This window comes from Ovis canadensis, chromosome 10 (assembly GCF_042477335.2).
Source record: "Ovis canadensis isolate MfBH-ARS-UI-01 breed Bighorn chromosome 10, ARS-UI_OviCan_v2, whole genome shotgun sequence".
Taxonomy (NCBI): Eukaryota; Metazoa; Chordata; class Mammalia; order Artiodactyla; family Bovidae; genus Ovis; species Ovis canadensis.
This window is the reverse complement of record NC_091254.1, coordinates 35684813-35972068: the sequence shown is the minus strand read 5'-3', so window position 1 is coordinate 35972068 and position 287256 is coordinate 35684813. Positions and strand designations below refer to the sequence as shown.

At 44.0% G+C, this 287256-nt stretch overlaps 7 protein-coding genes and 1 non-coding gene across 24 annotated transcripts; 4 read left to right on the top strand and 4 right to left on the bottom strand.

Moving 5' to 3' along the window:
- Positions 1-10826: 10826 nt before the first annotated feature.
- On the bottom strand, positions 10827-38920 carry THSD1 (thrombospondin type 1 domain containing 1). 3 transcript variants are annotated; one of them, XM_069601475.1, is made up of 5 exons: positions 38652-38920; positions 35478-35616; positions 31044-32006; positions 17826-17984; positions 10827-12452 (listed from the first exon to the last, which is right to left on the bottom strand). In XM_069601475.1, the coding sequence occupies exons 2-5, from the start codon at positions 35533-35535 to the stop codon at positions 11086-11088; spliced, it is 2547 nt and encodes an 848-aa protein (XP_069457576.1). In that variant the 5' UTR covers positions 35536-35616; positions 38652-38920; the 3' UTR covers positions 10827-11085. The 3 variants fall into 3 exon arrangements, with proteins under 3 accessions (XP_069457576.1, XP_069457577.1, XP_069457578.1); XM_069601476.1 differs by having other exon boundaries at positions 38403-38802; XM_069601477.1 differs by having other exon boundaries at positions 35478-35629; positions 38652-38780.
- LOC138447021 (U8 small nucleolar RNA) lies at positions 13996-14131 on the bottom strand. Its single transcript, XR_011259655.1, has one exon. It is a non-coding gene; the product is annotated as a U8 small nucleolar RNA (small nucleolar RNA).
- Positions 38921-43300: 4380 nt separating the features above from the next.
- VPS36 (vacuolar protein sorting 36 homolog) lies at positions 43301-74743 on the bottom strand. Its single transcript, XM_069601474.1, has 14 exons — positions 74492-74743; positions 65400-65468; positions 64284-64354; positions 60504-60618; positions 58995-59084; positions 58193-58279; positions 52338-52370; positions 52140-52217; positions 51390-51524; positions 49985-50050; positions 48382-48446; positions 47684-47768; positions 46463-46539; positions 43301-46369 (listed from the first exon to the last, which is right to left on the bottom strand). The coding sequence occupies exons 1-14, from the start codon at positions 74585-74587 to the stop codon at positions 46276-46278; spliced, it is 1161 nt and encodes a 386-aa protein (XP_069457575.1). The 5' UTR covers positions 74588-74743; the 3' UTR covers positions 43301-46275.
- A 5216-nt stretch (positions 74744-79959) lies between these two features.
- Positions 79960-101915, top strand: CKAP2 (cytoskeleton associated protein 2). The gene is made up of 9 exons (XM_069601473.1): positions 79960-80499; positions 81537-81618; positions 92720-92798; positions 92920-93779; positions 94454-94658; positions 96093-96263; positions 98262-98331; positions 99980-100232; positions 100662-101915. Exons 1-9 carry the CDS (start codon positions 80430-80432, stop codon positions 100915-100917), a joined length of 2046 nt encoding a protein of 681 aa, XP_069457574.1. The 5' UTR covers positions 79960-80429; the 3' UTR covers positions 100918-101915.
- Positions 101916-108414: 6499 nt separating this feature from the next.
- NEK3 (NIMA related kinase 3) lies at positions 108415-130515 on the top strand. 7 transcript variants are annotated; one of them, XM_069601466.1, is made up of 16 exons: positions 108415-108489; positions 111101-111271; positions 112180-112273; positions 112368-112465; positions 113958-114041; positions 114725-114792; positions 114891-114977; positions 118082-118136; positions 119283-119483; positions 119837-119909; positions 121665-121711; positions 125824-125926; positions 126855-126971; positions 127242-127376; positions 129364-129490; positions 129928-130515. In XM_069601466.1, exons 2-16 carry the CDS (start codon positions 111155-111157, stop codon positions 130007-130009), a joined length of 1488 nt encoding a protein of 495 aa, XP_069457567.1. In that variant the 5' UTR covers positions 108415-108489; positions 111101-111154; the 3' UTR covers positions 130010-130515. The 7 variants fall into 7 exon arrangements, with proteins under 7 accessions (XP_069457567.1, XP_069457569.1, XP_069457573.1 ...); XM_069601469.1 differs by having other exon boundaries at positions 108448-108489; positions 111101-111382; XM_069601468.1 differs by lacking the exon at positions 129364-129490 and having other exon boundaries at positions 108435-108489.
- Positions 130516-134638: 4123 nt separating this feature from the next.
- NEK5 (NIMA related kinase 5) lies at positions 134639-196793 on the top strand. 3 transcript variants are annotated; one of them, XM_069601449.1, is made up of 23 exons: positions 134639-134732; positions 139439-139577; positions 146721-146817; positions 152670-152767; positions 157909-157992; positions 158081-158151; positions 159237-159323; positions 161577-161631; positions 163120-163320; positions 163399-163480; positions 167745-167878; positions 169822-170006; positions 170543-170609; positions 171423-171539; positions 172982-173068; positions 176100-176192; positions 179572-179658; positions 180049-180117; positions 182718-182844; positions 187338-187472; positions 189192-189329; positions 195182-195281; positions 195940-196793. In XM_069601449.1, exons 2-23 carry the CDS (start codon positions 139461-139463, stop codon positions 196208-196210), a joined length of 2502 nt encoding a protein of 833 aa, XP_069457550.1. In that variant the 5' UTR covers positions 134639-134732; positions 139439-139460; the 3' UTR covers positions 196211-196793. The 3 variants fall into 3 exon arrangements, with proteins under 3 accessions (XP_069457550.1, XP_069457552.1, XP_069457553.1); XM_069601451.1 differs by lacking the exon at positions 176100-176192; XM_069601452.1 differs by lacking the exons at positions 187338-187472; positions 189192-189329.
- A 1821-nt stretch (positions 196794-198614) lies between these two features.
- Positions 198615-212407, bottom strand: ALG11 (ALG11 alpha-1,2-mannosyltransferase). Of its 2 annotated transcripts, XM_069601454.1 has the most exons (5): positions 211168-212407; positions 207335-207568; positions 203758-204689; positions 201025-201336; positions 198615-199428 (listed from the first exon to the last, which is right to left on the bottom strand). In XM_069601454.1, exons 1-4 carry the CDS (start codon positions 211209-211211, stop codon positions 201044-201046), a joined length of 1503 nt encoding a protein of 500 aa, XP_069457555.1. In that variant the 5' UTR covers positions 211212-212407; the 3' UTR covers positions 198615-199428; positions 201025-201043. The 2 variants fall into 2 exon arrangements, with proteins under 2 accessions (XP_069457555.1, XP_069457554.1); XM_069601453.1 differs by having other exon boundaries at positions 198615-201336.
- Positions 211428-286835, top strand: ATP7B (ATPase copper transporting beta). Of its 6 annotated transcripts, none has more exons than XM_069601440.1 (22): positions 211428-211866; positions 212208-212312; positions 252928-254098; positions 257624-257881; positions 259842-260005; positions 261921-262082; positions 264558-264634; positions 265345-265516; positions 266735-266968; positions 267666-267757; positions 271230-271357; positions 271459-271613; positions 271833-271967; positions 275178-275372; positions 277210-277392; positions 279169-279337; positions 280687-280830; positions 281565-281707; positions 283083-283286; positions 283366-283483; positions 284772-284874; positions 285621-286835. In XM_069601440.1, exons 2-22 carry the CDS (start codon positions 212259-212261, stop codon positions 285892-285894), a joined length of 4335 nt encoding a protein of 1444 aa, XP_069457541.1. In that variant the 5' UTR covers positions 211428-211866; positions 212208-212258; the 3' UTR covers positions 285895-286835. The 6 variants fall into 6 exon arrangements, with proteins under 6 accessions (XP_069457541.1, XP_069457542.1, XP_069457537.1 ...); XM_069601441.1 differs by having other exon boundaries at positions 211600-211879; XM_069601436.1 differs by lacking the exons at positions 211428-211866; positions 212208-212312 and adding an exon at positions 236484-236922.
- Positions 286836-287256: the final 421 nt, after the last annotated feature.

Here is a 287256-nt window from a genome sequence, read left to right as displayed (position 1 = left end):
GGGAGTATTAGGAACTATGGAAAACTGGACTGTTATCAGCCCCATCAGAAAAAAAAAAAAGATTCTAATTTAAACATTTTGTCCAAAACTCACCTGTAGGCTAAGGCCAAGTCGCAGGCAAGCAGACATTAGCTTTTCAAAAAATTTTTTATTTACTTATGGCTGTACTAGGTCATTGCTGCTGCACTCAGGCTGTCTCTAGTTGCGGCGAGCAGGGGCTACTCTAGTTGCGATTCACAGGCTTCTCCCTGTGGTGGCTCCTCTTGTTGCGGAGCACGGGGCTCTAGGGTACACGGGCTCAGCAGTTGTGGCACACAGACTCAGTTGTCTTGTGACACATGGGATGTTCTCGGACCAGGGACTGAACCTGTGTCCAGTGCAAATTCTTAGCCCCTGGACCACCAGGGAAGCCCTGCTTTTGTTCTTTAATGGGTATACCTTAACAGGATGAAGTGGGCATTAACTGACATTCAGTCTTGTAGTCATACACAGTGCTTTGCTAAACTTTGAGTACTAAATTCCCAGATGCTTACTCAGGTTTGGCCTTTCTCCTCCTCCATCATCTAGCCAGTATGCTAACACGTCTTGCAGCTGTCAGCAGGAAGACATTATTAAAGGATGTGTGGCCAGCTGGGAGCTCATTCAAGCCTTATCCGGAGGAGTAACTGGACTAATTCAACAGGAATTTGTAGAGCACCTACCCTGAGCAGAACCACACACCACACATGCATCTAGGCAGGTTTCCCTACTTTTCAGCCCCTATTTTACTCCAAGGATTTAGATTTAGCAAGATTAGCAAGTCATGTCATCGGTTTCTTATTCCTTTAAATCAACAGGCACCTTCCAGTTATCAGCAGCAAAATGTTTTGTTGTTGTTATTTATAAGTAGAATCACAGCAAATCTGCTTCTAATCTTGTCATTGCTTTTGTTTTTTAAATATTTATTTTATTTATCTGGCTGCACCAGGTCTTAAGTTGCAGCAGATGAACTTTAGCATACGAAATCTTAGTTGGGGCATGCAGGATCTAGCTCCCTGGCCAGGGATCGAACCCTGGCCCCCTGCATTGGCAGCGCAGAGTCTTAGCCACTGTACCACCAGAGAAATTCCTCATCTTGCCCTTTCTGAGCTTGCTTGAAAGTTGTTCTGAGCTCTGCTTAAGTCACCCCAGCCAGTAGAAACGATGCACCAGGCACTCTGCTCAAGCACTGCAAGGCTTTACGCCCTGCTGGAGTTTGTGATCTGACATGACCACCTATGACTCTGGTGAGCACAAAATGGATAAACGGACTTATAAATGCCCTACAAAAGCAGGCAAAATACAGAGAGTTTAGAATGGTAAGATGTATACACTGGTGTCACAATACACCTGTTGGGATGCAATGTAAAATAATGACTATAAAGTTCCAGTGAGCAAGGGCAAAGACCTTGAAATTAGAGTGATTTTTTTTACTGGATCTCAGTTTCAGTCTACTGGAGGTAAAAGCCAGATGCAATGAACTGAAGAGGGAGTGGGGCAGGGAGAGAAGAAAAGAGCTGATAAAAGGGGAGAAAATAGCATAGATAACTCCTCCAAGAAGCCCAGTGGGATCAGAGAAGGCATGCGATCCTTAGCACAGGTAGAAGGGACAGCAAAAATGTAAACTGAGAAGGGTTTGGAAGCAGACAGTTAGTAGTTGGAGACCAGGAAGCAGGGCTTCGAGGTTGCACAGCTCCTGAGGACTTGGTTCACGGTGTAGACAGTGGGCGTGTTGTGCCCCAGAGTTGTGAAACTGGGTGTTTCCATCTCACTCTCTCCATTAACTCCATTTTCGCTCTAAATTAAGAAGTAAGAAGAAAAAAAGAAGTAAGAACACCTATTTCCAACAGAGAGAGCACAGGGATAATCATGATGGTAGTTGCCTGGTTGGGACAAGGTAATAAAGAAATATGATCTCTTTCATGTTTTCCTGGTGGCTCATACGATATCAAATCTGCCTGCCAATGCAGGAGACCTGAGTTTTGATCCCTGGGTCAGGAAGAAGATCCCCTGGAGAAGGGAATGCCTACCCACTCCAGTATTCTTGCTTGGAGAATTCTACGGACAGAGGAACCAGTGGGCTATATTTATAGTCCATGGGGTCACAAAGGGTCAGACACAACTGAGTGACTAAAACTATACTTTCAAATATGTCAAGTCTATCAAAAGAGTTGATGTCATGGGAGGACATGGGAGTTAATCTTGGGACAAGTCAAATGGTGGCCAAGGGACACCAAGAGCTTGGAAGATGGCTGGACCACACGCCGGGGTCCTTCACTCACAACTTCTCACTCAATAGTATCAACAGTCTAGCAAGAAGAAATGGTTCTTCCTTTATGGATAAGAAACCTGAAGTCCATAGTGGTGAAGTCCACACGCAAGTTCATGCAGTTGGGGAACTTGGCAGAGCCAAGACCCCAGAGACAATGAACCTTCCCCCTTTGAGTGCTTCAAGTGCTGCTTGAGACACAGAGGAATAGTGTGTCCGATCCCTGCCCCCAGCTCTCACATGCTGTTGGGAACAATAGCATATGAATAACCATAAAGCAATGAGATGAATACCAAACTGGTTTATGAGCAAAGTACTGTGGGAACACAGGTTTAGAAATTCTCCCAGGCAGCTGTATACTTGGTAGGGAGGGAGAGTGAGAAAGGGATAAATGATTATAAAATATTGACTTTTTAAAACCCCATGAGTTTATGGAGAGGGAAGGTGGCCATCACCACTTTCATCGAGTGTTTCAGCATCGCTAATTATGGGACACCTGTGCCTCCTGCTGTGATGGGACACAGAACACCCCAACTCCCCAGGAGTCTTCAAATGAATCCAAGCAGGGCTTTAGACATGACTTCCTGGTTACAAGAAAGACAGAGAAAGAGGAACACATTACCGCCGTCAGCAGGCAATCAGACAAATCTACATTTGACAGGACAACTGGCAAAGTCAGCGTCATTTTTTTATGTATGTGGAGGAACAATCCAGGACACAAGAAAATATAATCAAATGCAAAGCAAGAACCTCAACTAGATTCTGAGTCAGAAAAAGACTTTTAGGGGACAACTGGGGAAATCTGACATGGACTGGATATTATTTGGAGGAATCATTTTCTTTGTTGTTCAGTTGCTCAGTGTCCGACTCTACAACCTCACAGACTGCAGCACACCAGGCTTCTCTGTCCTTCACCATCTCCCGGAATTTGCTCAAACTCATGTCCATTGAGTCAGTGATGCCATCCAACCATCTCATCCTCTGTCGTCCCCATCTCCTCCTGCCTTCAATCCTTCCCAGCATCAGGGTCTTGTTTTCTTATGTGTGATAATAATATGGGTTTTGTAGAAGAATGTCTTTATTGTTAGTAGATACATTTTAAAGGATCATGTGTCTCCGCAACATATTATTTTTCCTTTTCTTTTTCTTTCTTGGTCACACCTTAGAGTTTGTGGGCACTTAGTTCCCCAAGATTAGGGATGGAACCCCTGTACCCTGCAGTAGAAGCGTGGAATCCCAACCACTGGAATTCCAGGGAATTCCATGCAACGTAGTTTTAAATTGTTCAGTAACACACACACACACACACAGGATTGAACTATAGGAAATTATTTATATTCAACTATTTTCTATTACAATTTCATATGGTCCAACCTAAGAAATAGAAGAAATTTCCCAGTTGGAGCAAAAATATGTAAAACATGAAAGTATGAAACAGACACACACACAAGATCAATCCAGGGGGTCCAATAAGAGAGAAATAACAATTCCAGGAAGAACAGAGAAGACTGAGGGGAGAAAGACACCAAAGACACATCACAAAGAAAAATTTCAGAACTAAAGAGACATGCTTTCCATTAAAAAGGGCCTCCTGAGTTTTAATTAGGGGTATGGAAAAAGCCACATTTCATTTGGAAGATATTAAGGAGGTTTTACAAGAGAGGTCTTAAGAGTTTTTCTGGGACTGGGAAAAATCAACTTCTACAAGAAAGAAGGGGCTTCCCCGGTGGCTCAGTGGTAAATAATCTGCCTGCCAACGCAGAAGACTCATATTCAATCCCTGGGTCAGGAAGATCCCCTGGATTAGGAAATGACAACCCATGGACAGAGGAGCCTGGGAAGTTACAGTCCAAGGAGTTGCAAGAATTGGACAGAATTTAACGACTGAACAAGAAGAAGAAACAAGGTTAACAGTGGTATTTGATTTCTCATTAGCTACACTAGAAGCACAGGTCTAATAGCTTCAGAATTCAGGGGGAACACCGGTTTTCAATCTGGAAAACCCATACCTAGTCAAATTATTTGTGAGGGCAAAATGGAAGATTTTTTTAGTCGTGCAAATACTCAGAAAGCTTCCTTGCCACAAACCTTTTCTTGAGAAGTTATTTGAGCACCTACTCCATCAGCAGAACAACGTGACCAAGATCATCTGCTGTTTGAATAGATGAGCCACCAGTTCATAGTTGAGCCAAGAGAAGGGCTCCAGGAAAGAAAGGGGTTTCATAAGATATAGAATCAAAAGAACTTACACATGCACTACAAGCAGAGGATGTCTGGAAAGAAGAAAAGCAACTAGAATTTCTTTTAAAGACTCTAGACAAAAGTCCCAGTACAAATATCAATCAAGTTAGAAGAGGAAATCAACGGACTTCAAAAAGGAAAAAAAAATTATTCCAAGCAATAGATAGAATGGGAAGAAGGTACAGATGTCCTCTTTCAACAAGAAAACACTAGGAAAAGAAAAAAAAAATTAACCTTGATTTTGAGCACTTGAGAAGCATAGGGTTGTGATACGTTACAGAGCAGGAAACGTACTTCTCGTCTCTGCAATGAATTTATATCATCAACAAATTAGCCATCATGCTGTTTATTGGTTACTGTCAGACTAGACCTCTGACAGTAGAGGCTACTAGACTCTCACCTGAGGACAAATTTTCTAAGACTTAACTGTGCTCACACACTAGAATGCAAATATCCTCAGCCACAGAAATTTAAGAGTTAGAGCACAGCTTAATGAAAAGTTTGGAGGTGGAAGGATAGGTGGAGAGTCTAGAAGTCAGGAGCTCAAATACCCTCTTCTCATGAAATAGAAAGCCAAGAGATGTTGTCTATATTTAGGAGAAGAAAAAACAAAAGTTCAAGGAAATTAAAGTTGCAAAAGTAAACAACAGAGCTAAAAATAGTGATGTAACAATCATGTGTACAGGGGTGATATGAAGATGAATCTTTATCAACAAGAGTCAGTAAGCAATGTCATAAAATAGCAGCTCCATCATTTTAACACAGTTGGAGAGCTGCAGCATTGGTGCCCTTGCAAAGTGGAACTGAGGCTACAGAATTAAAAGGAACCATTGCTTCCTGTTGTAAATTTTCCTGTACTATTTGTCTTTTTAAAAACTCTGACCAGACCAAACCAAACATAATAATCATATCTTACAGGGTTATGGGGACAGTCAGGGATAATCTATTATGAAAGCCTGGAACTTTAATCAGGGCCATCTTGTAACTGTTAGGAGTGGGATTTTCTCCTAGTGTTATTATTGGATGTCCAACCTCCCTCATCCTACATTTGTTCCTTCCCTGGGGATCCCAGATGGCTCCACTGCCCAGCTGCCCTGTCAAGCCTACTGTTTCTGCAGCACTCCAGCTTTGAGAATGGTCTCTCACTGCCCACCTCTACTCCGATGCCACCTCCGCTGCTGGAGTGAGTGAGTTCCCATCCTGTGCTTACAGCTCCTGCCACTTGTCTCCCTCAACTGTTGCCAACGCACATCAAGCTGTGTCTTACTATTACACATTGACTGATATAAATTTATCTGTTCAAATGCATGCACTTGAAAACTTAACTTTAGCATACATTTTGTTTAGTTGCTAAGTCATGTCCGACTCTCTGCGATCCTATGTACTGTAGCCCTCCAGGCTCCTCCGTCCATGGGATCTTCCCAGCCAGAATACTGGAATGGATTGCCATTTCCTCCTCCACACCATCATATAAATACTCAATTAAAAGTATAGCTAACAATATACAACACTTCATAGCAGTTTTTGCTGTTTCTGAACTTTACCCCAAAGGACTGCTTTAAAAGAATCTCTCCTTTCAAATAAAGCAATATAAGCTCACTATCATTTGAAAAAAACATAATTGCTTCATTCCTCTTCATCAGCTTGGGATACAAGCAGACGTCCTGTTTTGTTAAAATTAGATGACTCGGAGTCCCTACACCACTTTTACAGAAGAGGTCATTCTTTCCTCTTTGAATCCTGTGTCCTGAAATGATTCCCAGCCCCCTTTAGATTCTTACACCTCCTCTTCCTGAGATGTCATGCTGGCCAGAAATTTAGAAGCCATGCTTTCCTCTTCACTCTTCAGATTTGCTCAACACTAGGTCCTTGGGTAAATTAAGTACTTCACCCAGGTCACACAGCTTTTGGTGGGTGGGCTTTAGGAGCCAAAATCTAGTGTTTAGGTTGGTTCCAAAACATGCTGTTCTTATGCTTCTGGGGAGGCGTCATGGGGGCGCCATGGAGAATCTGGGTAGAATCAAGCGTTCCCCAGTTCCCCTTCCCTCCCCAAGAACCTTCTTCCCTTGGCATCACTGCTGTCATATAGCTGTGTGTGTGTGTGTGTATGCTCAGTTGTGTCAACTCTTTGCCACCCATCAAGCTCCTCTTGTCCATGGAAATTATCTAAGCAAGAATACTGGAGTGAGTTACCATTTCCTCTTCCAGGGCATTTTCCTGACCTAGGGAATTGAACCTGTGTCTCCTGCATTGGCAGGCATATTGTTTACCACTGAGCCACCTGGGAAGTCCTATCATACAGCTACTAAGTGTCAAAAGCAAGACAGTGCATTTTTATGTGAAACTATTACCTTTTTTTAAATTTTGCTATTTCAAAGTTTTATTAATGAAATTCCCAAGTATCCAGAAAAGCTGGAAAAAAAATAGTACAATAATACAGACATCCACCAGGAGACTTCAACAACTGTAAACATTTGCTGCGCTTGTTTCATTCATCTACTGATCTAGCTGTTGAGCTCGAGTTCCTTTCCCAAGGGTTCCTTCTCATTTTCCGACTCTTCCTTTTCACAGCATCATGTTTTTGTTTAACAGATGTAACGTCATTTCACATCTCTTTAGTGATAAGTAATTCATTTTGTAGGGTTTTTATTTGATTCTTCTCATATTCCCTGAATTATACATTTCTTCTGGGGTCAGTTTTTCTCTTTTTAAAGACCTTTCTTTGCCATACTGTTCTCAAATGTTTCATGAATCCAGTAGTTGTCAGGCTCTTCTTATGAATGAGCGAGGAGAAAAGCCGACTAGGACACCAAGTACATGTGCAGGACGTGCTGAGCGGCAGGCTTCAGCTGAGGGTGAACAGTCTGAGATCTGAGTGCTGAGGCTTCTCAAATGCTGGAATGAGATGGCTTTGTGCCAGGTTACCAATGACAACTACTGCTGTTCAAGTTTCCTTGGAAACAGGCTTTGCTGTCTTTATAAAACTCCTCTCTGGTCATTGGTTGGTTGGTTGGTTTTGGTTTGGTCTGTGGTTGAACATCCAGTTGCTGGGAGCTCTTGGCACCAGTGCTGAAGAGTAGGAATGGAGGATGACCGTTTCATACAGAGATCTTCACTATTCTTCCATCTTCTCTTCACTCCAATGACTTTTCTGAGTCCCCAACCTCAGTGAGGGGCTAGCACAGAGGTAGGGCCCCCATCTTCTGGAAGACCCTCTAAACACATCCTGGGCTAGAGCTTCTTCCATTTCGTGTTCTTCCATGAACTTTGTTCTCTAGAAATCCATGGAAATCACTTCATCTCTTATTCTCTCAACTGCTTTTGGTATTATATGTTTTATATTCGAATCCTAGGAGGGTGAGGAAATAAATATATATGCTGAAGTCCTCATCTTGAACCAGGAATGAACATTTCCATTTTACAGAGGCTCATGTGATTAAGTGACTTACCTAAGATCACACAGCTAGAAAGGGAGGGGCCAGAATTAAACCTGTGTGCTTTTGACTATGCCAAATACTTCTTTTTGTACAAATTATGACTCAGCTGGTATGACCTGGAGAAACAAGCCCTTACATAATATGATATGTTTAAAATACACTGTCATCTGTGTATAAAAATGACTCATAAACTTCCCAGACTAAAAATTGTACAATTTTTACAAGTTATGTATCTAGAATAAAATTAAAAAAAAATCATAAAAGTAGTAAAACAGCAGTTTGATATTTTTTGGGTCAGGTTGGAGTGGAACAGACCTTGAGGAGAGAAAATTGGGAGGAAGCATAGGTCATCATTTGGGCAGTAGTGGCAAGGGCTTGGCACACTGAGTGTTCTTGGTTCTATGAAATAAATCCCCTTTAGAAGTCACATCTGGACAGCAATTGACCAAACGAGATGGTGTGGACTCCAGGCAGTGGGGTGAGAAGAAGACTTGCTAGGAAGACAGGGCACCCTGTCCATGTGGAAGCCACTCTCTCATATACACTCAATACTTCCTTACTTGCACAGACACTGCAAAATGCTCTACAGATGCCCTCATCTCTTTGCTAAAGCATTATCTGGAAAAGTTAAGGATTTCTTCATTTGGGGATGCTTCCAGAAATTAAAAAACCCACATCTCACAGGAACCCATCCCATTCAGAATGGTTTAAGATTTAAAGTGTCTTAAGAATTGTCCCAATTCAACCACAAATACAGTTTGAGGGCTTTTGAATAGCTGGTCATTTATTCAACAAATCTTTATGGAGCTCCTACTCTACGGCAGCCACTGGGGCTAGGACCCAGGGACATTGTGGTGAGGAATAGGAGATTATTTCTAAGGAAGTTAACCACTTCTCCATCAAAGACAGTGCTGAAACATCCACTTTTCTCTTTTTCAGACAGAGGCCAAATTAGCTTAATTCTGAAACGTAGAGACTGACCCACAGAAAACTGGGCTAGGTGGTAGGTGAATATATTACATGTTGTTATCAACTCACTGTGACATTAACACACTGTGACATTAATTTAGATGCATGATATACAGGGGAAAGACATAAGTTAACAGAAAATCTTTCCGTTCACAGTGTTTTTCTCTAATTTTCACCTTCCCCATAGCTGCTTTTACCTCAGTCAGATGAAAACAATTTTTTGGAAATCCATCGTGAAGTCCAGAAGAAGCAAGCACACCCTCTGTTAAAGGTTGGCACATAATCCTGTGAACTCGGAAAGAGAACAGAGCTTTCCAGTAGGACAAACAAAGAAAAGGGAGATTAAGAAGTCTGATTTCCTCCTCTTCCCATCAGCTGTCAGACACCACTGAATAATCGCTTTCTCTTGTTCCTGAAAAGTAGATAGCTATTATTAAAGCATTTCCAAAAGGAAATATATTTTGGTTTTCATTAATAATAGAACAAATGAAGTGGTACTGTGACAAAATAAACTTTTTAAGGTACAGTAATTGCATTTGTGATTTTTCCTTTTCCCCATCTAACTGCACTCTCTCCAATGGTCCCTGAAACCTAGCCAGCAGGCTGACAGCCTGATAAACTCTAAAAGGAAGAAGGAAAACAGAGTCTAAAAGGCAGGGTGGGTGCGGCAGCTAACAAAGGTCAAGATGAACAAAGAAGAAAGTGCAGTCACTCAAGTGTGTGCAGATAAGGCGTCAAGTTCAAGGTCTGAGAGGAAGTACAGCAGATTGCAGTGGCCACATGGCACCTGATGACAGGCCTTCAGGGATGGAGCCCAACCTCTAGTTTCTTCTCAAACAGGAGGGAAGAGGGCAAGCACAGCATTTAAAAGAATGACACACTCCGAGGACTGGACATAAACTGATTAGAACCAAATAGGTCCAAGACGGCAGATGAGTCCAGTTCCACTAGACTTTGAGCCTCAGTGTATGCTCATTGTAACACATCAGCATGCTAAATGCCACACTCACAGGCATCATGACAGTTCCAAGGCTGATCATAAAGATCAAAAAGTGGGTGGTGGCCCAATTTCTGGAAATCCCCACCTCTTTCCAAAATAGCTGGAAAACTCCTTCCACTTCTTAGCTTATGAAATTACCCACCCCTATAAAAACTATCTTTCCAGGTGGCACTAGTGGTAAAGAACCTGTCTGCCAGTGCAAGAGACACAAAAGACATGGGTTCGATCCCTGGGTTGGGAAGATCCTCTGGAGTAGGAAAAGGCAACCCACTCCAGCCTTTTTGCCTGCCAAGTTCTATGGACAGAGGAGCCTGGCAGCTACAGTCTATGGGGTGACAAAGAGTCAAACATGACTGAGTGACAACATGTGTGCTAAGTTGCTCAGTTGTGTCCAACTCTGCAACCCTATGGACAGCAGCCCGCCAGGCTCCTCTGTCCATGGGATTCTCCAGGAGTGGGTAGCCATTGCCTTCTCCAGGGGATCTTCCCAATCCAGGGATTGAACCCGGGTCTCCATAATTGCAGGCAGAATCTTTATAGTCTGAGCCACCAGGGAGGCTCAGACATCACCCAATTCTCACCTGAAAGCTATTCTGGAATATCTATGGTATCATTATTTCTAGGTAGCCTAGAAATAGTCATCAATGACAATCAGCCAAATATGAAACCTATTCAATACCGCCTGTGCAGGAGTCAAATTCTGAAATGTTTCTAACTTAATAAATTACAATTCACAGTTGTGTTAGCGAGCTTACTTTGTTCCAGCACTTCTTACAGTTGAAACGCTCAGATGTGTTTCCAGTTGGAAGCTGCCAACGAAGTGTTCGTAGCATTTCATACTCACATGCTGTATCTTGTCATTTTTCATGCTCACATGAGAGACCGAGCCCTATTTTGCTCTTGTTTAAATTTTATTATCATAGTTAGTAGTGATAAGCTGACAGAAACAGGCTAAGGAAGGGAAGAAGTTTGAGATAACTTCTTATAAACTGAAACACACGTGCACACTTGTGAGTTACCACCTGGCCCACATCCTGCCCTGCTGTACTGAAGAGTCCACACTAAAAAGAGTCCACAGAACATTGTAAGCAGCCGATTCCTGGATCTGGGCCCAGGACCCCGCTGTGTGAAGTCTCGGGGGTGAGGTTGGTCTAGATAACCAGCTTCTCCACACTCAGCGTACTTGTGGTTTCATCCTCTTCATTTGACCCAAAGTATCCCGGGAGATCCAGCATCCGCTGCTCTGCCTCGGTGAGGCCGAAGGATGTATTGTCGTAGAAGGCGAACTCCGGGTGGGCGGGGAAGCTCTGACACTTGTCTTTTCTGCCCTGAGAAGGGCTCAGAGGGCTGACCCTCTGGTAACCATCTTTGGGCGCCGGGGGGGAAGGCTGCTTCCTTGAGACACTCCTGTGACTGGGGGACGGCCCCCTCCGAGCCCGGGGAGGCTCCGGTCTCTCACCTGCCCCCACGAATCCGGCCTGGCGATCCCCCAGGTCCGGTTTCCTTGGGGGCGGTCCCAGGGAGTGGGGTTTGGGGAGAGGGCTTAAGGGACCACTGGCCCCCGCGGCCCCTGGGCCGTGGTCCCGCTTCTCCGGGAACAGCGCAGCGCCTCGACTCGGAGGCCGGCCTCGTTCTCCGGCCTGGTCCCAGGTCCGGGCCCTGGGGCCGTGGGCGGGGGTCGGCCGAGGGGTCAGGGTGGACAGGCTCCTCTCCCGGAACGGCCGGGCCTGCCTGGCCTCGTGGAAGCTCGCCGTCCTGCGAAAGTGGGACCCCCGGGAGTGGCTCCTCACCTGCGACTTGCGGAGGAGGGTCTGGCTGGGGCTGACCGCGCAGCTGGCCGCCGAGAGTGGATGGTCCAGCCGGGAGGGGGGCCTGTCTCCGGCGCCCACTGCAGGGGGCTGCTCCAGGAACGGGGATTTGATCCGGAACTTGCCGGCCGTGGCTTCCTCGGGGCTCTCGGGCCCTCCAGGGGATGCTGCTGCTGCGGCGGCAGCGGCGGCGGCATCGATGGCCGTGTCCGTCAGGGGGCTCTGGGACACGTGGTACACCTTGGTGGTCTCCGTCAGGCCTTTCTTCTTCATCTCCTTTAGCTGCTGCTGGGCCAGGCGGTAGCTGAACAAGGGCGGGATGATCTTCTGGGCGTTGGCCTGGAAGCTCTCGCTCCCCGAGGCTTCGTCATCGGGGGGCGCTGGCAGGCTCCGCCGGTAGGTCAGCGGGATGCCCGGGTCCCCGGGGCTCCCCGCCGGCCCGTCACCCACATCCGAGAAGCTGCCGCGCGGCTCGCTCAGCTCACAGATGTTCTCCTCGTCGGAGTTCTTCCGGCAGCCCGGCCCGTGCAGCGAGTTGTGGCGGGCGGGCGTGCTGCACTTGGGGGCGCGGCCCAGCTTCCGCCAGAGCGTGATGAGCACGGTGGCCACGATGATGAACAGGCAAAGGGATATGCCGGTGACCGTCACGACGTTGTTGGACTTCACGGGAGCCTGGGGCTGGAGAGGAGATGGGCTGGATGGTTGGAAAGCTACCAAAAAAAAAAAAAAAAAGGACAAATGCATCCTCTGGTATCTTTCTCTCTGCATGGGTCTAAGGTCTCTGGGTGACTGGCTCTAATTATCTGGCACTTAAAGAAAGAAGTGAAATAAGCAAGGACTAGGACTTCTGGTCATACGTATTTCTACAGACAACTTAAGTCAAACTGAAAACACAGACCGGTAGAAAGAAGTGCGGTGCCCAGATGGGCCACAGTCAGGGTGACTCCTGGCCACACTCAGCGTCTGCTGACACTTGAGCCCAAATTTCTACATAGAAGCCTCAGAAGGAGTCTTTCAAGGTAAAAAATCAAGGTTTTTCACTTAAGGTAAGGTAAATACGGGCTTCCCCGGTGGCTCAGTGGTAAAGAATCTGTGTGCAATGCAGGAGACTTAGGAGATGTGGGTTCAATCCCTGAGAGGGGAAGATCCCCTGGAGGAGGAAACGGCAAGCCACTCCAGTATTCTTGCCTGAAAAACTCCTTGGACAGAGGAGCCTGGCGGGCTATAGTCCAAAGGGTTGCAGAGAGTTGGACACCAGTGAGCACTGGGCTGCTGCTGCTGCTGCTAAGTCACTTCAGTTGTGTCCGACTCTGTGCGACCCCAGAGACGGCAGCCCAGCAGGCTCCCCCATCCCTGGGATTCTCCAGGCAAGAACACTGGAGTGGGTTGCCATTGCCTTCTCTGCAACTGAGCACTGCTACTGCTAAGTCACTTCAGTCGTGTCCGACTCTGTGTGACCCCACAGACAGCAGCCCACTAGGCTCCACTGTCCCTGGGATTCTCCAGGCAAGAACACTGGAGTGGGTTGCCATTTCCTTCTCCAATGCATTAAAGTGAAAAGGGAAAGTGAAGTCGCTCAGTCGTGTCCGACTCTTAGCGACCCAATGGACTGCAGCCTACCAGGCTCCTCCGTCCATGGGATTTTCCAGGCAAGAGTACTGAGTGGGGTGCCATTGCCTTCTCCGAAACATGGGAAGAGTTAAATGTACCTTTGAGATGAATGTTGGAAAATTTCCAGTAACACTTGAAATGCAAAGTAATTTAGACAGGTTGCAGCTACATGCGCACATCTCAAGAGAAACTGATAGGTGAAAATAGGTCTTTTGGCAATATACTACAACTCAATTTTTCTCTCCCATGTCCAGGAACTGTCTTTCCTAGGTACTGGAGCCTCTGTTTTCCCACTTCTGCTTTCTCAGCTCTCTTATCTCCTCACTGCCTTCCACGTGGTGCTGATTTTCCTCCTTCTTCCCTGGTCTCTCAATCTGGTGTGTCCCACAGTCATCAAAATGTTTCACCAAGACTCAGACACCACCTGGGACCTCAGCCTGTACTGCCACTAAAGTACTCAGGAACCTGAGCCCACCCAGTTCCACCCGGCAGGACCTCTCTTTCAACTCTTAGGCCACTGTCCATCATTTAAACCCTTCCAATCACCTGTCCCCTCTCTCTTATGTGGTGTGCTGTGATTCATGGGGTCACAAAGAGTCAGACACAAATGAGCAACTGAACTGAACTGAACTGAATTAATGTATGCATAAGGAGCAATCAGGGTCTTGCAAGTCATGATCACGTAGAGCCATTAACCACGAATCATGCAAGCTCCAATCACCACATTCTATTCTGCCCTCCAAAAGGGGGAACAGGTAAGGATTAGCCTACCAGATGATTTTTTAAATTTACTTTTAATTGGAGGGTAATTGCTTCACAGCCACAACGCTGTGCTGGTTTCGTCTGGTGTCTTTCTCCCCCAGTCGTACCCCCAGCTGTGTGAGTCATCTCCTGGACCCATCCCCAATGCTTCCCTCCCCTTTCCACTGCACCCTATGAGACACCTATAGGCAAAGACCTCACCATCCAGAAACTTTCCACAAAACACTGTTTGTCTACTTGCCTGACCTGAGGATGGGCCCTCCCGCAGGGCAGAGCCTCCTCCACCCACTCTTGGGTGGGAGCTTTATTAGAAGCAGAGCCAGCGGCAGGGCGTGTCCCTCAGCCTCCTCATCCCTGGCTGCCATCTCAACCAACTCTTTTACCTCCGTGTATAAGTTCTACTCTTCTGATGCCCGTGTCCATCTGCCTAGACACTCCCCTACCCCTCCCTCAACTCTTGTCATCTCCCCACTTCCAGGCACTCATCAGTCAGAGGTACCCGGGTCCAGTCTCCCTCACCATCCCCAGAGCTGGGACCCATCCATGCAGTTGCCAGCAACAGAATCCTAACTTTCACCTGGGATGCTCCCCTCTCCATGCTTGCCACATCCAGAGTTGCTAAATCCTCTCCTCCACATCCCACTGCCTTGGGTCACTGACAAACTCTTTTAATAGGCCTCCCTGTAGCCATTCCTGCCCCTTCTGATTTCTACTCCACACTGCAGCAGAAAAAGCCCTCTACAGCACAGGTCCAATCTTTCAGGGGCACTTAGGATCTGGCTTGTCCAGCCTCATTGTGTGTGTGTGTGTATTTTGCAACGCTGTGCAGCCTGCAACATCTTAGTTCCCTGACCAGGGATTGAACCCAGGCCCTTGGCAGTGAAAACACCGAGTCCTAATCACTGGACTGCCAGGGAATCCCCCTGTCCAGCCTCATTTTTATCCCTCTTTCCTGACACTGTCCTGCAGCCACATCAAACTGTTGTCTGTTCTCTGGGTTTCTTAAGATGCCCATCATTTGCTGAACTTTCATCCATTGCTCCCTTTCCTAAAACTCCCTTTCTCACCTCGTACACCAGGTGACACTTATTCAGCTTTCAAACTTCAGCTCCCGTATCACTTCTTCCAAGAACAGAGGTGTTCCCAGCCTGGGTTGTCACCAAGTATCCACAGCAAGCTGTGGATATCTTCTATTGTACTGGACGCTACACCTGCTTCTGTGTCTGCTAAGTTACTATATCATCCGCCTCTTCCAGAGAGACATGGCTTACCTATATATTTCCAACTCTAGTCAATAACTGGCACAGAGCTGGTACTCAATCAATGTTAACATTCAGTAATTGATTCATTATTTTAAAGGTAGTAACAAAATGTTCAACATCCCATCTGATGGAATGTGGGTACATGGCAACTGAATCCACCCACTGCTGCGGTGAACAAGAAGGGCCAAATTAATGTAGAACTTCACTCAGACCTTGGCATAAAAACATCCTTTCAAAACCAAACAGAACTCTAGACTTTGAAACAAGTGAAAATAGTCACATGATGAAAGATTTGCTTCCTGGCTGATCATGTCTTCGTCTGCAGCGGCTGCCCCATCAGTGGCAAACGTACATGACAGACCTCTTAGCTGTCACCTTGGACTCTGGTTGGAATCCTTCAAAACCACAGCTGGAAAAAAGCCCCAGAGGTGCTGACCTCACCCATCTCTGCCTCATCTCGTCTTTCCGTGAAGTGAAGGAGAGCTTCCTGATGCTAAGCAGCCTGCAAACAGGTCTTTACACTTCCAAGGAGTGGAAAACAGCCTAAACCGGAGACAGAAACACTTGGGAGAAATGATCATTTTTATCCACATGAGCATTTATCTGAGGACCACTGATGGTAGAAGCAGGGTGTTTGTAATACTTACCCTTTTTGCTAATTTATAATGCACAAATTTCTAGTTCCCACCCAGGATTAAAGAGATTAAGATGCCAGAACATGAAATAATACCACACAGCCGCAAAAACTGATTGCTAATTCCAGGATGCTTTTAGAAAGCTAGACTGACCTGTAATATTTAGAGGCAAAGTATTCAAGTTAGGGAGCTTACGGTGAGGCCAGATCTAGTCCCTTGCCTTCTAGCTCTATGGCCTTAGGCAGGCGGCTTATCCTCTCTCTGCTACAAAGTTCTTACCTGTATATGGAGACAATAATGGACCGACTTTATACATGCAAGGCACTTAAAAAAAAAAATGCCTGGCAGCATCAAGCTCTCAAGATCTGAGCCCAGCATAAGAATCCTTGTCTTGTAGAATTATTATGAGTTTTGAGTGAGACATGTAATAAATGGTTGATATTGCCGTTGCTGCTAAAGGTGCAGCAGAAGTCAGGGGCAGTTGATTTTTAATTCATTTGAGTATCATGGAACTCTAGATGGAATAGCTTAACACAGCATGCCCTCCCAGAATGAAAAGCAAGAAGTTACACACAAGGAAGGAGCTATGGAGAGTAAGGGGACTTATAAAGAAAAGGGCAGATGGAGCAGAAAGCCTTAGAAGACAGTATGAGACACAACTGGAAAAACAGATTTGGGGTGGGGCCCAGGGCTGCTGAAAGAGGGCGGGAAAGCTGGGGCCTGGGAGGAGAGCCTGCGTCTGAAGCTGTAATCGGAAAACCACAGAAGAGAGAATGGCCTTCGGAGGCTGGACTAAAGGGAACAAGGCCTACAGCACTTGCTGCAAAGAGGAGACAGCAGGATTCTGGAAGGTCACAGGTGAGGACACCGGTCAAGGTGCTGCCAGATGCTGGTGGTTTGCTCAACAAGGTGCTCTGAGATCAAACACAGAAAACATCTAACTCCTCCAGGCCCCAAAGGGGCAGGAACCGGGGATGGTTTTCAACCTGGAGTTAGAGAATGGAAGAAGTCAGGACTGGAGAGAGGGGCCTCACCTAAGGGTCAGGACCACAGCAAAGGCTGGTCAACTAAATGGGGAGCTGGCTGTGTCTCAGATGGGGGATGGTGTGTGCAAAGAGCAAAGATTCCCTTTTACTGTAACCTGTGGGAAATGAATGGGATTCAGCTCCATAAGCTGCGGCAAACCAGCTGAGTGACCTGAGCACCCCACCACAGACCATCCACATCAAGTCCTCACTGAGCACCTGCTGGTGCGGGCCTTCGAGATGCTCAGGAGGATGAAGGACGGGCCAGTCTCCAGGTGATGGTAACATGAAACGCCCCACCTTCTCCTGCTGGGCAGGGGAGTGAAGAATAAATATAGGGCCCTTCAGGGAATAAGGCAGGGCATCTTGCCTCATTTTGGACAATTGATCTATATGGTTCCCTGGGACTTCTTGGAGATGAGGAGGAGAAAAACAATTTTTTAATGTTTCCCCACAGTTTTGATGGAGAGAAGTTAAAGGAGGGAGAAACAGCAAGAAATCCTGGGAGAAATGATCATCCCTCCCACTTTTTGCATTTTTAAAAATGATTTTGTTATGTCTGAACCTTTCATTTAGACCGATGTCCTTGTCACGTTCCCATTTGACAGTGTTACGTCCCCGGAAGCCAGCCCCAGCTGTGGACACACTGAGGGGCAGAGTCCGTGCAGCCAGCAGCAGCGACAGTGCAGCTGAGTCCACTCCTGAACTCAGCCTGGTGGCGACTGCCAGGCAGGCCTGAGTGCAGCAGCCCCTCCGGGAGAGGCTCGGGCGGGAGGATGGATACCTACCAGCACAGTCCTCCAGGGAACACGGGGAGGTCTCCGAGGACATTCCGGGGCAGCCAGGTCGGGAGGGGGAGGAGGTCAGGCACACACGGCGACGCTCTCTGACACCATCCCCGCACGAGGCGCTACACTGGCTCCACGGCTGCCACAGCCCCCAAGTTTCTGCAAGGACACCGGCCAGGCTTTTAATGCCAACTCACTTGGAGAATCAGAATGTCAGCGCACTCAAAGAAAGTGGCAAAACTCAAATCTCAGGCCATGAAAAGTCAGTTACATGGAACATTCCCAAAGATGGGCAAAGCTGGAATATTGCTGCTACCCTTACGAAAAAGGAAAGTGAAAATGTGAGTAGCTCAGTTGTGTCTGACTCTGTGCGACCCCATGTGCCCTCCAGGCTCCTCTGTCCCTGGGATTCTCCAGGCAAGGACACTGGAGTGGGTGGCCATTCCCTTCTCCAGGGGATCTTCCCGACCCGGAGATCAAACCCAGGTTCTCCTGCATTGCAGGCGGATTCTTTACCATCTGAGCCACCAGGAAAGCCTGCAAAATTTATAAAATAGCAACCATTCTAGAACTCATCAGTCAGCAAAGGTCACAGGACAACCAAATGGCCTGAATTATAAGCAAAGACAGACTCCTCCAAGGAAAGTCAGGATGAAACATTATTTCCTGGGGCAGACGCCAGGCCTCACACTAGCTGGTGAAAAGAAGTCATCTAAAAATGTAACGAAGGGGCTTCCCAGGTGGCTCAGTGGTGAAGAATCCACCTGCCAATGCAGGGTACACGGGTTCGATCCCTGGTCTGGGAAGATCCCACACTAGGCCCGTGAGCCATAGCTACTGAGCCCGCATGCTGTAACCACTGAAGCCCGCAGGCCCGAGAGCCCGTGCTCCACAACGAGAGAAAGCACTACAGTGAGAAGCCCAACAGAGCTTACCGTCATCGGAGAAGGTCCACACGTAGCAACGAAGACCCCGCAGGGCCATAAATTAATTAATTAAGTTAAAAAAAATGTAACAAACTGTCAGAGGCCTGGCGCAGGCTAGTAGGAGAATACAGAACCCCCGGGAGCCACACTACCCACGGGGGATTTGTACCCACTGGCAGGCTCTTTGCCACCGAGCTCACCAGATGTTCACAAGGAGGTCTGAGGGCAGGTTCAAGACCGGAGAGAGCCTCCCTGAGGCGGAGGCCGAGGAGGGGAGGAGCAGCTTGTGGGAAAGACAGACCTCATCCAGATCCTCCTCTGCATCTGTCAACAAGAGCCCCAGCCACTAGGGACAGGGCGGGAAACCCCGTCATTCTAAGAGCACCAGCTGAGACCTAGTGCTCTCAAGGAATGGAAAAAGAAGAGAAAGCTTCACCCTTAGAGATGAGACCCAGGGCCGAGACTAACACAGAGTTTCTACCCCTGGGGAGGGGCGGCATCATCACAAAGATCCCACCTGGTGATAATGTTAAACATAAATAACCAAACCAAACCAAAAGACAAAGATTGTGCAGCTGGATAAAAAAGCATAACCCAGGGACTTCCTGGTGGCCTGGTGGTTAAGATTCCACACTTTCACTGCAGGGGGCACAAGTTCAATCCCTGGTCAGGGAACTAAGACACCTGCAAGCTGCCCAGCGTAGCCAAAAAAAAATGATACAACTACATGCTGTTTAAAAGAAACACTTTAAGTATAAATACAGAAACAGGTTAAAAGTAAAAGGATAGAACAAGTTATACTTCATAAACATTAATGAAAAGAAAACTCAGTGGCTATATTAATACCAGACAAAGTAGCCTGCAGAACAAGGAGTATTAGAAAGAAAGTGAAGTTGCTCAGTCAAGTCTGATTCTTTGCAACTCCATGGACTATATAGCCTACCAGGCTTTTCTGTCCATGGGATTTTCCACGCAAGAGTACCGGGGTGGGTTGCCATTTCCTTCTCCAGGGGCTCTTCCCAACCCAGGGATCAAACCCAGGTCTTCCGCATTGCAGGCAGACCACTTTTTACCCTCTGAGCCACCAGGGATGCCCACTGCAGAACAAGGAGTATTACCAGGGATAAAGAAAGACATTTACATAATGATAAAAGGGTCAATTCAGCAAGGAGACTTAACAACCCTAAATAGGGATGCACCTAACACCAGAGGGCTTGCAGAGAGTCAAGACATCTGAGTGATTGAGCACACGCACTAACATCAGAGCTTCAAAATACATACAGAACACATCGAACACAGTCATTATTGATTGGCAAATGCAACCTTCTTCCCCAAGCATACACGTAATCACTGCCAGACAGAATAATTGAATAACCCCCTATAAATAATTATCCTTCGTCCCTTCTCTATCAACACCCATTCAATCCCAAGATCTATCAGGTCACGCCCACACTAGGCACCAAAACATCCTGTGCATAAAAGTCTCTCTTCATTACAGACAAAAACTCATCATGCAGTCAAGGGTCTAGAAAGCACTACAAAACCATAAGGAGAACACGCAGGGCAGATACATTCTCAGGAGAGCCAAGTGGTGCAATCCTTGGAGTGAGTCACGGAATATGACTTCTTTACAGCAATTAAAAGTCTCGGATTTTCACAAGAGTGGGAGCATTACCAACCAGTAGCCTGGACCAATGTCAAGTAAGGTGTGGTAATTATGTTCCATCCAGAGTTCCAACTGAACACAATATTGGTTCTGTGTCTCCCAGATCACACCGCAGCTCCTCAAATGGCTGAACAACAAGCCAGCTTTGTCCTCGAGCTTCAGAGCTGTTCAGACACTAAGCTTCCAGAGCTTGTAAAGCTTTGGGAAGCTCCTAGTAAGTCTCTCTGAGCTAAAGTACTGTGATTTATTTCTGAAAAACCTCCTGGGAATTCCACTACTGTGACCTCTAAATGGCAAATTAAGTCAATGTATAGTTTATCCTTCTCTTGTGCTTGTATTTAAGACCACAAAAGGGAAACTACAAAAGCCAAGAATCCTTTTGTTATTCTTTCTTAACTCTTCTACTTTACATGCGCTGTTTTCATTTTTTAATCTCTTAAGTCCCGTCCGACTCTTTTGGGACCCTATGGACTTGTAGCCTGCCAGGCTCCTCTGTCCATGGGATTTCCAGGCAAGAACACTGGAGTAGGTTGCCATTCCCTTCTCCAGGGTATCTTCCCAAACCAGGAATCGAATCCAAATCTCTTGCATTGGCAGGCAGATTCTTTACCATTGAGCCACCAGGGAAGCCCACCCTTTATATTACATAGATATTATTTAAATACATAGTCATATGTCAAACCAAAAACAAAAATTCCATTAGTATGAGCCAGAAAAAAAAAAATCAAAGTTCTGGTAAAAGCATGAATCTTAATGTCAAAAATCTCATTATGAAATGTGCCTTTTTCCTTTGAAAGTAAAATCACGACTGGTAGGATCATTAGCCAATGGAAAAAAATAAACATTTAAACTAAGTTTTAGTTCTTAAACTTCTAAACCAAATTAATCGAACAGAAAACAAGAGAAATCACTCAAAGCAATAAACAAATTAAATCAGGCAAAATTTTTAATGCCTTAAATAACTCTATCTGTTCCCTAAAGATGTCTGTTAAGAACACTGAAGAAAATACTTAGCAAAATGGGGACTGACTGGATAGCTGTAATAAACATGGTAGAAATGAAGAGTAAGATGACCAATTTTCTAAATAGTCTTCCTTCATGAATGACAGGGTGTTTGTTTTGTCCTGTTTAGATGTCCATACATCATACTACATAGCAAACCTGTTTGGCCAGGATAAATGCTTTACAGGCCACTCTATAGGATATTAAATCTGAATGAGCAAAATGTGTTCAGAATATGAAAAGGGAGATTTGTTTCCACTCCAAGCATATTTGAAGAGTGGGAAATATTCACATTTGCAAGACATTTTGCTTACGAGTCTAACGTAACTAAACAAAACATGCTTATAAGAAAATTCAAGAGACTTTAGTGAGTAGCTAAGAGCAGCTGTGGGAGCAAAGACTCTTGGATCAGCAGTTCAGATTTTCTGTGGAGGACACAGGCTCAGTCACGTGGGACCACGCATGCTTATACCTGGGCCAGCGGGTTCCAAAGTGGGTAAGATGTCTTCAAGAGGGGTGGGCAGCACAAGATGAACCAATGAGGTGCGGAAGAAAATACTGGAACTTTTTTCAATCAAAAAGTTTCCTATTACTTAATATCTGGATTGATAGATGACTGTATAGTAGGCAGCACATAATATCGGTAATGTAACAAATGCTGGACTTCCCTGGTGGCAATCCACCTGCCAATTCAGGGGACATGGGTTCGATCCTTGGTCCAGGAAGATTCCACATGCCACAGGGCACCTAAGCCTGTGTGACACATTACGGAGGCTGCACCCTAGAGCATGTGCTCTGCAACGAGAAGCCACTGCAACTAGAGAGGGGCCCCTACTTGCCACAACTAGAGAAAGTCTGCACGTGGCAATGAAGACCCAGCACAGCCAAAAAAAGGCTCAAGCCAGCTAGTCACCAGCAGTTTTTAAGCCACCAACCTAACCTTTCTATGCCTCCCTTTCTTTACCTGTACGGTTGACAATAAGATAAACCTAACTCATACAGTTATTGCAAGGATTAAATGGGCTAATATTCATAAAGCACCCAAAACAGCTCTTGGTGCAAAGTAATCACTATATAAATGTGATTATGCCAAATGGTCACATAGAGTATGTCAGCTATTCTTAAAAAATCCCAAAGGAAGAGCAGGAGTTCCACCAAGTGGAAGGGTTTACTGGTTCCTTCATTGTCAGAGAACTGCAGAGTATTTAAGCATCTAAGGGCCTGCTTATATTAAATTGTATTTTCCAGTTTTAGGTAAACTAACTGGATGAGTAGTTTAAAAAGATCCTGGCAAAGAATTAAAGATGAAACAGTGATTAAGCACCTGCAAATAAGACAACAATAACAGGATGACAGTACTCCTGTTCTTAACAAAAGCTCTTGTCCAGTAACACTGGGAATGAAAAACAAGACCATCTATCTAATCAGAGAAGCAAGAAGATAGCCAACAGACTTAAATTATCAAGAAAACTATGTGCTGAACATTTACAATTTTTACTTGTCAAAAACACTATGTGACTATGAATTTATACCCTCTATCAGTAATTCTCAACTTAGCCCTAAATATATGTATTACATATATATTTGCCTTGAGAAACAGGATCCATTATCCCTTATCTGACACCATTGGGGCAGATGAGTCCAGAATTTAGAATTTCTCAATTTAGATTTTTGCATATTACTGCAGCACCTGTGCCCGATATTACTAACACTCCCCTCGCAGCATCTCGTAACCACACATATAACATTTCTGCAGAGAAACTCATAAACATTCACACTAAGTAGGATAAATGAAGATCGCAAATAATCATTTTTGACATTATCCTATTCCTATAATTTAGTATGTACATGTTTAAGGTCCTAAGACATATTTGGAAAAACAGAGAAACATATCAAACCCATTTTCCCTTTTCAAAAGGAACTAATGGGAAATGCACTGTGCGTCAGTGAATCACAGCTCATGATGGGCTCAGTGGGGGTGGGGGGGCCCCTGAATGATGCCATTTGGCAACAAGGACAGTCTTTACTGGTCAGAGCCGGGAATTTAAATGGAAAATGAAAAGAACTTGATTTAGTCATTAACTTTTATACCAGAAACAACAAAGGCACTGAGTTTCCATCACTAGCATAAATTTCATTGACCAGCCAAGCAGAGCCCTGCTGGGTGGCCACACACAGAGAATCTGGGGTTTCCAGGACCGTTTAGCCCCTCAAGGTTCTCCTTCCAGCCCTACTGCCCAATTGTGTCTAGTGGCTGCAGCCCCAGAGGGAACCCTGAGCACCCTCAGCCTGGACACAGCTCTACTCCCTGTTCTGCCCACCCCCCACCCCAGGGTCTTCCCTCTGCCGCTGGGGGGCACTCAGTCTTTAGACGCCAGTGGAGGAGTCAGCGGGAAGCCCCACAGTTGGGAGAACAAACCAACACGGAGACCTCCTGCTCCCAGGGTCCTTCAAGTGGCCTGAACGCCTTTGCCCGCCCATGGTTTGTTTCCTTTGTGTGTGTGCTCAGGTGCACAGTCATGTCCGACTCTTTGCAACCCCATGGACTGTAGCCCACCAGACTCCTCTGTCCGTGGGATTTCCCAAGCAAGAATACTGGAGTGGGTTGCCGTTTCCTTCTCCAGGGGGTTCTTCCCGACCCAGGGATTGAACCCGAGTCTCTTACGTTTCCTGCAATGGCAAGCAGGTTCTTTACCGTGGGAAAGGGCCACCTGGGAAGCCCTTGCTTCCATTAAATTCAGTCAACTAGAATTTTTTTATCCCCTCTTAGCAACTTCTTTTGAGACGGCAACCACATCTTGAATGATTAAATTAACATAATTGTTTTCCCATCGACACCTAGCTTAGACCTGTCACATCAGAGTACAACTTTCCCTTTACTAAATATGTACTGAGCACCTGTTAATGTGCCAGGTATATAAAGTGGGCCAAACAAAGATCATAAATAGCTTCATGGCAGCACAAGTCGGCTTTTGTCACCAAATGAGCTTCTGCAACCTGGAGTTCAGGGAGGTGTGGAAATGTGGGAGAAGGACACTGGACAAGCAGTGACAGACGGGTAAATGCCAGGAAGCAGGGTCTACGGACGCTGGGCCAGTTCATACCAGGGAGTTTACCGAGCCTGGGATCGAGGAAGAGTGCCCAGGAGGAGACTTGGGGGATGGGTTCATGTAACCAAGTGAAGGTAGGCAGAGGGGTACCCAGTCTCCAGCCCATGGATGGTGACTGTAGGAGGTGGGGGGCAGCTGGCCACGGAGGGAGCATGGATGCTCATCCTCACAGGTGAGGTGTCAAGTGAGGTGATTGGCAAGTTTCAAGGAAGAGAATAGCCCTCAGTTGACCTGAATTTTCAACAATCCCTCTCTGGCTGCCTGGAGAGAATGAAGGGGATGGGGGAAAAACACTAAGGGATCTATTAAAAGAGTCCAGGTGAGGAGCTTCCCAAATGGTGCTAGTGGTAAAGAACCCGCCTCCCAGTGCAGGAGATGAGATGTGGGTTTGATCCCTGGGTGGGGAAGATCCCCTGGAGGAGGGCATGGCAACCCACTCCAGCATTCTTGCCTGGAGAATCCCACGGACAGAGGAGCCTGGCGGGCTATAGCCCATGGGGTCGCAAAGAGTCAGACAGGATGGAAGCACCCGAGCACACACGCACTGGGAACTAAGATCCCACAAGCCGCACAGCACAGCCAAAAACAGAGGCCAGCTGGGAGATGGTGGAGGCTTAAAGCAAGGGGTGTTGGTGGAAATAAAGAGACATGGAGAGACTCAGGGATTTTTTTGAAGAGACAAAATCCATAGGACCTAGTGATTCATTCATAGGAGGTGAAGAAGAGGAAGGCTCCTGAGTTTGGGGTTCAAACAATGAAATGGGCAGAGCCTTGTACTGAGGAGCAGTGTTGGGGGGTAAGCTGCTGAGTCCAATTCCACGCTGCTTCTGAGGGGCCTGGAAGACATCTGTTCAGCTCTTAGATGCAGGCGAGAGACGCTAGCCTGGAGCCGTCAGCAACAGGACAGCGATCACCTAGCAACTGTGAGAAGAATGAAAAAACGCAGAGGTTCCGATAGAAGATGCAGAAGGCCAAACAGAAGACTCGGAAGTCTGAGGCTTAAGGGATGTGACGAGTGGCAGAACAGGCTGGCAGGGGAAGGAACAGCCAGGGAGGCAGGAGGCAAACAGTCGAGTGTGATGTCCTAGAATCAAGGTCAGCGAAGACACTGACAAGAAGCATCCCAGGTCTGGGGGCCTCGAAGTCATTCACTGGCTGCTTTATTGAGAGCATTTGCAGGGCAGGCGTGTGAGTCAGGAGCGGGGTGCAAAGTGAACGGGGGTGAGGAAGTAAAGCCCAAAGCACAGCTGACTTTTTCAAGACTCAGGGCTACACAAGGAAAACGAGAGGAAGACGGAGTGTTCTGGGGAGAATGAAGAGGCGAGGGGCAAGTTTGTTTTGTTCTCAGATGAGATGACTAAGGACATCTCAAAGTGGATGCAGATGAGCCAGTAAAGAAGGGACAGTTAGAGGCGGGGGAGAGGAGGGTAATCACGATTAACAGAAGGTTCCGGAGAGAGCAGAGGGGCTGGGGTCCCCAGGGGAGAGGAGGGCTGACCTCGCACTGGAGGAATGACGCTGCTTCTCTGGGGACAGCAAAGGAGAGGATAGGACGGCTGCCGGCAGGCTCATGGGGATCTCAGTAGGAGAGTGAGAGGCACGCCCCTGATGGCTTCCAGCTGCTCTGTGTGGCTGAGTGAGCTCTGAGTGTGAGGCAGGGGTGGGGGTGAGGACAGGGGAGGGCCAGCAGAGCAGCAGGGGCATGAGCGGCAGGGGCTGGTATGCTGAGTCCAGCAGGAGTGGAGGCACATGCACCCCCAGGGGCCCCGCTCCGCCTGGGTGCAGAGGGCAGCTGGCAGGGGCATCAGGACAACGAGGCAGGGGCGTTTGGGGTATTGGTAGGGGAGCTGTCAAAGGAACAGGCCGCGGAACGTAAGCTAGAGAGAGGTAACCACAAGCAGGGAAGCGCCAGTGGTAGGGACGGAGTCACAAGCATCTCTCAGGAGAAGTAAGCAAATCTGGAGCAAGAAACACGTGGAGCACCAAAGATCCTCAGAGGCCTGGGCCATCAGGGAGCACAGGGCCTAGTGGGAAAGTAGATAAGGGAATGTGTACGTGATCAGGAACATCTCTGCTGGATTAACCTCTTGCCAAGACGAGGCCTGCACCCAGGAAAAGAGAAAGAAATGCAAAGAGGAGCCTGGGGCCTGGGTGGAACCATAATAACCCTACTTCTTTGTGCAAAGAATTAAGAATCTGAAGAAGTTTCTAAAAATCTGCCTGTGAACTCTCACTAAAGAGGTGTCATTCTTATAACAAGGGACGCATGACAGCAAAGAGACAACCTTGAAGACACTCTCTAGAGGAGACACAACATTACTCACTACAATTTGGGATTTAGCTTTGAATTCTGACTTGCCATAGGCAGACGCTTTAACCTCTGAGCCACCAGGGAAGCCCCATGATGTAATCATATAATCTTTAAATACATACAAAAGGATGAAACTAGAACATTCTCTAAAACCATACACAAAAACAAACTCAAAATGGATTAAAGACCTAAATGTAAGACAGGCTACTATAAAACGCTTAGAGGAAAACACAGGCAGAACACTTTGATATAAATTTCAGTAATATCTTTTTGGATCCACGTTCTAGTGTAGTGAAAATATACACGAAAATAAACAAATGGGAACTAATTAAGCGTAAAAGCTTTTGCACAGCAAAGGAAACCATAAACAAAATGAAAAACAACCCACAGAATGGGAGAAAATATTTGCAAATGAAGCAACGGACTCCAAAATACACAAATCGCTCATGTAGCTCAATATCAAACAAACAACCCAATCAAAAAGTGGGCAGAAAATCGAAACAGACATTTCTCCAAGGAAGACATGCAGATGACCAATAAACATATGAAAAGATGCTCAATATCACTAATTATTAGAGAAGCGCAAACTTAAACTTCAATGAGGTATCACTTCACACCGGTCAGAATGGTTATCACCAAAAAATCTACAAATAATAAATGCTGGAGAGGGTGCAGGGAAATCCTCCTACACTGTTGGTGGGAACGTAAATTGGTACAACCACTAGGGAGAACTGTACGGAGATTCCTTAAAAAACTAAAATTGGAACCACCATGTGACCCAGCAGTCACACTCCAGGGCATGTATCTGGAGCAAACTGTAATTCAAAGATACATGCACCCCAAGGTTCATGCAGCGCCATTCACAATAGCCAAGACATGAATGCAACCTAAATGTCCATCAACAGAGAGATGAATAAAAAGACGTGCTACAAATCAAAGCAGCCAATCCTAAAGGAAATAAACCCTGAATACTCATTGGAAGGACTGATGCTGAAGATGAAGCTCCAATACTTTGGCCACTTGATGCAAAGAGCCAACTCACTAGAAAAGACCCTGATTCTGGGAATGATTGAAGGTAAAAGGAGAAGTGGGCAGCAGAGGTTGAGATGGTTGGATAGCATCACCAATTCAATGGACATGAACTTGGGCAATCTCTGGGAGACAGTGACAGAGAGCCCTGGTGTGCTGCAGTCCATGGGGTCACAAAGAGTTGGACATGACTTAGTGACTGAACAACAGCAACGCTATATATACAATGGAATACTACTCAGCCACAAAAAAGAATGAAATCATGCCATCTGCAGCAACATGGATGGACCTAGAGATTATCATCCTAAACGAAGTAAATCCAGAGAAAGACAAGTATCATATGATCTGACTTATATGTGGAATTGAAAAAAATGATACAAATAAACTTATTTGCAAAGCAGAAAACAGACCTACCAACTTTTAAAACAAACTTATGGTTACTAAAGCGGAAAGGTGGCGGGAGGATAAATTAGAAGGTTGGGATTAACATGTACACACTATATATAAAAAAGATGATCAACAAGAACCTACTGCATAGCACAGGGAACTCAGTATTCTTTAATAACCTGTATGGGAAAAGAATCTGAAAAACAAGGGAGATAAACATACATATATATATATATATATATATATATATATATCTGATTTATTTTGCTGTACACCTGAACCTAATATTGTAAATCAGCTATACTCCAATATACAATAAAAGGACAAACATACCTAAAAAATAAAATACAGTGTAATCATAGCTGAAGTTTATCAGTGTTTCCTACATGCTAGGCACCATACTAAGAAATGTACACACTGATTCCCCTTAATTCTCACAACTCTCCGAGGCAGATACTCTTATTATCCCCACTTTACTGATGGGGAAACTGAGACCTGCAGCAGTTAGCAGTGAGCTGGGTATGCCTAGCAATATTCTTCATTTTTCAGATAAGGATGTTAACATCATTTGGAACATTACGAGGAGTGAACCATAAAACTGATGGCACAGTTCACAGAACATTCAGGCATGACCTAAATCAAATCCCTTATGATTATACAGTGGAAGTGGGAAATAGATTTAAGGGCCTAGATCTGATACACAGAGTGCCTGATGAACTATGGACGGAGGTTTGTGACATTGTACAGGAGACAGGGAGCAAGACCATCCCCAAGAAAAAGAAATGCAAAAAAGCAAAATGGCTGTTTGAGGAGGCCTTACAAATAGCTGTGAAAAGAAGAAAAGCAAAAAGCAAAGGAGAAAAGGAAAGATATACCCATTTGAATGCAGACTTCCAAAGAATAGCAAGGAGAGATAAGAAAGCTTTCCTCAGCGATCAATGCAAAGAAACAGAGGAAAACGACAGAATGGGAAAGACTAGAGATCTCTTCAAGAAAATTAGAGCTACCAAGGGAACATTTCATGCAAAGATGGGCTCGATAAAGGGCAGAAATGGTATGGACCTAACAGAAGCAGAAGATATTAAGAAGAGGTGGCAAGAATACATGGAAGAACTGTACAAAAAAGAGCTTCACGATGCAGGTAATCATGAAGGTGTGATCACTCACAGTCACCTCTGCCGGACATCCTGGAGTGTGAAGTCAAGTGGGCCTTAGGAAGCATCACTATGAACAAAGCTAGTGGAGGCGATGGAATTCCAGTTGAGCTATTTCAAATCCTAAAAGAGGATGCCGTGAAACTGCTGCACTCACTATGCCAGCAAATTTGGAAAACTCAGCAGTGGCCACAGGACTGGAAAAGGTCACTTTTCATTCCAATCCCAAAGAAAGGCAATGCCAAAGAATGCTCCAGCTACCACACAATTGCACTCATCTCACTAGCTAGTAAAGTAATGCTCAAAATTCTCCAAGCCAGGCTTCAGCAATACGTGAACCATGAACTTTCAGATGTTCAAGCTGGTTTTAGAAAAGGCAGAGGAACCAGAGATCAAATTGACAACATCTGCTGGATCATGGAAAAAGCAAGAGAGTTCCAGAAAAACATCTATTTCTGCTTTATTGACTATGCCAAAGCCTTTCACTGTCTGGATCACAATAAACTGTGGAAAATTCTGAAAGAGATGGGAATACCAGACCACCTGACCTACCTCTTAAGAACCGATATGCAGGTCAGGAAGCAACAGTTAGAACTGGACATGGAACAACAGACTGGTTCCAAGTAGGAAAAGGAGTACGTCAGGGCTGTATATTGTCACCCTGCTTATTTAACTTCTATGCAGAGTACATCATGAGAAACGCTGGGCTGGAGGAAGCACAAGCTGGAATCAAGACTGCTGGGAGAAATATCAATAACCTCAGATATGCAGATGATACCACCCTTACGGCAGAAAGTGAAGAACTGAAGAGCCTCTTGATGAAAGTGAAAGAGTTTAAGAGCTGGCTTAAAGCTCCGCATTCAGAAAACGAAGATCATGGCATCTGGTCCCATCACTTCATGGGAAATAGATGGGGAAACAGTGGAAACAGTGTCAGACTATTTTTCTGGGCTCCAAAATCACTGCAGATGGTGACTGCAGCCATGAAAATTAGAAGACACTTACTCCTTGGAAGGAAAGTTATGACCAACCTAGACAGCATATTAAAAAGCAGAGACATTACTTTACTAACAAAGGTCCATCTAGTCAAGGCTATGGTTTTTCCAGTAGTTATATATGGACGTGAGAGTTGGACTATAAAAAAGCTGAGCGGAGAACTGATGCTTTTGAACTGTGGTGTCGGAGAAGACTCTTGAGAGTCCCTTGGACTGCAAGGAGATCCAACCAGTCCATTCTGAAGGAGATCAGTCCTGCGTGTTCATTGGAAGGACTGATGTTGAAGCTGAAACTCCAATACTTTGGCCACCTGATGCAAGAGCTGACTCATTTGAAAAGATCCTGATGCTGGGAAAGATTGAGGGCAGGAGGAGAAGGGGACGACGGAGGATGAGATGGTTAGATGGCATCACCGACACAACGGACATGGGTTTGGGTGGACTCTGGGAGTTGGTGATGGACAGGGAGGCCTGCCATGCTACGGTTCATGGGGTCGCAAAGAGTCGGACACGACTGAGTGACTGTACTGAAGTTCAGAGAGAATAAAGTTCATCTAAATTCAAAAGAATAATTTTGATTGCATGAAGATACCAATTTCATTTAAAAAAAAAAAAGGTTTTAAAATTGCAATACCAACCTATACTTCTCCGAATTAGCATGCACTCCTTCTCCTTTGCAGAAAACTGGCTTCGGCTTGAAACACCAAAGTCAAAGCAGTATTTATTCCTCCCCATGTCAAACAAAGTGCAGTTGAATACTGTTCTCCTCTCTCCCAAGGCCAGGCTGTTTTCAGCCAACCGATTGGTCCTCTCCCCGGGGAGTCTGGGGGCTTCCTTGAAGACGGTGATCACCCCTTGGACGAAGATGCACGGCGGGGGCAGCACCGTGACCTCCACCCCGGCCTCGCAGGTGAGCTCCGGCTCCATCACCAGTTTGTACCCAAATTTCTGGGCCAGGTCAATGGGGCCTGTGGACATAATGACCGAGTCTCGGCCCAGCAGCTTCAGCACCACGGTGACCGTGATGTAGGCTTCCGGCCCCACAGGGGGACAATCAAACTCAACCCACTGGCCTTGAGCGAGCGCCACCCTCTTGCTGGCCCTAATCTCCAGCGGCAGGGCCTGATTCGCCCTCGCCTCCGGGAGGCTGTTGGTGAAGGTGACCTCCAACAAGATGTCGGGCTTGTCCCCGGGGAACGGGCACAGTGGCTGACTGGTGAAAAGGCCCACCTGGAAGGTGCCTTCAGCTGCCTTGGACGTCCTGCTCAGGTCAACGTGGAAGACGGGCCATTCCACCTTGAGAAAGGCGCTCCTCTCCCTCGAGGGGACTGGGAGGCTGCTGTTTGTCGCTTCCCGGGTCATCGTGAACCAGTAGTCGCCTGCCTCCTTGAAGTAGAAGCACTCAAACTCGAGGGTCCCCTGGGACTGGTTGGTCAGGAGGTATTTGGTGGTAAGAGTCTGGTTGGAGCTGGCCTCCACCAGCAGGACAGAGACATTCCTCAGCGTCCCGTTGGCACCATGGAAATCCACAGTCACCGTGCTGTTGCTCAGTGCTACATGGCCCGGCTCCCCCAGCACGAGATACTCAGCCTCTCCAAGAACTGAAAGGAAACGGTCATAGTGAGTTTTAAAAAGGGACATCTGAGCGGCAGTACTGGTGACATCAAGGAAAACAGCATTTTAGACACAGCAGAAGTTTGAACTGAGCCAAGGATGACCTAAAATGGTGTTGAGTGCTAACCCTGGGAGCTGGGCCCTGAGCCTCTCCCATTCTAAAATGGCTCAGGTCCTTCATCTCCATCTTTCATGATTCTCGTTCAAAATAATGACTAGATACTCTGAATTCTCAACAGTCAACAGTGGAATCTATCCGTGAAGAAAACCTAATAAGGCAAGAGTAACAATTGACAACTCTCATGATAAAACTCCAACACTTCACTTTGCTCACTTTAGTCATATTGCAGGATTTAGGTATTTGCAGGAAATAGGTTTACAGCGAGGGCTTCCCCAGTGGTCAAGAATCCATCTGTAACGCTGGAGACACAGGAGGCGCAGGTTTGATCCCTGGGTCAGGAAGATCCCCTGGAGGAGGGCATGGCAACCCACTCCAGCACTCCTGCCTGGAGAATCCCATGGACAGAGGAGCCTGGTGGGCTACAGTCCATAGGGTTGCCAAGAGTCGGACATGACTGAAGCGACTTAGCACGTGCGTGCACACACACACACACACACATCCACAGGTTTACGGTGAAGTGAAAGAAAGCCTGATTTAAATGACAGAATATGAAGTGCTCTAGATTACTTAACATGGACGATTCTAAATATACAGTTGATGCTTGAACAACACGGGTTTGAACTGCAAGGGTCCACTTATGCCCAGATTTGTTCCAACAGTAAATAGTAACTTGATGATCCGTGGTTGGCTGAATCTGCAGATGCAAACAGCAGATATGGAGGGCCAACTGTAAGTTATATCAGGATTTTCAACTGTGCAGAGGATTAGACTCCTTAAACCCCACGTTGTCCAATGATCAGCCGTACCTGTAAGTTACTGCTTTCTGACATTGAAGATAGGTGTGTGAGTATTTTTACCAGTAAAGAAACTGCCTTTTGTTTGTATAAGGCAGAAATTTTTAGATGAATAAGAAATGTTGACATTCTATCCTACATGGATTAATCCAGGGGACAGAGTGAACATTCACGGAATAGCTAAGCATGTCCTTGGTGATTTTAATGACATTATAGTAACAGGCCTAGACAAGATAGATGACTACTGGCCCAAAAGTATCACTTAGTTAGGATAATCATTTTTTTTTGTAAAAAGAGACCCACTGGAGCAGCTGAATTAAAAAGCAGAAAGAACACAGACACACAAGAATCCTTGTTTCTATTTTGAACCCTATCCAAATACATACCAAAGAGACAGAATCTGGCAATACAACAATCAACTGGCCTGTGGCTAGGGTAAGAAACATTCTAGATTTGAGAAAGTGCAGTGCCCTTTGGTCTGAAAAACAACATGTAAGTAGGAATTTGTAAGTCTTCTTCTATATACATGATAATAAAATATATTAATATAATAACAATAATTATATATGTCATATATGTCCAAAGGACCTCAATGTGTTATCTGGGCTGGTGGTCCTTAAATACATTTAATCTACAGCAGAGTCTGACATAGTATTGTAAATCAACTATACTTCAATACAAAATAAATTAAATTCACTTGGCTATACAGCAGAAAACAATGAACACTGTAAATCAACAATACGCCAATAAAAATTTTTTTCAAAAAGAAAAAGTAGACGATTCAAGGATATTAAAAAATGGTTATTAGGATCAGCACATGAAATACTGGCCCATGAAGGTTTGTTTTGATCGCCTCAGCACTTCACTCATTTCTTATTTAAGATAAGGGGAAATAAGATGTATAAAACTTGGATAGATCTGGACACTTGAAAGATCATAATAGGTTTTTTTTTTTCATCAACAGACAAATTGAGGAATACTCCCTGTTGGATGAGGGTGACTCAGGGTTAAGGAAGGCGGTCGCTTTTGATGCAGCTTCTGTGCGGGTTCAGAGCTGACCTCCAGTGCTCACTGTAGCCCAAGGAAGGAGTAAGGACTGGGAACAAAGCTTATATTCATTTGCATCCGATGGGGCAGAATGGTTCTGTGATGCATTTTAGGACTGAGAAGCACACCACACTTAGTTAATTAATGAAAACCTATTGTCAAGGATACGGTTACCACACAGGCAGATCAGATTCTAATTTGCTGGGCAGCTAGTCAATGAAAGAGACACACATGTCCCTTTTTTTTTTTTTTTACACATGTCCCTTTGGAAATGGACAGGAAAGAGACAACTGATGAATCTCAACAGCAGCAGATAGAAGAGGTGTACTGAAGAGGGAACTTGGCTGCTTTACACTTGAACTCTAGTCTCTACAGGCAAGAATATATTCTCATTTAGAAAACTATGATTTGGTCATACCATCAAATTCACTACTATAGTTCAGTTTTCTCCATTCATTCATTTCCTTTCTCCCATTCCTTTAAAGGAACTGGTGCCTCAATATAAGCATGTGGATTTCAAAAGAAATCTAACTGGTAACGGTGTGTTTTGATCAATTTCAAATGGAGAAGGGGATAAAACCCCACATATATGAAAATACCTCCATTTTTTAGTAGCAGCCTTGGCACTCAACTTTTATGCTTTATTTTCTGCTCATCAACTTTTTTGTGTGCCGGTAAAATATTTTGTTCTCAACAATAACAAGCATCCTTGCAGACTATTTGAATAGAAATTTTTGATGTCTTTATCTTTATGAAACAAAGTACCCTTTTATAGTTTTTTGTATAAGGCTGTTAGATGCAGAGCAATGCTTTCCTCAGTGGCTCAGTGGTAAAGAATCTGCCTGCAATGCAGGAGACGCAGGTTTGATCTGTGGGTTGGGAAGATCCCCTGGAGAAGGAAATAGCAACCCACCCCAGAATTCTTGCCTGGAGAATCCCATGGACGGAGGAGTCTGGCAGGCTACAGTCCATGGGGTTGCAGAGTCAGATACAACTGAAGCAACTGAGCATACACAAGTATGCACACAAAAAGAAATGAATCCCAGGGACTTCCCTGGCGGTCAAGCGGTTAAGACTCAGTGTTTCCACTGCAGGGGGTGTGGGTTCAATCCCCGGTTGGGGAACTAAGATCCCACATGCTTTGAGACACAGTGAAAACAAACAAACAAAAACAAAACTAAAAGACAGCACACACACAAATGTGTAATACTGAAACACTAGGAGATCAGTCAAAGTGAGGGCAACATGTTTGTCTCCAACTTGTGAAAATGAGTTAAAAAAAAAAAAACCTTTAAAATATATTTTAAATGAAATTTGAATTAATAATGCAGAACCTTAAGAGAACCTAGGGTTGCAAGAATCATGGTTTAAAAGGCACTGAACTGGAGTCCCTGCCCTGCCTCCTTCATAGAGAGGCATCAACATTCATGCATTTAAAAACCTCCCATTTCTGTTTCTTCACTGAGACCCACAGCATAAGTGCACTCGACACTTACCATAGTCACAGAGCACCACCAGCAATAGATTTGAAAAGTCTTTCAACGTTTGTTTCATTCTGATCAGCAAAATCCCAGGTCTTTGGTCTCCTCATGTCCTTTCTCACATCCGAATTGTGGAGTCTTCGTTCAAAAACACCTGCAAGGAGAACCTCAAAGAAATATTGGCTCTGTTCAATGTGATTCATAAAATAGTAACCCTGAGATGACAAAACCATTCTAAGAAGTCAGACTTCCTCGTTAATACTGAAAAGAAAACGGGAAGGACATTACTGTTGCCCCCAGGGAAATGATCAGTAATTACACACGTTCCGTTCCTCTCATTATAGCTCACCTGCTAAGAACATTTAGGTCTGCCCACAGTAAGACTTTCTCTGCAAAACACCATGCCTTTTATCTTTATAGCAGACCCTTAAGTGGACAGTTGGTTGCTCTTTGCTTAATTTTATTGAAGCTCATAGCCAACCTTGATAATATATCTTCGCACATTTATATGCATGGCATAGCAGGCTAACCAACTGACTAACATTTTGCCAAATTTTTGCATCTGTTGTGTAGACCCACCCTGCTTCCACAAATGGACTTATATTAACATTGTCTGTCTTACACAACTGGTGTGTTATCTGGATTGCTCCATTTCTTTATGCCTAGGAGCTATATCAAAATTATTAAGCCTTTAAAAAAAAGGTACTCAGATTATCGCAATTAAATGTGAACTTCATGTGGCCCTGACTTCCCTTGGTTAGGGCATTCTAAAGACAAAACAGCTATCATCTTTGGCAGCCTTCCAATACTTGTTGCTGCTGGCTGGCATGCGTCAAGAGATGTATGCTTTCAGGCAGCAATCTTCCCAGACCACCTAGGAGGGCAGGGGAGACCTTGATGGCCCGTGGTTCAGAATGATTTGTGAGAAGTGGCACTTACTTTGATATAAACAGACTATTATACAACAGAATGAGATGCAGGGCATTTAAGAGCCAGGTTTTTTCATACTTGAGTCTAGGAAACTATTGGATGCTAAACATTACCAAATAGATATTTCCTTAATGTCTACATTCCCCCCTATTATGCACAGTTAATCTACTTTTAGTAAGTTTTTAAAAAGCATATTATATTCAAAATATATGTATGTCACATCCCTTCAGATAAGGCAGGAATTAAGGGAATTAAGAAGATTGATTGAAATAATCAGAAATTCAGTGGAAAGGAAACAGGTCTGTCTCTATTCGCTTTCTCTCTGTAAGAGCTGGTTGAGCAAAAGGAAATGCTGGACTTCCTCAAGGAGAAGCAGAGATATAAAGTGTAATTATGCAGACAATTAGGGCTCTCACCCTCTCCAAAAACAACCAAAAAAGAAAATTCAGTTTTGTTGAAATTAGGCATAGATTTGACCCAATCCTTTCCTTTTACATGAATTGGGAACCTGGCCAAAGACAGCAGATGAGCGTCACCGCATCTCTGGGGCAAGCGTGGGCACATAGGGGCAATTAAAATGCTTCCTTTAAGGCACTGATACTCAGTAACCAAAGTAAGAAGAAACAAGCAATTTTTGGCCCCCAAAAGTGGAACTGACTCCTCCCAAATTCCTTGTTTCCGCATGACAAACAGGCTTCCTTGGTGGCTCAGATGGTAAAGAATCCACTGGCAATGCAAGAGACCTGGGTTTGATTCCTGGGTTGGCAAGATCCCCTGGAGAAAGGAATGGCTACCCGCTACAGTCTTCTTGCCTGGGAAATCCTACGGACAGAGGAGCCTGGTGGGCTAGTCCACTGGGTCCCCAAAGAACTGGCTGGCAACTGAGCAACTAACACTTCACTTCACCATGCCATGACAAACATTTTCAAAGAAGTTCTTAACCACAACTGATTTTCTGATTATAACACATTTTCTTTCTTATGAAAAAGATCAGTAAAACGGAACAGTGATCATCTATATTTAGAGCTATGTGGAAATGGAATTATAAAATAATCCAGGCTATCTGAAACCAGGCTGTTTTATTTTATAAGACATAATATGGTTTGCATACTATGGATTTTTAAAAAATACTCTCAAGCTTTTGACAATAAATCCTGATTTTTTTCATTAATATGAAGATGTTAACAGAGCACTCTAGAATGTCATGGACTGCTGGGTTTAAAAAAGCACTACTTTTTTTTTTTTTTTTTTAAAGAAAACAGCGAGCTTCTTTAATTTGTTTTAAACCTTGCTTATTTTCTTTCAAAAGGTGTTCCCAATACCATGACTGGCTACTTAGAGTGTTTGGCTTGATAATCGTTTTTTGAGAAAATAAGAACTTGGGCATCCTTTATACACATTTAAAGAAAAAAACTTACACAGAGCATTCACATACAGAAATGTTTAGAGACATTCTAAACATAGCAGCTACAGGGTAGAGGCATATTCTCAGCGGCTAATGACATGAGGCAGAACTTAGATCCCAGTACTTTTGCTGAAATCTGCTAAGATAAACGCTTATCTGTCCCCTAGGGCGTCTTCAGAACTCAGAAAAAGAAACTGAATTACGCTGAGGTTCAGGAGACCAATGACTTAGGAAAAGAATAAAAGGAAAAGTGATCCTATCCCTTCTGACAAACGTGCACACGCTCGTGTGTACGTCTAATGATATTTATTAAGAGGAAATCCCTAAATTCCAAGCAGGGTGCATCTATGCATTTGGCCGAGTCGGCGGTGCCTGTCCCCGCGTCCACCCAGCTTTTCCCAGGCCCGCAGGTCAAGGTCACTGTTGGAAATCTAAGGCGGCCGGTATCCTCAGCCCAAATCCTCCTTAAACGGCATGTATCTCATACTGCTTGTATCCCAGAAAGGATTTCTTTCTGGAAAGACGCAAGCCAGTTCTGAAACGCAGAATATCCAAGAGGCTGATTTTCAAGTGTCCCAAACTGTCCGGACTCAACGCCCATCTACCTGCGGTCAGCCTGAGTCCCTCGGCCACGCCTGCGCCAGGTGCAGCTTGAAGTCGGGCCTCGGAGAGGCGGAGACGACACTTTTTAACGCGCCCCGGGGAGCCAGGGTCGCAGGCTGGGTGCGTGGAGGGGGCAGTACCGTCCACCTGCGCGTTCCGGCGGCGGGGAGTGGGGCGGCCGGGTCCCGGGAGGCTCCGGGAACCCCGCGGCGAGGGCGCACCCCAAGTCGCTTCCGGGAGGTCCCTCTTACCTCTGGGACGGGCGGGCGGGAAGGCGAGGCGGGCGGAGGGCGAGCGACTTCACGGGCGGCGAGGAAGCCGGCGGAGCATCCCGCGTCCCGGGACTGCGCCCGGGGCCGCCGCGCCGCTCCCGCAGCCCCGCCCGGGACCGCCCCCGACGGCGCGGGGAGGGCGGCACCCGGCGGGCGGGGACCTCCGGGAGCCCGCCAGAGCCGCCCCGCCCGCTCCCGGCCGCGCATCCTTTCCTGCCCGCGCCCGGCTGGCCCGCGGCTGGACAGGAAACCCGGCAGGAAACGCGCGGCCGGCCGGGCCCTGCGGGGAGGAGGCGCGGACCCCCACCCCGCGACCCGGAGCCGGGTTTAAGGGCGAGCCGCCGCGTCTCCCCGCATTTGCGATCCAGTCTCTTCTCCCCCGCCCACCTCCTCCGCCCGCTTGTCATTATCTCCTGGGGGACCACCAGGCAGTCATTGAAGTTGGCTGTAAGCTTGGTTTCCCAGACGTCATTGAAGAGCTTCAAAAGAGAAGAGCTCACGAAGGTGCCTCTTCGTTTTTCTCCGGAGCCAGAAGCGGTTATTTACATTAAAAATAACGTTTTAAAAACTCTAATCCGGAAGTGTTCAAGTTGTGTTTTTGAAACAATAGAAGAGGATAGAGTTCCACCTTAACAGCCGGGCTTGTTTTTGAATAGGGTGTAATGTGCAAGACAGTTTACCATTAGCATACCAATGTGTGGTAAGGAAATCGGAGCCCAGATTTGGTGGTCCCTGGGGAGCAGGTGATTGGAACGAGGCTCCAGGAATCTGTGCGGGGATGGGGGTGGTGTGTGTGGAGTGGCGATAGATACATTCTGTTGGTTGAGGTGTGAATTACACGGATTCATTACGTGTTTGTCAAAACATCCAACTTAAGATTCGTGCATTTCACTGTTTGTAAATTTTACCTCCATTTTTAACTCAGAAATGTGCCATTTGCAGGTCCTTGAATCTAATCACTTAATCTTTTAAAAGGTAGCCCAATTATTCGGTTATCAGAGGTTATCAGAGGTACCAAATTTGCAAAGCATTGTACTGATTCAATCCAGCCAGATTAAAAAAAGGCTGTAATATGTGGAATGAAAAAAATATTCAGTGTGAGAGTTGTGAGTTGTTTTTATTTGGAGAAAAATGAGGACTAAAGCCCAGGATTCACCTCTCAGATAGCTCTGAGGAAATGCTCCCAAGAGGTAGGGTGGGAGGTCTGTATATATACCTGGTTTGTGCTAGTCACCAGGCACGGATGTCTCTGTTAATAATTTTAGTGCTATTCTAGATATAAGAGGCAAGAAACTGAGCTCATAAAATCTTCTGAAAAATACCTAATTATCTGAAGGCCTGTCCTGCCATTATTTCCCAACGCACATGTGTGCGTGCATGCTCAGTCATGTCCCACACTTTGTGACCCCATGGACTGTAGCCCATCAGGCTCCTCTGTCCATGGGATTCTCCAGGCCAGAATACTGGAGTTGGTTGCCATACCCTCCTCCAGGAGATCTTCCCGACCCAGGGATCGAACCCCTATCTCCTGCATCTAGCTTCCTGAAGGCTGATTCTTTACTGCTATGCCACCCGGGTAGCCTTCCAGGGCAGTGTCATTCTTGATCTCCACCCTAAACTCCTTTCAAGGGTGTGTTAGGGTCAGTGATTGCAGGGACAGGTGACCAAATCCTTGCAGAGGCAGGTAGCAGGTGACAATTTAGTTGGCAAAGGTCACCATCCAATTTCAGGGTCAGAATTATCTAGTCCAACATCTATTCATCAAAGTGAGAACTCCTTTTAAATACATGCCACAAGCCCTGCCATTTTTGGTTTTGAAAGCAAGAGCTCATTTTAAAAGTGGGACTTAGATGCAGCAGAAATAAAGCCCAGCCTTGACTCCATCAGTCAGTTTAGTTCAGTTCAGTTGCTCAGTCGTGTCTGACTCTTTGTGACCCCATGAATCGTAGCACTCCAGGCCTCCCTGTCCATCACCAACTCCCAGAGTTCACTCAAACTCATGTCTATCGAGTCGGTGATGCCATCCAGCCATCTCATCCTCTGTCGTCCCCTTCTACTCCTGCCACCAATCCCTCCCAGCATCAGGGTCTTTCCAATGAGTCATTTCTTCGTATGAGGTGGCCAAAGGATTGGAGTTTCAGCTTTAGCATCAGTCCTTCCAATGAACACCCAGGACTGATCTCCTTCAGAATGGACTGGTTGGATCTCCTTGCAGTCCAAGGGACCCTCAAGAGTCTTCTCCAACACCACAGTTCAAAAGCATCAATTCTTCGGCGCCCAGCTTTCTTCACAGTCCAACTCTCACATCTGTACACGACCACTGGAAAAACCAAAACCTTGACTAGACGGACCTTTGTTGGCAAAATAATGTCTCTGCTTTTGAATATGCTATCTAGGTTGGTCATAACTCTCCTTTCAAGGAGTAAGCGTCTTTTAATTTCATGGCTGCAATCACCATCTGCAGTGATTTTGGAGCCCAAAAAATAAAGTCTGACACTGTTTCCACTGTTTCCCCATCTATTTCCCATTAAGTGATGGGACCAGATGCCATGACCTTAGTTTTCTGAATGTTAAGCTTTAGGCCAACTTTTTCACTCTCCACTTTCACTTTCATCAAGAGGCTCTGTAGTTTCTCTTCACTTTGCCTCCGTAACCTTGGGCAAATACTTAACCCCTCCTTTCCTCCACTGCAAAAGACATCTAATATACTGAAGTTTTGTGGTGATTGAGTGAAATGTATAGAAAGCAACTTGGTAAGTGTTGATCTCTCAGACACACACTCTTCCTAGAAACCCACTCTGCCTCAATCGAAGTGCAAGGGCCTGGGATCAACGTGAGATCATTGATCAAAGCAGAGACATTACTTTGCCAACAAAGGTCCGTCTAGTCAAGGCTATGGGTTTTCCTGTGGTCATGTATGGGTTTGAGAGTTGGACTGTGAAGAAAGCTGAGCACTGAAGAATTGATGCTTTTGAACTGTGGTGTTGGAGAAGACTCTTGGTCAGTTTTTAAATAAGAGCATTATTGAGATGTTTGGTCATTTTTGCTTTAATTTGAATTCTTGCCAAACTGTTTGCTAGACAGTTAAGACAGTTTAATCCTTTCTAAAAAGAAGCCAACAGGAATTTAAAGGAAAAAAGCTTTCAAAAGAACCGTGGTATGGTCTTAGCTGTATTAAACTAAAACAAGCTGGCTGACAAAGATATCTTGAGTAAGTGACTGGTCAAGGGATCTTTTGCAAATTGTGTAAAATGTGTTCACTATCTCAATAACACCCTTTATATAAATAGGGAGATTTTTTCCCCCTAGATAACACTGAGAGACAAGCTTTAACTGACTCATCATTATTAGAGCACAAGAAAGAAAGTGATTGACCCAATTGTCACACTGTGAAAATAAGACCTTACATGTGTGTTAATCTAACTTTTCTGGAATGCTTCCCACATCATGGCCCGTGTCATGGAATTTGAATAAGACAGCGTATCTCAGACAGGCTGAGACCGGACAAGTGTGGATAAGAAGCCTCTTGGAAAGAGGGTAAAGGACACAGACTAAGGCTTCAGACTCAACTCAAGACACACTATAATTCAAAAGCCACTCAACTGAATGAATACTTAACTAGGAATCTACCATGTATAATCATTGATGTAGGTCACTGGGAATTCCAAAGAGGTGTCATGTGATATTCCTTATAACTTAAAGAAATCGAATTTCTCTGTTTTCTTGTGGCATTGAGATAACAGAGAACAAGATAAAAGACAGTCAAGTGTTGGGCTGGCCTAAAAGTTCGCAAAAGCTTATGGAAAAACCCAAATGAACTTTTGGACCAACCCAATATATGGTTAATTGGGTTTCGGAATAATAGAGTTGTGCCCTGGAAACAGATTTTTCTAGAGCAGGTGGGAACGAGAAAAGTATAGTTTTGATTATTAGGGTGGGGCTGGGTAGATGGGAGGAGATAACAAAGGGATGTCTGAACAAGGACAATGTGGCCCAGGAAGAGGAAGGGCCTGACCCAATGCCTTCCCCCGACCATCTCTTGGTTCTCTTGAGCCCAATGGATCAGCTCCTCCTCTCCCACCAGACCTTCTCAGACTGTCCTCCATCAGAACAGAAGCCTCCCTCCTCTGTCCTCCAAGCATGGAACCCGTGCCCCTGCAATGGCACAGACTTCATTCCCATCTTCAGTTAAGGCTGCTCACATGTCTATGTCCCTCTTAAAAGCAGGGGCTGCATCTTATTCACTTCTATATCCCCCAGTGGCCCAGTTCCTCACACAAAGTCAACAGGCATTCAAAAATGTTTCTTTTTATTGAATTCAATGAGATGAAAGTAGGGTGAAGTAAAGCCCATTTATAAGCAGGCACACACACTGGAGGTCACTCGCTTGGTAGTCATTTTGTTGTATGCTTACTGTGTGCCAGGCCTCACTCTAGGCTCTGAGGGCACATCCGTGAACAAAGCAGATAAAAATCCCTGCCCCCGTGGAGCTGGCACTTAAGATCCATCATAAGGAGTAGGATCAGAAATACATTTACATAAATTCAACCATACCTATCAGCATAGTGAAGAAAAAGGAAAAAAAACAGACACATTTAAGTACTTTAATTATTGGTACTACAAAAGTCTACTGTTGATATGTAGTCTTTTATTATATATTTTACTTGCTATAGTCATAAAATCTTCATAGCCATGTATCACTTTACAGCCATTCTACTTGTAAGATTAATATATAGAGAACTTTATTGGCAATTTCAGAGATTTTCACGGATCATTTTGAGCATGCTTGATTCCATCCTTAAGCATAGTCCTTAAAACCTACCTATCTTATAAGGGGTGACCCTACTGTATCAGACGGAAACTCGGAGGTTGTTGGGCAAGGAAGAACCATTCTAAGTATCTGAACATGAGAATAATGACATGATAAATCCATGTCTGGTTGGCTGAGTCTGGTAACAGGGAACAAGAGATAGTACCTTCACATAAATACACATGGTCAATCAACAGTGGAATTCACATCAAGAATTAAAAAAAATAAAAAAGAACAGTTCATGAGTCATTTCCCATTTTTTAAAGATAACTAAAATAGTAAGACCTTGAGGTCAAAAATATTTATAATCAACTCGATTATAAAATATAAAAGAAAAAATCTTAACATACTGGCTTATTCTGACTAAACCTTTATCATTTTCATACATTTTTCAAAGAGTATTTAAAAAGAACACCAAGTTAAGAAAAATCATTTTTAAATTTTGCAATAATTTTACTCTATATACATTAATACCAATCATTTAACCCTGAAAACATTCTTCACTTGTACAATGTACAAAGGTTGGACAGTATGTGACTAGAAATATTCCATTATCATAAAGCTACAGATTCGTGCTCCAAAGAGCAAAGTTAGAAAGCAAAAATAATAATATAACAGTGATAAGCACCAAGAAGACAGAACTTTTTTTGCACTTAGGGCCTGACTGGTTGTATTTAAACATAACCTCTTCCAACAAAGGAATGAAAATGACACCTTATTTGGCAAAAACAAAACAAAAAGAACAAAAATATACATATAGAGGTCTGGAAACAGTGAAGAATGCCCACTTTAAAACAATAAAATCAATCATACCTGTTTTTTAAATAATGTGACATTTGCAAACCTAGATTCATGTCACTTTAGCTCACTTTATATAATTCAGACTGCTCCATTTTTGTTAATGTGTTGTCACACTAGGATAAATAAATATGCTGACTCATGAGTCTGCTGTAATGAATCGACACCATTACAGCTAGAAGACCTAGTAGCTCTAACAATCTTAGCTGCAACTCATTCCAACTGGTGAAACAGATTATTTATCTGTGTAATTTTTAAAAACCTTGGCCAGATGAGATATTGAGTGAATGAGATGAGTGTGTATGTGTGTGTGAGACAGAGTGCTTCCCAGAGAGGAGTGACACGCAAACAACCATACACCATGGCTCCAAAGACTTGGGCAGCCAGACACTGAACTTCCCCCCAAACAAAGGAGAGGGGATGTTAAGGGGTGTATTATCACCACATGGAATCAGCGACGGACTTGGAACTAAGGCAGGATGCCTCAGCCACGAAGTTCCCGTGACACTGGAGGATGTGAAGCAGCAACAGGGATCAGGCAGGGGTCAGGGATCGACTCTGGCTGCATGTGGAGGGTTTCCCTGGGTCTGCAGCTGAGGGTCCCCGGACCTTGCCCACAGGGCATCTGCAGCGGCCCGGCAGTGGTCCTCCACTTCTTAGTGAGGATGTCTCAGGGAGCCCAGAGTCTCAGGCTGAGCATTCCCGCCTCCTGCTCTCAAAGGTTCTCTCAGTACAGATACCACCCCTTTTAGAGGCTTGGTCAAAACCCATCAGTGACCTTCCACTGCCAACTCCGCCTTGAAAGGGGCTCTCCTTCTCTCCCTGTGGTGTCCCTGAGTTTGAGGTAATGCCAACGGACTGTACGCCGTGTTGCAGTAATGAAGTCAGGCGGTCCACTAGAAAACTCAAGCGATCTAGATTCAATATTTGCCAGTCATCTCAGTAATACTTTCTAGTGAGAGTTTCTCCACACAACTTATAATGTGTGGAGCAAAGGAAAAATATATTGCTAGAGGATGATAGAGTTTCTAAAAGTTCAGCAGTGAAACTCCTTAAGGGAAGGAAAAGGAGACATATTATCATTTCCACTTTCTATTTGTCCATCCTTGGCTTTGAGGTAAAAGAGCACCAAAGTTCATGTAAAGCTAGTTAAAAGGTTCTTCCAGGCCCCTCCACCCACATAACAATCTGAGGGAAATCCTGAACCGTCTACTTTACAAATTTGTAACCGTATCTCCGGGCATGTCCATACAGCTCTTTAATTCACTAGCAAAATCCACAGCAGTTTTTAAAACAGAATGACATAGTTGCATTCTTTAAATGCCAGCCATGAAATCATCACTTTAAAAAAAAGAAAAAGAAACTAGTCAGATTATATATATGGAAGTCAAGCAAAATTCTCTCTTTTTTTTTAAGCTGCTTTATTTGGTCTGCTGAAGACATGCCTATGGCTGCTTCTAAAAAGCCCTTAGGAAGAGCCTCACGTGACATACTGCAGTTGGATGTTGTCAGGTTCTTACACTACACTGTAGGTCTAAACTTCTTCATGAAAATCCCCCAAAGGTCCACACTAAATGCAAAGAAAAACTTCTTTCATAATTCAGTGAATTTCAGTCACACCAAAATAACATCTAACCTGTCCAAACACGCAACTTCTCTTTCTTCCCCCATGAACTAAATTCTTTTCTTTAAAAAATGATCAGATTTGAAGATCAAGTTAAAATCCACCAAATTTCCAGTTAAACTCTGAGGGTTTCTATACAATGGTAGCATGATTTTGAATTAATATTGGCATTCAACTTTCTGTATTTTTCCTATATATATCCTAGAGAAGCTTCCTGGATCATAATATTTAGGGAGAAATTAAAAGGATCTTGTATGATACTGCAAAGTTCCAGTAAATTCTGTTTATCAGGGTTTACCCTTAGCTCAATGGCATTCAACCTCTCCATGATGCAAGTATATGGATAACAAGTTATTTCAGATACAAAACTCTTAGCTCTGTGTCATAAATAAATTTGGGTAAAACCGCAAGCCTTCCACTGAATCATCTCGGCAAAGATGGCCCATCTTCTCGGCAAGAAGCAACCTAGGAGTCAAGGGGGAAAAAAACACCATCATCCATCCATCCATTCAGAAACACAAATGATAGCCATAAGTGAGCAGCAGAGACCTCGCTTACCTCTCTTTAGCCAGAAGGACAGACATTCCCACGAGCTTAGCAAACTCTTCTGATGTTAACGATCCCTTCTCTGAAACCTAACAGAAACACAGAGCAGGAAAAAAAATGTGATCATTTAGGCCACCTCAGTACTAACCTGAGGAGAATATCTATGTGTATCTACTGTGAAATAATTGACTGAATTTTCTACTAAAATCACTCCAGAACTATATCTTCTTCACTAATGCTTAAGTCTACAAAAGTGGAAGGACCCAAAACAAACACTGTAGGCTAAAACACTGTGTAATAGGGCAATGTGTATGTGTGTGTGCAGTCACATAAGTGGTGTCCAACTCTTCGGGAACCCATGGACTGTAACCTGACAGGCTCCTCTGTCCATGGAATTTTCTAGGCAAGGATGCTGGAGTGGGTTGCCATGCCCTCCTTGAGGGGATCCTCCTGACCCAGGGATTGAACTCGTGTCTCTTAAGTACCCTGCATCGGCAGGCAGGTTCTTTAGCACTAGCGCCACCTGGGAAGCCCAATAAAGGCAGCGAACGTCATAGTCTAAAAAGGAACATACAACAAATTCTAACCGAGTGCATAGCACACGCTCCAGTGAAGGACCCTTATACACAGGATTGGTTTTAAGTATGTGATCGGAATATGTATAATCTTGAAACTTTCATCAAGTTTAAAATAAGAGGTATAATAAATGTGAGTTATTCTAATTACACAGGCTCACCACAGAAGCTAAGAGGCAGTAATATTTCAAGGTCCTAACAAATGATCAGTTTGGCCAGCAAAATCCACCTAAACTACAGTTGCTTTCCATATTTTTTTGAAGCAATTATTTCACAAAACAATTTGCAATGTTTCCAATGCAGCTTACACGGGTATGGCTAAAAGAAAAAGTTCAATCATGGGTGACACTCTGACAAAGTTAAAAACTTACTCTCAAGGCTGAGTCTCAAACAAAAAGGCAGTAAGCACCTCCCTCATTCTAGCTCCCCTTACTTACAAGACGTTATGAGCGCTGGCAAGTTTCAAAGAGCTTTCAAAGTATAAATGTGATGAACAGGCACTCATTGGTAATGATCAACCGTTTTCAATTGGGTCTGTGAACATTACTTTTTAGCAAAGTTGAATTCAAAAGGAAATCCTGTTTCTTAAGTTGCTAAGCACTGGGGGCTTCGGGGGGGCAAGCTCTAACGAGGGAGGGAGGAAGCCGGGTCCCCGTACCGTCTCCAAGGCTGAGGCCACCATTTCCTCCTCCTTGTGGGACTGCAGCTCAATGACCATGACGCCGCTGTCAAACACGCGGAGTCTAAAAGTCGCAGAAGGGAGAACAAAGCCGTGAGCACCTGGGGTCTTGGACCCTCGGGGAGGCGAAAACATTTTTGTACTTTCATTTATGCCCAGGTCTGAGGGCAATATTAACACAAAACAGCATTTCAAATATAACGACCATGGGTAACTAAGGCATAACCAAAAAAGCTCATGAATAAACAGCTCATGAAATTCTGAACTATAATCCACATGCTAAGTAAAATATGCCTGGCTACTTTTTTTTTAAACCTGAGGATAAGGAAAATACAATTCACAGCTGAATGTTTGTACTTCCAGGTCTCCAGAGACTAAGACAAAAAAAACTGTGTAAGCACAGAAAGACTGGTCGCTGTGACCTCATGGGAGGGGCCCACATTGGCAAGAGCCTGAGCACCTGCCCCTGAGGCCCTGCACAGCCCGGAGAAGGATGGAAGCTGGGATGACAGGTGCCCATGGTGCCAGGTGATTTCTGCCCACATGTGAGAGAAACTTCCAGAAGAGTGATGCATATGCTGGCTCACCACGCAGGAGGACAGACCTACAGGGCTGTTCTGTCTACTCAGGGTGGAACTGTGACAACAGATGGCAAACTTCCCGCAAGGTTCGTTTACCTGAGAGGTAATTTCAGCGCTTCCAGCATCTTGCACGCATTTACTAAATCTTCTGGTGAAAGCAACTAGAGAGGGGGGGAAAAATCCAAGTTTACCATTTACACTGCAAATTTAATAGAGTGATGCTATGTAATTATGATGACCACTCAAACAGAAGAGCTAAGTGTAAAATGATCATGCATCAAGGATTTTAGGTGGTTTAGTCACGTACAAGGCAAAAAGGATTAACAAAGAAGCAAAGACGTCTATTCATTAGAGCAGTACTATCCAAAGAAATATAATACAAGTCATATATGTAGCTTAAAACCTTCTAGTAGCCACATTAAAAAATATACAGGTGAGACTAATTATAATGCATATATTTTATTCAACCCAACAGAGCCAAAAATTTGCCATGTAATTGATATAAAAATCATTAATAAGATAGTTAACACTTCTTTATTCTATACAAAGTCTTCTAAATCCAGGGTGTAATTTACACTTCCAGCACACTTCAATTTGGACTACCTGCATTTCAAGTTTACGATCGTCCCCTGTAGCTACCTAGTGGCTACCCTTCTGGATCACACGGCCTTGAAGAATCAGCTCAGTACGGTGGTGACCAGCAGCTGTGAGTCACACAGAATAGCTCCGGAGCCAGTCCAGCCTGCGTCCCAATCTCTGTCAAAAGACTGTCTCCAGGTAGAGCCATGGTCAGGCTTTTGAATCTTTCTGAGCCTCAGTGTCCTCATCCCCGAACTGTCCCCCAGATGGGGAGAGTAACAGTAGCTACCACACTGAGTGATGGGGAGGATAAACAGAGAACACGTGCAGAGTGCCTGGTGGACAGTAAGCACCCACTGGGGATGATTACTATGACTGCTCAAATTAAAACACAGAGCAGAGGGACCTCCCTGGTGGTCCAGTGATTAAGACTCCACACTTCCAATGCAGGGGAGTGTGGGTTCAATTCCTGGTTGGGGAGCTAAGATCCCCCATGCCGTGTGGCACAGTCAAAAAATTCAAAAAAAACACAAAAAAGCACAGAGCAGAGCCTTGACTTGGGGAACCTGGGTGAGCACTGGAGATGCACGTGTGAGCCGTCTGCGTGGAGGGCAGAGAGAGTGCACAGACAGAGCCTTGGAGGCTAAGGACAGGTAGGTCCTTAGGAAAGGACAGCCAGAGCTGAGGGGCTGATTCTAAGCCAAAGGAACGGGGCAGCTTTCCCGCTGTGTTATCCACAGGCAATCTGAGTCCAGCCAGGTTCATTCAAAACAGTTAACAATCACAGAGTAAGGTCACCAGGCATAGTCTTGCTCATCATGACACAAACATAGGCTATTAGAATGCTAAGGTATCACTCAATTTAAACCCTATCATAAAGGTAAAAAACCTGTGTTCCAGAGAGGTTAAGGAAGCTACTCAAAGTCACTGAGCAAAACCAGGGACAGAATCAACCCTCTAGATCCCAGGGCAGTGTTCCTCTCACTGCACCACACTGCTTCTCAAAATATCAATACTTTTGATATTCACAGCCCTTCCTCAGATTGTATTCATTGTAGGAGAATTTGTATTCTATCAAGAAAGTCTATATTTAGCCAAAAGCGTATCTAAAACTTCTTACTTCCATTCCTCGAGCTCGGTTTACCAAACAGTACACCTCCGTAAGTGACATTATTCCCCCTCGTTCCTGTTAAAATATGAAATAAAAAGAAACATTATAATTAGCGCTAGTTAGCACTTCCTAATGGAAATCATAATCAGAGCAAAATCAGAAATTATAAAATTTCTTAAGAAGCTTTTGAAAACTATATTTACACACCAGGAACCTGTTCAGATACCAGGAGGCACTTCAAATTCCCTATTTGGACTTTAATGCCATAATTACTGTTTTAACATTTACTTAAATAAAAAGAGGGGTTGGACACTATGTTTCAAAAAGTGTATTTAAATGTTTTAAGTTATTCCAGCTAATAACTAAATAAATGATAGACTTAAATAAGAATATCACCATTTTGCAACCCCTAATGAAGTAACAGATACAGATAATGACTGACAGTAGGTATTAATATCACACAAAAAAGATAATCAGATATAACATACCTCCTGATGGAAATGCACAAAACCCTCTATGAAATATTCTTATTAGGACAAAAAAAAGAACTTCTAGATATAACTACCAGTTTACAGGGAACGCATAAGACAGTGAAGCATGGTAACTTACAGTTAGCAAAATCCAACTCTGAAACACTCTATAAGATAAACTAGCTTCTTCAGTAAATAAATCGTATGATGGGAGAAAAGAGATGGAAGAGGGAAAAACCCATAGAATTTAAAAAAAAAACAAAACCTTGAGAGAAACCAAACATTTGCAATGTATCTTGGCTTGAACAAATCAACTGCAACAGAAAATGTGAATACTAACTAGGTATTCAATAATACTAAAAAATTATTTTTAAATTTTTAGGTGTGAAATGGAATTATAATCACATTTAAAGGCATGTTTATCACTATAGTTACATAGTTAAATGTTTACAGGTAAAGGGATATGATGGCTGGGATTCTCTTTAAAATAATTTTGAGTGGAGCTGGATAATGGGGGCATAGGATTCATTATGCTATCCTACTCTGTCATATGTTTGAAATATTTCTTAACACAGGTGCTTTCATAAAGTTTGATTCCCTGAATAATGTTAAACTAGAATATGAAACTTTATTATGAAGTTATTAATAGTACACATTATATGAAAAAATGTGTCTAAAATATATACAGATTATATATTTCCTTTTGAAAATAAAAGAGACTTTTTGTATCAAACAGATTTAGATATCTGAAATGGAAATTAAAAACAATTTAGAAAATTATTGACAAAGAATCACTGAACTAGTTTAATTTATTACTGCAAGGAAAAATAACATGTTGGTTGAATAGTAGACACATCATGAAAGGAGTTAAGCTCTTAAGACCTCTGATGACACAAAAATAATTTAACACAATTTAAAGAGACCATTAAGATTTTGTTTTTTACCTCCAAAGGTGCCTGCAGTATTCCAGCCAGCTGTTTGGCCAGCTGCATGTGGTACTGTGTGCCGGAGCCATAGGTTTCCCTGGTAACTGGGTTAGCTATCCCCATGCTCAGCAAATAGGATTTAAACCTGATGGTCTATAATGAGAGGAAAAGATACACGAAAAGACTATGCAGATTTAGTCTCTCTACCCAGCATCTGAAATCCATCAGACATTCAGTTCCACTCATCTACCCATCTCTTCTAGTGTGTTTCTCTGTTGTGAAATATATGAGTGGACTCCTAGTATTTCCTGGCATAAATTGGATTATTACTCTTTTCCTGCCTTAGTATCACCATCCCTATTTACCCCACAGGCTTGGTGGCAGATGAGACTCAGATAACAACCATCCTCTGTTTAATGTCAACCAAGTGATAAAACCAAAAACCTAGGAAAACGGCTGTGACCAGATTGTAGACAAATTTAATGAAACATATCAAACTTAAGGGTATATCGAGAACAATCACTTCTTCCACATTTCAGTATCTCTTATTTTCTACACTCCAGGAAAAAGTACTGAAATATCCTTTAATTCTGCTAGAGCTATCAAAGTTTTTATGGCTGACTTTTTCTTCCACATTGTCATATATTCTCAAGTCCTGAAAGAAATCAAACACTATTTTAAGAAACAGCATGCTGGTAAACCACCAAAATGCCCTTGTATTATCTCTGTAATCTAGTTCCCAAAGCCTTAAAGAGGCCACCTGTGTACCTCATCTTCTGTGATGTCACCTTGCTTGTCTTTGATCTTATTAGCAATGGACTTTGATAACTCCACCATTTCCTTAGCCTGTCAAGAGAACAGAAAAAGAGTAAAAAGAAGTAATGTCCCTAAATGTCTGCTAACAAAATATATTTTCAAAAGTGTATTATAATTGGTATGAATTTAATAGATGTAAATGACATATACCTTGACCATTAGCTTGCTGAGGTCTTCAAAGGCCTGAAATGAGAAATGAGATTTTGTTGGAATCTGTCTAAAGAACTGAGATGTTTTAAAGCAATGAAGCATTCTATTTTCTTTCCTATGATAGAAATTTATGAAAATTCCTGACAAATATCAACTTATTTATATGAATAGTTATATGTCATAAGTCTACCTTATCCTAAAGAATTCAGTTTAGCTTAGAAGCTGTCAAATTTCCAAAACCAACTACAGAAAACAAATTTTCAGAAAGAAAACAGTTACTGGTTAAACAAACAAAAGGTGACATAATAGTTTAGAAAATATTATTTCTTTGACACAAGTAAGAAAATTTGTCACCAGTTTTTCCCAGATAAGAGGTCAGAAATCACAGGTGTTTTCCTGGCCGAAAATGGCAACATGCAGCTGCAGGAATACTCCTTTGGGTCCAACAATTTCGGCTTTAATAGCAGGTGTGATTAACCAAAACCATAAACCTCAGCCTTGAATATTACACAGATTGTACTTGTAGCCTTGGCTAAACTGGATATCACAAAAGAACATTCAAATACCACCAAAGCATATCTAAATAAAACCCATCAACTGTTTGATTTACTACAATGAACATCCATCCCCTCCAAAGGCCTCTTCAAACTTAATCAGATACATTTATAATTCAAGTATTTGTGGCTCAATGATAAAGAAGTTGCCTGCCAATGCAGGAGATGTCGGTTCGATCCCTGGGTCAGGAAGATCCCCTGGAGGAAGGCATGGCAATCCACTCCAGTATTCTTGCCTGGAGAATCCCATGGACAGAGGAGCCTGGCGGGCTACAGTCCATAAGGTCACAAAAGAGTTGGACACAGCTGAGCACACACTCACATACTTCCAGCGCAGAACAGCATCTAACTGATGTGCACAGATGTGATTTTTTAAAACCAAGTAAGCAGCTTATCATTAATTGAAAACTCAATCCACCGAGAACAGTGGTCCCCGGGTTCAGCCTGGCTGGTGCCCGTCTTAATGACATGCAGGAACGTATCCCCCATCTGCAGAAAGATTTTGCTAAAAGAATAGAGTGCTGTGTACAGTTCTTATGGTCAACTCACTGGGCTGCTACTGAAAACAAAGGGGAACAAATGTGCACACACCTAACAGGAACTTCCTCAGATAAACAAAAGGCTTAAACACTGGATTCTTATCAGCAGCGGCCAGCAGATGCAGGAAACCTTTTGTGGGAAACTTTGGGCAACGGCCCTGAAACTAAGGCTATTCGAATGTTTAAATGGAGGGCAAACCGCATACCAGCCTCATTTTCAAATAAAATTAAAATGCAGACACTTTACACACTTAAGACTTTTACTTTGCGTATACAGTTACTAGATTTCTTTTACCTAAGTGAAAAGAAAAGACAACATTTCTAAATTTTTATATGGTAAGTCATTTAATTTACTGTATTATATTTTCATAGAAAAAGTCTGCTGAAAATAATGGTTAAGTCTACGTAGAATACACAAGTTAACTCTTAATGTGCACAGTCCATAAAAAATAAATACAAATATTTTAGTATTTTGGAAGAAGTGCCTATAAAAAATTCTAGGTAATTATAAAGCATAATTAAAAGCATCCTCACTTCTATTTCTATTATTATTCTAAAATTTGGTATTAGCGTTGAACATGTTAGTCGCTCAGCTGTGTCTGACTTTTTGTGACCCCATGGACTGTAGCCCACCAGCTCCTTTGTCCATGGAATCTGCCAGGCAAGAATACTAGAGTGGTTTGCCACTTTCTACTCCAGGGGATCTTCCCAATCCAGGGATCAAACCCACATCCCCTTGTGCCTCCTGCATTGGCAGGTGGGTTCTTTACCACTGCGCCACCTGGGAAGCGGACGAAGGACCATCTGGTGACGAGATCAATGACCTGCACAAGAGCCCAATGCTTGTGTAGACTCCTCTGACTATGCAACTCTGAAAACCACACTGAAGTGGAATAACAGTGCATAAGTCAAGAAAAACGCTATTCTGAACACCAGGTTAGTATGGCAGCCTTTAGAAACAGGAATACTGATAATGCAAAACTGGTTCATTGCCCCGTGCCACCTCCAAGTGTCACACAGAAGGATGACTACGGAAGCCACCGCGAGAGGACAGCAACAGCACCTTCTGGGTGGCAGAGAGCGCTCGGGACGCAGCAGACCACACTTAGAGTCTAAGAATCAGGAAACCCGAGTCCTCATGACCCTGGTTCCAAGTCGCGTCACCAGCCCTGAGATGATTCCCTCTCTGGATAGTAAGAAGCCTTCTGTCTCGTGAGAAAATGCTGGAATTTTATGGGACTAGAGGATTCTGGGAAGATGCGGGCTGTGGCAGCATCGTTTTTGAATCTCTCCAAATCCCACCATGAAAATGGGGCAACGAGATCTCAAAACCTCTAAGACCCACAGGCGACATATATGAAGAAGCTGAGTGACGAGACCTCCACAAGAGCCCCAAGACACAAGCTAGCGGAGACAAGCCACCGAGAGCCCCAAGAGCTGCCTGATCTTAACAGTGAGGCAGAGAGAAAAAAGGGAGGCGACAGAGCAACCGACAGACCCGAGGAGGGGAGACCCCGAGCCAGCCAGCGGGCGTCACTCGAGAGCAGGCGGGCACCCTGAGGTCAGGGACTGAGACGCGGAGAGCTCTGCCCACTGCAGCAGCGCGTGTGGGCAAGGGGTCCTCAGGCTGGGCTGAAGCAGCCTGTAAACTCTGGAAAGGGCCCCCCCGCACCCCCAGGCTTCCCGGCCAGGATAGGAGCCCACACTGGGAGAAACTATCGAGACAGGAATCAAACCCTGAGTGAGGCAGGGACTGGAGAAGGCAACGGCGCCCCACTCAGTACTCTTGCCTGGAAAATCCCATGGGCAGAGGAGCCTGGTAGGCTGCAGTCCATGGGGTCGCTAAGAGTCGGACACGACTGAGCAACTTCCCTTTCACTTTTCACTTTCATGCATTGGAGAAGGAAATGGCAACCCACTCCAGTGTTCTTGCCTGGAGAATCCCAGGGATGGGGGAGCCTGGTGGGCTGCCGTCTGTGGGGTCGCACAGAGTCGGACACGACTGAAGCAACTTAGCAGCAGCAGCAGAGGCAGGGATAACAGAGGAAGCGGGGAAACGGGCAGCTAAAAGCAGGGGTGGGTACGGGGCCAGGAAACCACGGATGGCAAGTCACCTCCCTTGTGCATCCTGCATGAACAGAGCGCAAGAGTGAGCTCTGTGGAGTAAGAGATGCCGCCCTGAGCCAGGCCTTCCTCTAAAAATTCAGGAAAACTAATTTCACACGAAAATTAGGAACAGCAAAGTATCAAGGTCAAATCCCACACAAGGTTATTACAAGAAAAAAAGAAAATCAGGAGCCGAGTAACATTACAGATAATGAAAGAAAGCCAGAAAGACACTTTCACAGATGGGATCAAAAATTAACCTTCGGTTTCCAAATGAGCTGATAGATGTTAAGAAAACGATAGAAGTTGTGAAAGAACAACAAATCAAGAATGAATTTTTTTAAATCATTTTTAAAATAAAGCCTATACTAGGGACTTCCCTGGTGGTCCAGTGGTTAAAGCTCTGTGCTTCCAATGCAAGGGGACCCCAAGTTCGATCCCTGGTCAGGGAACTAAGATCCCACATCTAGCAGGCCACGTGGTGTGGCCAAAAATAAATAAATAAAATGAAAAGTTAAAGAAAAAAAAAAGACTATACTACTAGATGAACACAAGAGGAATAAACACAGCAGATAATATCTTAAGAGGAACAGCAGGGGAAAAAGAGGACATTTTTCTAAAATAAAAAAGCTGAAAAGGGTTGGAAAGAAAGTCACAAAGAGTGAAGACTGGCAATAAAGCTGCAACATACAGCTAATAGGAGTCTCAGAGGAAAAAAATACCAAAGCGATTATTGAAAATTATAGAAAAACTTCTCTGAAATGAAAACATGTCTGAAACCAAATACAAAAGCATACTGTGTCCCTGAGAATAACAATCCAGAATGACTAACACTTAGACATTCTAGTAAAACAACAAAAGCTTTCTTAAAAAAAAAAAATCCGTTGAGCATCTAGAAAAAATAGCAAGTAACTTTAAAGAACGGAGAATATCAGGTTTTCACTACTCTGGCGGCAACACTTCATGTCAGATGAAAAAGAGAAAGTGACATATTGAAGGCACTCAGGAAAGCAAATGTGAGCCAAGGACTATAAATCCAGCAAAACTGCCCTTTGTGTACAAGGAACACAGAGGTGCCAGAATTCAGGGAATATTATTCCCATGAGCACTTTCTGAAACATCTACGAGAGGATGAGCATCAGGCAACAGAAATGAACAGAGGGAAGTGAACGTGAGGACGAGGGGTATCACACACAGTTATTTTCACGCATGAGGCTGAATGACAGGGGAAGTACAAGAGGGTGCATGGTGGCTGAATGCACAGACTGTATTAACAGATACAGCACACCTATGTTTTACATTTGGGAAGAAAGGGAAGAACACATACAAAGAAAAAAAATATATATATATATATACTTTTTAACTGCTTTAGTAATTCTTCGCTAGTGTAGTCCTGAATTTGAATAAGAAGCATCAGTGTGACCTCTTGAAGCACTTTTACTAAAAAAAAAAAAAAAAAAAATCCTAGCTTTTTCCAGTGGAAACGGCTACAAATAAAGATCAACTCAATTAGAGATGCAAATTTCTAGCAGGCAGATTATGGTTTTGAAATACTACTTCTCCTTAAAAGAAACGTTGACTAACACAAGTATCTGGTAACTATTTGCAGTTTGGACTTTATTTGATCGAGGTAAATCTTTGAAATTCTATGAACAGCACTCATCAACAGAATTTTACTTACAAACTGTGATAAAATTTTAAAAAATTACTTCATAAAATCATTTCATAAAAATGCAAGACCATTTTCATATAAACATGGGAAAACTGATGCTATGTTTTAAATGTATTAACTGACTGCCCAGATCTAATGCATTGCTCATTTTTTAAACTAGAGTTCCCTCCCCTTTACTTGCTGCTGCTGCTAAGTCGCTTCAGTCGTGTCTGACTCTGTGTGACCCCATAAGTGGCAGCCCACCAGGCTCCCCCGTCCCTGGGATTCTCAAGGCAAGAACACTGGAGTGGGTTTCCTTCTCCAATGCATGAAAGTGAAAAGTGAAAGTGAAGTTGCTTAGTCGTGTCCGACTCTTAGTTACCCCGTGGACTGCAGCCCACCAGGCTCCTCCGTCCATTGATTTTCCAGGCAAGAGTACTGGAGTGGGGTGCCATTGCCTTCTCCTCCCCTTTACTTGAATTTCCTCAAATATGATGAGGTTTCAGAAACACCCAAGTGCAAGCTGTGCTCCTAGAAGACGTAATGTGCTGGTCTGAACCACTCTTACTATCTCCATGCCTGGTCCTGAATGGTCCTCAGTGCAGAAGCGGGTGGTGTCCAATCAGACTCAAGGGCCGCAGAATAGCATTTGCCCTTTAACTAAGTTAACCAAACATTCAAAATAATTATACAGGGGACCTTGAATTCATTATGAGTACCGTCCAGTCAATGCCACCTAGAGTTTAAAATATATGCACAATAATTCATGACGTTTTCTAACATCACAAAATCAATCTGTATTTCTTTTTTATTCCTTTCTGGAAAACCTTTTTAAAACACATTTGGGCTTAATTATGCCAACCTGAAGTAGACGCATTCAATGGAAACTGTGGCTTCAGGAAAGCTATATTCCAATACACAGAATGGAGGCAGCCACAGCTGTATCCCAAAGAATAAGCAAGATGGCTGAGAAAGACAGCTGACAGGAACTTGTATAAGAATTACCTCAGAAATGTTTTTGTCAGTTTCTTTTCTTTTTTCTTCCAGTTTCCTTTCAATACCTACGATTCCTACAGCCCTTATTCTTCCTGGCTGAAAAACAAAAGTAGAAAATAAAACGTCCCAAATAGGAAGAACACACTCTTTTGTAACCCCACCACACTGTGTGTTCAATGGCGAAAGAGGACTCACAAAGAACCCAAGAAAAACAGCACACAATTACATCCATTTCCTTTTAAAACGTTTGTTGGTTTATGGCCACATATAATGACCTTCAAATCATTATAAATAAAAACTGAACACAACAATAGATGGCATATTTTTACTCTGTATTTCAGGTATAAATTAAATTTCCTATTCATTTTTGTTTTCTAGCAAGTCATCATGTATGTATCAGATATTTAATAGGGCCTCAAATGTGCAAAAAATTAAGAGTTAAAATTCTGGTACTTGACAGTTATTATACAAGCTACTTTTACACATTTGAGTGTCTGTCCAGAGTTGAGGGTGAATGAGACTGGCTTGGAAAATGTCACCCCGTGGTACTACTGTCTGTTCTCTCAGATGCCACACTAATTATGAAGAACAGAATGCCAGAAGATGGAATCTAACTTGGTAAGTAGTTGATCATGTGTTATTTCTGTGTCTACTGTCTATAGAGTACTAAGTCAGGTTCTGTGAAAACAAGGTTCTAATTAGAACATCACCATTTTGGTTCTGGCGAGCTCTAAAATCAGAGAATTCTTTTCCCTTTAATGATGATGCAAAGACAGAGCTGAAAACACTGGATTAGGAAACAGTTAAATACCTGGGGTCCTCGATTTGCTTGTAATGACTGGGAAACTGGCATATTCTCCCATCTTCGCTGTGTCATCTCCTCTGATAGACGCCTGTAAAACTGTTATGCACATACAAACACTTTATTTTTTAAATTTGTTTAATTCTTTTTAATTGAAGGACAACTGCCTTGCCACACTGTGCTGGATTCTGCCATACATCAACATGAATCAGCCGTAGGTGTACATATGTCCCCCCCCTCCTGAACCTCCCCCTCCCAACCATCCCACCCCTCTAGGTTGCCGCTGAGCTTCCTCGGCCGATCTAATTTTACATATGGGAGTGCATATGTTTCAACGCTACTCTCAATTTGTCCTGCCCCTCCTTCCCCCACTGTGTCCACAAGTCTGCATTTCCACCACTGCCCTGCAAATGGGTTCATCAGTGCCACCTTTCAAGATTCCATATATATGTGTTAATACACGATACTGAATCAGGCAGGCTGTGGCATCCTCATACACATCATTACTTAACATTTGTTTAGTTGAGAGGTCTGTTCGGTCATTTGTGACAAGCCTAGAATTCTCAGAGACATCAAAGGAAATCAAAGGAAGTTCTTTTCTTGGATCAACTTCAGAACACACAAAGGAAAAAAAAAAAAAGAAGGAACTGACCTTCTACAATAAAGTGAACTATTCTCAACAAAGAGATGAGTGACAATGAAATAAATAGACTGACTTTAAACAATCCTCCATGTGTGGATTGTTTTCGATCCATACTGAAACTGACCCAGTGCCAAGAAAAATACACAACCATTATCCATGAAGGAAGCAGAGAATAATTTGTCTAGTTAAAATGTGAGGTCAGATATTAGGGCCAAAACATGCCTATGCTTGTAAAAAAAAAAAAAAAAAAAAAAACAACTGTATCTTTCAACTACAGTGAGAATGACTTGAGTTAGTCACTTCAATTTGCTCAGAGCCTGTGGATTGAGAACACTGGGTCAGATGCTATAAAGAAAAAGAACATAAACACTTTATGATCCTGGTGGGGAGATAAACACAGGCTTATCAATGTCTAAAGAATATTTACATACCAACTTATTAGCCAGAAGATATAAACCATGATACCGTGGAATAAGAACTTACAACAGTGTGGAGTTAATACTGGTAGACTGCCTGGTGCAAGGCTGGTGAACTTTCAGGCAGAGAGGAAGTTACACATTTCACTGCATCATCCTCTGTCCCTTCATCCAAACAAACAGCACCGAATACTTCACTAGTCACCTAGTGCCACGACTTAGCTCATTTCCAGCCTCCGATCTTTCCTGTTCCCACATCCTCCTGCTTCCTGTTCCCACTGAAACCTAAACTTCATATTCTTCTCTGATCAGGTTTAAGAGATGATAAAAACTTTATTGGAAACTTATGGTGGAAACTGGTACCTTGAGCAATACTGCCTTCCACCCTATAAACAAACAACAACCAGAATTCATACAAATGCACTTTCCTAGTTCAGTTTTATTCATAAGGAGACTTACCTCAATCTGGCCATGTTCCTTGAAGGAGAGCTTGATGTAGGAGTTCTTACTGCTCTGGAACGGGCCAGGTTCTTTGTTAGAAGCAGCTGGGTGAAGATGAACCACTATTTTCGCACTGAAGAAAGAGCAGATGGAATGTATTTAATTGCCTTTAAAGAATCACTAATTTGGCAGCTTCTTGGGTGGTCCAGTGGCTAAGAATCCACCATGCAACTAAGGGGATACGGGTTTGATCCCCGGTCCGGGAAGATCCCACATGCCACAGAGCAACTAAGCCCATGCACCACAACTACTGAGCCTGCGCTCGAGAGCCCGGGAGCGCCAACTACTGAGCCTGCGCCCGAGAGCCCGGGGGCGCCAACTACTGAGCCTGCGCCCGAGAGCCCGGGGGCACCAACTACTGAGCCTGCGCTAGACAGCCTGCGAGCGCCAACTACGGAGCCCACGTGCCCTAGAGCCTGTGCTCTGCCACAAGAGAGGCCACCACAATGAGAAGCCCCCACTCACCCCAGCTAGAGAAAGCCCACCTGCAGCAACGGAGACCCAGTGCAGTAAAAAAAAACAAAAAAACAACTAATTCTATTTTTGTAACTTTTAACATATTTCAGATCACTTAAAAAATTCACGTAGAAACAAAGAACATCCTGAAAGGAATCCTTTCAAAGTCTGTATCAATTCAGTATTAATGAACCTCTCAAAAATCTCTCTACTTAAAATGTATACGCTGTGCACCAAAAAATTCAAGTTACCAGCTCTATAGATTAAATAAAAATGTGGTTTTAGGAAATCAGTTCAAAATAAACTTGCAGAAATGGGGCGGTTTATGATGCTGGTTGACAATCAGGTTTTCCACCCCGTCATCTCCAAAGGTGACTAGGGGGCCGATTATCTCTGCCAAGGCATACGACCTTACTCATTTGAAAACAAAATGTGAAAACTTATCTGCGTAAAACTGGCCAGCTGACATTTTATTAAAACTCCATCCAAAACTAACATTCCACAGTGTCATTTTTGGAAAATGCCACTCAGTCAATGACATGATTTAGAGAGACATCCTGCAGCAAAAACAATTCTCAAAACGCTGCTGCCCCAGGATCACAAACTGCTATGATCTTTATGACAACTGCTATCTTCTAGGCCATTAAAAACACCACTGTATTTGTTCAGTTCTATGTCTTTTTTTCCCCAACCAGCTCAATAAACAATCCCCTTCCAACATGAGCAAAACTGAAAAACTCAAAGTATCTTGCATACCCAGCTCAGACCTTTTTCTCTATGACCACATTATATTGGGTTGGCCACAACATTTGTTTGAGTTTTCCTATAACATCTTCTAGAAAAACCCAAATGAACTTTTGGGCCAACACAAGGGATATACCGATTACGCAGTATTACTTTGTTTAGATCCATAGAGCTGCCTAAATATCATCCTAAAATTGAACAACCACGTGTGGGGCCTCCTTGATGTCACAAATGCTTTGGTTAGTGAACTGGGGCTAGGCGTGGATGGACTCTCCATGGGTTCCTTCTTGGGGACTATCTTTAAGTGAAGCAAGCAAATAAAGCCGTGTAACCAGAATCCCAAGACTGTTTGAAATGAAACAAACTATGACAATCAGAATCAGTTAGGAGTGAGCACACGCACCATACAGCCTTTAAAACTAAAAAACCTGGAGCCCTAACTATCAGGACTTTTCAAAGGAAACTCAATGAAAAGCTGAAAGATGATACAAAATGAAGTGTAAACAAAGTCAGCATAAAAAGAGTCATGCTGGAAATTCCCTGCTAGTCCGGTGGTTAGGACCCTGTGCTCTCGCTGCTGAGGCACCCGGTTCTTTGACTGCAGGATCTGACTACGTGAAAGCTAAAGATAAGCCCAGGTAGGGGAAAAACTCCTTACCAGCAATATTTGTTTGCAAGTTGTCCTCAATTACATGCGCCCAAGTATATATAAGCCAAAATGTCTTATATACTTGAATAAACAGAAACATTTCAACCTGTGGCTTTAACCCAGGGTGACTACATCTCCTGGTTTGCTTGGGGACAGTCCTGTTTTTTATACTTCCCTGGTCTAACGATAAGTAGGGTCCCCTATTATTCTAATAAATGTCCCAGTTTGGACAATAACTCTTGTGACGCCCTATTCAACAATGATGCCTAAAAAGTTGATGCTGAGAAACTTATGGTCAACTAGAATTAGGAGTAAAGTCAGGCCCTTTGCTCAGATGGGTCACTTCTGATCTTAAGTGCTGAATGAAAGATGTTATTGTTGCTCAGCTATTAAGTCATGCCAGACTCTGTGCCTCCATGATCTGCACCATGCCAGGATCCTCTGTCTGCCTCCATCTCCCAGAGTTTGCTCAAACTCGTGTCCACTGGGTCGGTGATGCTACCTAACCATCTCATCTCGTCCCCTTCTCCTCCTGCCTTCCATCTTTTCCAGCATCAGGGTCTTTTCCGAGGAGTCAGCTCTTCGCATCAGGTGACCACGAGAGATACAGAGATGCGTAAAAGCCAATGTCAGGGGAGTTCCCTGGTGGTCCAGTGGCTGGGACTCTGCACTTTCACCGCCAGGGGCCTGGGTTCAATCCCTGGTCGAGGAACTAAGATCCTGCAAGCCATCTGTCAGGGCAAAAAAAACGATTCAACTGCCTGAAAATACATTCAGTGACAGCTGACCCACCCTTATTTATTATGACCCGAGGATACTACAACAACCTTAGTACTTGATTCATGCTTTAAGAATGACTTCCATTTATCAATGAGTTTAAAGTAGGATAACATCTTTTTGTAAACATAGATATTTTCCCCCAGTTTTGAGATATAACTGACATACAACACTAGAAGTTTAAGGTGTGGGGCATAATGATTTGAGTTACATCATGAAACAATTACCAGAGTAAATTCAGTGAACATCCAATACAAAATTAAATAGAAAAAAAAATTTTTTTTTCCCTTATGAGGAGAACTCTTAGGACTTACTCTCAACAACTCTCATATATAGTGTACAGCAGTGGTAATTATATTCGGCATGTCATACATCATATCCCTATTGCTTATTTATATTATTACTGGAAGTCTGTGCCTTTTGACCACTTTCATCCAATTATCCCTTCCCTCCCCGCCCCACCTCTGGCAACCACAAATCTGATCTCTTTTTCCATGAATTTAGTTGAAGTATAACTGACCTCCAACACTATGTTAGTTTCTGTTACACAACAGACAGGTTTGATGTTTCTATACATTTCAAAACCATCCCATGATAAGTCTAGTTATTACATGAAAGTGAAACTTGCTCAGCTGTGTCCAACTCTTTGCCACCCCATAGACTGTAGCCCTCCAGGCTCTGTCCACGGAATTCTCCAGGCAAGAATACTGGAGTGGTTACCATGCCCTTTTCCAGGGATCTTCCTGGTCCAAGGATCGAACCCAGGCCTCCCACATTGCAAGCAAACTCTTTACCGTTTGAGCTACTCAGGAGTCTGCCTATTACATGACACCGTACAAAGAGATGACCTAATTTTTTACTATATTCCCCACACCGTCCCTTTCATTCCCATGACTCAGTTATTTTGTAACTAGAAGTTTATGCCTCTTAACCATCCTCGCCTATTTCTCTATTCCCCCAGGACAATACCTTCTCAAGGTAAACACAACCAACAGATTCGCTCGCATATAGGCATCACGGCCATGACTGACTGGTCAATGACAACCAAGGTAATGAGGATGGCTTGACTGGAGACACTTTTGTGCATAAAGACTGTCATATACGGACCTTACCTTTTTCCAATTCCAGCTGCCTGTTCTTCAATGAACACGATTTGGGAAAGAGGAATGGCCATGCAGCATTCCTGGGAGGGAATCAATAGAAAACAGGACCCATAAGATTCCTCAGAAGTCCTTGTTTTATAAATTCATGGGGTGTGTGGCAAGTTGAAAAACTTATGATCAACTAGAAATAGGAATAAAGTTCTGTGATGACTTTTCCTTTCATTATGAATGACTGGCCATTGAACAGGTCTAATGATAGCCATATTAGCTTCCTTCCATGATAATCAAAAAAATTATACTAAGAATAATTTACAAATATATGGCTTGAGGACAGCTATCCCTCCAAAAAAAGATGTCTTTCTTGAATGCTTATTTCTTTAAAAATAAAGAATTACGCAAATTACCAGTTCTGAGGTATGCATTATCAACGAGGGCAATATTACCAAGGGGGAAAAAATTGGTTCTTGCAGGGCAAAAAGAGACAGAATTTGCACTGGTTAATGACCTTTCCAAGAGCCTCAGTACAATGGATAGTTTACCTGTAGAAGTAAAATTTCATGGGGTTGGGGGCCATGCTGTGTTGCTTCTTTCACACGACAGAAACTTACACACAGAGACACACACACACACTTTCAAGTTAAAACTCTTTGAAATAAAGATGTCAGGTCTATACCATAACTGAAATGCAGAAATGGGGCGGGAGGGGCTCTCTCCTCTTGCTGAGTGACCCAGAGGCAGTTCCCCTCAACATCTAGGTGGAAGCATGCCCTTGGCAGCAGGCGTCCTCCTCCTGTTTCTCAACAACAATCAGGGAAACTGGGTTGCTTTAAGGACTGCTGACTGATGGGGACACTCGAATGCGGGGGAGGATCTGATTTGGACTTAAAATCCAGGAGTCACCAAGACTCTCTGTACAGTAATTTTCAGAGAAAAACTCTCAGGGTTGAATGAGAGGCTAGAAATTAACTCCTCTATCTGCACTCCATCAAGAGAGACCACGGGACACATTCTCCTGACATCGGAAAGCAAAAATTTATCGCATCTACTTATAGCTTTGCCAGAAAGAAAAAATGAAAGAAATTAGTGACTTAAAACCTAAAACTGATGCAAATAATTCAAACTTACATGATTCTTCTGATCTCTCCAAATTAGACGGTGCGTACTAAGAAGGAGGGTCCCGGGATCAAATTTTATCTAGAAAAACAAGATCATCACAAACTATTAATAACATATCACACAACATGGTCCAGATTTTCTTCCCCATCAACTGCCCGATAGTAAGTCAATCACATAAACATTTTAGAATTAAGTTTGTCATAAGTCAAAGAGAAGCAATGCTACACACTTCATAAGCCTTGCTAAAATTAAGAAAAAAAAAATTGCAAACCACCTAGCTATGTAACAGTAGGGGAGTGGCTAAATCAGGAGTGATACATTCATGCTATGAAATCCAGGCAGAGATGAATAAGAATGATGAGGTGGAGCTATATAAACTATCATGAAACTAAGACAAAGGATGAGAGGGGAAGAAAGAAACCAAAGGATGCTGCATACAATGTAATTAGACAAATAGACAGATATAAACATCAATAAACTCCATATTTCTCAAACTGCATGTGAGCTATATCTATAGACAGATAGATAGATGTGTATATGTGCTATGAACACAGATAAATAGTAGAAAAAGGTCTAAATGGGATCGATACTCAATGATCTGTTAATATCATCTCAGAAAAAGTATGAAAGAGTGGAAGAAAGAGAAGCAAAGGGCCCTTTTCCAAAACCATCTATCTCACTATTGGTTGAATTTTTACCATGAGACTGAAGGTGTATAACACTCATATACATTTTTAAATGGTCTTTAAATAACAAGAAAATCCAGAAAAAACACAAACACATGCAAAATAAGTGTGGATGGAGAATCAATAAAGGGCACTAAGACACTTGGGTTGCTCAGCAGGGACCAAAAAAAAAAAAAAAAACAACAAAGGATTTATACCTAACACAACGTACCAAAATAAATTCTGGACAGAGTTAAAAAATTGAAAATGTATTTAAAAAATTATAAAATTATTTGAGTTAAAAATTATAAAAGCTAGAAAAATCATAAGAGAATTTTTGAAATCACTTCGGAGGGGAGGAAATCTTTCTAAGAAAAACAGTAAACCCATAAGCGTTAGAGGAAAAGATGGAACAGTTCACCTGCACACACACACACACACACACACATTTTTCACGGCAAAAATCATCAAGAGCAAAGACGGCAGACTGGAAGAAACAGCTGTCACTCACATCAGAGACAAACATGTACGTCTCCCTTAATATATAAAATACTCCTACAAATCAGTACGAAAATGTTCTATAATCCATTGGACAAATGGGCAAAGACTATTAACAGAAAGTTCACAGAAAAGGAACTACAAATGACTCTTAAACACGTTAACTGATGGTTAACCTCACTGATGATAAGAAAAAGGCAAATTGAGAGAACGCCAGGCTACCCTTTTCATCCATGAGATGGGCAGAAGTTCAAAAGTTCAGTGACACTGAGCTGCTGACAAGTTGGGGAAATAAGCATCTACACACATTGCTGGAGGGCAGTGTATCGTCATCTATCAAAAATATAAATACACCAACCCTTTGATCCAATCAATGTCCTTCTAGAAATGTATCCCACTGATGAATTTACACACGCACTCATTGCTGTTTTTTAAAAGCAAAAGATAGGAAACAATTTAAATGTCCATCACCAGGGAAATGTACATCCACACAAGGAATGACAAGTTAGTCATTAAAAAGAAGGAGGAGACTCTTTGTGTATTTATTGTATTTGATAAAATCTAGATGTCATTCAGAGAAGGCAATGGCACCCCACTCCAGTACTCTTGCCTGGAAAATCCCATGGACGGAGGAGCCTGGTAGGCTGCAGTCCATGGGGCCGGTAAGAGTCGGACACTACTGAGCGACTTCACTTTCACTCTTCACTTTCATGCATTGGAGAAGGAAATGGCAACCCACTCCAATGTTCTTGCCTGGAGAATCCCAGGGACAGGGGAGTCTGATGGGCTGCCATCTATGGGGTCACACAGAGTCAGACACGACTGGAGCGACTTAGCAGCAGCAGCAGCAGCAGCAAGATGCCATTAATTATAAGATACATCTGGCTTCCAGAGTTGTTAAAATGTATGTGGGGGGGAAGGGTGTTGAGGGGAATGTACATTTAGAATTAATGAAATATGGTAGATTCTCTACATAGATTAAGTGAAAAAAGCAAAGTGTCAGAACTTTGTATGCACAGTATAAGTTGATACTTTAACAGGGAAAAGACTGTACTTTACATGAACACCTGTGGATAACACAAATGCATAACTCTAGAATGAAGCACTGGTGACTTCTGAGGGGGCACAGGGGGACAAAGTCTCCCTCCTAGGATGGGAAGGGAGACTTTCAACTTTTTATTTTTTATCATGGAATCGTGTCATTCATGCAAAATACAAATGCTAAAATGTTTTTAAAAACTATAACACAATCACAAAAAAAGCCAGCTAGGTCTTTAGAACCAAACTTTTAATCTTCATAATTTGTTACTACGCACTGGAAGTATTTTGCAAAGTACTCGACTGAGTGACTAACGAACATGTAGGGTGGGTTCTTGATATACACTGTAAATTATATAAATAAACAAATTTTGGAGTTGGAACCCAAAAAGACTGAAAAGCCAAACCTCTTCATTTGTGTCGAAAGCAAGAAATACATTGGAAGCGTCTATTCACTCTAATTGCTAGAGAGTAGAACTGGCCATAGGTAGGACATGCTCATATCCTTTTGAGGAGCAGTTATTTCAAAAGATACAAGCTTGATCTTATTTGTAAAATAGAAACTCAAAGGAAAGGATTTTAGTAAGGGTCCAGATTATTACAAATAATAAGTCTTTTGAGTTTAAGGTAATGTGGTTAAAAATGTATACCAAGTAAATAACCAATTGCTGCTGCTGCTGCTAAGTCGCTTCAGTCATGTCCGACTCTGTGCGACCCCATGGACTGCAGCCCACCAGGCTCTTCTGCCCATTGGATTTTCCAGGCAAGAGTACTGGAGTGGGGTGCCATTGCCTTCTCTGAAATAACCAATTAGAACATTATTATATATCATTCTTAAGTAAAAATATACATAAATGCACTTATATACGCACTTGACAATATATTACAAGATACTCTTGATATGAATAAAGAAGGAAGCAACACACATAGCATGGTTACACACACACGTGCACAATCACACAGACAGAATGTGCCAAAAGTAACTGTTTATGGGTAAGGAATACTGATTATCTCAAGCTACTTCTTTCAGCTTACCCATCTTAAAATAACTTTATTCAATAAGAAAAGACAAAGGAATTTGTTACAGGTATATATGACTTCATGCAACTCTGAAATGTATATAAATTATTTTTTATTAAATCAAACATAAGCAGAAACACTTTTTTTGTCAGAAGTCCTTTTCTAATACATGGAATTCTCCAGGCAAGAATACTGGAGTGAATTGCCATTGCCTTCTCCAGGGGATCTTTCCAACCTAGGGATCAAACCTGGGTCTTCTGCATTGCAGGCAGATTTTTGACCATCTGAGCCACCAGGGGCTTCTCCTAATACATAACCAATACTTTTTAACATGAGCTTTAAAAAATTATTTTCTAAGAGTAACACTGACTGTATTGGTGCTGCTGCTGCTAAGTCGCTTCAGTCGTGCCCGACTCTGTGCGGCCCCATAGACGGCAGCCGAGCAGGCTCCCCCGTCCCAGGGATTCTCCAGGCAAGAACACTGGAGTGGGTTGCCATTTCCTTCTCCAATGCATGAAAGTGAAAAGTGAAAGTGAAGTTGCTCAGTCGTGTCCGACTCTTAGCGACCCCATAGACTGCAGCCCACCAGGCTCCTCCATCCATGGGGTTCTCCAGGCAAGAGTGCTGGAGTAGGGTGCCATTGCCTTCTCCGACTGACTGTATTACTAATATCTTAACATTGGCGACTTTAAATAATATGGTTAACAAGCATGCATGGGAAGAAACCTGCACTGCCTGGCTGAAGACACTCTGAGAGAGAGCACTCCACCAAGCACTCCAGCATCTCAGAGAAGTCACATCTGAAGTAACACATACTCATTCCTGGCACCTATTTTGGTCTGGCTTCGAATGTTTTGGTTAATGTGGCATACACAAAACCAAATGATTGAGTTAAGCTACTTTTAAACATCTCTTTTTTGCCAATGAGTGAGACTGCCCTTTCCCAGAAGCAAATATTTTGTCAGCTTGAGAGTACCTGATGCCACATTACACAGCATAACTGCATAATAGTCCTGATTAAGAAACTGCACCTTATCTGTCTGGAATCCAAGCATCAGGCTGCGAGTTGAAAGCTGAAGCCAGAGGACGTTTCATTGCTACGGGGGGAGCAATGTGCACACGCAATGCGTACAAGCGTTGCTGCCCTCAGTGAAGACATTGTGTAATAATCGTTGGCTGCAGGGATTGCAAGGGATTACGAGCTCAAGCCCACAGACAAGTTTAGGCTGGTTTGTGCTTACCACTCAGAGCTAGAATAATTTCAACTACTTAAAAGTTAGTAGTGAAAATAACTTAGGCATTCGCTGAATAAGCTCTTACTGTTTTAACATTTCTCTGTCATAAAAGTAATATGCTGTTGAAAACAATTTTTTAAGTCTGAAAACAAAAATGAAATCATTCATAATTAGACCAGCTAGGATGTGTGGATATAAACTTAAAATGAGGCCATGATATTTATAATTTTACAACTTGCTTTTTTCCCTTAGCAGCCTATTGTTAGTCATTCCTCAAGCTGGTTAGGGCATGCCATATTTAATTAACCAAGCCCCATGGTGGACATTCAGATTGCCTCCAATTTTTCCCTATATTGCAGAATAATAAATTATATATATATGCTATGTGCTGTGTAAGTTGCTTCAGTCGTGTCTGACCCTTTGTGACCCAGTGGACTGTAGACCGCCAGGCTCCTCTGTCCATGGGATTCTTCAGGCAAGAATACTGGAGTGGGTTGCCACGCCCTCTTCCAGGGGAACTTCCCAACACAGGGATCGAACTCTTGCATTAACCACTAGCGCCACCTGGAAAGCCTATGTATATCTATATATACACAGAGAGAGAGATATGCCTATATCTATCTATACATATAATATTGCTGATATGCACATGTGCATTTCATTATAGTTTTTATAGTTTTATGCATCCCTGACTATTTCCCAAGGGTAAATTCCTAAAATTTAGGAAGATCAAACCAGTCAATCCTGAAGGAAACCAGTTCTGAATATTCATTGGAAGGACTGATGCTGAAGCTGAAACTCCAATACTTTGGCCACCTGATGCGAAGAACTGACTCATTGGAAAAGACCTTGATGCTGGGAAAGACTGAAGGCAGGAGGAGAAGGGGATGACAGAGGATGAGATGGTTGGATGGCATCACCGACTCCATGGACATGAGTCTGAGCAAATTTCAGGAGTTGGTGATGGACAGAGAAGCCTGGCATGCTGTAGTCCATGGGGTCGCAAAGAGTCGGACACAACTGAGCGACTGAACTGACCTGAAATTCCTAAAAAGTGAAATAGCCAGCTTAAGAAAATACATTTTCTAAATCTTCTAGTATAAGCTGGCAACTTGCCACCTTACACACCACTAACCTTCTTACATTACTTTTTAAATTAGCTGAGGCTAACAGACGCCTCTGTGAATTGAAACAAATGACCTGTCTACAACGCTTACGAAAACAACACATTATCCGGTCATAAGGAGCCCATGAAAACTGTGCCTGTATAAACAAGCAAAAGGCACCTGGGCGGTGGGAAGAGCAATGGTCTGGCTCCACCATTACCAACTGTGTGACCTTGGACAGGTTGCAGTTTTCCCAACCACCCACTGAAGGTCTCGGCGTCCTCATTTTCAGAGGATACACTATTTCATAAACACACTGCATGTGGAAGATACACATTAGGACAGAAAGGGGCTGGCACTGGTGACTGCTGTGCTTTGAAGCGCTCCAGCACCGTGAATAAAGCACAGGCTCTGGGAATCTGATCAGCAGAGATTTAACCCCTGGCTCTGTGGTAACCCAGGTTCAATCCCTGGGTCGGGAAGATCCCCTGGAGAAGGAAATGGCAACCCACTCCAGTATTCTTGCCTGAGAAATCCCATGGACAGGGGAGCCTGGTCACTTATAGTTCATAGGGTCTCAAAGAGTTGGACTCAACTGAGCACACACGTTTCTGGTAATCTACTTCAGCGGATCTTAGGCAAATTGTTACCTCTGAGACTTCTCTTCTCATTCAGTAAAACAGTCACCTCATATGCCCACTGAGATGATTAAATTATGAAAAGCTTCTGGCACATAGTAGGTACTATGTCTATTCAAGGTGTGCTTGCTTTAATGTATTTCACACTCACAAAGAGCCAGAAGATACAAGGTTGAATAGAGAGCACCCACTGGTCTTAGCCCTGAGCCTGCTGGCTGGGGGAATGGGTTGAGTGGAAAGCTGAGAAGGCTGGGAGGTCTGCACTGCGGTGCTGAGACGAGGGGGCAAGTGAGAGATTCTGAAAGGGCTCCTGCTCACATATGGAAGCTGATGCGCAGCTTCCTGGAGTCCTCAGACCACGGGCCATCTGGACACCTTCCAGCAGAGGGAGGAAGCCAGGACACAAGACTGCCCCTGGGACTCAGTTTGGCCTTAGGTGATACTCGAGAAGGCTCAGCAGTGACTGAGTAGATCTGGCCTGGGGACCACAGTGCCTTAGAGCTCTGCTTCGATTCCAAGACCCATACAGCCCTCCCGCAGCAAACCCAGCTTGCAGAACAGTCACGAATTCTTGACTAATAACAAGGACCTACTGTATAGCACAGAGAACTATATATCTCATAATAACTTCATTGGAAAAGACCCTGATGCTGGGAAAGACTGAGGGCAGGAGAAGTGGGCGACAGAGGATGAGATGGGTGGATAGCATCATCGACTCAATGGCTATGAATTTGAGCAAATTCTGGGAGACGGTGAAGGACAGGGAGGCCTCGAATGCTGCAGTCCATGGGGTCACAGAGTCTCACATGACTGAGCAACTGAACAACAACAAATAGCCTGTAATATAACAATTGAATCACTTTGCTGCATACCTGAAACTGACACAGCATTGTAAATTAACTATACTTCAGCAACAAGAATTGGTTATTTTTTAAAAAAAGAATGGACTTAAAAGGCTCAACTAAATTTTTCCCATAACTTTTTTCTTAATCCTCTGATACCTGTATCTACTTGTCCCGAAAACAAGCAGAAATACAAATAAAGGAAAAACTAAAATTTGCTGATTCAGCAATGGTTTTTTTTTTCATATCCAACTAATAGTTTTGATTTTTTATTGTTTTAAAGATATTATAGTTATATTGTGTGTTAGCCAAGATGTCTCTAATTTGCATATTGGAATTACGGTAGAACAACACTGCGGTGATCTGCAAAAGCAAGACTGCTGTCAGAGGGTGACTTTGGAGCTGTGTTTGAAAACCAGTTGTGTGGGGAACTTCCAGTCCCCTGAGGAAGGGGACGTTGATTAAGCTTCCCAGTCACCACAGTTCCAAACGTGGAAACTTGGTTTACAAAAACAGACATTTAGCTAATCATGCCAAGCAAAAGATGCAAACCCAATTTGAGATCAAGTTCATAAAAGTATTGAAGCAGTAAAAAGAGCTGTTGTTTAGTTCCATAACCCGTGTCCGCCTCTTCGACCCCAGGGACTGTAGCCCACCAGGCTCCTCTGTCCATGGGATCCTCCAGGCAAGAATACTGGAGAGGGTAGCCATTCCCTTCTCTGGGAGAATCTTTCTGACCCAGGGATTGAACCCATGTTTCCTGCCTTAGCAGGCAGATTCTTAACCAGCTGAGCCATGGAGGAAGCCAGGAAACAGTTGCTGCTGCTGCTGCTGCTAAGTCGCTTCAGTCGACCGACTCTGTGCAACCCCATAGATGGCAGCCCACCAGGCTCCCCCGTCCCTGGGAGTCTCCAGGCAAGAACACTAGAGTGGGTTGCCATTTCCTCCAATGCATGAAAGTGGAAAGTGAAAGTGAAGTTGCTCAGTCGTGTTGGGCTCTTAGCGACCCCATGGACTGCAGCCCACCAGGCTCCTCCGTCCATGGGATTTTCCGAGCAAGAGTACTGGAGTGGGGTGCCAATGCCTTCTCCGAAAGAGAGTTTGTAAGTCCAAACAAAAGAAAAGATCTCGACCCAATAATGGAAACATGCAAAAATGCCCTCGAGGAGGCAGGGCACCAGGGTCCCCAGGCATGTCAGCGGTGCCTGGGTGGCTGTGTAAGCCCCGCCCTGGAAGGAAGGAGGCCTCAAGCTACTCTCAAGTACAGACAGGAAAAGCTCTGGGTCAGGCAACGAGTTCCAAAGTACAGGAGGAAGTTTCTCTCTAAGGAAACTGCAAGGAAGGACAAGGTAGCAAGTGAAAACTTCTGGAAACTAAAAATGCCGATAAACAATTTTTTCCCCCTAATTCCAGCTCATACATTTCATTCAGAACAGGATGATCGTTCGTAGTATGACGGTAGTCTCCAGTGAATGTTAACGTGTCCGTGAAACACAGGTAATATTTCTCCTTGCCATCTGCAAACACAGCTCTTTATGGTTTACGTTTGGATTACCAGGCACGGCCTGTTCCATCACTCGACAAAACAATCAAACCTCCTCTGCCGGACCACGAGCAATCCACACACACAGAGCCTCTGGCCGAGGCGTCCCAGGAGAGGCGGGCTTTTCTCTTCGGAAATCCTTTCGGTTCGCCCCGCTCCCGCTCCGGCCAGGACCGCCCTGTCCCCCCGGTTCCCCCAGGTCCCGGCGCCCGAAGCCACGCCCAGTTCGGGAGCGCTGCACCCGGCGGCCTCGGGACAAAGGCGGAACCGGCCTGCCCGGCGCGATCGGGGGCGAGGACTCGGGGTTCCCTGCCCGCGTCCGCCGTGCCGCCCGGAGCGGGGGTCTCTGCCCGGGCTGGGAGAGGGGCGCCGCCCGCGCGCTCCCTCCGGGAGCCGTTCCCGGGTCGGGCCGGAGCCCGGCGCCGGGCGGGCGTGGACAGCGGGGGCGGCGCCGATCGGCGAGGCCAGCCGGGGAGCTGGGGTCGCGGAGCGAGGCCCGGCCGGCCGCAGCCCTACCTTCTCCTCGCCGTCGTAGATGCGCACCCCCCGCTGCTGGATCACCAGCGTCTCGTTGATCTCCAGGAGGCCGCTGGTCCACACGAAGCGGTCCATGGCCGCCGCCTGGCCGGCCTCCGCCGCTCGCCCGCGCTGGCGCTCCGGGACGGCGAGCCGAGCCGCCGGGCAGCCTGCGGCGCCCCCTGGCGGCGGGCGGGGCGGAGGCCGGCAGGGAGGGAGCTGTCTGGCCTCGGAGCCCTGCGGAGCGCGCGCGGCCGCGGGGCGCCCGGGGACGTGGAGACGTGCTTGGTGCGCCCTCTGGCGGTCCATCGGCCACAGTCCCAATGGGGACGTCCACCCTATCCTTTGTTCAGTCGCTCCGTCGTGTCGGACTCTGCGACCCCATGGACTGCAGCACACCAGGCTTCCCTGTCCTTCACCATCTCCCGGAGCTTGCTCAAACTCGTGTCCATCGAGTCAGTGATGCCATCCAACCATCTCGTCCTCTGTCGTCCCCTTCTCCTGCCTTGAATCTCTCCCAGCATCAGGGTCTTTTCTAATGAGTCGGCTCTTTGGCTCTTCGCAGCCGGTGGTCAAAGTATTGGAGCTTCAGCTTCAGTCCTTCCAATGAATATTCACGATTGACTTCCTTTAGGATTGACTGGCTTGATCTCCTTGCAGTCCAAGAGACCCTCAAGAGTCTTTGTCCTCAGCCGCAAACCCAGAGATTACAAGAGACTTTTAGGGAGCCTAGAACGCAGCTTGGACTTTCTGATTGTACACTATTCCTGCATATTTGTGCCCTTTTCTTGTCACTTCCCAGCATGCTGCCGCGTTCATTAAAGCCTGTCATTGAATACTTTTTTCCCAGATGAATATTTATGACTGATTTGTTTTCACACAGCTTCAATCAATATGTAAGTACTATTTTGTAAAAAAAAAAAAAGTACTATTTTCTGCCCCACTTTTTTTCCAATTAAAATCCTTTTCATTTAAACATTTCCAGTATTAACACAGACTTCACAAATTTACTCTAGATAGTATTTCAGGACTATATAGATCTATTATAATTTACCTGTGGATGGGTCTCTGCAAACCAGTGCCTGACTGCCACTCCCACCTGCTGGGCCTTGGCTGCTGTCCCTTTCATTTCTTTCTCTACCTTGCGTTATAAATGAAGCACCTGTATTTGTCCTTCTACAACTGATATGTATTTTCCCCTTTAGGATTATTTGCTTAGAGTGTCTTCCCAAAGTAGGATGACTGCTTTTAAGAGTTTGAACCCATGTTTTGCAAACCTGCTACATATTGGGAACTTATTGAGGCAGAACGTAGTGCCACCAGCAAATTGTTCTTCATCCAAGCCAAGTTACCCTGGCTACATTAGATGTTATAATTTTTTTTTTTTGCCACTTGACAATTATTATTTTAATTTACTTTAATTGGAGGATAATTACTTTACAATATCATATTGGTTTTGGCCATATATCCACATGAATCGGCCAAGGGATAGATGTGACCCCCACATCCTGAACCCCCTCCACCCAACTCCCCTCTATTCTTTTTTCCTATTTTCACTTACCAATGAGACAATTTCTCAATACCTTTGAATCAAAAGAAGATCTTCATCCTGAAGGGTGGCTAACACTGTGGACAACTCCTGCTCAGGAGCTGGGGAATATTCATTTACACCGAAGCATACAGGTCAGGGGAGGAAGGGGTGTGGAGAAAGAGATGGAGAAGAAGCTGCTTGCAGGTGAGGTAGGGAGACAACCAGGAGGGTGTGGGGTTCTGGAAGCCAAGAGAAGAGGGGGTGCCGCGAGGAGGAAAGGCGGGCTGTGACAATTCTGCTGGTGGGGCAGGTGCTGGGGGACTGATCCCTGTTTTTCTCACGTGGACATTTTGGTGGCCTTGGCAGGAGTGGTCCAATGGGGTGGTGGAAGAAAAAAACCTCATGATCTGATTTTAAAAGAGAAAAAGAGGAGGGGACTTACAGACAGGGAGCATAGATGATCCTTTTGAGGAATTTTTCTGCCAAGGAAAGCAAAGAAATGGGTTGGTTTCTTCGCTCAAAAACAGAAGGGGAAGTGAGATTGCGTGAGAGTTAGGCTGGTTTTTGTTGTTGTTGTTATTGTTTTGGCCTGGCCTTGCACCATGTGGGATCTTAGGTCCCTGAAGGGGAATCGAACCTCTGCCCCTGCAGTGCCGCACAGAGTCCTAACCACTGGACTGCCAGGGAATTCCCAGAGTCCAGATCATTTCTCGATGCCCTTCCCAGTGATAAATTCTACGATCTGAGTTTCTGGAAGATACATTTTGGGTCATTACAACAAAATGCTTTATCCTACTCGGAAATTTCAACATGGGAAAGGACTGCTTCTACATCGATTTCTTTTCCAGGCTGTACGTGAGCATTGGCGACTGGAGACCCTAAGAGTGACAACTCGGACTGAACATCTGCGAGTCTCATAAAAGATGATTTTCAGAGCCCTATGCAAATGAATGTGAAAACTTGATTGCAGTGGGTGCTGGGAGACCATGAACGTTCAAATTAACCCTAGAAAAGGATTTTTAAAGCCTAAAATTGAGAAAGTTATCAAAGAGTTACCAAAAAAAAAAGAAAACACTTCAGGTCCAAACAGATTCACAGGTGAATTCTTTAAAACCTTGACAGAAAAAAATAATTCTTTTAGCAGTTAAAGTTTTCCAGAGCATAAAAAAGGAAAGTTTTCAAATTCTGTTTGTGAAGCTAGAAAAACACTAATCCCAAAACTCAACAAAAATACCACAGGAATCTATATTAAAAAACAGTCACATTAGTATGAATGCAAAAGTATATATTAAAATATTAATAGCAAAATTAAGAAAACAGAACAGTAAAAGAATGACAGCGCAATTCAAGTGCAGTTTATCTAAGGAGTAACAAATACAATTCAGTATTAGGAAAGCTATTATCAAAATTTAACCCATTGAATATGTGTATATATAGATGGCTGGGGCTTCCCACATGGCGTTAGTGGTAAAGAACCCGCCTCCCAATGCAGGAGACACAAGAGACTTGGGTTCGATCCCTGGGTCGGGAAGATCCGCTGGAGCAGGAAGTGGCAACCCACTCCAGTATCCTTGCCTGGAGAATCCCATGGACAGAGGAGCCTGGTGGGCTACAGCCCAGGGGCCCCAGAGAATCAGACACAACCGAGTGACTGAGCATATACTCAGGACGTATATATGGCCGAGTCCCTCCACCTGAAACTATCACAAAATTGTTAACTGTCTATGCTTCAAAATAAAAAGTTTTTTAAAAAGTGCTAACAAACAAAAAATTTAACCCACTGATAGATCACAGAAGAAAATTAAATGATCACCAAAGAAATTGTAAAAGACATTTGATGCAATTCAACATTGAGAGTCTTGCTCAAAAATGCAGTTGAGCACAATTTCCTTCCCTCTCTTTTGGGTTCTTGTATTTATTTAGGTATAATTTATATACAATAAAACTTACCAGTTTTTAAATATGCAATTTGATGAGTTTTAACTACCAGTACACATATATGTATATGTGTGTGTGTAGCCATTATGTAGAGAATATTACCATCACACCAGAAAGTTTCCTTGGATCCCTTTGTATTCAAATCCCCCCACACATACTTCCTGGCATCTAAGAATCACTGATCTGCTTTTTATCACTATTGTCTTGCCTTTTCTAGAATTTCATATAAATGAAATTATAAGGTTTGTAGTCCTTTGCATCTGACTTCTTAAACATAATGTCATGTTTTTGAGATGCATCCATTGTCAGATAGAAAATACATATTGGTCTCTGCCCCAGGAACCTGGCATAGAACTGAAACCCTAGTAAATTCCATAGTGATGATAGCAGTAGGAGTATATCTTGTTTTAATGAGATGACTCCAGGTGGGTTCCTGGATGGCTCCTGAATGAGGGCTGATCACCAGAAAGACAGATCCATGAATAGAAGTTTGAAAATTTCAGCCCTTCTACTTCGTTTCAAAACGTTTCCATTACTTCAAAGTAAAGCCCTTAACCTGTTGTCTGTCCTAACTTCCCTCTGACCCCAGTTCTTGGCAGCCCCCAATCTGGGTTATGTCTCTTTGCGACCCCTTGGACAGTAGCCCGCCAGGCTCCTCTACCCATGAAATTCTCCAGGCAAGAATACTGGATTGGGTAGCCATTTCCTTCTTGGGGGGATCTGCCCAACCCGAGGATCAAACCCTGGTTTCCTGAATCGCAGGCAGATTCTTTACCATCTGAGCCACCAGGGAAGCCCTATGTCTCTATGGATTTATCTGTTCTGGATATTTTATGTAAATGGAATCATACCAAGTATGTGACCTTTTGTGGCTAGCTTCTTTTGTTTAGCGTAATGCTTTGGAGGATCAAGTCACTTTTTAACTGTTCTATTTTGTTAAACTGTTTTCTGTCACTTAATGGGAATCCCTGGTGACCCAACCTGTCTGGTGAAACTTTAGTAAATAATCAACAATACTCACAGTAATATCTAAATAGCAGTGATGTCTTAGGGCTGGTGATGGTGCTGTTTGACTGTTGGTTCTCCCAAAGATGGCCTTAAGTGTAGGCAAAGTTACACTAAAAATGGGATATTTCAACGAGAAAAAACAAAACTACAGAATATCCCAAAATAACTTCCCAAACTAATTTAGCAAGATTCTAGCATAAAATGCCTGAAGGAAAAAAAAGCAGAGAAAGATGGGAAAAACTGACCACAGTTGACAGCCATCTGTGGAGCCCTCTAACATGGGCAGGGAAGACTGGAATTGCATCTTCCCGTCCCTTTCTCCACCTTTAAAATCTGGCTGAAACATTCCAGCCAAACCTAGGTTCAGTGATCAAGCAAGGCAGAGAAAAGGTATGATTACTGTACTCAAAACCAGAAAGGCACAGCCCAGAACTCTCCCTATTTCTCCATCCACTCATCATTCAGAAAACCATCTAGGTCTAAATTATTTCCTCTCATCCATTAGGTGTCTGCGAGTGTTTTATGAAGTTAATATTTTTGAATGAGGACTGAAAGATTATGGCAGCACAATTAAACGTACAAATACACAAAATGCCTATGAGAAACGCCGGTTTTGCCTTCCCAGGATAAAACAAGGGTCTATCCTCATTTTTTTTTCTTTTTTTTCTCTTCCTCTCCCCTTTTTCGCACCTGATGATTGTGTAGTACAGAGGAAAAAGTGAAAGAAAAGTGTTAGTCGTTCGGTGGTGTCCAGTTCTTTGCGATCCCATGGGCGGTGGTCGGCCAGGCTCCTCTGTCCATGGGATTCTTTAGGCAAGAGTACAGGAGTGAGTTGCCATTTCCTTCTCCAGGGAATCTTCTCAGGGATGGAACCTGCGTCTCTTGCATTGTAGGAAGAGTAGACCCTCAATTGCAGTTCCTCTTTGCAATCTGTGCCAACGTGGACATGTAACTACTGAGCCTGATAACCTCCCACTTCAGGGCGGTGATGGGGCAATGAATATTAGTGAAAGGGAAATACACACGCTCTGGGTACAGCAGTGGGCGCTTATAACCCTCAGTAAACACACCAGACAACGCTTTTCTCCTCTGCCTTCCTCAATGCAGTGTGAGCGTCTAAAGAAGAGATCTATCTGCTACTGAGCAGAGACGTAGCAGGCCGACTCCTCTCACATGGCCAAGTCCAAGCCCAAGCCCAAGCACGCTGTTTAGGTTTGAAAACCCACGGACTCAGTCCAGAGCGGTCCTAACCGAAGTCGGGAGACGCAAGCCCCGCCTCTGCAACTGTAGCTCAGGCCCCGCCCCTCTGCGCCCATTGGCTCGTTCAATTCACGCCGAGCACCAATGGGCGGCCGCGGTGTCTAAGGCAGAGCCCGCGGGCAGGGAGGCAGAGAACAGAACGGCATTGGTGTCCGCAGGAAGTCTACGCCAGAGACGCGTACCCCGCTGCCCCGAGCTGTGATGAGCACCCCAGCCATCCCCCAGGGCCTGCAGCTGAACCCGAGTCAGAGGGCCCAGTCCGCATTCAGAGGTGAGGCCCGCGGGGTGGCACGAGCCGGACCGTGGATCGTTTGCCTGAGGGGCCGGGGCGGCCGCGGGGGCGGGATGGCTCGGGCAAGGCCGTCAGGGCCGCGGGGCTGCAGACCGGCTTCCCTCGCCCCCAACCCCCCAACGGTTGTGTGAGAAGCCCGCACGGGGCGCTTGGCCTCTCGCGGCCGCGTTCTCGGCGTTTATGAACTGGACAATCGGAGTGGTGCCCGCTCTGTGGTGTTAGTGTATGGGCTGAGCGTCTTGCGTACGGTCGTGACCCGCTGGTGGGGGAGACGCGCCACAGGTGAGAGAATCCGTTTAGCCGGGGGGCAGGGTAGGTGCGAGTGTGCGGGGCTCCGGGCCCGCGGGGCGGGGCGGGGCGGGGCCGGGCCGCGTCCGCCCGGGGAGCTGCGCCTGCGCAGGGCCATCCCGCCTCCGGAGTCTGGAGTTCATTTCTGCAGCGAAGGTGTGCGCGTTTGATGCTTCAGATTGAAGGCATATTGCCTTCGAGTTAAGAGAGACCTAGAGTTGTCCACTCTCGCCTCCCGAGTCGGGAGTTCATTTCTGGAGCGAAGGGTGTGCGTATCTGATGCTTCGGATCGAATGCATTTTGCCTTCGAGTTCAGAGAAATCTCGAGTTGTCCGGGTCTTCAGAAATAATAGCTATTTCTTGGCCTATGGATGGGAAAACAAATTCTCACCCACTTCTGGTAAATTAGAACTTGGAGTCAAGTGTCTCATCTCTACCATTTAGCTCTTGAAACTTGGCTTTCAGGAACTGTATGTCGACAGTGATGCTCTCCAGACTAGTCACTTTCGGACCCTAGGGAATGTTATTCTTGTACAAAGTGGTAATGGGGACCAGTTATAGGAACAGTCATTTAAAAATATGATTATTTCCCAAAGGCAGTATTGAAATTGGAAATTTTCGGTTATAGACAATGTGTGATTTCAAGTAGAATATTTTTCGAAGTTAAATCAGTATTTTATTTGGTATTATCGAAGCTGATGTTGACCTGTAGCTCTTTTGTTATTTAGAGCAAAGAAGACAAAAACTCAAGGAGCATCTGTTAAAAAGAAAAACTTCCTTTGCCTGCAAACAGGAAAATCAGTTACTCAGGTGAGGTCAAATTTTTTTCAATTCACATCTGTCAAATTAGAGCTGTCTAGTAAAGATGTAATGTGAGCCACATGTGTAATTTAAAATTTTATAGTGGCCACATTTTTAAAGAGGAAATGAATTTTAATAACATTTTATTTAATCCAGTATTTTAATTTACATTTCTTTATAATAGGTACTGTATTTATTGATATAGTTTGTCTTGATGAAGGCTTCATACCCTTCTCCAGGGTGGAAACTTCTGCTTATATTTAGGACATAGAGCTGGCAGGACTTGGTGATGGATTAGCTGTGGTATATAAAAGAAAAAATAGAGTCAGAGATGATCCTGAATGTCCAGGTTAAAGAAGGCTAAAGAGATATGACCACTAAGTTCAACCTGACTCTTATACTGTGTTTGATAGTGGAAAAGGAAATACTATGAAGGACATTATTAGGTCAGTTTTCAACTGTGAACAGTAAGGTAGTAAATCAAGGTAAACTTAAGAATTTGATAACTGTTCTGTGAGTATATAAAATTCCTGTTTTTAGGAATTAAACATCAAAGCATTTAGTGGTAAAGAGCCATCATGTATATAACTTAACTTGAAAGGTTCTGGTAAAAAGTTGTATGTATTCTACATGTAGATATGTTCAGAAAGAGTGCAAATGATATTTCAAATGAGATAAAATATTAACAGTAGGCAAATCTGGGTAAAGAATATATGCAGGTTCTTTATTTATTATAATTTTGCAACTTTATATAAGTTTAGCATTGTTCCCAAATAAAAATTTAAAAAAATTTTTGTGCATTAATTAGTTTCAGTTCAGTTCAGTCACTCAGTTGTGTCCGACTTTTTGTGACCCCGTGAATCACAGCACGCCAGGCCTCCCTGTCCATCACCAACTCCCGGAGTTCACTCAAACTCATGTCCATCGAGTCGGTGATGCCATCCAGCCATCTCATCCTCGGTCATTCCCTTCTCCTCCTGCCCCCAATCCCTCCCAGCATCAGGGTCTTTTCCAATGAGTCAGCTCTTCACATGAGGTGGCCAAAGTATTGGAGTTTCAGCTTCAGCATCAGTCCTTCCAATGATGGACTGGTTGGATCTCCTTGCAGTCCAAGGGACTCTCAAGAGTCTTCTCCAACACCACAGTTCAAAAGCATCAATTCTTTGGCGCTCAGCTTTCTTCGCAGTCCAACTCTCACATCCATACATGACCACTGGAAAAACCGTAGCCTTGACTAGATGGACCTTTGTTGGCAAAGTAATGTCTCTGCTTTTTAATATGCTATTTAGGTTGGTCATAACTTTCTTTCCAAGGAGAAAGCATCGTTTAATTTAATGGCTGCAGTCACCATCTGCAGTGATTTTGGAGCCCAAAAAAATAGTCTGATGCTCTTTCCACTGTTTCCCCATCTATTTCCCATGAAGTGATGGGACCAGGTGCCATGATCTTCGTTTTCTGAATGTTGAGCTTTAAGCCTACTTTTTTCACTCTCCTCTTTCACTTTCATCAAGAGGCTTTTTAATTCCTCTTCAGTTTCTGCCACAAGGGTGGTGTCATCTGCATATCTGAGGTGATTGGTATTTCTCCTGGCAATCTTGATTCCAACTTGTGCTTCCTCCAGCCCAGCATTTTACTTTAGAATAAACATTTTCTTTCACAAATCCCAATTTTTTTGTTCAAGACAAAAAGATGATCCTAGACTTTTGATTTGAATAACTGGGTGGATGGTGATCCTGTATATTGAGATGGGAAGCATGAGGGAAGAGTGGGAGAATCCAGAGCTCTGTTTGACCATGATAAGTTTGAGGTAGCAAGGAGACATCTAAGTGGAGATGCCAAACAGTGATGTGTCTGAAGTTCGGGGGTGAGAATTGGACTAGAGATAAAAACTTGGGAGTTGTCATGGTGTAGATGGTATTTATTTAAGACCTTGAGGTGGAATTAAATTAATAGAGGGAAAGCAGAGGAAGAACATTAATTCAAATGTGACTGTGACTCTCAAGTACTTTGTTAAATAAGGAATCCAACTGGGTTATGGGGTTTAGAGTACTCTTATACATAATGGGAAGAAAAGAACATTCTAAATTCAACTGTAGAGCTCTCAAACCCTGTTGACCCTAAAATATACATTTTGTTCACATTTTTATATTTCTGAAGTTGAAATCTGACTTAGAATCAAAGGGATGTCCAACTGACCCTTTTTTTCCCCACTTTATTCACAGACTACGAAATCACTTGCTAAGAGAGTCTCACAGCCTGTACTAACTCTGTAAAAAGAAGTTTGGGTTTAATTCTTTTTTTTTTAAATTGAATGATAATTGCTTTACAGAATTTTGTTGTTTTCTGTTAAACCTCAACATGAATCAGCCAGAGGTACACATATATCCCCTACCTTTTGAAACCTTCCTCCTATCTCCCTCTGCATCCCACCCTTCTAGGTTGATACAGAACCCCTCTTTGAGTTTCCTGAGCCATACAGCAAATTCCCATTGGCTGTCTTTTACATATGCTAATGTAAGTTTCCATGTTATTCTTTCCATACATCTCACTCTGTCCCCTCCTCTCCCCATGTCCATAAGTCTATTCTTCATGTCTCCGTTAGTGAAGTCGGTTAGTTGTGTCCTACTCTTTGTGACCCCTTGGACTGTAGCCTACCAGGCTCCTCTGTCCATAGGATTCTCCATGCAAGAATACTGGAGTGGGTTGCCATTGCCTTCTCCAGGGGATCTTCCCAACCCAGGAATTGAACCCGGGTCTCCTGCATTGCAGGCAGACGTTTTAGCCTTTGAGCCACTAGGGAAGCCCCATCGCTGCCCTGTAAATAAATTCTTCAGTACCGTTTTTGTAGGTTCTATATATGTGCATTGGAATATATTTGTTTTTCTCTTTCTGACTCACTTCACTCTGTATAATAGGTTCTAGGTTCATCCACCTCATCAGAACTGACTCAAATGCGTTCCATTTTACGGCTGAGTAATGTTCCATTGTGTATATATACCACAACTTCTTTGTCCAGTCATCTGTCCATGGACGTCTAGGTTGCTCCCATGTTCTAGCTGTTGTAAATAGTGCTGCAGTGAACAATGGGATACATGTGTCTTTTTCAATTTTGGTTTCCTCAGGGTGTATGCCAGGAATGGGATTGCTGGGTCATATGGTGGTTTTATTCCTAGTTTTTTAAGGAATCTCCATACTGTCTTCCATAGTGGCGGTATCAGTTTACATTCACACCAACAGTGCAAGAGCATTCCCTTTTCTCCACACCCTCTCCAGCATTTATTGTTTGTAGACTTTTTGATGATGGCAGTTCTGACTGGTATGAGGTGGTATCTCATTGTGGTTTTGATTTGCATTTCTCTAATAATGAGCGATGTTGAGCATCTTTTCATGTGTTTGTTAGCCATCTGTAGGTCTTCTTTGGAGAAACGTCTATTTAGGTCTTTTTCCCACTTTTTGATTGGGTTGTTTGTTTTTCTGGTATTGAGTTGTATGAGCTGCTTGTATATTTTGGAAATTAATGCTTTGTCATTTGTTTTATTTGCTTTTATTTTCTCCCATTCTGAAGGTTGTGTTTTCACCTTGCTTATAGTTTCCTTTGCTGTGCAAAAGCTTTTAAGTTTAATCAGGTCCCACTTCTTTACTTTTGTTTTTATTTCCTTTACCCTAGGAGGTGGGTTATAGAGGATCTTGCTTTGATTTATGTCATCAAGTATTCGATGTTTTCCTCTAAAAATTTTATAGTTTCTGGTCTTACATTTAGGTCTTTAATCCATTTTGAGTTTATCTTTGTGTATGGTGTTAGGAGGTGTTCTAACTTCATTCTTTTACGTGTAGCTGTCTAGTTTTCCCAGCACCATTTATTGAAGAGGCTGTCTTTCCCCACTGTGTATTCTTGCCTTCTTTGTCAAAAATAAGGTACCCATAGGTGCATGGGTTTATTTCTGGGCTTTCTATCTTGTTCCATTGGTCTATGTTTCTGTTTTCATGCCAGTCCCATACTGTCCTGATGACCGTAGCTTTGTAGTATAATCTGAAGTCAGGAAGGTTGATTCCTCCAGCTCCATTCTTCTTTCTCAAGACTGCTTCAGCTCTTCAGGGTCTTTTGTGTTTCCATATGAATTGTGAAATTTTTTGCTCTAGTTCTGTGAAAAATGCCATTGGTAATTTGATAGGAATCACACTCAATCTGTAGACTGCATTTGGTAGTATAGTCATTTTCACAATATTGATTCTTCCTACCCAGGAACATAGAGTATCTCTCCGTCTGTTTATGTCATCTTTGATTTCTTTCATCAGTGTCTTATAATTTTCTATGTACAGTTCTTTTGTCTCCTTATGTAAGTTTACTTCTAGATATTCTTTTTTGTTGCAGTGGTGAATGGGATTGATTCCTTAATTTTTCTGATTTTTCATTGTTAGTATATAGAAATGCAAGTGACTTCTGTATATTGATTTTGTATCCTGTAACTTTGTAAATTCACTGATTAGCTCTAGTAATTTTCTGATACTATCTTTAGGGTTTTCTATGTACAGTATCGTGTCATCTGCAAACAGTGAGAGCTTTACTTCTTCTTTTCTGATCTGGATTCCTTTTATTTCTTTTTCTTCTCTGATTGCTGTAGCTAGGACTTCCAAACTATGTTGAATAATAGTGGTGAAAGTGGACACCCTTGTCTTGTTCCTGATCTTAGGGGAATTGCTTTCAGTTTTTCATCATTGAAAATAATGCTTGCTGTAGGCTTATCATGTATGGCCTTTACTATGTTGAGGTAGGTTCCCTCTGTGCCCATTTTTTGAAGAGTTTTAATGATAAATGGGTGCTGAATTTTTTCAAAGGCTTTTTCTGCATCTATTGAGATTATCATATGGTTTTTATCTTTTAATTTGTTAATATGGTGTATCACATCAATTGATTTGCATATATTGAAGAATCCTTGCATTCCTGGAATAAACCCAACTTGATCATGGTGTGTGAGCTTTTTGATGTGTTGCTGAATTCTGTCTGCTAATGTTTTGTTGAGGATTTGTGCATCTATGTTCATCAGTGATATTGGCCTGTAGTTTTCTTTTTTTGTGTTGTCTTTGGTTTTGGTATCAGGGTGATTGGTGGCCTCATAGAATTGAGTTTGGAAGTGTTCCCTCCTCTGTAATATTTTGAAAGAGTTTTTTGAAGGATAGGCATTAGCTCTTCTCAAAATGTTTGGTAGAATTCTCCTGTGAAGCCATCTGGTCCTGGCCTTTTGTTTTTTGGAAGATTTTTTATCACAGCTTCAATTTCAGTGCTTGTAATTGGGTTGTTCATAATTTCCATTTCTTCCAGGTTATCCATTTTATTTCCATATTGTTGTTCATAATAGTCTCTTATAATCCTTTGTATTTCTGCATTGTCTGTTGTAACCTCTCCTTTTTCATTTCTAATTTTGTTGATTTGATTCTTCTCTTTTTTTCTTGATGAGTCTGGCTAAAGGTTTGTCAATTTTGTTTATCTTCTCAAAGAACCAGCTTTTAGTTTTATTAATCTTTGCTATTGTTTCTTTCTTTCTTTTTTTTTTTTTTCATTTATTTCTGCTTGGATCTTTATGTTTCTTTCCTTCTACTAATTTTTTGGGTTCTTTGTTCTTATTTTTCCAGTTGTTTTAGGTGTAAAATTAGGTTGTCTATTCAATGTTTTTCTTGTTTCTTGAGGTAGGATTGTATTGCTATAAACTTCCCTCTTAGAACTACAGCAAAAGCTGCTCCCATAGGTTTTGACTTGTGTTTTCATTGTCATTTGTTTCTAGAAATTTTTTGATTTCCATTTTGATTTCTTCAGGAACCTGTTGGTTATTTAGAAACGTGTTGTTTAATCTCCATGTGTTTATGTTTCTTACAGTTTTTTTTCTTGTAATTGATATCTAGTCTCATAGCATTGTGATCAGAGAAGATGCTTGCTACGACTTCAGTTTTCTTAAATTTATTGAAGTTTGATCTGTGACCCAAAATGTGGTCTATCCTGGAGAATGTTCCATGTGCACTTGAGAAGAAGGTGTATTCTTCTACATTTGGATGGAATGTCCTGAAGATACTAATGAGATCCAGCTCATCTAGTGTATCATTTAAGACTTCTGTTTTCTTATTAATTTTGTTTTGATGATCTGTACATTGGTGTGAGTGGGGTGTTAAAGTCTCCTACTATTATTGTGTTACTGTCCATTTCTCTTTTTGTGTCTGTTAGTGTTTGTCTTATGTACTGAGGTGCTCCTATGTGGGGTGCATAGATATTTACAATTGTTATGTCTTCCTTTTGGATCCATCCCTTGATCATTATGCAGTGTCTTTCCTTATATTTTGTAATCTTTATTTTAAAGTCTGTTTTGTCTGATACGAGGATTGCTACTCCAGCTTTCTTTTGCTTCCCATTTGCATGGAATATATTTTCCCATCCTCTCACTTTCCGTCTATATGTGTCTTTAGGTCTGAAGTGGGTTTCTTATAGACAGCATTTGTATGGGTCTTGTTTTTGTATCCATTCAGCCAGTCTGTGTGTTTTGGTTGGAGCATTGAATCCATTTACATTTAAAGTAATTATTAATACATATGTCCCTGTTGACATTTTCTTAATGGTTTGGGGTTGATTTTATAAATCTTTTTCTTTTTCTTGTATTTCTTGACTATATAAGCCCTTTTAACATTTGGTGTAAAGCAGGTACTGAATTCTCTTAACTTTTGCTTGTCTGAGAAACTTTTTATTTCTCCATCAATTTTGAATGAGATCTTTGCTAGGTACAGTAATCTTGATTGTAGATTTTTCTTTTTCCCTTTCAGTACTTTAAATATATCCTGCCATTCCCTTCTGGCCTGCAGAGTTTCTGCTGAAAGATCAGCTGTTAAGCATAAGGGGTTTCCCTTGTATGTTACTTGTTGCTTCTCCCTTGCTGCTTTTAATATTCTTTCTTTGTGTTTCGTCTCTGTCAGTTTAATTATTATGTGTCTTGGCATATTCCTCCTTGGGTTTATCCTGTATGGGGCTCTTTATGCCTCTTGGACTTGATTGACTATTTCTTTTACCACGTTGGGGAAATTTTTATAATCTCTTCAAAATTTTTCTCATACTCTCTTTTTCTCTTCTTCTGGGACCCATATAATTTGAATGTTGGTGCGTTTGATATTGTTCCAGATGTCTCTGAGAATATCAGTTCTTTTCTGAAGTTATTTCCACCACTTTATCTTGCAGCTCACTGATTCATTATTCTGTTTCAGATATTCTGCTATTGATTCCTTCTAGAATATTTTTAAATTCATTAATTGTGTTATTTGTCTCTGTATGTTTATTCTTTAATTCTTCTAGGTCTTTGTTAATTGATTCTTGCATTTTCTCCATTTTGTTTTTAACTTATTGTGTTTGAAGTCTCCTTTTCCCAGGCTTTAAGGTTGAATTCTTTCTTCCTTTTGGTTTCTGCCCTTCTAAGGTTGGTCCAATGGTTTGTGTAAGCTTCTTATAGGGTGAGATTTGTGCTGAGTCTTTGTTTTTCCTCTGATGGGCAAGGCTGAGTGAGGTGGTAATCCTGCTGATGATTGGGTTTGTATTTTTGTTTTGTTTGTTGTTTAGATGAGGCCTCCTGCACAGTGTGCTACTGTTGGTTGGGAATTGTATTCAGGCGGTTTCCTTTGTGTGAGTTCTCACTGTTTGATACTCCCTGAGGTTACTCTGGTAGTCTAGGGTCAGTGCTCCCACTCCTAAGGCTCAAGGCTTGATCTCCGGTCAGGATCGAAGATTCTACAAGTGGTTTGTTATGGCATTAAGTGAGATAAAAACAAATATCCAAAAACGAGGGACCAAAGATGAACTCCAGACAAACGGCAATTACAAAATCAGTCAAATAATAATTAGAATAATGGAATATACATATATTGTAATATAATATATGGAATATACCCATGAGCAAAATCAAAATAGTCCAACAAAAGTAAAGTACAATAGATTGACCCAGAGAACAAAGGAAATAAAAAATTATATTTACCAGTTAAGAATAAAACTAACTAAAGCACAAACTGGAAAACAAAACTAGAGCAAGGTGTCAAGTGGGTAATAAAGCAGTGAAAACAAAACTAACAAATATTTTGAGAGGAAAGAAAAGAAAGAATAGATATGCAAAGTTAAATAGAGGTATATTAGGAAAGATTAATTGCAAGAGGAAAGAACAGTAGGAAAGGCAAACAAAGGAATAAATGTAGAAAAAAAATGTTAAAAATTTTTAAGTTAAAATTATAAAAAAAGAGAAAAGAAAGAAGAAAGAAAAAAAGCATAACTCAACAGAATTGCAAAAGCCCAATGCACAGGCAGAGGTTTGTAACAATAATAAAAATAAAAGTGTGACTGAATATACACATATATACCCATAAGCAAAATGAAAACAGTCCAACAAAAATAAAATACAGCAGATTGACCCAGCAGACAAAGGAAACCAAAAATTATCTCTACCAGAACAAAACTATCTAAAGAACAAACTGGAAAACAAAACTAAAGCGAGGTGCCAATTGGGGAATGAAGCAATGAAAACTAACAAATTTGTTGAGAGGAAAAGAGAGAAAGAATAGATATGCAAGGCTAAACAGAGGCAGGTAAAGATGATTTATATACATTCAAGATGAACTGCAAGGAAAAAAGAACAGTAGGAAAAGCCAGCAAAGGAATAAATGTAGGAAAAATAATAATAGGTTTAAAAAATCTTAAAAAGAGAAAAGAAAAAAAAACTCCCAGAACTGCAAAAGCCCAATGTAGAGGCAGAGGTTTATACAACAATAAAAAATGTGACTGAGAAGAAAAAGAATAAAAAAGCTCAAAAGCTCAATTAGATTTCATAGTGCCAATAAAATCGACAACTACAAAAGAGGGGAGAAAAAAGAAAAAAAATAGACTCTACAGAACAAGTCAAAACATAAGAATAATAAATGTTTTTCTTGAGGCACTGCTGTCAGAGTCCTTTCCCTCCCTGGGAGTGACAGTCCACCTCACCTGCCTAGGATGCCCTCCAACACTGTGCTGATCCCTGGACCTGCTGTGGGCTCAGATGCTAATCTGGTCTTACTCTGTGTTCCTGCCTCCAATGTCCACAGCTGTCAGAACTAGTACGTTTTCTTTTGTGGGAGCTCTCAATGACCTTTTATATATTCCATAGATAGAGTCTACATAGTTGATCCTGTGGATTTAATCTGCAGCTGTACAGCTGCTGGGAAGGTTTTGGGTCTTCTTCCTTAGCCACATTGCCCCTAGGTTTCCATTGTGGTTTTATTCCCACCTCTGCATGTGGGTCGTCCACTGGGGTCTACTCCTGAGGCTGCCCTGGAGGACTTGGGTTTGCCCCTGTGAGGGTCACGTGTGGAGGTGGTGCATGGGTCACAGGGGTCCTGGCAGCACCAGGTACTCGGGAGTTGGCGGCTAGGGCAGCAGGGAATATCGTGCTGTAGAAGGGTATGGCAACCCGCCCTGGCCAATACACTCCAGTATTCTTGCGTGGAGAACCCCTCCATGACAGAGAAGCCTGGCAGGCTACAGTCTACAGAGTTGCAGAGTTGGACACTACCAAAGCAACCCTGTGCGGAAAGACACAAGGCTTTTGTGCCTGTGGCAGCTGTGCCCCCGTGAGAGTTGAGCGTGAAGGTGGCGCAGCTGCTTGACTTGGGGGACCCTGGTGGCACCAGTATGCAGGGACACGGACTGCCTCTGTCACAGGAGTTATGGCCCTATCAGGGTCTTTTTTCAAGCCTCTTGTAGCTGGCGATCAGAAGGCTTCTTTGGCCAGTCTTTCTCTATAGCTCTGCTCCTTCAGGCACTTAGAGGGCTCCCTTGCCTGGGGTCCTTCTCTGTTGTTCGGTGCATCAGGCACATAGAGGGGCCCCCCCTGGCTGGGGCCCTACTCTATAGACTGGTGCATCAGGCACTTAAAGGGGCACCCTGGGTGGGATCCTGCTCTCTAGTTCAGTGCATCAGGCGTTTGATGGGCCAGCCTCTCTTGTTCAGCGGACAGTGCTGGCCTGTGGCGGGAGAGAGGCTATGGTGATGGCTGCACCTCCTTCACGGGACTCAGCAGTATCGCCCGGCTTCCATGGCTGCCTGGCTTTCCTCCGCAGGCATTTCCCACCACAGTCTCCTCCCTCACATCCCCTCAACCCATCTCTATGCAGTCAACAGCAGCCCTTGCCCTGGGATTGCTCCAGCTCCCAGCCTCTGCGCCTTCCAGGGGATCTACGGCCCTGTCTGGGGGATGTATGGCTGCAGCAAGGACTGTCTGAGTCTCATTCCGTTTAGGCTGCCACAGATCAGCTGTTTCACTCTCAGCCTTAAATGTTTCTCCTCTGACTCAGACAGTTGCCCCAGTGTGGGGATCAGACCCGTGTTGTAGTTCCCCCACCCACTTAGGGCAGGCCCTGTCCTAACTAACACTCCTGTTTTTCCTTCTAGTTCCTTCATTCTACTGAGTTTTGCGTGGGTCTGTATATTCTTTACGCTGGTCAGGGACTCCTCTCTGCTCTCAGCTGGTGTTCTGCATGCACTTCTGTGTCTGAAGGTGTATTCCTGATGTATCTGTGGAGAGAGAGAGACTCCACGTCCACCTACTCATCTGCCATCTTATTCCTAGGTTTAATTCTTGAAGAACCCTTTGCTTGGGATGTATAGTCTAAATGCAATGCCATCTAGAAACTAAAATACACATTAATTAATAAATTGTGTGTTTGAAAATTTTTGGATTTCTTTTGGGAGAGCTGTTTTAAAAGAATTTTTTTCAAGGTAAGTCTGGTACCAGGTACTTAAAACTAACCAAAGAAAGTGTTGCTTAACAAAGATTTTTGAAGACTTGTTTGAACAACTAGAGAATGGTTTAGAATGAGATTGTGGGGGGAGGGTTTAAGATCTTGTAAGAAAATATCTTTACTTTTTCCCTAGCCATGTTGTTTAAGCTTTAAATCACCCTACAATAAAGAAAAGTTTTGCTTAGAACAAGTCAATCTCAGCTCAGTTCTTGCCTCAATTTAGAACTACCAAGTCAGAGAATAGTTACATGATCCTATACCTCCCCCCAAAAAGGAAGCATTATCTAAAAGCATGTGGATTTTCTTTTTTTTTTTTAAGTGATGGAGATCAGAGAGTCAGGACATCTGAAGGCCAGATCCAAGAAGGGAAGAAAGTTCTGAAAATAAAGACAAAAATGGTAAGATACGGAGTAGCTCTCCATCCCTTTTCCCTCATCCCTAAAGAAGGTTTTTTCCCCTACACTCTTTCTAAAAGAAAGAAATTCTAAAATAGTGATTTGTCTTAAATAACTCTTTTAGGCTGATAAAGAGAATGTCGGTAGACCTATCGGGATCAAAAATAATTTAACAGTGGAAAAAAACTGTATTCCTTTAAAACCTTCTAATGAATTAACCAATTCAACCATAGCCACGGATCCACCTAATTCTGAGGATAATAATCAAACTCTGCCATTGTTACCAGTTAAAGATGACCCGCAAGGTCAACATAGAACATTAAGCCAAACATTTCACCTTAAAAACAACAGTAAAAAAAACACAGTGATTACAGAAAAACCAAAGCACGATGCTAACGTGCCCAAGAAACCTGTGCTTGGAGCATATCGTGGCCAAATTGTTCAGTCTAAGATTAATTCCTTTAGAAAACCACTGCAAGTCAAAGATGAGAGTTCTGCAACAACCAAGAAACTTCCAGCGACTGTCTCTAAAGCCACCAAGCCTCAGCCTGGAGACGTCAGCAGCGTAACAGTGAAAAGTGATAGAGCCTCACATATGACATCTGCCACTAAATTTGCAAGCACTACATCTCAGATCCGACACCTTGTGCGACCTCCTATTAGAAGTCAGCACAATAAAGCCCAGGACGCCATGAAACCGGGCAGCAGCAGGATGTCAGCCAATGTCACAGTTCGGAAAGGGCCTCGAGAGAAGGAGTTAAATACAGTTTTGTCTGGCATCAAGACCAGTTCTTCGCAGGACATGAAAGGAGATAAGACACTATCAAAAAGCATGGCAGCTGGAATGGCAGCCAGGCCTGCTTCATCTGCTAATACTAAACTGATAGAAAAGTCAAAGAGCGCTGAGCAGCGCAGACACACTACGGTGAAAGCAGCTGTTGACAGTAGATGGACTCAGCCCAGAGAAACTGCGGAGGAGAGAAAGTAAGTAGATGTGATTTTATTAGCGCAATTTTCAGTAGAGTACCATTTGTAAGTTCAGCTTATCATTTCCTTGATATTAGAGTATTCAGGTCTTTTGTACATGGATTCTCTTCATATGCAGATCAGTCTAAGCCTGTTTATATTGTGGAACAGTATATCCTAAGTTACTATGCTTGAGTATGTTTAATGGGGCTTCCCTGGTGGCTCAGTGGTAAAGAATCCACCTGCGATGCAGAAGACACAGGTTTGATCCCTGGGTTGGGAAGAAACCCTGCAGAAGGAAATGGCAACCCACTCCAGTATTCTTGCCAGGATAATCCCATGGACAGAGGAGCCTGGTGGGTTACAGTCCATGGGGTTGCAAAGAGTCGGATATGACTTAGTGACTAAAACCAAACCAAAACATGTTTAATTAGGTTGTTTTATGCAGTCAAAGTTAAAATGGTAATGAAATTGGGAAACGATTTATAACCTCTCCATTTAAAAATGCATTCTTGGGGTCTTTGCACGTATAGTTAACATTGGTATGTTCCCTGTTTATCTTCAAACCCGTGAACTATACCTGTGCACTAGTGTAGGATTGAAGACTGGAAGTGGTGTCCAGCTTTCGGTGTGTTCGACAGAATTCTGTCATCAGTGTCACAGTAATGTTTATATGCCGCTTCTGACTGTAGAGCTCGTTTGAGTGAGTGGAAAGCTGGCAAAGGAAGAATTCTGAAGCGTCCTCCGAGCTCAGCAGTTACCCGGCCTGAGCCCGAAACACAAAATGAACAACCTGTTGGATCCTTCTGGACTACCATGGCAGAAGAAGATGAGCAACGACTGTTTACCGAAAAAGTGAACAAGACATTTTCCGAATGCCTGAACCTGATTAATGAGGTAGAGTCTTTATCTTATATTTGTTTATAGCTTATAACTTAATAGCTTACAAATTAAGTTTATAGCTTACAAATCACCTTCATGAGTGTTATCTCATTAAGTTATATCATCAGTCTTTTTTGACCAATTAATGTGTCAGCAGTGTTATGGAGACTTAATTGTGAAATTGTGTGTCTTTAGCCTTTAATAGGCTACATTCTAATTGAGTTCCTATAAATGTATCAAAGGGATACTTAGATTTTTTTTTTCCATTGAGTTTATAAATATTGTATTTCTCTAAGATATTAATATAGAGTGGGCTGGGGGTGGGTATTTGCTCTGATACTTCTGTTTTTTACATTCAATCAACATATTTACAAATTATTTTTTCTACTCATTCTATACTTTACCAAAGATTAGCAACACAAATTATTATCACAGATTAAATTTAACTAAAATATTTGCAAACCAAATCCCATTAATCTAAACCAACATGGTCTTGAACTGTAGAATTTAATGATTTGGACCTGAATCCTATGAGTATGATAATTTCAGAGTGTGTGTGTGTGTGTGTGTGTGTGTGTGTGTGTGTTTTTCTCCTGACGCTCCTTAATCTTGCTTTGGTCACTCACTAGTGTCTAAACATAGCAAGACTAATGAATATACAGAGTGTGATTTCAAACCTTTCTCTAGTCTTTATGAATACCTTTAAACTTTTTGTAGTTCTGAAAGCCAGTGAAAATTATGGTCAGGGAAACTGATTCTATTCCTATCTACTCTACTGAGGTTTTTTATTGATACCATGGAATTTTCTGCCCAACTACTTACCTATATATAGCTGTTAATTACATAAGCCATTACAGATTCATTTTTAAAATCTTACTATCAAAACCTGACACAGATAATCAGGGAAAAAAACAAACTAGTGAGCTGTTTCCACAAGCATTTGATAGGTTAAAAAATTATAAATAAAGTAATAACAAATAGGGACTCCCTTGGGGGTCCAGTGGCTAGGACCCTGCGCTCCCGATGGCAGGGAACCTGCGTTCCATCTCTGGTCGGGAAACTGGATCCCACTTGCTGCAACGAGAAGATCCTGCAAGCCACAGCAGAGACCAGGCACAGGCGGAAGGAAGTGTATGTGGACGCACACCAACAAATCGATTCCGTAACGCACAGGAGGGCAAACATGAAGACTGAGCAGCGTGTTAGCCGTTTTTGTTACTAATTTTTTTCTCAACTAATGTTTCTTTTTTCTAACTCTTGACTGATCTACTTCTTGCTAACCATTCAGAATAAGTTTGGAGTAAGGAAAACAATGGTGACTATATTATGAATAATTTTCCACCAGCCTTTTTTTCTCTTTGCCGCTGATCCTGATTGTAGTAGGCTTACTTAATTGTTCATAGTTTGTAGACTAAACAGCCTCATTCACTTTATTTCTTGCTGTTTTAGGGGTGCCCAAAAGAAGAAGTATTAGTTACACTAAATGACCTGATTAGAAATATTCCGGATGCCAAAAAGCTGGTTAAATACTGGATATGCCTTGCACATATTGAATCACTCACAAGTCCTATTGAAAATATTATCGCAATCTATGAGAAGGCCATTCTGGCAGGAGCTCAGGTGAGATGATAACTTACAGGTCATTATTATTTCAGTGTAAATAACTCAGAATTATTTTGGAACACATCACCATATAACTTGATACAATTTTGCTTATTTATGTGGCAGTAATGAATGTTTAAAGACCACAAAATTACATATTATGGAGGCTGTTTCTTACCCTTCTAAAACTTGCTCATGTACTAGGGATAGTCAGACCTTAGAAAATGGATATAAGCTGAAATATGCATTCCCTAAAATGTGATGTGAGAAATAGTTTACCACAACATGTCATTTTGGACATCCTCTAGTGGAGAAATCTACTGAAAGACTGAATTTTCAGTTTTAAAAAGTATTTATTTAATAGAAAGCAAAGGGAATTAAATTAACTTTTAAAATGTTAGTAAGCTCTCTAACCAGAGAACTCTCACTTTACAAGTCTGTGGACTCCCATTTTTATGCCATATGTTTGGTCTAATCACATATAGAAAATGGCAATAAACTAATTTCCATATCTGTTACCTCTTCCCATTGTGCTACTACAAAAAAAGCCCTGGGGTATAGGATAAGTCATATCTGAACTTTCATTTGGTTGGTTTTTTGTTTTTATGGGCAGATATTCCTAAATGTATTTCCTTCTGGCCAAGTTTCTCAGAAGTGCATTCTTGGAAATTGTTTATAAAGAGAGTTTTTAAAAACTTTTCTTTTTCAGCCTTTCCTTAAGAAAGGTCTATATCCTTTAGTATCAGCAAAGCCAACAAATACTATTTGATCTTTCACCTGAATTAAAATATCATATATTCAGCAGGTATTCTCTCTAAATGTGTAAGACACTTTGCTGAAGGATAACTGTATTCCACCGAACTTTACCTGGAAGAGAATGTTAGGTCCCTACTACATTGAGCCAGAAGGGACGTTACTTAATGGTGCTTATGACAGTATAGCTAGGATGCAAAACTAGAGCCAGGCATTCATAGAGAAAGCAGTAAAGAGATGTGAGACCAGAGCAGAAGTTGGGGAACAGGGATCAAAACTGGGCAAGAAAACTGAACACCTGATGGGTGAGTCCTTCAGGACTAAGTTCAAGAATTAACAATGTGACCCTGAGGTTCCCTTTTGTATCATACTTTGAATATACTCCATTAGTAGGCACTGTGGTTCAAGGGAATATAGTAAGTACTTACACTATATGACATTTAATGCATAGTTGCTAAACTGCTGAATTTTTGAATAAATGAAATGTTAGACTAATCTACTTTGAACTCTTCAAAGATGCATTTAATAGCATGTGAAACAAAAATATAACCATGGGCTGGAATGTAGGAGAAAAGGAATAAAGTAATACAAATTTAGAGTAAAAAATATAATCAGCTCTTTGATAGATATTAATAGTCTTAATTTGCTACTTGTTCATTCATTTTGTTCCTGTCAAGCAAGCAGTAATAGTTACCATAGGCTTAAGAAAAATTAACAGGGAAATTTTTTAAACTGATGAAATTCTATCCCTTAACCCTGGTGGCTCAGGGGGTAAAGCATCTGCCTGCAATATGGGAGACCTGGGTTCAGTCCCTGGGTCCGGAAGATCCCCTGGAGAAGGAAATGGCAACCCACTCCAGTATTCTTGCCTAGAGAATCCCATGAACAGAGAAGCGTGGTGGGCTACAGTCCATGGGGTCACAAACAGTCGGACACGACTGAGCGACTTCACTTTCACTTTTCACTTTCATGCCTTGGAGAAGGAAATGGCAACCCACTCCAGTGTTCTTGCCTGGAGAATCCCAGGGACGGGGGAGCCCAGTGGGCTGCTGTCTATGGGGTTGCACAGAGTTGGACACGACTGAAGTGACTTAGCAGCAGCAGCAGCAAGAATTCTGAGAAAAATGGTCTAAGAACCATTGCTTTCTCTTAAAATATGTAACTTAATCACTGGTTTTAATATTTTCAACTTGGATAACCTAGTTAATGTCTGAGAATATAAAATTTATATGGGTCTGCTTTCTTCATTAAAATAAAATTAAGCCCATCGAAGAGATGCGACATACAATTGTTGACATTCTGACAAAGAAGAGTCAAGAAAAACTTAAATTTGGTAAGTTAGTTTCTTTTCTTTCCTTCAGGTAAATTGTGATTTAATTTTAAATTTCTTTGCTGAATTATTTTTATCTTTTTAAACTGTTTTTAATATTTAAGTTGGTTCTTTCCTCATACTTCTGTTGATTTACCTCTGAAATTCATTGACTCTACATAGTATAAGTAATTCTTAACTAGGAGATCTGGTTCAAAATTGTTATCATGTATCTGTGAAAGTTACCTTACCTCTCTAAGCCTTTTCCTGTCTTGATCAGGAAGGTCTCCTGGAGTAGGGCATGGCAACCCACTCCAATATTCTTGCCTGGAGAATCCCATGGACGGGAGCCTGGCAGGTTACGGTCCATGGGTTGCAAAGAGTCAGATATACTTTCACTTTTTTGACTAGGTGATCTCTATAAAGATTTTTTAGTCCAACAGAGAATATTTCTATTTATGATTGCTGTTAATAAGTACCAGTGGCACATACAGGAGATGTATATGATCTGATCTTACAGGCTGTATTTAATGAAGGAGCTTAAGAGGGAATGGGCTTCCCTGGTGGCTCAGATGGTAAAGAATCTGCCTGCCGTGCAGAGACCTGGGTTTGATCCCTGGGTCAGGAAGATCCCCTGGAGAAGGAATGGCAACCCACTCCAGTATTCTTGTCTGGAGAATCCCATGGACAGAGGAGTCTGACAGGCTACAGTCCGTGGGGTGCAAAGAATCAGACACGACTGAGCAACTAATACACACGTTAAGAGGGAGTGATCAGGGTAACAGAAGGAAAAACCAGGAAAGACTAGTGTATCACAAACCAAGGGCAGAGGAAGGTCTAAGAATAGCCTAACCCACTGAAATGGGTGAAGGGAGGTCAACAGGCACAAACTACCAGTTATAAAATAAACAAGTCCTGGGGATGCAAAATACAGTGTTCTATCTGAAGTAATAACACTGTATTGCATATTTGAAAGTTGTTAAGAGAGTAAACCTTAGAACTCCTCATCACAAGAAAAAGATTTGTAACTCTGTATGGGGACGGATGTTATCATTTCACAATGTATTGTGGTCGTCATTTCACGATATATACAAATATCAAATCATTATGTTGTATACTTGAAACAAATATTATATGCCAACTATACTGCAGTTTTTTAAAATTTATATATTCTAAGCACGCTGGCCCTTTAATTTTGTCTTAGTAGATCATTTTTAAGCTTCATACCAAGATTGTCTTCCTTCTGTCTTGTCCTCATTTTTCAAGACCCCATGTAAATGTCATTTGTGAAGCCTTCCTTTGCCATCTCCCTGTCCCTCAAGCAAATTCAGTTATTTCTTTGTATGGGTTCTCGTGACCCTTTGTTTTTTTAACCTCATGTATCGCATTTTCCACCTAATTATTTTAAAGCATGTCTCTTCCACAGAATGTGAACTTCTTAAAGGGTGTGGCTGATTTCCTTTTGGTATTCATTTCTGTAATCCCTGACACATAGGAAATATTAGATATTTGTTAAATAATTGTTAGCAGCATCTGCTTAGAAAAAGTAAATGGTTACAAGATGGCAGTGTGGTTCTTTGATTTTGCAAATTCGGCTAACTGTAAATAAACTTGTCTTCTGAATTTGTTCTTTATATTCAAACAAAAATTTCGTCTATAAATCTCTCTGTAGGAGAAAATATTAAGGAGACTTGCGCAGCCAAAGAAGAAATCCAAGAAGCCCACACTGATACAGGTGTTGATCTAGAACCAGAAAAACTGGAAATGGAAAATAAGCATCCTAGAAATGTGGTGTTTCAAGACTGTGAGAAAGAGGAAGATGACAAAGTAAAAGACCCAACCAGTGATGTTAAAACCCCAAGTACAAACACTAGGGCAGGTTGCTTAATTAAATATAATGTGTCTACTACGCCATACTTGCAAAGGTAAACTTTTAAAATGTAATGTGCTCTTGTTTTTATGCTTAGGGATCGTGTATGTGGTATTTTGAAATCTTTAAGCTCCCGATTAGAACTATTTGTTATTAACAAAGGTTTCAAACAAAATGTGAATGGAACATTTCACCTGTACTTGCTTTGCTTTTTCCTAAATATTACCATTTTAAAAAAGAAAAACTTTAATTTCTGGGTATTACTAATAACAGTGGGTTTTGGAATTGAGCAATTAGCCAATTCTATAGGTATTCAAGTATCTAGTGTGTCCAAGTTGTAACAAACAACAAATGGAAAAATGAAAAAGTTCCTGATTTCAGGGAGCTGGCAGGCCCTCTCTGTAGGACAAGTCACATGGATAAATATTTAGTATAAAAATATGAAGTGAAAATGGAAATAATTTTGTGGGTCATTCTTTTTTAGTGTAAAAAAGAAGATGCAGTTTGATGAAACAAATTCAGCATATAAAGAACTAAAGTTTCTAACACCAGTTAGACGCTCTCGACGTCTCCAGGAGAAGACTTCTAAACTGCCAGATATGTTAAAAGACCATTATCCTTGTGTGTCTTCATTGGAACAGTTAACAGAGTTGGGACGTGAAACTGATGCTTTCGTGTGCCGCCCCAACACAGCCCTGTGCAGAATGTTCTCTGAACATGACCCAACAGAAGAGGAGTGAAGTTCTAATAAGGAATGGAGTTATATTATATTCCAAGAGTGGTTGGCTGGTTGGTTGGTTGTGATTTTGTATGTCCTTTAGGTCAGGAGTTGCCAAGTACCTAAGTATTCACGGCAGAAAGTTAATCCTGCCTTGTTGATCTCAACAGACCGAGTTTTTCTCTGAGATAGTGATTTGTTAAGGCCGAGTTAGCTCACCCTGTCGCCCAGTTCTGTGGTCTCCTGTGTCCCCACCTGCTCACTGCCGCTCTCCATCAGCGCTGGTGGCTGCATCTGTGGTCTCTTGACTGCTTTCTTTTTATTATAGCCAAGGTCATAAGAAGGATAGTTAACCTACTCCATTTCTAAGGGAAAATGATTTGTGGTAAGGAAGAAAACGTGCCAAAGCTGATGGGTCTTTGGAACTTTAAATCTGAGTTCCTTTCTTAAGTTCCTTTTCTAACTTGACTATCTAAAATGCTAAAAAAATTTTAACCCCATCGCTTCGTTTGATAAGTTTATATAGACTATTAAAATGGAATTAGAGAAGGAATATATACTGTTTCATAAATGTCATTCTAGTTTAAGTAGTATTTCTAAAATAACTAATAACTTCAAACTGATTTCTTCCTTGTAATGTTAATATAAAAACTTCACTGTTAAATCACATCTCCTAAAACATGATAATCATACACAGTAGTAGGACTCCTCACACATAAATACCACCAAGTAAAGCTGTTTTGAAAGTCTCCAAACTAATACCTAAGTGGCGTGTATCCTTCATCAGCTCTACAGTTTCAATAAGGATTTGGTCATTGTAAAAGATTAGATAGTTTTAAAACTGCATAATATGAATATAGTTAAAAATCACTACTTATTTATGTTCATGAATTCCATTTATATAATAGTGCCAATCTTTGTTCTATTTACTGTCTCACGTTCTAGAGAGTAGGAGTTTTATTCCTTTTAAACTATGTATCTACTATATATACAATAAAGTAAAATATCTCTATAACGATATTGGAATGATATTTCTTTCAACAAATATAAAATGCAGTTTAAGCACACTGAGTAAGTTTGAACCCTTGCCTTTTGAAATACATTACAGTCAGACTGGACTTTAGGTTTTTCAACACTTATAAAAAAAAGTGTGTGTTTAATGGTGTTTCCTTTTGAAAATTAATCTATGTATCAAAACTTTTACCTTATTCTTTTTTCATACTTTATATAAATGGTGCAAAACATGCCATTTTGAAAGAAATTTTCGAAATGTAGCTGGCCTGTACTGTCACCTTTACACAATCCATACCATATGCATTACGCCATGTAACATAGCTTATAATATCTCAGTGAAAGAGAGCTAAACTGTTCTCTGTTTGAATAGGTTTTGTAGAGTGGGTTTTTTTCCTTCAACTGAGAGGAAATCTATCTAAATAGTCATAGTTCTAACACTTAAGAGATATAACTTCTTTTCATATGCTTAAGAAGTTGGGACTTCCCTGGTGGCTCAGAGGTTAAAGCATCTGCAACGCGGGAGACCTGGGTCGGGAAGATCCTCTGGAGAAGGAAATGGCAACCCACTCCAGTATTCTTGCCTGGAGAATCCCATGGACGGAGGAGCCTGGTGGGCTACAGTCCACGGGGTGGCATAGAGTCAGACACAACTGAGCGACTTCACTTTCACTTTCTTTCATTTTAAGAACAGTTAACACCTGTCTGATCTAGGTTTGATCCAAGCTAAATATCTCCCAAGAATATGATGGATGGTGTATGAACCTTGGAGCCCAATAGATCTATGTTCAAAATCTCTCCTCTGGAGTCTGAAGCTGGAATTCTATGCCCAAGTTATTATTCAAGTTTGAGGGCATTTTCAAACATTCGAAGATTCAGTTGACCGCTCATGATCTTACCTGAAAGTCTCCTTAAAGGTTTTCCTCCCATGAAATTTAAAAGCATCAGTAAGTACACCAAATCAAATAAACAGAAGTCTATCTAACCATAGACTATAAAACATTGTATAAAATGAAAATACTCCAATGATTTCAACAGGAGAGGTGTGGAAGAAGAAATGAAAGAATTGAAACTAATTATCTTGGCAACAAGCTTGTCATGTTCTGGTGCAGGATACAGAAATTCACGTTTACTCTCACCAGCTAGTAGCAACTTAAGTGTTATATAAAGAGTAAGACGACGCAATTCCATCCCTAAGTATCCGGAGAAATGAAAACATGCCCTCACAAAGGCTGTACACAAAGCTATTCATAATTGTTTTATATTAGCCCAAACTGGAAAAAAAACACAAAAGCCCATCAACTGGTACTTGAGATTGTATGCTATATCCATTTGATGGAAATTTAGCAAAAGAAAACAGGCATTAAGAAAAAGAAGCTACTGAGCACAGCAATATAGATGAATCTCAAAAACACTAAGTAAAAGAAGTGAGAAAAATTACATACTATATGATTTCATTTATGTGAAATTCTAGGAAAGACAGAATTTCCATATCTTGATAAAGCAGATCAGTGGTTACCTCGTGCTGAGAGGAGACTGCAAAAGGACAAGGTGAAAGTTGTGGGCAAAATGGAAGTGTTCTGTACCTTAACGGTAGTTACACGGTTATGCTTTTGTCAAAACTCACGGAAGTGTACACTTAAGATGGGAGTATTTTTTATTATATGTAAAATATACCTCAAAAGGGACTTCCCCAGGCGGCATAGTGGTAAAGAATCCACCTGTTTTCTGACTCATTGGAAAAGACCCTGATGCTGGGAAAGATTGAAGGCATGAGGAGAAAGGGACGACAGAGGATGAGATGGTTGGATGACATCACCAACTCAATGGACATGAGTTTGAGTAAACTCCAGGAGTTGGTGATGGACAGGGAGGCCTGGCGTGCTGCAGCCCGTGGGGTCGCAAAGAGTCGGATGACTGAGCGAATGAGCTGACTGAAAGAATCCACCTGCAGTGCTGGAGATGTGGGTTAGATCCTTAGGTCAGGAAGATCTGGAGAAGGAAACAGCAACCCACTCCAATATTCTTGCCTGGGAAATCCCATAGACAGAGGAGCCTGGTGGGCTACAGTCCATGGGGTTGCAAAGAGGACATGACTTAGCGACTAAAACAACAATACCTCTAAAGAATATACCCTTATATTTAAAAATACAAGGATCCCATCCGAAAAATAAAAATGTAACTCCAGCCACTACAGAGGAGCAGGTATTTGGGGTGATGGGGTTTTCATCTCCAGAGTTAAGCACACGGAGCCAGAAGGCTTAGCGCCAGCCACTCTAGCCCCCTGGCCCAAGTGCCAGCCATGGGTGAGCGAGCGCTCAGATGGCTGTAACTCCCAGCCTTCAAGCTACCCCAGCTGACACCAAGTGGAGCTGATCCTCAAGTCTGAACAATTCCCTTCCTTTTTGTCAGTGTTTCAGAAGTACAGAAGTTTCATGCTTGCTTGAAACTGCCCTTCTAACCTTCCTCATTTCTGAATACATTGCTTCCAGTGAAACTATGCTATCACCTAACTCACCTGATACACAGGGTGGAGCTTATAAAATTAAGACAATCTTTTTTTTTTTTTTTTTCAATAAGGCCTGGAGTTTGAAACTATTATCTCATGAGGAACTCAGGAAAATTAACTTTGAGATTCAAAGGTCATTAGGCATCATTATCAGTTTAATATTTTGAAAATGTTGCAACTACATGGCTTATCAGGACAGAAACTAGACTGTAGTTGGTTCCTACTTGCTCATTGTATACCCATTTGCTGCAAAGCTGAAGGTGGTGCCTGCAACTGCCTGCATGCATGCTCAGTCGCTTCAGTCGTGTCTGATTTTGCAACTCCATGGACTGTAGCTTGCCAGGCTCCTCTCTGTCCATGGGATTCTCCAGGCAAGAATACTGGAGTGGGTTGCCATTTCCTTCTCCAGGGGACCTTTCTGACTCAGGGATCGAACCCGGGTCTCTTGTGTCTCCTGCATTGGCAAGTGGGTTCTTTACCACTAGAGCCACCTGGGACGCCTACTATGCAATCGCCTACTATGTTATTATCACCTAAAGAACATTTCTTTTCCTAGACTAACAGTGGTGATCATTTTGAAATGTATGGAGGACTACCTCGGTGGACTAGTGGATAAGACTTATTTCTTGTTCAGTTGCTGAGTTGGGTCCTACTCTTTGCGACCCCACAGATATAGCCCACCAGCCTCCTCTGTCCATAGAACACGCCACACAAGAATCCTGGGGTGGGTTGCCATTGCCTTCTCCAGGGGAATCTTCCTGACCCAGAGATCGAACCCAGGTGTCCTGCATCGCAGGCAGACTCTTTACCACCTCAGCCACCAGGGAAGTCCTAGTGAAGTCGCTCAGTCCTGTCCGACTCTGCGACCCCATGGACTGTAACCTATCAGGCTCCTCCAACCATGGGATTTTCCAGGCAAGAATACTGGAGTGGGGTGCCTTTTCCTTCTCCAGAGGGAAGTCCTAGAGATACTGCTAAACAACCTAAAAAGCACAAGGGAACCACCCCTCCCCCACCACCATAACAAAGAATTATCCAGTCCAAACTGTCAACAAGCCTGAGAGAAACCCCGAACCAGCTCATCTCTCCCTGGTAATGCCCTCCGATGAATCTCCCCTCTCACTTCAATGAACTGTGCCTCCCACCTCAGCAATTCCTACACGGATTCCTACACGGATTTTGGGTCCCAAAGACTGGCACCACCTCTGAAATCCTAAGACTATGGTCCCTTTCTCTTCATGACTCCTCTCCTGCCAGCTGTCTCCCTTGCCCCCTCCATGGTGGTTCTTTGACTTCATTCAAACCTAGTTCATCATAGAGACCATTTAGGCCAATTTCTATTTTCATTTATTTTTTGTTTGTACCAAGTAGCTTGTGGGATTTTAGTTTACCGACCAGAGATTAAATCTGAGCCCTTGGCAGTGAGAGCACAGAGCCCTAACCATTGCACCACCAGGAATTCCCTCTAGTATTTTTTAAAAGATAAACAAAAAAACCCAGATACAATTAAATTTCATCATGTTTTATTCAAAATGTCAGTATTAATCAATATGAAGTGAAGTCACGCAGTCATGTTCGACTCTTTGTGATCCCATGGACACCAGGGTCTTCTATCCATGGGATTCTCCATGCAAGAATACTGGAGTGGGTAGCTATTCCCTTCTCTAGGGGATCTTCCCGACTTAGGGATCGAACCTAGGTCTCCTGCATTGCAGGCAGATTCTTTACCGTCTGAGCCACCAGGGAAGCTCATTAATCAATACACAAAATGATCAATGGAACATTTTACTCTTTTTTTTGAATTTTGGGCCCAGATGGCTCAGATGGTAAAGAATCTGCTTGCAATGCAGGAGACTCCAGTTTTGATTCCTGCGTTTAGAAGATCCCCTTGGAGAAGGAAATGGCAACCCACTTCAGTATTCTTGCCTGGACAGAAGAGCCTGGCAGGCTACAGGCCAGGCGGTTGCAAAGAGTCGGACACAACTGAGCAACCGACGCTTTCACTTTGATATTTTACTTTTTTCTAAACTGGCATAAATAAACGCAATAAAATTTTGAGCATTATCTTTCATCTACTAGTCTCGCCAAATTCATTTAGTAACTAACATTTGTAGGTTATTTTTCACACATATAATCGTATCATTTGTGAGCAATGACAATATTATTTCTTTCATTCTAATATTTATGCCTTTTCTTTCTCTTATGAGCAAGTTAAACCGCCCCGCCCCCGCCCCGCCCCCTCCGCCCCCGCCCCGGCCGGTAGACTGCTGATAGGAGTGGGCTGGCAAGAGCTCTTGCCTTGTTCTCAGCCACCAGAGAGGAATTCTGTGGCCAGCCATCACCACCTGATTTTGTTTTCTTAAGTGCTGGGGCACTCTGAAATCCTGTGTGTATTTTACTCTTACAGCACATTTCTGTTTGCACCAGCAGTATTTTCCATGTGCTCAGGAGCCACGCATGTCTAGAGCCTACAGACTGGATGGTGCCGTTCTCCACTTCACTTCCTTCACAGGGATATTTGGTCTAGACCCTGAGGTGTGTCACGTCAGTCACCCTAACATCAGCACCCTAAGCTCCCTAGTCCTAATATGCTTGTGTTCAGTAGCTTCAGTCGTGTCCAACTCTTTGCAACCCCATGGACTGTAGCCCACCAGGCTCCTCTGTCCATGGGATTCTCCAGGCAAGAATACTGAAATGCGTTGCCATGCCCTTCTTCAGGGGAATCTTCCTGACCCAGCGATTGAAAACTGCGTCTCCTGGGTCTCCTGCATTGCAAACAGTTTCCTTACTGCTGAGCCACTGGGGAAGCCCAGTCCTAGTATAGTTCTGTTAACTGCATAATCCCAGGTTCGGGATGATTCAAAATTCTCACTCCTGGAAACACCTACATAACTGTAAACTGGAATCACCTCTTAGCTGCTCTATCACCTTTGCTCACAATAGCTTCACTTTGCGTTTTGAAAACAATACTCAAAACTTCACCACTCAGAATTTTACTGTATAAAATAAATAAGTATAAGAACTAATAAATAAATAAAAATCCTGACTTAAAAAAATCTGCTTCAAGATTTCCATAGTCTATAGATGACGATTTTCTGTTTCACAGAGAAAACAGAGACTGTCGAGATTCCTTCTCCTTCTTTTTCTCTAATATTATGTACATCCATCCACATTTTTACTTTCTCTGCTGGTCTCCAAAGCAAACGTGTTTGTTCCTCATCTAGTCCAATGCTAATCCTCTTCCTGGGCTCTGGAAGCCACCTCTTCATCTCAAGCAGACCTTCCTGGTTCCCTTGCCTCTAGCATTTTCAGCCTCTCTTTCCTTTTCATCGGTTTATATTATCCATCAACATATAACTACGATTTCCCCATTAACAGAATACTTGTGTATAAGCTTGTGCTTTCCTCTACCCCATGGTTATCACCCTTTCTCCTTCTCTTTATGGGTAAGTTTGGTTTTTTTTTTTTTTGGTCGCTCCAGGTGTTAGTGGCACCAAGTGGGATCTATTCCTCTGACAAGGGATCAAATCCCGGCTCCCTGCTTTGGGAGCCCAGAGTCCTAACCACTGGACCACATGGCCAATCCCTATGGCCAAGTAGCTTGAAAATATCCTACGCTCCTGGATTCCTCTGACAGTCCCACTTCAACTATTGTAATCTTCTCCCTCATCGCATCCAGACTACTTTCTTCAAGATCACCTATGACGTTGTGTTGCTAAACACAATAGTCTCTCTTCAGACTTTGTAACTCGGCCAACTTTTGAGACTAGGTGAACTTGAGTGCTGCGCCCATGAAACTTACCTACATGTACTGTTGGCTTAAACTGGAGACAGAACTTAGGTTATGAGAAGGACTCTTCTGCTCAGTATTACTGGCACTGTTGTGGAGCGACGTGGAACACCTTTAGAAAACGCACCCTTCGTGGGCCCGGCTGCGCTGACAACAGCGCCGCCCGCCCGACCGATCTGGGACGCTTCCTTCGCCAGCAACCCGAGAGACTACCCGCTGGCCCGCCCCCCGGAAGCGCTCCCGGCTCGGGACCCGGGAGCCGACCCGGGTCGCAGGGGAAGCGGGTGAGCGGTCCGGCCGGACAAACCCCCTCCGCGGGCGCGAGAGCGGCGGGCGGCGCACACGCGGGGAGGGGGCAAGCGGGACCCGCGCTTCCGCGATTGCGGACCCAGGCCCGGGGGTGGCGGGGCCAGCGCGGGCCGGGCTGCGAGGCGGAGCGGCTTCTCGTGCAGTGAGGATCGGACCGCGCACACATCCTATGCTGCTGCTGCTGCTGCTGCTAAGTCGCTTTAGTCGTGTCCGACTCTGTGCGACCCCATTGGCGTCCTATATTTGCATTTGCAAATCACTGTATTAGCTTTTGATGGGTATAGTCTTGAGAAGGGACATTTTTTGTCACATCCAGAGCATACACTGTACAGTTTGTTGTTTTTTAATGAGTTTGTTGTTTACCCGCCAGGCTCCTCTGTCCATGGGATTCTCCAGGCAAGAACACTGGAGTGGGTTGCCATTTCCTCCTTCAGAGGATCTTCTCGACCCAGGGATCGAACCCCGCTCCCCTGCATTGCAGGCGGATTCTTTATTGGGGCTGCTGGGGAAGCCCTTAATGAATTTATGGGTGTATCACTGAGTAACAGGGGCAAATGTGGGCAGCAGGGGCCAAATGTAATTTTCAACTAAGAAAAGTCAGAGGTTGCTGTTGCTTATTATTTATTGTCCATTCATGGAATAAAGACCCCAAGTAAACAACAACAACAAAATACATGGGAAAACTAGATCTCTTTGTCAAATCATGTAATGCCAGGGGTCACTTAGAAGAGCGGCAAATAACTTTTTCCCTTCAGGTCATATGCTGAGAGACCTAACTGTCTTAGACAGGAATTGTTTTTGAAGACCGTGCACTTGATTTCGTTATATGGAGAAAATATTTCTATTTTCCTAGTGAGAGTTTCCTAGTAAGAACTGTAGGTTTTGGTTTGTGGTTTTGCTTTACCGGACCTCATAAATCTTTGTGATATGATTTTTACGAAAATAAAACACTCCAAGTAAGTTTTGTGACAACTGAATAAGCTCATTCCAGTGTGTTTTGGTAATGGGAAAAAAAAAAAAAAGCATCGCCTTTCTAAGGTTTAATACTAATAATGTGTGCTCAGTTGTGTCTGACTCTGTGACCCCAGGGACTGTAGCCCACCAGATTCCTCTGTCAGTGGGATTTTCCAGAATTCTGGAGTAGGTTGCCGTTTCCTTCTCCAGGGGCCCTTCCCGACCCAGGGATGGAGCCCGCGTCTCCTGTGTCCTATATTGACAGTGATTCTTTATCACTAGGTGCCGTCTGGGAAGCCCCCAAATACTAATAATAGCTGCCATTTATTCAGGGCCCCCTAGGTACCAGGGAATATTCATCTTCTCTAATGTATTAGGAGATCCAGAAGCTGCTTCACCCAGGAAATATAAAGGAAGACTGAGGCTCAAGGACTCTGTTTAACATGTCTTTGTCCCAGGCACCTCCAACTCAGCATATCCCCAGAGAAGCACGTCTCCTCCACATCTTTCCCCACCACACCCTACCAGACTCCCACGGTCAGAAAAATCAAACCAAAAAACAGGCGTGCAACCATCATGCCTTTCCTTTTTCTTAGAGAATGGTATCAATACTTGCCCAGTTTACACCAGAAACCGGAGTCTCCTTAGTCCCCTTCTCCCTACTTGTCTCCCAGAAATACGTTACCCAGAATCTTGCTAGTTCTTTTACATGTTTCTTTCCTGTTGTCTTCATCCCCATTTTGTGTGTGTGTGTGTGTGTGTGTGTCCGCGCTCAGTCGTGCCAGACTCTGCGACCCCATGGACTGTAGCCCACTAGCTTCCTCTGTCCATGGGATTTCCCAAGCAAGAATACTGGAGTGGGTTGCCATTCCCTTCTTTGGGGGATCTTCCTGACCCAGGGATCAAACCCAGGTCTCTTGCATTGGCAGGCAGATTCTATACCACTGAGCCACCAGGGAAGCCCCCTTCATCCCCACTGTTACCACCCTATTCCGTTCCGTCATCACATTCCTGCCTTTTCTATGGTAGGAGTCCTGCTCTGGCCCTCCTCCCCTCTCCCCTGTCTGGTCCATTGCTCTGCAGCCAGCATGAGTAATTTTTCTAAGATGCAAACCTGCTCTCTCAGTTTAAACCATTCAGAGAGCTCGTTCATCACTACAGGATAAAAATCCACCAACCTGAGTTTAGCTTACTAGGCCCAGTCTGCCTTATCTGCCTTACTGCCCTCTTTCAATTCCTTGAATTGAAACAATCTCTTTTGCTCTTAAATAGGCTATTCCCTCCTGCGTCCATCACTCTTCCTTTTTGACTAGATATCTTCCATTCAGGCTTCAGCCTGAGTATCATCTTCCTAATTCCCCAGGATACCTCTACCAGAGGCCAGCGTGGCTTTTCCTGTAAGACCCGCTATCCTGCATTTTTGAGGTCCGTGGTCTCACCTGGAATGTGAGTGATGGCTGGGGCCGTGAGAGATTTTTTCAAGATTATAAAACCTGGCATGGATACTCCATGTCCACCTGTTGAATGAATAAAGGGAATAAGCTGTTCTATCATGAGGATAGAGCTACTTTGAATTCATTCTGCCTTTTGAAAATAAATTGAATTCCCCCTTGTTTCTGATTTTGAATGCAGGTTGGGAGAGCCGACGGCGACTGCGGGAGTAGGCCCAGCTGTGTGCTGCCCAGCATGGACGGCTACAGGGTCCTGAGAGTCATCGGGGAGGGCTCCTTCGGCAGAGCCCTTTTGGTTCAGCAGGAGAGCAGTAATCGGATGTTTGCCATGAAGGAAATAAGGCTTCCCAAGGTCACTGCTAAAGCAGTTAGCTCATGTTGAAAGTGTACATGTTGTTTGTATCGGAAAGCAAGTTCTTGAAATTTAACATGGGATCGTTCTTTTGCGCGAAAGATTTAACAGGTTTATTCACTAGCTTTACAGGGTCTTGATCGGTCTTCTGTGCTTCTGCTTCTGCTCAGTCGCTTCAGTTGTGTCTGATTCTGTGACCCCAGGGACTGTAGCCCACCAGGCTTCTCTGTCCATGGGATTCTCCAGGCAAGAATACTGGAGTGGGTTACTATGGCCCCCTCCAGGGAATTCCCCACCAAGGAAGCTCCTATGGTTGATGGCATACTGCCCCTAAGCATAAGTCAGCTTATGCTTCAGTTCAGTTCAGTTCCATCACTCAGTTCAGTTCAGTCACTCAGTCGTGTCCGACTCTTTGCGACCCCATGAACTGCAGCACGCCAGGCCTCCTTGTCCATCACCATCTCCCGGAGTTCACTCAGACTCAGGTCCATTGAGTCAGTGATGCCATCCAGCCATCTCATCCTCTGTCGTCCCCTTCTCCTCCTGCCCCCAATCCCTCTGTGCTTAGGTTAATGTTAAAACTAGTTTACATTCTATACTCGTAAAGGTGTAAGAGGTCAGCTTAAGCAGGCAAAATACGTATAGCCATAGTTGAAAAATCCCCACGTGTTTCCCCATGGGATTTGATAAACTTAAGTTGGGTCAAAGTACAGTGCTCGCAAAGAGTCAGACACGACTGAGCGACTGAACTGAACTGAACTGAACAGCGCTATAAAATTATGCCTGAATGAAAGAGACACAGTTTCAACTGTGTCACATTAAAATATCATACAAACTACTATAATACTGTTTTACTGTCAGTTTTTAAATGACATACTACATTTACACTTCTTTAAACCTTCTTCTAGTCTTTGTCTGACACACGGATTTCTAGGAAGGAGGCTGTTCTGTTAGCCAAAATGAAACACCCCAATATTGTTGCCTTTAAAGAATCATTTGAAGGTAAATATGAATTTCCCCCAATACATGCATTTCTGAATTTCATTCAGAATTCACGACCACTGGGACTTTCCTAAGAGTCTTTAATTTGTTGCAGCTGAAGGACATCTGTACATTGTAATGGAATATTGTGATGGAGGGGACCTAATGCAGAAGATAAAACATCAGAAAGGGAAGTTGTTTCCTGAAGATATGGTAAGAGACTAACTTACATAAGTCTCCCTCAAGGTTTGTTTGTTTTAATTCTTTTTTTCTTTTTGGCCATACCAGGTAGCATGAAAGTGAAAGTTGCTCAGTCGTGTCCAGCTCTTTTCCCTTCTCCAGGGGAATCTTCCCAACCCAGGGATCGAACCCAGGTTTCCCACGTTGCAGGCAGATTCTTTACCAGCTTAGCCAGCAGGGAAGCCCACCAGGCAGCATACAGGATCTTAGTTCCCTGACCAGGGATCAAGCTCATGTGCCCTGCAGTGGGGGCAGAGTCTTAACCACTGAACCACCAGGGAAGTCCCCAGGTTTCCCTCAAGGTTTAGAAGCAACTTTTCTCATAAAATTTGAATAAGTTAAAAACATTGCTGTCTGTGGTTACCTAGCACATCAGTTAGTAATGACTGTGTATCCATGATGTTCGTTAGTGTATTGTCAGGATGTGACTGCCTGAGATGTTTTTAAGAGGTAAAGTAAGTATAGGCTTATGAAATATCAAAGAATAACCATTTCTGTGTTTAGAATTTCACAGTTGTCTTACCCATCATATTTTGTACTAGATATTTAAAATTTTTACTTTTTGTATTGAAATTTTAGAAGGCACATGGATTTCTTTTGTAATTCTCCATCATCTGAAGGATGAAACCTGCATTTCTGGTTTTCAGGAGTCCCTATTCTTCGTCTCTTTTCTTTCACAGTTTAGCATATTCTCTTTAAATGCTTAGTGCCTTTTTAGTGGAAAGTTGCATATTAAATATTATTGGAATGAATTGACCAAGGAAAATATTTAAATAAATAGCTTTACTGGGGCTAAGTTTGATATAGGGTATAACATGTTTTAAGAGTATATTAGTATAAATATTTTTCATTTAGAAGTTGTGTTGTTAAGAATATGGGTTCCATTGTAGGAGGCCAGCCTTGGCTTCCAAAGATTGTTGGAAATATAATGAAATATTTTAATGTTAATATCTGAATATTCTGAAAAAGGGAATGAAATCTGATGTAATGATTACACTATAAGAAGTTATAGCATATTCATTTTAAGTGGTGAACTACTCTTATATGTGTATTTAAGAAATTTTTTATTTGGTTAAACACAAGAAAAATATAGTGGGAGTTTTATTAAAATAAACTGTTGGAAATTCCCTGGCTGTCCGATGGTTAGGACTCCACCCTTTCACTGCTGAGGACCCTGGTTCAATCCCTGGTCAGAGAACTAAGACCCTGCAAGCTGCACGGCAGGGCCAAATAAATAAATTGTTATTTGGATCATTCATGAGATGACACATTGGGATTGAGTCACAGCTTTTCTCAATTTCTCCAGACAGCAATGAATCTTACTTAGTTGAACTATGTAATTTTAAATTCTGTATTTACATTATGTAAAACCCAGGTCAGCTAAGGCCTAAAGATGATTCTTAAGAATATGGGGTTACCATGCCCTAGTTATTGCATTCTTGCATGCTTTTTTTTTTTTTTTCAGATACTTCATTGGTTTACACAGATGTGTCTTGGAGTAAATCACATTCACAAGAAACGTGTGTTACACAGAGACATCAAGTCCAAGGTAAATAGAATACATTTGGGGCCTAAAAAATAACTGAAAACTATTTCTTTCAATCCTTTTTCTGTTTTATTCTATTTTCTTTTGGGTGCATTTTAAACTTTAGAAATATTTCTTTTTTTGCCTGCACCCCGAGGGATGTGGTATCTTAGTTCCCCAACCATGGATTCAGCCCATGAGCCCTGCATTGGAAGCACTGATTCTTAACCCCTGGACTGCCAAGGAAGTCCAGAAATATTTCTTAATATAATATTCATGCTAGCACAATAAGGTACGACCTGAAAATGGGTCAGTAAATCTCTTTAGTAGTGTATGTTAATATGTTCCAGCTCTCTTAGAGGCTACTTCCTAAGACCATGTATTCTCAGATGGAAAATGATTGAGACTGGAGCCTGCCATCTGGAGTTACCCTGAACAGGCTCCCTGCCTGGTTGATCAGGGTCTGCTGATAACGGTATGACGCTTGCCTTAGATTTCTAAGCAGTCATCCTAAATTCCCAAGCAGAGGAGTGTCGCTGTCCAGAGGATGTCTCATTGTTTTGTGTTCCATTCGGAGACTCGGCTGTCAGTGTTTCTACATATAATCTCCACCATCAGCAGGCTTTGAAAGACAGCTTCTCTTGGAGCTCTCTGCCTTATGTTTGAAATATGGCAGATGTGATCTGAGCTCTTCTTTTTCAATGCAGAATGTCTTCCTCACCCAAGACGGAAAAGTAAAACTGGGTGATTTTGGATCTGCCCGTCTTCTCTCGAGGTATGTGTGTGTCTTTGTCTTGTGTAGTAGTGACTGTTGCCAAAACATCATTATTCAGAAATGCTCTGTAATCGTTCTGTACCTTTTTATGGTTTTAGCCCCATGGCGTTTGCTTGTACATACGTGGGAACACCTTATTATGTGCCCCCAGAAATTTGGGAAAACATGCCTTATAACAATAAAAGGTAAGTGATGTATGTAGTTGCTGAAGAGGTGACTGTTTGGTGCTAGTATTGCAGCCTATAGATGAAGTCTGGTTGTTAAAAGAAAGCAGTGTAGAATTGAAGTTCCCAGGCCTCTAGGTGAAAGTCATAAATTTTCCAGCTGTTTTCATCAGAGCTGAGAGGAGCTACATGTAAATGCTGAAAAAAAAGTTAATCATTTCTGGGGATAGTATGAATTATATTACTGCTTCTCTTATTTTGCTGCTCTTGACTTTAAAAATCCTGAAGCTCAGGTCGTAGCCATACCAGTTAAATATGAATGTCTGGAAGTGGGAACCAGGTATCAGTCATTTTCCAGGATCACCAAGTAATTCCTACATGCAGCAAAATTTGGGAACCAAATGTCATTGAGGTGACATGTAAAGGGCTAGATAATAAGCACTTGACTGATAGGTTCGTTGATCATGGGAAGATAGTATGAAGTCCTTATAATTTAAAATGTGATTTTTTTTCTGAATGCAAGTAAAATGTGCTCATTGATGGACTGGATGTGCAGTGGGTGGGTTGGAAATGTAGAGATATACAAGAAAGGACATGGTGATCACCCAGTTTTACAGAAACTATTGATAACATTTTGGGTTTTTTCCCCATCCATCCTCTTTTTTCCCTAAACTTAGTTTATATACTCTATATAATTTAGTATCCTATTTTTTCACTTTGCATTATATCATATTCATTTTACCCTGTATTTATACTCTTCATGATTATTGTTAATGATTGCATAATATTTTAATATATGGCTCTTCCAAAATTTATTTCACATTCCTCTGTTGTTGGCTTTTTGATGTGGTTCTAGTTTTCAGTGTCCTAAATTCCTACAGACTCTGAATTACTATGCCTTTTAATACATAAAAGTGTCACATTCTTGGCATGAATTCCTAGAAGTAGAAACACCTAAAGGCTTTTGTTACCTCCTGCCAAGTTGCTTTCTAAAAAGGGTATGGCAGTCCATACTATGGGCTTTCCCAGGTGTCTCAGTGGTAAAGAATCCACCTGCCCATACAGAAAATGTGGGTGTGATCCCCGGGTTGTGCAAGATTCCCTGGAGAAGGAAATGGCAGCTTGCCTGGAGAATCCCATGGACAGAGGAGCCTGGCGGGCTGCAGTCCATGGGGTTGCAAAAGAGTCGGACACAACTTAGCAACTAAAAACGAGAGCAACGCTCCATACTAAACAGACTCCTATAAGGTGATGTTGACTGAACTGGAGACAGAACAGCTATGAAGGAACTTCCTGGGATAATTGGGGAAACCTGAGTTTGAACAAAATACTAGATAATAGTATTGAATTAAGGTTCGATTCAACAGGGATCGAGCTCAACATCCAGAAAACGAAGATCATGGCATCTGGTCCCATCACTTCATGGGAAATAGATGGGGAAACAGTAGAAACAGTGTCAGACTTTATTTTGGGGGGCTCCAAAATCACTGCAGATGGTGACTGCAGCCATGAAATTAAAAGACGCTTACTCTTGGAAGAAAAGTTATGACCAACCTAGATAGTATATTCAAAAGCAGAGACATTACTTTGCCGACTAAGGTCCGTCTAGTCAAGGCTATGGTTTTTCCTGTGGTCATGTATGGATGTGAGAGTTGGACTGTGAAGAAGGCTGAACGCCAAAGAATTGCTTTTGAACTGTGATGTTGGAGAAGACTCTTGAGAGTCCCTTGGACTGCAAGGAGATCCAACCAGTCCATTCTGAAGGAGATCAGCCCTGGGATTTCTTTGGAAGGAGTGATGCTAAAGCTGAAACTCCAGTACTTTGGCCACCTCATGCGAAGAGTTGACTCATTGGAAAAGACTCTGATGCTGGGAGGGATTGGGGACAGGAGGAGAAGGGGACGACAGAGGATGAGATGGCTGGATGGCATCACTGACTTGATGGACGTGAGTCTGAGTGAACTCCGGGAGATGGTGATGGACAGGGAGGCCTGGCGTGCTGCGATTCATGGGGTCGCAAAGAGTCAGACACGACTGAGCGACTGAGCTGAACTGAGCTGAAGGTTCGATTTCTTGGATGTGATGATGGTACTGTATTCATGCAGGAGAGTGTCCTTGCTCTTAGGCTGTGTATGCTGATATGCTTAGGGGTGAAGTGTTTGACATCTGAAACCTTTCTTTCAGAGGTTCAGATGTAGACAGAAGAGGGGCCAGCAGGGAGATGCTAATGACTGAGGATATTAAGAAGGAGCGTTTGGGCCTTTAAAACTTTTCTGTAGGTTTCAAGCTTTGAAAAATTAAAAGTTGGGGGAAATAATTGGTTTAAAAAAAAACCTTGTTAAAATGAAAAGGCTATCATCTAGAAAAAGTCTGGAGGATGACAACTAAGTGGTGAGAATGATGGAGGAAAGTGGAGGTGTTGAGTCTGAAGAAGGGTGGGCGTGTAGGGCAAAGTGTAGAACTCAGCTGAGCTCTGAAGAGCTTTTGTGGAAGAATAAGAATGCGCCCCCTAGAGGCAGCCAGGGGAAACACTGAGCTGTCAATCAGGAGTGAAGTGAAGTCGCTCAGTTATGTCCGACTCTTTGCGACCCTTGGGCTGTAGCCCACCAGGCTCCTCCGTCCATGGGATTCTCCAGGCAAGAATACTGGAGTGGGTTGCCATTTCCTTCTCCAGGGGATCTTCCCAACCCAGGGATCAAAGCGGGGTCACCCACATTGCAGGCAGACGCTTTAACCTCTGCACCACCAGGGAAGCAAAGGCCTGGTGAGCCCAGAGGGTCTGGAGGCTGTACAGGATGACTTCTAAAGCCTTTCTTTCAACTATGGTAATCTGAGTTCACGGATATTCCTCTTACCCCAAGTACTACTGAAGTGATACCTAAACCACTGGATTTGGAGGGGCAGGGTTTGGGCAGCAGGGAGTTTTTCTGTGAACATCACTGTGAGTAAGTGGTCTAAGTGTTCGATCAAACTTGCTGCATATTTTATTTCAGTAACTAAGAAGTCCTTATGATATCTGTTCTTATTAAAGGTAGGGTAATTTTTCATTTTGGAGTATTAGAAAATACATATATTTTGTGTGATAACTCATAACCCACTCATTACATTGCTTCTTTTGCTTCCAGTGACATCTGGTCCTTGGGATGCATTCTCTATGAACTTTGTACCCTTAAGCATCCAGTAAGTGTGGCATGCAGCATGGAAAAGGCAGCGTTTGGTTATGCTGGGCTAAGTCCTTTTTCATGTCTTCACTTGTATGTATTAGTAGGGTGATACACCCCCAAGGCAGAATGCCATCATGTTCTCACATAAGTGATGCTAAGGCTGAAACCTGATGTTAATTGCAGTATGTTTATTATACAGGGAAAACTTTTAAAATGTTATTCTGGTGTGTCATTTTATATCCCACTCTATTACTTGTCAAACCATAATAACTACCTTGATGACATGCAAGGTAAAAAGGATTTTGCAGCAGAAGTTTAAAATGGGAAAAGTCTAAAGTGCATTTTGTCAGGGAGCAGACCTGGGGATTTTTGAGGAGGAGGGAAGTGAAGAAACGTTGCAGTTACTGTTAGCCCTAGGGTCATTTGAATTTTTAAAAGCCCGTAAGTATGTATTATTGATGCTTTGATTTTTAAAATATATTAAAAATGTGTATCTGCAAAAGTACTGATTTGAGTAATAAAGCACCCACGCGGGGACTGATGGTAAGACTTCCTCAAGATGCGAGCATCTTTAACTATTTATGTTTACCTTTTTCCTGAACAACCATAAGATTTTAGAATAGTACAGGGGTAGGGGTGGGGGAGTTTGGGACTAGCAGATGCAAACTACTATATTTGCATTAAACAACAAGGTCCTGCTATATAGCATGGGGAACTATATTCAGTATCCTGTGATAAAACCATAATGGTGCTGGTGCTAAGTTGCTTCAGTCATGCCGGACTCTGTGCAGCCCCACTGACTGCAGCCCACCAGGCTCCTCTGTCCATGGGATTCTCCAGGCAAGAATACTGGAGTGGCTTGCCATAATGGAAAATAGTATAAAAAGGAATGTATACACATGTATAACTGAATTACTTTGCTATATAGCAGCAGTTAACACCATGTAAATCAACTATACTTCAATAAAATACAATTTTTGAAAGTACTAACAAAAGTATGATTAACAACAACAAAAAATCAGGATAGTACCCTAACAACACATCTAGAAAGAAAAAAAATTTTTTAATTAAAATAATTCATATGAATTCAGTTCAGCTGGTATTTTCTTATTTCCATTCTCTTTCCCAGTATCTGCTTTTACAGTTCAATTTTGCTTTTTAGTTTCAGGCAAATAGTTGGAAAAGTCTTATCCTTAAAATATGTCAGGGGTCCATGAACCCACTGCCATCCCATTATTCCTATGAGCTGCAGCATCTGATCAAGCAGATATTTAAAAAGAATCCCTCCCATCGTCCTTCAGCTACAACACTTCTCTCTAGAGGCTCTTTAGCTCGGCTTATCCAGAAGTGCCTACCCCCAGAGGTACAGTGTGTGTGGAACTGACTGTGAACAGTTTTCAAGTGTTTGTTTTCTTTTAAACAGAATTACATGTTACACATGCTCATAACAATTCAAATAATGCAGATGTGATTAAAAAAACTAAAAGCTTGAAGCTTCCTTTCCCTCTTCTTTTCACAATGCTATTCCTCAAATATAATCATGGATATAATTTGCATTATCCCTCCAGATCTTCCTGGACCTGGATTTTTAAAATGGCATTTTTCCTTTTCAACTTTATTACTGTGGGGAAGAACATTGATAATTGAATGACATTATGGTGGTGTCTAAAGAAAATCATCTTTCATGTCTTTAAATTCTCTGCTTTAAATTTTCAGATCATCACAGAATATGGTGAACAGGTGTTAGAAGAAACCAAAAAATCTATGCATAGTACACCAAGAAAAAAGGGTAAGAATTTTGAAAAGCTTATTTTAAGTGTTCATTTAAAAATATAGTCTAACAAAAAGGAAAAAATATAATTTCAAGTTATTAGAGATGATTTTCAGAGATACTCCTCACATCAAAATTTTCTAGTTGTTCCTTCAGACATAAATCCAAACTGAATCTTACACATTTAGTTTGCCAGGGATCAAAAAAGAAGCCTAGTTTGAAGATTGTAGTGATGTAAAAGTTGTTCTCTGCTTCATTATTAGACCTGTATTTAGTTTGTTTTGGGTCAGATAGAAGGCTTCTGTGGGCTCACCTAGGAATCTAACCATGAAAATATAACAGGAAATGTTATCCCTAAGATCTTATAAACAATTTTTTTTAATGAAGTCATTTTGAAAGTTGGAACTGCCCACATTACAACTGCATAAAATTTCCATACACGTATAGTCAATCCTGAGCAAATTTCACATGTAATTTATTGTCTCTTGGAAGTTGTCATCTCTATTTTCAAAGTTATTTTTGTTCCTTTTCCTTTGACATCAGTGACTCAGATCTTCCATCTGAAGAAATCTAACAATGACCAGAATAAGAGAGAAGAGTTAAGATGAGTGAAAGACCACCCACTGTAGGGAGATGTTGTAAAACCTCCTTTATTAGTGCCTCTTATCTTAGTGTTCTATACCATAAAAAAAAACATTTTTATTTATTTTTTAAGTTTTTTTTTTTAAGTGTAGTTGATTTACTGTGTCCTGTTGGTTTCAACAGAAACTTTTCTAAACTATACTGTTTTCTTAAAGTTAAATTTTAAATGTTCCTTTGGTAAGAACGTAAATCCTCCAGTCTTACAATTCAGCCTTTTCTCCTTTATGTAAGAGGTAGCCACTTACCTTTGCTTCAGCAGGTTGTTTTAGTGTTTATTTTATTTTACGTACCGTTTCATAACTTCGGTTCACATCCCAGGGGATGTGGGAAATTAGTTTTAAAATACTGGGCAACAGAAACACCAAAAACAGTCTAAGAAAAGTTTCAAGATAGTGTAGTTTCAAGATAGGAAAGTGTAGTCTTACAATTTCTAAAAACAAGAGTAAGCCAGTGGGGAGGGCCACCATGTCCAGAGCACGAGTCGGGTGGCATCTCCATCGAGAATGCAGACAGTGAGACGTCAGAACAATGAAGGCTGGCTGAGGGCAGGGACCGTGTCAAATGTGCTCCCTCTTGTAGCCTCAGTGCCATCATCACAGATGCTCAGTAGCAATTGCTTAAAATGCTGAATGAATGGGGAAAGACGGACCCCAGGCTCTGGCAGCAGAAAATCAGGCAAGAGCCATCCTCACCCAAGGGGTGGGTTGCCGGGGTTTTCCCTGACTGCTGCTGGCTCCTCGTCAGGGAATAAGCAGCTGGCTTTGGAAGGGTTAGCTATTCCACCTGCTATTATAGCTGTCAGGAAAATCACAGTCAGGTAGCTCTTGGGCTGAAGATGATAATAACCTTTCGAGTATGTAGAGTGTCTTACCTCCTAAAGCCTAAATGGGTTGGCATAAATGAATTAGAGATGTCTTAATGTTGAGATGTTCACAGTCAGAATAAAGCAACAGAAATAATCTCTAACAGCTGAGGTGTGTTATTAGGTGATTAAAGCTTGATATCACTATACAGGCTAATGCTTCGGTTCTTTGACTTTAAAAACTTCCTTTTGTCTCTCAAGCTTTATGCAGATCACATTAGAAGCCTTTTTTGTGTTTTCTTTTTACCTTCTATTTTCTCTTTGAGCAGATCCCAGCAGAACCAGAATAACTTTGGGAAATGAAGCAAGCACAGTGGTAAGTGCTTTAAAGGTAAATTTCCTGGGACTTTCCTGGCAGTCCAGGGCCTTCTAATGCAGGGGATGTGGGTTCAATCCCTGGCCTGGGAGCAAAGATCCCACATGCCTGTGGCCAAAAAGCTAAAACATAAAACAAAAGCAAAATTGTAACAAACTCAATAAAGACTAAAAATGGTCCACATAAAAAAAAAATCTATAAAAAAAGTTAAATTTCTGAAATCATCTCCTGGGGTACCTGGCATCATTGGGTGCTGTGAGATATTTGGAAGTCTGTTGCCTGGTCCCTAGGTTCAGGGGTTTTTTGTCTTTGGGCCTGTGAAGTAGTTGATGACTGTCTTCTGTGCTGCCAACCAAGCCACTTTAGACCAGCATTTATTTTATTTTGTTTTGTCATTTCTAATCATTGATGACAAGTGGTTTCAATCTAGATGTGAACAACTTAGCTCTGCTTACAGACATGAAAGTCTTGTTTTAGCCGTGGTTGGTTGGTTTCCTTGTGGTAAAATTTATATAACATACAACTTATCATTTCAGCCATTTTAAGCATAGAATTCAATGACATTAATTACATTCACAATACTTTTTCGTTATCCCAAACAGCAACCCAATGAACAGTAACCATCCATTCCTCCCTACCCCGACTCCCACCCCAGGCCCTGATAACCTCTTTTCTGCTTTCTGTCTCTATGAAAGAAACATTATTTGCTTATTCTAGATATTTCAGGTAAGTGGAATCACACAATATTTGTCCTTTTGTATCTGGCCTCTTTTGTTTAGCTTAATATTTTTAAGGTTCATGCGTGTTACAGCATATATCAGAATTTCCTTCCTTTTTATGACTATATAATATGTAGATGGCTAATGTAATCTGCGAAGGATTGAAGGCAGAAAGAGAAGAAGGCAACAGGATGAGATGGTTGGATGGCATCACCAATGCAATGGACATAAACTTGGGCAAACTCTGGGAGATGGTGAGGGACAGGGAAGCCTGGCCTGCTGCAGTCCATGTGGTCACGTGGAGTCATACATGACCTGGTGACTGAACAACAACAATATGGTCTTGACATTTTTCTGTTCAAAAACTTTTAGTGCCTCCCCATTCTCCCTGATAGCTCAATTAGTAAAGACTCTTCCTGCAATGCAGGAGACCCCGGTTCGATTCCTGAGTTGGGAAGATCCGCTGGAGAAGGGATAGGCTACCTACTTCAGTATTCTTGGGCTTCCTTTGTGACTCAGCTGGTAAAGAATCTGCCTGCAATGCAGGAAACCTGGGTTTAATCCCTGGGTTGGGAAGATCCCTGGATAAGGGAACAGCTACCCACTCCAGTATTCTGGCCTGGAGAATTCCATGGACTGTATAGTCCATGGGGTCGCAAAGAGTCCAGCATGACTGAGTGACTTTCACTTCACTCACTATTATCCCATGAACTGAGTGGACATTTTTTAGCCTAGTTTTCAAGGTCCTGTTCATCTTGTTTGGCCTTAGGCATCTGTGCCCTTTTACATGTTAGCTGCAGTTAAGTCATGAATAGTAACAGCCAATCCACTTCTAGTTGCCAGTAACTAGATGTCCTACTCCAGTAACTCATGTCCTATTGATAGTTTTTTCTTTCTTAATCATTTGATCCACCTTTTTTAACTCCCAAAGGAAAAGATGTAGTAACAACAAGCAATTCTGTTTATGGTATATAGTAGTAACTAAACTTGTAAATTTTTGAATGAACCTTAGGTTGTAAATAAATAACCCCATACCCCTTTATATTGCTACAAATGGACTCTATTCTGCCCCTATGTTTTTTTATTTGCATAGTATCTGTTTATTTCCAGCTTTACTGAGGCCTAATTTATATGCAATAAAAGTTACTCATTTTTAGCATGCAATTTGATGAATTTTTGTGATTGTATGTGGTCATGTAACCACCACCACAATCAAGATGTAGAAATCCGATCCCCCCAGATGAAAATGCATTTAATGCACCTAACTTACCAAACTTCCTAACTTAGCTTAATCTACCTTACATGTGCTCAGAACACTTCCATTAGCCTCTGCTGCTGCTGCTGCTGCTGCTGCTGCTAAGTCGCTTCAGTCGGTCTGACTCTGTGTGACCCATAGATGGCAGCCCAACAGGCTCCCCCCGTCCCTGGGATTCTCCAGGCAAGAACACTGGAGTGGGTTGCCATTTCCTTCTCCAATGCATGAAAGTGAAAAGTGAAAGTGAAGTTGCTCAGTCGTGTCCGACTCTTTGCGACCCCATGGACTGCAGCCTACCAGGCTCCTCCGTGCATGGGATTTTCCAGGCAAGAGTACTTCCATCCATTAGCCTCTAGTTGGGCAAAATCATCTAACACAAAGCCTATTTTATAATAAAGTGCTGACTAAGCCTCTTGATGAAAGTGAAAGTGGAGAGTGAAAAAGTTGGCTTAAAGCTAAACGTTCAGAAAACGAAGATCATGGCTTCTGGTCCCATCACTTCATGGGAAATAGATGGGGAAACAGTGGAAACAGTGTAAGACTTTATTTTTGGGGGGCTCCAAAATCACTGCAGATGGTGACTGCAGCCATGAAATTAAAATACGCTTACTCCTTGGAAGAAAAGTTATGACCAACCTAGACAGTATATTCAAAAGCAGAGACATTACTTTGCCAACAAAGGTCCGTCTAGTCAAGGCTATGGTTTTTCCAGTGGTCATGTATGGATGTGAGAGTTGGACTGTGAAGAAGGCTGAGCACCGAAGAATTGATGCTTTTGAACTGTGGTGTTGGAGAAGACTCTTGAGAGTCACTTGGACTGCAAGGAGATCCAACCAGTCCATTCTGAAGGAGATCAGCCCTGGGATTTCTTTGGAAGGAATGATGCTAAAGCTGAAACTCCAGTACTTTGGCCACCTCATGGGAAGAGTTGACTCATTGGAAAAGACTCTGATGCTGGGAGGGATTGGGGGCAGGAGGAGAAGGGGACGACAGAGGATGAGATGGCTGGATGGCATCACTGACTCGATGGATGTGAGTCTGAGTGAACTCCGGGAGTTGGTGATGGACAGGGAGGCCTGGCGTGCTGTGATTCATGGGGTCGCGAAGAGTCGGACACGACTGAGCAACTGAACTGAACTGAACTGATGTCGTGTCAACATGAGATAGTCATGTTGAATTTTGAATTCAGCATGAACTGAATTGAAGAATGAACTGAAAGTGAAAATCAGAGGCTGTCTGGGTGCAGAATGGCTGTAAGTGTATTGTCTGCTGTTTACTCTGTGATCACACGGCTGAGTGGGAGCTTCAGCTCTCTGCCAGCATCACAAGAGGGTATCATATGGCATATTGCTAACCTGGGAAAAGATCAACATTCATAATTTGACATACAGTTTCTGCTGAGTGTTTGTCATTTTGACACCATTATAAAGTGAAAAAAATAATAAATTAGACCATCATAAGTCAAGGACCATCTGTAAAGTAATTTTATGTGTACATACATGCTCAGTCGCTCAGTCATGTCCAACTCTTTGCAATCCTATGGACTGTAGCCTGCCAGGCTCCTCTGCCCATGGGATTCTCCAGGCAAGAATACTGGAGTGGGTTGGTTGCCATGCCCTCCTCCAGGGGATTTTCCTGACCCATGGATTAGGGGATCTTCCTGATCCAGGGATTGAACCCACATCTCCTGCATTGCAGGCAGATTCTTTACAGCTGAGCCAAATCCCCAAAGTAACTTTATAAAATATTTCATTTTGGTATTTCCATCCTGAGAAGCCCAGTATAGCAAATCATACTGAAAATTTTCATTGCTTGTTTTCTCTATAAAGACCTCTCAAATATTTGTCATTTTTATATATCTTCTTCATATTTGCAATGACTGATATTAATGGCTAGTAAGGTATATGACAATATACATATATGTATGCCTATGTATGTGCACATATATGGTTTTTAATATACACACAGATAATATATGATGTTATGGCTCTTAATGTACATATGTGTATGAGGTTCTATGGTTGTTAATGTTTTATTCGTTTATTTAAAGTTTAAGTAGCTGTTTACCTCTACTTGTTTACCTTTTTTTGGTAACAATTCAAGAATATCTTAATCTTTATTTTAAATTTCTTTTAAAGCAAAGGGAAGAACCAGGTGGAAAGTGTAGCCACACTGACTTAGAAAGCATTAATAAAAATTTGGTTGAAAGTGCGCTGAGGAGAGTAAACAGAGAGGAGAAAGGTAAGTTATTCAAGTTCTAATCACTGTATAGGTGGGACACTGGGGATATAGAAGGAATACCAGTTTCTGCCTTACTAGGTCAGAGATATCATAAGCAAGTAGACAGGCATATTTATATTTGCCTATTCAGTAATTTGGGCTTCCCTGGTGGCTCAGAGGTTAAAGCGTCTGCCTGGAACGCGGGAGACCCGGGTTTGATCCCTGAGTTGGGAAGATTCCCTGAAGAAGGAAATGGCAACCCACTCCAGTACTCTTGCCTGGAGAATCCCATGGAGGGAGGAGCCTGGTAGGCTACAATCCATGGGGTTGCAAAGAGTCGGATACGACTGAGTGACTTTACTTACTTACTGTCCAGTAATTTATTTAATGTTACAGAGATATTTTATTTACCTATTAAAAGATAAAATTATATTTACTAATAAGAGCCTTCAGAAAAAAGTATTAATAATGTTTGTCGTGCTCTTTGCCATAAAAAGCACAGCATACAGGGACTTACCTGGTGGTCCAGGGGTTAAGACTTCTAAGGCAGGTGGCACAGGTTCTATCCCTGGTCAGGGAATGAAGGTCCCACATGCTGTGGGGTACAGCCAAAAAATGTTTGAAAAAGTACAGCGTACAGTGTGTACCTGTAAGTTGTCTTGGGCCTTTATTCTCATATATTGTGTAATATGTGAGTATATACATAATATTTTTTAAAATTCACTTTAATGATTAGCTTTACCTTTCCATTTGGATTTTTTCATTCCCTTTACTACTTAAGAGTCGGACACGACTGAGCGACTGAACTGAACTTAGACTTGGAAGAGTGTTAGATCCGAATTTGAAAGAGAAAAGAAGCACTTCTCTAGTGTTGTTAGAGAAATTGTGTGTGTATATAGACGAATAAGTAGAAGAATGTGCTCAGCAATTCTTCTTTACACTTTAAAAGCCAGTTCACCAGGTCCTCTCAGACGGCAGTGGGAGAAAAATGTACCCAGTACAGCTCTTAGAGCTTTGGAAAACTCACCCATACTCACCTCCAGTTTAACGGCAGAAGATGACAGAGGTGAGTAGTCAGGTTGAATCCTATTATTTTATCATAGAACATTCTCTAATCATTGTTTATTGAGCTAGAGTTGTGTTTTTTTAATGTCCCTCTTTGAAGGTATTTGGTGTCACACAGGAGAGCACGTGTATTTCACTTATCCAGGCAAGTGAAATAGGTTTATGTAGAGAGTTTCACTTGAAATATGGGGCTTTAATATAATCTAGAAGATATTATATGCTGGAAATCTTTTTTCACTTGACACGAATTTTTTTGTCTTTTCCCAACTAGGTGGTTCTGTAATAAAGTACAGTGAAAACAATACCCGTAAGCAGTGGCTCAAGGAGACCCCTGAAACCCTGTTGAACATCCTTAAGAATGCTGACCTCAGCTTGGCCTTTCAAACATACACAATATATAGACCAGGTGATTCATGTCTGTTACATAATTGTGTAAACCCTTTGATTTACAGAAGTTACCATCTTAGCCACTTTTAAGTGTACAGTTCGGGAGCATGGAGTACATTCACACTGTCCAGCCCTCACCACGGTCCATCTCCAGAATTTTTCCAAAACGGACAGTCTGTACCCATTAGATAATCCTCTGTACCCATAAGATGACTCCCTGTTCCCCACTCCCAGAAACCCTTCAATCTTAAAGTCATAAAATATTTCGGAGCACTGTCTTTTTTAGTTTCCTTGACTCTTTTCTAGCCAGTCTGAGGGCGTAATTAAAATTTCCTATAGTGCTTCATTCCTTCTGTTTGCTCATTTGTTTGCCTGTTTTCTTGTTTTAATATTTCTATTTATTTTATTTGGTTGTGCCAAGTCTTACTTGTGGCATGTGGAATCTAGTTCTCCCATCAGGGATCGAACCCAGGCCCCCTGCTTTGGAAACATGGATTCTTAGCCACTGGACCATCAGGGGAGTCCGTTTGCTTATTTTAATAATCACGTAGCCACTTTGAGGGTGGTCCGTTTTTATCATGCAGATATACTCCACTTTCTGGCTCTGCAGTTCAGACTTCATCCTGGTAAACTGAGGAACTTCAAGATTTCTTTGGCTCTGTACTTGATTGTTATATTGAATTAGAACACAGAAAAAGGTGAACAATTAGGATTTAATTTTTTTTTATTGTTTCAACAGACATTTTCACTACAGTTATACAGCATGACGTTTTATGATACTATCCTTAGCAATCTAGGCCAAAGGACTACATTAAGGGTGTGTATGTGGGGGGTGCGTGTGTGTGTAATTTTCACAATGCAGTTACTAAAGCCATCTTGCTTGGTTTAAGATCTAAGATAAATTGTGCCAAGTACAGCATGTCACGGTGTGGCAAGTCTCAACTCGATATTATAACAGATTCCCTTTACTGTTTACTTGGTCAGTGTTTATTGAGTGCCTAACATATACTAGGTTAAGATTTAAGATTTAAAAAAAAAAAAAAAAAAAGAATATAGTTCCTTCCCTGAGAGAGTTTGGAATTTGGGGGACCAGCAAACAAGCAGAGCATTGCAGAGCTGTGTCACATGTTCTGATAGAGCTGTGTGAAGACAGTGATGGGCCCGAAGGGGAGGTGGGTGCCTGGGAGGCAGGCGGTAAGCAAGGCTAATGATTGCCCTTTTATTTTATTTTGTTGGCATGCGGGCTCTTAGTTCCCTGACTAGGGACTGGACCCTGGAAAGTCTTAAGCACTGAATGTTTAGGGAATTCCCAATGACTGACTTTCATTTTAGCAGTATAGGTCCCAGATTTTGTCTCTGGTCCATGAAGTTTTTGTCATTTCAGGAAAGTTACTATATAAAAAAGGCATTACAGCTCTATTGTGAAAGGATTTTTATAAAGACTGAACCCGTATTTTTATGTTAGGTTATTGTTTTATAAGTAGAACCCTGAAAGTAATTATAATACCATCTGGAAAAAATTTTTTATAGTGTGCATGTGCCCTTAACTGCCTAATTTTATTCCCCTCCATTGGGAAGACTTGAGGGAGAGGGAAGAGCTCAAAGGAAAAACAGTCAACTGTTATCCAGTTGTCCAAAGACAACTTTTAATGCTTTAATACGGGTTCATATCCTGGCTTCCGTGGTGACTTAGTGGTAAAGAACCCACCGGTCAATGTATGAGACTTGGGTTCGATCCCTGAGTTGGGAAAATTCCCTGGAGGAGGAAATGGCAACCCACTTCAGTATTCTTGCCTGGGAAATCCTATGGACTGAGGAGCCTGGCGGGCTGCAGTCCATGAGCTCACAGAGTCAGATCCAACTGAACACATATACACAGAAAACCTCAGAGCATGGCCTGCTCTCAATTAGCCAACAAACTTTTGGAGGAGTTTAATGCAGAAATATGCATGAAATAAATAAAGACAGCTTAACTTGGCATAATTTCTGTTAATATTCCTCTGAAGGCACAGAAGGATTCTTAAAAGGCCCCCTGTCTGAGGAAACAGAAGCATCGGACGATGTTGATGGAGGTTGGGATTCTGTCATTTTGGATCCAGAGAGACTTGAACCTGGACTGGATGAGGAGGATACGTACGTGAAGTACCCAGACAGTTGGCAGTGTGTGCGCGTGTTCATTTAGGTTGTACCATAATAATTCCTGGTTTAGTAGGAGTGGGTCATGTGACTTTACATCATAAATGAATGTTTACATCTTGATCATCTATCTGGCACAGGTAATGTGCTACAGTATTTTCCTAGAATTCTTGACTGAACTGTGTGTTTATAATCAGCTTGGACTTATTTTTTAGTAGACAAGATTTTATACTGAAACATTTAGAGAAACAATGATAGAAGGGAACCTTTGGAAGGCTAACCATTTTTTTTTTTTTCCTCTGTTCAGTTTCATTATGGAGTTCATTTTTCAAAAACGTCAGTATTGTTATGGTGGGATTCTGCTTTGATCCCATCAACAAATATTTACTGTGCTTCTTAAATGGAAGCTTAACATCCAAATTGTTTTTTCACAGGGACTTCGAGGAAGACGACAGTGCCGATTGGGTATCAGAACTGAAGCAGCGAACTGGCTGGCAAGGAGTATCTGATGGATAACGCCCAAGGAAATATTCATTAGTCACCCGGAGGGGATGTTTAACAGGAGGAATTGATATTTGAATAATACTTAACTCACGGGATACGTGTTTTCCTTTGGAAACAGAGTGAAGAGAGGCAAACTGAATATTTAAAATTATTCCTGGTTAGTAAGATAGGGTATAAAAAAACCTAGGTTTTTGAATTCAGAGGAGAACGCATAGCACAATGGGTCTGAGGTTTAGGCTTTGCAGTCAGAACAGATGTTGAATGCTACCACCTACTGCTTGCGTGGTTTTGAGAAATGACTTAACCTCTTTGAGCCTGAATTTCCTCAACTACAACATGAGGATAACAATGCCTAGCTCATATGGATGCTGACCTTAGACCATCACGACAGCCCATAGCATTATTTGCGTTGTTATGATTTCTGCTTTATTACCTTGTTATGATTTATTACTATGTAGCTCTTTTTATATCTCCTAAAACTATGAGGATCTAAATATATTTAATTATAACACCATAAAGTGTGTTTTTCTATAAGACCTATTTCTGGGTAGTCATTGATCATCTTCAGTGATCACCCGCTGTCATTAAATACAGCCCCTCACAGGATTACGAAAGAGCCCAGATCGGAGGATCAGCCGTGGGACGAGTAGGGTAAGGTACAGATCTGGCCAGTTGGTGGTCCCGTATACAAGAAAGGAATGGGGCCAAAGGTAAGGGGCCCATACAGGAAGTAGCAGGAAGCGAGTGTTGTAGAACTCATGCAGGGGGCAGGACCCCAACATGCATGGGTCACCATGACACGTGTGTTCTGGGGCCTGCCATTCCATGCTGTGATGCTTTAGTGAGGGGAGAAGACTGTACCAAAGAAACTGACTCTTTCCAGGGGCCCACATAGGCAGTCATGAGAATAGCATCAGCCTGGTATAGGGAACAGTGCTCGAGTCAACACAGGGGGAGAGAGTTGTGAGACTACAGTAGGATCATTAATAAAGATCTGCTGAAATGTGGGATACATATATCTTTTAAAGAGTTAAATGTATGTTTTTAATCTTAACGTACAAAAACTGGTATAGACCTCACCCTCCCACCCCCTCCATTATTTATACTCATTTAGTTGTCCTTGGTCTACTAGGGTCTCCAGTATCAGTTACTAATTTTCCATTTCCATGTTCTGGTCACTCTGAGTGAGTCACTAAGTTCAGCCTATATTCAAGTGGACGGGAATTAAGCCCCACCTCCTGAAGAGGGTGGATAATCCAATACTAAGTCATTTGCTTTGTGGCTTGATTTGTTCTAGCTTTGGCCATTAGGAATTATTTCAGGTTGACTCCTATGTCCCTTTGACATGCCCTCATCCTTTTGTGTTTTGAGCAACTCCTTACTTTCTGGCAGTACAAGAAGATGTTCATCTAGTACCTTCTCTGCCTCAGTGCCAGAATCAGCCATTTCTCTGAGGAGCGCTGGTTCCTTTCATGGGTTTAGAAACCAGGATCCGGGTTCTGGGTGTGATGTCACTGCTTATAGTCCCTCTAAGCAGACAGAGCTAGGAAATACATGTATATACTATCCCTGTATGTGACACTCCCTGGTGGTCCAGTGGTTAGGATTCCGCACTCTTATCGCCGAAGCCTGGGTTCATTTCCCTGTCTTAAGGCTTCCCTGGTGGCTCAGAAGGAAAAAAATCCACCTGCAATGCAGGAGACCTAGTGGGTGAAAAAGATCCACTGGAGAAGGGAATGGCAACCCACTCCAGTATTCTGGTCTGGAGAATCCCATGAACAGAGGAGCCTGGTGGGCTATAGTCCTTGAGATCGCAAAGAGCTGGACACAGCAACTAACACTTTCACGCATATCCAGAGGTGACTTCTGTATCTCTCCATCTGTTTTTTTTTTTTTTTTTAAGCTCAATATGGGTTTGTTCTTACTGATGTCTTGGATTCTGATTCAATACCCTTGGGGTCATTCTAACCTTTCCCTTCCCTCCCCCACTCCCCTTGCTTTTCTGTATCTTCTCTTTGACGGTGAGAAACTTGGCTTGTACCGTCCACCATCCACTTACTCAGTTGTTCAACTCCAGTATGCATATAAAGCAGTTTCCAAATTGTTAACCCTCACCCCTGTGAAGAACAATTTACCAACTAAAATACAAAGTTTATGTCTTGCTCCTATTGTCTTTAGCCTTACCCTTTCTAGTCAAAACACCATTTTCCAGAATGACTTAGGTTAGCTCTTTTTTTTTTTTAAATCACTATCTTGAAGTCTATCAGCCAGACTTGCCTGTAAGTTTCCAGGAGGTTCTGGTGGAAGCAGGGGTCAACAGAGGCCTGCTGCAGGCCCGGGGGCACTGAATACAATAGACCTGGGAGCTGCTGGCATAAGTCCTTTTGAAGGAGGTCACCATTACCCCGACCTGGGGGTAATGAGGCCAAACTACAGGGAGGGAAGACAGCCCCACCCATCAATAGAAAATTGGATTAAAGATTTACTGAGCAAGGCCCTGCCCATCAGACCAAGACCCAGATTGCCCTACAGCCAGTCCCTCCCATCAAGAAGCTTCCACAAGCCTCTTATCCACCAGAGGGCAGACAGAATGAAAATCACAATCACAGAAAACAAGCCAAACTAATTACATGGATCACAGCCCTGACCAACTCAATGAAACTATGAGCCATGCCATGTGGAACACTCAAGATGGACAGGTCATGGTGGAGAGTTCTGAAAAAACATGGTCCACTGGAGAAAGGAATGGCAAACCACTTCAGTATTCTTGGCTTGAGAACCCCATGAACAGTATGAAAAGGCAAAAAGATGTGACACTGAAAGACGAACTCCCCAGGTCATTCAGTGCCTAATATGATACTGGAGAACACTGGAGAAATAGCTCCAGAAAGAATGAAGAGGCTGAGCCAAAGCAAAAACAATGCCCAGTTGTGGATGTGGCTGGTGACGGAAGTAAAGTCCGATGCTATAAAGAACAATGTTGCATAGGAACCCGGAATGGTAGGCCCATGAATCAAGGTAAATTCAGTTCAGTTCAGTTCAGTCGCTTAGTCGTGTCCAACTCTTTGCCACCCTATGGACTGCAGCACACCAGGCTTCTCTGTCCATAGCCAACTCCTGGAGCTTGCTCAAACTCATGTCCATGAGTGATGCCATGATGCCATCCAACCATCTCATCCTCTGTCGTCCCCTTCTCCTCCCACCTTCAATTCTTCCCAGCATCAGGGTCATTTCCAATGAGTCAGTTCTTCCCATCAGGTGGCCAAAGTATTGGATTTTCAGCATCAGCATCAGTCCTTCCAATGAATATTCAGGATTGATTTCCTTTAGGATGGACTGGTTGGATCTTCTTGCTGTCCAAGGGACTTTCAAGAGTCTTCAACACTACAGTTGAAAAGCATTAACTCTTCAGTGCTCGGCTTTCTTTATAGTCCAACTCTCACATCCATAGATGACTACTGGAAAAACCATAGCCTTGACTAGATGGACCTTTGTTGGCAAAGTAATGTCTCTGCTTTTTAATATGCTGTCTAGGTTGGTCATAACTTTCCTTCCAAGGAATAAGTGTCTTTTAATTTCAAGGCTGCAGTCACCATCTGCAATGATTTTGGAGCCCCCCAAATAAAGTCTGACACTGTTTCCACTGTTTCCCCATCTATTTCCCATGAAGTGATGGGACCAGATGCCATGATCTTCGTTTTCTGAATGTTGAGCTTGAAGCCAACTTTTTCACTCTCCTCTTTCACTTTCATCAAGAGGCTTTTTAGTTCCTCTTCACTTTCTGCCATAAGGGTGGTGTCATCTGCATATCTGAGGTGATTGATATTTCTCCCAGCAATCTTGATTCCAGCTTGTGCTTCTTCCAGCCCAGCGTTTCTCATGATGTACTCTGCATAGAAGTTAAATAAGCAGGGTGACAATATACAGCCTTGACGTACTCCTTTTCCCATTCGGAACCAGTCTGTTGTTCCATGTCCAGTTCTAACTGTTGCTTCCTGACCTGCATATAGGTTTTTCAAGAGGCAGCTCAGATGGTCTGGTATATCTATCTCTTTTAGAATTTTCCACAGTTTATTGTGATCCACACAGTCAAAGGCTTTGGCATAGTCAATAAAGCAGAAGTAGATATTTTTCTGGAACTCTCTTGCTTTTTCGATGATCCAGTGGATGCTGGCAATTTGATCTCTGGTTCCTCTTCCTTTTCTAAAACCAGCTTGAACATCTGGAAGTTCATGGTTCACGTATTGCTGAAGCCTGGCTTAGAGAATTTTGAGCATTACTTTGCTAGCGTGGGAGATGAGTGCAATTGTGCGGTATTTGGAGCATTCTTTGGCTTTGCCTTTCTTTGGGATTTGAATGAAAACTGCCCTTTTCCAGTCCTGCGGCCACTGCTGAGTTTTCCAAATCCCGCTCAATTCTAAAACTGGGGAAAACTCAATTGTAAAACTACCTTACTGCTCGGTTGTTGCAAAGTATAGAAATAATATATGCAAAGCATCTGGTACACCTTCAGCAGGCGAGAGCCGAATGCTTGTGGAGTGTTAGCAGAGGCGTCCGGACCTAAAGCAACCGAGCAAACTCCCCGGCCCCGGGCCCTCTTCCGGGTGGACCTTGTAGAGGCTCGCGCCCGGCGCCCCGCCCGTCCCGCGCGCAGCTCCGCCCTGGCAGCCCGCCCCGAGGCGCCGTGGCCCGGGGAACCCTGCTCCACCCAGGACGCTTCTCTCGCTCGAAGCAGGTAAGCAACGGGCGGCGCCCTCAGTCTGGACCCGGAGCTGCCCCCCAGGCCTCCAGGAGCCGTTGGGAAAGGTGGAGCCCCCGCCTGGGAAGGCGCGCTCGGCTGGGGAGCTGCCTCGGGTCCAGCGCCGCGTCGGTCTCCATGGCAACGCGCGGCGCTCCAGGCTCCTGGCTCCTCGGAGGTCTGCAGCCCTCCAGCCCGCCGCCACCCGGAGTGTTCTTAACGGAGCGAGATTTTTCCCCCACCACGAAACTTACGGGCTTCCACGCGCTGGTGCCTCCTGGGCGGGCGCCTCTCGGTCGCTCAGTTCCCACGCTGGTGGCTCTAAGTTCCCATTCCGCGGCCGCCTCCCTCAACACCGGGCCCTCAGGTGTCCCCAGCCTCCCCTGGCTGCGAAGCAGGCTCCCACTCTATACCCGGAATCGTCCCCTCTTCCTATACTGACACAGATTACTCAGAAGCATAACCTGTCTGCTCAGGGCAGAATCTTTGCCTTCTGAGATACAAAGAAAGTAGTGGCTACCACAGTCTAATGGGAGAAAGGAATGGAACAGTTTACCCGAAGCCCCCAAGGCTGGTGGCTGGCAGAGGGGCGCCAGACCAGGCAGATTTCAGAGAGTTGGGAGGTGATCAGAGCCAAGTCCTGGGCCTCCAGGACCTGCCAAAGACAGTTCAGAAACAGCCCTATGGAGCTCCCCTTGTGGCTCAGTGGCCTGCAAATGCAGGAGAGGGATTGGTCCCTCTGTAACAGGAGAGAAAGGAGCAGGGCATAACTTTTGAAAGAATGACATAGCCCAAGGACACAACATAAAACCGATTAGAGTCAAATGGGACAAGCTGGCAGACAGGACTAGACCTTGATCCTCAATCAGCAAGTGAAATGACACACCCAGAGGTGCCGTGACAGTTCCCCAAAAAAGTAAGTAAAGTCACTCAGTCGTGTCCAACTCTTTGTGACTCCGTGGACTGCAGCCCACCAGGGTCCTCAGTCCATGGGATTCTCCAGGCAAGAATACTGGAGTGGGTTGCCATTTCCTTCTCCAGGGGATCTTCCTGACCCAGGGATCAAACCCAAGTCTCCAGCATTGGAGGCAGACGCTTTAACCTCTGAGCCACCAGGGAAGCCATAGGCACTGTCAAAAGACCAAGGAGTGGGTGGTGGCCCAAATCCTGGAAATCTCTGCCCCTTCCCAAAAGTAGTTGGAATAATCCTCCCACTCATTAGCATATCTTACCCAGCCTATAAAAACTAATCACACCACATTTTGTGGCTGCACTTGCCCTCTGCAGTGGAGTGTGCTTCTGTGGAGTGTGCTTCTCTGTGTCTGAATAAATCCACTTCTTACCTATCACTTTGTCTCTCACTGAATTCTTTCAGCGGATGAGGCATCAAGAACCTGAGCTTCATTAGGTCCTGAAACCAGGTACCGTGGGTTTTGGCTGAGTTTGAGTCCCAGCCACATGGGTGTGAGTCTTAATCGGAGGTAAACGGTTTCACCTCCCTGGCCCTGGAGGATCCCACATGCTGGGGAGCAGTCAAAACCCGTCAGTCAGAACTCCTGAGCCTGTGCTGTAGAGCCCTGGGATCTGCAAGTACTGACGCTCAGGTGCGCTGGAGCCTGTGCTCCGCAACGAGAGAGGCCACTGTAGTGAGAGGCTTGTGCACCGCCGCTGTAGAGTGGCCGCTGCCTTCTGCAACTAGAGGAAAACCCACGTGGCACCGAAGACCCAGCACAGCCACAATAAATAAATTAAATAGAAAATAGAAAATAAATTAAAAAGAAAAGAAACAACCCGAAGGGACTCACTGGCCCATCTTCTTGCCCACGGGCTATCGAGGGTGTGTCTGTGTTATAAGCACAGTGTTTCCCAGGAGACAGTAGAGGAGAAGGGATCACCCCACTTACCACCCAGGGGGAATTCATCTTCCCCTCTCAAGAAGCTAGGATCCTGGGCTGAGGATGACAAACCCAAACCAAAGGAGCTTAAGTGCCAAAAGGAATTTCAGGCCTTATATTAAAAACTGAAGGTAACTGACCCAGTAGGCATGGATGGGGCTTTTGGGGCCTCTTGCCATTCTGCATCTTATCAGATGAGTCTGAATGCCATAGTGCCTGTCTTTATTATCAAGTCCATATTTCAGTCTGCCAGTGCTTGGTACTACCACATTAGAAGCAGGAGTGAAGGAGCAGGGAGTCACCTGCCAAGAACAGCCACAGACTTTTAGATCTCTGCTCCCAGGAGCAGTCTGGCCAGTGGAGGAATGATTTTTCCAAAAAGGTGAACAGTTCTTCGTAAATATCTGAGCAAACCAAGGTCCAATCAAGCCTCAGTTGACACGTAGTTGCATTCCCTGAAAATTCAGTATTAATTAAAATTGCACTAGACGTATTTTGCATTTAGATGTAAAATAGTTTGGTAATAGCCACAGACAGTTATAAACCGATTTTTCCGTGCACACGAATGTGTTCGGAGACGTTCTAAGGTGGTGAGGCTGCCGGATAATCCTTTACTATGCAGGGCCGTCCCTTGCATCACAGAATCTTAGTATCTCAGACCTCGTGTGTGTGCTCAGTCGTGTCCAACTCTTTGCTACCCTGTGGGCTGTATCCCGCTATCCTCCTCTGTCCCTGGAATTTTCCAGGCAAGGTTACTGGAATGCGTTGCCATCTCCTACTCCAGGGGATCCTCCCGACCCAGAAACTGAACCCACATCCTCTGTGTCTCCTGCATTGGTAGGTGGATTCTTTATCACTGAGCCACCTGGGAAGTCCTATCTCAGACCTTGCTGTGCTTTGCTTAGCCACTCAGTCGTGTCTGACTCTTTGCGACTGGAGTGGGTTGCTTTTCCCTTCTTCAGGGGATCTTCCCAACCCAGGGATCAAACCCAGGTCTCCAGCACTGCGGGCGGATTCTTTACCGTCTAAGTCATCAGGGAGGCCAATGGCCTCAAAATGAGGTAGTATCTGCCTCTCCCATCTCTGCCAACAGGAAAAACTCTGGAAGTTTCCAAACTGTCCCATAGGGGGCAGTGCTTCCCCTTTGAGAAAGGCAACTGTAAAACCACACAAAGCAGAAGCTTTGTGCTTCCTAGAGGTGCCAAGATCAGGATATTATGTTTTTCTTTCTCAGAACAAACTTGAAAAACAGGAATGGTTATTTCCACTTTAGAAATTAGGAAAGTGAGGTTTTATGAAGTTAAGTGACTTGCCCAAGATCACCACACTAGGTTGTATCAAATGTGAACTGTAGCCCAAGTCTGACCCCCGGGCCTGCTCTGTCTCACTTTGATCGTTTTACTTGTTCAGTTCAGCTCAGTTCAGTTCAGTCGCTAAGTTGTGTCCAGCTCTTTGCGACCCCATGAATCACAGCACACCAGGCCTCCCTGTCCATCACCAACTCCCGGAGTTCACTCAGACTCGCGTCCATCGAGTCCGTGATGCCATCCAGCCATCTCATCCTCTGTTGTCCCCTTCTCCTCCTGCCCCCAATCCCTCCCAGCATCAGAGTCTTTTCCAATGAGTCAACTCTTCTCATGAGGTGGCCAAAGTACTGGTGCTTCAGCTTTAGTATCATTCCTTCCAAAGAAATCCCAGGGCTGATCTCCTTTAGGATGGACTGGTTGGATCTCCTTGCAGTCCAAGGGACCCTCAAGAGTCTTCTCCAACACCACAGTTCAAAAGCATCAATTCTTCGGTGCTCAGCCTTCCTCACAGTCCAACTCTCACGTCCATACATGACCACTGGAAAAACCATAGCCTTGACTAGACGGACCTTTGTTGGCAAAGTAATGTCTCTTTTCAATATGCTGTCTAGGTTGGTCATAACTTTTCTTCCAAGGAGTAAGTAAAATTCTCCAAGCCAGACTTCAGCAATACGTGAACCGTGAACTTCCAGATGTTCAAGCTGGTTTTAGAAAAGGAAGAGGAACCAGCGATCAAATTGCCAGCATCCACTGAATCATCGAAAAAGCAAGAGTTCCAGAAAAACATCTATTTCTGCTTTATTGACTATGCCAAAGCCTTTGACTGTATGGATCACAATAAACAGTGGAAAATTCTGAAAGAGATGGGCATACCAGACCACCTGACCTGCCTCTTGAGAAATCTGTATGCAGGTCAGGAAGCAACAGTTAGAACAGGCCATGGAACAATGGACTGGTTCCAAATCAGGAATGGAGTATGTCAAGGCTGTATATTGTCACCCTGCTTATTTAACTTCTATGCAGAGTACATCATGAGAAATGCTGGGCTGGAAGAAGCACAAGCTGGAATCAAGATTGCTGGGAGAAATCTCAATCACCTCAGATATGCAGATGACACCACCCTTATGGCAGAAAGTGAAGAGGAACTAAAAAGCCTCTTGATGAAAGTGAAAGAGGAGAGTGAAAATGTTGGCATCAAGCACAACATTCAGAAAACGAAGATCATGGCATCTGGTCCCATCACTTCACGGGAAATAGATAGGGAAACAGTGTCAGACCTTATTTTTTTGGGCTCCAAAATCCCTGCAGATGGTGACTGCAGCCATGAAATTAAAAGACGCTTACTCCTTGGAAGAAAGTTTTACCTGTAGCCACAAGGAAAGTTAGATGATTTCGTCTTGGCAAAATTAGAATGAAAGTTTTAGCAAAACAAGTTCTGTTACATTGTAGTGGTCAATTTTCTGAGTTCATGTGCAATAAAATTTCATTGCTCTCATTTCAGGTAACTCTATGGATTGGAGACCATGGATCAATATGACATGATTAAAGCCATTGGGGAAGGTGCCTTTGGGAAAGCGTACTTGGCCAAAAGGAAATCAGATAGCGAGCCCTGTGTTATAAAAGAGATCAATTTTGAAAAGGTAAAGTTAAGAAGTTACAATTCCTGTTCACTTTCAGTGCTATATTCAGCTGGCTTTTAATCCAATTTGTCAAGAAATGCATCTTTTTCTTTTTTTTTTAAACAAATATGAGTTGACTTTTGTTTGTTCCGTCTTCTAAATCCATTGCCCAAACAGCAACCAGTGATCTTGTTTTTATTTTAAATTTTTATTTTACTTTTTGGCTGCAACTGTCATCATGAGGGATCTTATTTTCCCCCACCGGGAATTGAACCCGTGCCTCCTGCAGTGTAAGCAGGGAGTCTTAACCACTGGACCAACAGGGAAGTTTGAAATGATTTTTTTTTTTTTTCAAAAGAAAAGAAAAAACAATGTTATCACCCTGTCTACTATGGTACTCCTTACATGATAACATCTTTTTAAAATATCCTATGGCATGTCTATGGGAGGCCCCTCCTCCCTAGCTCTGACTCCTCTATTTTGCACAAGGGTGGCGCATTTCCTCTGTCACTCCTAATACAGGTCACCTCCACAAGGAGGAGGCAATGGCACCCCACTCCAGTACTCTTGCCTGGAAAATCCCATGGATGGAGGAGCCTGTAGGCTGCAGTCCATGGGGTCTCGAAGAATCCGACACAACTGAGTGACTTCACTTTCACTTTTCACTTTCATGCATTGGAGAAGGAAATGGCAACCCACTCCAGTGTTCTTGCCTGGAGAATCCCAGGGACGGGGGAGCCTGTTGGGCTGATGTCTATGGGGTCGCACAGAGTCGGACACAACTGAAGCGACTTAGCAGTAGCAGCCACAAGGAGAACTTCCCCAAACATCCTATCTAAGACAACTCCCTGACTTTAATCACTCCTTATCACAACAGCCTGGTTTATTTTCTGAGTAGCGTTTACAATGATCTGGGATTACTCTGTTCATTTATTTCTTATCTGTCTCCTCTAGCATGCAGAACCATGCTGGCACATAATATTGCTCAAGAATGTTGCTCAAAAATATTTACGAAATGCATTGAAGGAATGGAAGGAAACCATATATTATTATTAATCTGGTATTTTTGGAGAATAATTAAATATATTTAGTTTAAGAGGAATTATTTTGGCTAAATTCCCTAGAAACTTTTGCTAATTAAGAAAATAGTATGTGTAGAATGGCCACCTGATGTGAACAGCGGACTCACTGAAAAAGAGGGCATCTGCCTTCATTCTTTCCCTGATGCTGGGAAAGATAGAGGGTAGAAGGAGAAGAGGGCATCAGAGGATGAGATGGATGGATGGCATCACTGATGCAGTGGACGTGAACTTGGGCAAACTTTGGGAGATGGTGAGGGACGGGGAGGCCTAGTGTGCTGCAGTCCATGGGGTCACAAAGAGTCGGACATGACTGGGCGACTGAACAACAACATGTTAGAATGATGCAATTTTTGTAAAAATACATGTGTTCTCTCTGTTTATAGGTATGTATATTCCCACAGATATATTCCCACAGGTATAAGAAACATACTGGATAGTCTCATCTAGATGGAATATGGGGTTATGATTTTTGCCTTATGCTTTTGTATCAGTTCACTCTGAAGATTAGCTTTGACAGCCCTCTCTGATTTGTTCGCAAATTTCATTTCAACCTCCTCTTCACATCCTCTTCTTTTTTCCTACATATAGATCCCTCCCACTCCAGCCTCTGTGCTTGCCCAAGGGGCTCTTTCGTCCAAGAAGGTTTTTGCCTGCCCAACAAGACTCGACTTGTTTAGGGCTGAGCCCTAGGAGAGTTTCCAGGACTTTCCCATTCTAAGTAATCTCTCTTTCTTTGTCAACTCCCTAGATTTTATTCTTAATGCTGTTATGATACTGAATGTTTTCTACTTTGCTGTGCTTTAGCTGTTTATTTTGTATCTTCTCCAAACTTTATGCTCTTTGCAGGCAGAATCCATGTCTTTTTCATCTTGGTATTCCAAACAGCAGCTAAGAATGCTTCGCACCTGCAGCGGTTCAGTAAACCCTTATTGGATTGATAATTCAGTGCATAGATACTTGAGGCCTTCCAGCTCTGTTGTTAAGCTGGTACATACTTTGTTGTTGCTGTTCAATTGCTCAGTTGTGTCTGACTCTTTGCGACCCAATGAACTGCAGCATGCCAGGCTTCCCTGTCCTTCACTATGTCCTGGAGTTTGCTCAAATCATGTTCAGTAAGTCGATGATGCCATCCAACCATTTCATCCTCTGTTGCCCCCTTCTCTTTTTGCCTTCAATGGATCTTTTCCAATGAGTTGGCTTTTCGAATCAGGTGGCCAAAGTATTGGAGCTTCAGGTTCAGCATCGGTCCTTCCAATGAATATTCAGGGTTTTTTCTTTTAGGATTGACTAATTTCATTTCCTTGCAGTCCAAGGGACTCTCAAGAGTCTTCTCCAGCACTGCAGTTCGAAAGCATAAATTCTTCGACCCTCAGCCTTCTTTATGGTCCAACTCTCACATCCGTACATGACTACTGGAAAACCCATAGCTTTGACTATACATTTTTTTGTCAGCAAAATTATATCTCTGCTTTTTAGTATGCTGTCTAGATTTGTCATAGTTTTTCTTCCAAGGAGCAGGCGTCTTAGAAATTATCAGTTCAGTTGCTCAGTCATGTCCGACTCTTTGTGACCTCATGGACTCTGATGCCATCCAACCATCTCATCCTCTGTTGTCCCCTTCTCCTCCCGCCTTCAATCTTTCCCAGCATCAGGGTCTTTTCCACTGAGTCAGCTCTTCACATCAGGTGGCCAAGTATTGGAGTTTCAGCGTCAGCATCAGTCCTTCCAATGAATATTCAGGACTGATTTCCTTTAAGATTGACTGTTTGGATCTCCTTGCAGTGCAAGGGACTCTCAAGAATCTTCTCCAACACCACAGTTGAAAAGCATCAATTCTTTGGTGTCAAAAGCACCAGTGTTAAAAATTATAAAACCATTTAAATTCTAAGTAAAGAAAAAGCCATGTGGGAGGTGAATCCTCTATAGAAATATATATTAATGCGTTTTTAACATCTCTGTTATTCTTTAGTATATATAAACAAACTGACTTTATATATTTCTAATAGAGCACTGAATTTTTTCACTCGTGAAGACCCTAGTCTCCATGCTGTAAATAAGTAGAAGTTATATGACCCTATTGTAGTTTTTCATTCTTATCTAGAGAAATTTACATATCTTCTCAGCTCTCCAGCGCCTCTCCATGAAACAAACTCTAGACTCCAGAACTTAAATTGCGAGTTTTTTTTAACAGGTACCAAAAAGCTATGTATTTTCTCTTATCATCCTACCATTATCAAGCATATTCTTTTATATCTTGCCTTCAAAAATGTATCCTTTTTATTGTGAACATTAAAATATTCATTGAAGAAATTTTGAAAAAAACTGTAGGGAAAAATAAGACTATTTAGAGGAGAATAAAAAATCACAACTCCTCTCTTTATCACTGTTAACATTATGGTGAACTTCTCTCCAGGCTACTTTAATGCATAAATGTACTTATAAGTTATTAGACTGTATTAGAATGATTGATGTCATGTTGGATATACTCTTTTATATCAGCCTTTACCCTTAGTATATTGTAAACATTTTCTCATTTCAGTGTTTTCATGTAATAAAATGTTCTCATAGAGTAACATCAAATGTTTACAGTAGTAGTGGACACCTAGCATAAGTCATGTTATCTCAAGTGTTTTACTTATATTAATCTATTTAATCCTCACAACAACCCTAAAAGATGGATCTCATTATCCTCATTGTTCAGGTGAAAGGGGTGGGGCTCAAGGAGGTTAAGTGATTTGCTTAGTGACCAACAGACCCTTCTAACTCTTCCCCTGCTCTTTCTGCTGTAACACTGTTCTTCCCTGGATTGTTGATGACTGCATAGTGTGACATTAGGTTCAAAATATTGTACCATAATTTATCTAACTCTATTTTCAGATAATTATATTACTTGGTTTTTTGCTATGATTAAATAGCATTTAATATATAGAATAAGTTACTTTTCTTAAGCAAACTGTGTATTTATGTTTATCTACATGTACATTAAATAAAAAGGTCTAACAATTTACAGCAATTACTTTTAAGGAATCAGTTGGAAGGAGAGGAGGAAGTTTTAACTTTTATCTTATTCACTTCTATCTGACTTAAAATATTTTTTCAAATCATAAGTATATATTGTTAATTGAAAACTAATAATAAAAAACCTAATAGTAAAGCACTGTAATGAAGGCTTTTGTATGAGAACATTTGGGGACATACGTTTCTGATTATATTCTTTGGATAAATTTCTAGAAGCATTAATAAGTTAAAAATAGGAGCATTTTAAAGTCTCTTTTAGACATTAAAAAGTTGTTTTCCTGGAAAGATTTTTTACCATCTTATATAAATATTTACCCCAGAAATATACGAGTGCCATTTTCTGCTTTCTGGTTAACTATGGGTATTAACATTCTTTTGTCTTCACCAATTTCACAGATGAAACATTATATTAAATTTTGTTTTAGTCTTTTTTCTTCTGACTACTGAGTGAGGTTGAATCTTTCTATTTCTGAGCCATTTTTAACTTCTTTTATTTTTTTGAGAGTTGTCTAGTCATGTATTTTCCCTTATTTCTATTGGAATACATAGTTGCTTTTTTTTTTCTTTCTTTTTTTTTGATTTGCCAGAACTCCTTAATTGTTATAAATACAAGAATCTGTCATACATATTGTCAGTATTTTTACCTAACTATAAAAATGCAGTTCTATGCCTATGCTTTCCTTTCAATTTTGTTTATAATATTCTTTTGAAAAAATAGTAGTTATAAATTAACGTAGTTAAGTAGCTAAGTCTGTTCACCCAGTAGGCATAATTCAGTTATTTTTATTTTGAAATTCATATGTACTAGTTATGCAGTTTAAACTGGGGAGAAAGGAACTGAAGCTCAGAAGACTTAAGTAATTTACTGAATGATACGTAACTAGGAGACAGTAAAGCTTGGATTGAGAATGTTAACTTTTTTTTTTTAATTGTTAAATCTAAATGAGGATGGGAAATCGGGGAACTCACACATTATGTGTGAGCCAAATGTTGAAGGTCGCTACAGAGGGAACAGTGGAGACGACCAGTGACCCGGAGGGTGGGACAGCCGGACCAGAAGTCAGCGTAGAAACGATGAGGTATCGAGAATGGGGAAGAAAAGGTAGAAATGAGATGTGGCCACTGTGACTGGCACCAAAACATTTGAAAAATATTGTCCATAGATGAGTAATAGAATAAGAAGATACATCAGGGAGTGAGGGCAGGAGAGAAATAGGTGAGGGAGATTAAGAGGTATAAACCTCCAGTTGCAAAATAAAGGAATTATATGTATGAAATGTACAGCATGGGGAACATAGTGAGTAATTATATAATATCTTCATATAGTGACAGACGGTAACTAATGAAGGTCACTTTGAAATGCATAGAAAGTTTAAATCACTATGTTATGTGGTGAAAACTGACATAGTGTTATAGGTCAATTAGATCAAAATTGTGGTATGGGGAGGGAGAGTTGGATGAAGGTGGTCAACAGGTACAAACTTCCAGTTATAAAATAAGTAAGAACTACAGATGTAATGTACAGCATGGTAAGTAGAATTAACACTGCTGTTTGTTATGTATGAAAGTTGTTAAGAGAGTAAATCCTGCACTATTGTCACAAGGTTAAAAAAAATCATTTTTCTATTTCTCTAATTTTGTATGTATATGTGATTGTCACGCGAATGTGTGTTCCTCGATTCTTTGTCTCGTCACAACAAAGATTTGGAGTGATGGACATTAAAGCCCCCTCGGCGTGTCGCAGCTCTCAGGTCTTGGATAGACCGTGTTATAGCTCTCGGGTCTCAAATGAACCGTGGTATAGCTCTTAAACAAATCAGTGTTACAGCTCAGTGTTACAGCTCTATTTTATTTAGAAGATAGCAGGAAAATCCATCTTCGAGGCGTGAGGGCACGTCGATCTAAAGACATGAGGAGAGCGCCCCAGAGCGCGGGAGAGAGAGAGAGAGCTGGCTTTGGCTCCTCTATTTATATGTTTCTCTCTCCCTGGGCCTGTCCTGTGTAAATTGGGCCAGCCAGGAGTGTTGCTTGTTTTACCTGAGTTCCTCACTCCGGTCCTCAGACCTTCTTCTGTTTCATTTTCGAGGGCTTTTCCCTTCCTTATCTGTAGCCACCACCATTTTGGACTCCTTTTCCCTGTTCTACCCACCTAACATGATGATGGATGTTTGCTAAACTTATTGTTCGAATTATTTTGTGGTGTGTGTAAGTCAAATCATTATGGTATATACCTTAAAAGTATACAGTACTATATGTCATTATATCTCAATAAAACTGGGAGGAAAGGTAATAATAAAAGCAAATTAATTAGTTTTTTAAAAAAGAAAAGAAAATATATCAAGTCAAAAATGAAGTCACAAGAGACAAATTTTATTTGAAAACAAAAAATGTAGTAATCTTAACATAGAACTTTACTGGTCTGATTTATGTGATGTGTGACATTTAATTTTTTCAGATTTCATTTGTTTCTTCTCAGCTGTGATTGCTGCTGGAACATTGCATTTTTTTTTAACCAATTCTTGGCAACCCACTCCAGTTCTCTTGCCTGGAAAATCCCATGGACAGAGGAGCATGGTGGACTACAGTCCACGGGATCGCAAAGAGTCGGACATGACTGAGCGACTTCACTTTCACTGTGCTGCCGAAAGATAAATATTTAAATAACTTTCCTTGAGATGACTAAATAATTGGCTCTTTGCGATCCCGTGGACTGTAGCCCACCAGGCTCCTCAGTCCATGGGATTCTCCAGGCAAGAATACTGGAGTGGGTTGCCATTTCCTTTTCCAAAATAATTGACACAGTACACCAATTCAACTGAGCTTGTAACACAGCAGAACTTTACCAGAAATATCTTCTTGTTTCTGATTGTCACTGGCAAACCGTAGACTAGATACAGAACACTCTTAATTCTAGAAAGGTCATTTCCTGCCACTGAGAGATCAGTTTCAGAAATGCCATTAAAAGTCAGTGAAATCTTGGAGAATTTTCGATGACAGTGAGCAGAAAGCCTATTCATGAAAGCAATTATCTTTATAGACTGCTTTGTCTCTTGATATAATTTAGATGCCCATCCAAGGAAAAGAAGCTTCCAAGAAAGAAGTCATTCTTCTGGCAAAGATGAAACATCCCAACATTGTAACGTTCTTCAATTCATTTCAAGGTTTGACTTCTTATATTCTTAAAGTATTTTAATTAAGTGTCGGCATGTAGATATCCATATAAGATAGGATCCTGAGAACTGTGTATAAATTAATTTCTGTGACTGGATTCATTGTCCCATTTACTTAAATTTATTTTTCATCATCTTGATTTATACTCTGCTGAGTTTTTGTAGACAGTTTTCCTAAATTTCCTTAAGTTTTCCCACCTGTCTTTAATTTTTACTCCCTCAAATAGTTAATAATGGTCGTCTTAGCTTTGCTGCAGTAAGAACTTCCGGTGGCCTACAAGAATACCATCTGTGTCTCACTCATGTTACATGTTGGCTGTGGTTGAGGGGGGTCTTTTTTATGTTTTAATCAAAAAATTAAGAATGTTTTTTGTCCACACCACGTAGCTTATGGGATCTTAGCTGTCCCTAACCAGGAATCTTCCTGACCAGGGCCCGCCTCAGTGAAAGCACCAAGTTCTAACCACTGGTCTCGCCAGGGAATTCCCTGATGGGGATTTTAAAGCTGAAGGAGCAGCTCAGATAGGAAGCAGGCTGTTCTGAACGAAAGGGCAGGACACAGAGCCCACCACGTCCTCACTCTCAGAGCCCTGCTAGCATGTGGCGTGCTTCTTACCGCTCCCATGTGCTCGCGTTCTGGGTGCAAAGCAGACACTCAGCCAACCCTGAGAACGGGCTGATGTGTCCGGGGCCAGTGAGTGGCGCAGTGCAGTCCTCTTTCAGAGAGGCAGCCCAGCCGCTGGCCAGAATAGAGGGGAAACTTGAAGGAAGCAAGCCTTCGCCTCTGTGCACCTGAGTACATTTCTTCTGCCTTCATCCGTTACTCGACTCCAGAGGTTAAAAAAAAAAAAGAAAAAAGCAATGGTCAGAGACCATTCATTCACTTAACAAAAATTTACTGAGTGCTTACTGTATGCATTTTTCTAGGTACCAGGAATACATCTGTGAACAAAGAAAGCAAACAAAAACCCCTGTCCTTTGTGACTCTTACACTGTAGTGGGAAGAGACAGACCGTAAACACAGGCAGCATGTCAGGTGTTTCCAGGCTGTGTTGGGGCTGTATATCCCCACAGTTCACCAGGCACCCAGCACGGGGTAGGGGTAAGGGGGTCGGGCAGTGTGGACTGGAATTCAGAGGTTGGAAGTAGTTCACAGAGCAGGGATGTTACCTAGATATCTTCAAGCACCATCAGGGGTGTATTAATAAAAATCAGTACTTTTTTTTTTTTGCTTCACTGTGGCATGTAGGGCCTTAGTTCCCTGACCAGGGATTGAACCCACACCCTTGCAGTGAAAACGCAGTGTCTTAATCACTGGACCTCCAGGGAAGCCCCAGTCAACAAAATTTAAAAGCTATTTTTTGAGCTTCTGCACTCTGCAGGGCACTGTGTTTCTTACAAATCAAACCACTGCATCCAAAATAGCTTTCTGAGCCAACTGTAGATTCAATTCATGTATATGTATGGCTGAGTCCCTCTGCTGTTCACCTGAAACTACCGAATCAGCTATATCCCAATAAAAATGCTTTTGGTGTTAAAAATAAATAAAGAAAATTTTAATTAAAAATAAATAAAGAAAATTTTAATAATTTGGGGGAGAAAAACAACAACAACAACAAAAAACCAAAATAGCTGTCTGTGTTTCTTACAAATGAAAACTGGGTACAGCCTCTAAAAGACCGCTCAGGACGCGTCTGAGGTCTCTGGGAGTCGACAGTACACATGAGCAGGGAGCCGAGTTGTATCGAGTAACTTTTAAGGGGCAGCCACTGAGTAAGGTGCCCTCTATTCCTGTTCTTTGGTTCCTACAGTGACACCAGACAACAGCCTTCCTTTCCCTCACTCTGTGGGTTATTTCTGTGGCTCTCTCCGTCTGGTAAGTCTCCGCTCGTTGTCAGGCCTTCTCTGAGAGCACAATCCAAGCTACAGTCCCCTGTGCAGGATCTTGCCAGCACTTCGGTACCGTGAATGTGTCCATTCATGTACAATGTTAGGAATTGGTCTAATGTTTGTCTCCTTTTGAGACAGGAAACAGAATGGATTCTTTTGCTCACCACTTGCTGCTCAGCATCTGGCACATAGTAGGTGCTCAGGCACATTATTGGAATGACTACTTGGGCTGCCTGGACCATTTAGGAGAGTGGAGTCTGTCCTTACACCATGCGAATTGGACATTTGAGGCTGGTTTACACTGGATACCCTTATCAAATGAGAGGTCATTTTTTACAGCATCAATAATCTTCCCTGACTTTGTTTATGTTTTAAACCTAAAATTTCTTATGACCCCTTCTTCCTTTTCATAACTAGAGCGCCCCTGTGTTTAGGAAAACCAGAGCTATTGTGATGCCTTTGTGTCTTGCCTGGCAGATTGTTGGAACTTGAAACACTGAGCTTGTCTGAAAGCCTCAGAGGTCTTGGTAACACCTGGCTGTAGAGAGTATGGGGAAGGCCTTTGTTTATCCTCCAACAGCTCATCTCTAAACAAAAGAGCTGCAGCTCTAGTACATTACATGTTTGTCAATGGAAAGTAGAAGTTTTTTATAAGTTTGAGGCAGCATGAGGAAAATAAGGAGAATGCAGGAAGATTTTAAGGCTAAATTAAAAAAAAATACTTATATATGTATTTATTTGGCTGTGCTAGGTCTTAGTTGTGGCATGTGAACTCTTAGTTGAAGTGTGTGGGTTCTAGTTCCCTGATCAGGAATTGAACCTGGGCCCCCTTCACTGGGAGCTCAGAGTCATAAGCCTCTGGACCACCAGAGAAGTCCCCTTCAGGCTCAGTTAATTCCACTTAAATTCCTTCAGTAAATATTTATCAAGTACCTCCAATAGGCTGAACACAGCCTGGGTCTTGGGGGTAAATCAATGAGCAAAATGGGTCCACATCCCCACACTGCTCTTTTCCGTTGCTGTATAACCAGCGAACAGGAATGTAGTGGCTTAAACAGGCGCTGCCCAATTTCTCTAGCTCTTCCAGAAGCCTGGGCCTGGTTTAGCTGGATTCTCTGCACAGGGTCTCACATAGTTGAAATCAAGATGGTAACTCTGTCTGCAACCTCCCTCACCCGAGGCCTAGAGTTCTCTTCCAGGCTTATGTAGGTTGTTGGGAGGTTTCATTTACTGCACTTGTAAGACTGAGATGTCGGCTTTCTTGCAGACTGTTAACTGGGGGTGGTCGTCTTCTGCTAGAGACCAGCCTCCCTCCCTGTCACGTGGCCCCTGCAACAGGCCCTCTCCAGCATGGTGGCTCTGACTTCTAGATCCAGATTCAAGTGGCGCTTGTGATTAGGTCAAGCCCAGGTGTATAATCTCCTTTTTCTATTAACTCAAAGCCAGCTGCTTAGTAACTTTCATTATATCAGCAAATCCCCTTTGCTATGCAATGTGATATAATGATAGAGTGATATCCCGTATTTACAGGTTCCGTTCTCACTCAAGGGGAGAGAGTTCACAGAGTGTGTGCATTAGGGTCACCTGAGAGTTCTACCTGCTCTTCAGCTGTGGTGTTCACATTCCAGGGGTAAAATGAGGGGTGCTGTGTGCTAAGTTGCTTCAGTCGTGACCGACTCTTTGCGACCCCATGGACTGTAGCCTGCCAGGCTCCTCTGTCTGTGGGATTCTCCAGGCAAGAATACTGGAGTGGGTTGCCATTTCCTCCTCCAGGGGATCTTCCCCACCCAGGGACTGAATCTGTGTCTCTTATGTCTCCTGCATTGGCAGGCAGATTCTTTAACACTAGCGCTAGACAGGCAATAAATGTAAATACAACTATAAGTACCTTATGTAGTTTGTTTTTTAAAATTCTTTTTTAAAGAATATATTTTACTGATATGGCCTCATGGGGTCTTAGTTGTAGCCTGCAGGATCTCTTCATTGCAGTATGTGAGCTTTTAGTTGCAGCATTTGGGCGCTAGTTTCCTGACCAGGAATTAAACTCTGGCCCCTTGCATTGGAAGCTCAGAGTCTTAACCACTGGACCATCCAGGATGTCCCTGATAACCCCTTTAAAGTTGATTTAAGCTACTTGAAAGAAAGAGGTAGCAAATGATAGAATTTGGCAAGAAAAGTCTGACATTTAGTGGATACTCAAATAACTACAGAGCAAAATGCTAGAAAGATTAACAGTTGGTGGCAAGCCTGATTTTGTGCTATTCCTTTATTAAGCTCCTTCCATGTGCCAGGTACAGGGAATGCAAAAGATCCAAGTATGGAGTCTCTCCTCAGGGCACAAACCAGTGGGAGAAACAAACAAGTTAATCGAAGTCCTTAACCTAATAAGAACCCATCTAATAGTTGTTTGGTAATGAAAAAAGCTGATGAAGCAGAAAACCATACAAACTTATTTTAATCTGTAAATGCACAATCATTTGCCAGACTTTTGATGTAAGATCAAAGCCTTGTCTTTGATTATGAATCCACTTACTGGAGTTCTGAGTATTCTTTCTTTTATAGGTGCCCGTCATCTGCAATTTATAATTTCCAGTTTCTGTTCTTTAGAGTGGAGTAAGAATACGCAGATACTCTCTCTGTGCATATTCCTTTGAAAGCTTCCCAATTATTTTCCATTTGTCCCACCCAGCATTTAGCTTAATGATTTTGTTTTCTAAGCTACTCACTTTTACTGGGTCCTTCATGGCATTCAGTGTCATTCTTGTAGAAACAATCACATCTTTTTCCATTCATCTCTCATCACTTTGTATAAAAATTATGATAACAAGTATCAGTTCAGTTCAGTTCAGTTGCTCAGCTGTGTCCGACTCTTTGCTCTTTGCAACACGCCAGGCCTCCCTGTCCATCACCAACTCCTGGAGTTTACTCAAACTCATGTTCATCAAGTCAGTGATGCCCTCCAACCATCTCGTCCTCTGTCGTCCCCTTCTCCTCCTGCCTTCAATCTTTCCCAGCATCAGGGTCTTTTCAAATAGATTTGGGAATGCATGCAGTGATCTTGGTAAGAATCAGTGAGAACAGAGGGAGCATAGTTGAGTCCAGGCACCACCAGGGTAACCTTGAGCAGCAACAGTCATCAAGGGTGCCCAGCAATCTAGTGTGTAGGTCAGGCAGAGGTCAGTTAAGAGAATTTGACTGGGACTTCCCTGATGGTCGAGGTTAAGAATCCACATTGCGATCCAGAGGATGCAGGTTCGATTCCTGGTTGGGGAACTAAGATCCCACATGCTGTGGAGCAACTAAGCCTGTGCACCGCAACTACTAGGGTTGAGCGCTTTGGAGCCCATGTGCCCCAACTAGAGCGTCCATGGGCCACAGTGAAATTCCAAGTGCTGCAGCTAAGACCTGACTCAGCCAAATACATAAATAAAACATTAAAAAAAGAGTGTCACCAGTACTCAACAGTATAAATAAAAGTTTCTACTTAAAGTGAAGGGTCTGATCATTCTTTTAGTGGTGTTGAAAAAGATTCACAGCTGTTGTGTTACAGCCCATTTCCAGTCTCACATTTATTAAAAATAATTGCTCACATTTATTGAACTCTCATTATGGGCAGGTATTGTTCTAAATATGTGACATGGATTAACTCATTTAAAAGATGAAGTGAACAAAGATAAGGCGATCCCAAGAGGAGTGTCTACATTATTATTTCCATCTAACAGATGAGAAAATGAAGCTCAGAAAAATTAAAATAACTTGCCCAGAGTCACAGAGCTAAGAAATTTAAGTGGTGAAGTGGGATTAGAGCCCAGTCCATCTTGATTCTACAGCCAGTTTTTTGCTATTACATTCTGCATTTTTCTGTTGCATTCTCCACCTTCTAGAACTTGAAAGGCAAGTAATTAGTAAATGTTTGAAACCTATCCAGCATCAAATGAGGCCTTTTTTTACAGAGAACAACAGACTGTTTATTGTGATGGAGTATTGTGATGGCGGGGATCTCATGAAAAGGATCAGAAGACAACGGGGAGTGTTATTTAGTGAAGATCAGGTATAAACTCTTCCAATTTCCCTGTTCATTTATATTAGGGATTAAATTTATAATTTCATAAATAATAGACTGTGTTTATATGAAGCATGATTGGTAAAAATAACGGCTTAGTTTTTTTTTTTACAATGTCAGTATTCATTTATTTTTTCTTTTTCTTTTTGTCTTTTAAATTATTAAAAGTATGATAAAACATTTATAGGAGACTTGGAAAATACAGGGCAAAGTTACATATGGTCCTTCTATATATTATTAATACAATTATTTTTTTATATAGATACATTAAGATTTTTATTGGGAGTTTCAATATCAAACTCTCAAAAATTTATAGAATGAATATACGTAAAAGTGGAAGGATATGGTAGACCTTAAAAGCATCATGAACCAATTCAACATAATTAAGATTTATACAATTTTCACACAATAGTAGGATACAAATTCTGTTCAAGTTCCCATAGACCATAAACTAGGAGACCATGGGAATAGATCCAGGGACATAAAACAAGGTGAAGAAATTTCATGGTCTAAAGGCATTGAAATCATACAGAGTCTGTTATCACTGTGGAATCCTGTTAGAAATCAATATCAAAAGATATTTGAAAATAACCCACATATTTTCAAGGGCAGTCTGACATTTACCAAGAGAGATCTTCAACTTAGCCATCAAAGGCCTCAGTAAAGTTAGAAGACTGAAAAACCAGAGGGTGACTGAAGAGAAAAAAGCTTTAAATGAGAAATTAACCTAGCCTAGTGACATTGTACAGGAGACAGGGATCAAGACCATCCTCATGGAAAAGAAATGCAAAAAAGCAAAATGGCTGTCTGAGGAGGCCTTACAAATAACTGTGAAAAGAAGAGAAGCGAAAAGCAAAGGAGAAAAGGAAAGATATAAGCATCTGAATGCAGAGTTCCAAAGAATAGCAAGGATAGATAAGAAAGCCTTCCTCAGTGATGAATGCAAAGAAATAGAGGAAAAGAACAGAATGGGAAAGACTAGAGATCTCTTCAAGAAAATTAGAGATACCAAGGGAACATTTCATGCAGAGATGGGCTCGATAAAGGACAGAAATGGTATGGACCTAACAGAAGCAGACGATATTAAGAAGAGGTGGCAAGAATACACAGAAGAACTGTACAAAAAAGATCTTCACGACCCATCTGAGTGATGGTGTACTCATCTAGAGCCAGACATCCTGGAATGTGAAGTCAAGTGGGCCTTAGAAAACATCACTACGAACAAAGCTAGTGGAGGTGATGGAATTTCAGCTGAGCTATTTCAAATCCTGAAAGATGATGCTGTGAAAGTGCTGCACTCTATATGCCAGCAAAGTTGGAAAACTCAGCAGTGGCCACAGGACTGGAAAAGGTCAGTTTTCATTCCAATCCCAAAGAAAGACAATGCCAAAGAATGCTCAAACTACCGCACAATTGCACTCATTTCACACGCTAGTAAAGTAATGCTCAAAATTCTCCAAGCCAGGCTTCAGCAATACGTGAACCGTGAACTTCCAGATGTTCAAGCTGGTTTTCGAAAAGGCAGAGGAGCCAGAGATCAAATCGCCAACATGCACTGGATCATGGAAAAAACAAGAGAGTTCCAGAAGAACATCTGTTTCTGCTTTATTGACTATGCCAAAGCCTTTGACTGTGTGGATCACAAGAAACTGCTAAATTCTGAGCGAGATAGGAATACCAGACCACCTGACCTGCCTCTTGAGAAATCTGTGTGCAGGTCAGGAAGCAACAGTTAGAACTGGACATGGAACAGACTGGTTCCAAATGGGAAAAGGAGTACGTCAAGGCTGTATATTGTCACCCTGCTTATTTAACTTCTATGCAGAGTACATCATGAGAAACGCTGGACTGGAAGAAACACAAGCTGGAATCAAGATTGCCGGGAGAAATCTCAATCACCTCAGATATGCAGATGACACCACCCTTATGGCAGAAAGTGAAGAGGAACTAAAAAGCCTCTTGATGAAAGTGAAAGAGGAGAGTGAAAAAGTTGGCTTAAAGCTCAACATTCAGAAAACAAAGATCATGGCATCTGATCCCATCACTTCATGGCAAATAGATGGGTACAGTGGAAACAGTGTCAGACTTTATTTTCTGGGCTCCAAAATCACTGCAGATGGTGACTGCAGCCATGAAATTAAAAGATGCTTACTCCTTGGAAGGGTTATGACCAACCTAGATAGCGTATTCAAAAGCAGAGACATTACTTTGCCAACAAAGGTCCGTCTAGTCAAGGCTATGGTTTTTCCTGTGGTCATGTATGGATGTGAGAGTTGGACTGTGAAGAAAGCTGAGCGCCAAAGAGTTGATGGTTTTGAACTGAGGTGTTGGAGAAGACTGTTGAGAGTCCCTTGGACTGCAAGGAGATCCAACCAGTCCATCCTAAAGGAGATCAGTCCTGGGTGTTCATTGGAAGGACTGATGCTGAAGCTGAAACTCCAATACTTTGGCCACCTCATGCGAAGAGTTGACTCATTGGAAAAGACTCTGATGCTGGGAGGGATTGAGGGCAGGAGAAGGGGACGACAAAGGATGAGATGGCTGGATGGCATCACCGACTCGATGATGAGTTTGAGTGAACTCCGGGAGTTGGTAATGGACAGGGAGGCCTGGTGTGCTGCGATACATGGGGTTGTGAAGAGTCAGACATGACTGAGCGACAGAACTGAACTGAACTGAGAACATGTTTGCATTTGAACTTAAATTGAATCTCTGTTTGGGAGTGAACTTTGCTTGAGAAAGGACAGTATCTTATTTTTGGACAATCTCATGTAGGATGCCCCTGAGATGGATCTTAATGGGTGAAAAAAAAAGTGAATGAGAATGTTCCTTAGCCACTTCAAATGTGATGTATTTATAGCTTCACTCATCTTCCTTTTACCAATGAGTACGCTGTTTTAAAATAGATTTCCCACTTTGCCGGGGAAGATAGAAGCTCTTTTTAGCAATGGCTATTTAGTTTCTTTGGTTATTAAGAGAGAGAAGAGAAATGGGAAGAGTAATGGCCTCAATTTTGATTTGCTCTGAGCACAAACACATGTTTCTTCTGTACACTGAGCATCCTCTGATACCTTCTTGGAACTTTTATTCATGAAGGAGACAGGTGTTTGTAGTGGGGAAGAACTGGACTCCCGGCCTGTGTGATTGAAGGGAAAGGCCTCAGCCACAGCAGGACATAAGAATGGCCTCCCAGCTTTCTTCAAACCCTTTGTTTCTCTGTTCTCTTTTAGGACACAACTGAGCATCTTCACTTTCACTTTTCACTTTCATGTATTGGAGAAGGAAATGGCAACCCACTCCAGTGTTCTTGCCTGGAGAATCCCAGGGACGGGGGAGCCTGTTGGGCTGCCGTCTATAGGGTCGCACAGAGTCGGACACGACTGAAGCAACTTAGCAGCAGCAGCTGCAGCAGGAATATTTATTCTTTAATCATTCATACATTCACGACATTGAACTTTAAATCAAAGAGGAAATTATCTGAGTTCTTAAATGCTGCTGCTGCTGCTGCTAAGTCGCTTCAGTCGTGTCCGACTCTGTGCAACCCCATAAACGGCAGCCCACCAGGCTCCCCCATCCCTGGGATTCTCCAGGCAAGAACACTGGAGTGGGTTGCCATTTCCTTCTCCAATGCATGAAAGTGAAAAGTGAAAGGGAAGTCGCTCAGTTGTGTCTGACTCTTAGCGACCCCATGGACTGCAGCCTACCAGGCTCCTCCGTCCATGGGATTCTCCAGGCAAGAGCACTGGAGTGGGTTGCTATTCCATTCTCTGCAATATCCCTAACCTCTGTAAATTTAATCAAGCATTCTCCCTATGCTCATTGACATTATATATTAAATTCTATAGTTGTAGAAACTCTCCTTTCTTCTTATCTGGGTATTATTTTGCCACATTTAATAAAAATACTTTACGTAAGTTTGAATTACATTTCCCATGGTTGAGAAAGAACTAAAATTACAACTGATGGATTTTCCTGGTGGTCCAGTGGTTAAGATTCTTCACTTCCAGTGCAGGGGACAAGTTCCCTGGTTGGTGAACTAAGGACTTCCCTTGTGGCTCAGACAGTAAAGAATCTGCCTGCAATGTGGGAGACCCGGATTCGATCCCTGGGTTTAGGAAGATCCCCTGGAGAAAGGAATGGCTACACACTCCAGTATTTTTGCCTGAAGAATCCCCCAGGACAAAGGATCCTGGCATGGGATCCAGTCCATGGGATCGCAAAGAGTCGGACACAACTAAAGCGACTTAACACACATGCCCTGGGCACTCAGATTCCACATGCTGCACAGCACAGCCCCCCCAAAAAAAATTACAAGTGAATCTTAGTATCTGGAATATAGTTTTTTCACTCAATTGTTTTCCTCTCTCTGTTTTGGTGGACAAAGAACCATTGAAAGTTTAGAATTGTTTAAATAAATCTCTGTAGGCATCTGAGTGCAAGCATGTATGCCTAGTTGTGTTTTCCTACTCCAGGGGACCTTCCAGACCCAGGGATTGAACCTGTGTCTCCTGAATGGGTAGGCACATTCTTTACCACTGCACCACCTGAGAAGCTGTCTACAGTGGCTCAGTGGTGAAGAATCTACCTTCCCGGTTCGATCCCTGGGTCAGGAAGATCCCTTGGAGAAGGGCATGGTGACTCACTCTAGTATTCTTTCTTTGAGAAGCCCATGGACAGAGATGCCTGCAGGGCTACAGTCCATGGGGTGGCAAAGAGTTAGACATGACTGAAGTGACTTAGCAGCAGCAGAACAGTTTAATAAAAAGACTCATGGTCCACTAAGGTAAAATAAAATGACAACTAAGAAATAAACCATATCTAAGAAATAAAATTCAGCCCCCTGCATTTTGGGAGTGCAGTCTTAGCCACTGGACCACCAGGAAAGTCCCCAGTTTCTCTTTTTCTGTATGCAGTATTCCTTTTCATACCAACATGTTTGGATTGCCTTTTCGCACTTCGTTTTTCCAGCTGTAAGGAGAACATAGGATGGGATGATGGTATATCTATTCACTTCATTCGCGTAACCACACACACAAATGTATTATTTCTCTCTTCGTGCATGTTATCACTGAAGGTAGTTCAGTGATCAGCAGACTGCTCACTGGTTTTGTTTCGTGTTCCCTCTACAGATTCTGAGTTGGTTTGTACAGATTTCTCTAGGACTGAAACATATTCACGACAGGAAGGTTTTACACAGGGACATAAAAACACAGGTAACAGCTCAGAGACAAAATCAAGAAGAATAGATCTTTTATTTTCTTGAAATATTTCCAACAACATAGACTTTTCTCCACTTTATAGAACATTTTTCTTAGCAAGAACGGAATGGTTGCAAAGCTTGGGGACTTTGGTATTGCAAGGGTCTTGAACAAGTAAGTACTTTTAAAAATCATTTTTCCTTCTGTTCATAACAGCCAAAATATGTATTTTTAGGTATCAAGAATTAAGAAGATATTAAGAGCTTGGTTTCTCAATAATTTTGGATAATTGTTTATATAAGTATGTTAAAGTATTCAGATGGTACATTGAGATTAAAATTTGCGAGACATATCTTGGCATAGTAGAAATGTTGGCAATGCTGTATAGTGTGATATAAGCTGGTCAAATGAGATGTGACTGAAATGTATGTAAAGTTAGTGAGCATTTTGTGAAACAGGAAAATTAACACCTGCTTAGGAGAGTATATTGATGCAACTGTTTCAAAAGACAGTTTGTTGATAATAAATGCCAAGAGATTTTAAATGTTCTGAGAATTTGTCCTAAGGGAATAATTTGAAATTTGGAATAGTTTAAATGCCTAAAAATGGGGAAATAGCTAAATTTTATAAAACTTGGCACAGTCATGTACCTGAATATTGTTTAGCCACTGAATTTATGATTTTGAAGACTTTTTGATAATGTAAGAACAAACTTTGTTGTATTAAATTTAAAATTTTAAAAACAAGAATTATGAATTTCAAATACAGTATAATCACAGCTATGTGGAAAGTATGCATGGAAAAAAGACAAGAAGGAAATACATCAGAATTTTAGCACTAGTTGTTTGAGGGTAGTAAGATTCTTGGTATTTTTTTTCTTCTTTATTCACTTTTCCATTTTCCAAATTTTAAATCATGAGAGTGCATTGCTTTCGTTATTGGAATGAGGGAAGTTTTTACATGTGAGAGTTTGAAAAATAACAATGGTACCTTTTTGTGCAGTCTTTAAGCCATAAGTTTTTTTTTTTTATTGTGTAGAGTTTGGGTAAATGAATTATAAGCTTAAAATCAATTAATTTTATTACTACACTATTAATATACTATATTTTAATAATAATGATGCTTTATTTTCATATATGAATACATCAAATTTTGTGTTACTTTTTATACATTTTTCTTACATGTATGTGTATGTCTTAAGCCTTTCCTTACTTCAGTAACACACTATGTTATTTTATTGTTTAATATAACTTTGCTAGTACCATGGAACTTGCTAGAACTTGCATTGGAACACCATACTACCTGTCCCCAGAGATCTGTCAGAATAAACCCTACAACAATAAAACGTGAGTTGCTGGCTTTTGGTTTGAAAGTCTTAGTAAAATCTTATGGATTCTTTCTTATGGTGCTTTGTAATTTCCTTTTCTTCACCTGTGAAATGAGAATCGCTGTGACTGCCTCTGACCACTTCAGTGTTTCCTAAAGCTTTCACATTTATGTAGAAAAGAGATATGTCTCTTCCTCTGAGGATAGAAGTGGTAGAGTAGCCTTGAGAATTGAGGTCACTGTGATGTGCATCTTTGTACTTGATTCTCAGGCTTTCTGAGCACTGTTGAGCCTGTTGCAGCAAAGTGTTGTGGATGGGTCAGGTGGAAGGTCGGTGACACAGCGCAGGTTTCGGAGCCAGAAATCCTGACCCTGACTTGGTCAGCGACTTGAGCGAGTCAGTCAGTCTCTGCGGGTCTCAGTTCCCCTGTCTTCAACAAAGCTGTTGGCTAGGTGATTGTTAAGGCATCTTCTAGCTTTAAAGATCAAGAAGCTTTGACGTTTGTGGTACTAGAGCCTTCTGTTTAGGAGTAATATTAATACAGTTTGTGAAAGTGTTTGTCGCTCAGTCACGTTCGACTCTTTGCGACCCATGGGCTGTAGACTGCCAGGCTCCTCTCTCCATGAAATTCTCCAGGCAAGAATGCTGGTGTGGGTTGCCATTCCCTCCTCCAGGGGATCTTCCTGACCCAGGGATTGAACCCACATCTCTTGCATTTGCTGGTGGGTTCTTTACCACTAGCTCCACAGGCAGCCTTAATATTAATATACACAGTGATAAAAGATAAAGCCAAGATAGTCTTTACTTCTATGGAGGAGAAGGAAAACATTTCACTTTTCAAAGCTATCTTCCAGTTGAACTCATTGGCATTGCAGGAAGACCAAGTTCCTTTGTGGAGTTCATTGTCTATTTGTTTAGAAAAGTACCCAAGTGATATTTGACTGACTTTGAAAGAGGTAAATGAAAAGCCAAGCCCTAAAGAAGAGTGGTGAACATTTCTCCGCATAGTAGAATGGGCATTTTTTGGAAGATATCCTCTGACCTAGAGAAGGAGGTTGGCCTCAAGCTGACCAGAAATGCAGCTGGTGTAGCCAGGGTGGAAGGACAGGCTTTCGAAAGCAGAGCGCACTCGGTGCTGCAAAGAGAGACCCCTGGCTCAGCAGCATTGTTTTGTTGCCTTGCACTAGTTTTTAAGCATCTAAGTCAACATTTAAATATGTTGATTTGATGCTTTGAACAATTGGAAGATCCTAGCAATAAATCGTTACCAAACTGGGTTAATTCACGTAATGCACAGCAAGCCAAATGCTGAAACACTGAGGTTTGCAGCAGAGGAAGAAAGGGTTTATACACAAGGCAGCCAGATGAGGAGACTGGAGAACAGGTCTCAGATCTGCCTCCCTGCCGGCGAGGGATTTGAGATATTTATGGGATGAAGAAGCAGCATGGTCTTAGGCAGGCTTCCCTGGTGGCTCGGTGGTGAAGAATCCGCCTGCAATGCAGGATGGTCTTAGGCATGGGGAAAGGGGATTGGAGGTGAGGTAACTGGTGTTCTATGCAGACATAGCTGAGTTTCATGCATCTTCATAAGATGCATGTTCAAAAATGGAAATGTTTAGCGTGATCTGAGGGGGGATTTGTTTTGGCCCTCTGAGGTCAAAGGTCATTTATTGGACACCTGCACAGGCCTAGTTTTAGTACATTTTAAGTTCACTGAGTACCAGATATTCTGTTTATTACTTAATCTAACTTTGGTTCTGTCTATGAGTTTGAGTGAACTCCGGGAGTTGATGATGGACAGGGAGGCCTGGCATGCTGCAATTCATGGGGTCGCAAAGAGACGGACATGACTGAGAGACTGAACTGAACTGAACTGATAGCCTTGAGTAGAACGTTCCTTTCTAAATCAACCAAATTTTACCTGTTGAATCAAGTAATCCACATTTGAGTTCTTCCTCCCTCCTCCAAATTGCTCAAAATTCCATATGCACATACATTTTCCTTGAGCTCATCACATGAAGTTAAAGTAAGTATTGAGCCATCAGATTGTAGCAAAGCTTGGGTACCTTTTCCCTGCTGGAAATCTGACAAGCTACAATTTTTTCTCTAGGCTTAGTAAGAGTAAGAATTGATAATGTACTGAAAGCATTTGTGAAAACTTGTCACCCTATATAAAATTGTAAAGATACACAAATATAATTGACTATAAGGATAAAAGTTTAAATTGAGAATTATCCATAATTCTTGGCTTATAAACTCTTATCTTTCCCAGGGATATTTGGTCTCTTGGCTGTGTCTTATATGAGCTCTGCACACTCAGACATCCTGTAAGTATATTAATCATCAGATTATCTTGAGTTATTGAAAAGTATATAAATGAAAATAACCTCTGAAAGAAAAAGGTTTTTTTAATATAAATTTATTTATTTTAATTGGAGGTTAATTACTTTATGATACTGTATTCGTTTGCCATACATCAACATGAATCTGCCACCGGTATACACGTGTTCCCCATCCTGAACCCCCTTCCCTCCTCCCTCCCCGTACCATCCCTCTGGGTCGTCCCAGTGACAGCAAAAGAGACACAGATGTATAGAACAGTCTTTTGTTTGGTTTTATTAGATTGTTAAAAATTATATGAACAAGATATTAACAAGAATGATAGCTCCATATATACCAACATGGGACAATATCCAAGCTATATTATTAAGTACAAAATCCAAGTTGAAGAATAGTGCATAGAGCATGAAAAAAGTGTTAGTCACTCAGTCGTGTCTGACACTTTGTGATCCCAGGCTCCTCTGTCATTTAAAAAAGCAAGAGATAAAATTTCATATCGTATGATCTCAACTTGGTAAAATAAGTAGTATTTTTTAAACGACTAGAAGAAAATATATCTCTGGGTGGTGGAATTGTATGTATTTTCCCTGTTAACAATTTCCTATACCTTCTAGTTTTGGGAAACGAGTAAACATTTTGATAATAAAGAAACTAAAAAGCCCCTTGTTTTAAGTAATATGATGTTTCATTGAATAACTGCCTACATATTGATGGAAACAATTCAGGGCAGACCATGGTACTCTTAAGGAAAGCTTTTAACATTGTTTTGTTTCTCAAAGTTATTTTACTTTTTAAAAATTAAAAATATTTTAAATGCCTTGTCTTATAGTTCAGTTGGTAAAAAAAATTCCCCTGTAGTACAAGAGACCCCAGTTTGATTCCTGGGTCAGAAAGATCTGCTGGAGAAGGGGTAGGCTACCCACTCCAGTATTCGTGGGCTTCTCTTCTGGCTCAGCTGGTAAAGAATCTGCCTGCAATGTGGGAGACCTGGGTTCAGTCCCTGGGTTGGGAAGATCCCCTAGAGAAGGGAAAGGCTACCCACTCCAACTATTCTTGCCTGGAGAGTTCCGTGGACAGAGGAGCCTGGCGGGCTACAGTCTATGTGGTTGCAGAGAGTCAGACACAGACTGAGCGACTTTCACTTCACTCCCTCCTCTTTTTTTAATTTCTTTATTTTCGGGGTTTATTTATTTACTTACTTGACTGTGTCAAGTCTTAAGTTGTGGCTTGAAGAATCTTTCATTGCACAGACTCTCTAGTTGTGGCAGGAGGGCTCAGCAGTTGCCCCATGCAGGCTTAGTCCCTCCATGGCACATGGAATCTTAGTTCCCCGGCCAGGGAGCAAACCCATGTCCCCTGCATTGCAGGACGGGTTCTTAACCATTGGACCACCAGGGAAGTCCCTCTTGGTATTCCTTTAAATATGCGCGTTGAATTTTTCTCTGACTTAGTATCACCATTCCTTGTCCTTTCAGTTTGAGGGTAACAACTTACAGCAGCTGGTTCTGAAGATTTGTCAAGCTCGTGTCCCTCCGATATCGCCAAGGTTTTCCCGTGACCTGCAGTTCTTAATATCCCAGCTGTTTGAAGTATCTCCCCGAGATCGGCCATCCATCAATTCCATTTTGAAAAGGCCCTTTTTAGAGAATCTTATTGCCAAATACTTGACTCCCAAGGTGAGTTTGGAGGTGATTCTGTTTGGATTTTGACAGAGCTTTTTGACTAGTGAGTCCTGATACACTGTTATATTTTAGGTCATTCATGAAGAATTCAGTCACCCACTTTTACATAAAACAAGACCATCTGCTTCTCGACCTGCTGGGAAGGTGGCCCCTGGTAAGAAGGACTTAAGTGTGCAATCAAAAGATATTTATTGTGTGTGTCTTGCGCAGTGATTTATAGTATATGGTTGACAACATTAGCAGGGAAATTCCTCCAGATTTATTGAATGTGGACAAAAATATGAGCACTATAAGCAGGACTTCCCAAGTGGTGCTTGTGGTAAAGAACCCATCTGTTGATGCAGGAGACATGAGATGAATTTATTATAGCAATAATATGATTTCTTATTAATCTCAATGCCTGAGATCTACAACACATCTTTATATTAAACCCAGACAATTCTAGTCTACCTTTATGAAGCCTCGTACTAGCTGCAACTGGAAAATCTGCCCAAATCGGCCTATGAAGTTTCAATCTCTGGGTCAGGGAGATCCCTTGGAGGAGGGCAGGGTTACCCACTCCAGTATTCTTGCCTGGAGAATCCCATGGACAGAGGAGCCTGGTGGGCTACAGATCATAGGGTCGAAGAGTCAGACACGACTGAAGCTACTTAGCATGCACGAGCATTATGAACAGGAGAAAAATTTTTGTTGAGTGGTGACCTGTGGGCGTGCCTGTACATCCAGCTCATTCATGACCTGGAGGATTCATTTCCTCTCTTCTCATCAGTCAGGAAAACTTGATGAAGCAGTGGATTTGCTGATAAAGAGAGGCTCGAAGGGGTAGGATCCAAGCTTCACTTTTGTGTAGGGAAGGGGTAGAGAGTCAGAGAAGGGTCACAGACAGACATGGAATCATGAGATGAAGCTTGTATTTTTGAACTAGAGAGAATGGACTCAAGATTAAGAGTTCTCTTGCAGAGGCTGGTTTGAGCTGAAGTTAGGATCTTGGACCTAACTGGTAACAGTAGGAGAATTGTTACTATGTGATTCCCAAAGAAAGCAGGCGATACCTTATGGTAATGAGAAATAGGGGAGCTGCTTTAGTGACAGTGTCAGGAATCAGCTGATGAAACACTGTATGTGTGTTTGTGTGTATGTGTAAGACAGACAGACATTAAAGAGAAAAATTACTAATTCAATTAACATTGTGAAATAAGAACAGCAGGATTTTTCAATTCCTTTCAATTCAGTTGCTCAGTCGTGTCTGACTGCAAGTCCTTGGGTTGCAGCACGCCAGGCCTCCCTGTCCATCACCAACTCCCGGCGTTTACTCAAATCCATGTCCATTGAGTTGATGATACCATTCAACCATCTCATGCTCTGTCGTCCCCTTCTCCTCCTGCCTTCAATCTTTTCCAGCCTCAGAGTCTTTTCAAATGAGTCAGTTCTTTGCATCAGGTGGCCAAAATATTGGATTTTCAGCTTCAGCGTCAAATGAATGAATGAATATTCAGTCCTTCCAATAAGTATTCAGGACTGATTTCCTTTAGGATGGACTGGTTGAATCTCCTTGCAGTCCAAGGGACTCTCAAGAATCTTCTCCAACACCACAATTCAAAAGCATCAATTCTTCAGCGCTCAGCTTTCTTTATAGTCCAACTCTCGCATCCATACATGACCACAGGAAAAACCCATAGCCTTGACTAGACGGACCTTTGTTGGCAAAGTAATGTCTCTGCTGTCTAGGTTGGTCATAACTTTTCTTCTAAGGAGCAAGCTTCTTTTAATTTCATGGCTGCAGTCACCATCTGCAGTGATTTTGGAGCCCCCCAAAATAAAGTCTGTCACTGTTTCCACTATTTCTCCATCTATTTGCCATGAAGTGATGGGACCAGATTGCCATGATCTTAGTTATCTTAATGTTGAGCTTTAAGCCAACTTTTTCACTCTCGTCTTTCACTTTCATCAAGAGACTCTTTAGTTCATCTTCACCTTCTGCCATAAGGGTAGTGTCATCTGCATATCTGAGGTTATTGAGATTTCTCCCGGCAATCTTGATTCCAGCTTGTGCTTCTTCCAGCCCAGCGTTTCTCATGATGTACTCTGCATAGAAGTTAAATAAGCAGGGTGACAATATACAGCCTTGACATGCTCCATTCCTGATTTGGAACCAGTCTGTTGTTCCATGTCCAGTTCTAACAGTTGCTTCTTGACCTGCATACAGATGTCTCAGGAGGCAGGTCAGGTGGTCTGGTATGCCCATCTCTTTCAGAATTTTCCACAGTTTATTGTGATCCACACAGTCAAAGGCTTTGGCATAGTCAATAAAGCAGAAGTAGATGTTTTTCTGGAACTTTCTTGCTCTTTTGATGATCCAGTGGATGTTGGCAATTTGATCTCTGGTTCCTCTGCCTTTTCTAAATCCAGCTTGAACATCTGGAAGTTCTCGGTTCACGTACTGTTGAAGCATTGCATTGGAGAATGTTGAGCATTGCATTGCTTTACTAGCGTGTGAGATGAGTGCAATTGTGTGGTAGTTTGAGCATTCTTTGGCATTGCCTTTCTTTGGGATTGGAATGAAAACTGACCTTTTCCAGTCCTGTGGCCACTGCTGAGTTGTCCAAATTTGCTGGCATATTGAGTGCAGCACTTTCATAGCATCATCTTTTAGGATTTGAAACAGCTCAACTGGAATTCCATCGCCTCCACTAGCTTTGTTCCTAGTGATGCTTCCTGAGGCCCACTTGACTTTACATTCCAGGATGTCTGGCTCTAGGTAAGTGATCACACCATTGTGATTATCTTGGTCGTGAAGATCTTTTTAATATAGTTCTGTGTATTCTTGCCACCTCATCTTAATATCTTCTGCTTCTGTTAGGTCCATGCCATTTCTGTCCTTTATTGTGCTCATCTTTGCATGAAATGTTCCCTTGGTATCTCTAATTTTCTTGAAGAGACCTCTAGTCTTCCCCATTCTATTGTTTTTCTCTATTTTGCATTGATCACGGAGGAAGGCTTTCTTATCTCTCCTTGCTATTCTTTGGAACTCTGCATTCAGATGGCTGTATCTTTCCTTTTCTCCTTTGCCTTTTGCTTCTCTTCTCTTTCTTTTCTTCTCATCTATTTGTAAGGCTTCCTCAGAAAACCATTTTTCCTTTTTACATTTCTTTTTCTTGGGGATGGTCTTGATCACTGCCTCCTGTACAATGTCACAAACCTCCATCCACAGATCTTCAGGCACTCTGTCTATCAGGTCTAATCGCTTGAATCTATTTGTCACTTCCACTGTAAAATTGTAAGGGATTTGATTTAGGTCATACCTGAATGGTGTAGTGGTTTTCCCTACTTTCTTCAATTTAAGTTATTCAATTAAATGGCAGGATTTTTAGCCATAACCAAATATCTCAGCTTCAAGGATGAGGAGGAACCAGTGAGACAGAAATATTACCCACTGTGATGGAGAAATTGTTATAAACTTAAGAAAGTTATAAAGGGAAAGTGAATGGATAATTCTGCTATGTTTAATTTGATTTGACATCATTATGTTTTGGTCTAGATTGAGAATGTTTAGAAAGTAGATAAGTAGAGCATGAGAGAAAGTGTATTGTCTACATTTCCAGTATAGGACAGACGGGGAAACAGGAACACGTGGGTAAAGCTGATAAATACCAACATGTTAGAAGACCCACTCACTCATCCATTTCAAACAACAGTGGGACCTGAATGCTGCGGCCTGATAACCCAAGCTCTGATGACTACATTTAATTACTTGTAATTAATTTAGTTAATAATTGAACTACTAAACATGCCATTATGTTATGCATATTGTTTCTGTAAATGTTAATATTCGCTCGTAAGTTCTTAAATAGTAGACGATTAAATAATTAAATATTACTAGAACTATATATGGAGAAGAAAATGGCAAACCACTCCAGTATTCTTGTCTGGAGAATCCCATGGACAGAGGGGCCTGGCGGGCTACAGTCCATGGGGTCGCAAGAGTCGGGCACGACTGAGCGACTAAAGAGAGAGAGGAACCATGTAAAGGAACCCTGGCAAGAATGATTTCCTCCATCCAAAGAAAATGCGTAGTCATTTTCCATCAGCCCTTCTCTTTGTGAGTATAAATGTTTCTGGTTAGACTTTCACTTTCACTTTTCACTTTCATGCATTGGAGAGGGAAATGGCAACCCACTCCAGTATTCTTGCCTGGAGAATCTCAGGGACGGGGGAGCCCGGTGGGTTGCCGTCTATGGGGTCGCACAGAGTCAGACAGGACTGGAGTGACTTAGCAGCAGCAGCACCAGAGTGAACTTATGTTTCAAGTGAACATAAGTGTTTCTGGTTAAAGTGTGTTATGAAATGCTCCGTGTGCTTATACTCTCACAAGTATAAAAAAATTTTTTTAATGAAGTTGTTTTCTTTTGGTTAAATAGATTCTAAAATACAGAAAGTGAGATTCCAGGGAAAGTGCCTACCAGGATCAAGGATAACAGTGCCAAATAAGAGGAAGGACGTATTATATAGAAATGAATGGAGACCACCAGCTGGAGCCCAGACGCCCGTATCTGTAAGTCATGCTAAAGCATTCCTGTTGTTTTAGCAGATGGTCTGTTCTACAGAACTTCTTGCGCATGTTCGTGAGGTACAAGGTTCACTAGTTTTGTACTTATAATAAAATTCTGTAATTAGCATTAAAGTGGTAGTTCATAGGACAGCTTCTAGTTGTTATATATATTTTTAACAATGCTGTATTTTCTTATAGGTATTGTATGTATTAGTTTTTTTAGTAATTCAATTCCTTTTAATGTCGTTAAATAAATGAAGTTTTTCTATATAGGACAAGTGAGTAGAATAGCAGCAGAAAACTTTCTGCATTCATACTCCTAATTCTGATGTTGTATGTAATTGAGGAATTTTTATTATAAAATCATTGATTTTTTTTTTTCCTGAGTTGCTTTATGCCAGTTATTTGAATCCATTTCATCAGAATGTTGAATCTTTTAGTTTTTTCTAGTGAAATGCTTCTGGCATATAAAATACCTGTTGTATTTTAACTGAAGAATGATATTCTTAAAGAAGGCTCATGGTATAATTACAGGACCATTTGAAGTACATTTCCTAAGTGTTTACTTGCTATCTAGACATTTGATGGCACCCCACTCCAGTACTCTTGCCTGGAAAATCCCATGGACAGAGCAGCCTGTTAGGCTGCAGTCCATTGGGTCTCGAAGAGTCGGACATGACTGAGTGACTTCACTTTCACTTTTCACTTTCATGCACAGGAGAAGGAAATGGCAACCCACTTCAGTGTTCTTGCCTGGAGAATCCCAGGGACAGGGGAGGGTGGTGGGCTGCTGTCTATGGGGTCGCACAGAGTTGGACACGACTGAAGCGACTTAGGAGCAGCAGCAGCAGAAGTTTTAGCAAATATGTTGGTGTACAGATAGATTTTTGAAACTATTAAATTATTGCCCTTTATTTGATGGAATGTGGCTTAACTTATTAAATAATTTTGAAAGTATGTTGTAATTTAGAATACTCTGTAGCAAACCTGCAGGAGGCAAAAAAAAAAAAAAAACCACAAGAGAAAACATCTAAAAGATTTGTAAGTGGATGATATTAGGAGAACATATTGCTGGTTCTTCAATCCTCTGAAAACTTCTGCTAATGCAGTGCAATGGGATGTCTCCGCAGGAACTATCTTGAATGTTGTTATTACCGTTTGGGATTTTAGAGAAAATCCTAAAGAAGCTGTTTTTTCCTTCCAATACTTTTCTGTATTTCTAGCCATTTTTCAACTAACTAGTAGTACCTTCTTTTGGGTTGTACATAGGTAAGCATTATAAAACTAAGAAAACAACTTGACACTTTAAATGTTGAATTTGTATTTAGACTGATAAGCCAGACTTTACACATTTACTTTAATATTTGATTAGGATTATGTGAGTGTGCCATTTTTGTAAGTTAAAGATGGTCAAATATCTATAATTTCATATTTAATCTAACATTTATATTGTGTGTGTGCTCAGTCGTGTCCAAATCTTTGCAACCCCACGGACTGTAGCTCGCCAGGCTCCTCCATCCATGGGATTCTCCAGGCAAGAATACTGGAGTGAGTTGCCATTTCCCCCTCCAGGGGCTCTTCCTGTGTATATGAACAACAACAAATAAGTTTATGAAAAATAGGAAATAATAACACAGCTTAGTTTCATATCTTGGGTTGGATAGATACTCGCTAGGTATTTTTGATACGCTAGTCATGAAGTACAGGTGACTCATATTTTCACCTGAGCAAAATTATTAACTATGGTGCTGCAGGCCTTTGGCCTCTAAAACATTTTTCAGTTCTAGGATTTGGGGATTGTAAGATTACTGAAAAACGAGTCTAGAGTGAGAACAACAAGATAACTTCTATGCCTTGTCTTAGCTATGGTTGCTACCAAGCAGTCAGTTATTATAGATTTTAATCCTGTATTAAAAAGTACAACTCTCTTCCTTTTAATCCCTCAGGTAAAAGCAGTAGAAAGGCCCAAACTTGCTGCAGTGTGTGGACATTATCATCATTTTTATGCTCAACTTGACTTGTTGAGGGAGAGAGCGCACGGACCAAATTACCACCATGTTCCTCAAAAAGATAGCAGAGATGAGGAGAGTTATGATCAGGAAGAAAGCCACAGTCCACCTCCAAGTCAATGGTAATGTCATAGTCTAACTTAAACTTTCATCCTCTGAATATATCTTGCTATATCAGCATTTATTTTGAAGTCTGTCCAAATTCTCCTAAAACATCCAGGAGGAATCTCCAGACTGTTCATTTAAAATACTTAATTCACCGTTCCCTTGACACTTTTTCATCTCAAGTTTAATGTAACTAGTCTTATTCATGTTGCCATTTGACTGTGGGCACAGATTCATACTCTTGAATTTTTCATATTGTTTTCTTCTTTCTGGTAATGCCGGAGACCTGGGTTCGATCCCTGGGCTGGGAAAATCCCCTGGAGAAGGGAACAGCCACCTACTCCAGTATTCTGGCCTGGAGAATCCCATGGTTGTATAGTCCATGGGGTCGGAAAGTGTTGAACATGACTGTGCAACTTTGACGTTTCACTTTGAACTCAGAATGTCACAGGCGATTTGTGAATCTCATCATGAAGCCGAAAATCCGCTTGTCAAATTGCTGCCTATAACAAGTTAAAACTTCTACTCAAGCTGAACGTTTCTATTTCCTAAGGCTTGCTGAATACCTTCAGAGGAAATGTGAAGCTCAACAATATAAGTTGAAAGTGGAAAAGCAATTGGTAAGTCAAAACCAAATATAAGAGGCCATCAGAAATTTCTAACGCTTTCTCTGTTCTCAAATATTCATGGTTCCTTAAGTCGAAGTTCATTCCACGTAGAAGATTAAGGCTAGTTTTTAACAGCTAAAGAAGAATATTGGGAATAGGCTTCAATTAGGGTCTGAGAAGCCTAGTCCCTTCCCTGGCTCCATCACTTGCTGTGTGACGTTAGGCAGAACATGCAGCCTCTCTGAGCTTTCTCTATAAAAGCTGTAGATAAGCTTCAAGGTCCCCTTCAGTGCTGCTTTTCTTTGATTCTAGTTTATTAGAATTCTACACATTTTTAAAAAGGGATTCTCGTATTGGATTTGAAATGAAAGTTAAACTTTACCCTTAAGTATAGTGTCAAAATGCTGGGGCTGAGTGAAACTGGATATACATCCTGTTTGCATTGCTCTTACTTTGAGCTGCTCAAAAGCTTTAGTTCTCTTCCCCTATCTAACCCCAAGCTCCAGGGGTTGAACTTTTATAGATATTTGATTCCACAATTACAGTTTGCCAGTTCAGAAAACAAATCTAGGTGTCTTCCATGGTAACATAAAATATTGATTGCTTAGAATAAACAGTACCAATGGTTTTATTCATTTACTTTTTTAAAAGTTTCATGCTTAATCTAAGAAAATTCTGCTCACTGTAGAAAAAAACTCAATATAATTATTATCAAATAGTGAGATTGATAATATAATTATTGCTTAAAGGATGAAGTGCAGGTCAAGCCATAAGATGGTTCCAGAATGCAAATACACTTGATAAATTACTTTATTCCAATAACAGGGCCTTCGTCCGTCTTCTGCTGAGCCAAATGACAACCAGAGACAAAAGCTAAGAAGCGATGGAGAAGGACCTAGATTCTGGGGGCTGCAGTTCAGGAGAAATGAAATGAAGGAGCCGGTTAGGAACTGTCTGCTTCCAAGGGCTGCCGCTATATTTCTCTCGTTGTCTTTGTATTGTAATACTGTGTTGCTTTAGGGAGGGCGCAGCAACCCACTCTGGTATTAATATTCTTGCTTGGAAAAGCCCATGGACAGAGGAGCCTGGGGGGCTACAGTCCATAGGGTCGCACGACTGAAGCAACTTAGCATGCACACACGCCGGGTATTATTGTTTTTAGCATCTATGGTGCACCTAAGAGAGCTCACTACACAAACACTTGCTGGATGTGTGATGCACCAGGCTGAGGGCTCAGGGGAGACACAGACATGTATTTCACCTTCTCAGAGAATGCAGTGTAGCTGAGTTCATAGGACTTTTTACCTTGGATTGATCAAGTAACTGTCCATCCTGAACATTTTTGAAATTTGTATTAGTTCCCTCAGGCTGCTGTACAACACGCTGGGCAGTTTGAAGCAAGAGAAATTTACTGTCTCAAATTTTCTGGAGGCTTGAAGTCCAAAGTCAAGATGTCAGCAGGGCCATGCTCCCTCTGAACTCTGGAGAGGAGTACCTCTTTGCCTTTTTCTGGCTTCTGGTAGTTGGTCTGTGATGCTCAGATATCCTCACTTGCAGTGACCCAACTCAGTCTCTGCCACTGGACGTGTGACCAGTGACCATCCTCCTCGTGTGACCATCTTTGTCTTCTTTTTTTTTTTTTTAAGGAGTCTGCTTATTTTTTTAAAAAAAATTTATTATTTTTTATTTTTTGGCCACACCATGTGGCATGGGGCCCTTAGTTCCCTGGCCAGGGATCAAACCCAAGTCCTCAGCATTAGAAGTGCGCAGTGTTAACCACTAGACTGCCAGAGAAGTCCCTGGCCATATTCTTAACAGGACAGCTGCTGTATGCATTAGGGACCCACTCTGCCCCAGTTGTGAACACGTCTTAGCTTAACTATTCACCTCTGCAATGACACTGTCTCCAAATATGATCTCATTCTGAGGTCCTGGGGCTTAGGACTCCAGCGTATCTGTTTGGGGGCACAAAACTCAGCCTATCACAGGATTATATGTAGAGAAATTGTATGTCAGTAACATATTTGGGGTTATATACACAAAAGAGATTGTTCCAAGAGACCTTATCCTCACTGGTGGAAGTACCCCAGGTAAAGTATAAGGCAGATTATCATTTTGGGGAGCACTGACTTTTCCCTTACTACATATCACACGTTTCTAAAATCATAGGCTGTCTTGGGGATTTCCCTGGCTGTCCAGTGATTAGCACTCCATGCTTCCAATGCAGGGGCTGTGGGTTCAATCCCTGGTCAGGGAACTAAGATCCCACGTGCCGTGAGGCATAGCCAAAAATAAAATAAAAATAAAATCATAGGCTGTCTAGAGAGTATTCTGTCAAGCTGTTCGCAAACATTTAACATTTCCAAATTGGGATTGCTTTCCAGGAATATTGGAAGCAGTTAGAGGAAATACGCCAACAGTATCACCATGACATGAAGGAAATTAGAAAGAAGATGGGGTGTGAAGTGGAGGTAGGTAAATTCATTCTTCTAAAGGAAATGTTGAGGGACTGCCCTGGCAGTCCAGTGGTTAAGACTTCTCTTTCTAATGCAGGGGGTGTGGGTTCGATCCCTGGTTGGGGAACTTAGATCCCACATGCCTCGTGGCCAAAAAATCAAAGCATAAAATAGAAACAATATTGTAATGAATTCAATAAAGACTTTAAAAATGACCCACATTAAAAACAAAATGTTTAAAAAACGGGAACAAAATGTTGCTCTATTGATTCAGAGCTAACTAAACTGAGCAGATATTAACAGTAATGATCTTCTAAAAATATAATTTTAGATATTTAACTATATTTGACCGTGCTGGATCTTTGTTGCTGTGCGGGTTTTTCCTAGCTGTGGTGAGCAGGGGCTCCTCTCCATTACCTGCTCGGCTGCTCTGCAGAGCTCAGGCTCTAGGGCGTGTGGGCCTCAGTCACTGTGTGTGTGGACTTAGTAATTGCAGTTCCCAGACTCTAGAGTACAGGCTGATTAACTGTGGCCCGTGGGAGTAATGATCTTCTCATCAAAAAGACAAACTGTATCATGCAAACTTTTTTTTTTTAATAGGAAAACTGTCAGATGTAATGGAAGCCCCACTTTAATATGGTTTACTTGAGGCTTCACAAGGTGATGGGGCTGAGAGTCTCAGTGAAGAGTGCCTGTTATTAAATATGGTTGATCGTGTTCCCTGTGAGTCAGTCAATAAGTATTGACCAAGCAGGTATTTTATTCCAGAACCGGATTAGACACAGTGCTGGGAGCCAGCACACGAGATCCCACCCATGACAAGGTCATGAGGAGAAGACCTGACAAGCAGGCAGATCAGGACTCCAGGGATTTCGAAAAGCTGCCCCAGGCGCTCGTCTTAAAGATGATATCTATCTTTCTGATGCTTGCTGTACTAGACTGCTCCCTAATTTCTGTGACACAGGCAGAAGGCCTTCCCCGATCTCTTTCCAAACAAAATCAACTTTAATCAATATGTCCCCCGGATGGTGGCATCCTATAAGATTATCCAGGATGAGAAGAGTATTTCAATCTAAACCCTTTTTTGCTAGCATTTTAGTTTGATTGACAAATGTGTTTATGCCCTTAGTACTAATGACCATGACTGTTCACAACACCTTAATCATAAACAGCATAAAGAACCTGAACACACAAAAGGCCCTAATAGGCACAGAGCCCTTCGGGGGGTGAGGAAGCCCTATTAGAGAACATAAAAAATATTATTCTATAGAGTTGTTACTGGATCAATGCTTGCTTGCTGTGCTCTTAATGTGCTGAGGTTGTACAATAAAAACTATGGTTAATATAGTTAGGAATTTAGAAAATAAGAGTTTAGCCCTAGTGTGAAAACAATAAGACAATTGTTAATTTTAGCCAAGAGTATAAATTTGGATGGTGACTTCTGCAAAAGAATTGACCTTTCTGTTACATGCTGCACCTTTACCCCATGAGACTGCAACTTTTCTGTTTTTTGTTAAGCTCAAGGCAAATGGAACAATAAAGAATAAGTAACAGGAAACTGGTTTTACATTCACCTGGCCTGCAGGAAAGAATGTCAATAGGCCTTAGGGCCAGAAGATAATGTACGTAAAATAAGACCCTTGTAAACACAGAAGCTGGAGAAGGCAATGGCATCCCACTCCAGTACTCTTGCCTGGAAAATCCAATGGACGGAGGAGCCTGGTCGGCTGCAGTCCATGGCATCGCTAGAGTCGGACATGACTGAGGGATTTCACTCTCACTTTTCACTTTCATGCATTGGAGAAGGAAATGGCAACCCACTCCAGTGTTCTTGCCTGGAGAATCCCAGGGACGGGGAAGCCTGGTGGGCTGCTGTCTATGGGGTTGCACAGAGTCGGACACGACTGAAGCAACTTAGCAGCAGCAGCAGCAAACCAAGAAGTATGCAGAAAACATCCTGGGTGTCGTAAAGGGCAAACTGATGTAATGTTAAACTAACTTTTGCTTGGTCATCCTTAACGTGCAAACTCAACTGTCTTGGCGAGAGAGAGACAGAGAGACCAAGCTCGGGTATGAAGCAGGGTCTGCCACTTTATTCTCTTTATACCCTGAGTTTGCACGTTAAGGATGAGTGACTGAGTGACTAACACACACAACACACAAATACGCAACTGATTCTAAAACCTGTACCCTTTCTAGCATAGACACTTCTACCCATAAATAGTTGTAAAGATAAGACACCCACGTGTGAAGCAGTGATGGGATAACTGAATCTGGTTAAGCCCTGCGAGTGCATGGGAGTAGTAAACATGAGTGGGATGAGCTGGTGGAGGAATTTTCTGGAAGAAGAGAGATGGGGCCCAAACTGGGCCTGAGAAGCAGAGTGGAGTTTGGAGAGTCAGAGCTAAGGAGGAGGGCATCTGAAGGAACCACACAAAGCTTCAGGCCTGGGTGCCGTGGGAGGGGCAGGCTGGACATGCTTATCACCAGAGCAGTGCATGTGTGCTAAGTCGCTCAGTCGTGTCTGACTCTTTGTGATCCTATGGATTGTAGTCCTCTAGGCTCTTGTCCATGGGATTCTCCCGGCAAGAATACTGGAGTGGGTTGCCATGCCCTCCTCCAGGGGATCTTCCCGACCCAGGGATCGAAGCCCCATCTCTTACCTCTTCTACCTGCAGTGGCAGGCGGGTTCTTTACCACTAGTGCCACCGGGGAAGCCCAGAGCAGTGGTTTGGTTAATGGTGGAGAGCCTTGTGTTATCCTCAGCCCTGTTTTTTAAGGCAGGTCTGGGATGAGAAGCCTGCATGCAGGAAAGATGGACAGCAGACTTTTCTAGAGAGGCCAGGAAAGGAGCCCCTGGGGGAAACGGAAGGCGGCCACACAGGACAGAGGCCATAAGGGAGTTCTCTCCAGCCACGCCTCTGGAGCCTCCTTGGGCCATTGTACTGACGAGACCCCATTCAGGTCTAGCAGCTGAGGGTCAGCAAGTGGCCTTCATAACTGATGCAGAACCAGCCTTGTTGATTGTGTATAATTTATGTTGAAGGAGGACTCAAAAATGAGCTGGAAAACCTACTTGGTGAAGAAGAGTGACCTGCCCATCCCCCATGAAGCATCTGAGGAAGAAGCCCCTGTGCAGGTGATGGTTATTGTTAGACAATGCTGTGTTTTCCAGTGAGTCTGCTCCAGCCTGGTGTTCCCATCCTTCCTTGTGCAGTAAACCCACATGGGAAAGTTTAAAAAACTCAATCAGGACCCTCTCTGGTGGTCCAGTTGTTAAGACTCCAGTGCAGGAGCGTGGGTTCCATCCCTGGTTGGGGAACTAAGATCTGGCACGTTGCATGGGGTGCTGCTCCACAAAAAACAAACAAACAAACAAACAAAAAACAGAGCAATAAAAAAAAAAATTAAAACACCTGGATTCCATCCCAAATGGTCTGGGGTGGGACCCAGGCATCTTGTTGTCAAGAGCTAGCTGGTGAGTTCGTGCAGCCAAGTTTGAGAACTGCTTCCGGGGTGGAAGAAATTTCTGTTGTCCGATGGTGTTTGAATCTGAGTCTCAAAGACACCTCTCAATAAATCTCACAGTTAGTTTATCTTCAAACTTACCTTTTTGGCATTAATAGGGCAATGGCACCCCACTCCAGTACTCTTGCCTGGAAAATCCCATGGATGGAGGAGCCTGGAAGGCTGCAGTCCATGGGGTCGCTGAGGGTCGGACACCACTGAGCGACTTCCCTTTCACTTTTCACTTTCATGCATTGGAGTAGGTAATGGCACCCCACTCCAGTGTTCTTGCCTGGAGAATCCCAGGGACGGGGGAGCCTGGTGGGCTGCCGTCTATGGGGTCGCACAGAGTCGGACATGACTGATGTGACTTAGCATAGCATAGGGAACTGTGCAGAGCTGAATGATCAAATGGCTCACAAAGGACTTCTTTTTTCCTCTGGGAGGTCTTTCCCCTTCATCTTCAATGAGGTGCCCCAAGGGCTTGATTGAGGGCAGGTGAGAGGAAGCCATGTTGAGTGAAGTGAAGCCTGAACAGCCTCCTTGAGTGTTTCTTTTTGTGAAAACCTGGGGACCTTCACAAGAGGCAGTGCCCAGAGCTCTAAAGTGGACTGAGGTTGAATTTTCTACCCAGTGTGATGAATGGGGCTTCAAGGTCTAATAATGTTTGACACGAATTTCCCCTGGGTCGGGAAGATCCCTTTGGAGGTGGATGTAGCAACCCACTGCAGTATTCTTGCCTGGAGAATCCCATGGACAGAGGAGCCTGGGCTACACTCCATAGGGTCGCAAAGAGTCGGATACAACTGAAGTGACTTAGCATGCACACACAAAGGGAAATAAGCTAAATATGACACTTCTCATGCAATTGAGACAATCAGACTACACAGTCAAATCAGACAACCAATCTCACAAACATAAGTAAGAGAGCAGAAGTCAGAGTCTTGTTTCAGAGTGTATAATATTGCAAGGCAGGAAAACACCCTTCTCAGGGTTGCGGGGCAATCAGCCAATAACAATTCAAACTGATAGATGTGAAGTACATAAAAGGGTGTGGTCCACAGACGAGGCAGTAATCAACATCTATGTGTAGGTATGTGTTAGTCATTTAGTTGTGTCCAACTCTTTGCAACCCTATGGACTGTAGCCCACCAGCCTCCTCTGTCCATGGGGATCCCCCAGGCAGGAATACTGGAGTGGGTTGCTATTCCTTTCTCCAGGGGAATATATATATATATATATATATATATATATATATATATATATATATATAAACACATAGAGACTCATAAATTTCTGGCTTGCAAGGAATAGTACAGCTTACCAAGATGTGGAAGAGAAGGGAGCAAGCTTGTATGTCAGGGGTGGGCCCTCAAGAGCTGCGCTTTGGCTGTGTTGAGTCAGGAAGATCTGAGAAACCACATCCCTGCTTCAGGTCTCTGCCCCACTGTTCCCTCCACCTGGAACATGCTTTCCACAGACCATCCTTAGCCAGGGTCCAACACCATTCCAGGGCTTCAATCAAATGCCAGGTAGGCTTTTCCTACATTACTGTCCTCCTCTACTCACTTTCTGAGCTATTACTCTAACCTTCTTTTCTTTATAGCACTTAACACCTTCTGAAATGACATCATTGCATTGCTGACTCATTTACCAGTAAAATGTAAGCTGTGTGTCAGTAGGGATGTTCACGTTCTGCACCATCCCATTGTGCAGGGAGTGTCTGGTCCACGGTGGGCGCTCTATATGAGATTGTGGGGTGAATGTTAAAGTGAGGATGGTACCAAGTAGGCAGCTGAATTGAAAGACACTTCTTAAAGACACGTTTAAGAGTCATTGCATAAAGATCACATTTAAATCCCTGGAAATTACTGAGACCTCCGGGTATTGTGGAGAAGGAAATGGCAACCCACTCCGGTATTCTTGCCTGGAGAATCCCATGGACAGAGGAGCCTGGGGGGCTACAGTTCATGGGGTTGCAAGAGTCAGACACGACTGAGTGGCTAAGCCACCACCATCCGTGTACTGAGGAAGAGAACAGCAGAGGGCCCAGCACTGAACCCCAAGAAAGCTCAGGGTCTAAAGTCCACCTCTTGACCGTTCTTTGGAAATTCTTGTCAGTACTTTTACAGTCTTCTCTTCTCCTTTAAATTGCCCATCAGGTTTTAGACCCTCCCCTCCTTCCTTTGTGGAGAAGGCAATGGCGCCCACTCCAGCGTTCTTGGCTGGAGCGTCCCAGGGCCGGCGGAGCCTGGTGGGCTGCCGTCTGTGGGGTCGCGCAGAGCCGGACACGACTGAGGCGACTTGGCAGCGGCAGCAGCTCCTTCCTTTGCAGTATCACGAGCTGTGCACTTTTTTGTTTTCCTGATTAAGATCATAAGCTTCTTAAGGAAAGGATCTGATAGTCAAAATTATAATCTCTGTAAATTTTTTGTTTATTTACTTTTAGTTGCATTGAGTCTTCATTGCTGCTTGCGTGCTCTCTCTAGCTGCGGCAAGCGGGAGCTACTCTTCGCTGAGGTGGGCGGGCTTCTCATCGCGGTGGCTTCTCTTGCCGCAGAGCACAGGCTCTGGGCCTCGGGTCTCAGTAGCTGTGGCACTCTGGCTTAGTTGCTGCAAAGCCTGTGGGATCTTTCCAGACCAGGGATTGAACCCATGTCCCCTGCATTGACAGGCGGATTCTTATCCCCTGTATCACCAGGAAGTCCCCAAATTACACTCTTGAATTAGATTAGGTTGTATGGGACTGAAGTGATAAATATTGTCACACCGTAGAGTTGCAATACTGGTGTTAAATGCATTAATATTTCAAGTTAATGGACCTTGTGGCCAAGCTTTTAGTGGTCTATCATTAACTTTCCTTTGCAAAATGCATGCTTTTATTCTCAAAACAACCATCAGATTCATTCAAGAAATCAAATAATGTAAATAGACCCTGCTGTGAATTCAGCAATTGTGAAAATATAATTGTTTGATCAATAGTAAATGCTAGATTTTATTTTTTCTCTAAGTTTCAGGATATCGAAAGAGACTTAAAACAAATTAAACCTCAGAACATAAAGGAAAGTAACAGTTTGGAACAAAAACATAAAGCACAGGTAATAAACATTTTGTCTTAAAATTTTTTTTTTAATTTTAAAATATTTAATTCTTTCATGCGTTCCCAAACATGAACCCCCCTCCCACCTCCCTCCCCATAACATCTCTCTGGGTCATCCCCATGCACCAGCCCCAAGCATGCTGTATCCTGCGTCAGACATAGACTGGCGGTTCGATTCTTACATGTGTCTTAAATTTTTGTATTAAAATTCTGGCAGGGTCTCTGCAGCTTGTAATCTAGTCACCTACAGGATTTCACCCACTACTATTTTATGGAATTGCCTTATTTTGTGATGTTAGACTAATGGTTTTAAGTATCTGTAATTGTCAAATTGGGAGTTGTAATTTTAAGGTTGTCATTACTAAGATTTTTTCTTGCTTTCTTCTAGAGAGGGGTAAAATTTGAAATTAATTTAGATGAATGTATTTCTGATGAAAACACCCTCCAAGAGGAAGAGGTATGCCATTAAGTTAAATTTCTATTAGTAGAGATGAGAGAATAAGTGTCTTAGTGGCACATTTCATGAAATTTTCCCATAGAGGGTAGGGAAAATTTTCTAAACTTCCTAGAAGGATCTCTAGTGTTCAGATAAGTCTTCCAAAATACTTAACCTTCTGTTCTTTTTAAAATTGAGATTATTCATATAAACGGATTAGTCCATTTTACTTTGCTATTATAAAGAAGATATTTTCCTCCCAACAGTAACTTTTAAATTATAGCCAGATTAAAGTAGAAGATATAATATTAATATATAGTCAACAACTAATAAACTCACCTAAAATAAATGAGCATGTATATTTAAGTTGAATAACCAACAAGAACCTACTGTATAGTGCAGGAAACCCTGCTCAATATTCTGTAAGAACCTAGTTAGAAATTGAAAAAGAATAGATAACATTTATATGTATAATTCTTTTTTAATTTCTAACTAGGTTCTTACAGAAACTTTGCTATGCGTTTGAAATTAATAGAACATTGTTAATCATCTGTACTCTAATATGAAATAAAAAATTTTAAAAACAAAAATAAATAAGTGAGCTGTTATCTTGAAACCATGCACAATTATTTTGGATATTGATTAGTTATTGATAACTTTGTACTGGTCTTTGGGTAAATCTCAGTTATGTACTAGGGATCTCATTGAAACAGCAATAATTGCACAAATACAGTAGACTCAAACCTCATTTTATGACTTGATTTCAGCATCTTTTTTTAATCCCATTTTTTACTAAAGCTGCTAACCAATATGAAAATTAACTGATTTGTGTTTCCATTTCACCTCTCCAAATTGGCCTTTTAAATTATCAAAAGTTAAGTATGAGTGTGTATATCTCTATGTATATTCATTACATACTCAATTTCTTTCATTTTTTTATTAGCTTAAAAATTCTTAAATGTTATTATTTCTTTCAGATTTGTGTGTTTGTGTGTGTGGTGAAGGTCCATTGTTTTAAAAAAATAGACTTCATGTTTTAGAGCAGTTTTAGTTTCATGGTAAAATTGAGCAGAAGGTACAGAGATTTCCCATATAGCTCCTGCCACACACACACACACACACACACACACACAGCCTTCCCTCCCATCAGCACCTCCCACCAGAGTGGAACATCCATGGCAAATTAGCTGCCACATGATCAGCGCTCATCTCTGTTGACAAGGAGAAGAAATGGACAGATACATTCCTATTTCTACCTTGTTCCAACATAGTCCCAACTTAAAACCCTGTTGATTCATGTAATAAACATATGTCGAATACTCATTGCATATTGATGAACCTACACTGGTCCATACTAATCACCCAAAGTCCATAGGTTATGCTAGGATTCACTCATTCTGTGGGTTTTGACAAGTGTAGAATGACATCATTATAGAACCATTAAAAAAGAATAGATAACTTTATATGTATAACTGAAAGAAATTGAAAAAGAATAGATACATCTATATGTATAACTGAGTCACTTTGCTACACATTTGAAACTAACAGAACACTGTTAATCAACTATACTCCAATATGAAATAAAAAGTTTTAAAAATAAAATAAAAATGAATAATAGTTTTTAAATTTTAGAATAAAATTATAGAATCATACAGAGCATTTAGAATCATACAGAGTATTTTCACTGCCTTAAAAATCCTCTGTGCTCTACTAAGTTTTGAGATTTTACCAGCATTTTGCTACATAAAGACTTCAGTGGAGTGTTGGTAGTGAGTACTCACCTCTAACTGCTAGGCTGTAAGTGTCCCGGAGCTGTGAGTACCAGAGGGATTAGCTCTGGGGACCCAGAGTCTGAGTTGGAAGCTGAGGACCCATCCCTCCAGTGCGTCTGTGAAATGAGGTGCTGAAATTGGCTTCCCTGATGGCTCCGATGGTAAAGAACCTGCTTGAAATGCAGGAGACCAGGGTTCGATCCCTGGGTCGGGAAGATCTCCTGGAGGAGTTGCGGCAACCCACTCCAGTATTCTTGCCTGGAGAATCCCATGGTCAGAGGAGCCTGGCAGGCTATTGTCCATGGGACTGCAAAGAGTCGGACATGACTGAGTGACTAACATTTTCAAAGTTGGGCTTCTAGAAAAAAGAATGGAGTCCCAAACGTTTTATGTACCAATTTGTTCATCCTTTGTTCTTCTTTGCTGTGATGTGCTTGATACAGAGTGATCGTTTTAATATTAATAATGGAATGTTAGGAGCAGTTTCAGGGACCTGACTGGCAATGGTAAAGCTTAAGGCAGGGCGTGGATGAACTCATCTTTAGAGTCCCGTAGCGTGGAACAGTAGGGGGATAAGATAGAAGGCAGGACGTCTGCATCAAATTAGTTGCCACATGATCAGTGCTCATCACTGTTGACAAGGAGAAGAAATGGACAGACACATTCCTGTTTCTACCTTGTTCCAAAAGAGTTCCAGCTTTAAAAGCCTATTGATTCATGTACTAAACATATACTGAATACTCATTGCATATCTTGGTAAATGCTACTACTGGGAATACAGAATAATTTTTAAACTCTCCCCCCCAAAATGTGGCTTATTTCTCATGAAACACTGTGGAATTGCTTTAGGCAGTGGATATACTGAATGAAACTTTGACCTCTGAGGATGGCATGAAGTTCATGGAATATAAATGTATGAAGGGGCAGGAAGATTATACAGACAAAGCATTTGAAGAACTCTGTTGCCCAGAAGCAGGTATGTATCCCTTGAAGGCTGCAGATGAGAAGGTAGTGTTTTATTGACAACCCATCTCGTATGCTCTCCTCACTCATCTCCTGTGACCTGACTGTCCCCTGCCCCCCACCGCTCCCTGAGCTGGGCAGAATCTGGCCTGACTCCACCCGCCGCAGAGATCACAGCCCCAGAGACCCGCCTCCTCTCTGCTCCGCCCTGCTCCCGGGGCATTTTCAGCTACTCCCTCAGCTTCCACTCCTCCACCAGCAGCTCCACGCTCATCTGGCTTTCTCAGGATCTCCTAGATGCCTCCATGGACGAGTCCCATTGTCATCTCAAACTCAGTGTGTGTACTGTCGATCTTCTGAGCCCTTTCTTCCCAGGGAGTCTTTATTTGGGGCGATGCCCTCACCAGGCTGACGGTCCTGCTGTTATGCCTGGGGTGGGTTCGACTCTGAGATGTCCCTGAGTCTCCCTCCTCCTTCTCCATTCTCTCTGCCCTGTCCTGTCTCAGCCATGTATGTAGTAGGAAGTGCGTGGGCTTTGGAGAAAAGAGTTCCAATCCCAGCTGGTATTGCTGCTTTTTGATGGTGCAGCCTTTCACATGTTACTTCAAATCTCTGAATCTCAGGCACTTCCCTGGTAGGCTAGTGGTTAAGACTCCACACTCCCAGTGCAGGGCCCACAGGGTTCTATCCCTGGTAGGGGAACTAAGAGCTCACATGCTGTGTGGCCAAAATATATATATATATATATATATATATATATATATATATATCTGAACCTGTTTCCCCTTAGGAATGAGGATACCGATGCTTGCCACACAGACTTATTGCAAAGACTAACGTGAAAATGGACATATTAGGTGCTTAATTTAATAGCTGCTATTTCCCTAATTTTCCCTTTCCCTTCCCCTCACTCATAGGAGAGCTGCTTTACTCTCCTATGCACCCACCTTTTCTCTAGTCTTTCCCTTTCATTCTGTAAATATTGCTATAGTCATCTTGTCATATTGTTATCCTACTCAAATTTTTAAAATTAATTTTTGCTGGAGTATTGTTGCATTACAATGGTGTGTTAGTTTCTACTGTGCAGCAAGGCGAATCAGCTCTATGTACACGTATACCCCCTCTTTTTTGGCTTTCCTTCCTATTTCGGTCACCACAGAGCACTGAGTAGAGTTCCCTGTGCTGAATCGAATAAATATTTTTTTTTTCCAGGTGGAAATGAGGCATTATCAAAATGAAATATGAGTAGAGTTCCCTGCTCAAATTTTGTTTTGAGGGAACTCTACTCATATTTCATTTTGATAATGCCCATGAGATACAGTTCATTGCACAAAGTAACACATGTTATGCTGCATCGCGTGATCCCGCTCAATCACCCCCCTCTCTTCTTGCACTGATGATGGGATCCACACAGCCTGTTGGAACCACATCTTCTCCTGCAGCTATGTGAGCGTTTACACAGCCTGACTCAGCTCAGTTTCCTCTTCCTAGAATAATACGCGTTGCCTCACTTCCACCTGGAAAAATCTGTATTCAGTTCAGCAGAGAATCCCCAGCTTCTGCCCGACTGCTAGGTGGAAGGGACCTCAGAGATGAGTGACGCCTGACTCTGCCTTCACAATCATAGAACTGTCATGAAGCAGTGAAAGGCGGCACAAAACCTGCTTTTTGAGCCCCAGTTCTAATCATTAGTTTGATACTGAAAATGGACTCAATTTAAACTGGGTTCCTGTAATTATTATTCAGGCTGAACAATTCCCCATGTGTTTCTTGACCTCTGTCTTTCTCTTGTGAATTATGTGCTCATATCCTTTATCTATTTTTCTACTGAATGTCATTTTTATAAATTTATAAGACTCATTTAAGTAGAACCTTTGCCTGAAATACCTATTGCAAATATTTTCCCCAGTTGGTCTTTAGATCTCATTGACAGTATCAATAGCAGATATGTGTGTGAGTGTATATGTGTGTGTACTTATAACTTGGGAATAAACTCCATAAGAATCATGCAGAGCAAATGAAGGAAACCATAAAACCTTACTGAGGGAGTTAAAGACTGTTTGAATAAATGTAGAGAAAAGAGTCGGACACAACTGGGCAACTGAACAACAACAACAGTGCTGTTATATATTAGAAATATTCATTCCAAATAAATATGTGGATTTTGGGCAATTTCAATCAAAAGCACAATAGGAGTTTTTTTCTGGTGTAAAGAGATCTTGGCAGATTGCGGAATCTTAGAGAGCCTTTTTTAAAAATATGTATTTATTTATGGCTGTGTCGGATCTTATGTAGTGCTTGAGCTGAGTACTTGCAGCTTGAGGGCTTAGTTGCCCCATGGCATGTGGGATCTTAATTCCTCAAACAGGGCTCGTACCCCTGTCCCTTGCATTGGAAGGCAGATTCTTAACCACTGAACCACCAGGGAAGTCCCTTGGAGATTCTTAACTAGCCAAAAAAATCTAGAAAAGAAGAGCAGTGAGTGGGACTTGTCTTCCAAATATCAAACTATATTATATAAATTTCAGTGATTAAAACAATATGATACAAAATTTTTTAAAAATTAGTGAAAAAAGACAAAGTTTAGAAACAAACTCTAGTATGTATTATAATTTAGCATATGCTAAAAGTCACATCATGTTAATGGGAATTAAATAAATGAATTAAATAAATGCTCTAGAACTAATTGGTTAACAATTTGGAGGGAAATTATGAAATCAGACTCTAGATAATGATACAGCAAAACAAATTCCAAGCTAAAATCAAAGGGTTTATATGTTAAAAGTGAAACTGTATGTTATAAAATAAAGTGAAAGAAAATGTGAGTATTTTTCAAATAGGGAAGAATTCGCTATTCAAAATACATAGGAAAAAAAAATCACAGAATAAATTAGTAATAGATTCAGCTTTAACAATGAAAGGCTTTGGTAAAGCAAATATTACTAGCTCTTAGAACTGTCATTTTCAATATTTTACTTAGGGAAAATAGTCATAAATGTAAAAAATGAGTTCATTATAGTGTTGTTTATTGTAGTAAAAAATTCTAGCAATCTAAAAATCCAACAAAAGAGAATTAAGTTAAAATGTATTCATAAAACAGGATATCCAGTTTGCTTTAAAAGTGGTATAGAGCAATATTTAATAATTCAGATAGGATATATTGCTAATTGGAAAGAACAAATTATAAAAGGGTATGTAGTATTTGGCCCATTTTTTTTTGTTTCAAAACGAAGCAAAAACAAAAGGTAGGAAGGAAAATTTGCAACTGTAATCATCTTCTGGACAGTGGGATTGTGGAAATTTTGGTTTTCTTCTTTATTTATCTGATCTCCAAATTTCCTATAATGAAACATAGAAACAAATTTTCTAAAAACCATGTTACTTTTAAAATTAAGATAGGGGACTTGGCTGCTGGTCCAGTGGTTAAGAATATGGGCTTCTACTGCAGGGAGCCCAGGGTCAACCCCTCCTTGGGGAACTAAGGTCCCGAATGCCGCAGTGTGGCCAAAAGATAAAGTAAGGAAATGGAATAGGTGCATTTCCGTGGAAACTACTAAAGTTCACATAATGCCCATTCATTCAGTGCTGTTAATATTTCTTTAGCATTAAATATATTGTCTAGTCAATCAAATGTTAATAATAAAAATGAAACAATTTTAAACCTGTTTATAACTTCAGAACTTAAAAGTTCAGTGGCCTGAAGTAACAAATACTGTAAACTTGATGGCTTATTAACAACATTTATTCAATATTTCACACACTTCTGGAGGCTGGAAAGTCCAGGATCATGATGCTGGTAGATTCAGGGTCTGGTGAGGGCCTAATTCCATCTTTTTGCTGTGTCCTCACAAACCAGTCCATCCTAAAGGAAATCAGTCCTGAATATTCATTGGAAGGACTGATGCAGAAGCTGAAGCTCCTGTCCTTTGACCACTTGATGCGAAGAGCCGATTCATTAGAAAAGACCCTGATGCTGGGAAAGATTGAAGGCAGGAAGAGAAGGGGACGACAGGACGAGATGGGTGGATGGCATCATCGACTCAGTGGGCATGAATTTGAGCAAACTCCAGGAGAGAGTGAAGGACAGGGAAGCCTGGTTTGCTGCAGTCCATGGGGTCTCTGACAGGACTCAGCGACTGAACTACAACCCTTAGTGGAAAAGATGAGGGAGCTCTCTGGGGTCTCTTTCATAAGAGCATTACTCATATTCATGAGGCTTCACCCTCGTGACCTAATCACCTCCCCACAGTCCCTCCTCCTAATACCATCACCTTGGGCATGAAGTTTGGACATCTGAATTGGTGGCCGGGGGGGTGGGGGTGGGGTGCGGGTAAAGGAGGGATGGCATGCAAACATTCAGTCCATAATAGTCTGTATTAGAAGGATGGTGGTGACTTCTGTTTTTGAATGTGCCAGCTGATGGATTCCAGGTTTCCTAAGGACCATTTGGTGCTATTAGTCACACTTTGCTGCTTTGAGATGAACGAGTTATTTCCTTATACCCAGAGTTGTGCGTTCCGGATGCCACTGCCGCAGGGCACAGGAGACAGTGGGCCCCAGGAGCTCCTCAGACTCTGCTGCAAATGATGGCCTCAGCCGGTGTCACCTCCACCTGCTCCACCTGCTCCGCCATGCCTGAGGGTGAGGCTGACATCAGTGGCTTAAATCATCAGCAAGAGGAGAGAGAGGCTCCAGACACAGCTGTGTTCACCCCAAATGCCAGTGCTCACTCTGACCGGATAGTTCTCACTTTTCAGTATGGTCCCTATAAGAATGAAAGAAAAGTCACTCAGCAGTGTCCGACTCTTTGCAACCCCATGGACTGTAGCCTACCAGGGTCCTCTGTCCGTGGGATTCTCCAGGCAAGAGTACTGGAGTGGGTTGTCATTTCCTTCTCCAGGGGATCTTCCCAACGCAGGGATTGAATCCAGGTCTCCCACTTTGCAGGCAGACGCTTTACCATCTGAGGCACCAGGGAAGCCCTACAGTCCGTATAGGTTTGTATCAAATACTTGTCAAAAGATACTGTTTTAGATTAGGCTTGTGGCCCAGATGGTAAAGAATCTGTCTGCAGTGCAGGAGACCCAGGTCTGATCCCAGGGCTGGGAAGATCCCCTGGAGAAGGAAATAGCAACCCACTCCAGTATTCTTGCCTGTTGAATCCCATAGACAGAGGAGCCTGGTGGGCTACAGTCCATAGGACTGCAAAGAGCCAGACACGACTGAGCAACCAGCGCTTCCGCTTCCTACCTCTGCAGAGACTTGCCTACTAATTATTCTAGACAATTGACCACTGTAGCTGTGAGAATGTAAGGGAGGAAAGATCCAGGCTCCCACCTCCCTCTCAAGGAGGGACAGGTGGCTTCATTTGCTTTCCTGTGCTTGCCCAATAACTCTCTTGCAATGTCTTGGAGGGCCATTTTTTTTCATCAGTAACATCAGAATCGAAATGTTAGCTATCCCACAAGATTTAGAGAGTTAGTGCAAAGATACACATTAAATTGCTTTGTAAGCCAATGTACTATTTCAGTGTTGGGACAGTTTAGAATGTGATGGTATTTTCAACGTAAATTCTTTTGTTTACATCTGAGCTTCTGTCATAGTCTTTCCTCATCAGAGAGTCCCTGCAATACCTGGGTGTGATCTTATAGGTGGTGGAGATTTTTATTGCTCATTTCCTATGTTCTTGATAACGTGGGGCCGTGTGTGCTAAGTTACTTCAGTGGTGTCTGACTCTTTGCGATCCTGTGGACTGTAGCCTGCCGGGCTCCTCTATCTATGGGATTCTCTAGGCAAGATTACTGGAGTGGGTTGCCTTTCCCTCCTCCGGGGGATCTTCCTGACCCAGGAATCAAGCTTGCTTACATCTCCTACATTGCAGGCTGGTTCTTTATCTCTAGCACCACCTGGGAAGCTCATGTGGGGCTGAGGGAGAGCTAAAATTTATGTCCATCTTATAAGTTGAAGTCTGTATTACTGAAGTTAGTAATTAAAAGTATTTGAATGGACCCATATTTATACTCTTACAAAATATATCATTAAGTTTACAGAAAAGGGCTTGCAAACATAATACAATTTAATCCATCCTAAGCCAGTGAAACAATAAGGAGGGAAACTGAATTTAAAATAAACGATAGAATAGAAATGTCAACGTACCAAAATAGCCAGTTTGCAAAGCCAAAAATGACTCTCCTGCCTAGTGGCTCTGTGACAGTCATACTGTCACTGAACTTGTCTTAGCTTCTTTACTCATAAAATGAGGGGTGGGATTAGGTTATCTCCAAGTTTCTTGCATTCTGTGATTTTAAAAACTCCATTGAAGAAGCATCTTTATTGTCACTAATCCAGCCTCCTTTTCAGACGGCCGAGTGATTGAGATTGAAGGCGGTCCAGAAAACAGGAGACGGTGGCAGCGAGAAGCCCCGGGAACTTTACTGAGTGTTTTGGCAGGAGCACAGCTAACCAGTAGCTCGCTTTCTGCCAACGATGGAGAATGTGGTATGTAGTTTAAGCACATCCCCAACCCCCTGCAGAATTTTGTCAGACATGGAAATGCAGGATGGGGATAAGAATAGCCTGGAGAGAGAATTGAGAGGGTGTCAAAGCCTTTTCAGAAGCTGATTTACTTTGTCCAAGCCTGTTCCAGATGCATTAATGAAAGACTTGAGCTTCTGAAAAAAGTGGAGTCATTTTCTGTAACGGGATCGGTTGATGAGTGATGAAAATTAGGTAGGAAGGGCAGGTGGCTTTGTAGATGATGAGCTAGGGCTTAGCTCTACTTGACAGAGTCCATTTAATCTGACAGCTATTCAGCAGACTCAAATTACCATGCAGTGGGCAATAAAATACGTCTTAATGTAGTTTTTTTTTTTTTGGCTTTGGGGATTTTTTTTTTTTTTTTGCCTCTAACTTTTAGCAAGATTATGCTTGTATTGGCTTCAAAAGTTGTTGTTTTCTAAAGGTTGAGGGAATTTGCATCACAGTGAGGATCTGGTGTGAACTGCCACGAGAAAAGCCATCTAGGACAGGCAGGTATCAAACAAAGAACACCTGCCCAGGCAGGGCTTTGGGGCTTCAGAGATGCGAGGCTGAGGGGGCAGGGGGGCCTGGGTACCAACCTGAGAGTAATGGAGGCTGATGAGTGCTTAAAAGGTGAAAGAGCAACAGGAAAGTATGTTGAGAATAATGCAAGAGGCATAGCTGACTGTTTCTGAAGTGAGTCTGCCAGGGTGTGAAGTGCAAGAAAAGGGGAATCTCTGTGAAAGCTGTCTTTCACAGAGACGGCATTTTATTGTCGAAGGAACATTTCAGGTGGGAAGGATTTGCAGATCTACCCACCTGAGAGACTGCGGAAGTATAACTAAAACCTAGGAGCAGTAGAAGGAGCCAGGTTCCCTGAGTAGCTGGAGTTCTTCGATATTATGACTTATCTCAGCTGCCACACTTAAAACTCAACGCTTGGGTGGAGGGGGTGGGGAGAGAGAGAGAAAAATGGTTCTCTGTCTTCAAGGCTTTCTTTCTAGTAACTTCAAATCACAGGCTGCAGTCTGATTGCTGGTCATCTTCCTCCCCTTCTATCCTGGGATAAAGGCATTGTCTGTAAGATGGGGCTGGAGGCTGGGGGGTTGGGAGGAAGCTTTGGGCCGCCCTGCATTAGACTGGAGGCCAAGGGCCGGGGTCCCAGACCAGGGAGGATGGAGGTGCCCATCTTTCAGGACACTGTGATAGTGAAGCGACATGCTGGTAGCGATGATTTGTCTTCTTGCATTTGCTCCTGCGATTCTTTGAAAGAATCATAGAAAACTCTTCATATGATCTTGCATGCCACATGAATTTATTTATGAACTTACTGTATTTTTGCATGGACAGCTTTGCATTAGGCATATATGAGTAACTGATCCAACAAGTGGGACGCAAGATAGGAACTTGCCTCTCAGGGTGGCGTCCAAAGCAAAGCGTGGATATTTTCTTTTGTAACCTGTTAAGGGTGTAGGCGCCCCCTCTCACTCCAACTGTGCTTTTTCTTTTAATATATATATATATATATATTTATTTGGCTGTACCAGGTCTTGATTTTGCCATGCAGGATCTTTAGTTGCAGCATGCAAGCTCTTAGTTGCAGCGTGTGGGATTTAGTTCCCTGAGCTGGAATCAAACCTGGGCCATCTGCATTGGGACCACAGAAGGCTTAGCCACTGGGCCACCAGGAAAGTCCCTGGCTGGACTTTTCATTGGTCTTTCAGCCTCTAACTCTGTGGTTGGCCTCACCTCATCTTTCCTATCCCAGGAGCAAGCTTGACTTCCTATCTCTGGTCGTCTTTCTTTAGCTATTCCTCTGCACCTGGGATTTCCCTGGTGACTTAGCAGTAAAGGATTCTCCTGCAATGCAGGAGACGCAGGAGACATGAGTTGTATCCCTGGGTCAGGAAGATCCCTGGAGAAGGAAATGGCAACTCACTCCAGTTTTCTTGCCTGAAAAGACCCCATGGACAGAGGAGCCTGGTGGACTGTGATTCACGCATGGGGTCACAAAGAGTCTAACACAGCTGAGTGACTAAGCACGCACACGCACACTGCACCCCTGCCAGATAATATTGACACTAAAAAGGACCAAGTCTCTTCTCTGCTTTAAATCTTGCAAAAGATTCTCCCTCACCCTCCAGATAAAACCCAGATTGTGCAGACTCTAAGCGCCTTTAAGACCAAATGGCCCCTCCCAACGAACGTCAGAGCCCCTGGCACTTGTCTTCAACTATTCTTCCTTCTGTTTTAGAATGCAAGCCTTCCTTCCTTTGCCAGAGTAATTCTCCCTTAAGATTCCTCTCTGATGGAACTCCTGCTCACTTCTGTAGCGATGTTTTATCAGCAGTTACCCTTCCCTCCATACTTTTCCCTGTACTGCCAGACAGAGCTGGCAGAAGTGCCTGGAATATAGAAGATTCTTAATAAGTTAATAATTTGGATGAATGAATTCAAGAGCCTGTAACTTGATTGACATGCTTCCCTTTAATCCAAAAAATTCTACTAAGCTTTCTGTAACTCCTCCAATCTGTCTACTGTCTCTCTGACTTTTCTTTAGCTACCTCTGACAGTTCCACATTCATTCGGTGTCACACTGAAATTCGTGCACACTCAAATATTGGTTAAGTGCATGAAATACATTTCCTTATTATATTTATTATGTGAATTCAGGCCATAAGAAGATGTAGTAGTGATTTTATTTGAATTTTTACTGATTGCTATGAAAAACCTGGATCTCAGCTAAATTACTGCCTGTGTACCACTGACAGGGAACCACTGTTTTATTTTTTTTAATATTAAAATTTTTTTTTTTTTTGTCTGGCTGGGTTTTAGTTCCATCTTGCAGGATCTAGTTCCCTGACCAGGGATTGGATCTGGGTTCCCTGCATCGGGAGCACAGAGTCTTAACCACTGGACCACCAGGGAGTCTTAGGCAACCACTGGTTTAAGTGCTTGAGAAAATATCGGGGCATGTCTCCTTTGTATTCATCTGAGTTTGGGTTCCCTGCTTCGTATCCTACAAGACACTAATTCTCTGATCATAAAAATCAAGTTCACATTGATTTTCTGTTTAATAGCTTTCTTCCTCCCTAGGCTACAAACTTCTGAGGGCTTTGTCTTGATCACCACCCCACTCCGACTCTCTATCCGTGGTGCCTGCTACCATGTCCAGAACTTAGTAGGTGACCGTGTCTCTGTGAGTGAGAATACAGGCACAGCATAATTTTTACTATCACTTTATGTAAAGGCAAGGGTTTGCCAATGGCTGTATTGCCATCAAGCTGGATAAGGAAATTACAACATTGAAAATTATTCCTACGGTTCTGTAGACTCTTTATGAAGACTGTCTGCATGTGTAAATTCTAATAACTTTGATTACATGTATAATAGACACAATTTATAAAGGCATTTATGGATTCGTTGTCATACATTTAACTGCAATTCATATATCTTCTGTCATATCTTAGGCTTAAACATCCAGTTCCTTGAAAATAAACTCCTCTGATGCATATTGTTCTAAATTCCATTTAAAATGGAAAGATTATCAAGTACATGTTTAATTAGCCCTAATTTATTTAATTTGTTTTTAATTGGAGGATAATTACTTTACAACGATGTGTTGATTTCTGCTGTACCACAACATCAATCAGCCGTAAGGATACATATAGCCCCTCCCTCTTGAACCTCCCTCCCACCCCCCAACCCATCCCACCCGTCTAGGTTGACCCAGAGCACCAGGTTGAGCTCCCTGTGCCATGCAGCGACTCCCCACTAGCTGTTGTACAGATGGTAATATATATGTTTCAGTGCTTCTCTCTCAATTTATCCCTCCATCTCCTCCCCCACTGGGACCACAAGTCTGCTCTCTATGTCTCTGTGTCCTATTTTGAAAATTTAAAATAGTAAGACTTTATAAAATCCTTTTAAATGAATCTTACTAGTAAAAACTACACTATTTTAAGGAGGATAAGTTTTTTTTTTAACATGTGCATAATTAATTCAGGTCAGGAATTTTGTTTATAGTTTAGCCACTCCCAGGGAGTCCTTGGTGGGAAGGCAGCCTCTGTTCTTCTGGTGTCAGTTTTCCGGGTACACAGTTGCCTTGGTAACATCATAGTTGCACATCTTGATAACAGCCGATTTCCATTTCTGTAGTCAGCCTTTCATCCTTTCTTCTATCCTGTTAAACAAAACTAAGGGCCTCCTAAAACTGCCTTCTTGAGACAGGAAAGTAAAACTATCAGATTCCCATACCAAGAAGAATACTCTGTTCTAGTAGCCAGACTAACTCATAAATGAGATATATGAATCTACTTCATTTATTTAATGCACTTTAGGAAGTGATATGAGCTGTGATTTGGGATGAACTGTGTTCATTAAAAATAGGTAAATACTGTGCGGTGAAATTTCAACTTGTGAGCGTATACATGGGTTGTCATGTAAAAGTTTACAAAAATATCTCTGCTTTTAATTCCACCTTATATTTTCATTTTTATGAATATACCAGAGTGACATAAAGTTAAAGATGTGTGCTTATATAGTAGTAGTTTAATGTTAGTTGCTCACTCATGTCTGACTCTTTGTTGCCCCAAGGACTATAGCCTGCCAGGCTCCTCTATACATGGCATTCTCCAGGCAGGAATATTGGAGTGGGTTGCCATTCTCTTCTCCAGATATGTGCTTAAGAAAGACTAAAAGAGTTCTTATAGTAATTTATATTTATAAAATATAAATTTTAAGGGCTAAGAAAACATTGTGCCATTTTATTGGGAACGTTTTCTTTGTTATTAGTGTATAAAATAAGTGTACCTTACAATCATTGAAATCTTAGAGCTGTTGAAGGGATGCTGGTTCCTGTAAAGAAATGAAATATTTTACTATCTTCAATCTGATCTTTTCCCCAAGAGGAACGAAAGTACACTTTAAATAACAACAATGAATTCAACCCCTCACCTCCACCCTCACCAAAAAAAAGATAAAGTTGTGGGTATGTGCTTTGGGTTTTCCCTGCAGACATCAGTGATTTACTGTTACCATAAGCTGAATACTGTGTATAAAAACACTGAAAGTGAAAGTGAAGTTGCTCAGTCGTGTCCGACTCTTTGCGACACCATGGACTGTAGCCTATCAGGCTTCTCCATCCATGGGATTTTCCAGGCAAGAGTACTGGAGTGGGTTGCCATTTCCTTCTCCAGCAGATCTTCCTGATCCAGGGATCAAACCCGGATCTCCTGCATTACAGGCAGACGCTTTACCCTCTGAGTCATCAGGGAAGCCCCCAAACAGTGAAGGGTGGTCCAATAATGTGAGCAAGCTTCCCAGGTGGCGCTTGTGGTGAAGAATCTGCCTGCCCATGCAGTAGACAGGGGTTCGATCCCTGGGTTGAAGAGATGCCCTGGAGCAGGCAATGGCAACCCACTCCAGTATTCTTGCCTGGAAGACTCTGTGGGCAGAGGAGCTTGATGGGCTACAGTCCATGGGGCTGCAAAGAGTCAGACATGACTGAGCACAGATAATGTTGGCAAGTCTTACGTTTTTCCAAGATCTCCTTAAATTTTCTATACAAACTTCTACCCTGAAAGTGGGGTTAGTTTGTCTCTTCATCTCTGATCATTATTTCTCTCACTTCCTTTTTCTTCTCTTGTGTTGCCTACGACATTCAGTACAACGTGGAATAGTTGCTGTCCATTTTTATGTCTTATTCTCTGCCTTAATGGAATTATTCAAAGGTTTTACTTTGTGGCTGATGTTCAGTATAGACTCTAGGTGCATGCCCCTCATGAGGTGTATAGGCTGGGATGCTTTCATCTCTGTCATTTATTTAACAGTGGGATCACTGAAAGAAGATAAGGGGAAGGTGCAAGTGGCCTCTGACATCGAAGTAGATGCAGGACAACCAGATCCAAGATCTGATGACGATGATGATACGTAAGTCGATCATTCACAGAGGCCTGCATGAAGCACAGAATATAGTCAAAATGGTAAAAAGTTAAAATGCTGCTGTTGAAGCATCAAAGATAGTCTCAAAGACTCAGCTAAGGAGACCAGTGTGTGTGTGTGTGTGTGTTAAGTCACTCAGTCATGTCCGATTTCTACCCTTTCAGAAGGGGTGGGTCTCTGGGTAGTAGTTGCGAGACCCTGGGCACTTTTTCAAAATCTCTTTGAGCCCAGCTTCTTTGTAAATTGATGATGATAATGTCTACCTCAAGTATTATTAGATGAAACACAGTATATGGGAAGTTCTTTAGGGCAGTGACTGGCATATAGGAAGGGCTTAATATATGGCAGACATTTCATTATCTTTTTTCTCTTCCTGCCTCTTCTTTTAAACATGAGTTTAATAGATATTCATAAGTATCATAAAGTTTGTAGAACACAGTTCCAACTTAACAAAATATTGATTCTCCCAACATTGGATGTTAATCATCCTAAGAAAAACCAGACTGATAAACAATTTATTACCTGGCTGAAAAAGCAACTTTAATATTGCTCAGTTGGGGATTGGGGCTCAAGAAGGGACATATTTTCACGTCTTCATCAGTGTTTTGATACCACAATGTATATTTTTACTGTTTTATTATTTCAGAAATTTTGAAGAATCTGAAGATGAATTGAGAAATGAAGTAGTAGAATCTCTGGAAAAACTGGCTACTTTCAATGAGGCAGAAAAAACAGAAGAGGTTTCTAGTTCTTCTAAAGATGCTGGAAACTTAGAAGAAACAGAGGGGATAGGCAGGCAGAAATATTCAGAATTAAATGAAGGTTTGGAGAGTATTTTTATTCCATCTGATGACAAAATTTGTATTGGTGACAAAGATCAAGGAATATCAACCAACAGTCAAAATATTCAACTGTGATTGTTGACCTTTTTCTTAAATGATGTTTGTATGTGTTAAGTGTCTCTTTGGGAACAAGTCATAAATATTCATTTATTGTAAGGGTTTTCCAGTAATCCCAAGGCTTTATTAGTTTTTCTCTCAATTTAGACAGTGGGACTAACTTTTGAATGTAGAAATTCATATTTTTACTTTAACATTTCTATTAAGAAATCTTTCAGATTCTGTATGTGGTCAGCATAGTAATGTGACTCCCCCCACCCCAAGCACACCCAAAGATGTGAATATATTTTTACCTGGCAAAGGGGAATTAACATCGCAGGTAGAATTAAGATTTCTAACTAGCTGACCTTAAATAGGGAGGTTATTTTGGATTATTCAGATGGGCTCAGTGTCAGCACAAGAGTCTCTGAAGGTGGAAGAGGAAGTGAACCAGAGAGGTGGCAGCTGAGGGGATGGTTCAGCTCGATCCTGCTGGCTTTGAAGATGGAGCAAGGGGCCTCATGCCAAGGAATGCAGCCCTGCCAACACCTTGATTTTAGTCTCATGAAATCCACTTTAGACTTCTCACTGATGGAACTATAATACATTTTTGTTGTTTTAACCAAGTTTGCAGTCATTTGTTAGTGATAGAAAATATAGATTCATTCATTTAGAATAATGTTATTTTATAAAACCATGATTTCTGACATTTCTTAGGGTATACTGAATATGCTTTTTTGAAGCTGATGTTGACACTGATGGAAGTAAGTAACTGAGCAAGGAGAGGAATTGTGTACCAAAGAATCATTTTAGTGTCTCACTGAATTATTTTCTAATAGTTTCAAATGTATAAACTTCTGGAAGGCAGGGACTATATCTGGTCTTTATTTTTCATGATGGTCTTTTTTATATATAGCGGTTAGCCCAGTGCCAGAAATGTTTAATTGAAAAAACTAATATAATTTATTAGGACTGTAAGCTCTTTGAGACAGGAACCTAGACTTCAACTTTTTTTTTTATTAATTATAACAATTCCAGTGTTGAACCTCTGTCTGGAGCGTAGTAGACACTCTGATTTATTGTATCTGCTGTTATGAAGGACAGAGTGGTTATAGCTAAGCGGTAGAATTCTGACCGTTATATCTGGTCTTTAATGAAAGTAAAACTAAAATGGCACATTGATACATTGCCGAACCAAAGAAACAAACTATTGATCAGACCTGCATGCCTTCAGAATTGTTAGAAAACTCATGTGTCTCAGTAACTATGTATGAATCTATCAACTTGATCATTCTTTAAATGATACCAAGAAGTATATCAACCCTTAACTTCCCTTCTAAGTGTCTTGTAATTATGTATGATCCAAGTGAGCACACAGCACCAGGCTACTGGAACTGATGCTTCTCTAAAGCCAAGGGTGGCCTTAATTAGGGTGGGGAAAGAGGGTAAGAATCAGCAGAGGAATAGTGGAGACGAAGGGTAAATCACAGGGGCAGAATTTGACTCTAGAAATATGCACAGCTTCTTGTTGTGGTTTAATGGATGTAACTTAAAATTTTTTTTTACTATAGTTGTTTTACAATGTTGTGTTAGCTTCTGCTGTACAGCAAAGTCAGTCAGCTATACATAAACATGAATCCACTCTTTTTAAGAATTTTTTCCCATATAGGTCATTGTAGAGTACTGAGTAGAGTTCCCTGTGCTATATGGTAGGTTCTCATTAGTTATCTGTATTTTATATACAGTGGTGTGGAAAGTAACTTCTTCATAGTACCCACTGGCAGATTTAGCAGACACACTTTCACTTATTTATTCATATCATAGTTCTGGAGTCTAGGGTACATTTGTATAATACAATACACAAATATTCTGAAAGCACTGATAATCACACTGGCCCCTATCTCATAATTTTGTCTAGAATATGACTTTGGAAATTATCCTGGAAATTATTAAAGGATATGAAGCTCTGCAGTATGTTACAGGTCTGAAATACTCATTAAAAAGATCTATTAAACCTGACAACCTACTTTTCTTGTGGGTACACGAGACAAGACAGTTCTTGTTTTGCCTTTAAAAACTTTTTCTGTTTAAAAAATATTCTTGGCATGGGTACTTGGAAATAGTGGCGGTGGTTTATTCGCTAAGTTGTGTCTGACTCTTGCAGCCCCATGGACTGTAGCCTGCCAGGTTCCTCTCTGTCCATGGGATTCTCCAGGCAAGAATACTGGAGTGGGCTGCCATTTCAGTGGGTAACAAACAATTCACAACTGAGAGACTACGTGAGGGGCGGGAGACTACGTGAACTGGGAGACTATAAAGGTGCCATACTGGGAAAAGAAAGATAATAAAACTACTTCTTTCAATCGTACGTAGATACAAATAGATTTTATATCCATTAAATCTATATCATATTTAAGATACAACTAGATTACTATACAAAGAATATGTTAATATAGTTTATTATGCACAACTAGAAATGAAATGTGAATCACCAGTGCTGTGGGTTCAAAACAGCATGTTTGGACCACTGGAAAGCAACATCTTATAGGAATTAAAAGTCGCTCAGTTTCTCCACACAGACAGTAGCTGATATATTGCTCTGTCATTCTTCATGTCAGGTATTCAGAAACAAACATTTAGTACTGCGTTAGGAACACTGAAAGAGAACCTACTAACATACGTGCATTGCAGTTTCAGTGATATGTTTGTGATAAATGAAGATCATTTTGAAGAAATGAGTTTGAATAATATTTTGTGAAATTTCAGGATCCTTTCTTCCTTTAATACATCCTCTACTTTTGCTCTGTCCATTTTCTCTTTAGTCCCATGATTTTCCCTGGGTAGATGGGTAGGCTGCGTGGGCAATGGTCATGGATCTTATCTCAAAGAAGAGCTGTAAGAGAAGAAAACGCACTGAGCTTTTTGCATCCAGGTGGTAATCCTGATTTTGTCATTAACGAGCTCTGGGATGCTGATGGAACTGAAGTTCTTCACCTCGCTCCTGTCTGTAAATTTGAAAATAAGAGAAACGAGACTAGAGAATTTGCAGGGCTCCTTCCGGCTCCAGTTCCCACCAGCTTTTCTCTTCTAAACTGAACAGTCTCCAGCACAAGGCCACTCTGGTACGTCACCATGCCTGGACTCTGTTTCGGTGCTTTTTGGTCTGATGACAGAAGACGGCCGGCAGACAACACGTCAGCGATGTAACTCGAAGCAGATAATGAAGCTGGCTGGCTCCATGAGTGGACAGGAGGCGACTGGAAAGGAAAAGTTTACCTCTTTCACATGCCCCTAAGACCGAGATGTGTCAGACTGTGAAGGAGGTCAACTCACTGAACCAGAAGGAACTGATTATGTGTGGAGCAAATGCTCAAAGTTGTAGCTCTCAATAACCATATCTGCACACACAGATATTCATTTTTCCATGCTAGTTATCAGTTATTCAGGATGGAAGTCCTGTTAAATTATACTGATTCCTAGTTACTGGCTTAGTAACAAGAATTTACCTAGGGTCATAATGCGCTGATAAAGATAGGAGTACAGAAGATATTTACCACAGTTACCTTTAATTAAAGTAACTTCACAATTTTTCACATGCTTTCTGTGTTTTGTGTTTTCATTACAATTATGAAAGGCAGTGAGGACAGCCAATACATCTCCAGGTTACAGTGAAAGAAGCTGAGACTCAGAAAAATTAGGGAGCAGCTTTTGCATCAAAAGGTCAGTCAGATGTTTGTAGATGATGAAGCTGAGGTCAGGTCCAGCTACCCTTCCTGCTAGTCCAGTGCTCTGTGCAAACTGCCACCTCGTCACCTTACAATGCATGATGCTGATTACAGAGACCATGCGGACGGTTCCCCATCTTACATCATCACCATCTGAAAAACAACTTGTCGCGATGTTCTGACTCAGACCTCTTAGATGACTTTAAAAAGCGGACTTCTAGCCTCTGGGATGTGAAAATGGTAACGGATAATGAGAGGGCTGTAAAAACACACTGACAGCACTAAAGAGAAAATTATTTTCACAAGTACCTAGTGATGGAAAGCACTACTTACATGCCCAGGCACACCCATAGAGCAACCACAGTCAGCCTGTCTTTTGACTATCTGCTTTTAGAACATGATTAAGCCTGCTTAAAGTTTTTGTTCTTTTAAAGGATCATTAGAGGTATTCAAAAAGTTTATCCACAATACTGTTTGAATTTAAATGTACCAGAATTTTTTTGTGTTTCCAACATATCAGAACAATTCTAAAGTGCTAATCAATTATTAGTCATCCATTTTTTTTTTTCAACATTTGTTTTTTCTAAAGGGAAATTCTCTTTCCTGGTTTCTAAAGTAACCTGACAAATAGAATTTTTAAAATAATGGATTATACCAAAATTAAAATTGTTTCTTTTCTTTCAGAATTTGAGCCCAAACTCTAATCTAAAATTTTTACATTTAAACTATATAAGTTACCATTTAGGTAACTTTGCCTTTTTCCATTGAAATAAATACCTTGGCTATATGTACATACTGCTGAGGGCCTTGCTTATAGATAAGCAAGGGCCTTGCACGAGGATCAATTCAGTTCAGTTCAGTCGCTCAGTTGTGTCCGACTCTTTGCGACCCCATGGACTGCAGCAGGCCAAGCCTCCCTGTCCATCACCAACTCCCAGAGTTTACTCAAACTCATGTCCATCAAGTCGGTGATGCCATCCAACCATCTCATCCTCTCTGTTGTCCCCTTCTCCTCCTGCCCCCAATCTTTCCCAGCATCAGGGTCTTTTCAAAAGAGTCAGGATAAGCCTAACCTTATCACAACAAGGAATGAGTTCAGAAAAGTATTTACATATGAAAGTATCTAACCATTTTATACAAAACATCTTTAATTTGTACAGGTGTGGCATTTTTGGAATAATCGTTCCACAGACGATAGGAATGTCACTTCAAACTCCTGATCGGAGAATCTGCTTACGGACGCACGGGCACTGTTTCTGATTTGGAGCCTCTGTTCTGCAGACATGGAAAGAATATGGGCCATAGTTTCAGCATAGCCCTCTTCACTTTCAGCCAGGAACCCAGTCCTCTCGCCGTGGTGAGGAACGACAATGTCGAGCTTCGGGCCCCCCGAATCGTGTGCGAGGACAATCGTGCCGGCTGCCATACACTCAACAATTCCTGAGGAACAGAAACCATGTCTTTTAAGTCTCTGAATGTGCTCATAGAACAAGGAGGAGCAGAGCCCTTTACAAATTTCAAAAGACTCGAGCAAGTTAAGTAAATGTCTGTGTCTTTCCAAATTTACTCATTTAACTTCTCTGGTGCAAAATAAAATGTAAGTTTTTCAGTTTTCAAGGCTTCACAATAATGCTGCTTTGTTCTTTATTAAAACAGACAAGTAGACACAAGAATTGTCTCAGATAATAAAACAAGACTGGAGAACGTTATTAGCAAGATGGCAGATAATAGATATTAAAAGATAAAAGAGGTAAAAAAAAGATTTTAAAAAACCCCAGTATGTTAAGAGTTCAAGTTACAGCACTAGGAGAAAAAAGGGGGAAAGTGAGCCACCTTAGGGACACATTCCAAGTGAGGCTGGTGTTTATGCTACTGCCTGGATTTCCGGCAAATTAGACAGAACTGTGCGCCCAAAAGCAGCGCTGAACTACATCAAAGTTTTGGTTAGTCTCTGCCAATGATATAGCCGAGGATATAAACCTGGCCTGCCTTTCTTATCCGTTTCTAGAGAGAACTAAGCCCTTCAGCAAATGATTGAGGTGACTGCTTTCTTACTTCAAAGGAGGGTACAGAGCTGCTATCATCCCAGCCACACAGGAGAGAAATGGAACCACCACAACTCTCTTCAACACTGGTGAATCTCTACAGAACAGAATCTTCTGCTAATGCTTTGATCTGAACTCTTATTTGAAAAATATGAATTACACCATTCTCTGTTCAAGGCTGAGTACCATTCCTCTGTACTTACACAAAGTCTTAGAGACTCTGACCTAATCAGTTTTATTCTCTCCAGTTTCACTTCTCCCTCTCTACTGGCCCTTCCTATCAGCACTTAAGCTAGTTCACACTTGTGAGAGCAGTCCCCTGTGAGCGAGTGCACACACACCCAGCCCTCTCTCCCGGTCACACGTCCTCCCCTGGCACTGTCTCTCCTTCCGTCTCTGTGTGGCAGGCAGCTCGGGGCCAGCGTGGTCTGAGCTCACCAGCTCCGCCGGCTCACCTGCACTCAGGGCTCCCTCACCGCCCCCAGCCCTCTGCCCTCTGCTCCGACACCGCCCTCACCCACGGTGAAGCCCACCGTGTCTTCGTCTCGCCCAGCCTCTCAGCAGCACTGAACCCTTCGCTGCTCTGCTTCTTCCCTCCACCCTCCCCTCCCGCGGTTCCCATGGCTGCTCTGCCTGGCAGGCCCCTCTTCTTCGCTGGCCGCTCTTCTGCCAACTTGTGACCTGTCGCTCTTACACTCCGGGCAGCCTCTCGCTCTCCAGACTCTCCTATGCCACCCCGGCCACGGCCACAGGGCTGCGGTCACTCACTGCACAGCTCCTCACTCTGCGTTCCCAGGTCAGGCCCCTCTCCTTCCTTCAGGCTCACACAGGCTGCAGCGGCCGCACACACACGCACACGCCCCTCAGCCAACTCCCACTCCACGCGCTTGAACTCAGCGCCTCACCGGCCTCTGCTCTCAGCTGCCTCTCTAGGTGAAAGTCTTCACCCATCACACGGCTGTCCAAACCCAACACCTGAGGCCATTCCAATAACAGCATCAAATAATGAATAAAAGAACCATCAGAATCAACAAAAGAATCAAAAGTGACTGGGAAGAGCCCACCTGGGGACAGGGGTTCTTGGCTCCTGGGGCACCACAGAATCACCTGAGGGGCTTTACCAAACCTCCGCCTGCACCCACCCAGGGATCCTGATGTGGCCCCTGGGTGGGAGGCTAGGATGAGGTCCAGGGATCTGAACCAGCACACAGACGGGGTGAAGTGTGGAGAGAAATGTGGAAGTTAAGAGCAGGCGCTGTCTGGATTATAATCTGCCCTCTTCTCTTACTGTGGGACTGGGCAAGTTCTAAACCCTCTCTGTGTTGTTGATGAGATGGAAATAACCATAATACCTATCAAGTAAAGTTCTAGAGAGGATTAAATCAGATACTTGTAAAGACCTTGAAAGTAACCACCATACAGTGAGTGGTCAAAAAATATTATCATTGGTTAAATGTTTTGTGTTAGGTCGCTCAGTCATGTCTGACTCTGTGACCCCATGGACTGCAGCCCACCAGGCTCCTCTGTCCAGGGAATTCTCCAGGCAAGAATACTGGAGTGGGTTGCCATGCCCTTCTCCAGGAGGTCTTTCTGACCCAGGGATCAAATCCAGGCCTCCTGCACTGTGGGCAGATTCTTTAACGTCTGAGCCAACAGGGAATATGTTTTACAGGGTCTCAAATGAGGAAAACAAACTTGGTGGACTCCGGGAAGAGATTGAGGACTGGATGAAATCAGAGTAGTATTATTTTTTCAAAACCACTGAAAATGTGTTATCTCATCGCACCACCACAAACTGTTTACAGCACAAACTCACCAATCCCAAAATGCTCGTTCCACATGGTATGCAGACCAACTGTTGCTTCAGACAAGTAATTCTTTAACTCATCAAATGGAATGTTTATTTTAAATTCCACATCTTCTTGAACTCCAAGGTCCTCAGCAAGCCTTCTCAGTTGGTTTACCCTGAGTTCATCATCTTGGTTACGACAACCTCCAATGAGCACAAGTTTAAGTGGAGGGAGAGATTCACTCTCCTTCTTATTCAACAATTTAGCAAAGGCTCTGATCTGCAAAGGATGGTTCTTTTCAGGCCTGAACTGGCCAATTGAAACCACTAAGTGTTCTGAGGTTGCCTTCTCTTCATGTAAGGGAAGATCCAAGAATGTTTGCACATCACAAGGTGGATAAACAATATTAGTGCAGTTCCCAACCTTCCACAGCGAGAGAATATGGTTCAGTGTCCAAGAAGAATTGACCATGACGATGTCACTGCAAGAACCAACAAGCCCATACATAAAAGCAAATAAATAGTAGTAGATGAGCTTTACTTTGCTGAGAAAAGGATTCCTGGTAATGAAGGCTGCGTTGTTAAATCCCACATTCTGATTCTTCACGACGGAGAGCATGTCAGTGCTGATGGTGGGGTAATGAACATAGCTTCCAACTCGGCAACCACCTAGATACTTAAACAGAGGAAGCGTGAAAGCGTAGCCCATTGAATCAATGTAAACATCGGGAACACACTGCATTAGAGCTTCCCAGCCCAGAAAAATGGATCCCAGACTTTGGCCCAGCAGTGTGAAATGAGGATAGAGTGAATCTTCCACAAGGTAGCGCTTCCTTAAGAAAACAAACTTCACTGGGCGAGTTAACCTGATGTTAAATCTTCTGAATGCACCTTCCAGTATCTGTTGGCCACTGACATCGGCATCGCCAGTATAAACAACATAAAGTGCTTCTGGATACCTAAAATAAGGTAAGAATTTCAGTAGGTTAGGTGAAAACAGCAAAGCATTGTAGATCATCATTTTTCTCATGATCATAAAGAAGCTTATTTTCAGACTAAAAAAAATGTTTTCCACTGATTTTATGACTCCACTCTACCTGGGTCTTTCACTGCCCTACAACTAAAACGTTAGTCTTCCAAAGGAAACTTCTAGTTCTTTGCTATTCCCTCTACTAAGAGTTTTGCATACAGCAGACATCAACAAAATAGCCCATTTATAAATGAGGCATTTTCATTCTTAAGAAATGTTCAAAAATGTTATTTCGACAACTTTCTCAGTATTAAAATGGTGATTTAGCCTGTGCTCAGTCATGTTGAACTCTTTGCGACCCCAAGGACTATAGCCTGCCAGGCTCCCCTGTCCACGAAATTTTCAAAGCAAATACTGGAGTGGGTTGCTATTTCCTTCTCCAGGGGATCTTCCTGAACCAGGAATCAAACCCACATCTCCTGCATTGTCAAGAGGATTCTTTACCACTGAGCTGGTAATTAATATTAATAAATATTAATAAAATATTCATAAACAAGAGTTAACATTCACTAAAAGTATCTTTGAGGAGGGCATGGCAACCCACTCCAGTATTCTTGCCTAGAGAATCCCCATTGAAAGAGGAGCCTACAGTCCATGAGGTTGCAAAGTCAGACATGACTGAGTGACTGGGCACAGCACAGCACAGTATCTTTAAATAGGATCAGAAATGCTAAAGCATTACTCAGGGATTTTCTGTGTGTGTCTCATCATTTATTTAACTTTTTATTTTGTACTTGGGTATAGCTAATTAACAATGTTGTGACAGTTTCAAGTGAACAGTGAAAGGACTCAGCTATACAAACACATGTATCCATTCTCCCCCAAACTCTGCTCCCATCCAGGCTGCCATGTAACATTTACTCAGGGTTTTAATCTGAGAAATGCACAAAGGTTTTAAAAGCTGGGCCTTGAGCCTGCATCACAATTATATATAATGAAAATATAGAAAAATACCCTCTTGTGATTTTAACACTTTGGCCGCACTCTGGTTGTGTTTACAACTATTCTCTGAGTCATATAGAGAATGGGGAGACTGACTGAAAATCCAGTGTCCTGGATCTTGTGTCGAGTCAGGAAAGATTTGTAGGAATTAACTAAGGAGAAACAGGTTGTTTCAGGAAAAAATAGGAACACTAGATGAAAAGGCAAGGAATCTTATAAAGGTATGTGCCCCGAGTTCAGTAGGCTGGAGCAAAGTATGTGTGAGGGGGGTGGGGAGGGATGAGACAAAAAGTGGCAAGAGAAAGATGCAAAAGTATCTTCCATGTTGTACTCATTATTTGGAGTTTTTTGTTTGTTAGTGAGCTGGAGGAGTAACAGGGCCACTGGGGAGTACGCGTACACATCTCATGACACTTGACCACTGCGCTGAGTTCAGCAATCCAGAGACAAGGCTAATGCACACTGTCCCAAGAAGAAGAGCATGGGCCAGAGGAGGGAAGGCTTCAAGGAGGTGGGGATCAATAACAGGATTTAAGAAAATTCTCTGCATTTAGGGATTTATGGGAGATGGCAGAGGACACACAGAAATGGTGGCGAGAAGCCAAGATGGGGCTTACAGTGGAGAAACAGAGAGCTGAGGGCATTACTCATGAGGACTTTGAAACTGAATGAAGGGCATGTGCCAGGAAGTAGGGTCACTATGGAGAGATAACAGTCTTCCTTATATGATAAAACAATAATGGAACCTGTGTTTTGCTATGCTTTTTCTTGTGGAACTGGAGTGGGGAGAAGGAAGCCTAAAACATTAAAAGATGTGTAAAACCAAATTCTTTCTATTAAATAACATGGTACCTTACTTAAGACTATCCAAGTGGTAATGATATGAAAATCAGAATCAGATGCTTTCATAGAGAATATTTGCTGTGTATCACCACTGACTAAAGGTATTCGGATTTAAAGTATTGAACGCTTCATAGTATTTGGTCAATTTCTGTTTATTATTCGGTCTCCTCCACATACTCTCCCAAGGTGACCAGTTATCCCCACTAAATTACGCCATAAAAGGGCAGATACTTTCTGTTTATCGTCTCAATGGTAAAGATAAATTCAATGGGATATTAAAAAAAAAAGATTGATTTATTCACGCATTTTTGGTTCCACTGGGCCTTAGCTGCTGCGCATGGGCTTCCTCTCGCTGCGGCTAATGGGGGGCGCTATTCTTCCTTGTGGTGAGCGGGCTTCTTATAGCAGTGGCTTCTCTTGCTGCACAACACCGGCTGCAGGCACGTGGGCTTCAGCACTTGTGGCATGGGGGCTCTGGAGCACTGGCTCAGTAAGCTGCGGCACACAGGGCTTAGTTCACACAGCACGTGAGCGCTTCCCCGACCACGGGCTGAACCTGTGACCCCTGCACTGGCAGGCAGATTCTCAACCTCTAGCCCACCAGGGAAGCCCTTCAACAGGATCTTAAAAGGTAGGTCGGCGTATGAAAGAAGTGTTTCCTTGCTAAAGAACAGTTTACAAAAGGAATCCCAGGCTAGGAATAAGGTACCAGAAAAGACACATTCTGGGTAATGATTTTTTAAAAACAGTAATAATATACCAAATTAGCTAAGGAAGATGCATACCTACTTTTTCTGTAGAGCCCTTAAGGCACACCATAACACTCTTTCTCCTCCTCCGCCAGCATTGCAGTATGGATGGAAAAATGCAATCACCGTTTGATGTTTCCCAGTTTTGCTAGATGACGCCGACTTTTTCTTTCTCTGTAGCAGCAGTCGGAGTCTCCAAAGGACAATAATAAGTAAACACACAAACAAAGTTCCACATACAAATAGCCAGGGGAAGATTAATGAATAAAAAAACCTGAAACGAGAGGGGAATGGTGAAAATGGATATCATGTCATTAAAAAATGGTCCTGATGAACCTATGTGCAGGGCAGCAATAGAGACAAAGACATACAGAACAGACTTGTGGACACAGCACGGGAAGGAGAGGGTGGGACGAATTGAGAGAGCAGTGAAACATATATTGGAGACAGAAATGGCAACCCATTCCAGTGTTCTTGCCTGGAGAATCCCAGGGACGGGGGAGCCTGGTGGGCTGCCTTCTATGGGGTCGCACAGAGTCAGACATGACTGACATGACTTAGCAGCAGCAGCAGTGAAACATATATGTTACCTATGTAAAATAGACAGCCAGTGGGAATTTGCTGTATGATGCAGGGAGCTCAACCTGGTACTCTGTGACAACCCAGGGGGTGCAATGGGGTGGGAAGTGGAAGGGAGGTTCAAGCGGGAGGGGACATATGTACACGGATGGCTGATTCACGTATGGCAGAAACCAATACAACATTGTAAAGCAACTTCCTTCAATTAAAAATAAATAAATCAAAAGAATAATAGGAAAAAATCAGAGGCTACAAATTGAAGTCTAGTTTCACATAACTTTTATATATTAGTAGCAAAGAAAGAAAATTTTATAGCTTATGAGTCTAACAAAATACACAGCTATTAAAATTCTAATGCTACAGAATATCTAATGTCAAAAGTGCAAGTCCCCTTTAATTCCACAGCATGCTGGCAAGTCAATGTACAAAAGTGCAAGTCCCCTTTAATTCCACAGAGTGCTGGCAAGTCAATGTACTTTTTCTTTTTAATCAGCAGTAAAAATCAATGTTGATCCATCTTTCTCCTAATTCAGTATATGTATTAAAGGATTAAAATAAATTTAATTATTAACCTAAACAAGATATGACTGGGAATGGCATCTGACCACAAGATGACAACATGTAATCCAAAGCAATATGTCTTCCAAATGCTGAATATTCCACAGTTCAAAGTTTGGTGAGATACTAAATCATTTTTCTTCTCTCACTTCACCTCAAGTAGAACAAGTTTTGAGGGAAGAGGAAACTTAGATGTCTCCAGTTCTATTCTGAGTGCCATGTCTGATCTGTTTACATGCCCCTGAAACCACTGCTTCCCTAAATGTTTCTGAACCTGTTACTTATTATTATTATTTTTTTCTTAGCTGCCATGCAGCCTGAGGATCCCTGAACACTCCCAGAAAGTGGAGGTGTGGAGTCCTCACCGCTGGACTGCCATGGAGTCCCAGTCACTTGTTTTCTTTGAAGCAAGAATCAATTCCTTCATCTTTCAGAAAATACCTACTAAATGCCAAGTCAAAGGAATCATGGTTTGTCTGTCAGTTGTTCTTCCAAATAAGAACTGTGTCCTCTAAAAAGTATGTCTACTTCACTTTCCAACGTAGACGTCATACAAGAGGTTTTCCTTAAGACAACTGTTTCACTCTGGTATGGAGAAGTGCTTTATGTGTTCAATCCATTTTGTCATATAGAATATTAGAAAGGTACGTACTCAAGATTTAACAAAATTAATAATTTTTACTGCTTCATTAAGGACATTTTATTTTATTTTATTTTTATTTTTTTTTTCATTAAGGACATTTTAAAGAAAAACTGGCTTTATCAAGTGCATGGAGATGAAAAACACAATGACTACTAGTACGGTTTGAGAACACTGCCTTGATTTGTGCTAAGTAGTGGTTTTATCCACCAAGACTTTTGCACTATCAGTGCAAATGTCAACAAAACAGAAACTGTGTCCTCTAAACATTATATCTTAACATTATATAAAAATAATTTTTACCCAGAGGAGTTGCTGAAAGGGTCTTAGGGACTCTCAGGTGCCTACGAGCCACAATGAACCACAATTTAAGAACCACTGCTGGGAAGAATGGACAAAAGTTTGACAGACGTGGTAAGACTGGCCATAATTTTGGAATATGTCAGTTCAGGAAAGCAATATTATCTTAACTAGTTAGCTTTCCTTTCCCAGGACAAGACAAGAAGCTGTTTAATTTAAAATGTTGCTGACTCAGAATCCAAAGATTTCCATGACATTTTCTTAAATGACTTAAGTGGGAAAATAAATGTGATAGGATTTTCAAACTGAACTAACTTACCATCAGAAAAGAATCATATTAATCACTAAAGTTAACCCAGTTCTTTTGTTTTCAATCTGTTAGTTTCAAAGACACACATACAGGTTCTATTAAGAAATTTATCAAACATCCTACCGTACTTGTACATCAAAACTACCTACACAGAATTTGTTTAAATATAACTAAAATGTGTCATTAAATATTTATTCATATTCAAGCACAAGACTTTAAAAAGGTAAGTATAATCAACAGTGAGCCATTCCATTCAGCAAATTTTTATTTAGTCATTATCATGTGCAAAGCAGGGAGTTAAGCATATTTCAAATAGCAGAGAAGAATATGAAGGCTCTGAAAACAGACTTTCTTGTTGGAATGTTTTAAATAATCATTACAGAATTTGAAGTAGGGGGGACAAAAGTGAAAAAGAAATAATACCTGAATTCTGGAGAGAATACATATACACTGCTATTCAGGATGCTATCATATTAATGATAAATTTTCAACCTGAACAGAAATACATAGGCGTTAAAAGAGCTGTGTAGATAGAATATACTAGGTCTTCTGTTTTATTAGTGTAAGTCAACACATACAAAATACAATAGTATTACAACAACAAACGTGGGGAAAAGGTTTGGGAGTTTTTCACCAAAATGTTATCAATAGTTATCTCTGGATTGTAGCATTTCTGAAGACTTATTTTTTGCACATCTATTTCCTAACTTTTCTACCAAAAAAACCCCACAATATATTATCTATACAATAAAGACAAAAAGGTAGCTTCTCTGATGGCTCAGACAGTAAAGAATCCGCCTACAATGCGGGAGACCTGGGTAGGATCCCTGTGGTGGGAAGATCCCCTGGAGGAGGGCATGGCAACCCACTCCAGTATTCTTGCCCCGAGGATCCCCAAGGACAGAGGAGGCTGGCGGGCTCGCAGACTCGGATACGACTGAGCAACTAAGCACAGCACACAGAAAATATATAACTACATTTCCATCAATCAGAAAAGAAATCAAAAGAAAATCAAGACGAGGACTCAACATAAACTTGACATTAAAATGACATATGTTAACAATGATAGTTTGGATGAGTGAAAGACGGCAAACTAAGACAACAGAAGATCCGGTTTCTTCACCAAAGAGCATGACAGAATGGAGAATGAATTCGTGGCTCAATCATAAGGGAAAATGAGGAACGAATATGAGTAATTTACAACAGACTAACTGGAGCGAACGCAAGAGAAAGGAAAAGCTAAAGCAAAGGGAAAGCGAGCTCTCAGAGAGCAGTGAGGCAGTGAAAGTAAACGCGGTAAACCGAGTCTTCAACTCAACCTTCTCGTGTATACACAAGACCCCAAAGGGAATGCTCACTGGCCTTGAGAAAATAGCTTAAATTCATGACAAGGAAAGCCCCTGCCCACACACATTAGTCACACGGGGCAGATACGTAGCATTTCAGTACCGAAAACGCCTGCGAGCCCACACCACCTGCTCCTCACCTCAATAACTCACACAAGCACCAGCCCTTTTCAGCAGCCGCCATCTTCCGCCGACCCTCGAACTCAGGAAGCGTTTCGTCGTTCCTCTTCTCTATTGGCTCCTGAGGAACCTTGCGGCACTCAGCCCGCCCACACGGGGCCGACTGTGCACCTCAATTGGTTGCCGGTAGTAGCTTCCCACGGCCCTCCAGCCAATAGAATCTCCAGGGGAGTGGACAAATTTTCCGCGTGGCGCCCTGGGTCCCGGCCCCCTCGTGGGCGGAGCCGTGGGGGGGAGTTGGGCACAGGGAGGGCGTGGCCTGTGATGGACAGTCGGTGCACCCGCCCTCGGCCCCCTCCCCCACCGAAACCCCCGCTCGGGTGCCCCAGCCCCTATTCTAGAGTCCCGCCGCTGGTCGGAAACCAATGGGAGGCTCTTGCGCGTCTGGGATCGATTTTCCAGGTGCGGAGTTCACAACCGCAGCAGCTGCAGCGTTTCTGATCCGCGGCGCCCTGGAGTCAGGCGCGGAGCCCCAGAGGGAGTTGCGCAGAGCGGACCCGACTGTGACCCCCGCCACGCCGCACCTTCCCGGCCGGCAGTGGGCGAGCCTGGGGATCTGCATCTCCGGCTCGGGTCTACGCGGCTCGCCCTGGCTCCTTTCCCTTGGCACACGCCCAAGGCTGAAGACAGACCGAGGCCAGAGCGCACCGGTCCAGGAGGTAGCGGAGATCGGTGAGGGGGGACGGGCCCGCCCCGCCTGGGTTCAGCTCGGCCGAGTACACTCGGGCACCGACAGGCCCGTCTCCGGGTGTGGGTGAGGGTCTCCGGGTGTGGGTGAGGGTCTCCGGCCCACCCTCCCCTCAAGCTCTCATCCAGGCGCCCCCCAGGGCCAGGGGGAGTGGCGCGCAAGTTTGAATTAGCCGGTGGGGGTCGAGCTGCAGATTCCTCCTCTGAAATGCAGGTGCCGGATTGGGTTAGAACCGAACCACGAGGATGCCACCCACGGGGCGCTCCTCCTCTCCCTGGGTTTTTAACACCGCGCTTCTTGTCCCCTGACCAGGTGACCTTGGGCTCCGGGCTGAATCACAGAAGAAATTAGTTCCTCCGCGAGATGAAGCCAGAGGAGGAGAGACCGATTATAGATCGCGAAAAGGCCAGTCGGAGAGTGAGTTACCTTCCCCGGGTGCTGTGTGCGCACACCTGCCTGGAGGACCTTCGGCGCTCACCTACCATCCTTGCTGCGCTCGGCGCGTGGTGTGCGCGGGGGAGGCTCCTCGGCGCGTGGTTTGTTAGAGAACACCCTTTAGAAAGGGCGTGCTATTAACTGGTTTTCAGTAACAGTTTAAAACCCAACGCTTTTCTCTTCGTCAAATGTTGAGGAGTTTGATGCTGGAGAGGTAAAGTGAGAGCTGACTTGTTCTGTAGGATCCCTAATTGCCCAGTTCGAGTAAATTAGCTGTCCTGAAAAGGTCCTCAAGAATTGATGCGTCGACCCCTTCATGGTCTATCCAGGTCCTGCGGTGGTGTTTTGTTGTTGTCCTTTGCTTTTGAAGAACTATTTTGAGTTCATTTAAATTATGCAAGTAATTTTAGTGTGGTCTCTTAAAAACAGGACACAAATATTTAGCACGGAAAGCAAATCTATTTTCCAATGTTTTTCTGCTCATATTCACAGATCTTCATTCATTCAGCAAATACTTACTGAAAACTTATCATTTCTCAGGCACAGTTTTGGAAAAGGAAATGCAGTGGTGTTCATATATCTGTTATGTTAATGCATATCTATATCTCCAGAGAAATCTTTTAGGTTCTTGTGTATGTGGTTTTGTTGCAGGAAGAGGGACCCCTTCCAGGGCCCGAAACTGGGCTCTTGTCTAACACTCGGAAATGAATTGTCCGAGGAGACACATGCTGACACAGCAAGAGATTTTATTGGGAAAGGGCACCCGGGTGGAGAGCAGTAGGGTAAGGAAACCCAGGAGAACTGTTCTGCCATGTGGCTCACAGTCTTGGGTTTTATGGTGATGGATTAGTTTCCGGGTGGTCTTTGACCAATCATTCTAATTCAGAGTCTTTCCTGGTGGTGCACGCATCGCTCAGCCAAGATGGATGCTAGCGAGAGGGATTCTGGGAAGTGGACGGACACGCAGTGTCTCCTTTAGAACTTTCCTGAACTCTTCCTGTTGTTGGTGGCTTATTAGTTCCCTATTGCTTATCAGGATCTCCTGTCATAAAACAACTCAGGCAAATGGTTACTATGGTACCTGGCCAAGGTGGGTGGTTTCAATCAGTGTGCTTCCCCTAACAGTTTTAGAATATTTGTTAGTATTAATTGCTTAGTTGTGTCCAGTTCTTTGTGACCCTATGGACTGACTGTAGACTGCCAGGCTCCTCTGTCCATGGAATTCTCCAGGAGAGAATACTGGAGTAGGTGGCCATTCCCTTCTCCAGGGGGTCTTCCCACCCAGGGATCTGAACCTGGGTCTCAGGCATTGCAGGACTTCTGTTTTTTCTCTCTCACAAATCATGCTGTAGTGGACATTGTTGTATGTGATTTTTCATGCTGACCTTTGAGTATTTCTCTAGGATAGATACCTGTGCTTAGTCACTTCAGTCCTGTCCAACTCTCTACAACCCTATGGGCTGTAGCCCCGCCCTAGGCTCCCTTGTCCAAGAGATTCTCCAGGCAGGAATACTGGAGTGGGTTCCCATTTCCTCCTCCAGGGGATCTTCCTGACCCAGGGATTGAACCCAGGTCTCCTGCATCTCCTGTGTTGCAGGCAGATTCTTTACTGCTGAGCCACGGGGGAAGCCCAGGATAGACGCCTAGGCCAGGGTTGCTGATATGAAGAGTAGACTGTGCCTTTCCTACAGATTGCTGAAATTCATTGGACAGCATTGTTGCCTCCCTTTGGGGGTGAAATTCATCTAGGCCCTGGTTGTGTAGAAAGGAAGGAAAAATGGACTATGGATGGGCAGAGAGAGGCTGCTCAATAGTTGATTCTTACTGGGATGACTCTGCATTTAATGGAGGAGCAGAGAGAGCGCCTGTGGGGGAGGGGCAACTCATAGAGGAGAGGACACTTAGAACGCTTAGGGTGCCCACACCGCTCTGTCCAGTAAAAAAATCCTTATCTTTCCAGGTCAAGCTCGAGACCTGCCTCTTCTTGAAACTCTGTAACTGTCTCTGTTCATGCCATGCCTCACCCTCTTCTGGATTCCACTGATAATGCTGCCAGCCAACATTATTGAGCTTCCTATGTGCTGAGCACTGTGTTGAAGCACTTTCTATTCCTCTCTGTGTACGCTCATTTAATCCTCATAAAACCTTCTGATGTAGGTATTTTCTTGTCTTCACCATTTATTTGACAGTTTGTTTCAGTACAAGCGTACCTTAGAGATACTGTGGCCTCAGTTCCAGACCACCGCAGTAAAGCAAACAGGCTTTGTTTGGTTTCCCAGTACATATAAAAGTTATGTTTACCCCATGCTGTCGTCTGTAAAGAAGGCTGAACACCAAAGAATTGATGCTTTTGAACTGTGGTGTTGGAGAACACCACAGTTGAGAGTTCCTTGGACTGCAAGGAGATCAGACCAGTCCATTCTGAAGAAAATAAATGCTGAATATTCTTTGGAAGAACTGATGCTGAAGCACCAATCCTTTGGCCACCTGATGCGAAGAGCTGACTCATTGGAAAAGACCCTGATGCTGGGAAAGATTGAAGGCAGGAGGAAAAGGGGATTGCAGAGGATGAGATGGCTGGATGGCATCACCAACTCAATGGACATGAGTTTGAGCAAGCTCTGGGAGATGGTGAGGGACGGGGAGGCCTGGCGTGCTGCCGTTCATGGGGTCGCAAAGACTTGGACACAACTGAGCTACTCAACAACAACAACAACAAAGTGTACAATAGTATTATGTCTAAAAAAAGTTCACATCCTAATTTAAAAATAACTTGATTGCTAAAAAATGCTAACCATCATCTGAGCCTTCAATGAGTAATAACCTTTTTGCCAGTGGAGGGTCTTGCCACTACCAGCTAAGAATTGTCACTCGCCACATGATTCTACACGTATGAAGTCACTGGCCCCTGCAACCGTTGCCCTTCAGCATACCCTGTAAAGAGCTCAGGGCAGAGATCAGGAATGAGGTACTCTGTGCTCTCAGAAAACTAGCAGAACAGGCCTTCAGATAGTTAGATACTTTCAGGAGATTTTATGAGCCCAGTTTCTTGGATCTTCTCATACCTAGGAAAACACTAAAATCGTTAGTGGAGACCTCTGCTCCTTGTGACTGGCAGCAGGCAACCTTCTTGAAAGATGTATGCTTAACTGCATGTATCCCCCGTCCCTAAAATCATATATATATACTGACTCCCCGCACTGTGCCGCAGTTCCTCAGAGCTATCTCATTGTAGGCCCACATGAAACTTAACTCACAACCCTCAGTCTGAGCATTTTTTTTTTTTTTTGGTCAATACCTCATCATTAATGAATGCTGACCAATCAGGGTGGTGTTTGCTGAAGGTTGGGGGTGGCTGTGGCAATTTCTTAAAATAAGACAACAGTGAAGTTTGCCACACTGATTGACTCTTCCTTTTATGAACGATTTCTCTGTTTGATAGCATTTTACCCACAGGAGAACTTTCAAAATTGGAGTCAGGCCTCTCAAACCCTGCCACGACTTGATCAACTAGTTTGATAAAGTTTATGTAACATTCTGAATCCTTTTTTGTCATTTCAGTGGGTCTTCACAGCATCTATACTGGGAGTAGATTCCATCTGTGAGCAAATCACAGTCTTCGTTCATCCATAAGAAGCACCTCCTCTTCCATGAAAGTGTATCATAAGATTGCAGCAATTCAGTCACTTCTTCAGGCTCCCCTTTAATTCTCCTTCACTTGCTTTTCCCTGGTAGCTCACCTGGTAAAGAATCCACCTGCAGTACAGAAGACCCTGGTTCGATTCCTGGGTCAGGAAGATCCCCTGGAGAAGGGATAGGCTACCCACTCCAGTATTCTTGGGCTTCCCTTGTGGCTCAGCTGGTAAAGAATCCGCCTGCAATGCGGGAGACCTGGGTTCGATCCCTGTGTTGGGAAGATCCCCTGGAGAAGGGAAAGGCTACACACTCCAGTATTCTGGCCTGGAGAATTCCATGGCTGTATAGTCCATGGGGTCGCAAAGAGTCGGACACAACTGAGTGACTTTCACTCACTCACTCATGCTTGCTTTTCCAGCACATCTGCAGTTACTTTCCTCATTAAAGTCTTGAACCCCTCAAAGTCATCCTTGAGGGTTAAAATCAATTTCTTCCAAATTCCTGATAATATTGGTATGTTGACTTGTTCCCATGAGTTGTGTGTGTGTATGTAGTTGCTCAGTCGTGTCTGACTGTTTGCAACCCCATGGACTGTAGCTCACCAGGCTCCTCTGCTCATGGAATTCTCCAGGTAAGAATGCTGGAATGGGTTGCCATTTCCTTCTCCAGGGGATTGAACTCAGTCTCCCCACATTATTGTCTGAACCACCAGGGAAACCCATGAGTCATGGATGTTCCTATGAAGAGTAAACAAATAGTGTTTTTCTGATGCTAAGAGGTGTGGTGAAATAGATGAATCAGGGGAGAGGCATTAGGATGGCATGGAAGTGGAGGGCCTCTTTTAAGCAGGTGATTGGGGAGTTCTTCCTGGAGGAGGTGGCATTTGCGTGGAGACCCAAATGATTCCGATTTGGGGGAAGGTGTTCTAGGTTGAAGAACCAGGGAGTGTCAAGCTTCTAAGTTAGGAGTGACCTGAATGTCTGAGGAGCAATAAGAAAGCCAGAGTGGCTGGAGCAGAGGGAGGTGGGGGAAGAGGTAGAACGCAAGGTCAGTGTCATCATCTTTACAAGTGGGGAAACTGAGGCAGAGAGAAGTTAGGTACCTCGCCGGAAGTCCTGTGGCAGGTAAGGGCCAGATCTGGGATTGAGTCCCACTCAGCTTGGCCTTTCTTGCTTTCTCAGATGTATATTTTCTTCCAAACTTACTTGACAATTGGTTGTATACCACTTGCCTTTTATCAAACTTTTCTTTGCAATATAGTTTTGAAACAGAGCTTTCCTTTGCAACTCTGCGCTTCTTGAAAGTAGGTAACAGGCTAGAATCATCTAAAAACTACTCTGCACAGCATATAGTAAGTGCACCACAGTGGCTCTTGAATAAAGAATTAGACCATAATCCCCTCCTCTGGTCTTCTCTTTAGAGGCCTCCCTGTGGGGCGGCAGTGACCCTTCCTGAATAGGAGGTGGCCTGTGACCTGGCCATTGGCCTTTAGTCCACAAACACTGGAGCACCTTCTGTTCACTTGTGGGGGCCGAGCAGAGGGATGCAGAGATGAACAGAGGTCCTCCCCATGCTCTTGGAGCCGGCAGTCACAGGTGCTGGGCCAGAGGTATCCTTACAGTGTAGGTTGCACAGACAAGGGTGACTGGCCTCTCCTGGGAGGGAGGGGTGCAGAAAGCACTCCAGAGGCAGTGGTGAGGTCTTGGAGGAGGAGTGGGCATTGGCCGGACTCACAGTGGACTGGAAGGAAGGATGTTGCCACTGGAGACTAGCATGTACACCAAGGACAGGACTGGAAGGATGTATTTGGGAGGCTGTGAGTGGCTTGGAAAGTGATTATAGAAGGCCCGGTTTTTCAGATCAGGGGTTCGGACTTTATGCCCAAGATTGGAGAGTTTGCGCATAGGACAACAGTCTTGAGACACTCCTCAAGGGAGTGGAGCTGTTGGAACCTTGCTAGAGGCCTTGGACAATGACCTGCACCATCCAGACCGCAGGTGGCTGAAGAGTCTAAAGGGGAACTGGGAGACGGCTGTTTTTCCCTTTTTTTGTGGCCTCTACACTCCTGAGGGTCCTAATGTGGGAGGCCGGTGGTTATCCTGACAGCCCCAACACAGAGCACATTTGGTACTGTAGTAACTGGGGACTACATTACAGGGGTGTGAGCGTGCTGGCTTTATAAATGTGTGTTTATCTGACATGCATTCTCTTCTCCATTGCAAGCATGGGGATGGGCCAGTGACATGAGCACTGTTCACTGATAGCAGAGTGTAGATAGCGAGGACATATCCGAGATCAGGTGTGTGCAGTGTTATTTCTATCAGAGTTGGAATCCCTGCCAAGTGGAATTCGGGAATGTTTGTGACTTTTTTTTTCTTAATTAGGTTAAAGGAGAAAATCTGAGTGGATCAAAGGTTGATGAGATAAAAGTAGAGGGCAGAGCAGAGAGTGACTCTTTTATTGTGATGTAACTAGCACTGCAAATAAGAGTTTTAAACACCAGTAATTGTGAAATCCTTGGTGCTTGAATCTTGTAACTGTTGAAAGCCGGGTTCCTCTCCAAACTAAAAGCCACCCCCAGCATCGGGCATTAGAAACATTTAAAATTCATTGGGAAATTGCTATTATAAAAGTAATTTACCTCTATAACAAAAATCTGGAAGATAAAGACCAAAAGGAGCAATTTACTTTTATTCCTGCCACTCTCTGGATTCTTAAAAAAAAAAATTCATCCAACAACACAAGAGAAGACTGTACACATGGACATCACCAGATGGTCAACACCGAAATCAGATTGATTATATTCTTTGCAGCCAAAGATGGAGAAGCTCTATACAGTCAACAAAAACAAGACCAGGAGCTGACTGTGGCTCAGATCATGAACTCCTTATTGCCAAATTCAGACTGAAATTGAAGACAGTAGGGAAAACCGCTAGACCATTCAGGTATGACGTAAATCAAATCCCTTATGATTATACAGTGGAAGTGAGAAATAGATTCAAAGGCCTAGATCTGATAGATAGAGTGCCTGATGAACTATGGAATGAGGTTTGTGACATTGTACAGGAGACAGGGATCAAGACCATCCCCATGGAAAAGAAATGCAAAAAAGCAAAATGCTGGCTGGGGAGGCCTTACAAATAGCTGTGAAAAGAAGAGAAGCGAAAAGCAAAGGAGAAAAGGAAAGGTAGGAGCATCTGAATGCAGAGTTCCAAAGAATAGCAAGAAGCGATAAGAACGCCTTCTTCAGTGATCAGTGCAAAGAGATAGAGGAAAACAACAGAATGGGAAAGACTAGAGATCTCTTCAAGAAAATTAGAGATACCAAGGGAACATTTCATGCAGAGATGGGCTCGATAAAGGACAGAAATGGTATGGACCTAACAGAAGCAGAAGATATTAAGAAGAGGTGGCAGGAATACACAGAAGAACTGTACAAAAAAGGTCTTCACAACCAAGATAATCACTATGGTGTGATCACTCACCTAGAGCCAGACATCCTAGAATGTGAAGTCAAGCGGGCCTTAGAAAGCATCACTACGAACAAAGCTAGTGGAGGTGATGGCGTCCTGAAAGATGATGCTGTGAAAGTGCTGCACTCAATATGCCAGCAAATTTGGAAAACTCAGCAGTGGCCACAGGACTGGAAAAGGTCAGTTTTCATTCCAATCCCAAAGAAAGGCAATGCCAAAGAATGCTCAAACTACCACACAATTGCACTCATCTCACACGGTAGCAAAGTAATGGTCAAAATTCTCCAAGCCAGGCTTCAGCAACGTGTGAACCATGAGCTTCCAGATATTCAAGCTGGTTTTAGAAAAGGCAGAGGAACCACAGATCAAATTGCCAGCATCTGCTGGATCATGGAAAAAGCAAGAGAGTTCCAGAAAAACATCTATTTCTGCTTTATTGACCATTCCAAAGCCTTTGACTGTGTGGATCACAATAAACTGTGGAAAATTCTGAAAGAGATGGGCATACCAGACCACCTGACCTGCCTCTTGAGAAATCTGTATGCAGGTCAGGAAGCAACAGTTATAACTGGACAAGGAACAACAGACTGGTTCCAAATAGGAAAAGCAGTACGTCAAGGTTGTATATTGTTACCCTGCTTATTTAACTTCTATACAGAGTACATCATGAGAAACACTGGGCTGGAAGAAGCACAAGCTGGAATCAAGATTGCCAGGAGAAATATCAATAACCTCAGATATGCAGATGACACCACCCTTATGGCAGAAAGTGAAGAGGAACTAAAAAGCCTCTTGATGAAAGAAAGAGGAGAGTGAAAAAGTTGGCTTAAAGTTTAACATTCAGAAAACAAAGATCATGGCATCTGGTCCCATCACTTCATGGGAAATAGATGGGGAAACAGTGGAAACAGTGTCAGACTTTATTTTGGGGGGCTCCAAAATCACTGCAGATGGTGATTGCAGCTATGAAATTAAAAGACGCTTACTTCTTGGAAGAAAAGTTATGATCAACCTAGATAGCATATTCAAAAGCAGAGACATTACTTTGCAGACTAAGGTCCGTCTAGTCAAGGCTATGGTTTTTCCTGTGGTCATGTATGGATGTGAGAGTTGGACTGTGAAGAAGGCTGAGTGCGGAAGAATTGATGCTTTTGAACTGTGGTGTTGGAGAAGACTCTTGAGAGTCCCTTGGACTGCAAGGAGATCCAACCAGTCCATTCTAAAGGAGATCAGCCCTGGGATTTCTTTGGAAGGAGTGATGCTAAAGCTGAAACTCCAGTACTTTGGCCACCTCATGAGAAGAGTTGACTCACTGGAAAAGAGTCTGATGCTGGGAGGGATTGGGGGCAGGAGGAGAAGGGGACGACCGAGGATGAGATGGCTGGATGGCATCATGGACTTGATGGATGTGAGTCTTAGTGAACTCTGGGAGATGGTGATGGACAGGGAGGCCTGGCGTGCTGTGATTCATGGGGTCGCAAAGAGTCGGACACGACTGAGCAACTGAACTGACTGAACTGGGGTAAAGATCTAATTGATGGGGAATTCCCTGGTGTTCCAGTGGTTAAGATTCTGGGCTCCTAGTACAGAGGGCCGGAGGAGGTGATGGCACCCTACTCCAGTACTCTTGCCTGGAAAATCCCATGGATGGAGGAGCCTGGTGGGCTGCAGTCCATGGGGTCGCACAGAGTCAGACACGTCTGAGTGACTTCACTTTCACTTTTCACTCTCATGCATTGGAGAAGGAAATGGCAACCCACTCCAGTGTTCTTGCCTGGAGAATCCCAGGGACGGGGGAGCCTGGTGGGCTGCCGTCTATGGGGTCGCAGAGAGCTGGACACAACTGAAGCAACTTAACAGCAGTAGCAGCAGCAGTACAGAGGGCCTGGGTTCCATCCCTTCTCAGGGACCCCACATGCTGCAAACAGGAGTTCACATGCTGCAAGTAAAACTTGGTGCAGCCAAATTTTTAAAAAAAAATCTAATTGGCTTTATTTAATTATTCACTAATCAGTCAGCCTCCTATCATCACAGAAAGAAAGGGGCTCCAAGGAGCTTTACGAAGTGGAGGATGTTATAGGCATAGGAGAGACAGGGCAAATTAGTTTTTCTAGCAAAGAGACGATTGTTTCAGGTCAGGTCACCCTCCTATTGGGGAAAGCAGGGGTCTGTCAGGCAGATTACCCACCTAGTGCTGCCCAGCTAGTTGCAGACTTGACTGGTTGAAGGTCATGATGTTCCTGGAAGAGACTGAAGGTGTAGTTAGGTTACATGTTATGTCTTGTTTGCTGATGTAGGGTTAAGCGCAGGTGACTCCCTAAGGGTTGTGTTGTTTCTTTTTTAACAGGATGACTGTCATAAGTCTGTTGGTAAACTCCCTTTGTTTGCTTTTGCTGTACTAGCTGTTGGTTTTTAGAATTAAGACATACTTTCTTGCAATTCAAAAAGAACCGGCATTTTACGTCTTTGTCATATTTTATCCCAATCTCCTTTTCATTTTTTTCCCTCTAAACCCAGTGGTGCCAACATTATAGATATCCTTTTTAAAAACCGTTTTAAAAGCTGTCTATCAATGGGTCTGTTGTTATTATTACCATTATCGAGTCTCTGACCTCTCTTTCTCTGTCCCGACAGACTCTTGGTTTAGTTTGAATAATTCTTTCACTGGCATGCTGGACTTTCTTGCCCCTCCATCCTGTTGCTCCAGCATCAGCATACAAACTGCCCTCTCTGCTCCTCACCGGAGCCACAGAATTGCCACGGAAATTCAGGCAACCGCGTGGCCGGTGCCCCTGACAATTTGTTTCTAATCTCGATGGTGACTGCAAATGCCTTTGTCTTATTTAGTCAACCTGTGAGTCAGTCTTTCAAGCCTTCGCCACCGGCAGCGAGCCCTCTGCTCAGTCCGTCTTCCTTTATTCTCAACAAATGACCTCACTTCTTACCTGGAGAAAATTGACACCAACGCATGTGATTTTCTTCAACTTTCTGCCTGTCTCTGCGCCTTCCCTCCAGATTTTGTGGAGCTCACTTGCCCATCCCTCGTCTCAGGAAGCCCACCTTCATTTTCAAGGTCCTCCCATCTTCCCTCCTCTCTGCTGGCTCTGGAGCCTCTGTTGGTCTGATCAGGGCTTGCTTGGTCTTCTCTTTGCCTCTAGTCTTTCCCTCTCTCTGCAGGCTTCTCTCCTTCAGCCTTATAAAGCTGTCCGTCTGCCTTCACCCTGAAGTCTCCTTGCCTCGTGGCTCCCGCTGCCTGTTGGACTACTTCTCTCTTTCCTCTTCCTCAGCCTTTGAGGAAGAATCCTCTGTACTTACTTGTTTCCACGCCTCCACTCACTTGAACACCTTCCCTTTATTATTATTAGTTTATTAAATATAAAAGACGTTGACATATAAACGTGCACACATACGTAGATAGTTATAAAGCGTAATAAACCAGAGAGCACCTGACCCAAGAATAGGAGAATTATCAAAGCCGTGGCTTCTTGGCATTGAGGGAACTCAGCTATTCCCTCCTTGTCTTCGCGTGTCACCCGGAGAAATACCTGCTACAGAGGCAACTACCATCCTCAATTTTGTGCTTCTTGTAACCCAGCTTTTTTTTTGGGGGGGGGGTGGTCTTATCACATATATGAATGCCTGAACGATATATTATTTAGTTGCTTGCTTATTTCTGAGCTTTGCCAAAATGATTTTAAAGTGTGTTTGGTTTTCTGGGGCTAGCTTGTCTCAGAAGAACGCTGTGTTTCTAAGCTCCACGGCAGTGCAGTGTTCTGTTGGGAAGGTAGCACGGTTTATCTATTCTCCTTGAAAGACTTGGTGAGCTTTGTACGTTTCTGCAGTCTGTCCACTTCTGTTGCCTCACCACACTCCCGAAACCTTTTTTGTTTAGGCTTCCATGAATGAATTAGAGAGGCATATCCTCTCTAATTCTTATTTTAATGGTCTCTCTACTACATTAAACGGAGAAGGCGATGGCACCCCACTCCAGTACTCTTGCCTGGAAAATCCCATGGATGGAGGAGGCTGGTGGGCTGCAGTCCATGGGGTCGCGAAGAGTCAGACACAACTCAGCAACTTCCCTTTCACTTTTCACTTTCATTCATTGGAGAAGGAAATGGCAACCCACTCCAGTGTTCTTGCCTGGAGAATCCCAGGGATGGGGGAGCCTGGTGGGCTGCCGTCTTTGGGGTCACACAGAGTCGGACACTACTGAAGTGACTTAGCAGTAGCAGCTACTACATTAAAAAAAAAAAAGCTTGATTGAGATATGATTCACATACCGTGAAATTCCCAGGTATGTGCAAACATCTTCACAATCAATTTGGGGACATTTTCATCACTTGAGAAAGAAATCCTGTCCAGGCTAGCTATCACCCCCCGTCTCCCCAACAACCCCTGTGCCTGAGCAACTTCTACTCTGCTTTCTGTCTCTATAGATTTTCCTGTTGTGAACATTTTGTATAGATGGAGTCTTTGTCTTCTTCCTGATCTCAGGGGGAAAGCTTTCAGCCTTTCACCATGAAGTAGGATGTTAGCTGTGGGTTTTTCATGCTCTTTATCAGGTTGAGGAAGTTCCCTCTACCTCCTAATTTCTTGAGTGTTTTTATATGAAAAGATTTTGGATTTGGTCAGATGTTTTTTCAGTGTCTATTGAGGTGACCATGTGTCTTTTACTTTTTATTCTGTTGATATGATGTACTGTTGTTTGGTCACCAAGTTGTGTCTGCAACCCCATGGACTGTAGCCTGCCAGGCTCCTCAGTCCATGGAACTTCCTAGGCAAGAATACTGGAGTGGGTTGCCGTTTCCTGCTCCAAATGGGGTATTACATTAATTCATTTCTGAATGTTAAGCCAAACTTGGATTCCTGGGAAAATCCTACGTGGTCGTGGCCTGTAGCCCTTTTTTTTGTGTTGCTGGATTTGGTTACCTGCTATTTTGTACAGGAATTTTGTGTCCATATTCATGAGAGATGCTAGATTTTTTTTCTCATTTCTCTTGTTTTCTCATCATGTCTTTTCTGGTTTTGATATCAGGGTAATACTGGTCTCAGAATGAGTTGAGAAGTGCTCCCTTCTTACCAATGTTTGGTGGAATTGAATTTTGAAGCCATCTGAACTTGAGCTTTCTTTTTGGGGAAATTTTTTATTATTCCTAATTGAGTATCTTGTTACAGGTTGGTTCAGAGTATCTGTTTCTTGAGTCAGTTTTGGTAGTTTGTGTCTTCTTAGGAATTTGTCCATTTCATTTAAGCTGTCTAATTTGTTGGCATATAGTTGTTCTTGGTGAAAAAGCTGGCTTGAAAATATTAAAAAGAAACTAAGATCATGGCATCTGGTCTCATCACTCCATGGCAAAAAGAAGGGGAAAAAGTAGAAGCAGTGACAGATTTTCATTTCTTGGGCTCCAAAATCACGGTGGATGGTGACTGCAGCCGTGAAATTAAAAGATGCTTGCTTCTTGGAAGGAAAGCTATGACAAACCTAGACAGTGTATTGCAAAGTAGAGACAGCACTTTGCCGACAAAGGTTCATATAGTTGATGCTCTGGTTTTTCCAGTGGTCATGTATGGATGTGAGAGTTGAACCACAAAGAAGGCTGAGTGCTGAAGAATTGATGCTTTTGAACTGCGGTGTTGGAGAAGACTCTTGAGCATCCCTTGGACAGCAAGGAGATCAAAACAGTCATTGAAAGGATTGATGCTGAAGCTCCCATCCTTTGGCCGCCTGATGCAAAGAACCGACTCATTGGAAAAGACCCTGATGCTGGGAAAGATTGAGGGCTGGAGGAGAAGGGGACAACAGAGAGATGGTTAGATAGCATCACTGACTCAATGGACATGAGTTTGAGCTAACTCTGGGAGATAGTGAAGGACAGAGGAGCCTCACACGCCACAGTCCATGGGATTGCAAAGAGTCGAACACAGCTTAGTGACTGAACAACAACAAAAAGCTGTTTCTTGGTGTTACTTTATAACCTTATTTCTGTAAGAGAAGTAATAATCATCTTTCATTTCTAATTCTAATCATTTTAGTCTTCTTTTTTTCATAGATCATTCTAGCTAAAGCTTTGTCAATTCTGTTGGTCTTTTCAAAGAGTCAGCTTTTGGTTTTGACAGTTTCCTCTATTTTTCTATTCTGTCTTTTGCTATTTTGCTATTCCACTCTAACCTTTTTTATTTTCTTTTGAGTGTGTTGAATTGTGTTCTCTAACAGACATGTTGAAGTCTTGAGTCCTGGTACCTGTGAATGTGATATTACATGGAAATAGGATCTTCTGCAGATCTGATCAGTTAAATTAAAATTAGGTCCTACTGCATTATGGGTGTGTGTGCTTAGTCACTCAGTCATGTCCGACTCTTTGTGACTCCACACGCTGTAGCCCGCCAGGCTCCTCTGTCCGTGGGATTCTCCAGGCAAGAATACTGCAGTGGGTTGCCATTTCGTTTTCCAGGGTATCTTCCCAACCTGGGATCTAACCCACGTCTCCTGCATTGCAGGCAGATTCTTTACCATCTGAGCCACCAGGGAGGGCCCCCCTACTGCATTATAGTGGGCCCTGAGTCCAGTCACTGATGTTGGTATAAGGACACCATGTGAACACACAGAGAAGAGGAGGCCGTGTGGTTACAGAGACAGATTGGAGTGATGCTTCCATAAACCAAGAAATGCTAAAGCTTGCCAGCATCCACCAGGAGGTAGGAGAGGGATGTGGAAGAGCTTCTTCAGAGTCCCAAAAAGGAAAATCTTGACTTCTAGCCTCAAGAGCTGTGAGAGATGAAATTTCTAATACTCAGTGTATGGTATTTTGTTGCCTCATAGAACACTGATACACCTCCCTTCAGCTTGCTTTAGGTTTCGTCTTTCTTTTCCAGTATCTTAGGCAGAAATTTAGATTATTGAGTTGAGATCCTCCTTTCTTAACGGAGAAGTTCACAGCTGTAAGTTTCTCTCTAAGCACTGCCTTACCTGCACCCCATATGTTTTGTCTTATCGTGTGTTGTGTCTTCATTTTCATTCATCTCAAAATATTTCCTGATCTCCTGATGATCTCTTCTTTGACCCTTTAGTTATTTCAGAGTGTGTTGTTTAATTTCCATGTATTTGTAAATGTCCCCAGATTCTTTCTGTTACTGATTTCTGATTCCATTGTTGTCAGAGGTCATACTTTGTGTCATTTCTGTTATTTTAAGTGAACTGAGGTTTGTTCTATGGCCTAGCATGTGGTGAAGCCTAGAGACTGTTCCATGTGTACCTGAAACGAATGAATATTATCCTGTTGTTGGGAGGAGGGTTCTGGAGGTATGTTAGCTCTTCATGTTTTCTCTCTTGTGGGTCTGATACCAATTTCAGTGCGTGTTTTCTTCCTCCTACACCAAACAGTTCCCGGGCACCAGTGGGTGTCCTACAACTCAACGCATTTGGGATAGTGTCTATCTGGAGAGAGCATCAGCTGCTGTGGGTTAAAGGCTCAGTCCTGCAAGACGGGCGCCTTTGCCCTTCCACTTCAGACACCAGTCACAAGTCCAGGCTATCACCTGTGCTTCTTTGGGTTTCATTTGCTAAGCGGGCCCACAACTCAGAAACATTTATCTACTAGGTTAGCAGTGTGTTACAAAAGGATGCAACTCAGCAACTGCAGGAAGACAGAGGTGCATTCGGCAAATCATGTGGGAAGGGCCACAGAGCCTCCGTGGTCTCCGGTCACGCCATTCTCCCCAAGTCTTCATGTGGTCACCAGCCTGGAAAGTCTGGAAAACCAGTCCTTGGGTTGTTATGGAGGCACGAATGCTTAAATCATTGGCTGTCAGTGGTTGAACTTGATCTCCAGCCACTCCACCCTCCCCAGAGTGTTCGGTGGGACTAAATGTTTGAACCGTGTAATCACCTCCTGGTTCCCCTGGCAACCATCCCCTATCCTTGGGTCTTTTAGAAGTCACCTCTCTAGCTGTGACAAAAGACACCCTTATCATTTTTCTAGCACTTACTTTGGAAATTCCAAGAGTTTTAGGACCTCTGTGCCAGAGGGAATGGAGACCAAATACGTATGTCTTATTATAAGACAACAGTATCACACATTTTCTGCTTGATATTCTGCCTAGTTTTTTTTTTGTCCATTATTAACAGTGGATATTGAAGTATCCAGCTGATGCTGTTGAATTATCTTTCTTTCCATTTCTGTCAGTTCTTGGTTCATCTATATTTGTATTCTGTTATTAGATGCATGTGTTTATGACTTTTCTATCTTCCTGGCAGATTGACTTTTATCATTATAAAATGTCCCTTTGTTTCTGATAGCAGTCTTTGCTTTAAAGTCTATCTTGCTTGGTACTGGGCTTCCCAGGTGGTGCAGTGGTAAAGAATCCACCTGCCCATGCAGGAGACACAAGAGACTTGGGTTTGATCCCTGGGTTGGGAAGATCCCCCGGAGAAGGAAATGGCAGCCCACTCCAGTATGCTTGCCTGGAGAATCCCATGGACGGAGGAGCCTGGCACGACCATGATCCATGGGGTCGCAGAGAGTCAGCCGCGACTGAGCAGGAGCACGAGGGTTTGGCAGCATCTCACCCGGCACTGGCAGTGCCCTCCAAGGAGCAGACAAATAAAACGGAAGGCTCTTACAGGTGGAAGGGTGGGCAGCGAGGGTATTAGCACCAAAAAAGGAGATTATCTGGGGCTAGGACATCTTTTAGGGGGCAGGGATCTTTTAACTATAAGAATATCTGCTCTAAAATGAGGTCTTTTTTTTTTTTTAGAGTATAATTGTTTTAAAATGTGTTAGTTTCTGCTGTACAACAGCGTGAGTCAGCTATGTGTATACATATATCCCCTCCCTCTTGAGCCTTCTCCCACCCCCCACGCCCACCCGCTCTGGGTTGTCACAGAGCACCGAGCTGAGCTCCCTGCGCCATACAGCAGCTTCCTACTAACTACCTGTTTTACACATGGTCGTGTGTCTCTGTTGGTCCCAATCTCCCATTCATTCCACCCTCCCCTTCTCCCCCCCGGCTTCGTCCACAGGGGCGTCAGTGCTGTCACCTCCCTACCTCTCTGTCTCTGTTCCTGTGCAGGGAACCCCCTCTTTATCTTGCAGGTGACCTCACTAATTTTGATTAGGAAGTTTCAGATTGGCCCTTTTATAGGTCACCTTTTTGAGAGGGGTTGAAACTACAGTTAAGCCTTGATTTGCAGGAGTCAGGGGCAAATGACTGCGTTGGGCACTTGTTATTTTTTTCTAATAGTAATATCTGAGCTTAGGCTGCTGGCTTGGAGGGGAAAGGAATGGGTGAGGGAAGGAGAGAGCCAGCTTTGCATGGGGCACTTTCTGAATGTTGACTGTCTGAAAGTTTAGCAGTCAGTGTTTGGTAGCAAGCAAATAAAGTAAGCTGTTTTTAGTACTCTCTGTAATTCACTCAATAAATAGTTACTGAGAAACTTTAAAATAGACGCACTGTTTTTGTGCTGGGAATACAGTGCTGAGTGAAGAAAACAGACAATTCCCACCCTTGTGAAACTTATATCCTAACTAGGGAGACAAGTAAACAAGTCAGTAAAATATATGTTGTTATATCAGGCAGTAGTTGAGTCCTCTGGAGAAAAATAAGTAGGAAAGGACCATAGGAAGTGGGAATGTTTGAAATTGTACCCAAGGGAACTGGGGAAGCCCCTGAGAAGGTGACCTTTGAGCAGGGACATTAGACGGCGAGGACGTGAGTCAGCAGGTTGCAGGCTGTTGGGTTTGGGCTTCCCTGGTAGCTGAGCTGGTAAAGAATCCACCTGCAGTGCAGGAGACCCCAGTTCAATTCCTGGGTCGGGGAGATCCGCTGGAGAAGGGATAGGCTACCCACTCCAGTATTCTTGGGATTCCCGAGTGGCTCAGCTGGTAAAGAATCAGCCTGCAATGCAGGAGATGTGGGTTCGATCCCTGGGTCGGGACGATCCCCTGGAGGAGGGCATGGCAACCCACTCCAGTATTCTTCCCTGGAGAATCTCATGGACAGAGAAGCCTGGCAGGCCATAGTCCGTGGGGTTGCAAAGAGTCAGACACGACTGCGCGACTAAGCACAGCACAGCACATTTGTAAGCCAGGAGCAGCAGTCAGGGACAAAGGCCCTGGGCAGGAGCTGGCCTTGCTTTGGTCCAGGACCAGCCGCATCTCAAAAGTGGTCTTGGCTGAGGAGAGAGGGGTGTGAGGATAGGCTGACTATAAGGATTTTAGGTTTCTCCTTTCTTGTAAATATGTGGAAACCCCCTGCAGGGCTTTTAGGGGAACCTCATCAAGGGAATGGCAACCCACTCCTGTTATTCTTGCCTGGAGAATCCCATGGACAGAGGAGCCTGGCGGGCTACAGTGTCACAAAGAGCTGGGCATGACTGAAGTGACATAGCATCCTCTGATGTCCCCTTTAAGAAGATTCCTCTGGCGTTTGTTTCACGAATAGACTTTAGGAGGTAAGAGGAGAGACCAAGAGGGCCCTACGATTGTATTAATAATGCAGGTGAGATGTACTAGTGGCCTGGACCGTGTCGTCATGGGGATGCTGAGAAGTGGTTGGATGCCGGATGTATTTGAGATAGAATTGACAGGATATGTGAGTTTGAAAGGAAGAGACAATTCTCAGCAAGGATGAATCCAAGATTTTTTTTTCCTGGGTGAGTGGAAGGAAGAGTTGCCTTTTACTAAGGTGGGAAGGACTGGAAGAAGCAGGGAAGGGGCATGAGAACTAAAAAAAATGCGACCCACGAGAGCACCGAATTTCAGTGTTATTCAGGGACTATATTGAATTCTATAGACCAGGAGACAGTCTTTAGATTGCTCTGAGAAACTGTTGCAAAGAGGCAAGGGAGGAGCCAGGGTACATGTATGAATTTTTTGCTGGGAAACACAAACAAACGTGTAATGAAACATAGAAAGATCATGGCATATCACAAAGAACAGACTTCTCAAGTTAATGATTTTAGTGCTTTCCCTTGTCTGAGATGGTGCACGGATCTAGAATTCCCAGGTGGCGCTAGTGGTAAAGAATCTGCCTGCCAGCGCAGGAGATGTAAGAGGTGCGGGTTCCATCCCTGGGCCAGGAAGACTGCCTGGAGGGGAGGGCATGGCAGCTCACTCCAGTGTTCTTGCCTGCAGAATCCCGAGGACAGAGGAGCCTGGAGGGCTATAGTCCCTGGGATCACAAAGAACTGGACACACGCAGGGAGTCATTGAAATTTTTCCCTAGATATGCATCTTAACTATCTCAGGACCAAAGCACGGAATGTTTCCTGTTTTTCTCCATTCTGAATTCCCGTTAGTGTGCTCTCTTGGGAGGCTTTGCAACTGCAGTGGCTGATGGCTTGATCCCCGTTGAACTGGAATGGCAGGTGACATTTTTTTCTGTTTAGACAGCTCAGTTTTAGACAGATTAATGTTTGAGTGCATACGGAATATCCAACAGGAGAAACTGGTTAAGCTTTTAGGTCCGTACGTGTGTAGTTTGGGAGTTACTGGCTACAGGTGGTATTTCTGCTGTGCTAAATGAAATCACCAAGTAGTATAGACTGGGAAGGGATCCAAGGTCTGAGCTGGGAGCCACTCTAGCCCTCAGAGGTTTGAGGACTGGTTTCTTGTGAAGAACTCTGCAGAGGAGTCGCCAGTGGGTAGGAGGACAACCAGGAGCTGTGGGTACCTGGTGACTGACCTCGGGGACAGTGAGAAGAGTTGCTTTTGGTCGCTCAGTCGTGTCCAGCTCTTTGCAACCCCATGGACTGCAGCACACCAGGCTTCCCTGTCCTTCACTGTCTCCCTGAGTTTGCTCAAACTGATTTCCATTGAGTTGGTGATGGTATCCAACCATCTCATCCTCTGCCGTCCCCTTCTCCTCCTGCCCCAATCTTTCCCAGCATCAGGGTCATTTCCAAAGAGTCGGCTCTTTGCATCAGGTGGCCAAAGGATTGGCTTCAGCGTCAGTCCTTCCAATGAATATTCAGGGTTGATTTCCTTTAGGATTGACTGGAGGGAAGGCTCTAAGTAGGTGGGTGGGTGGTTGAGATGTTTGCAAGTTCTTTCCTGATCCTTTGTTTTGGGAAGCAGGAGTGGGCTTATCCTTGGGGGTGGAGGGTGCTGGGTGGGATGGAGGTCTGAGAAGCAGGGAGGAGAGTGAGGAGGAGGACCAGGGAGATGGAGCTTGACTGCTGGGGGCACCAAGGCTTCTCCAGGTTAGTGGTCAGGAATCAGAGCGTGGCCAGGCAGCCTGGTGTGTTGTATCTCATCCTTGTTCAGCTCCAAGGAGACGGACCTGGAGTCAGTAGGACCTTAGAAGTGAGCAGCATTGGCCCTAGATAAGGAGAGCAGCCAAGCAAGTTGAAGGCACACGTGACTAACTGTGGAGTCGAAAGGTTGGCTTTGGCTCTTTGATATCATCTCAGTGTTTCTCTTTTGGGCTCCATCCAGTCTCTTTATAGAACTACAGTGATTTTTTTTTTCCACTCTGGGCTGTTCAGCCACATGCAGTTTTGTTGAAGAGCATTCCCTCCAGTGAGCTTTGAGGTGGTGTTTTGTGGGTTTTGTTTCATATCCTGCTCATGTGCTAAGTCCCTTCAGACACGTCTGACTCTTTGGGACCCCATAGCCTCTTCTGTCCATAGACCACCAGGCTCCTCTGTCCATGGGATTCTCCAGGCAAGAATACTGGAGTGGGTCGCCACGCTCTCCTCCAAGGGATCTTCCTCACCCAGGGATCGAACCCGCATCTCCTGTATTGGCAGGCAGGTTCTTTAGCACGAAGAACTCCCTGGGAAGTCCTGCACATAAGCTAGTATAAAAGTCACGCAGTGTTGTTTCAGTCTGGGAATGGCCAGTTCCCCATATGAGCTGACACCTCACCCTTTGCAAGTCCTCCTTCATCCCCGGCTCCTCAAGTCGGAGTGTTTCTTTCTACTTGAGTGCCGTCTGCCCTGGTCTTCTCTCCTAACTTGCTAATAAACTCCCGAGGGCAGAAAGTGTCTGTCTTCCTTTGCATGAAGCACTCTGGTGCCGACTCACCTTCCTCTGTTCCTGTTCGGCCTCTGCCGTGTATGGGAAACTTCCAGGCCACTGATTCCCAGTGTGCAGCTTAGTGTCAGGTTCTGTCCTGTCCCGTCATGGGATCCTGGCTCCTCTGCCAGCCTTGGGAGGACTGGCCCAATGTTCTTTCTGAGAAACCTCCCCTGGGTGGAGCTGGTAATCTTGGTGAGGGCTGAAATAGGTGAGCCAGACGCACCTCCTCCAAGCGGGGTCCTTTGTCCCAGAGGATCATGGAAACACGAGCTGCCCATCTCCCTGTGGGCCCAGGCCTCTCATAAAAATAGGCTTGTTTGGACACCAAGGGATTTTCCTTTCTATACAGAAAAGAGATGCATTCTTGAATATAACTAAATTTATTTATTTTTAATTTAAGGGTAATTGCTTTACAATACTGTGTTGGTTTCTGCCACACATCTACATGAATCAGCCATCAGTTCAGTTCAGTCGCTCAGTCGTGTCTGACTCTTTGCGACCCCATGAATTGCAGCACGCCAGGCCTCCCTGTCCATCACCATCTCCCGGAGTTCACTCAGACTCACGTCCATCGAGTCAGTGATGCCATCCAGCCATCTCATCCTCTGTTGTCCCCTTCTCCTCCTGCCCCCAATCCCTCCCAGCATCAAAGTCTTTTCCAATGAGTCAACTCTTCGCTTGAGGTGGCCAAAGTACTGGAGTTTCAGCTTTAGCATCACTCCTTCCAAAGAACACCCAGGACTGATCTCCTTTAGAATGGACTGGTTGGATCTCCTTGCAGTCCAAGGGACTCTCAAGAGTCTTCTCCAACACCGCACTTCAAAAGCATCAATTCTTCGGCGCCCAGCTTTCTTCACAGTCCAACTCTCACATCCATACATGACCACTGGAAAAAAATCAGCCATAGGTAGACCTATGTCCCCTTCCTCTTGAACTTCCCAACCCATCCCACCCCTCTAGGTTGTTACAGAGCCCCAGTTTGAGTTCCCTGAGTCAGTCATACAACAAATTCCCATGGGCTATCTCTTATTATGGTAACGTGTATGTTTCCATGTTACAGGATGCATTTTATTTTGTAAAGTTGCTGATAAAATTTGTACAGGCAGGAGGCTAAAAATATTTTAGTGCAGGGAGACATGTGAAGACCAGTGATTCTAGATGGAGTAGGCAGGAGTTTGAAGGAGAATGCTAATAGAGTGAAGGCGGGAGGAGAAGGGGACGACAGAGGATGAGATGGCTGGATGGCATCACCGACTAGATGGACATGAGTCTGAGTAAACTCTGGGAGTTGATGATAGACAGGGAGGCCTGGTGTGCTTCAGTCCATGGGGTCACAAAGAGTCGGACACGAATGAGCGACTGAACTGAATGGAGTTTGCCCTTGTATCGTGACGAGGGGAACAAAAAACTCCATGACAGTGCAGGTACAGAGCACATTCCCATCTGTCTGTAAGTCCAGCTCAGTTCAGTTCAGTCGCTCAGTCAGGTCCGATTCTTTGCGACCCCAAGGACTGCAGCACGCAGTCCAGCTCAGTATTTATTTCACATCTGGTGTTTGTTCATCACCTCCTTACATCTGTCGGCAGATAAGATGTAAGGACCTTGCCTTCCAGGAGCTTACATGTTTCCTGGTGCTGAGTGCATGCTTGGCTCAGTACTGACTTAGCTGAGAGCAATTTCAGTGTTGGGAGCAGACTGGTTCCCCAGTAATACCTGCCAAGTCTGTGGTGTTGGCTTCAGTGATACTGGAACTCAGATAAGGGAGAGCCCCAGGCTGGGCGGAGACAACTCCCCTGAGAGGCAGGACTTAAAGGATAAGGAGGATTAGATGGGGAGGGGGGTGGACCAAGGGCTCAGGTGTGAGGAAGGAGGAAGGTACCAGAAAGAGGATTTTGGATTTGATTCTCTAGGCTGGGAGCGTGGCTCGTGTCCCTGCAGTTTCACTGGTCCCTTAGAATCTCTGGGAACGAGGGTGAATCTACCATCCCCATCCCCAGAACTGCCCTCCCCCGCCCCGCCCTGTTCCCCCTCCTCTCTGCCAAACTGGAAATGTCATCAGGTCCCCTCTTGTGTCACCTGCTGTGATCTCTTGATGATGGAGCCCGAGGGCCCCCTCTGCTATTAATCCCACTCTGCTATTCATTTTCTCTGCTCCTTGTAACCCTGTAATCCCCGTCCCCACCTCTGAGTTCTCAGGCCTGCCCAGACTGTTTCTAAATCACAAAATGTAACCGTATTAGTCCTCTGCTTCAAAACTGATGTTCTCCACCGTCCACAGGACAAAGTCTAAACTCCCTACCTTTGCAGCCCAATCTGGCCAAGCCTCCTTTTTCTGGCTGTGTTCTAGGTCTGAGTGACCATTTAGGAGAAGGAAAATGATTTTACGGTAAAGTATTTCAGATTTCCCATAGCTCATGGTGCTAACAGGATGGACTATTCAGAAGCACTTGGGACATACGAGGCTGACAGCTTTTCATAGCTACAGCACAGAAGCAGATCATGGTCCCATACCACCAAGGAAAAGTTCAAGTTCAACTATGAGTAGTAACTCATATTTGAAAAAAATAACAGAAAGATAAATGACCTTTGGGGAGAATTTCCACCCAAAATGGTAAAAAAAAAAAACCTTTTAAAATCTGGTGCTCAAAAAGATAGATGGAAATCCATTTACAGTGCCCAGTAGAGGAAATGTGAAGGGGTGGGTAGGCGTATATGGCTCCTGACAGATCCTATCCGGAAACACGGAAGCCACAGGTAAGGAAGCAGGATTTGAGTGATCACAGACCCACCAGGCTCATCTGCACAGACTCCTGCGTGGCTTTGGGGCCCGAGGCCCTTGTTGGCCTTTCTTGTTGGCGCTTTGATTTAAATGGCATTTCTTGGAGGTCAAGTTAGATGCTTTTTCAAGCACAGGGGAGATAAGAAGCCAACCAAGAAACAGCTGGGAATCGACCGCCTTGAGCATGTTTCAGAAATGGAAGCAAACAAGTAGTTTCTCAGAGAACTAAACGAGGGCAGAAGCAGAGGAAGAATCTGGAGTTCCTGGGGCAGCGATGGCGGTTTTAACAGGGGAGGAGGGGGGTTGCAGGCAACCCATGAAGAGGCAGAGTCCTCAGTGACCTTGAGCCAATGGGGTTGTGTTTCTAAATGCCCTCATGGGGTGCAGGCCCCTGTGACCCCCTCTTCCTCCCGAGGGCACATACAGCAGAAGGAGTGGATTAAGCCGGGACCCAGAGTTTTACCAAACTGACTTGAATCTGTCCTCAGCGTGGATACTCCGCACGCACTTGCGTACTTGCAGCAGGAGGTGTTGCCAGGATTAGTGGCTGGTGGAGCTGTTCCTCCTATGGGGAATGAGGTCGCCTCCTTCCTGTCTCTGGGCGGGGGGAGTGGGGGGTGAGGGGTGGGAAGGGAAGCAGGGCCGCCCAGCAGAGCGGGAGGCCACCCAGATTACCCCACTGTCCTGTATGTCTTCCTCTTAATCCTCCTGAGGAACGGCGGGTAGCCTGAGACGCCTGAATTGTGTCTTAGTTCCCAACTGTTCTGCCCCATATAAAACACGGATGAGCCCTGTTCCTGGTGAGTTCCTGCAGTCAGTTCGTCCAGAAACCAAGCCGTTGGTCCCAGGGAGAACAAAGCTGCAGGAAGCACGGATTTCTCTTACACCTTCTTGAAAATTCAAGTCATGTGGCCTGGAAAATACTTTTCTCCCCTAGTGAGCTGCACCCAGGAGCTGTGGAAGAGGCAGCTGAAGTTATTCCAAGAAAGCGCTCTGAGCTTGGTAATAAAAGGAAGTGATATTTCGCCCCTGCCTCCGGGCTGGACTCCTGGGAGCGCACGGGGCCAAGAGGAAACGGCTGGGTGTAGGGAGATCACTCCCGGCCCTGGGCCCCCGTACACGCAGCCCTGGGCGCGCGTGGGGCCGTGTGCAAAGATCCCCAGTGCCGAATGCAATGTGATGAGTAAGAGGATGCCAGTTGGTTTGAGTGCGGTAGATCAACAAGAGCAAATATACATACAGCGGTGTGCAGCCTGCCTGAGTTCGCGGAGGCTTGGCTGGCAGCCGCTCCTGGGCTGGCCCAGGGGCAGAGGGAAACCTGCCCGACTTGACACAGCAGGTACCTCCCCTCTGCTGGTTAAGAGGACACTTTTGGAGCATTTTCTTGTGACACGATCAAATAGCCCAGAGAAGGTGAACTGCGAGGTAAAGGCGTGAACGCGGCGATGGAGAGAGCTGGAGACCAGACCCCCAGGAACCCCGAGCCATCCTCCCTGGCGACTCTGGGTGACCCACAGGTGACCCTGCTGACTGTCCACAAACGGTGGTCCTTCAAGAGGAGCCCTGGGACCGGGGGCTCCAGCAGGCCGGTGATTTCAGAGGAGGAATGCCCTCCCCCATCAGAGGAAGGAGAATTTTCACAGAAGGTTTTGAATGGATCGGAAGAGATCAGTTCCAAGCAGGTGAGTGGTGTTGCAGAAGGGCTGACAAGCCAGGAGGGCTTCTTATAAAAGTTCCAGGTTATAGATGGAGATTTCCTGCTTGTCTTACATCAGAGGGGCCAATAGAGTGGCTCTGGGGTATGGAGTGAGCCAGGAGCCCAGGGGAACTTTCCAGAGATTAAGTCCACGGTGGATAAAGCTTGGGTTTTGTTGCTCCTTACTTTCAGGATTTTTTTAAAGCCTCTGTGGTGAACAAGTTTCTCAAAATGCAAATCAGACAGAAATGGATCTTCTCCCTCTTTTTATTTATTTTTAACACGTGTACCTTCTTGTGTTAATCTTCACATTTCAACTAAATAAGCATTTTGAAAATGTTGCTGCCAAGTGAACCTGCTCTTAAACAAATGGAAGGTTTGTTAACCCAAACGTCAGGTCACATTCAAAAGCAGGGCAGTGTGACTAATGTTTTGTAAAAATGGTGCTTCAGTGGTATTTCCAGGTGGTGCAGGTGGTCTGTGTGGGGTTCTTTTCATTGCCACGAGTAGATGGGGAAAAAATGCTACTACGTAGACATAAAGGGAAGATTTCATACGTCTTTTGCTCCTTTAGGAGTTATCTTTGTTTCTTCTGGTGTTGTTTAAAATGTCTGTAAAACTAAAGGAGATACTGTAAGTTGAGATTTTTGAAATGAAAGAGGTTTGTGTACATTGAAGATTTATGAACGTCCGTTTATGCAATGCACAGTCAACTTTCATATTTCTAGTTGAATGTTGTAAGACAGGAAAATATAATCTTTTTTTTTTGTAAAATGCTTAAGAGCTTTTCTTTAGAGTGTTCAGACTACTACTTGACACAATTCAACTTATGTCTGAGATATTTGAATGGAAAATAGTCTAATGACTTTTGATGGCCACTTCTAACCTCATGTGACTGGGGAAACAACCAGAACCTGACTAGGGAGCCCTTCAGGAGGGCCCCGCTGGAGGCCAGGGTGGAGTCTGTGGCTGCGAAAGTCAAGTGAGGGTCTGCACCCTTACTGGGCTCTGGGATCTGGCAGGTGAGCTTGGACTGCTGCAGCTCCAGATTCCTGGGATGAGAAGTCTTGCCTCGCTGGGTTGTGAAAGCACCTTGTCGAGGACTATATACACTCACAATGGTATTGTCCCTACCAAAATGATCTTCAGTGGGATTCCTAACTCTGGAGATGTGTTTGATGCACTTTGAATGTCTGGTGGAACTGTGTTGGCCAGTTAATGTGTCTGAGCACAGTTGCAGCTTTTTTTTTTTTTCCTGAAGCTCTGATTATAAAAGTTAACACCTGTTTATTATGCACAGCAAATTTAACATGAAGCAGAGGAATATAGAAAACTATAAAGACTTAAAGCAGCTGTATGCTTCAGCCATTTTGCCACTACACATATGAACATATGTGAGTTTGTGTATGTGTACAAAAGTATTACATACCTTGTATTTTTTATCCTTAATATTTTGTGGAAATACAGATATATATATATATAAACATGTATATTTGTTGTTTAGTCACTAAGACTCTTTTGTGACCCCTTGGACTCTAGCCCGCCAGGTTCTTCTATCCATGGGACATATTTATATGTAATATAATTTGAATTAACTATCCCCAAATGGGGGAAATTTGTAGTAGGTTTATGATGATTAAAAACCAAAGTAAACGTCAATTACAGTTGAGTACTGGTTCGCTGTTAACAGCGTATTGACTCAAAGTCTGTTATAAATCAAACTCTGGATCTACTTGAGATAACTTATTCAGTACTTGGTGTACTGAAAGGGACTTGTCACCTCCATGTCATCATCCTCCTCTTTTAGCAGACAGAAAAGCTGAGATCAACAGGTTAGATAATCCGTCTGAAGGGTTGAATCCCAGGTCTGTCTGAGGACAGGCCCCTTGCTTTTTTGTTGGGACAGGGAAGTATTAACATGCAGGGTGAGATAGGGTTTGAAAACCCTATCTTCTTCTGAGTGTTGAAGAGTGCTAACATAGAGTGAACAAAAAGTTACCTTTCGGGCAGTGCATGGTTCACAAAAGATGCAGGTAGCTGCTCTGAAGAAAGCATTTCAAAACTGTGTTTGTAGTTAGTGGATTTGTGTACTTTTTACGTTTCTTGTAAAGTGTAGATAGAGTACGTTCTGTACAATGTAAAATGAAGACATGTTGAGCAAGCCCTCGGTTTCTTCTGTGTTTTGCAAAGGCATAGCTGGTCAGAACCGAGCCTGGAGGGGCCACCGCTGCCTCCACTTTGTTAGCGCCTCCTCCTCCTGCTGGTGTGAGCAGACTGTGTGAGGGGAGGTTCTCGAGTACCCCGCCACAGGCACAGCCACCCCTCCAGGAGCATGCGCACCAAGAAGGAGAAGGCGGTCTCGGCGCCCTGGCCTGGCTGTGCTAGCCCCGTGTCCGCAGGCCTCCCCGGGTCTTTGCTTCCTCTCAGGCCCAGGACAGTGGCCTGGAAAGCAACAGGCTCCTGCCTCTGAGAACCCCATGGAGGAGCTGTGGAAAGTACAGGCTCCTGGCCCTCATTCCAGCTGGAGGGTGGTGGGAATTCCCCTTGGCATTCAGCTCTGCCCGCCCAGCCTCCTTACTCCTTGCCTGTGGCCAAGCTTGGCCGCTGCGTTGCTCGTCTTTCTCTTCCATATCTGACAGTGTATTAGTTTACGGTGAGTGAACTCTTCGCTCAACAAATACACGAACCGGAAGTGGATTTCTGTGGCAGGAGAAAGGAGTGATGTTGCAAACACTGAACTCGTTGACGACTGTGATGAGGGTGTTGGGTTGTGGGCCTGACCATTTCAGAAAGCAACCTACGGGATTCTTTTTAAGGATTTTTTTTTTTTAACCTGTGGATTTTTTTTAAGTCTGTTGAATCTGTTACAATATTGCTTCAGTTTTATATTTTGGGTTTTTTGGTCACAAGACATGTGAGATTTTAGCTCCCCGACTAGGGACTGAAGGTGCACGCCCCTCACTGGAAGGTGAAGCCTTAACCACAGGACCACCAGGGAGGTCCCAACAAACAGGATTCTGTGCTGCGTGAGAGGTGGTCAGGCTGGTTTTTTTGTTTTGTTTTTCTTGCTTGCATGAAACCAAGACGACCCAGCTGGCACAGGTGTATCCCAGCTAAATAAAGGGAAAAAAATGGATGAAGTGGGTGATCCAGTCACTTGAAGTCACTAACAAATTGTCATGGAATCGCTGATAGCAGTAACACAGTGGTACGCACTTTTCTAGGGAACGTGTCATTTTATTTTCTTAATTTTTTCCTAAAATTAGTATCTACAGGATATAAACATCAATAACAAAGTATAAGAGTGTGGTTTTCTTCCTCTAGAAAAATAGGATATAGTATATGCTCTTATACAGTTTTACAACTTTTCTCCCCTTTAATCTATCATGGATAGATTTCTATGGCAATACATGTAAATTCACCTTTTAAAAAAAACTGCATAAAATTCTTTTGGATGGACACTTTATGTAAACTGTTCTGTACAGAAGAATATTTAGATGGTTGCCATATTTCAGTATGGAGTATAGAAATGGACATTTTCATGGCCCTATGGGTCTATATGATGAAATTCCCAGAAGTACCAGGACAGGGGCACTTAATATTTTCACGAATAGTGCTTAATTCCTCCCAAAAAGGTTGTGTATGTTTATTTTTCTACCACTAGTAGTTGAGAATTCTTTTTCCCAATTCTCTTTCTTACTGTATCGTCAAACTTTAAATTTTTTTTTCCAGCCTGTTGGGTGAAAAGTGACAGCTTATTTGCTTTTGCGTTTTATTATTATTTTCACCCCTCATTCTTTTTTCTCTCGGTTTTATTGAGACGTAATTGATGTATATATTGCTGTGTATAAATTTAAGGTGTATACCATAATGATTTGACTTGTATTGTGACATGAGCACCCACAGTAAGTTTAGTGACATCCATCATCTCTTTTTTTTTTTTTAAAGGGAAAAATTTTTTTTTCTTGTGATAAGAACTCAAGATTTACCCTCATAGTAACTTTTGTACGTACTATACAGTAGTGGCAGCCTTTCTTTTCTGTCTGGGCCACCAGGGAAGCCCTGTTAACTGCAGCCATGGTGCTGTACATTGCGTCCCTGGGACTTATCTTGTAACTAGTAGTTTGCATCTTTTGACCGCCTTCGTCCAATTCCTCCTCCCCCCAGCTCCCTGCCTTGTGTAACCACAAATCTGACCTCTTTTTCTGAGTTTTTTTCTCTTTTTCTTTTTGTTTTAGATTCTGCGTGTGAGTGAGATCATACAGTATTCGTCTCTCTCTGATGTAGAATAATGCTTTCAGGATCCATTTGCGTTGTCACAAATGGTGGGATTTCGTTTTTGCTGGCTAACTAGTTTTCCATCCTGTATGTATCCCACACTTACTATATCCATTCAGCGGCTGATGAGCACTGAGGTTGTTTCCATGTCTGTCATTGGAAATAATGCTGCTGTGAACATGAGGGTGCATTTCATGCACTGGAGAAGGAAATGGCAACCCACTCCAGTGTCCTTGCCTGGAGAATCCCAAGAACAGGGGAGCCTGGTGGGCTTCCGTCTATGGGGTCGCACAGAGTCAGACACGACTGAAGCGACTTAGCAGCAGCAGCAGCAGCAGCAGCATAGTGTTTTCATCTCCTTAAAGTAAATACCCAGGAGAGGAATTGCTGGATGAACAAAGCTAGTGGAGGTGATGGAATTCCAGTTGAGCTATTTCAAATCCTGAAAGATGATTCTATGAAAGTGCTGCCCTCAATATGCCAGCAAATTTGCAAAACTCAGCAGTGGCCACAGGACTGGATAAGGTCAGTTTTCATTCCAATCCCAAAGAAAGGCAATGCCAAAGAACGTTCCAACTATCACACAATTGCACTCATCTCACACGCTAGTAAAGTAATGCTCAAAATTCTCCAAGCCAGGCTTCAGCAATACATGAACCGTGAACTTCCAGATGTTCAAGCTGGTTTTAGAAAAGGCAGAGGAACCAGAGATCAAATTGCCAACATCCGCTGGATCATGGAAAAAGCAAGAGAGTTCCAGAAAAACATCTATTTCTGCTTTATTGACTATGCCAAAGCCTTTGACTGTGTGGATCACAATAAACTGTGGAAAATTCTGAAAGAGATGGGCATACCAGACCACCTGACCTGCCTCTTGAGAAAGCTATATGCAGGTCAGGAAGCAACAGTTAGAACTGGACATGGAACAACAGACTGGTTCCAAATAGGAAAAGGAGTACGTCAAGGCTGTATATTGTCACCCTGCTTATTTAACTTCTATGCAGAGTACATCATGAGAAACGCTGGGCTGGAAGAAGCACAAGCTGGAATCAAGATTGCCAGGAGAAATATCAATAATCTCAGATATTCAGATGACACCACCATTATGGCAGAAAGTGAAGAGGAACTAAAAAGCCTCTTGATGAAAGTGAAAGAGGAGAGTGAAAAAGTTGGCTTAAAGCTCAACACTCAGAAAACGAAGATCATGGCATCTGGTCCCATCACTTCATGGGAAATAGATGGGGAGACAGCAGAAACAGTGTCAGACTTTATTTTTGGGGGCTCCAAAATCACTGCAGATGGTGACTGCAGGCATGAAATTAAAAGACGCTTACTCCTTGGAAGAAAAGTTATGACCAACATAGATAGCATATTAAAAAGCAGAAACATTACTTTGCTAACAAAGGTCCGTCTAGTCAAGTCTATGGTTTTTCCTGTGGTCATGTATGGATGTGAGAGTTGGACTGTGAAGAAGGCTGAGCACCGAAGAATTGATGCTTTTGAACTGTGGTGTTGGAGAAGACTCTTGAGAGTCCCTTGAACTGCAAGGAGATCCAACCAGTCCATTCTAAAGGAGATCAGCCCTGGGTGTTCTTTGGAAGGAATGATGCTAAAGCTGAAACTCCAGTACTTTGGCCACCTCATGAGAAGAGTTGACTCATTGGAAAAGACTTTGATGTTGGGAGGGATTGGGGGCAGGAGGAGAAGGGGATGACAGAGGATGAGATGGCTGGATGGCATCACCAACTCGATGGACATGAGTTTGAGTGAACTCCAGGAGTTGGTGATGGACAGGGAGGCCTGGTGTGCTGCGATTCATGGGGTCGCAAAGAGTCAGACACAACTGAGCGACTGAACTGAACTGAACTGATAGTCCTATTTCAATTTTTTAAGGAACCTCCATATTGTTTTCCATTGTAACTGTTAACAGTTTGCATTCCTGCCGACAGTGTACAAGGGCTCCCTTTTTCTCCACGTCTTCACTAGCATTTGTTATCGCTTGCCTTTTTGATGATAACCCTTCTAACAGACACTGTTGCAAAGGCATACAAATCGCCAACAGATGCATATAAAGGTGATAAACATCACCAGTCCTCCAAGAAATGCAAATCAAAACCACAGTGAGATATAGTGCACCCAGTTTCTCAGTAAGGGTTCGAGTGTTTTCCTCATTGTGGTCAAGGGAAAGAAACCGGCAGTAAACGGTCATTGGTGTGGATTTCCCCGGAAAGTGCACCGTCAGCACCAGGGCTGGCGATGGCCCTGAGGCCAGAGGTCAGGCCGGAGCGCATACAGCCCAGGCATACTGTCCTCTGCGGTGTTTGAAGTAAAATGCCCGAGTTCGAGTTTGTTTTATCAGTAGATAAAATGTGAATAATTCTCACTGGGAGCTCTTTCTGAACCTTTGTGAAATAGCGTTAAAGGACAGTTTGAAGGGATTGGAGTGGGGATGGGGGAATGTGTACATGAGTTTTAATAATTAGTTCTTATCAGTAAAATGGTCGAAAAGAATGAGTTCCCTGCCTACTTCCCTGGACTACTTTTGAAGTTCCAGTGAGGCCTTGTTTGTCTTCATAGTCATTTTCAAAGGGCAGAAAGTGAAGAGGAGCTAAAAAGCCTCTTGATGAAAGTGAAAGAGGAGAGCGAAAAAGTTGGCTTAAAGCTCAACATTCAGAAAACGAAGATCATGGCATCCAGACCCATCACTTCATGGGAAATAGATGGGGAAACAGTGGAAACAGTGTCAGACTTTATTTTTTTGGGCTCCAAAATCACTGTAGATCGTGATTGCAGCCATGAAATTAAAAGACGCTTACTCCTTGGAAGAAAAGTTATGACCAACCTAGATAGCATATTAAAAAGCAGAGACATGACTTTGCTGACCAAGGTCCGTCTAGTCAAGGCTGTGGTTTTTCCTGTGGTCATGTATGGATGTGAGGGTTGGACTGTGAAGAAGGCTGAGTGCCGAAGAATTGATGCTTTTGAACTGTGGTATTGGAGAAGACTCTTGAGAGTCCCTTGGACTGCAAGGAGATCCAGCCAGTCCATTCTGAAGGAGATTAGCCCTGGGATTTCTTTGGAAGGAATGATGCTAAAGCTGAAACTCCAGTACTTTGGCCACCTCATGCGAAAAGTTGACTCATTGGAAAAGACTCTGATGCTGGGAGGGATTGGGGGCAGGAGGAGAAGGGGACGACCAAGGATGAGATGGCTGGATGGCATCACTGACTCGATGGACGTGAGTCTGAGTGAACTCCGGGAGATGATGATGAACAGGGACGCCTGGCGTGCTGTGACTCATGGGGTCGCAAAGAGTCAGACACGACTGAGCGACTGAACTGAACTGACTTGATGATGTTAGCCTTTTACATTCCTTTAGCTTTCATGGCACCCCACTCCAGTGTTCTTGCCTGGAGAATCCCAGGGACGGGGGAGCCTGGTGGGCTGCCATCTATGGGGTCACACAGAATTGGATACAACTGAAGTAACTTAGCGGAAGCAGCTGCTTTCAGTCCTTAGCTTTCAGACCTCCTTGCCGAGCTGGAGTGCATATTATTGTTACCTCCTTTCACAGCTGAGGAAACAGGCTTGGATTTGCTCAGATAAGGCTGAATCTCCTACTCGAGGCTGTCAGATATCCCTTCAAAAAATTCACAACAGATGGGAAGGGCTGATATTTAAACATATGGAGTGAACATGTTCCTTAAAGCATAAGGATAAAGGATTAGTTGTGCCTGACTCTTTGCGACCCCACCTGACTGTAACCCTCCTCTGTCCATGGATTCCCCAGGCAAGAATACTGGAGTGGGTTGCCATTCCCTTCTCCAGGGGATCTTCCCAACCCAGGGATAGAACCCAGGTCTCCTGCTCTGTAAGCAGAGTCTTTACCGTCTGAGCCACCAGGGAAGCAAGCTTAGAGGATAAAGCCATGTTGAAACATGTCATCTGTTCATCATTGCTGTCATCTTTATCTCAATGATAATGTTATCATTGCTTATATTAGTATGGTTTAGCAAGACATTTTCTTCTTTGCCTTAAAGAAACTGAAAAACCACATTCGTTTTCTAGTATAAAAGTAGGACCTTTTTTTTTAAAATTTAAGTTTTAAAAATTGCAAAATATGTACAGACAATAAAAAGATCAGAATGTCATAACTCACCCATAGGTAACTTCAATTTTATGTGTTAATACCTAACTATGTATTTGTCTAAATTTATGTACATACAGTTTTGGGTTTTTTTTTGGTGGTACCATGTTATATGCAAAATCATAGTTTCCCCAACCAGGGATCGAACCCATGCCCCCCCGTGTTGGAAGCCTAGATTCTTAAGCAATGGACCACCAGGGAATTCCCCCACTCCATCCCATTGCCCACTTTTTTTTTTTACATACTGGTTTCACTGGGGACATTGATTTTTTTCTCAGTGGGGGTTTTAGAGACTGACACCTATTTGCCTGGAGTATTGTTCAGTCGCTCAGTCGTTTCCAACTCTTTGTGACCCCATGGACTGCAGCCTGCCAGGCTTCTCTGTGTATTACCACACCCCAGAGCTGGAGTGGTTTGGGTGGGATCTTTTCTTGAGTCAGTCCCTTCTGACCCTCCTTCCGCTGTGAATCTGTGATGCCTAAGGAATTCTCAGATAAGAATAAAGCAGATACTAAGGGTTGCAGGCCTTAGTATCTATCTGCTTAGGCTTAGGTCCAGGCCCCCCAGCGGTCTCAGCTACACCCTCACCTCCGTATACTGTGTTCATTCACCTCGAAGGAGTCTGTTGTTACCTGACAGGTAGTGTCAGGGAGGGAGAAAGTTTCCTCTAGCCTTCTTTTTCTTCTGGCTTGTCCAAAAATTAAATTGACCGGAGACAGACTGACGGGAGAAAGTCAAACAAAAGGTAAATAACATGAATACGTGGGAGACACCAGGAAAAAGTAACTCACCGAAATGAACGAAGCCCTCACCTCAAATACCATCCTCAACCAAAGGCAGAGATGCTGAGGGTGGGAGCGTCAGGGCAAGTTACCAGGAAAAGCAAGGAAACAGAGTGATCGTGGTACACATTTATACCACTTCCTTCTCCATCGATCAGTCGAGTTGCATTGCAGGCAGACGCTTTACCCTCGGAGCCACCAGGGAGAGAGGGTGTCTCCATCGATCAGTCGAGTGTCTAGAGAGTTGATCAGCCTCCTCTTCTGGGGACAGAGGGAGATTTCCCTTACAAATATGTCTTTCTTCCAAAAAGGCAACTCTTACTTGGTTTTCAGAGCCCTTTCGGTGTGTGGGGGCTATTACCCAAAAAATAACTAGCTTGAAACAATATGCGGAAGAGATGTGTTTTAGGGTGGTAAATTCTCCTCCCATGCACTAGGATGTGGCTGCTTTTGTTTTCTTCATTTTGCGCTTCAGCATTGTAACCTTTTCCTGTAATTAACATGGCGAAAAAGAAAAAAAGTAACCTTAAGATTTCCTTGAAAAATAGAAAGCCTGCTGGACTTTGAGCTGGATTTAAATCCCAGCTCTGTTATTTGTGACGTTGGATAAACCCCTGAGTCTGTTTCAGCAGTAAAATGGTGATAAGAGTATCTCCTTACAGAATTATCTTGAGATAATTAGGGATATAAAATGCCATCCTCATAAAGTAACACTGAGAATCATTAACTATTTGCTACCTATTGGGTCTGTGTACATATGGAAAAAATCAGGACCTTTCTGTATTTTCAGTTCCCTGAAAGTTCAGGTGTATAGAGTTGTGTGGGTGGAGGTTATATACTGGATAAGTTGCAGGCATGTAATAATATTTTTGCCTCATAAGTTGTTAAGGGTGTTATACAGCTTTCAGAGTGAAAGTAGTCTCAAGATATATTGGCAAGTGGTATCCTACCTAAGGATGCTGGAGATCCAGGTGTAATTAAGAGATCTCAGAAGTGGTTAGTGGTCCTTTCCTTGTGCATGTAAAAGTATTTGCCCTTTGATTTGTGATCATAGCCGTTTTTAACAGGGTGTGTCATTTCTGGGCTCTGCAGTTTCAGTTTCAGTCTCGCTTTGAACACTTTGCTTAAAACATGCCACCCTCATTTCCAACTTCTTCATATTAGAACGGCCTATCCAAAGATCTTATCCTTTCCTGGCTCCATCTTAGTGAATAAACTGTTTATATTCCTTTCCCTGCCCTTCTTTGGAAAGTCCTGGTACTCTCAGCAAATTTCATGAGACCTAGACGCCTAGAGAGGTAGCAAAGAATGGAAATTCACTTTTGGATTCCTCTCTGTAGAATTACCCTCTTCCCAGGTATTTCCAGGCCCTTCTCATCCTGATGTCTACTGTACTGATAGTTTATTGAAAATTCAAAAGCTGGTAACCTGGTGTTGGACCTGCAGAAGTCCCCAGTGTTTATTCTCAAGGAGTCTGTGATTTAGTGGGATGCAAACAACATTGGCAGTTCCACCTGGTTTTTCCTGGACTCAACCTGTTCCCTGTGTCCACTTTCCAATGTCTGTTACTTCTGATGAACCCTTCAACCTAGACATGTTTGTTTGAACTCAGTAGATGAGTTTTCCCCTACCCTAGAGATTGTCTTCATCGAAGAACAGAATTAAAAGTACATACAGTCTGTGTGTTCACTTAGAAATGATCCAAACACCTGACAGCTGTTGTAAGGTTGCCGCTAAACCAACAGGTACACTGGTGTTTCGCAAAGTTGTGTTATTTGCAAAACCTTGTCTTTCATAACTGCTTGTCCTTAGAAGACTGTGTGTTTAAAAGGGAGACCTCTGAGAATCATTTGCTACAAACAAATGGCTTCCAACACTTCTGCAAATTCCTTGAGGAGGAACATATTAACAGGATCAATAATCTAGGGATTAAGAGCCAGCTTTGTGGCTTGGGTTTGGTGAGTTGTATGTCGACCTAGGACCAAGACAAAGAAATTGGTAGTAAATCATTAAGGATTTGTTTTTCCAATGGACTGGTTGAGAGTTATGTCTTATTATAAGGAGGTGATTTCTGCTTTACTAAAATACTGTTTTAAAGTGAATATCTGTAGTTTTTGCTGGATCGTTTTTCAGTTAAATGAGGTTTTGATTCAGTTAAGTGAGGATTTGATTCATACCAGTTACAATCAAGCCACTGCTCTGGATCTCCTTTATGCTCACATTATTTTAATTTTTAAATCAATTTCTTTTAGAATCCAGTAATGCTTATACATTGTACAGTAAGTTGCATAGTGTAAAGTAACTCTTTCTTCCTACGCCTGACCCCAACTACCTGACCCCTTCAGCTGCCCAGTCCACAAACTCAGTGCCAACACATTCTGGTAGAGATAACTCCATCCATACATAAATATCTGTGTGTGTACTATTCTTTTTCCCTCTCAGTCGCACTGGCGTGCTGTGATGGACTTATTTTGGTAGCCTTCCCAGTGAACTCCGCCTCCTTGTATGTAAACCCTTATGTAATTCTCTCCTATATTGACTGAGCTTGGCCTTGTGAGGGGCCTTGGCCAGTGGTGGATTAACAAGTGTGATGCAGACAGAGGCTTGGTAAGCGCTTGTTCTCTAGGAATGCTTACTATTGTGGCACTCCCTCGCAGAACCCAGAAAACCCCAATTGTGAGATGCCCAGCCTAGCCATGGAGAGAGACTACAGGAAAGAGAACCAAGGCCCCTACCAACAGCAGCCAGCGTCAACCTGCCAGCTATGTCGTGAATGCACTGTCTTCTTGGAAGATAGTTCGCAGCCCCATCCAGGTCACCCGAGATGACGCTCTATGGAGCAGAGATGAGTGTTTCTTGCCAAACCTGTCTGAACTGAAAAACTGTGAGCGGCCACGGTCTTCGTAAGCCGCCAGGTTTGGTTTGTCACATAGTAACGAATAACCGAAACACTAGATTCTAACAGTGAAGACCACCCCCCACCCCGCCAACCCAGGAGACATGAGAGACGCAGGTTCGATCCCTGGGTTGGGAAGATCCCCTGGAGGAGGGCATGGCAACCCACTCCAGTATTCTTGCCTGGAGAATCCTACGGACAAAAGAGCCTGTTGAAGCAACTTAGCGCATACTCATAAATTACTTAATTATTCCCTTTTCTCTGTTTAAAAATATTTTTTAAAATTCCTTGTAATTCTTAATCCCAAATTAGTTTATGATTTCCTCTGTGGATATACAAAAAAACATTCATAATCTGTTTCAAAAGTTATTTAAATTTTCATCTTGTTAAGCTGCTCAAAAGTTGAAGTCAAAAAGATCTGCATTTTATACACAGGGACAGAGAAGATCAGTCCACATAATGGAGATTCAACTGAAGATGAGCAGGGTTGTATAGGTGCCTAGTGACATATACTTTTTTTTTTTATAATCAGGTACCATATATAAAATCCGATGCCCAAATATCTGAAGCAGGTAATAGTACTGATAAAGAAATGAAAAATAAAAAAATGGCTGTCTGAGGAGGCCTTGCAAATAGCAGTGCAAAGAAAAGTGAAAAGCAAAGGAGAAAAGGAAAGATATACCCATTTGAATTCAGAATTCCAAAGAATAGCAAGAAAAGATAAGAAAGCCTTCCTCAACGATCAGTGCAAAGAAATAGAGGAAAACAATGGAATGGGAAAGACTAGAGATCTCTTCAAGAAAATTAGAGATACCAAGGGAACATTTCATGCAAAGATGGGCTCGATAAAGGACAGAAATGGTATGGACCTAACAGAAGCAGAAGATATTAAGAAGAGGTGGCAGGAATACACAGAAGAACTGTACAAAAAAGAGCTTCATGACACACATAATCGCGATGGTGTGACCACTCACACTCACCTAGGGCCAGACATCCTGGAATGTGAAGTCAAGTGGGCCTTAGGAACCGTCACTACGAACAAAGCTAGTAGAGGTGATGGAATTCCAGTTGAGCTATTTCAAATCCTGAGCGACGATGCTGTGAAAGTGCTACACTCAATATGCCAGCAAATTTGGGCAACTCTGCAGTGGCCACAGGACTGGAAAAGGTCAGTTTTCATTCCAATCCCAAAGAAAGGCAATGCCAAAGAATGCTCAAACTACCACACAATTACACTCATCTCACATGCTAGTAAAGTAATGCTCAAAATTCTCCAAGCCAGGCTTCAGCAATACATGAACCATGAACTTCCAGATGTTCAAGCTGGTTTTAGAAAAGGAAGAGGAACCAGAGATCAAATTGCCAACATCCACTGGATCATCAAACAAGCAAGAGAGTTCCAGAAAAACATCTATTTCTGCTTTATTGACTATGCCAAAGCCTTTGACTGTGTGGATCACAATAAACTGTGGAAAATTCTGAAAGAGATGGGAATACCAGGCCACCTGACCTGCCTCTTGAGAAACCTGTGTGCAGGTCAGGAAGCAACAGTTAGAACTGGACATGGAACAACAGACTGGTTCCAAATAGGAAAAGGAGTACGTCAAGGCTGTATATTGTCACCCTGCTTATTTAACTTCTATGCAGATTACATCATGAGAAACGCTAGGCTGGAGGAAGCACAAGGTGGAATCAAGATTGCCAGGAGAAATATCAATAACTTCAGATATGCAGATAACACCACCCTTATGGCAGAAAGTGAAGAAGAACTAAAGAGCCTCTTGATGAAAGTGAAAGAGGAGAGTGAAAAAGTTGGCTTAAAGCTCAACATTCAGAAAACAAAGATCATGGCATCTGGTCCCATCACTTCATGGGAAATAGATGGGGAGACAGTAAAAACAGTGTCAGACTTTATTTTGGGGGGCTCCAAAATCACTGCAGATGTGACTGCAGCCATGAAATTAAAAGACGCTTACTCCTTGGACTTCCCTGGTGGCTCAGATGGTAAAGTGCCTGTCTACATTGCGGGAGACCCAGGTTCGATCCCTGGGTTGGGAAGATCCCCTGGAGAAGGAAATGGCAATCCACTCCAGTACTATTGCCTGGAAAATCCCATGGACGAGGAGCCTGGTGGGCTACAGTCAATGGGGTCACAAAGAGTTGGACACGACTGAGTGACTTGACTTTCACTTTCACTTACTCCTTGGAAGGAAAGTTATGACCAACCTAGACAGCATATTAAAAAGCAGAGACATTACTTTGATGACAAAGGTCCATCTAGTCAAGGCTATGGTTTTTCCAGTAGTCATGTATGGATGTGAGAGTTGGACTGTGAAGAAGGCTGAGCACCAAAGAAAAGATACTTTTGAACTCTGGTGTTGAAGAAGACTCTTGAGAGTCCCTTGGACTGCAAGGAGATCCAACCAGTCCATCCTAAAGGAGATCAGCCCTGGATGTTCATTGGAAGGACTGATCTTGAAGCTGAAACTCCAGTACTTTGGCCACCTGATGCGAAGAGCTGACTCATTTGAAAAGACCCTGATGGTGGGAGAGATTGGGGGCAGGAGGAGAAGGGGACGACTGAGGATGAGATGGCTGGATGGCATCACCAACTCAATGGACATGGCTTTGGGTAGACTCCAGGAGTTGGTGATGGACAGGGAGGCCTGGCGTGCTGCGGTTCATGGGGTCGCAAAGAGACACAACTGAGTGACTGAACTGAACTGAAAAACTGTATCTAATTAAGAGAGTGGTGAGGCTGGGATCTTAGGAAGAGGAAATTTTGCTAAATAGAATGACTGAAGCCACAACATCATGAGAAGAGTTCAGGAAATTACACTTGAGCCATGATCAGATGAAAAAAATGAATCCCTTTAGTTTGGTGGAGCATGTGTCATTTTGAGTAATAACTGCAGTAGTCCATGTGGGGCAGGGACTCTGGAGGCATCTCTGAGAAGGGCCTTGTTCAGCCTGACTTTCTGTTCTTCCGGCTGTCCCCCTCCTGCTCCCCTTGGTCCCCTGGGCACTGCTGAGCTCAAGGAGCATCCTTCCTGACCCTTGGTCACAGGCACCGTGGTCTAGCCCCACGGGCTGGGAGGTGTGTCCTCAGAACATGTACCTAGTGGTCATTAAATCTAACCCCTGCTAAGAGAATGAGACGGACACGCCTAGAAAGAGAGGCAGAATTAAGGTGTTGGCTATCCTGTGTATTTGCACTCCGGCAGGACCTCCGAAATTTGAGCCTAAAGGACCAAGCCCAGTAGGGCAGTTTCAGGTGTTGACTGGTGTCAGGAAGGTCTCAAGGGACTTGTGCCCTTCTTCTGTGCTCTCTGCCTGTGTTCAGACTCGCCATGCCCGTCCCGTGTCTGTCAGTCCCATCATGGTCTCCTTTCCTGCGGAAACCTTTACCCCATCCACCGTAGAAAAACATTTCACCAAGGTGAGCTTTTGACTTCTGCGTTCAGAATCACAGAAAGAGCTGGAAGGAACCCCTCCGAATCCTTTCATTTGATATTTGTTGTTGTCGCTGTTTAGAAGCTTAGTTGTGTCTGACTCTTCAGCGGCCCCATGGACTGTAGCCCACCAGGCTCCCATGTCCATGGGATTCTCCAGGCAAGAGTACTGGAGTGGGGTGCCATTTTCCTTCTCCAAGGCATCTTCCCGACCCAGGGATTGAACCTCCATCTCCTGCATTGCGGGTGGACTCTATCACTGAGCCACCAGGGAAGCCCATTCATTTGATGAGTAGTATCTTTTGATGTTCTTGTCCTCTTGAGATGTTTGGATACCAGCAGTATTGTTTTCCATTTTCTCAGGGCCCAGACAAGCTGGGAGATTTTAGAGAACGTTTCACTTGAAGGATAAAAAATGTTCCTTCTCTTTCTTTAGATCCTGTCTAAGCTTTTCCAGCCAACAATGAAACAGAGCTTTGCCTTTGACAACAATGGCTACGAGGATGACCTGGATGGCGTGTGCCCCTCCCAGACGGCCGCTGGCACCATCAGCATCGTGGGCATGACCTGCCAGTCGTGTGTCAAGTCCATCGAGGGCAGGGTCTCCAGTTTGAAAGGCATTGTGAGCATTAAGGTTTCCCTGGAGCAGGGCAGTGCTGAGGTGAGATATGTGCCCTCAGTGGTAAGCCTGATGCAGATTTGCCGTCAGATTGAAGACATGGGCTTCCAGGCCAGTGTGGCGGAGGGAAAGGCCACCTCCTGGGCCTCCAGGGTCTCGCCCACCTCGGAGGCCGTGGTCAAGCTTCGGGTGGAGGGCATGACCTGCCAGTCCTGTGTCAGCTCCATAGAAGGCAAGATCGGGAAACTGCAGGGCGTCATGAGAGTCCGCGTCTCTCTCAGCAACCAGGAGGCAGTCATCACTTACCAGCCTTACCTTATCCAACCCCAAGACCTCAGGGACCACATAACCGATATGGGGTTTGAAGCCGTCATCAAGAACAAGGTGGCCCCAGTAAGCCTGGGACCCATAGACGTCAGGCGACTCCAGAGCACCCTCTCAGCGGCCCCTCCGGCTCCCGTTAATCAGAATGACAATAACTCTGAGACCCCGGGGGGCCAGGGGGTCCCCCTGCACCTGAGAGTGGATGGAATGCACTGTAAGTCTTGTGTCCTGAACATTGAAGACAATATCGGCCAGCTCCCCGGGGTTCAGAGTATTCACGTGTCCCTGGAGAGCAGGACTGCCCAAGTCCAGTACGACCCTTCTCTCGTCTCCCCAGGGGCCCTGCGGAGGGCCATCGAGGCCCTGCCTCCTGGGAACTTTAAAGTCTCTTTTCCCAATGGGGCGGAAGGGAGTGGGCCAGACTCCAGGACCCCCCCGGCGCCCAGTGCGCCCTGTACCACGATGCTGGCCATCGCCGGCATGACCTGCAAGTCCTGCGTCCAGTCCATTGAAGGCCTGATCTCCCAGAGGGCGGGCGTGCACCAGATCTCAGTCTTTTTGGCCGAAGGAACTGCAGTGGTTCTCTACGATCCATCTCGAACTCACCCAGAAGAACTGCGAGCCGCAGTGGAGGACATGGGATTCGAGGCCTCCATCCTGGCTGGTACGTGGTGACATGCGTCAGGGCTCCCTGGGGGTGTCTCCTTTCTCTCTCCTCTTACGACGTGGTCCCCGCACGGTTGGACAGGTGAGCCACACTCCCTGCCTCCCGGGTCCTCCGAGCTGACAATTCTGCAACGTAAGCTGGTGGGCCAGTTGTCAGGATTGAGGAGCTAGAATTCCCGGGTGTTTCTGTGTTGCCTCTCAGGTCACTGGGACTCAGTGCTGAGTTCCTTGGACTTTTGGCTTCTTTTCTGAAGAGAACGCTGATCCTGTGTTGTTTGTAAAAAACATACTGTGGGAACACCTGGCCCTCCTCTCTCTAAAGGAGCCATCTTCGTTTGCTCGGAGATTTCTCTGCTGAACAAAACAGAATAATAGAGACAACAGGACCGTGGTCTCAGCCCCTGGAGCCCATTCTGCTGAAAGTGGGAATGAAGGGAAGGCGGGACGATGGTTCCTTTCCCCCGCCACCAGCCACGGCTGTGAGAAAAGGGGGACAAGACTGCCTTCACAAAGTGAGGTGCCCACAGGCTTGACCCCACCTCAGTAGACGGTTTCCTGGGTGGTGGCTGTCCCCAAGCCCCCTCCCACTGACCCACCAGCCACTCACTTGCTGCTTTTCCCGCCACCTCCGTTGCACGGAGCTGTGCACGATGTCCTGGCTCCTGTCTTGTTTCTGCCCTTCGCCAGGCCTGTGTGAGCTGCAGGCCACTGGTCAGTGAGGCGTAGCCCCTCCGGAGAGCTCGTGTGGTAGCGAGAAGGGGAAACCATGCTGGGCCGCAGGGGTGGGCTGGTGAGGTGGGGGGCTCGGTGATGGTAGGAAGGCTCCTCTGCAGGGGGTGGGTGGGAGTGAGCCATGGGAGATGGCAGAAATCCAGCCACTGCCCTCCCTCCCCCGCCCCTCGTGGCCCACTCCTGCTCACCTCCCCCCACAGGAGCCCTTCCTAGGCAGGGGGCTCAAAGGGGCTCAGATCCCTGTACACACACCCCTGATGGGAGTGGGTGAGTCATGAGGAAGAACTAGGCCCCACCCTGTGCTTTGTCTTTGTACCAAGTTTCAGGAAGGAGTTTTGTTTTTAAACAAAAATCAGTAAGGAAAACAGCAGGACAGTAAATCCTGTCCTCAGAAGGTAAGAGTGCAGTGTGGAGTGGCCATCTGCTGTTTGCATGAGGCTTAAAGTCTTTCAACAGTGGAATCAAGTCTGTGGCAGTAAAAAGAAATTTGCCTTGAACTACATAATCCAGAATAATTGAATTTGACAAAAAGTAAACCTGGGGAGAAAACAGGGGTTTTGATTGGCCAGAATTATGAGAATTATGTTTACCCCAAGAGGTACTCAGGGTGCCAGATTTAGCAAATAAAAATCCGGGACACCTAGTTTGCATTTGAATTTCAGGTAAACAATGAAGAATGTTTTAGGATTAGTATGTCCCATGCAGTATTTGAGACATACTAAAAAAAATAAACTTGTTTATCTGAAATCCAGTTTTATCTGGGCGTCCTGTATTTTACCTGTCAGGCTTAATTTAGGATAAACTGTAAGTGTGCTGATGACTGTCTTTTATAACCACGTAAATGCTAAAATGGCATTATTTGTATTTTTTTCCTTCACTCTGAATTGACCAGGGGTTCCTTGAGGACAGTCCTCCAACCACATGATTTGTTCTCCTTGCACAGACTCATTTCCTTGTGATAAATATCTGAAAGCATAGTTGCTGGGTCATAGGATATCAGCCTTATTTCATTCCATCACAAATATTTATTGTGCCACTACTAAGTACCAAACTGTTAGAGGTACCATTTTTGATAATACTGTTAAGTAGATTTCCAGAAAGCCAAATCGGTGTGTACGCCCTCTCAGGGTTGGCATAATGGACCCAGTAGCATAGGCTGGCTTGAGTTTCTGTTCATTTATTTAAACTTTCTTTAGCAGTCTTCAGAAGCTTAGAATTTAGTTGAGTTAGACCTCTATGTTGGAGACCTCTGTGAAACTGTTGGCCACTTTTTGAATAGAAAGGCAAGTGAATCCAGACAGTGGTGATGGATAGCGGCAGGAGGGTTTGATGGATTAGGAGTAGGAGGTTGAATGTTAAGAGCCTGAGATCCAAAGGTGGAGTCATTTTGAAGGACAAAGTCCAGGAGAGCAGAGCTGTGCTAGGTGAGGTGATAGTCTTTGCATCCAGAAGGTGGAGGGCCTCTAAGGCCGGAGCACTGGAGGGTCTTCACTGAAGGTGCTGAAAGTGTCCATCAGCTGCACTCCAAGTGAGTGGAAGTAGTTTTAGCACTTCCCAGAAAATGAGCTTCTGTTGTAGCAGCTGTGGACTTTGAAGTAATGAGAGTTCATCGTCAAATGATGGCATTCTTTTCTACATAGTCTTCAAGAGTATTTTGTGTCATCGCAAAAGTGTAACTTTTCAGAACGATGAAATCGTTCTGTGTCTTGATCTGGTTGATGCTTAGTTACATCTGTCTATACATGTGTGGTGGGCAAATGTCTGCTCCCTGATCCCTGGAACTCAGCGGAGAAAGGATGGCCTTTTCAGTATTGGAGCCGGATGACTGGAAATCCAAGCAGAAAGAAATTACCCTTGACCATCACCTCAGACCTACACAGAAGTTAACGTGAGGCATATCAGTGACCTGAATGTAGACCTTCCTGTGAGATAACAGAGCTCAGTGCAGAAACCAGAGCTAGAAGAAAACATCGTGGATGTTTTCAGTGTTGAGGTAGACGTGTCCATTAACAGAGGAAAGAGTGCATCACCACTGAAGCTGGTTTAGTTGACTGTACATTGGACTTAACTTACATCAAGGGCTTCTTTTATCGAAAGAGATAACATTAGATGAGAGTGACAAAGCAAACCACAGGCTGTCAGGCCAAGTTCACAGTGGGTACAGCTGACAAAAGGCTCCTGCCCAGAATGTATGGAGGACTGAGACAAATGATGAGGGAAGGGCCAGCAACTCAATTAAGGTGTTTGGGGCAGTTTGGTTCTCGGAGGGGAGGGAGTGGGTCTCTGTTAACCCGGATGCTGTTGTGGTTAAAAGACAGTCCAGATGTGTAAGCTCGATTCCCTGATTTCCGAGGGGTTTGGGGCAAGTATTTAATTTCTTATAACTCATTTCTTCATCTGTAAAATAGAATCAGTAGCAGTATTTGCCGCAGGGCTACGTTGACAGTTAAAGGAGGCCATATGTGTGCTTCACAGGGTGGGGTGCCTGGTGAGTTCTTACCACTGCTGTTATTGTCATCATCCATTAGAGCATTCGTCTACCCAGAACATTCCATCCTTGCAGTATTGGTGTGTTTTCCTACATGTGGACTTGTGGAATCGTGTCTCCGTCTGACTGTGGAGAGAGAGATTCAGTGATGAAATCTCCGGTTCCCCACCCCACCCATAATCTTCTCCATAAACTTTGACCTGAATATTGTTAGGCTTGACCCTCCTGTTCCAGAAAAAAATTAATTCATTCTTCTAGTTTGAATGATTTCTAATTTGAATGCTTTCTGACCTTCTGTCCTAGAAAACTGTTCCAGCAACCAGGTTGGCAACCACAGTGCTGGGAGTGCCGTGGGGCCCGAGGCGGCTGGTGCACCTGTGCCCATGCAGGGAGAGGCCCCCCAGCCAGGGGGGCTCCACACTAACCACATCCCCCGCCAGTCGCCCAAGTCCCTCCTGGCCTCCACCACGGTGGCCCCAAAGAAGTGCTTCCTACAGATCTCAGGCATGACCTGTGCGTCCTGTGTGTCCAACATAGAGAGGAACCTGCAGAAAGAACCTGGTAAGAGGTCCACACGGCACCGAGCCTGGAATGCTGCTGTAAGGCGGTCGTGTAGACTGCCGGGCGTCACAGTTAGCAGTGTGGGGTGGTGTGTGCACCCTTTGGCATCTCTGCTGACCACGTTTATCAGGAGCCCTCATAATCTGGTGGGCCTTCCCTGGTGGCTCAGTGGTAAAGAACCCACTTGCCAATGCAGGAGACGCGGGCTCAGTCCCTGGATTGAGAAGATTCCCCTGGAGAAAGGGAACGGCTACCCACTCCAGTATTCTTGCCTGCAGAATCCCATGGACAGAGGAGCCTGGCGGCCACAGTCCATGGGGTCATAAAGAGTCGGACATGACTTAGCACACACTGATAATCTGGTGGCATGTTCATTGTATATTAGAGGATAGATGTTTCTCTGGAAACATCTGGAGCAGTTGGCATTCTGCCCTTTAAGGAGTATTTAGTTTGAGATAAAATGGATCTCTGAGTGAGTTAGCCATGGGGAATCTGGTTTAGAGGTCAAGGTACAGTCATGAGTGGCCTCCCCACCTAGCTTGTCTTGGTAGCAGTCTGTGGTTTTCCCTTCCAAAGCCTCTTACTGTCAAACACATCATCAATAGCCTGTATTTTGTGGAGAAGTTCCAGTTTCAAGTATTCTGCCCTGTTGTCCCTGTAAATCATAAACAGTTGTAAAAACACCAAAGGTTTGTCCTCTAAACAACATTGGCCATCTGGTTTCTTAAGCCTGAAAGTGGAACAAAAACCCTGTCCCAATTTTGTGTTGGAGAATGTCTGAAACATGACTCTGCTGGCCTCCAGGACCACCGTCTGTCTTTCTGTGGCTCCTTGTGACCTCCTGCTCACCAAGCCTAGGGCTTCCTGAAGCTCTAGAGGATGGTTCTCAAACTGAGGTGTTCCTGGAGCTCCCCTGTCACCCTTGGGCAGATTGCTCAGAAGTTACCCTGTGGTTCACAGGCCCATGTTTCTCTTCCTCACCTGAATCCCTCATTTTATCCCTTACGGCACTGTTTTTTAAAGCACATCATTCCTTTCATTTACGTGAATGAGCTCTCTTTTCTCCCCTTAAACAATTTTTTTTTCAAATGAAATTATGTAGTGTTTTATTTTTTATTTATTTTTTCCACTCAGTGGAAGGCAGGACCTCCCTCCCTTAAACTGTTAATGAGCAATAGCAGTAGCAAGATAGTCCGTGGGAGTTCTTTTACATTCCTGAAAGCAATTGAAAACGGGAAAAGAGTAAGGAAAACCACTTTTGAAAATTATTTTTTTCTTCTGTGTATGAAAGTGGAGGGAAAAAGTACCTCCTTGGTGTAACAGTAGTTGCCAGCTGCAGACTCCGTCCCCTGCTTTGAGGTTGTACATCCTCACCAGTGTCTCCTAGGGCCCAACTCAAAGCTGCCCCTGCCAGGGTGGCAGCATGGCTCAGCCTGGAAGTGTGGTGACCCCCAGAGTGAGCCCCAGACCCACTGAGCCAGAGTCTGTGCTTTCACTGGGGCCTTGGGTGATGTGTATGTCCAGTGCCGTGTGAGGAGCGTGGCTCTAGGACGGTGGCTCTCATGCTTGGCTGTCCATTAGAACCCCCAGGAGAACTTTACCCTGCCTGCAGTGCAGAAGACATAATAAGACTCAGGTTTGACCCCTGGGTGGGAAAGATCCCCTGGAGGAGGAAACGGCAACCCACTCCAGTATTCTTGCCTGGAGAATCCCATGGACAGAGGAGCCTGGCGGGCTACAGTCCATGGGGTCGCAAAGAGTCAGACACAACTGAGTGCCTAACACAAAGGGCCAGGTACGGTGTGCTCCTCCCCAGGTGATCCTCACGCCCAGCCGAGGGTGAGTACCGCTCTTCTATGAACTTCTGGGGGCAGAGGCCTTCCTCTGCTAGCTTGTGTTGAGCTCATCATCTCCCAGAGGCCTGGCCCGGAGGGTTCCAGCTGTGCCCCGCTGGTTGCAGGGATCCTGTCCGTGCTGGTTGCCCTGATGGCGGGAAAGGCAGAGGTGAAGTACAACCCGGAAGCCATCCAGCCCCTGGAGATAGCAAAGCTCGTCCAGGACCTGGGCTTTGAGGCAGCAGTGATGGAAGACTACATGGGCTCGGATGGCGACCTCGAGCTGATGGTAAGCATGGCAGCTGGGCTGGAGCAGGGGGCTGGGCGGTGCAGGCCCAAGACGGCCTCCGCAGCCAGGCTGGGAGCAGGACGCTCGCCCATCTTGCTTATATCCATTCATCGTTGGGTTCTCCTTTGAAGCCAGTGACTAGGATCTGTTTTGTGAAGGAATGCCCTCTGTGTCAGAGTCATAGGGATGCAGCGAGGGTTTTAGGAGGAGGCAGTGGTGGGCGAGGAAGAGGAAGTAGAGACAGCGGCTATCCTGAGCTTGGTGGTTCAAGGGAGTCAAATCTGAACACGTCCCGTGAGGCCGGGAGGGAAGCTGAAAGGCCAGAGGGGTGTCTAGGCTGTGGGATGTTTGTCAGCGAGGAAGCCAGCAGCCATCCCAGGGGGAGAGGGCTCGGTCGGAGGCACAGATCTGGATCTGGAAGGTGTCTGATGACTAAAGTGTGGCCAGACACTTGGTCCAGGGTGAACGCCGAGGTGGTTGCTATACCCAGTGCTGCTGGAGGGGGTGGGACGAGTTGGGGCATGCATTCCTGTCTGCCCACTGTCGCCAGCTGTACTTGTCAACAAATCGTGGAAGACAACAGATGGGTCTCCTATTTCACATCTAGTGTGTTCACAAGCACTTCTGTGCAAAGCTTTTGTACAAATAAAGGGAGACTTAGAAGGAATCCATAAGCATTGAGCAATGCTGTTGCCCAAAGTGGCTGCGTCTTTCTTCTTTGCCATGTTCAGTCCCTGCCATTAGTGGTGAGTAAATGTTTGAAGAATGAATGCTGAGGACATGAGTGGCACTTTGAGGTCCTGATAAGTGGTGTTCGTTGTAGAGCAAGCCCTCCGCTCTGGCCGGGCCTCGGTGTGTGCAGAGGGGCCCGGGGTAGCACTCGCTGGGTTACAGCCGGAATCAGGGCTGGCAACAGGAGCAGGGCCCCTCTGAAAACCTCCAGGTCCAGAGGTGCTCGTCTCTTCACAGACTACGGAATGGGAAATCTAGAACAAGACTGTCACTTGGGGGGCCTTCCCTGGTGGTCCAGTGGTTAAGACTCCATGCGTCCAATGCAGGCAGTGTGGGTTCCATCCCTGAGAGGGGAACTAAGATCCCACATGCTGTGTGGCGTGGCCAAACAAACAAACAAAAAGACAGTGGGGAAGATGAAAACATTTTTTTGAACAATGTTTTGTTTTTTTTTAATTGCGGTGTTATTTTTTAACAGACTAAATGGTATCGATACTTGTATTGTCATCACGTGCTCAGGTATTTTATGTCTGTATTTAGTTTGTTTTCTGGGAAGCGCTGACTACTGATACCCAGAAGAAGTGAAGAAGTGAAATCGCTTAGTCCTGTCCGACTCTTTGCGACCCCATGGACTATAGCCTACCAGGGTTACAATCCTTGGGATTTTCCAGGCAAGAATACTGAAGTGGGTTGCCATTTCCTTCTCCAGGGGACCTTCCCAACCCAGGGAATGAACTCGGGTCTCCTGCATTGTAAGCAGACACTTTTACCATCTGAGCCACCAGGGAAGTGATACTCAGAAGAGTTAGTCGTCTGGCTCACTTGATGCAGATGACAGATGGCTGACTCACTTGGAATTCCTTTCTCACGCTGGTGTACACAGCCTGGGGTGGCAGAAATGGATAACCAGGACAGGGCTGTGAAAGTCCATCGTTACCAGAGCTGGGATCCAGGCCTCAGTCCTTGCCATCTACTTAGTGATTGGTCTCCTGTACCTGAGGTGGGGAGGAACCACTGGTTATATTCCCTGAAGCCTCAAAATCTTGCACTGGGGGTTTGGAGGCTTGCATGTTGGGAAGGAGGACAGAGCTCTTGTGGCTGCCTATTAACCAGCTCCCTGTATGCCATTGATGGAGTCCTCTGGACCCTAGGTCAGTGAGATCTTTGTCATCTTTTGCTGCAGATCACGGGGATGACCTGCGCCTCCTGTGTTCACAACATAGAGTCCAAACTCAGGAGGACAGAAGGCATCACCTACGCCTCTGTGGCTCTTGCCACCAGCAAAGCCCACGTGAAGTTTGATCCTGAAATTATTGGTCCGCGGGATATTGTCAAACTTATCGAGGTGAGTCATTCATCCAAAAAATTTTACACCCACCTTTTTAAAAACTGATTTATAATCATCATATAAAAAATGAGCAAAATGTAGCTAATTAAAAAAAAGAGAGAAAATCAGCTAGTATAATATATTGATAAAATCTTCAGATTTTCCCATGGAAATAAGGTGACTTATTTTAAAACTATAAGGGTTTAGTAAGTATCAGATAATCTGAGATTGAAATCAGTGAAGGGGGCTTCCCAGGTGGCTCATTGGCCAAGAATCCACCTGCTAATGCAGGGTTGCAAAAGGTGTGTGTTTGATCCCTGGGTGGGGAAGATCCCCTGGAGAAGGAAAAGGCAACCCACTCCAGTATTCTTGCCTGGGAAATCCCATGGACAGAGGAGCCTGACATGCAACAGTCCATGGGATCTCAAAAGAGTCGGACACGACTTAACAACTAAACAACAGGAAAAAGGAAAAGATATTATTGTTTTAATTTCAAGTAGTCCCTGAGAAACAGCAGCATCACCAGGATTCCTGGTACATGATGTTAAGTCGACTAATTGTGAGAGTCCCCTGGTAGTCCAGGGGTTCGGACGCTGTGCTTTCACTGAGGAGGGCCTGGCTGGGTTTGATCCCTGGCTAGGAACTAAGATTCCACAAGCCATGCAACACAGCCCAAAAAAAAAAAAAAAAAAGTGACTAATAGTAATTTTTAATATTATTTACATCTGTGCCAAGTATCTGCAGACGAAAGGACTGTTGGTGTTGGGAAGAGTCTCCCTGCATTTGGGCCTTCTTTGCAGCAGGAGAGTTCAGTCATTTCTCCTTTGGAAAATCGGTCAACGCAGTTTCATATACCTCCACTCCATTCCTTCCTCACTTTGTCCATAGACATTCCATATCCTCTCCCAGCTCTGTGCTGTATCAGAGCGTCAGTGGTGATCTGGCTGGGCCGAGACAGTCAAAACTGAACCAGATGAACTCGTAACTCGTAATGGTGAAGTTTAGCAGGGACTGTGGCTTATGAAATGAAACATTTCAGAGCAGGCTTTGAGTTGTGTTAAATTTTCCTTTGTGTGTGTGTGTGTAAGAGAGGTGTTGTCTGTTGTCTGGCCTAGCAGAGCTCTTTGATATGCAAATACTGCTACTGCTGTTGATATAGTACCTTAATCTTAGAGGTAGATAACTCAGCTCCTTTATCAGATGAGGAACAGAGATCCCCCAGAGAGGTTCAGGGACATAGATCCCCCACACCCAGCTAAAGGTTGCAAGACCTGGGACTCAAACCCAGATCTCCCAGCTCCAAGCTCAGTGGGCATCCAGCTTCTGCCATGCCGCAGGTCTTACGGAACAGTGATGATAAGGCACTGGTGAGGGAGAGAAGTTGACGGATGCAGTAATGATGGGGAGTGTCCAGGTGGAGCTTGGAGCATATCTCCAGTACCCTTCCTGTTTCTTTTTATTTATTTTAAAAGATAATTTATTTGGCAGCGCTGGGTGGTAGTGGTGGCACGTGGGATCCCTTTTTTAGCTGCAGCATGTGTAATCTTAGCTGTAGCATGTGGGATCTAGTTCCCTGAGCAGGGATTGAACCCAGGCCCTCTGCTTGGGGAGCTAGGAGTTTTAGCCACTGGACCACCAGGGAAGGTCTCCCCCACTTCCTGTTTAGAACACCCTGCTGGCCTCTACCCAGCTCACTGTAGCTCCCTCCTTGTTCTTACTTGGGGAAGACTGCCAGTGTCTGGCCCCCATTCCTGCATCTCTGGGGCATCATTTCCTGATGTAACTAGGCCGGCCTTAGTTGTGAAAGATTTGTCTTTAGATGGCCTTACATGCTATTTCTCCAACTGTACAAATTATTGTGTACAATCCCAACATCAGAGTCCCCGGGGCCCCTCTTTCTATTGTGCTGGCTGACAGGACATTTCCTGACAGCTTTTTCTGTGTAATTTCATAAAGGGAATCAGAAATCTAGTGATCAGATCAAATAAGGCAGAGAAGGGTGGAGGAGAGAAGTGAGGCAGCCAAAGAACTGGGCGAGATAATCCCTGAAAAAACCACAGAGGCTATTGGAGCCACAGTCTGCTCAGCGGGAGGGCCTGTGCTGAGGGGTGGGGGCCCTGTGACTGGATCCGATGATGCTGTGGCTTTGGTTGGGGGTTTGACCTCTGACCTTCAGTTTCATCCTGCGGAGAGCAGTGGCCACTGACCAACTCTCCAGCTGATACTGGGGAGTCTTTCACCCTCACAAATCCCAAGCTTGTAACTCGGCATCCGTCAGCTCGGGGCAGGCTCAGTCACCTCCCAGTGTCCGCTGCCTTTGCCGACGGAGCAGGCGTCCCTGTGGACAGTATCTGTAGGGAGATGTGGGGACAGAAGTCATGAGTCCTCAGAGCAGTTGTAGGTTAACCTCATTTCCAAAGATGTAAAGGGCTTTCCCCCGATGCCTGTTTTAACAAAGTGCCTTCTTTCTTGTTTCCTCCTTTTGATAACAAGGAAATTGGCTTCCGTGCCTCCCTGGCCCAGAGGATCCCCAACGCTCATCACTTGGACCACAAGGTGGAAATAAAGCAGTAGGTAGAACAGAAAAGATAAACCGTAGCTCTGCCTATGGGGCCAGTTCTCCCCGGACTCCACCTGCCTGATTCTGTGCTAATTGGGTACCCTGTCGCCCCCCTCAACTGCCCCCCATCCCACCACCACCACCTACAGCAACTTCTGCTGAATTAATCTCCTTTACCTCATAATGTTAACCCTTTCAACAATACTGTCCCACGGTACCTTCTGCTATTACAGAAATGCTGTATGTCTGCATTGCCCAGTATGAAATGCAGTCACTGTGACTCAGGAAATACGTTTTTAATTCGACTTCACTTTAATTTTAATTTAAACAGCTACCTATGGCTGATGGCTAACGTGAGTTTTGAGGAAAGAACAGTAGCGGTCATAGTCTGAGGATGGTCAGCCTCTTTGGGGCTGAACTCTCAGCTTTTTCTGGGCCTTGGTTGCCTCAGCTGTAGGTTGGAGGTACCGCTTCGGCTACGGGCAGACCAGGGCTACGTCTAAACATTCCTGGAGCATCCTTGCAGGGAGGTTTAGACCTTTGTTGTCCCCTCAGATGGCCAATGTAGGGAGCGAGCACTGCTTTCACTGTAGCCCTTGGTGGTCTGTCCCAGGCACGGGGCAGAGGCAAGTCTCAAACCAAGTCCTCGGGAGGGGCCCAGCCTGGAAGCCAGGGGGCAAGTGGAGCCTGACATGTCCGTGTTGCTGCGTTGCTTTCCAGGTGGAAGAACTCTTTCCTGTGCAGCCTGGTGTTTGGCATCCCCGTCATGGGTTTAATGATCTATATGTTGATACCCAGCCATGAGCCTCAGTCCTCGGTCCTGGACCACAACGTCATCCCAGGACTGTCCATCCTGAATCTCATCTTCTTTATCTTGTGCACCTTTGTCCAGGTGTGTATCGGGGGCTGGCGGGAGGCACACCTGCGCGGCATGCCTGCGTGTGGCCGGCAGGTGCTGGCCGCTTAGCATGCTGTCCATTGCTCCAAGTGCCTCTTCACTGCCTATTTCCCCATCACCCAGCCCGTTACTGATTTTTTCTATCTTATGGCTGACACTAAGGGCCTAACATAGGGAACGAGAAAGGACCTAGCTTCATGGACAGTTCACAGATGACCAGACTCCCCTGGAACAGCAGTCCTTTCGAGGCAAGGCTTGGTGATCCAGTGTAGCGCTTTTGCCTTTTTCCCACTGAATTCACCCTTAGAAGCAGCAGCTGGACCACCCTGGAGCTGTTGCTGCTCTTCTATATCTTGTCTTGAATGACCGAGATGCGGTCCCGGGAAATCATAATTTAAAGGGCACAGCCCTTGTGTTATGTCTACCTTGGGGACCACATTCAGGAACTAGCTGTGTTTCTGGTGGGAGACATGCCTTCCATTTATTTTCGAATATAAAATAAAACTCCTGACTTAATATTAGGCTTAATACTAGAATATTAGAATTAATTCATATTAATTAGGACTGTCTGGAGGCAAGTATCTGTAGGCTGAATTTGTTTGTTTTTTTTTTAACAGATCTTCATCTGTATAGGGAAAATACATATTTACATACATATATGTCTGTGTGTGTATGTATTCACTACTACAGATATAGGCCTTTTTTACAGCCGAAATAGACTTATACTAGACCCACTGATGGAGAAGGCAGTGGCACCCCACTCCAGTACTCTTGCCTGGAAAATCCCATGGGTGGAGGAGGCTGGTGGGCTGCAGTCCATGGGGTCGCTAAGGGTCGGACACGACTGAAGTGACTTAGCAGCAGACCTACTGATCTATAACTGGCTTTGTCACTCAGCCACGTACTGTGTACATTTCTCCCATCAGCGGTCTCTTCAGGGACCGCATAGCACTGTGCCCAGTGTGAACGCACCGTGATCTCTTTCACCTTCTTCACCATCCATGGACATTTACATGGCTGAGTCCTCCGGGTCTTAAAGGTCCCCCATGAGCATATCCACTCCTGTGGCCAGAAGTCCTCTGAGTGAGGAAGTACATTTCATACGTGTCAGTTATGGAGGGCAAAGGGATGTCCGCGGCATGGGTGAGCCCAGAGTATTTGCAGGCCCGAGGGCCCCCGTCACGACTGTCACTCTCCCCCACCGCCTTCCAGTTCCTCGGCGGCTGGTACTTCTATGTCCAGGCCTACAAATCTCTGAGACACGGGATGGCCAACATGGACGTGCTCATCGTGCTGGCCACGAGCATCGCCTACGTCTACTCCCTCGTCATCCTGGTGGTGGCCGTGGCCGAGAAGGCCGAGAGGAGCCCCGTGACCTTCTTTGACACGCCCCCCATGCTCTTCGTCTTCATCGCCCTGGGGCGGTGGCTGGAACACGTGGTGAAGGTAACTGCAGCCTCAGATTAAAGGCAGAGCTCTTTCCTCAGTAGCACAAACCTCAGTTCATCTGAGCACCGTGGTTAGAATTACTCATGATACACCGTCAAGGGCACGACTCGAAGAAACGTGAAACCTACATATAATTAGGTCCCCCGGCTGCTAATCTCCAAACCAGTCGCTACTTCTAAAATCCCAGCTAATCTGGTTAATTATTAAAAGCCTTTGTTCAGGCGCCACGTGCACTGGAAAGAACTCTGGCTTTCGGGTCAGAGGTCGCATCGTCTCTTGGTAAATAACCGAGCATGTGGCTTCCTGGATTAGATGTCCACATTCCCACCTCAGGGTCATGCCGTTCTTACCACCATTGTTCCAGATGTCAGTGTGTCCTATAAGAGAGTGGAAGTCGGGTCCTAAAAAAGTTAGAGTGAACCTAAAAGAAAACCGTCAGTGGGCAGATGGGTATTGTTTCTTCCACCTGAAATGTAATTCGCAGGACTTGGTGGCCCCAGGGTAGTGACAGCACAGCTCTGTCCCCGGGCGAGGGGTGACACCCATCCTGAAAGCCTGCAGATGTGTGGAGGGGCTGTCAAGGGACCGCCTTTCCTTGCAGGGTCTTCTCTAACACCAGCCTTGTGAGTGATAGCCTGGGTTTGCACAGGTCGGCTTACTCTCGCTCACACTTCACATTCTGGTTGTTTCTTAGAGCAAAACCTCAGAAGCGCTTGCCAGACTCATGTCTCTGCAAGCCACGGAAGCCACCGTCGTGACCCTTGGTGAAGACAACGTGATCATCAGGTAATCATCCCTGTCAGAAGTCCTTGATCAATTCATAGCAGCGTGCGTGCTGCACAGCACACACCCATGGTGTATAGGACGTGACACACGACCTTGCAAGGGCCGGCGCAGCCACGACAGAAGGATCCCTCCTGTAAGCCCACTTCAGCAGGCAGAGCGTTTACATACTAAGATGAGGTTCAAGGGGGTGCATGTGTGCCAGACGCCAAGTGAGAGGTGCAGGCGGTGTGTCTGGAACTTAGAAGGAGAAGGCTGCTGCTGCTGCTGCTAAGTCACTTCAGTCATGTCCGACTCTGTGCGACCCGATAGATGGCAGCCCACCAGGCTCCCCCGTCCCTGGGATTCTCCAGTCAAGAACACTGGAGTGGGTTGCCATTTCCTTCTCCAGTGCATTAAAGTGAAAAGTGAAAGTAAAGTCACTCAGTCGTGCCCGACTCTTAGTGACCCCATGGACTGTAACCTACCAGGCTCCTTTGTCCATGGGATTTTCCAGGCAAAGTACTGGAGTGGGTTGCCATTGCCTTCTCCAAAGGAGAAGGCTAGTGGTGGTCAAACAGAGCTTCCCAGGATATGGTGCATGAGCTGGGTCTGCCTCGCAAGATTTGGAAGATTTAGACAGGCTGAGAGATACAAGTTCAACTTGATACTGAGGTAGGAGTTTAACTAGCACAAGAATAAAAAAGGGAGGAGTGTCTTTCTTCTTTAGAAGGTTAACTGCTAAGTCACTTCAGTCGTGTCCAACTCTTTGTGACCCTATGGACTCTAGCCCACCAAGCTCCTCTGTCCATGGGGTTCTCCAGGCTAGAATACTGGAGTCGGTTGCCATGCCCTCCTCCAGGGGATCTTCCCGACCCAGGGATCAAACTAGGGGTCGAACCTGTGTCTCTTACATCTCCTGCATTAGTAGACAGGTTCTTTATCAGTAGCACCACCTGGGAAGCCCTATGTATAAGATTGGCAGATATTAAAAACAATAATGATTATTGTCATTATTGGACTTATATAGCATTTACTATTTGCCAGATGCTATACTAACATGTTTGTGTTTAACCAAAAGAGAAAAAAATAAGCCCCTTATGAGGAAGGAACTCCTAGTACTCTTATTGTACAGATGTGGACACTGAGGTTCAGAGAGGCTAAGCAACTGGCCCAGGGTCACACAGGTGTTAAGTAGTGGAATTGGGACAGAACCTACACTGTTCGTTCCAGAGCCCACGTTCTTTACAGTTGCATATACTGACTCTTGGGCTCCCCTGGTGGCACAGTGGTAAAGAATCTGCTTGCCAATGCAGGAGATGCAGGTTCGATCCCCGGGCCTGCAAAATCTCCTGGAGGGGGAAATGGCAAGCAGCTCCAGTATTCTTGCAGAATTCCTTGGATGGAGGAGCCTGGCGGGCTATAGTCCATGGGGTTACCAAGAGTCAGACATGACTGAGCAGCTAAGCACACACACACGCACAAACTGACTCTAAATCATGTTTCATAACATGGGCGTTTTTACAGAATAAGGCTTCTGCATATCTCCGGTCAGCCTCATTTTAACGGTTAGTTCTCGGCCTTCTTTGCATCCCGGAAACCGCTCTGGTCCCACCACTGTCCCCTTTAGCCTGTGGCCTCGCTTCTGGCTTCAGGGAGACACAGCACTTCTTCTGCTGGCTGCCTCCAGCTCCTGTCTGGTTTCCTCATCTTGCAGTCTCTCAGCCCCCTCCAGTCTTCCTTATTCCTCCACCGGTTGCTGAAGTCGCTTTTGCCAGAGACATCAAATCATGTCCATGAACCAAATCCTACCGTTACTCTCATTTAATGCTCATGTCAGCCTCTCACCAGCATTTCCCCTCCTTTTCTGTCCCTTTAAAACTTTGTCTTTTTCTTTTTTTTATTAAGCTGTCGCTTACCTTCACTGAAGAACATAAATCCCAAGTGTGGGGTGTGATGGATTTTATACATAGTTGCAACAACATCCACAACATCCGCATATTCAGTGCCGTGGGGTGGGTGTCCCCTCCTGTGGGTGCTTCTGCCTGCTCAGCCTCTTAAGATGGGGTGTCCCAGGTCTCTTTTCTAGCCATGCTCCTGCGGAAGCTCTTACCATTTCCGACTTTCAATTCTGTCTGTATTTTGACAGCTTCCCGGTTTGACCTCTAATCTCAGCTCAAATCCAGTTTCTCACCCCTATTGTCTGACTCAGTGGACACGAGTTTGAGTAAGCTCCCGGAGTTAGTGATGGACAGGGAGGCCTGGCATGCTGCAGTCCATGGGGTCGCAAAGAGTCAGACACGACTGAGCAACTGGACTGAACTGAACTCTTCGGACTGGCCACATCTGTGTGGAGGTCAGGCAAGCATCTCTGGCTTACCATGTGAGACCAGAGACCTCATCTCTCCTTTCCTGTTTCCCTTCTGTAGCTGCTTTCTCATAGGCATCTCTTTCTCATTAAACGCCTTCTCATCTACCCAGCTTCTCAACCTGCAACTGAGAGCTCATGCTTGCTTTTCTTAGGTGTTCAGCGCATCCACACGTCTTTCTAACACCTTGTGCCCCAAAGCTCCTGAGTCTCACTTCCCTCCACCTTCAGCCCAGGCCATCTTTCACTTGAGAGGCTGCCACAGCCTGACTCCTCTCTCAGCTTCTGTTGTTGCCCCTACAGCCCATTCTCATGTAGCAGCCAGAGACGTGACTTGAAAATGTGAACCAGTGTCACTTTCCCACTAAAAACCTTATGCCCAAAGCCCACACTTTGCTCTGCAAGACCCAACATGGTCCGGGTTCTGTGTGCTTCACTTAAACCCCTCCAGTCCTGCCTGCAGCCTTCCTGTTTTCTCAAAGGCCCCTTCCATCCTTCCATAGGGCTTTGCGTTAGCCGTTCTTTTTCTCCTAAATTTTCTTTTCTTTACCAGGCCTTAGTTGCTGCACACAGGTTCTAAAGTTGCAGCATGTGAACTCTTAGTTGTGGTATGTGGGATCTAGTTCCCTGATCAGGGATCGAACCCAGCCCCCCTGCATGGGGACGGTGGAGTCTTAGCCACTGGACCACAGGGAAGTCCCTCTCCCTTGAGTTTTCTTTCCTTATAAGTTGGGTCCTCTTGTCATCCAGCTGAAATGTCATCTTCAAATGAGACCTGTCCCCTTCCCTCCTCCTCCTCCACCACAGAAAACAGCCCTCCAGTCACCTCGCTGTCAGCATAGCACTTGTTTAAGTCTTCAACTATCTTGCTGGTCTGTTTGCTCCACAGAATTGACTTCATGAGGGTTGGGACTTGGCTGTCCTTCTCACCGCTGTGTCCCCAGCTCTAGGACAGTGCCTGGCACCCAGCAGCTGCACAGTATTGACTCAGGCTGTACGCAGTAGGGAAAATGACGACTGCTGCTCGGAGTAAAGCTGGCGGAGTGTCCAGAACCCGACCTGGGTGACATGCCAGGGGGCAGGCTTCCCGCGGGGCCCTGAATGTAACCTGAGCGGCTTCTGTTGCAGGGAGGAGCAGGTGCCCATGGAGCTGGTGCAACGAGGTGACATCATCAAGGTGGTCCCCGGGGGCAAGTTTCCCGTGGACGGGAAAGTCCTAGAAGGCAACACCATGGCCGACGAGTCCCTCATCACAGGTGTGGACTCGGTCCCTTTGGGTGGGCGTCAGTGCCCTGCCTGGGCCCTGGGGACACCGATCGGGCTCCTCACGTAACGTTGGTCCCCTCCCCACCTCTAGGAGAGGCCATGCCCGTCACCAAGAAGCCCGGAAGCATGGTAATCGCCGGGTCCATGAACGCCCATGGCTCTGTGCTCATCACTGCCACCCACGTGGGCAATGATACCACCTTGGCCCAGATTGTGAAGCTAGTGGAAGAGGCCCAGATGTCCAAGGTACTGAAGGAATTTTAAAAGCAGTATAACTTCAGTTCCCTGCTTTTAGAAATTATTCCAAGAGTCCCACAGAATCAGGCAGATTTTATTGAGTTAGAGAGACTGACTAATAACTATAGTTAATGAGGGAGCTAGGAATCCCAGCCCTTGTCCACCCATGGCCGGTATATTTCTTCAGAGTTTGTAACTTCCCACGATCTTGGTGTTTTATTTCCCTAGGCACCCATTCAGCAACTGGCTGACCGGTTTAGTGGATATTTTGTCCCATTTATCATCATCATTTCAACTGTGACGTTGGTGGTATGGATTGTAATCGGTTTTATCGATTTTGGTGTTGTTCAGAAATACTTTCCTGTAAGTTGAATGTTGTGGGCAGTGTGGTTGCTGTGTTTTAAATAATCAATTGCCATTAATAGTGTTTTTTCATGTCTTAGATTCATTGAGCTTTAATTCTCCATTACAACTTATTTGTTTGCTTCACTTATTGGTAGCACAACCTCGGCCAGGGTGGGACAATCAATCAATCACTCGACTCCTGCAGGTTTTTTTTTTGTGATTCACTAAAGACACTTTTTACTTTCTGATAATTTCCAACACCGTTGGCTCTCAGTTGTAATGCTTAAAGCATTTGCATTTTTGCACTGTTGGCCATTTTTGAGGTTGTGAAACACGCATCATAGAAGACAGGTCACATCAGTCACGATTTCAATTATCGTTTTTGTTGTTCAATCGCTCAGTCGTGTCTGACTCTTTGCAACCCCATGGACTACAGCATGCCAGGCTTCCCTGTCCTTTACCATCTCCCAGAGTTTTCGTGCAGTTTCAATAGCATGATAATATTCTTTAACCATTTTTAAGAAAAATATATTTTTGGCTGGCTGTGTCCAAATAAATCTAACCTTGCAGCTTCCCGAGTAATGCTAATAGCTTTTTGATAATTATTAGGCATTATATATGAAACAATGGAATATACATTTTTGAGTTTAAAAAGTGGAAGAATACTGTCTTCGGAAATACAATTTTATCAAATTTCAAAAAGTTACAAAAAGTTTCTGCTTCAAGGACTTCCCTGGCGGTCCAGTGGTTAAGACTTGCACTGCAGGGGATGTGGCTTCCCCCCTGGTCAGGGAACTGAGGTCTTGTATGCTGCATGGCGCCGCCAAAAAAACACACCTTTTTCTGCTTTGGAAATGACTGTGTACATGTGTGATTCCCAATCGGGGGTGATTTTGGTTGACAGTGTCTGAAGGTGTTTTTGGTTGTCGTGACTAAGGTAGGGGGGCTACTGGCATTTAATAAATAGAAGCCAGGAATGCAGCTGAACACCCAGCAGTTCACAGGACAGGCCCCCACAACAAAGAATTATTTGGCTCCAAATGTCAGTGGTGCTGAATTTGAGAAACCTTGATAGACAGAAAAAGCTGATGGCCCACTGGGAATAGCATTTGATAACTGCCCAGTGAGTGGAACAACACTTTCCCTTATTTTTAAAAATATCTCAGACTTAGCCCAGTCTAATGCATATTTTGCCTTAGAGCCATAAAATAAGAAACTGTAAATACAGAATGAACATTAAAAAACCATTTTTTTCTATAGAGGCATATCATATATTCTCGGGTGCGTGTCATTCACTTAGCTGTCATTTCGTCCCTCACATTTACTTGCTTAAGATGAAAGATGTCCAAGTTAGATACTTTCTGACATCTAAGGAGATTTCTATGCTTAGAAGAGAACCCTGTGACTGTATTCCTAGAACTTCTTGCCAGTGGTTATTATGGCACATGACCACCAGAAATTCTGGTTTTGTGGGAGAGCATCTCGTTGGCACATGCCTGTGGGAAACTCAGTCCTGAACAAGTTGGAATGGGTGGCTTCCTGCTGATCCCTGCCTTTCTGTCTTACTTTTGCTTCTTTTGTTTTTATTTGCGATATCAGGGAGGATGCTGGCACCAGAGGTACTATATGTTCCTTTAAGACATTGTTGTTACTCTGCTCTGTGAAAATCGTTTGTAGGGACAGGGTTCATGTTCCCCCTCCAGAAGTGCACCCCACCTCCCTCAAAATGCAAGGTGTGATTTTGACAAGAATCCCTGGCTTTAAAGAAGCACCCATCTTTACCTCTAAAACATCACACGATGGGTTAAACACCATGCCCTTCTACCTAAATCAAACTGTTTCTGTGAAAATTGAATGACCCTTACTAATGTATCTTATTTTAGAATCCCACCTTTCAAAGACTAGATCGAAGCTGAAGAGATGGTGGTCTGTATCCTCCATTTAGAAAACAGACATTTCACTGTAATTAAGTGACTCCAGCATCTCTCAGTTGTTTACCAGAGCCACTAGCCATTTTGAAAGATAAGCTGAGATCACTCAAGATGTTAGATTACAGATAATCATACCGACGTGTGTCACCAGGTAACTGGGAAGGAGACCTGTATTTTTTTTTTTGGTTTGGGATTTATAATGGAAACGGTAAAAAATAGAAGAAAATAAAGATGGCTCCAAACCCCTATGCTTTGGTGAACATCTTTGCAGGATTGTTGAAGGGCTGTGTAGAGATGTAGGCAGATAATTTTGCACTAATTAACACATGTCATTTTGTGCTTGTTTTTTTGTCAGCAATGTAACTGATATCGTTCCATGTGAATAAGTATATGTGTACATCATCATTTTAACATCCACATAATATTCCATTATGCAAGCTATACATACAATTTAACCAATCCCCTATTGATTGTTCCCAGTTTTTTGCCTTTATGAACAAACGCTATGAGAAATATCTTCATATCTGTTCCCACGTGTTTATTACCTTAGAGTCAATTCTCTGGAAATCTATAATGTTTTAAAGCTTTATAATAATAATAAAAGAATAATGATAATATAATAGTTATAAAAGAATAATGATAATGTAATAGTTATAATTTCTCAGAAGCTTCTCTTTCTATGTCAGGAGCGGTCTTATGTACATTTATATTTATATGTATTTATATGTGGTGGTAGTCGATAAGTTGTGTCCGACTCTTGTGGCCCCATGGACTGTATATTATCTCCTTTAATCTTTACAAAAACCTGGGAGATGGGCATTATCATCTCCGTTTTGAGGGAGCTGAGACACACCGTCAGGGCCATGACGTGGACCTACATGGTCCAGTTGTAGACTCTGTGTTCTTGCCCTGTTGGGGATTTGTGTGTAATTCTCTCCTCTCATAGTGCCTTTCCCTGAAGATCAGGTTGGGAAGGTGGGATGTGGAGCAGTAACATGAGCCGTGCAGTAGCGCGTCCTGAGCCAGGCACCATCCAACCATCTCAGATCCCCCGACTGCACTGGGATGTTCTTTGTTATTTTTTTAATGAATTTTCATTGGAAGATAGTTGATTTACAGTGTTGTGCTAGTTTCTACTTCACAGCAAAGTGAGTCAGTTACACGTACATATATCCACTCTTTTTTAGATACTGTTCCCATAGAGGTCATGACAGAGTGAGACGTGCTTTTGTGATCAGAGTTCTGTGTGATGCCTCGTCTGACTCTCACCCTGCCTCCATCTCTCCCCTCTCGTCAGGCCCCCAGCAAGGGCATCTCCCAGGCCGAGGTGGTCCTGCGGTTCGCGTTCCAGACGTCCATCACAGTGCTCTGCATCGCCTGCCCCTGCTCGCTGGGCCTGGCCACGCCCACGGCCGTCATGGTGGGCACCGGGGTGGCCGCCCAGAACGGCATCCTCATCAAGGGCGGCAAGCCCCTGGAGATGGCCCACAAGGTTGGCTCCCCCGCTCCCTTCGAGGTCTCGGGTGGGGTGATTGTGTAGCTGTACAATGGCGCAATTTTTTTTTTCATTAGTCCTAGTGAAAAGAGTACTTGTTTAAATTTCATATTCAAATTTGAGTTTGAAAATGAGGAAAACCTGAAAGAGGGCTCGTTAAGCCCTGCTGATTAAGTAAAACAGAAGCCACGATTCACTGGGGATGACGTAGGAACCACAGCAGTTCACAGTTAAAGGACTGAATGCTGTATAAATAATCTCAGTGACAGCACAGAGGTGGGGGCTGGTTGTGTCCATTTTATAGCTGAGGAAAGTGCAGCGGGGGCCCGGGGGCCTTGCCAGGGGGCCTGCAGCTCAGACATGCAGAGCCAGACTCAGGGCCAGGTGGTCGGGCTCCGGGGAAGGTCCCCGGACCTTGGGGTGGAGAAGCGGGTGGCAATATCTATGAGCAATCTCCTTTCAGTCAGCAACCCCAGCCTTCCGTCCTCCCTTTATTTCTTCGCTATCTGTTGAGTGCTTACCGTGTGGATCCCGTGCTGGGCCCCAGCTCTGAAGGATCTTACAGTCTAGTGAGACAGACAGACCTGGGGCAGGTAAACTGCAGGTGCCATGTAGAGTGTGAGCTGCTGTGAGGATGGTGTGAGAGGCCTGACTGTAGACTTGTGTGTGTTCGATGGGACGGGGGTTGATGCAGGTGGACCGGGAAGGTCTGGGACCTGCCGGTTGGCAGCACTGGAAGGGGGTCCGGCCACGGGACCAGCACATGGAAGGGACTCAGAGGTCGCGATGCCCGGTCCCAGACCCCATAGATCGGGAGACCGTGACTGTTTCCCCGTCATTGTGTCCCCGGTGTCTTGCCCAGAGCCCGACACGTGGCGATCACCCCACAGATATTTTCTGAATAAATAAATGAGGACAGTCATGGAGTGAGAGACGGACAGGAGAGGAAGGGAGGAAGGAGGCGGAGAGAGGGGCCTTGAAGAGCCTTGCAGGTTTATTTAGTCCAGGATCCACAGCTTACCCAAAAAACGGGGTGAAGTGGGGTCAAGCACCTGCATGATCGCAGGCTGGGAAGATCCTCCCGGCGGCCTAGTTGGGGCTGGAATAAAAGCCGGCCAGAATGGTTGAGGGAAGACCCGTTAACGGTGATGAAGTCAGAAACAAGAAGGGGAGTCTGTTGTTTGCTAAATGGGGGCAACCGAGCCTGCAGGATGCAGTCTGAGCACAGCAAGGGCCGACCTTGTCCAGGCTCCGGGGACTGGTGGACTTGGCCATCTAAGCGCAGTAGCCGAGTATGGCCAAGCCCAGACCCGCAGAGACCAGTGCAAGGCTGCTGTTGACCGAGGGGGACGGGCCCTCAGGCTGGCTTTGTGGTTACTTGTAAGGCCAGGGAACACTCCCTTCCTTTCTTGAACGTGGAGCTGGAGAACGCTGTTCTCCGTAGGCTTTTGCACTGACACAGGCCAGAGAAAACAGTGCTTAGCCCGGCAGACAGGGTGGACAGCGAGAAGGGCAGGCCCCCAGGGTCGGCCTCCTGACGTGACACCAGGAGAGGTCTGCACGGTGTTACTGTCTGGGGAGGGTACCATACCGCCTCCTGTTACATCAGAGTGAGAGCTCCTGTGGAGTTTTTGAGAACTGGGCAGAGAGGGAGCTAAGTTTTTTGCAGCAGGAGAGGTTAACCCTTGGGATGGGCATAGAGGATTCTGTTATGAGATGTGAAGGAGTGTTGTTACCTGCTCGGGGTGGGTCGGGTGAAGTTCTGCCTTGAGCTTGTGAGGGCTCTGAGAGCCCCATCTGTGTTTGGTTACTGAGATGGGGTTGTTTCTGGCAGATAAAGACCGTGATGTTCGACAAAACCGGCACCATTACCCACGGGGTCCCCAAAGTCTCGAGGGTCCTCCTGCTCGTGGACATGGCCACGCTGCCGCTGCGGAAGGTGCTCGCTGTGGTGGGGACCGCGGAGGCCAGCAGCGAGCACCCCCTGGGCGTGGCAGTGACCAGATACTGTAAAGAGGTAGGTGCATTGGGCGTTGCTGGGCCCTCGCTCCCCCCAGCTCCCCACTCCCACCAGCTGCCCCGAAAGACTCGCAGCTCCTTCCTCCACACACGCCTTTTCTCCTCGCCGCCCTTGGCCCCCCGAGCCAGCTGCTTCTGGCAGGGGGCCTTGGCATGTGTGCTTAAAGAGACTGGCTCAGATGGTAAAGAATCTGCCTGCGACGTGAGACGCAGGTTCAATCCTTGGGTCGGGAAGATCCCCTGGAGAAGGGAATGGCAACCTACTGCACTAGTCTTGCCTGGAGAATCCCATGGACAGAGGAGCCTGGTGGGCTACTGTCCCTGGGGTCGCAAAGGGTTGGACCGACTGAGTGACTCACACTTTCACTTTGGTGTGTGTGGCCTGGAAATGGCTGGGCAGTCCCCCTTGGAGCAGGTGGGGGTGCAGCTCACAGCGGCAGGTCCCCTCTCACGTTTCCAGATGATCACAAAGCAGCTCAGCGTGCAGGGTCATACATTAGGCATTCCCTGAGCATCCGAGCTCGGGACAGTAAGAATTAATAAGATGCGAACTCTGCCTGCTGGGAGCTGAGGGTCGAGTGAGGAAGACAGACACACGGATTCAGTCCTTTATGAGCATTTCGTGCAAAGGGATACAAACATGGATGGGCTGTTGGGGCGAGGGCAGGAGAAGTCCGCTCCACAGGGGACGCCTGGGATGGAGGTGAAGCAGCAGAAGTGACCAGAGGTCTGTGGGTTGTTGGCAGAGTCAGTGGTGAGCCATCACCCTTGACTCTCCAGACAAAAGGGCCAGGTGAGCGTTCTCTGTTTTCAGTCTGAACATGGAGGCCCCAGGGATGTGCTGGAATATCGCCCTAAACAACGTGTAAACTGTCTGGACGGTACAATCACCAGTAAATGTCATGGGTGACATGGATGCCTTGAGGAAAAGCTGACAACTCTTGACGGACAGGGAGTCTTCCAGAATGCTCATGTTGTGTTGCGTCCTTTGTGTGGGGCTCGGCTGTTTCCCCTCTCAACCTCCTGATGTTTCAGGAAAGATTCAGTTCACCCCAGGCATCCCTTCTGTTCTGTTAGCCGAATAAGCCCAGGTCCTTTCTCCTGCCGTGTCGCCCCTTTCCCCCAGGGTCTGTACACGGACAGTTAGCTCAGAAGAGTTAATTACCACTTACCTATTCTGTAGTTTTATGAAATTATTTTCAGCATAAAAATAAAATCTTCCCCTCCTCTGGCACCTTCAGCCCTGCTGCCCCCAGCCTTTACTTGAAAGTGTTTGATGTGCACGGCCTTTGTCTTTTCTGGACCACATCCTGTCCAGCATGCCCAGGCATCCAGATTCTAGGAGAGAATGTCGCTCAGTTGTGTCTAACTCTTTGCGATTCCATGGACTGCAGCATACCAGGGAAGCTCCATCACCAACTCCTGGAGCTTGCTCAAACTCATGTCCATTGAGTCAGTGATGCCATCCAGCCATCTCATCCTCTGTCATCCCCTTCTTATCCTGCCTTCAGTCTTTCCCAGCATCAGGCTCTTCCAGTGAGCCGGCTCTTCACATCAGGTGGCCAGAGTTGAGGCTGTTTTAAGCATCTGTGTCAGATGAGAGAAAAAGAGCTGCTGGCTCGAGTCCCTCTCTCTCCCTTTCTGGGAAGTTCTCCCACCGTCCCTCCCTTAATTCCCAGCAGCGGCTGCTCTCCCCGCTGCCCTCACCCCACCCCTGTCCTGCCTCCCTCTCAACTCACCCCTGTTCTCTGCTTCCTCTCCCCGTGCTCCCCAGGAACTTGGCACGGAGACCCTGGGGTGCTGCATGGACTTCCAGGCGGTGCCCGGCTGTGGAATCAGCTGCAAAGTCAGCAGCGTGGAGAGCATCCTTGCCCAGGGCGAGCACCTGCAGGGCCCACCAACTGCTCACCAGAACAGAGTCGGCAGCGAGCCCTCAGAAACAGGTATCCTTGGCCTCGGTCTCCACCGCTCCGTCTGCCAGGGGCTGGGTCCAACCACCGAGGGCGCCAAGCCAGGCTCACCCCGAGGTTCCTGCTTGTGAGAGGGTTGACTAGGGGCTGGTGTGCTGCCCGTCTGCCTCCCAGGGCAGCCTGCAGCTTCTCTCATGTCCTCTGATGTGGCTCGATGCTAATGGCAGACAGAAGTGGCGTATGACTTAAAATTCACAGTTTGCTTTCTGTCGTTGTTCAGTCGCTTAGTCGTGTCCAACTCTGCCACCCCATGGACTGCAGCATGCCAGCTTCCCTGTCCTTCACCATCTCCCTGAGCTTGCTCAAACTCATGTCCATTGAGTCAGTGATGCCATCCAACCATCTCATCCTCTGTCGTCCCCTTCTCCTCCTGCCCTCAACCTTTCCCAGCATCAGGGTCTTTGCCAAGGAGTCGGAGTTTGCTTACCTGCCCCCTAATCTTGAGTCTCCTCTTTCTTATCCCAGGCCAGTCTTGCTTCTCGTCAGCTACAGGGTAGACCAATGGGAGTCCTCTTGTTCTTGATAACCAGGAAACCTCCATGTGGTCGTCTCTGATGGGATATGACGTATTTACGAAGCTAGCAGCAGTCAGGGACAGAGGATGGAAATGGTCTACCTAAGGAAGAGCGGACACTGGAGGGGCAGCTGCTTTTTGAATGATGGCCCTGGTTTTTTAAAGAGTGGCTTGCTAGCCATCAACATAAGAATGGAACCAAAGCCTCAAACCAAAAAAAAACCCAGGTTGAGTTTTGCTAAGTATATTAGTAGTTAAATTTTGATTTAGATTTTATTGTTACCCACCTTCTAGCCATTTAAAGCCCCTGATGACCTTTCCTCTGCCTTGCAGGGACCTGCCTGTCTGTGTCATCTGAGTTAGAGGTGACAGGTGCAGGGCTCACCTGGCCTTTTAGGAGGTGTAGCCTCAGTGTTTCACACACACAGGCTGGTGGTTGGCTGGTTCACCTTGTGTTGTCTGTACTGAGCCGGAGAGGAGTCTAGTCAATTCTGAACACATAATTAACTGCTCTAATCCCTGTAGAAACGGCAGCAGACACCTCTAAAGGCCAGTAGGTACACTACGTGGCATTTAATGTGTTTGTAACACCTTCACACGCCTTAATTCTCACCACGGTTCTGCATGTTAATTGTCCTTTTCTTCCCCCCTGGTCCTTCAATGCTGGTGGCAAGAGATGCTTTCCAGGTTGTGGTTTTTCCAGAACCATCGGGTGGACATTTTGCTACGAGAAGGATCCCGTGGTCTTCAGTGCTTTCTCACGGTGACCTCGGGCTCTGTGGGAATAATCGCACCCTCTTTCGAGCAGACGCAGCCACGCAGACCTTCTCTGTGCTGATCGGAAACCGGGAATGGATGAGGCGCAACGGCCTGACCGTCACCAGCGACGTCCGCGACGCCATGACCGACCACGAGACGAAGGGCCAGACGGCCATCCTGGTCGCCATCGATGGTACTGCCCCGCTCCCCTGCCCTCTGCTCTCGAGGGGAGCTGGAGACGCCAGGCAGAAATCGAGGCTTCCTTTAAAAAAAAAAAGTTTCTCTCTGTTATTTTTAGTTCTATTTTCTCCTTCTCATGAGTCCTTTAAACCCACCACCCCCTCAGCTCAAGAGCTGGAACTGACTCAATTAAAATGCCTCTTACCCACCTTCACTCTCGTTTCTCCATCACGCCTCTCTCACACACCTTCCTGTGTCAGTCTCCAGAGTCACTAAAAACAAAACTCTACACAAGTGTTCTCTGTAGGAAGAGACAGAAAGGAAGGGTGGATTTCCTAGCTGTTTGGACAGTTGTCACTTTTTACGTAGCATTTGTTGTATATCTCCTGTTTAATGGCTGACGGTTATTGAGTTATTATGAGTCAGGCACTCCACAAAGCAATAGATGTTCCTTACAAAAAATGTGGAAAATTCCGAGAACTTTGGAAGAAATGGAATATCCCTCATTTTCCCACCCCTCAGGGAGCCGCTGCCAACTTTCTGATAGTCCTTCCAGACTTTTGTGTGCATCTGGAAATGTATATAAATTTAAAAAGCAAAATCAAAACTGTGCGTCCTGTTGTACGATCCGGCGTTTTGTTTTGGCCTGTGACATGGTGTTAGGGACACTGTCTCTGGCCGCTGAGTCTGCCTTGCTCCTCTGCTGCCCGGGCCCTGTCGCGTGCTCACCCGTGGTGTCTCCGGCAGGTGTGCTGTGCGGCATGATCGCTGTCGCGGACTCGGTCAAGCAGGAGGCCGCCCTGGCCGTGCACACGCTGAAGAGCATGGGCGTGGACGTGGTGCTCATCACCGGGGACAACCGCAAGACAGCCAGGGCCATCGCCACCCAGGTGCGGGCCAGGGGCTGGTGTGTCTCCCACCTCGGCAATTACAGGCAATTTTAAGCTGGCAGAAACAGTTGGAGGAAGGGTGACTCAGTGGTAAAGAGTCAGCCTGCCAGTGCAGGAGATGCAGCTTTGATCCCTGGGTTGGGAAGGTCCCCTGGAGAAGGAAATGGCACCCCACTCCAGTGTTCTTGCCTGGAGAATCCAATGGACAGAGGAGCCTGGCGGGCTACAGTCCGTAGGTTCATAAAAGAGTCGGTCACACGACTGAGTGACTCAGCAATAAGAGCAGCAGTGCGTGGAGCACTCAGCTTTGCTCTGCTCTTTTCTCTCCGCCGGGGCTTTCCTCTCCACCTGCTCTGATCTGCTCCGAGCCCACAGGGGGACCACCTTGCTGCTACCCCAAAGGCCACATCGCTGGAGCCCGGGTGCTATAATTTCTGCACGGCTGGCTGCAGCCCCAGAGAAGCAGTTACAGTGTTCTCTACTTCCCAGACTCTGCAGTGAGGAAGAAAGACCATGGCTTTAGGGCTGCGATAAACACTCTTGCCGCCTTTATGTTAAGGGAGTGTTTTGCCACCCAGCTCTTCTCACGCTGCACCAACTGGCTCCTGGGTCCCAGCAGGTCTCCCTCTGCGCTTGGCTCTGAGTTTGCAGCACAAGGGCAGCACGGCTGCCTGCCTGCCTTCCTGGCCTGCTGCGCGAGGATGGCTCCAGTGCAGACTCCTGGCAGTTATATACCAGCCCTTCGGGAAATGTGTGTAAAGCTGTCTGCTTTTGAAAATGACTTGGTTCTTTGAGGGGAGCAGTGGCACCTGTCTTAGCCATCCTTCTAAGAGTACTCACTTTCCCTAGTTAAAGCTCATTCAGGCATTCAGCAAGCACTCACTAAGCCGCGTCGAGAGCATGGCCCTCGGGGAGCTCACAGTTCTGTTGGGAGGGTGACCCAGGAGCGAGTGTTAACCGTGTACAGGGTGCTGCCAGCCTACCCCTCAGCCTGGCAGACAGGGACACCTTCCAGGGGAGAGGAGGCCTGAGTCAGGGGTGGTCCCCAGTCAGAATGGGGAGGGCTGGGGAAAGAGAAGAGCCCTTTGCAGGACCAAGCAGGTAGCGTGGCACCACCCGCAGGTGCCAGTGACGGCTGCTTTGGAGAGGTCACCAGGTCAGCATGTGGAGAGGAGCACTGGGAGGGTGGGATGTGGGGGTGACATTGGGACCGGAGTGGGGGTGCGTTTGCTGTGTGCCCCACAATCTGCAGGGCTTGCCGTGGGGTGGGTTTGGGGTGGCTCCTGGGCTTCTGCTCCTGCTGCTGCCCCCTGGCAACACCGGATGTTATTGTGTACTGACTTTTTTATCCAGTGCCGTTTCTCTTTCCTTCCAGGTTGGCATCAACAAAGTCTTTGCAGAGGTGCTGCCTTCTCACAAGGTGGCCAAGGTCCAGGAGCTGCAGAACCAGGGGAAGAGAGTGGCCATGGTGGGCGACGGCGTGAACGACTCCCCGGCCCTGGCGCAGGCCGACGTGGGCATTGCCATCGGCACGGGCACTGACGTGGCCATCGAGGCGGCCGACGTCGTCCTCATCAGGGTGAGCTCGGCTGCGGCTCCCCGTCCCCGTGGCCCCCACCCACCCCACACACCCACTCACCTATGGTCCTCTCCCACAGAATGACCTGCTCGATGTGGTGGCCAGCATCCACCTCTCCAGGAGGACCGTCTGGAGAATACGGCTCAACCTGGTGCTGGCGCTGATCTACAATCTGATCGGGATCCCCGTCGCGGCAGGTAGGCCCCTCTCACCGCCCTGTTCCCTCGACCCCAGCTGCGGCCAGAAGCCTCTGGAAAGAGTTAATTTGCTTATGTTCTGCTCTGTAAGTGTCTAAGGTAGAGGGCATGGGAGGGCATGGCAGTCAATACTCCAGTATTCTTGCTGGGAGAATCCCCATGGACAGAGGGGCCTGGCGGGCTATGGTCCATGGAGTCGCAAAGAGCATGAAAGATGAATGAGAAACTGCAGGGAAGAACCAGGCCTCCATTCACTCCAGGCCGCTCTGAAAAGCTGGCCAAGGTGCTTGATCCTATTTACCATGGCCTTATTTTCCAGAGCATTATTAAGACACACAGTCTGAAAAGTAATCATTCTTAACAGTTATGGGGCACCTGCTGCATGCTAGGTTCAGGGATCAATGCTTCAGAACTTTACCTTAAGAATTAATTCCGCCCAGGTTTTACCCTGACTCAGGAATAGCTGTGGAAAGCGATGGACATTTTCTGCTTCCTAACCTCTCCCTCCCCCACTGAATCTTGTGTCACCAGACAGGGAAAAGTTCTAGACCCTCATGCAAGGGAAACGTCCATGTGAGCCAAGACCTATTTTTTTTCCTTTTCTTTCTCTTTTTTTAATTGGGATCTTCCCAGATCAGGGATCAAGCCCGTGTCTCCTGCATTGGCTGGCAGGTTCTTTACCACTGAGCCACCAGGGAAGCCCCGAGACCGTACTGAAACAAGACTTTCCCACCACACGTGCCCCTCTTGTGCCTGAGCACGCGGTGGATCGGCGTGTCCGCCACAGCCTGGCTCTGGTAGATGCACTTCCTGCCCCAGAGCTGGCTCAGCGGCTCGTCCCTTCCCATGCTTGTGGCTCTATCCCGGGACCTGGTATCATCACCCTTTATCAAGGGCTTTGACACCCTCGAGGAGGGACCTTCCGTGTAGACGGGGACCGTGGTCATTAGCATCTTGTCCCAATGCTCACACCTCCGAGGGGCCCCGGGATGGCTGCCCCAAAGGGTCCCTGGGGTGCCCTGTCCTCTGGAGCTTCCCCCAGACCAGTGATGCCACCTCTGGACAGTCCCAGGAAGGTCTGGACAGGTAGGGGACTCAGTTCCCTCGACTCAGTCCCCACCGCCCAGCTCTGAGTCAGCCTGCCTCAGCTCCACGGGCCCATGGCCAGCACCCAGCAGGAGGCTTCTGAGCTGCCCAGAGGAGGACAGCATTGGGTGGGCAGCGAGGCTGGGCCCTCCTTGCTATCTGCCCTGGGCCACGGCCTGAGTGTTGTCCTCCCCTCGACCAGGTGTCTTCATACCCATTGGCGTTGTGCTGCAGCCGTGGATGGGCTCGGCGGCCATGGCGGCCTCCTCTGTGTCTGTGGTCCTCTCGTCACTGCAGCTCAAGTGGTGAGTCCCCATGGCGGGCCTGGGCCGGGGCGGGTGTGTAGCTCACTCCCTCACTGGGGACACCTGCCACGGCCACAGCCAGAGGCCCTGAGCATGGCCAAGCATGTGTTTGTGTAAATGATTTCTCAACCTCGAGCCAGCGGTTGCCACTTAGCAGTCACCACGCGTGGCTTGTTCCAGTTATTCTGCTCGAGGGCTGTTTATGTAAATATATGGTCATAGGATCCTGTTTGTTATCATTTTCCCTCTTATACAAGAGACGCTTATTCATGTTTTCATCTAACAAGAGTTAATAACAGCCTACTATGTACCGGGGGCTTCCCAGGTGGCTCTGATGGTCAAGAACCCGCCTGCCAATGCAGGAGACATAGGAGATCCGGGTTCGATCCCTGGGTTGAGAAGATCCCCAGGAGGAGGGCATGACAACCCTCTCCAGTGTTCTTGCCTGGAGAATCCCATGGACTGAGGAGCCTGGTGGGCTACAGTCCTTGGGGTCGCAGAGTCGGACACGACTGAAGCAACTTGGCACGCATGCTCTATACTATGTACCAGGCATCTGGGCTGAAGTTTTTAAATCAGGCAGAGCTGAACCTTAGCAGTTCAGTGGCCTTTCCTTTAGAACCCACGAGGCTCTGATACTGCGTGTCAGTAGAAGACTCGATGAGAGGGCTGCACGGGGCTTATTAAAAGGGGGGGCGGGATGCTGTGCGCCCAGGCTCAAGCGCTCTTGGATCCCCGCCCTGCAGCTACAGGAAGCCGGACCTGGCGCGGTACGAGGCGCAGGCGCACGGCCACATGAAGCCCCTGAGCGCGTCGCAGGTCAGCGTGCGCGTCGGCATGGACGACCGCCGGCGCGACTCCCCGCGGGCCTCGGCCTGGGACCAGGTCAGCTACGTCAGCCAGGTGTCCCTGTCCCCCCTCAAGTCCGACAAGCTGTCCCGGCACAGCGGCGCGGCCGACGACAGGGGCGACAAGTGGTCTCTGCTCCTGAATGACCGGGACGAGGAGCAGGGCATCTGAAAGCCTCCCCCGCGGCTGATGCTCCCAGCCCGCAGCGGCAGCAGCAGGCAGCCGAGCCCCTCCAGGCCTGGGCGAATATTCTGGATCACCCCTTCCCTGCGCCCGGGGGCGCGATTCCCCGGGTTCCATGGGCCCAGGGGAATGCGTGCTTGCCCACGCGCTAGTGGGCTCATCGGACACCTTGCTGTGGCCTCAAGAAGAGGAAGGACAAGCCCTCCTCGCATCCCCTGCCTTAGCATTTGTGACACGACCAGTCTCATTGGGTCCAGCATCTTCGCTGTGCCCCTCCACAGAGCTCATAGAAACTTCCGGGTCCGGCTCTTTCTGACAGCACCCATGCGCATCGCGTGCCTGAGACCACCTGTACCTCAGGTGCCCCCTTGTTTTCTGCTGGGGCCGTCTCTTCCTCCTCTGCCCTTGATGGTGGGGGTGTGACACCCCGTCATCTGAGGGCAGGGCTGACATCCTCACATCCCCTCTGCTGCTCTCCAAGGGGCTCCTGTGCTCCTGCCTGAACCCCTTGCCCATGCGACCACCAGAAAGCCTGCCACGCTTCTCCTTGGTGACCAGAGGTCTTGGTTGTCTGCGAACCGCTTCTTCCTAGAGTCCTGGCTTCTCACGCCTAATCCAGTGTGGTTGCTGACTGTCGCTGCCTAGCTGGGCTGAGGGTCTGAGAGCCTGAGGCTTGAGAAATTCGGCTTCCTGTGGGGTCCTGGGGGAGGCATGTGGCTCAAGATACTGCTTGCCTGGTTTCAGGGGCTTCAGTTGCATGGCCTGTGGTGTGACAGTCGCCTCACAGGGTCTGGTATGGGGTTCAGGTCTGTGCTCCCCAGAGCCGTGCAGCCCTGGGGCAGTGAGACCCAAGTAAGAGTTAGGGTTAGGGTTAGGGTTAGGACTCCTGCACATGGAGCTGGTGCCTTAGGAAGGGGGTGCCCACCACTCCCAAGGGAACTGTTTCTAACTTCCAGTGGCCTTTATGGTTGCATGATAATCAGCGCGACAGCAGTGGGCCCACAGCAGACTCCGAGCTTGGTGGTGATTGGCAGAGCCTGTGGAGGTCTGCTAATACTAGCCAAATCTGACTAAGTGAGTGGAGCCTGTTCTCAGTTTCAAGGGAGAAGCCCTTATCACACACTTCACACACACTTTAGTTATTTATTGTCAGTTATTTTTCAGGGGGATATAAGCACTTTTTATTGCTTACCTCTAATCGTCACAGTGAACTAGCAAAGTAGATACAACATTGTCCACATTTCACACAGGCGGGAAACAGGCTCAGAGAGGCTAGGAATCCCGCCAAGGATCACACAGCCAGTGTGCATGCCGGAGCAGGGATCTGAATTCATGTCCGCGGGCCCTGAA

Coding starts and splice junctions, on each gene's coding strand:
- NEK3 (XM_069601465.1), top strand. CDS start 111,095: ATGCAGGTTGGGAGAGCCGACGGCGACTGCGGGAGTAGGCCCAGCTGT. Junction 121,712..125,823: donor GAAATGAAGCAAGCACAGTG/GTAAGTGCTTTA, acceptor TTTCTTTTAAAG/CAAAGGGAAGAACCAGGTGG. Junction 125,927..126,854: donor AGTAAACAGAGAGGAGAAAG/GTAAGTTATTCA, acceptor ACACTTTAAAAG/CCAGTTCACCAGGTCCTCTC.
- VPS36 (XM_069601474.1), bottom strand. CDS start 74,587: ATGGACCGCTTCGTGTGGACCAGCGGCCTCCTGGAGATCAACGAGACG. Junction 65,469..74,491: donor TCTACGACGGCGAGGAGAAG/GTAGGGCTGCGG, acceptor TTGTTTTTCTAG/ATAAAATTTGATCCCGGGAC. Junction 46,540..47,683: donor TGGCCTCAGCCTTGGAGACG/GTACGGGGACCC, acceptor TGTTTCTGTTAG/GTTTCAGAGAAGGGATCGTT.
- ATP7B (XM_069601436.1), top strand. CDS start 236,686: ATGGAGAGAGCTGGAGACCAGACCCCCAGGAACCCCGAGCCATCCTCC. Junction 236,923..252,927: donor AAGAGATCAGTTCCAAGCAG/GTGAGTGGTGTT, acceptor CTCTTTCTTTAG/ATCCTGTCTAAGCTTTTCCA. Junction 264,635..265,344: donor CACAAGGTGGAAATAAAGCA/GTAGGTAGAACA, acceptor GTTGCTTTCCAG/GTGGAAGAACTCTTTCCTGT.
- CKAP2 (XM_069601473.1), top strand. CDS start 80,430: ATGAGCACCCCAGCCATCCCCCAGGGCCTGCAGCTGAACCCGAGTCAG. Junction 80,500..81,536: donor GGCCCAGTCCGCATTCAGAG/GTGAGGCCCGCG, acceptor TTTGTTATTTAG/AGCAAAGAAGACAAAAACTC. Junction 96,264..98,261: donor CCATTCTGGCAGGAGCTCAG/GTGAGATGATAA, acceptor AATAAAATTAAG/CCCATCGAAGAGATGCGACA.
- ALG11 (XM_069601453.1), bottom strand. CDS start 211,211: ATGGCGGCTGCTGAAAAGGGCTGGTGCTTGTGTGAGTTATTGAG. Junction 207,569..211,167: donor TGCTTGTGTGAGTTATTGAG/GTGAGGAGCAGG, acceptor CTCTCGTTTCAG/GTTTTTTTATTCATTAATCT. Junction 204,690..207,334: donor TTAAGGGCTCTACAGAAAAA/GTAGGTATGCAT, acceptor ACCTTATTTTAG/GTATCCAGAAGCACTTTATG.
- NEK5 (XM_069601449.1), top strand. CDS start 139,461: ATGGATCAATATGACATGATTAAAGCCATTGGGGAAGGTGCCTTTGGG. Junction 170,610..171,422: donor TGAAAGTGGAAAAGCAATTG/GTAAGTCAAAAC, acceptor TTCCAATAACAG/GGCCTTCGTCCGTCTTCTGC. Junction 182,845..187,337: donor ACTCTGTTGCCCAGAAGCAG/GTATGTATCCCT, acceptor CCTTATACCCAG/AGTTGTGCGTTCCGGATGCC.
- THSD1 (XM_069601475.1), bottom strand. CDS start 35,535: ATGAAACAAACGTTGAAAGACTTTTCAAATCTATTGCTGGTGGTGCTC. Junction 17,985..31,043: donor GCTAATTCGGAGAAGTATAG/GTTGGTATTGCA, acceptor GTGTCCTTGCAG/AAACTTGGGGGCTGTGGCAG. Junction 12,453..17,825: donor TTCCCTGGAGGACTGTGCTG/GTAGGTATCCAT, acceptor TTTTTTTGGTAG/CTTTCCAACCATCCAGCCCA.